The 287,345-nt window shown below is 42.9% G+C and overlaps 6 protein-coding genes, 6 long non-coding RNA genes and 2 pseudogenes across 31 annotated transcripts in view; 10 read left to right on the plus strand and 4 right to left on the minus strand.

Moving 5' to 3' along the window:
• Window positions 1-3,792: 3,792 nt before the first annotated feature.
• On the minus strand, window positions 3,793-14,586 carry LOC147571266 (uncharacterized). 13 transcript variants are annotated; one of them, XR_015247551.1, is made up of 7 exons: window positions 13,093-13,348; window positions 9,961-10,004; window positions 9,493-9,625; window positions 7,947-8,539; window positions 7,645-7,717; window positions 5,593-6,020; window positions 5,007-5,481 (listed from the first exon to the last, which is right to left on the minus strand). It is a non-coding gene; the product is annotated as an uncharacterized LOC147571266 (long non-coding RNA). The 13 variants fall into 13 exon arrangements; XR_015247550.1 differs by having other exon boundaries at window positions 7,641-7,717; XR_015247546.1 differs by lacking the exon at window positions 7,645-7,717 and having other exon boundaries at window positions 7,947-8,300; window positions 8,398-8,539; window positions 13,093-13,346.
• LOC147571267 (uncharacterized) lies at window positions 8,536-11,923 on the plus strand. Its single transcript, XR_015247556.1, has 2 exons — window positions 8,536-8,699; window positions 11,543-11,923. It is a non-coding gene; the product is annotated as an uncharacterized LOC147571267 (long non-coding RNA).
• A 1,211-nt stretch (window positions 14,587-15,797) lies between the features above and the next one.
• LOC147571268 (pleckstrin homology domain-containing family M member 1-like) lies at window positions 15,798-68,811 on the plus strand (annotated as a pseudogene).
• On the plus strand, window positions 53,702-116,102 carry LOC147571269 (leucine-rich repeat-containing protein 37A2-like). 8 transcript variants are annotated; one of them, XM_086696476.1, is made up of 11 exons: window positions 80,928-80,974; window positions 83,071-83,142; window positions 87,001-87,072; window positions 87,880-87,911; window positions 98,003-98,074; window positions 98,637-98,712; window positions 109,682-109,786; window positions 113,964-114,013; window positions 115,541-115,595; window positions 115,675-115,817; window positions 115,919-116,102. In XM_086696476.1, exons 4-10 carry the CDS (start codon window positions 87,892-87,894, stop codon window positions 115,789-115,791), a joined length of 495 nt encoding a protein of 164 aa, XP_086552602.1. In that variant the 5' UTR covers window positions 80,928-80,974; window positions 83,071-83,142; window positions 87,001-87,072; window positions 87,880-87,891; the 3' UTR covers window positions 115,792-115,817; window positions 115,919-116,102. The 8 variants fall into 8 exon arrangements, with proteins under 8 accessions (XP_086552604.1, XP_086552602.1, XP_086552603.1 ...); XM_086696478.1 differs by lacking the exons at window positions 80,928-80,974; window positions 87,001-87,072 and adding an exon at window positions 53,702-53,743; XM_086696477.1 differs by lacking the exon at window positions 87,001-87,072.
• Window positions 73,993-77,068, plus strand: LOC147571270 (uncharacterized). Its single transcript, XM_086696469.1, has 2 exons — window positions 73,993-75,666; window positions 76,230-77,068. The coding sequence occupies exons 1-2, from the start codon at window positions 74,067-74,069 to the stop codon at window positions 77,051-77,053; spliced, it is 2,424 nt and encodes an 807-aa protein (XP_086552595.1). The 5' UTR covers window positions 73,993-74,066; the 3' UTR covers window positions 77,054-77,068.
• LOC147571271 (leucine-rich repeat-containing protein 37A2-like) lies at window positions 77,116-79,681 on the plus strand. The gene is made up of 3 exons (XM_086696468.1): window positions 77,116-78,422; window positions 78,946-79,310; window positions 79,538-79,681. The coding sequence occupies exons 1-2, from the start codon at window positions 77,470-77,472 to the stop codon at window positions 78,956-78,958; spliced, it is 966 nt and encodes a 321-aa protein (XP_086552594.1). The 5' UTR covers window positions 77,116-77,469; the 3' UTR covers window positions 78,959-79,310; window positions 79,538-79,681.
• LOC147571272 (uncharacterized) lies at window positions 90,995-92,864 on the minus strand. Its single transcript, XR_015247554.1, has 2 exons — window positions 92,687-92,864; window positions 90,995-92,399 (listed from the first exon to the last, which is right to left on the minus strand). It is a non-coding gene; the product is annotated as an uncharacterized LOC147571272 (long non-coding RNA).
• On the plus strand, window positions 94,600-95,794 carry LOC147571273 (uncharacterized). Its single transcript, XR_015247536.1, has 2 exons — window positions 94,600-94,903; window positions 95,531-95,794. It is a non-coding gene; the product is annotated as an uncharacterized LOC147571273 (long non-coding RNA).
• A 4,737-nt stretch (window positions 116,103-120,839) lies between the features above and the next one.
• LOC147571274 (lysozyme-like protein 6) lies at window positions 120,840-124,141 on the plus strand. The gene is made up of 4 exons (XM_086696465.1): window positions 120,840-120,864; window positions 121,050-121,208; window positions 122,102-122,180; window positions 123,474-124,141. Exons 1-4 carry the CDS (start codon window positions 120,840-120,842, stop codon window positions 123,541-123,543), a joined length of 333 nt encoding a protein of 110 aa, XP_086552591.1. The 3' UTR covers window positions 123,544-124,141.
• A 1,308-nt stretch (window positions 124,142-125,449) lies between these two features.
• LOC147571275 (integrin beta-3-like) lies at window positions 125,450-140,500 on the plus strand. Its single transcript, XM_086696479.1, has 5 exons — window positions 125,450-126,239; window positions 127,403-127,503; window positions 129,610-129,729; window positions 135,879-136,045; window positions 137,380-140,500. The coding sequence occupies exons 1-5, from the start codon at window positions 125,908-125,910 to the stop codon at window positions 137,443-137,445; spliced, it is 786 nt and encodes a 261-aa protein (XP_086552605.1). The 5' UTR covers window positions 125,450-125,907; the 3' UTR covers window positions 137,446-140,500.
• Window positions 140,501-146,604: 6,104 nt separating this feature from the next.
• Window positions 146,605-287,345, plus strand: part of LOC147571276 (EF-hand calcium-binding domain-containing protein 13-like) — a 155,482-nt gene continuing 14,741 nt past the window's right edge. Inside the window, 29 exon segments of the mRNA XM_086696466.1 lie at window positions 146,605-146,807; window positions 146,994-147,082; window positions 149,160-149,304; window positions 153,687-153,773; window positions 169,661-169,743; window positions 172,308-172,451; window positions 180,941-180,990; window positions 180,992-181,016; window positions 186,264-186,407; window positions 193,069-193,140; window positions 200,123-200,617; window positions 202,650-202,688; window positions 202,927-203,025; window positions 204,262-204,333; window positions 209,973-210,116; window positions 213,795-213,899; window positions 237,777-237,920; window positions 239,714-239,785; window positions 243,264-243,407; window positions 247,304-247,375; window positions 254,059-254,127; window positions 257,574-257,714; window positions 263,870-263,895; window positions 268,895-268,967; window positions 275,343-275,486; window positions 276,389-276,460; window positions 279,078-279,221; window positions 281,953-282,015; window positions 284,088-284,141. Coding sequence (XP_086552592.1) covers window positions 146,605-146,807; window positions 146,994-147,082; window positions 149,160-149,304; window positions 153,687-153,773; window positions 169,661-169,743; window positions 172,308-172,451; window positions 180,941-180,990; window positions 180,992-181,016; window positions 186,264-186,407; window positions 193,069-193,140; window positions 200,123-200,617; window positions 202,650-202,688; window positions 202,927-203,025; window positions 204,262-204,333; window positions 209,973-210,116; window positions 213,795-213,899; window positions 237,777-237,920; window positions 239,714-239,785; window positions 243,264-243,407; window positions 247,304-247,375; window positions 254,059-254,127; window positions 257,574-257,714; window positions 263,870-263,895; window positions 268,895-268,967; window positions 275,343-275,486; window positions 276,389-276,460; window positions 279,078-279,221; window positions 281,953-282,015; window positions 284,088-284,141 — 3,214 coding nt within the window.
• Window positions 216,043-216,169, minus strand: LOC147571277 (U4 spliceosomal RNA; annotated as a pseudogene).
• On the minus strand, window positions 247,316-247,906 carry LOC147571278 (uncharacterized). The gene is made up of 2 exons (XR_015247559.1): window positions 247,728-247,906; window positions 247,316-247,623 (listed from the first exon to the last, which is right to left on the minus strand). It is a non-coding gene; the product is annotated as an uncharacterized LOC147571278 (long non-coding RNA).
• LOC147571279 (uncharacterized) lies at window positions 261,676-263,384 on the plus strand. Its single transcript, XR_015247558.1, has 3 exons — window positions 261,676-261,766; window positions 262,656-262,799; window positions 263,251-263,384. It is a non-coding gene; the product is annotated as an uncharacterized LOC147571279 (long non-coding RNA).

Here is a 287,345-nt window from a genome sequence, read left to right on the forward strand (position 1 = left end):
GTTCATTCACAGCTTATTCTGGTGCTCTCTCCCCTGGCTCACCAAATACCAGTTACTCACAACGCGCTTGACCCCCTGCCCGTAGAGGATCATCTCTTTCTGGCCCCTCCGTGAGGTCTTTGGGGTTGCCAGAGTATTTGGATCGCTGAGCCTACCTCCACTGTCGGGCTGAGGCCTGTCTGTCTTCCCAAGAGCTCAAACTCAGACACAAAATGTGTAGCGGGAAGTAGGGTGTTCCTCAACCTTACAAGCTAGTAGACAATTCCCATTGGGTTTTTGTGTTTGTTTTCTTTAAAAAAAAAAAAAGTCCCCACCCTCAGAGAGCTAGCAGGGAGATGCTGGAGGGTTAGAGTAAAGAATGTGTGAGAGCAGTAATCACCCAGGACTGCCCTGCTCAGGCCTTTATTTCAGAAAACTTATTGGTGGGGGCACTTCCTGTTCACCTGTACCACACTAGCCTCTGCTGACCCCACTGAGGGTCGGATGCGTGCGGCTGGGCTCTCTCCAGTTCAGCCCAGCACCGCACCTACCACTGCTTTCCTACCCAGCTCGGATCAGGGCTGCACGATTCCAAGAGATAATGCAGCACAACGTGCAGAAGACGCAAACATCCCTCCACTTCTGCAGAGGAGGGCGTTAACCAGTCACATTTGGGATGTTGGGAGGAGTCGGGGTGCCTGGGTGGCTCCGTCCGTTGAGCATCCGACTTTGGCTCAGGTCATGACCTCATGGTGTGGGAGTTTGAGCCCTGCATTGGGCTCTCTGCTGTCAGCACAGAGCCCACTTCAGATCCTCCGTCTCCCTTTCTCTCTGTCCCTCCCCCCAGCTCACACACTGTCTCTCAAAAATAGATAAACATTAAAAATAATGAAGTCATCTATACTTTCTGAGTAAATGAATGACAGATTTTAGAAAAAGGACGTCAGAGTCAAAATACAGTAGTGAATAAAAGAAATCCTGAACGAACAAGGTTTGATCATCTCTTTTCTTAATGTCTGTTTATTTTGAAAGAGAGCAAGGGGGGAGGGGCAGAGAGAGAGGGAGAGAAAGAGCCCCAAGCGGGCTCCGTGCTCAGTGTGGAACCCGATGCGAGGGACTCGATCTTACGACCGTGAGATCACAGCCTGAGCTGAAATCAAGAGTCGGATGCTTAACCGACTGAGCCACCCAGGCGCCCCTGACAATCTCTTTACATGCCCCCAAATAAATGCTGGTGGCTTAGCGATAGGTGATGGAATATGGCACCAACCGCTGGCCACCAACAGAGTCCCCCGAGGGGACAGTAGGACTGGGGCACAGCCCAGCAGATTTGGCAGGGTTGGTAGGAACGGTTCCAAGCGGAGTGATTGGCCCATCAGTGCCTCTTTGGCTCTATTAGTTTGCTGCTGCTGGGCAAGGACACCTGTTCTCCGGGTGCCTGCTCCCGTTCCCCCAGCGTTTTAGTGAGAATGGCCCCCAAGTGTCTGTCTCGGTGTGGTGACTTCAGTGAGCCAACAAATAACTGTGTTGAAAGCACAAGACTAGAGAGTAACAGTAATCGGAAGCAGCGGCAGCAGCTAGTTCACTATTTGCTTACTTGGTGTCAAGGCCTGGGTTGGGCGTGTTGCAGTCTTAATTTCGCCCAACAGTCCGTGAAAACATACTTTATTATCCCCATCTGGCAGATAAGGGGACAGGGCTTAAAGGATGTAGGTAACCTGTTCAGGTGCCCAAAGCCGCAAATCCAAAACTGCCAGGTAGGGGTTTAATCCAGGCCTGTTAACTCCAAAGCCTGCTGACGGTTATACTGCCCTGCTGCAGGGTGCAGGGGTACAGAGACGTCTAAGCCATGGTTACCATCAAAGAATCAATAATTAGAACGATGAGGATGGTGGCAGCTACTGTTTGTTGAGCACCTGCTTTGAGCCAGGCGCAGTACCAGGCCCTGTAGTCACTCTTAGGTCACAAGGGCAGAAATTCCTCATGCCAGCCCAAACTCCTTAATGAGCTGGGTGGAGCGGGGGCTGGTGGTGACTTTTTGAATAAGAGAGGTGGACACAGAGACAGAGCTGACGAGAAACCAAGAAGACCCATCTGTGCATAGTTGGGCTTCCCAAAGTGTGGGCCGGGATTCCAGGCAACTCCATTCTCCTATTTTGGAATATTTCCATTAGCGCAAATGTGGTTCATAGAGTGAAGCTTAGAAAATGTTGTTTCTATAACACTACCTCAAATTTGCACAATACTTATTAGTCTCAAATGCCACCCTGCCATATTTCTTTTAATTTTTTTTTTAATTTTTTTTTTCAACGTTTATTTTTGGGACAGAGAGAGACAGAGCATGAACGGGGGAGGGGCAGAGAGAGGGAGACACAGAATCGGAAACAGACTCCAGGCTCTGAGCCATCAGCCCAGAGCCCGACGCAGGGCTCGAACTCACGGACCACGAGATCGTGACCTGGCTGAAGTCGGACGCCCAACCGACTGCGCCACCCAGGCGCCCCTCTTTTAATTTTTTTAATGTTTATTTTTGAGAGAAAGAGAGAGAGAGCGTGCGGGCAGAGAGAGAGGGAGACACAGAATGTGAAGCAGGCTCCAGGCTCTGAGCTGTCAGCACAGAGCCCGATGCGGGGCTCGAACCCATGAACCACGAGATTATGACCCTCTCTGCCACTCCTCCACTCGCACTCTATGTCTCTGTCTCTTGCTCTCTCCAAAATAAACATTTAAAAAAATTTTTTTAAAACAACAATAAGCATTTATTCCTCAAAAAACATCTTTTTTAATGTTTATTTTGAAGAGAGAACAAGAGAGAGAGTACAAGCAGGGGAGGGGCAGAGAGGGAGACATAGGATCTGAAGCAGGCTCCAGGCTCTGAGCTGTCAGCACAGAGCCCAATGCGGGGCCCGAAGCCATGAATGGTGAGACCATGACCTGAGCCAAAGTCAGACAGACGCTCAACCAACTGAGCCACCCAGGCTCCCCATTCCTCAAAAGTTTTGAGTCAAATTTTTGGGAATAGCTTGGGCACTTCTGCCCCTGGGTCTTTGGTGAGATTCTCAAGATACCACAGGGCTGCAGTCACCTGAAGGCTTGACTGAGTCGGAAGGGTCCACTTCCAAGGTGGTTCACTCACTTAACATGGCTGTCAAGGGGGTTGGAGGGAGGCCTCAGATCCTTGCCATATGAGCCTGCCCACATGCTGTTTGACTGAATGTCCTCACAGCATGATGGCTGGGTACCTCCAGAGTGAGTGAGCTGAGAAAGAGAGACAGAAATGACAGAAGGTAGCCTTCCTATGACCTCACCTCAGACGGCACAGAGCAGCATTTAGCAGTGACTTAGTCACTAAATCCAGTTCCCATTCAAGGGGTGGGAATTTAGACCCCACCTTTTAAAGAGAGAAGAGTCGGGGTGCCTGGGTGGCTCAGTTGGTTAAGCGTCTGGCTTCAACTCAGGTCACGATCTCGCGGTCCATGAGTTCGAGCCCTGCGTCAGGCTCTGGGCTGATGGCTCAGAGCCTGGAGCCTGCTTCGGATTCTGTGTCTCCCTCTCTCTCTGCCCCTCCCCCGTTCATGCTCTGTCTCTGTCTCAAAAATAAATAAACGTTAAAAAAAAATTAAAATAAAGAGAAGAGTCAAAGAATTTGTGAACATATTTTATTTTTTATTTTTTTCCAGCACTCATTCAGTAGATCTTTATATTTTTTCAATATATGAAATTTATTGTCAAATTGGTTTCCATACAACACCCAGTGCTCATCCCAAAAGGTGCCCTCCTCGATACCCATCACCCACCCTCCCCTCCCTCCCACCCCCCGTCAACCCTCAGTTTTGTGAACATATTTTAAAACTACCATAGCCAGGAAAACAAACCATTCTAGATATTTCAAACACACACACACGCAAAGGTTATACAAGCAATTGGTGCTCACCACTGGTGGGGCTCGCGGTGGTGAAGGTCAGGGCCAGGGGGGAATCGCACCACTAGCTCTCAGGTTACTTTACCACAGTTGCTTTCCATAGATTCAAAGTTGCTGCTGCCACTCAGTCAGGAAACTTCGGGAAGCCACTGCTGGGGTCACTACAGCCCCATGGCCCCAAGCCTGACTGGTGGGGAGTATGGACTCCAACATTCAGCCTGCATGTCTGCTGCTGCAGAGGAGAAAAGCATGGCTTCCGCCTCCTTCCCGCCTTCTAAATCTCACACAGGTACGCTTTATTGGCAGAATTCTGTTGCCGAGGGAATCTGTGAACTATGGTTCGTGGGTTTCCAGGACCTGCAAAGAAGGGGCTAGAAATGGGTGTCAAGAGCCAACCAACATTATCCAGCAAACCCCTCCTGATGGGTGGGTGTTCAAAGGCTTTGTAAAAGGGGGGTGGTGTCCACATGGAGTAACCTGGTGGTCGTGTTTCTAAGTCAGAAACCCTGAAAGGTGTCATTCTAGCTGGGCAGCAGGTGAGGTGCTGGATGCTGACGACATACACTCATCCCCAGAGGTGACTGGAGAAGCGCCTGGAGTTGATTCTTAGTTTCATCTCTGGAACGTTCTCACTGGAATTAAAGCTGGATGGACTATTGGCAATGCGGTATCTGAGAAAACATAGCCCCCATTCAAAAGGGCTGCCAGAGAAAAGATCTCCACAGGGAAACATGATTTCTCAAAATATAGCCTTTGGACCTCTATACGCAAACATCCCTGGGATGCTTACTTAAAAAGCTGATCCTGAAAATAATTTAATTTCAAAGGCTGTTGGGGCACCTGGCTGGTTCAGTCAGTTGAGCGACCGACTTCGGCTCAGGTCATGATCTCACGGTTCTTGGGTTTGAGCCCCACGTCGGGCTCTGTGCTGACAGCTCGGAGCCTGGAGCCCGCTTTGGAGTCTGTGTCTTCCTCGCTCTCTGGCCCTCCCCCACCCCCCTGCTTGCACCCTGCCTCTCTCTCAAAACAAAATATTAAAAAAAAAAAATTAAAAGGCTGATCCCGCACACCTCCCCTGATGAAGATAAACAAAAGCAGACACTACTTAAAGTAATCCAGACAGAGTTCAGTCAGTAACATAGTATTGCAGTGCCGTAGGGGAAAGGGTTCATCGTGAGCAGGCACCCAACTGGGAGTATTACAGAGGTGATGGGGTATTTCACAGGGAGAATGAGGGACTAGGGAAGGGAATGAGTGGGGGCTCTATAATCAGAAGTGAAAGATGACAAAAAGCAGGAAGGGACGCTGGCCCATAGGAGACCCATCTGGCTTTGCTGACACTTCTCAGAGTTAAGCTCCTGCCCTCTCACAGAAGCTGGGAGACAGGGGCCCGATCTTCAGGCGTCGGCTGGACTAAGCAGCCAATCCTTTAGACAGCCGGGAGTTTTGCAGGCAGGCACTTTAAGGGAGGCTAGAGTCCTACTAGGGATGCGGCCACGAGCTGCCAGCAACCATGCCCGTGGTTGTTCAAGTCTTCACAGGCCAAGCAAGGTTGAATCAAGAAGAGGGCTCGGAGGAGCCTGGCGAGCATTTGGAGAAAGAATCTGTCACCCTCCGAACCCACATGCCCACCCCTCCTGAGCCCATCCCCCAAACAGAGGGACCACTTTGACAGGCCTTTTTATGCTCACCAAACTACTGAAGTAGGACAAGGCGGACGGGGAGGTGGGGGAAGCAGAGGTTCTCCGGCTTCTTCAGGGCTGGAGGTCAGCAGGGATCTGCGAGCGGGAGACGAAGGGCAGAGCAGATTGAGGATGACCAGGAGGCTCCACTGGATTCTTAACCTGGGAGTCCCGACTGGTCATGCTGGCGGGCTCCTGCCCCCACGGAGGTCAGGGCCTCTCAGTCCTGAGGAGCACCAGGCACGACCAGCTCTGGCTCCTGTGGTCCTGGTGGGGGTATGTTGTTGAGACCTGGGGGATGGCGTGGAGCACCAGCTGGGGGGCGGGAGCACACTCATTCAAGAAGAAGAAAAGTCCCGAGGCCCGAAGCAGAGGCAGGAATGGTGCTTAGGCTGCCTGTGTTCCAGGGCAGTGGCAGAGAGCGGTCTGGCGCCACCCTGTGGAGGAAATGAAGATTTCAACAGTACAAAGGCCTCATCTGGATGAGGGCTACACCCCAGGGTGGTAGAGCAGGAAAACAGAAGGAGCCTGGCTCCCTGACATAAGAGCCACCGAACCAGCCCCAGATCCAGTACTTAACCGGATTATCATATGAGAGATCAAGAAGCTGCTTCTTAAAAAAATTTCTTTTCAATGTTGACTCATTTTTGAGAGACAGAGACAGAGCATGAGCGGGGGAGGGGCAGAGAGAGAGGGAGACACAGAATGTGAAGCAGGCTCCAGGCTCCGAGCCGTCCGCACACAGCCCGACCCAGGGCTCGAACCCATGAACGGCAAGATCATGACCTGAGCCGAAGTCAGACACCTGACCGACTGAGCCACCCGGGTGCCCCCAAGAAGCTGTTTTTTTTTTGTTTTTTTTTTTTTCAACGTTTATTTATTTTTGGGACAGAGAGAGACAGAGCATGAACGGGGGAGGGGCAGAGAGAGAGGGAGACACAGAATCGGAAACAGGCTCCAGGCTCCAGGCTCTGAGCCATCAGCCCAGAGCCCGACGCGGGGCTCGAACTCACGGACCGCGAGATCGTGACCTGGCTGAAGTCGGACGCTTAACCGACTGCGCCACCCAGGCGCCCCAAGCTGTTTTTTAATTTAACCCACTGTTGGGGCGCCTGGATGGCTCAGTCGGTTAGGTGTCCGACTTCAGCTCAGGTCAGGATCTCACCGTTTGTGGGTTCAAGCCCCACATCGGGCTCTGTGCTGACAGCTCAGAGCCTGGAGCCCGCTTCGGACTCTGTGTCTCCCTCTCTCTCTGCCCTTCCCCCACTCAATCTCTGTCTCTATCTCAAAAAGAAATAAACACTTAAAACCAAAAAGAATTAAAGGGCGCCTGGGTGGCTCAGTCGGTTAAGCATCCAACTTCAGCTCAGGTCATGATCTCGCGGTTCGTGAGTTTGAGTCCCACGTCGGGTTCTGTGCTGTCAGCCTGTCAGCGCAGAGCCCGCTTTGGATCCTCTGCCCCACTCTCTCTGCCCCTCCCCCGCCTGCACTCCCCCCCCCCCGAAAAAAAGGATTAAAAAAAAAAGAATTAAAAAAAATTCACTTAACCCACTGTTGTGTCGGGTCTCTACTGCAGCAGCTGAACCTGTACGTAACCTGATAACGGAGGGAGTCCATGTATCTGTTATCTTTTGCCACAACAGTGCTAACTAATAAACCATCCTCAAAACTCAGGAGGCTGGGAAACCGATTCTCACAGGTTGGCCGTTACCGCTGTACTTTAATGCCCTGCTGGCTGGATCGGCGCGGCTTCTCACTGCTGGTCCTGTCTCCCTGCGTTGCTGCCGGGACCCAGGCTGAAGAGGCAGCGGCTACCCAAGAGAAGCGGAAGAGAGCAAGCACTCTTGCTCTCTTCGAGCCTAAGCACGGAGCCTCTTCGAGCCTAAGCACGGAACCAGCCCCAAGCCCCAAGCCAGGGATGGGAAAGTACACTGTGGCCACGAGGAGACACAGCAGGAGCGGGGTTGCGGGGAGGGCCCATAATTCTCTCTCCCAGAATGTGACAGAGTCGTGGGTTAGAGGCTACGACACGGTGGCCCTGCTCTTCTAGGCGTCACCTACGAATGGCGCGGAGTGAAAGATAGCGTCCGTCCATGTGAAGACTCAACCGCAGTTCTCTGTTAGGTCAGGAGCCCTGACAAGACAAGAATCACATCTCCTTCCTCTTCCCAACGCCTAGTGCCAGACCCTGCCCTCAGGGCTGACTCGGGGATATTACTGGGTGAATCTGAGACCATTTCTTCACTCTCTGCATAGGATTCCTTATGTAATACAGACTGACCTCCTAAAGGTCAGCACACAGTGCTATGTGTTTGCCCCCAAAGCTGCAAAGGGACCGTGCCATTGGGAACTGAGATGTGTACCTAGGTCTGTCTACACCGCATCCTGGATCCACTGCCTCCCAGAGGGACCTCCAGAAGAAAGGACTTCTACAAGTTTAATATCGCAGACTCCACACTCCAAAGGAGAACCGCTTGAAGAGAGCCATGGTTGACGCTAAGGAATGCCACCATCACCACAGAATTCCAGGCACCGGGCATGTGGGTAGAAAGTATATTTTAGGGCAGTGACTCATGGTAAGTCGTTTCCTCCAGACCCTAAAACGGACTATTCCACGTCAAGCTGTCTCAGGCTCAGGCTGATAACAGGGCAGCCACAGGGGACCTAATGGGAGCTGCGTTGTCACGGTCCAAGTCTGTACACACCGCTTGTATAACCTGCCCAAGTTCGCAAAGACAATGTATCAGTCGCCGCTCTTTATGCTCCAAGTGAAAGAAATCCAACTAAAATATGCTTAAACCAAAAATGTCATACAGTGTATCGGCTCACATAACCGGGAAGCCTAAGATCTTAAAGCTGGCCGCATCTAGCGCTCAAACGTCATTCTCTCCGCAGCTGTCCCTCAGTTGTGCTTTCCTCCATGATGGCTTCAGGCTTCAGGATGCATGCCCCAAGACTGCAAAGATAGTCGTTAGTAACTCCAACTCTCCACTGAGGTTGAGCAAGCCTCATAAAGGAAAGCCAGTCTTCAAAAAGCCTCTGATTGGTCTGCTTGGACCCTGTATCTGGTAGGAGGAGACCCTGATTGGCCAGCCATGGCCACGTGCACCTGCAAGGTGGGCCTTAAACCAGTACTTAAGTCTCTGCTAGGGCACAGGAACTGAATAGAAAGTCAAGAGAGGGGTTGTCTCACGGCAAGTTGAGGGGGTGAGGTGACAAATGGAAGACCAGACATTGAGGCTAGATTGAACTAACCCTAAGCCTAAACTTTGAACAGGCTTTCACACGTTCATAGATGCTATTGCGAGTAAAACACAAATTCACTTAAGAGCAGGAGTGCCTTCATAGTAACTTTTGGTCTTTCTGTATTTTTTGTCCCAATTAATAGATATCGAAAGGATACCTACGATCACGAGCAGGTCCAAAGACCATTCTATTTTTTAATATTAGAAAGGGATTCTTAACTGCAGATTAAGAGAGAGAGTGAAGAAAGCAAGAAGAGAAGGGAGCCAGGAAAAGCCCAGCCCAGGAAGCAGCGAAGGAAGGTTCCAGGACAGCAGCGTAGGACAGGTCAAGGAGGTAGCCGAGGGGAATGGCACTAACTGTCATGCCAGAGCACTGGAGCGGAGTGGAGGAGTGATCGTGGCGGGCAGCACAGAAAGAGAAGGAGAAGAAATTAAACCCCGGGGGGTCGGGGGACAGAAACGAGTGCCATCGGACTACATGAGTAAGCTCTGCGGTGAACAATACTTGCCTAGTCACAATTCTGCAACCACTGTCACTCGTGGGGCAAGAGTGACAAAAGTAAACCCCAAGAATGGAATGGGTGGGGGGTGTTAAAGACCTAACTCCTTGCCTGTGTTGCCAGGACGTCCACAGACAGTGTCTAAAATGCATGAATCAGAGCACCTGGGTGGCTCAGTCGGTTGAGCGTCTGACGTCAGCTCAGGTCACGATTTCACGGTTCTTGGGTTCGAGCCCCGCATCGGGCTTTGTGTTGACGGTGCAGAGCCTGCTTGGGATTCTCTCTCTCCTTCTCTCTCTTTCAAAAAAAAAATTTTTTTTTTAAATCTTTTAAATGGAAGAATTAAGAGCTAGAAACACAAGACAGGTGGAGATAAGCACCCGAAGACCCAGCGAGAGGTAAGGAGGACCGAGGACTGGTGAGCTGGCCCAGGAGGGTGGGGATGGTCGAGGCAAGAGGCTGCTGCGGGTCATTCTGTTTCCTCACCATTTCATTTCGTACTATTTGAACTGTAAACTACGTGTGATAACATTTGGGAGGCTTACAGAGTCCATTCTTTTGTCAACTGCACCTCAAAGCTGTATTTGTGTCCAACTTCATTGAGATAGAATTGACAAATCATTTTTACGAACCCTTTAAATCCATTTCTTCAAGTAGAGTGGGAGGAACCAGCTTCCTGCAACAGAAGCCATGAGAACATTACCTATTCCGGTTTCAAAAGAAATGGTGGCATTAGTCCTACTTAGATGATTTCGGTCAGAGACCAAGTAAGGATACATCTGGGGTTCCAACAAGAGAGGCTCTCACTCCAGTGCTCAAAGACCAGTTAGAAAACGGAGATCTGACTGGACTGGGTAGGTACAAATTAGCCAAAACTGTAATAATAATAATAATAATAATAATAATAATAATAATAATATAGCTAGTTATCCTCAAGTGCTTACTTCAGACCAGAAACCGTCCTGAGGATATTATCTTCTTTAATCCTCACGGCAACTGATATTTTCCCCAATTTACAGATGAGGAACTGAGGCTCAGATAGTTTGGGGAACTTCCCGGAAGTCACACACTCTGGCCCCTCTGCCTGAGGCGAAGGGGCCTCAGAGTGTTGTGATTTACTTCTCTTTTCTAACCACCAATCAAACTTAGAAGTTTCTATCTCTGGTGCCATCTCGAGGGGCCTATGAAAACCACTGACTGTGGCAGTGGTCTCAGGCCCACACTTGCTGGGTTGTGCTGGGCCCCGCGCTGTCTTAGGGAAGGCCTAGAAAACGGTATGGGGTAGAGCCGGTATTCAAACCTAAGCATTCCTGGCTCCAAAGCCCACTTGCTCGGCCACTGAATTATGCTAGTTCTCCAGCTAGAATCAGAGCTGGGTGAGGATCCCACCCGTAGTAATTATGAGTTGTATGGCCTTGGGCCCCCAAGTTCCTTAACCTCTCTTAAGCCTGTTTTATCATCTATGCCATGGGCATAACAATGGTGCTTACCTTCAGGGTGGTTGCTAAGGATAAATCAAAATTCCTATCTGGCAACTAGGAGCCTCTGTTTTCCACACCTGTTAAATCCCTTGCCCTTCAGCTCCTAGGTTAAAGAGAGATCCTCACATTTTCTCACCCTTCAGATCCACGGGTGGGAGGGCAAGAGACAGAAAAGGTCTGGGCCAAGGCTAAATGCTTGGGCCTCATCCCAGAGTGACTCTCCAGGGCAGGGGCGGGGTTCAGGAATCGACACCTTAGACCCCCAAGAAGTTCAGATGCCTGCAGTTCTCCTGCCTGGCTTTGAATGACTATGCCTAGTGCTTGACTCTGACAGACCAGTGCCTTTGTGAGCGTCTGAGCCCTTCCTGCGCTGGCCTCCAGCTCTGTCTGTGCCTCCTCCCTTTCCCCATTGCCCAATCTGTCTTTATCTCCCCCTTCCATTCTGATCCCCCTCCTCTTACTCTGGCCTTACTTCCTAGCTTCCTCTCCACCTCTCCGTGCACCCTCCCCTGAGCTCAGTCTGCATTCCTACCCACCAGCCGTTTCTCTACCAGTCTCTTCGCCGGCATCGGCATCGCCCTTTCCTGTGTCCACCCGGAAGGCTCAGATAAAAGGTGCTTCCGCCAGGATAACCTTCCAGGCCTCTTCTCTGGCACCATGGCACTTTGCATGTACCTTTATTATTGCTCAAATAACAGGGTAATGGGAGATTTTTTTTTTTTTCCGGCCTCAGACTACCTGGTGGACTCGTGGCCCATGAATGGTGGAAACGTGCGCCAGAGTAAGATGGAGAGAGGAAGACAAGCCCGTCGACTTTGCAGAGGGGCCGAGAGGCCTGAGAAGTAAGAGAAGACCAGGAGACGGGGGCTCCTGAAAAGATAGACAAGAGATTACCATGCGGGGTTCCCACAGCTTTTGCAGACAGCGGCTGCGTACAAATTCATTGGAAGAACTGAGGAATGTTGCTGGCTCCATCTGGGGGAGGGCATGCTTGTATCAAGACACTGATGCTCTTGATGTGCTATAATTATAACCAGAAACACTATCCTTTTGCCCAGGAAGCTGGATTTCCTAGTAAATTCCTTACTTTCCAAGTTGTTTAATGCTAAGATAATGCTTTGCTTCTGTGTCCTTATTTATTTATTTTTAATGTTTATTTACTTTTGAGAGGGAGAGCACATGCGAGGGAGGGGCAGAGAGAGAGAGAGAGAGAGAGAGAGAGAGAATCCCAAGCAGGCTCTGCACGGTCAGCGCAGAGCCCAATGCAGGGCTGGAACTCACAACTGTGAGATTGTGACCTGAGCCGAAGTCAGACACTTAACCGACCGAGCCACCCCGGCATCCCTCCGTGTCCTTATTTCTAACTTTCTGTTCAACTGTTAACCATACTAAATGTACTCAGATTCATCTAGTCTAAAATCGAGGAGAGGTGGTTCTCGCTCCTAGAGAGAGAATTATTGAAGGGGCAACCCGCACACACTCAGGTGCCACATCTTCAACAGCTGGTTTTATAAATGGAAACAGGCACTGGGACCCCTTCTTCTCCCCTTCCCAGAAAGGCTGATGGAGAGCCTGGCCCAGATCAGTGGAGCTTTCTTCCAAGAACTGTCCCGTTCCCAGACCAGCCCTGTAGACACCCCCAAAGTCCCCCTGAACCTGCAGATAGCAGTACCTCTCCACCCCACTACTCACCCCACACTCAGGCCCTAAGATCCCATTTGACCTAAGCCTGCAGGTATGAAGTGTCCAAAGCACAAGACATCTCTCCCCACCCCCACCAACACACACTCTTGACCTTCTGTTCCGAGTCCATGTGAAAGAGAAATATCAACTCTACCAAGTAAAGGAAACAAACAACTTGCTGGCTAGATGAGAATAACCAGAACCTTAAGCTTCATGCCTGGGGGCTGACGGGTACCTAAAGGTGCTCCCTTGGTGACAGCGGTGATCAAAACCTGTATGCTTTTCCTGAGAACCACCAGGCGGGAAGCACCTACTGCACTGATGCCCTCAGGGAGGCAAAACTAGGGTAGACGTTATTGGTCCGATTTTACAAGTGGGAACCTTCCGGGCAGGAGGCCAACAGACAGCCTCAATGGTAGATAGTGCTGTGCCCAGGCAAGGTCATGAACCCAGAAGGCGGCCGGGATCTAGTGAGACGCAGACACTTCTGGGGGCGGGCAGTAGGACACGTTCCGCCCGACACTGGTGGGCTACCCCGGTGGCCTCGCCTCTTCGTGCGCATCTCGGGTCGCAGAGTCCCCAGCCTCCCAGATCACTCACCTGCTCCGGGGCTGGTGACTTGGGCTTTCCCGAGCGGTGGCCCCGCCCCGAGGCTCCGCCGGCCCTGCGATTGGCTCCGCGGTCCGGGGGCGGGGCCGGACGCCGAACCAACGTGATGGCGTCCGGCGCCGCGAGCGCCGTTTCCTGTTGTCGCTGGCCGGGAGGCCGCAGCGCCTGGTCGGAGGCTTAGGGGCTGCCGTGGCCAGGAGTGCCCCGCGCCCCGTCCCCGCTCCCTCTGGTGAGTTAGGGGTCAGAGGGCGAGGAGGGTGAGAAGGGACGGCGGGGCCGAGACGAGAACGGGCGATGGGTCACCAGCCCTGTCCGTGATCGCAAACCCTTGGTTGCTTTGAAACTGTCCTGCTTCAGAGCCTTTTCCCTTCCCCGCCTGAGCCCCGCACCCTACCCCACTCGGACCCGAGCCTTCAGCCCAAACAGCCAGTGCTGACCCGTCCCCTTCCTCTTCTTCACCCGTGACCCGAGCCCAGCCCTTACCCTCACCCCTTCACCACTGGTCTTGCGTAAGTGCAGCCACACTCGACCCCACGGCAGCCCACTTCCAACCCCTAGGACAGCCACTTCCCTCCGCCTCCCTCTGACGCATCTCATTCTCACCCCTCAACCCCTTTGGCGATCCCAGTGCTCCACGCAGACCTCCTCGAACCCCCCCTCCCCCCTCCCCGTCTTTCTGGCTTACCCCTTTTCAGGCTCAGCTTTCTTATCCCAGCCCCCCTGCTCAGCCCCCCAAGGTCTGCTCAGCCAAAACACCCACCTCCCCCCACTCATTTAATACCTACCACCACAGTAGATGCCCTATTGCGCTTACCCCCCTCTTCTTGATAACTCTGATCTCAGCCCTATCTCAAGTCTTGTATGTATCTTCTTGTCCTCGCCCACTCAACCCCTAACTTCCAAGCCCACCCCGTACTTTCTTTCCATCCCCAGCCAGCCTGAGGACACTTCATTCCTGAGTCTTTGCTAAACCACCCCCCAACTCTTGCTGCCCTAGTTCCCACCACCCCTACCCAATCTTGTTAGACTGACGTCTTCCTATCCCCGTTTCAACTCTTCATCCCAACTCTGCGCCCATTCTTCCCTTGATGTGGTCCCCATTTGATCTGAGAACCTAGTGCAGTCCCCTGCCGACCCCACCTGCTTTCTCAGAGCCAGGCACTTGCCGAACACCTCAATTGATGCAGGGCCTCAGATGGTAAGTAAGTGTGGAGGAGTAGAGATCCTTCTCCCGTGGGTCAAGTGCTTTTCCTGGATGTCAGGTCCCCTGTAGCTGTCCTTAAGGATTGTGTTCCTGGCATCCATATTACATCACTCGCGTTGGCTGCTGGAATGGTAGGTATCATCCAAATACCTGGAAGGTGAGGGACAGCTACTCATTCAGCTGGGGCAGTGGGAGCTTATCACTTCCTTTTGGGTGATGATCTGGAGAAACTCCAGGGGTTCCACTGTGTGGGGTTGGCTGTGGTCACAGAATCATGTCCATGTGTATTGCCCTGCCGCTTAGAAAGGACCCTCACCCAGTGCCCCTCCTGGCCAGAACTGGTTGTAGATTAGTCCCGCTACCGAATGTGCCAGAGGTGACGTTACATGTTGTGAAGAGTAGAGATGAGTGGATCCTGGGGACGCCGAGGCCTCCGTGGAGGCTGTTGAATTGCTTCCTCTTTTGGCAGGTGCTGGAGCATTGAGTTTTGACCATTTTGATTACCCATGAACACAGAGAGTCAAGTTATCTCAGAGTAGCTAGACATTCTTGAGGCACCCAGGCTCCATTGTTAACATTTATAATCTCCTGGGATTTGGGGGTGCACCTCCCCTCTAAGTTCTGGTGACCAAACTCCGAAGGATTGGCCATTTGACAGCCATTGTAAAGGACCCCAAAGAAGACCCATTGTCTTTGCTTGCATTTGTAGTCTCACGCCTTCGAGAATCGGATGGCCTTTGACCTTCAATGTCCCCTTCCGTGAAGGTGTGATCTCTGAAGGGTTTCAGCCTGTTGGCAGCTTGGTGTAATGGAAGGAGTTCCACAGTGACCCCACCACTGAAAAGTTGTATACCTCAACCTCTTACGGTCTGCAACGGTCTGAGCCTTTTTATTTTACTCATCTGTTCATTCAGCAAGTATTTCTTGAGCACCACCCTGTGCCGTGCACTGTTTGAAGCATTAGAAATACAATGGTGAATGAGTCAGGCAAAGGTCCTGCTTTCATTCACTCAGAGTTTGGTCCTTGCCAGAATCTTAAGGGACCTGGGACAAGAATATGGGAGAGATGGGTGTTGTTGGATGGAAGGAGGGAGGGAGGAAAGAAAGATACCCAGTGTTCCTAGACTTCACATTTCTGGCCTCCCCCACTAGCCTTTGGACTGGGAATCACGAGCTAGAAGTTGCTTGCCCTCCAGCTGATATTCAGTTGCTTTGTTGCCCAACCCCACCCCACCCCCAACACACACACCCATCCCACCCCCCACAGGGCTCTTGTCTAGAAATCCAACTTTCTTCAGGTAGAAGGAGGTGCTGTTTACTCAGCACTCACATGTCTGAAGTATCCGCTGTCTTTCTGAATCAGAAGATAACTTTGTCATTTGTTTCCAACTGAAAACCCTGACTCATCACCTGGTAGAGCAGCTGGAGGGCTTAAACACCGGCCTGTTGTCGTGCATAGCCAGGTGCAGGATCGGAGTCAGGCCGTAGAGACGAGGCTGTCGCAGATGGCGGGGAAGTCTCTCAGAAGAGGAGGTTGCTGTTTACTGATGAACGGAGTGTTTCGAAAGTGGTGAAGCCAGGTTATCCATTTCTTCTTTTAATGTAAGTCTCATCTGAGTCCTTCTCCTCTTTTCGTTCTTCCTTAGTCTCCTGAGGAAGTGAAATTGGATGTTTATAGAAGGCCAGGCAGTATCACGAAGAGAATCAACCACAACAATTCCTTCCTGTGTGTTGGAACGTTTGAGGAGGGACAGCTCGGAAACCTGGCTGCCATGGAAAGGACCTGTGGTCAGCTAGGTGGGGCCACAGATCTGATGGGCAAGATTGTTTCTTGTCAGTGTTAGGCCTTCTTTGATAAGGTGGAGCTTCTGAAGAGTCTGTGAATAATAAGTTTGCCTGAAACTCTTTGAACCAAGGACCTGGGACAGTATGAACTGGCGAAAGGCACAGAGCTTGGAATGAGAAAATTCTGTCCCTCACCTGAGGCGTGTTTCTACTGAGCCTCAGTTTTCTCTTCTGTGAATGAGGGATAATCATCCTTCTCTCACAGGATTGTTTTAAGAATTAAATGAGGATAGAGAATGAGATCCTGTGCCAGAGTGAACCGATACCGAGGGGCAGAGGTAGACGAAGGGTGGCTTAGGAGTTTCCTAAAGGCACACGGCACTCACCTTTTCTGCTCAACTGTATCAGGGATGTTTGAACTCTCTACTTGCTCTCTTTATTCTGGGTCTCCTGAAGACCCACCCCTCTTTTGTTTGCTTCTTGGTGTCAGTGAAGACAGTTCTGAGGATAGAAAGTGAAACCAGTCCCATAGCATGGTAGATGGGGGTCTGGCCCACCCAAGGAGCCTGCTGGAGTGCTGACCTAGCAGTCAGGAGACCCAGAGCCCAGAGATCTCACATCGTAGATGGTCGTGGTCCTGCCTCTGAGCCATTGCCTGCCTTCCTGAGGCGTTCTAGCACCGACAGGCCTATGTAGGGAGCTTTGGTTTCCTGCAAAGAAAGATGTGCCCGGAACTTTGGCCTGACCCCCACGTCTCAGTTCTGTTTTGTGAATTGTCAAGTGGCCATTCTTCTAGGTTTCTCTGCACGGTTGTCCTTTTGTGACGTTCCTGACACTGTTTTAGGTCCCAGTTGTCTCTTGTCTGGCCCTGCTCTGACCTCAGTGTCAGTTTACTTTGTTTTTTCAGCAGATCCTGACTTGGCCAGGACACCCACTTAATGATAAGCCTCCCTCCCTCCAGTGAATATTATATTCAGTTAATTAGTTGATGAGGCCTCAATGGTCCTCCTCTTCAGATTGCTGAGGCCCAAGCCTTGAGGCCGGCTGAGGGAAGGGCAGTTTTAGGGCTTGAGGCTCTGTCTAGAAGGGCAGGCCCCCGGAATTACCAAAGGGGATTGGATGCCAGGGTCTCAAAGCCAGAGAGCCTGAACTTGGCCTGCAGGGCTGCGTAGGGTAGCCTTGAAGAAACCCAGCCTCTAGGATCAGGCACGGTTTCAGGACCGACTCTGTAGTACGTCCCCTTCTCCCGGTGCCCTGGTGGCCAGAGCATGGAGCTGGTCTCCAGCAAAGGGTCCTGAGGATTCCCGGTGGGTAGGAGCTGGGAAAGTGGTGGAGGGAGAGACAGTGTGATGGGCTGTGGCCAGGGGCTAGTGTTCCTCCTGTCAGTCTGTTGTGCGCTGACCAGAGCTGGTTTCGTGGGGCCCGTCCTCCACACACCTGTCTCCCTTTGCATGTCCTTACTTAGGAAGGTCGGCGCTGGGTCCTGTTCACCCTCTGCCGGATCCAGAGGCCAGGGGTGAATCAGAGCGTCTTTCATCATTTAGGGCCACCCTGCCGTTCTCCATGCCTCGCTGTTCGCCTGTAAACCTTTCCTGCCAGACTCAACCCGATGCTCCCTTGCATCCCGCCACCTGGGCCCCCGGCCGAAGAGCCCTCCTCCCAAGACTCCCCTGCCCCCTCCCCAGCCACCCCTTAGCCCTAGCTCACACCTGCCTCTTCCAGAAGGGTGGATGTCATCCTGGCCGAAGGTGGTAGAGCCCGCCACTGATCAGCCCTGGGATCTTGGGAAGTTCCTTGACCTGGGTCAGCTTTGATTTCGTATCTGTTAGATCTGGATAATAAAAGAGCTCGCCTAGGGTGGTTCCAAGGAATGAATGAAGCAATGTGTGTAAACAGTACAAAATCCATTCAGCATGCCTCCATTTGATAACTTCTTTGGGCCATCGGTTTTTGAGAACAGAGACAGCGATGACCTGTTTTTTGGTGTCCCTCCATGCTCGGCAGTGTGGTCACTAGAGATCTGTTTAGATGGGAATGTGCCTACCCAATCCTGGTCCGTCCAAGTGGCTGGGGCGGTCCAGGCGAGCCAACAGCCCCCCCCCCCGAGGCTCAGGTTGAGGCCCCCCCCACCCCCGACCTAAGCCACCCCCGGGGGGTGGGGGGGAGCCAGTGCCCTGAGGGATTTACCTGTGTACTGACTTCAGGTAGTTGAGCGGACTCATTCAGACAGTGGCCTTTGCCTGTAAGGCTTGGCCACATCCAACCGGGGTAATAGACACCATTTATCCTTAGTACCGTCAGGCCCTGTGCTGGGCATTTTCCACATTCATAACCTCCATTTGAGACGTCTGCCGTGGTGCCCCACCTAGCATGCCTAAGTGGTTAGTGGCAAATCGAGATTCGAACCCGTGTTGTTTCCCTTAGGCGTGTCCCTGTGCTGCTCCAGCTGGACCCTCGTGCCTGGAGGGGAAGCAGCTATGTAGCAAGAGGCCCTCCCTTTGGAAACTTCCTTCGGTTGTGCTTGTCCCCGCCGAGCTGGCAGACATGGGGCTGGCACAGGAGTCAGAGGCTCCGAATGTGAATTGTGAGCCCCTGCTTCCTGGTCCATGTGGGCTCTTGGCACCTCCAGCGGCAGCATCCCCCTCGCACCCTTAGTTCTGTATCCAAATCAGCCCTTCATTCCCTGCTTTTTTGTGCCAGCGTGTGGTGTGGCATACAGAGGCCTTTCCATGCCCTGATTAGGGTGGACCCACCCATGGCACATAGGATTCCCCACCTCCTGAGATCCGAGCCCTCAGATTTCTTCTCTTCCCTTGTTTCCTTCCTTAAAATCCACTCTTGGCTTTTACTTTTGAATTCAGAGGCCTTTGCATTGCAGTTTGAGGAAGATGGGCTGACCCGCTGCCTGCTGGGGGAGGGGGAGAATTGGCTGCGGGTGGGGAGCTGGAACCTGCTCATCTGGCCGCCGCCGTCTGTCTCTGCAGGTGTCATGTGATTCTCCGAGGGAGCTGCAGTGTGAGCGGAAATGCTCTCGGTGGTGGAGAATGGACTGGACCCCCGGGCTGCCATCCCGGTAGGCAGTCGGAGAGGCTCAAGGGTGGGGAAGGGGGCACGGGACAGCCATGTCGTTGGTTTTCCTCACTTTGAAATGAATGAGTACTGTCTGGAAAGCGAGGCCTCGGGTTGAGAAAGAGTTATAGCAGAAGCAGGCTCTGAGGAGATCCTGCCCTTTCTAGAACATCTTCTTGGTGATGGAATGGGAATTGATAAAAAACGACGGATTTTAATACGGGCTGCCTAAAGACCAAGGATTTCTCAAAGGAAGTCATACATATGGGGCGCCTGGGTGGCTCACACGGTTAAGCGTCATGATCGTAAGCGGCTCATGGTCTTACAGTTTGTGAGGTCAAGCCCTGCATTGGGCGCTCTGCTGTCAGAGCAGAGCCTGCTTTGGATCCTCGGTCCGCTCTGTCTCTGCCCCCTCCCCCACAGGCACATACACGTATGCACATTCTCTCTCTCTCTCTCTCAAAAATAAGTAAACATTAAAAGAAGGGGCAGCTGGGTGGCTCAGTCGGTTGAGCATCCGACTTCGGCTCAGGTCATGATCTCACGGCTCATGGGTTGGAGCCCCGCATCGGGCTCTGTGCTGCCAGCTCAGTGCCTGGAGGTTGCTTCATATTCTGGGTCTCCCTCTCTCTCTCTCTGCCCTCTCCCTCTCATGCTGTCTCTCTCTGTCTCTCAAAAATAAATAAACATTAAAAAAAAAGAAAAGAAAAGAAGGCATTAGGGTGGCCTGGGTGGCTCAGACGGTTGAGCGTCCATTTGGCTCAGGTCATGATCTCACGATTTGGGAGTTTGCTGTCATCACCTAGCCCACTTTGAATCCTCTGTCCCCCTCTCTCTTTGCCTCTCTCTCTCTCTCTCTCTCTCTCAAGTCAAATAAGCAAACAATGAAAGAAGTATATGACCCATAAGTCATATGAAAAGATGTCTAACATCAAAAGACTGCATACTGTATGACTTCATTTACACAAAATGTCCAGAATTGGCAAATCCATAAAGACAGAAAGTAGATTAGTAGTTGCTAGGGGTCGAGGGAGAGGGGACTAGAGAGGAGTGACTGCTCATGGGCACAGTGTTCCTTTTTGAGAGAATGAAAATGTCCTAAAATTAGGTAGTGGCTGTAGTTTCACTATTCTGTGAATATACCAAAAATCACTGAACTGAATAGTTTAAATGAGTGAATTTTATGCAATGTAAATTGTGTCTCATTAAAGCTGTTATAAAGAAAAAAGGAACAGGGGCGCCTGGGTGGCGCAGTCGGTTGAGCGTCCGACTTCGGCTCAGGTCATGATCTCACGGTCCATGAGTTCGAGCCCCGCGTCGGGCTCTGTGCTGACAGCTCAGAGCCTGGAGCCTGCTTCGGGTTCTGTGTCTCCCTCTCTCTCTGACCCTCCCCCGTTCATGCTCTGTCTCTCTCTGTCTCAAAAATACATAAACATTAAAAAAAATTTTTTTTTTAAAGAAAAAAAGAACATTCAAGTTTTCTAAGAACATTAACATGAACTGTTTGGGCTAAGATAAAAATAAAACAGTAAAATATTTATCCATAATCCTATCAGCTAACAGTTCAAACCAGGTTTTCTGTATTCCCTCCCAATCCTTTTCCAAAACATAGGTATTTTGACATGCTTATATTATGACAGAACTGTCTTTATCTTTCCAAAGGATTTTACATATATGTATTTTATAATTGATTTATGTAACAGACCTTAACGGAATACTTACATGTGTCAGGAACCAGGCCAAGTGTTGAGGATGCAAGAATGAAAAAAAAAAGCAAGTCCTGCCCTCAGAGTAATCCCCCCCCCACCCCCCAACTCCTGTGCTGTAGGTCAGGAAGTATTCGTTCCGTTTAACAGATGAGGAAATTAAGCTCAGTGAGGTTAAGTGAAATGTCTGCAGTGACCCAGCTGTTGACCAACAGAGCTGAGACTAACATCTGCCTCTGACTGCCAGGTCAAGGATCTTTCCTTTTTTCTTTCTTTCTTTTTAAAGTTTATTTATTTATTTTAGGGGCGCCTGGGTGGCTCAGTCAGTTAAGCGTCCTGTTTCGGCTCAGGTCATGATCTCACGGCTCGTGGGTTCGAGCCCTGCATCAGGCTCTGTGCTGACAGCTCAGAGCCTGGAGCCTGCTTCGGATTCTGTGTCTTCCTCTCTCTCTGCCCCTCCCCCCCTCATACTTTGTCTGTCTCTCTCTCTGTCTCTCTCTCTCAAAAATAAACATTAAAAAGATATTTTTAAATAAATAACGTTTATTTTATTTATTATGAAAGGGAGAGTGAGCATGAGCAGAGGAGGGGCAGAGGAGGGGCAGAGAGGGGGAGAGAGAGAGAGAGAGAGAGAGAGAGAGAGAGAGAATCTCAAGCAGGCTCCACACTGTCAGCACAGAGCCAGATACGGAGCTCAAACTCAGAAACCGTGAGATCACGACCTGAGCTGAAATCAAGAGTCAGATGCTTAACTGACTGAGCCACCCAGGTGCCCCTAGGATCTTTCGTAATGTGGACCATGCTCCTGTTTTCTTGGTGTTTTTATGGTTCTAAAGTGGCACTTGTAGCCTCTTCATGGAATCGTAGACCCCTAAACAAGGTGGAAAGCTTCACCCCTGCCCTAGATGGATCACCCAGGCTCCCACACCTGTAACTATGATGGAGCCGGTATTTAAACACAAGATTTCTATGGCTATCAAATCACTGAAGTTCGGTTTAAAAAGCAAAACAAAAGAAAAACATACAACTATCTTTGCAAAAAAATAACTATCTCTGGGGGGTATAAGTACATAATTTTCCTTTTCTCCTCTATGCTTTGTCTCTGTTTTCTTTCTTTCTTTTTTTAAAATTTTTTTCCAACGTTTATCTATTTTTGAGAGAAAGAGAGAGAGCGCGTGTGTGCGTGTGCAAGTGGGGGAGGGGCAGAGAGAGAGGGAGACACAGAATCCAAAGCAGGCTCCAGGCTCTGAGCTGGCAGCACAGAGCCCGACGTGGGGCTCGAACCCATGAACCGTGAGATCAGGACCTGAGCCGAAGTCGGACGCTCAACCGACTAAGCCACCCAGGCACCCATCTTTGTTTTCTATGATTAGCTTGTGCTAGTTTTGCTGTATACACACCCACAGGTAGACGTGAGGCGTGTGTGGGTGTGCGTGTATTTGGTGATAAGCACTTCCCTTCCAGGGGTCACCGCAGGATCTTCTAAAGGCCTGTGTTATGTCTGACACTGACTAGGTCATCAAGAAGAAGCTAGTGGGATCTGTGAAGGCGTTGCAGAAGCAGTACGTGTCCTCGGACACAGTGGTCACTAGCGAAGACGGAGATGCCAGCACCATGTGCAGTGCCCTGGAGGCTGTATTTATCCACGGACTGCATGCCAAGCACATCCGAGCCGAGGCCGGAGGGAAAAGGAAGAAGAGCGCCCACCAGAAGCCTCTGCCTCAGCCTGTCTTCTGGCCCCTCCTGAAAGCTGTCACCCACAAGTGAGATCAGCAGGGGAGGCTTTGCTTTGGGGAGGAGCTTCAGTGTGGGTGACCCTGGGCTCTCCCTCTACAGCTCTATGGGAAGGCAGCAGAGATGCTCTGTGTTCTAGAATGGAGATGGGTGAGATAGGGGTTATTGTTAGACCAAGCCTCAAGAGCCCCTCAGCGCACAGGCAATGGCCTGGGGCTGCTCAGGCCCCTGGCTGGTCGCCTTTAGCAGGAGCCGCTTTTTTGCCACACCGTGGCAAAGTTAGGTAGTTGGAACAGAGAATGTGTGGCCTGCAAAGCCTAAAATCTTTACTAAGTGGCCCTTGACAGAAGAGGTTTGCTGACCCTGCCTTGGAATGTTTGAACATCTCTATGCTAAGTATTATATCCTAAGAGGCTGTGGCATTTTTTAAAGCAGTGGAATCCAGATCATCTGAATATCCACCCTGGGACGTTTGCCTCTGCGGCCCTGGCCCTAACTGCCTGGGCTTTGGAGCAAGCAGCTGCTGGCACGTTGCCTCTAAGGGCTATTAAATGCCACCTGCAGCCTGAAGGTGCCTTGTCGGTCTGTATCTTCCTTTTCCTGCTGACTGCCACCGCCCTATCTCAGGTTCTTACCTCATTCCCAGGTGGCAGTGGCTTTCTAATTGTCCCCCTTATCTCATTCTGTCTGTCCTTAGGTCAGGCAGCTGGTCCACATTTATTGAGCTTAAGCTAACCCGAGCTCATTCCCTGAGCCCTGTGGAGCACGCACTCCTATGGGCGAGACGTGCTCAGGGCACTGTGATGGTCAGAGGAAGGGCATTTACATCAGACCAAGGGTTCGGGAACTGAGTTTGGTACCTGATCTTATCCCGAGCAGCCCACCCAGAAGTCTGCGTGACTGCGGTCGAGTCATTTCCCGGTGTAAAAACTCTCAGGCTCCCCAGTGCTAGCCTGGAGTCCCATTCACTTCGTTGGGGCCCCAGAATCTGTATCCTGACCAGGTTCCCAGGTGATTCTGACGCACAGCCAGGTGTGGGGACCCTTGCCCCACTTTGCCTCACCGGTTGGATGCTCGAGACCCTGCATCACCTGACTTTGCAACGCAATCAGCTGCTCCTCCTCCTCCCCGTGCTGTAACGGGAGTGCTCACCACTCCTGTTACACAGCTGCTGCTTCCCTACCCTTGGTGCCTTTTTGCTGTCAGTCCTTGGTGCCTAAGGTTCCCCTTCCATCTTTGCCGCTTGAAATCCCTCAAGGCCCAGCTCAATGCCTTGCCTATCCCTAATCCCTATGCCTAATCCCTCAATGCCTTGCCTAAGGCATTGTTCTTACTGCAACCTGGAAGTGATTGCCTTCCCCCCACCCCAGCTCTACTGACAACAGGGTTCACCTCCGTGTGCCCTTGAAAGGTAGTAACCTGGACTGAGGGCAGGACCATGTCTGTATCCTGTATCTTCACGGCTCCAAAGACCTGGCACTTAGGGGCTCATCAGATGTATGCCGGATGAGCAGGTGATGTCAAGGGCGCCTGGGGAGTTGTAACAAAAATGGCAATTATCCTGCATGACAGTAACCTCGAAAAAGTGGGGTGTTGTAGCTAAATATTTCTCAATTCCCTGTAGAACACTGCTATCTGAGATTTTTTCCCAAGCCTGTATATACTTGCAGTCATTATTACTGGCTCCTGCTCACCAGTGGATAAAACAATCCTCCGTGATCTGAAATCATTTCTTGAAACAAGCCTGTCCTCTCCACCCGCAGACACATCGTCTCGGAATTGGAGCACCTGATCTTTGTCAGCACGGACGTGGGCCGCTGCCGGGCCTGGCTGAGGCTGGCCCTCAATGACGGCCTGATGGAGTGCTACCTGAAGCTGCTCCTCCAGGAGCCCGCCCGCCTGTGCGAGTACTATCAGCCCGCAGCCCTGCTTCGAGACGCCGAGGAGGGCCAGTTCCTCCTCAGCTTCCTGCAGGGACTGACGTCCTTATCCTTCGAGCTCTCCTACAAGTCCGCCATCTTAAACGAGTGGACGCTTACCCCACTGGCTCTCTCTGGGCTTTGCCCGCTCTCTGAGCTCGACCCCCTCACCACCTCTGGGACACAACTACAGCGGAAAGAGTCTCTGGATTCAATTTCCCATTCCTCAGGCTCGGAGGACATCGAAGTCCAGCACTCAGGCCATAAGATCCGACGGAACCGGAAGCTCACGGCCTCCTCCCTCAGCCTGGACACCGCCAGTTCATCCCAGCTGTCTTGCAGCCTAAACTCTGATAGCTGCCCACTCCAAGTGAATGGCTCCAAGAGTCCAGATCGTTCCGAGGAGCCCATGTCCTACGACTCCGATCTGGGGACAGCAAATGCCGATGACTCAGACCCGTCTCTGCAAGAGTGAGTGTCCTCCCCCCACTCCTTCTCCTCCCCCTGCCTTCCTTCCTTCCTTCTCCTCTTCCTCTTTCTCTCCCTTCCTATGGCATGTGATTGACTGTCACTGAGCATTGAGCTCTCTAAGGGCATAAAGGAAAAGAGGACCGTGGCTCTTCCTCAGGGACTGGAGTTGCCGGGACTTATAACTGGAGGCAACATGGGGCAGCGAGGAGAATGGATTCAGGGAGGGCTCAGAGCTGAATCAGGCTCCGGCTCTGCCCCTGGCTGATCTTCGACAAGTTACCTAATTTGTCTGAGGCTTCGTGTAAAATATTATTGCCTCTAGGGCGGAAACTAACGGTTCGGAGTTAGATGTACGACTTCCAAAAGACGCAGTGAAGCCCAGCGCGTCAGGGTGCTCCGCTGCGACCTCCCAGAAGGCCTCTGAAGGACACAGACCCTGAATGAGGCCTGGAGGAGGTGGTGCACAAAAGGGGCCAAGCAAGTGAGTGGAGGAAGAGCACAGGGAGCAATGAACTTGACTAGAGAAGGGACCCTGGGCAGAGCTATCTCTTTAAAAGAACTTTTTTCTATTTGAGTATTGTTGACGCACGGTGTTATATTAGTCTCAGGTGTACAACGTAGTGAGTCACCATCTCTCTATGTTAACCATGCTCACCACAGCAGAGCCTTCTTCGTTCAGGCCCTTTTGAAACATTCGTTTTTTAATAGATTTATTTTTATGGTAAGAAAAAAAAGTCTACCTACAGTGAAACGTCTTTTCCACCTTTGTAACCATAATTATTAATTCCTTACATCTTTCTTTTTCTTTTTTTTAAAGTTTATTTATTTTTGAGAGAATGAGCAGGTGAGGGGCAGTGAGAAAGGGGGACGGAGGATCTGAAGCAGATTCTGTGCTGACAGCAGAGAGCCCAACGTGGGGCTCGAACTCACGAACTGTGAGATCATGAGCTAGGCTGAAGTCAGACATTTAACTGACCGAGCCACCCAGGCACCCCCTTTACATGTCTTTTTCTGATGTTTCTAAATGCATCTAACAGATATGAAAAGACTCTTTAAATGTCTTTTATATTTCTTATCTCTGCCCCATCCCCACAAAGCTATTATAAATATACTGTTTGATACCTTGTCTCAGAAGAGATCAGAATTTTTGTTTTGGAGCTTCATATCAGTTTCTTCAGTTTTTTTTTTTTTTTCCCCTGTGACATGTGTTTCCATTGTATGAATCTACCTTAGTTTATTTGGCCAGCCCTGTATTTACTGGACACTGGAGTTCACTCTTTCTATAAATAACCGTGTGTATGTGATCTTTTAAGTCTATGCAACTATCTCTGTTCAGTAAAGTCCCAGAAACAGAATTGCTGAGGCAAAGGATAAATGAATCTACAATTTTCATAGATAACCGCCTGTTTACACTCTGTCAGGAATGTACCTGTGCCCTCTCGGCCTTGTAGGCAGAAGGTATTATCAAACTTTTGGATATTTGCTCATCTAATAGGTAGAACATGATAAACTTTTTTTTCAAGTTTATTTATTTGTTTTGAGAGAGAGAGAGAGAGAGAGAGAGAGAGAGAGCAAGCGAGCATGAGTTGGGGAAGGGCAGGGAGAGAGAGGGGGAGAGAGAGAATCCCAAGCAGGCCCCTTGCTGTCAGTGCAGAGCGTGATGCAGAGCTTGATCCCAGGAACTGTGAGATCATGACCCGAGCCAAAATCAAGAGTCGGACGCTTAACTGACTGAGCCACCCAGGCGCCCCGAAAATGGTAAACTTTTATTAAGCGCTTCCTTCAGCCAGACCCATGTTCCCTCAGCCAGTGTCTAGGATCTTCTTTTCTACTCCTGTGTGCCCCTACCTTCTTGGTTCATTCAAGTCTTTACAGGTTTCCCAGCTGCTGTGGGAAGAACACCAGATTGGGTGCCGGTACGGACTGGCTTGTAGCAGGATCCGGCCTCAAGCCCTGTTCTACCAGTCACAAGTCCAGTAACGGCAGGCCAAGCGTTGGCTCTGTGAGGTTGTTTCTTCATCTGTAAAGTGGAGGCTCCCTCATAGGGATTCTCTGGCTGAGAATCAGATCAGATGCCTGGGGGCGAATTACGGCTGAAGCAGCTTCTGAGCAACAGAGCACATTAGCTAGAACTTTCAAACATCAAACAAGAATTTAGGTAGAACATCCTGGAAGGGAGCAATCCCCGCTCTATCGGCTGGGCCCATGGCGTGACTTAAGTTCACTCACCTGTCTGAACCCTTCCTTGTGTCTCCTCCTCCCACAGGCCAGCCCGCCGGCCCTCTGTCTGTCATGTGCCCTGCTTTTATCTTTCGTGAGTCTTGTGATTGGAAAATTCCAGCTTAAGGCCGTTGAATCAGTGACCGTCCACCCTGTGTGGGAAGCGTCATCCTGGGCATTGTGGGAGAAGTCAAGGGAAGAGGGTCAGGATGTACAGACCAGCGCGGGGCAGTGGCGTGCGGAACCAGCAAACACAGAGCACACAGATGCACAAACACACATCCAGCACCGTCACTCTGAGTGCTGGGCTTGAAGTTATCTTCGCACGTCCACACACACCAGCTCTTAGAGGGTGTGTCTGAGGGTGAAGAGTCACATCAGCAGTTAAGAGTTCGCTTATTTTTGTCATATTACTTAAATATTTGTTTACGTGGATTTTTTAAAGTTGATTTATTTTGAGAGAGAGAGAGAACAGGCGTTCTATCAAAATAAATGTTAAAAAAAGTTTTTTAAAATCATCTACAAGTTAAACATAAAGTACAAAAGATGTAACATTCCAAGGAAATGTATTAACTTAATGTTTTCTGGAAACCAAACTGCAGTTTGCTTTGTGAATAGAGGATTGATGGCCTGAATAGCTTCTTTTGTGTTGGTTGGGTCTGAATTACAGTGATCGCTGAGAAGCACAGCTAGGGGCCGGTGGTTAGGAGTGTGGACTCAGGAGCCAGACTGCTGGAGTCTTCCATTAACCAGCTTTGCGACCCCGGGCAAGATACTCAACCTTTCTGACCTTGATGTCCTCATCTGCAAGACGGGGATAAGAATGCTAGGAAGTGAGTTAAGGTATGCAAAGCGCTTAGAGCAGTGCCAATCACAGGGTGAGTGCTCCATAGGCGGTGTCATCATCATTTTACTACTGGGGGTCCCCGTGATGTCAGTTCTCGCGCTACTTGTCTGTGTATACACGGCTGCAGATCTGTGCTTGGTGATATTTGTCAGAGGTCGTTATCATGAGGCCTTCTCTTGGGGGAAATGATTCTTCGCACATGCGGCCCCCTCCTGTACTTTCATGAGCACCCCTGACCGCCAGGTGGTGCCGTGGACCCCAACGCGCTAGTCCACGCGCTCAGGAAAAGCGCAGGCTCAGAATCGCTTGGCGGGGGCACTTTATGGGGTGGTCATGCCGATTCTCCAGCCCATGCTTTTATTCCACACCTACGCCTCTGTGTACGCGCAATATACGTATGTGTATAATACGTATATGTTTCCAGACTGTCTTCTAAATGAAAGCACAAACTTCTAGAATTTTTCAACAGGCAGTTTTTGAAAAACGCTGCCCTGAGCTGGACAGAAGTGGAAGGACCGGAGCGGTGTCACCGTTTCAGCCCTATGTTGGTTGCATTTTCTTCAAAAGTTTTGAAAATTCTCTTTCTTTCACTTTTCCTTCAAAACCTCATCTCTAGCACTTTTTCCCACTTGATGTGCATGTCTCTTATTCTCTCTGGGTCCTGCCGACCAGCTCTGATCCTGGTGAGACTCCTGTGAACTTGATTTCATCCTGACCGTGGTGTTGATTTGGTGGAAACTCTAATTTATCACACAAGCTTCTTGCTGTCGGGTGGTGTTTCTTTATTCCCACACCCAGTCCACTCCATCATTAAAATGTGTCTTACAGACGAGGGGTCATTTATAATTGATAACCATTTCGGTAATGCTGGTGAATCTTTCCGTAATTCTCTTTCCTTACATTTTTATAGCCATGTGTGTAGAGGCTAAGCAGTCTTGCCAGTGGCGATAAGAACAACCAATGACAAATTGAGGTTAATGTTTATTGAGTACTTACTTTGTGCCAGACACTCTATAAGCATTTTACCTATATGATCTCATTCAGCCTTGAACACAGTCATAGGTGGGTGCTGTTACCGTGCCGGTTTTACGGGTAAAGGAATGAAGTCCGTGAACTTTAGGAACCTATTGTGGGGCCACAGCAGTGTGCCAACCAAAGCCAACCAACATCACCCTTTAAGGAAACCCCTTACCCACTAGCTATGGATTTACCTATTCTGGACATTTAATACCAACGGAATCATACACTATGTGGCTTTTTGTGACCTCCTTCCTTCACTTAGTAGGTTTTCAGGGTTCATCCGTGTTGTAGCATGGGTCATGGCTGAATCATATTCCATTGTGTGAATACACCACAATTTGTTTTATCTTTTCAGTTAGTGGACATTTGTTCTATTCCTACTTTTTGGCTACTGTGAATAATATTGCTGTGAACACTCGTGTACAGGTTTTTGTGCAGACATTGTCTTTTCATTCTCTTGGGTATATACCCATGAGTTGAATTGCTGACTCATATGGTAACTCTATGTTTAACTTTTAAGGAACTACCAAACTGTTCTCCACAGAGGCTGCACCACTTCACATTTCCGCCAGCAGCGTGTAGGAGTTCCATTTTCTCTACACCTTTGCCAACACTTGTTATTCTCTGTCTTTTTAATTTTTAAAAAATTTTTAATGTTTCTTATTTTAGAGAGAGACAGAGAGAGAGAGAGAGACAGAGCATGAGTTGGGGAGAGGCAGAAAGAGAGGGAGACACAGAATCTGAAGCAGTCTCCAGGCTCCAAGCTGTCGGCACAGAGCCCGACACAGGGCTCGAACCCACGAACCGTGAGATCATGACCTGAGCCGAAGTCGGATGCTTAACTGATTGAACCACCCAGGTGCCCCTCTCTCTTTTTTATTATAGGCATCTTGGTAGGCATAAAGTAGTATCTTATTACGGTTTTGATTTGTATTTCACTCCCGTCTAATGATATCGAGCATCTTTTCATGTACTTTCCATTTGTATACCTTTAGAGAAGTGTCTCTGTAAACCTTTGCCCATTTTTCAGTCAGATTATTTGTTCTAATATTATTGAATTGTAAGAGCTCTCTATATTCTGGATACTAGACCCTTATCAGATATGTGATAATCCTTGGATATAAGATATGCAGATTTTTTTCCTGTTCTATGGGTTATCTTTTTACTTTCTTGATAGTATCCTTTTGAAGCCCAAAAGCTTTTAGTGTTGATAAAGTCCAGCGTACCTATTTTTTATTGTTTACTTATTTGTTGGCTGTCATATAAGAAACCATTGCCTGATCCAAAGATGTATACCTGTTTCCTTCTAAGAGTTTTATAGTTTTAGCTCTTACTTTTAGGTCTTTGATCCATTTTGAGTTCATTGTTTATATGGTATGAGGTAGGGGTCCAACTTTCTTCTTTTGCATGGGACTGTTCGCTTATCCCAGCACCATTTGTTGAAAAGACTATTCTTTCCCCACTGAAATGTCTTGGGCTGCAGATCAGTTGCCCATAAATGTATGGGTTGTTCACCAATGTTTGACTAGCATGTCTTGAAATGTTGTTTGGGGTTATGATGTAGATAAGAGCACACAGCTCAGCCAGAAGACATTAAGGTAGAAACTTGAGTTCTAAAATCCTTATGGAAATGAGCCCACATTAAGGGGAGTTTGGCACGTCTTCTGACCCAGTGTAAACCATTAGGGCAGATATGGGCAATCTCTTGGGCCCCGGGTAGCTTTGTTGTTGTAGGAATCTGTATTCGCCCGTGACATACTCTATTGGTTCATAAACAAAGGAGGAGACAGCAAATAGTTCTAGTTCAGAAACAGAATGTGGATTCTCAGAAGCCTCAGGAGAAGGGGAGCAGCCACTAGCCAGTGCACATTTTAGAAGGCCCAGAGTAGTTTTCATGTGCGTGCGTGTGTGTGTGTGTGTATGTAAAGACAGTAACACTGGCTCCCTGTAGTCCCTGAAGCACCACTGAAGGGCAGGAAGAGGCAGTACCATTGGAAGAGTGAGCAGGTGCACACCCCATGTATACTTGCGTGCACACTCCTGCACCCCGTGTACACTGATCTCCGGCAGCAGGTCCTGGGAACAGGAGGCATCTGGGACCCCACATACGGCCCAGCTCTGGTGGACCAGCGCTTGCACCGGAGATCCCGGGCCCCGCAGTTCCCTTGGCCGCCCACTCTACCTCAGTCCCAGCTGGGGAGAAACTTTGTGAGGCGTGTCAGAGGAAGGCTTGTGTGTAAGCAGAGGAGCACGGTGGGTGGATGACGAGGATGTTTTGTTTTGGAAATCCCCAGACAGCAGTTTTGCCTTCTTACCGCCGTCCCAATAGCCTTGGGCATTCTAGCTGACAGCTTGTCACACAGGTTTCTCTGTTTAAAAACTTCCAGGGTATTGTCGGAATTCAGCAAAGCCCAGGTAAACTCTGTGCCAACCAATGGACTGAGCGGACTGAGTGGAGAAATGGAGATTCCCACGGGGCGGGCCTCACTCCCCCTCCCCGGCCTGGAGGCCAGCATCCCTTTTGATGTGCCCGCAGAGCCCCTCCCGCCCCAAGCATCCTCTGGGACTCAAGATGGGGACCGCAAGCAGGAGCCGCCTCCCCAGGCACCTGGCACCCTGGGCTTGCTGCAGTTGGGCACTGCCAAAGCTGTCCCCTCGGTGAGCATTTTAGACCAGAGGCCTTCCAGTCCCGTGGGAGAGGCGGCGGCCAGAGCATTCAGCCCGGGGAGCGGCCAGCAGAAGTCTGTGGAGGATGACGGAGCTGCACGGAGCCTTGGGGTGTCCTCACCCACCAGCCCGGTGAGTGATACAAGCTTTTCGGGGAGAGGTCTTGGGGAAATGTCTCAGAGCTGGTGCAGGGTCTCCCCAGCTAGCCACCCCGAGTGGTCTCTGCCTTGTCTCCATTAGCCCCTCATATCTGTCACGGCGGACGTGAGCCAGGCACGGTGCCAGTCCCTTCCCATGGGTCTCTCTTGTCCTCTCACATTGACCCCGTAGAGAAGATAATTCTCATCTGATCATAGACCCTGCGCATAACCACTGCCACTTATCAGCTCAAGGCCTCGGGCGAGGCCCTTTGCCTCACTGAGCCTTGGTTTCCTCCTCAGCTCTTGTTATTATTAAATTCAGATTTGCTAAAATACCAGACTTTGAGAATACTCATCTTGCAATATGAGCCAGGTTAGAACTGCACCATCCCCTATGGTAACCACTAGCCACACGTGGCTGTTGAATGAGCGTGTAAAATGTGGTTAGCTCAAACTGAGATAAGCTCTGTGAAATAAACACTGGATCTTGAAGGCTTCGTCTGAAAAAAAAAGAAGGTGAAATACTCAATCATTTATCGATTATGTGTTACAATGAAAATATGTTTGATGTTGGGTTAAATATAAAAGTTAATTACACGTGTTTCTTTTTACATTTTTTTTTTAATTTTTTTTCAACACTTACTTATTTTTGGGACAGAGAGAGACAGAGCATGAACGGGGGAGGGGCAGAGAGAGAGGGAGACACAGAATCGGAAACAGGCTCCAGGCTCTGAGCCATCAGCCCAGAGCCCGACGCGGGGCTCGAACTCCCGGACCGCGAGATCGTGACCTGGCTGAAGTCGGACACCTAACTGACTGCGCCACCCAGGCGCCCCTCTTTTTACATTTTAAAAACGTGGCTAGTAAAACATTTAAAATGATACATGTGGCTGGAATTCTGTTTCTGTTGGGCAGTGCAGCTCTAGAATGGGCCGGTCTCCTTTGTTGATAACCCCGAGGGAAGCCAGCCCTGGGAATCTCCTGCACAGAGCCATGGGTCAGAGGCTTGAGAACCATCGGCCCAGTGAAGCGGTTGTCAAAGCTGTGGACCTGAGCTCTTTGCCATTTCACATTTGTCCTTTAGGATGAATAGCCAGGGTAGGAAGTTGTATGCACGTGTGCATGCAGACATACAGAACCCCAGGTTTATCCCAGCTGTTGTCTGGGGTCACGTTAGGATATAGTCTTGCTTTTTCAGCTCCATCCGTGCATATCTCTCATCCGGTAGCTTCCAGATCCTGTAACTCAGGATGGGGCCAAGGCCGTGAAATAGATTAGGACACGCGCTCGCGCGCGCGCGCGCACACACACACACACACACACACACACTTTTAAATAGCTTTATTGAGATATAACTCATATACCATACAATTCACCTAATTAAAGTGTATAATTCCATTTTTTTTCGTATATTCACAAGGTTGTGCAGCCATCACTACAATCGAATTTGAAAATATTTTCATCCCCCATAAAAGAAATCCCTTGGGATGCCTGGGTGGCTCAGTCGTTTGAGGGTCTGACTTCAGCTCAGGTCATGATCTGTGGTTCACAAGTTCGAGCCCCATGTCGGGCTCTGTGCTGACAGCTCAGAGCCTGGAGCATGCTTCAGACTCCCTCTCTCTCTGCTCCTCCCCTGCTGATGCTCTGTCTCTATCTCTCTCTCAAAAAATAAACAAAAACATTTAGAAAGAAAAGAAAAGAAATCCCTTACCATTAGCAGTGACGTCCCATCCTCCTCCTCCCGCCTCACTCCCCTCATCCCCTGGCAACTACTTATTTCCTTTGTCTATAGATTTGCTATTCTGGACATTTCACAGAAATGGAATCCTGTAATATGCAGCCTTTGGTGACTGGCTTCTTCCAATTAACATACTGTTTTCAGGATTCATCGTTGTTGGAGCCTGATCTGTGCTTCAGGGAGTAATAATTCATTGTAGATTCCTTTGTATGAACCCGTCACATTTTATTTTGTCCTTCATCAGTGGATAGACTTTTGTTTTTTTCCCCCCATTTTTTTGGCTAATATAAATAACACAGCCATGAACATTCATGTACAAGTTTTTGTGTGGGTATATTTTTGATTGTCTTGGATGTATACCCAGCAGCAAAATCTCTGGGTCACATGGTAACTCTATATTTAACCTTCTGAGGAACTACCAAACTGTTTTCCTAAGCAGCGGCCCCATTTTATATTCCCACCAGCAATGTATTCCATCCTCACCAACAGTTCTTACTGTCTTTTTAAAAATTGTCATTATAGCTAGCAGGCGGCAGGAGCAGTATCTACTTACGGTTTTGATTTGCGTTTCTTTAATGACTAATGATGTCAAGCATCATCTTGTTTGTGTGACTTTTGGCCATTTGTAGATCTACGTTGGAGGAATGTCTATTCAGAACCTTGGCCCATTTTTATTTTATTTTGTTTATTTTTCACTTATTTATTTTGTGGGAGTGCGGGCATGAGTAGGGGAGGGGCAGAGAGAGAAGGAGAGAGAGTCCCAAGCAGGCTCCTTGCCGCTAGCACAGAGCCCGATGCAGGGCTTGAACTCACGAAACGTGAGGTCACAACCTGAGCCAAAACCAAGAGTCAGATGCTGAACCCACTGAGCTACCCAGGTACCCCTTGGCCCATTTTAAAATGGGATTATTTGTCTTTTTATTATTGAATTATAATAGTTCTTTATATATTCTGGGTTGTATACCCTTATTAAATACATAATTAGCAACTGTTTCCTCCCATCCTGTGAGTTGTCGTTTCACTTTCTTGGTGGTAACATTTACAGCATAAACGTTTTCAATGTTGATAGAGTCCAGTCTACCTATTTTTTTCTTTCGCCATTTGTGCTTTTGGTGTCCCGTGTATACCCGTTTCCTAGCCCAAGGTCACAAAGATTGATGCGTTCTTCTAAAAATTTTATAGTTTTAGCTCTTACATTGAGATCTATGATCCATTTTGAGTTGACTTTTGTATATGGTATAAGGACGAGGCCCAGCTCGATTCTTTTGCATATTGATGTACAGTGGTACCAGCACCATTTGTTCAAAAGACTATTATTTCCGGGCGCCTGGGTGGCTCAGTCGGTTAAGCGTCCGACTTCAGCTCAGGTCGTGATCTGTGGTTCGTGAGTTCGAGCCCCGCGTCGGGCTCTGTGCTGACGGCTCAGAGCCTGGAGCCTGCTTCCGATTCTTGTGTCTCCCTTTCTGTCTGCCCCTCCCCTGCGCGCGCTCTCTCTCTCTCTCTCAAAAATAAAGATTTTTAAAAATTTACCAGAAAAAAAGACTATTATTTCCCCCTTTAGAACGTTTTCGAGGAATGCTGTAAAGTGATCTTTAGTACACATCTCAGTGAGTACTTATATACGATGTACCCTCTATGGCCACCCTCCAGATGGAAACATAGAACACTTCCAGCCCACCAGAAGGCTCTCTCATGCCTTGTCCCATTGTTCCCCTCTAAAGGAAGCCTCTATTCTGACTTCTAGCACCGTAGATTAATTTCTCCTATTGTTCGACTTCATTCGTATGGAAGGAACTGTACAATGCATACTCTTTTGCTTCTTTCACTGAGCATTATGTCTGTGTGGTTCACCTGTGCATATAGCATGAGGCTATAGTTTGTTCTTTTCCATTGTTCTGTAGCATTCCATTGTAAGAGTATATCACAGTGCATCTATCCATTCTCCTGCTAACAGACATTTGGGTTGTTTCCAGGTTTGGGCTATTATGATGAAAGCTGATGTGAACGTTCTTACATTTGTATTTCTGTGAACCCCTCTGCACTCTTTTCTGGGGGTTTATATCTAGGAGCGGAATCGCCCAGTCATTGGGAAGGCGTATGTTTACCTTTAGTGCATACTGCCAAGCAGTTTTCTAACAGTGCTTGCATTGACTTGTACTCACATTGGCAATATGTGAGCATTTTCATTGCTCTTTATCCTAGCCAGTGGGTCATCAGTCTTTTTCATTTCGGCCACTCTAATAGGTGTGCAGTGGGACCTCACTGTGGTTTTAATTTGCATTTCCCTGATGACTAACGATCTTGATACCTTTTCGTTTGCTTATTGGCTGTTGGAAGTCTCTAAGTCATTGCTTCATTCTTAAATTGAGTTGTGTGTATTTCCTGATTCATTGGTAGAGGCTCTTTACATATTATGGATATGTCTTTTATTAGAGAAAAAAATATGTCGCATATACATATAGCAAACGTTTCTTCAAGTCTATGGCTTGCCTGTTTTTTTAACGTTTATTTATTTATTTTGAGAGAGAGTGTGTACGCTCATGCGCGTGCAGAAAAAGAGGGAGAGAGGAATGCCTGGGTGGCTCAGTCGGCTAAGCTCAGGTCATGATCTCGCGGTTCACGAGTTCAAGCCGTGCGCCGGGCTCTGTGCTGACAGCTTGGAGCCTGGAGCCTGCTTTGGATTCTGTGTCTCCATCTCTCTCTCTCTGCCCCTTGCCCACTTGCACTCTGTCTCTGTCTCTCTCTCAAAAATAAATAAACATTAAAAAAACAAAAGAAAAAGAGAGGGAAAGAGAGAGAATCCCAAGCAGTCTCCACACTGTCAGTGCAAAGCCTGACTTGGGGCTTGAACTCACAAACTGTGAGATCATGACCTGAGCCGAAATCAAGAGTTGGATGCTTAACTGATTGAGCCACCCAGGTGCCCCTATGGCTTGTGTTTTAAATCTCTTAATGGTATTTTTCGTGGAGCAGAAATTCTTGGTTTTAATGCTCTTCAATTTATTGGCCTCTCTGTTTGTGGTTTACGTATTTTGTGTCTATTTTTAAGATCTCTACCCAAAGCTGTGAAGACCCCTGTATTTTCATCTAGAAGCTTTGTTGTTTTACCTTTTGCAATTAGATTTATGATCCACTTGGGACTGAGTTTTGTGTATGGTGTGAGGTAAGAGTCAAAAGTCACGTTTTGTCCATACAGATATCGGACCGACTAGCACCACTGACTGAATGTGACTGTATAAGCCATGTAGCTGTATAAGTGAGGTCACAGTCTCCATTTTTTACTATCCTGAAGAGTCTTCAGGGCCCAGAATGTCAGAGGACTCTGAAGGTTTTGAGCCGACAACTGTCAACACCCTGAAGGGTAAAGAAGAACGACTCCACAGCCCCTGGCTTGAGCTGGAAGCAGGGGGCTACCCCTAGGGTCTGGGGCTGCGCGCCCTAGTAGGATGCCACAGAGTGGCGTTGACCAAGCTGAGTTCACTCCCGTCCAAGACCTGACTCGTGTTGTGTCTCAGCTCCGACATCCTGTCTTGCCAGGGTCCCAGAGCTGATGGGACAGGGCAGCTTAACTTGTCACCCAAGCTCCTCGGCTCACCGGGCGTTGCTCCTCTGGCCTCCGGCAGCTTCTGCCACCGCAGGCTCCTTTCAGCCCCAGGCGTTTCCATTTGCCATTCCATCTGCCCGGACCCTTTCCCAGCTCGCCCCTTTTCCTCACCCTTGTCTCCGCCTTCCCCCAGCACCCTGTCCCAAAAGCACCGTCCCCAGTGACTCCCTTTCCCATTTGCCTGCTTCACTTGATTTCCTGCCTCTGGACTCGAATATCGGCTCCGTGATACGGAAGAGCATGTCTGTTCCCTTCTGTAAGGTCAGCTCTGCACACCGTACCTGGGTGAGTGCAGGCGTAATTAACGGCTCTCGAACTCTCAGAGACTCTCGAGATGCCAGCTTGGGAGTTTACGCTGAGAAGTAGGCCGCCAAGTGCATGGGCTGGGCTGGTGGGTCTGACCAGGGCGGGCTCCGCCTCCCCGCAGGCCTCAGGGGACTCAGGTGGCTGAGAGCCCACAGGACCCACTCATCCCTCCCCTAAGTAGATAGTCGCTGGGCACTCCCGTGCAGCCCACCTGGTGGACCCCCGGCTCCACCCCGCGTGTCACCCCTGTGAGTCTCATTTTCCTGTGCTTCTGTCACTTAGTCACTGCCATTTATTTGACACTTTGGTGGCGTGGGGTGGGGGTGGGGGGGGTGAGTAGAGGGTTCTGACTGTCAAGTCGTATAACCATGAGAGCCATTCAGTCTTTCTTTAAAAAAGAAACAAAAACCATTATTTTAAATTCATTCACCACAGAGGCCCTGCTCTGGGCCAAGCACCATACTTGGTACGGTGATGGAACAGGACGGACAAGGGCCCTGCTCCTTGGGGACAGACACTGGATCAGGCAAGTCATTACCCACATCATAATTACACTGGTGACAAGTGCCAGGAAGGAAAGGGGCCGGGAGTGGGGGAGCTAAGGGGACTTCTATTTGTGGACTCCGGGGGGCTGTGAACGGATTTCTCAGTTGCACTCCAGAGGACAGTCTGGATTCTAAGACTTCACCCAGTGAAAGTGGCATTCCTCTGTCTCGGGCCCCTCGTGGCAGGTGCTGCCATGGCTTTGACCCGTGGTCTGTGGCGGTTTCCTCCACCGTTAGAGCGGCAGGGAACTGGCCAGATGTGGGGGCTTGAATGAGCAGAAGGTAGGAAGGTAGGTGGTAGGAAGGGGGAGGGGGAACAGTGGGGTGCTCCCCCCACACTCCGCTTGGTGACCGGGGGCCCTGGCTGGGGCACAGCTACAGAGCTCCGTCCAGGCCTGTGTGCAGTAGCTCCAAGGACCCAGTGTTCCCACTGGTTTTGTCTGTTGTCTAAGAGAACAAAAGATGTTTCCTGGAGTATCATTTCCTGGGGGCTGACCTGTGGCCGCTGGACCGAGTCTGAACACTTCCCGATCGTCTCCCTCACCTCCTTGGAGAGAGGAGCCCTCACCAGTGAACTTCTATCACCTCACAATTCACATTTGTCTCCTTCCTTCCAGTCCCCTTGCCCCAGCCTTGTTATTTTATGCCAAAGACGTTTGATACTCAAGAATTATTCCCTCACCTGTGATAACTCTGTGCCAGGCAGAAAGAAGAGTGGCCATTGCATACAGCTTGGTAGGTGCTGGGTGGGGTGGGCAAAGAATGCCGTGGGAGCCCCGAGGAGTCCCTGACCCAGCTAGGCAGCGGGAGGAGTGTAGGCTGGGAAATAGTCAGGAAAGCTTCCCAGAGGAGGTGATGGACGGCCCCTGAGCTGAGTCTTAAGGAATAGTGAGCTGGGAGGCCGCAGGACTTCCCAGGTGTGTGTGCCAGGCTCTGTGGGGCTCCTGCCCATTTTCCTCGGGGAGCTCCCCTGGGTCTCTATGGCCCAGGCAGGCTTTGTTCAGAATCTTGTGTTGCAAATGCTTCCCAAGTAGCCACCCTGATTGACACATTGTCCTGTCACTGACTGAAGGAAGCACCTGCTAATTCCGAGGGTTTTCAGAGGGAGCCCTGGAGCCCAGCCCTGAGGCCCCGATACTCCCGACTCAGAGTTCTCCACTCTTGGCTTAAGGTGCCAGAAAGCATCTGAATGGATTAAACTGTGCAAACCAATCCCTCTAGGGCAGCCCAAGCCTTACTCCCCTTCCGCGTCTACGGGAGCAGAGAGGGCAGTCTCATTTAGGGGGTGGAAATAGCAACTTCAGGGTGAGGCTGGTGACACTTAACAAAATAGCTGGGCTGGACCCACCTCTCGTGTGAGTCACTTCCTCTGTGTAGACAGCCACTTAGGGCAGTCCAGCCAGCTTTCTTCTTGACTCTGCTCATCCATGCTTAGGCACAGAAAGGCAGGGAGTGCTTGAAATGGGGGAGGGGGGAAGCTAAAATCCCTTCCCACAATTCTGTGACCCCAGACCCACCCCACTTCTCCCACTGGTGAGCAGCTTCAGTCTCAGCAACAGAAGGGGTCCTGGGTCCTGCTCACCCATGCCTCCCTCATCTCAAACCCTATAAGCAGGGCTGACAAACTGTAGTCGCTGGGCACTAGTGACTGGTGCTGGGATGATGGGATGTCCACCTGCGACAAAATAAAGGTAGACCCCTTCCTCACACCATACACAAGAATTAACTCAAAATCAGTTGGAGACTTAGGGGAGCCTGGGTGGGGTGGCTCAGTCGGTGAAGCCTCCGACTTCGGTTCAGATCATGGTTCGTGAATTCGAGCCCCACGTCGGGCTCTGTGCTGACGGCTTAGAGCCCGGAGCCTGCTTCCGATTCTGTGTCTCCCTCTCTCTCTCTGCCCCCCCCCCCCCCCCGCTGTCTCTCTCAAAAATAAATAAACATTAAAAAATTTTTTTTAATAGGCAAAGAATTCGAATAGACATTTCTCCAAAGAAGATCTACTGGTGTCCACTGAGCACGTGAAAAGATGCTCGGTGTCATTGTCCTTAGACACTGGGGAAATTGCAAACCCAAACCACAAGACGGTACTTCACACACGTGAGGATGGCTATAATCAAACAGATAATAAAAACGTTGGAAAGGATGTGGAGAAATTGGAATCCCCATATGTGGTGGGAATGTAAAATGGTGTAGTCACTTAGGGAAAGAGTTTGGAAATTCCTCAGAAAGTTAGACATAGTTACCGAATGGCCCATCAGTTGCACTCATAGACATGTACCCAACGGAACGGAAAACATAGGTCCACACAGAAATGGTTACGTGGAGACAGAGACAAACCAAACAGGGCCTTTTGGTGAGGCAGGCCTTCTCCTGAGGACGCCCAGGGACTGGAGAAGAGGGGAGGGCCATGGTCAAGTTGGTCAGCTCCGTGAGGCCGAGGCCCGGAACCGAGACGTGGAGGCGTGCGTGCGGCAGCTGCAGGAGCGGATGGAGCTGCTGCAGGCCGGGGGAGACGCAGCTGTCACGGGGGTCCCCAGTCCCCGGGCCACGGATGCACCTTCCCATATGGCCCCCCGGCCGTGGCTCTGGGCCAAGGCCCGCTGGTGGGGCCAGGCCCCATGCACCGCCGCCACCTGCTGCTCCCTGCCAGCCTGACCTATCGGAGGCGCGTTCCCTGCTCCTGTTCGCCGTTGCTCTGGCTGCTGCCGCCGCCTTGGGCTGCACAGGGTTGGTGGCCTGCGCCCACCATCTCGCCCCGGTCTGGCGCCACCCGGGAGCCGCCTTCGCCCCCTGAACCCTAGGACCCCAAGCTGGAGGGTTGGGTGACCTGAGCACGGCGCAGAAGCCATTCCTACCGCCTCCCCGTTCACACCGCCTCCCAGCGTGGGTCTCCGGCTGAGCTCCAGCCCTGCGATCCGGGCCCGCCCCCTGGCGGCCGGGGAGGGAGGAGCAGGGGGCTCCATGGAGGCTTGCAACCAGGAATGCTGCAGTTGCTGCTGGGGAGAATGGCAGACCAACCACCTACTAACTCCGGCCTGGCTGAGGCCCCGCCGTGGATGGGCAAACTGCGATCTAGAGGAGACAGCAGGGCCAGGGCTCGGCCATCAGTTTTTCACCCTCCACGCGCCCCCCGCCTATCGGCTCGCAGACCACAAATCCCTGTGCATGAGGCCCTACTATCCCGGGAATGTTCTCTTCCCGCGGCGAACGTCTAGTGCGAGCCCCGCCCGCCTTCTCGAGAACCTTTTGCTTTCGCCAGCCCCGCTTTTTCGGGGACTCGCGCGCCCTCCTCACGTATGTAGCTCTGGGGGCCACAGCAGGCTCCGCCCGCCTCGGCAGTTTGGGTATTTATTGACCTGTCCTCCGACCCGCCAAGTTCCAGGACCCCAGCACCCTAATCCACGTTTTGGATGCACTGAGACCCCGACATTCCTCAGTATATATTGTCTCTCCACACCTAGGACCCCACCCCCGATCCTCGCGAATAAAAGGCCCTCCAGTCTGCCCAACAAAAAAAAAAAAAAAAAGAAAGAAAAAAAAAGAAATGGTTACGTGAATGTTCGTGGCAGCATTATTCATAATTGCCCCAAAGCAGAGACAACCCAGATGCCCATCAGCTGATGAACGGACAGACCAAATGTGCTACATCCATACCTTGGAATACTAGTTAGTAATAAAGAAATACCGATGCCTGCCACAACATGGATGGACCTAGAAAACCTGATGTTCAGAGAGAAGGCAGACACAAAGACCACATTTATAAGATTCCTTTTATATTGGGGCACCTTGGTGGCTCAGTTGAGCGTTCAACTCTTGATTTTGGCTCCGGTCGTGATCCCAGGTTCGTGAGACTGAGCCCCACGTCAGGCTCCACACTGAGTGTAGAGCCTGCTTAGGATTCTGTCTCTCTCTTTCTCTGCCTGTCTGTCCCCCTCCCCTGCTCATGCTGTCTCCCCCCCATACACCCCAAAATAAATATACATACAAATGAATAAAAAGACAAACCATAAATGAAGATTCTGTTTATGTAAACAGAATGGACAGATCTCTAGAAACAGAAAGTAGATTAGTGGTGGCCTAGAACTGGAGCGGTTGAGGGGAAATGGGAACTGACCGCTCCCGAGCACGGGGTTTCTTTCTGGAGGAATGAAAATGTTCTGAACTTCGTGGTGCTGGTTGCACAACTCTGTGAATACACTGAAAGTATTCAGTCGTGCACTCTAAATGGTTCCTTTGATGATCGGTGAATTGTGTCTCCATCAAGATGTCTGTAAAACAAAACAAACACACAAAAACCTTCAACCACCACCTGTGTCTTCCCTCCCTTCCCACTAGAAGAGCAGGAGCTGGATTTCAGAGGATGACTTCTACCGGCCTCCCCAGGAGCCGCCCGCAGAGAGCCCTTCAGAACACTCCGTGGCTTCTTCCGGAGGGACTCCGGAGTCCAGGCCTGGGCTCCTCCGGCACTTTTCTCAAGGGCCAAGGAAAAGCCACTCCACGGGGGCCTTAGACCAAGCCTGCGTGCCTTCCCCAGGAGGCCGGCCAAGCAGGGCAGCGGCGGCCCAGGAGCACCAGAACTTCAGGGTGGTGCACCGCAGGCAGATGGGTAGGTGACCGCAGGGTTCCAGTGACCTTGCCGCGGGGACAGTGCCTTTCGGAGAGCAGTGCCAGAGCCCTCTTTTCCATTACTGGTTGGGTAGTGTATTCTCACGAGCAAAACCTCTTCCCAAAATGTAATCAGGAACACCCTTGCTGAGTAATTCAGGGAAGCATTTCAGGAAAAGTGCTATATTTTCTCATGAGAGCTCCACAGTATCATGCCCCCAAACCTGTTTCATATATTGAAATACTGAAACTTCCCCCCCCCCGCCCCCCGAGGTCGTGTGACTATGCACGACTCTGGGTTCTGCCTGTAGCTCAGAGCAAACCCTGCCTCCGGAAGGCGTTTCAGTGCCCCTTCCCGAGACCTCTGTCTTCGATGGTTTGTTTAACAGCTCTGGTGGGGGTGTATCAGCTCTGCCATCTGTTAGCCGTCCTCTGTGCGCTGTTTACAACGAGGCCAGCTCGAGTTCCGCACCCTGTGCAATTCTAAAAAGCGTTCAGTAACCATAAGCGAATTTCTCCACAACCCCCACAAACAGAAAAGTCTGCCCTGGAGCCGGTCTCTTTCTCACTTCATTTTCTGTTTGCCATGACCCAGCAGACGATTCCGGCCAGGTTCCTAGCTCAGGAGAGCCCTGGTCTCCACACTGGCTTCTTTTAGGTTTTTCTTGTAGTCCGTGTAACCATGCCAGAGAAAGTGTGCCTCATGCCTAGGCCGTCAGGTTCCCTGAAGGGTAGGAAGACCCTATACAATTATCTGAAATCTCCAAGGCTAGTTCAGGCTGCGGAAGAGAGAACTGTGCATCCTTTGGACCCCCCAGTTGCTGGCAGAGCCCTAGGAACCAGGGAGCATAGAGGGGTGTGTGGTGTCCAGGCACACGCTCATTCAGCGGGTATTTATTAAGTATCTGTGCTGTGCCAGGCTGTTCTGGGTGCTGGGGACACAGCAGGAAGCAAAGCAACGTCCCTGTCTTCACAGACTTCTTATATCCTAGTGCAAGAGGCAGGGAAGAAGGGAATTAACAAGTAAATGTATAGTATGGACTGGTGATAATAATTGCTGTGGAGAACTTGGGGAGTGCCGGGGGGGAGCGTACTATTTCATATGGGTGGCCAAGGAAGCCCTCACAGAGAAGGTGACATTTGAGGAGATGTGCAGGGAGAGAGGCAGGAAGGCACGGGCCGACCTGTGTGGCTCCAGCAGGGGAACAGATGCAAAGATCCTGCCATGGGCACGTGCCCAGGAAACCAAGGAGATGGGAAGGGGGTAGTTAGAGATGAGGGCGGAGTGACGGAGGGCCTCGCGGGCCACAGAAGGGACGTTAGCTTTCCCTCCGAGGGAGATGGCAGTCATTGCAGGGTTTGGGGCAAAGGGACGTGATCTGACTTCCTTTAAATGGGGAGTCATCCTGGCTCGTATGTTGAAGGACCTCAGGGGAGAGAGACCAGTCAGGAGGCTCTCGCCACAAGCCAGGCCAGGGGTGACAGCCGTCGGAGCCCGTGTGGTAGCGGTCGAGGTGGTGAGAAGCAGAGGGTTCCGGATGTGCCAGCAGAATTCGCTGACGGGCTGCGTGTGTATGTGTGTGACAGAAAGGAAAGGTTTTTAGCCCAAGCAGCTCGAAGGATGCAGTTTGCCATTTATGAGATGAGGGATGTTGGGAGAAAAGCTAGTTTGCAGTGGGAGGGGCAGGAATTGATTTTCGGGCATGTCAATTTTGAGATGCCTATTAGATATCAGCCATACATGGCACAGGTGGAGATCTGAACCTGAAGTTCAAGGGCAAGGTTCAGGCTGGACATAAACGCTGGGGAGCTGTTGGCATAAAGCCCTGAGCGTAGGCACGATCAGGTAGGAGGCGGGTGTCAATGGAGAAGGGGACCCAGGACTGAGCTCTGGGGTGCTCCAATGTTGACATGTCAGGGAGAGGCGGAGGAGTGAGCCCGGGGGACAGAAGAGTGGCCCGTCGTGGCGGAGGAGTACCCAGAGTGGCCCCTCAGCAGCCGTGTGAGGGAAGTGTCTCATGAGGGCAGGAGGGTCTCAGCTGTGTCCTGAGATACTGATGGGTCAGGCCAGATTGGCACCAAGGATTAGCCTTGGGATTTGGTGACAAGGAGGGCATGGGGCTTCCCAAGTGCCGTTTCAGTGGAAGGAGGGGACAAAAACCTGACTGGAGCAGATTCAAGATGGAACGGGAGCAGGGGAACCAGAGACAGTTGTGACACCTCCTCGAGGTTTTCTGTAAAGGGGACAGAGGAACAGGGTGGTAATTAGAAATGTGAGTGCCATCAAGAAAGCTATTTTTAAAGATGGCAGAAATAACAGCGTGTTTGTGTGCTGATGGGAACGAGCCAGGAGGGAAGGGACAAAGCAGTGACACGGTGGGGGGCGGGGGGGGGGCTGCTGGAGAGACGTCCCTGTCCTTGAGTGGGCAGTGGGGAGGGGTCCCCTGTGCAGACGGAGAAGTAGGCCTCAGACTGAGCCGGAAGTTCATCCCCGGTGACAAGGGGGAAGTCTGAGTGTGGGTACAGATGCCATAGTGAGGGCTCTGTGGAGGTAATTTTTTTAGTCCTTTTTTTTTTTTTTTTTTCTCAGTAAAATTCAGGAACAAGGTCAACAGCTGAGGGTGCGGATGGGACGAAGGCACTCCTAAAGCGTTCTCGCGGCAGCCCCTGTCCCCACCCGCTGCAGGGCCTCGGGAGGTAGAGGCTTGGCCCGCCGTCTAAAGTGCCTCTTTCTGCCCCCAGGGCTGTCCAACCCATTCCGGGGTCTCATGAAGCTGGGCACCGTGGAGCGGCGGGGGGCGATGGGCATCTGGAAGGAACTCTTCTGCGAGCTCTCCCCTCTGGAGTTCCGCCTCTACCTGAACACCGAGGAACGCACCTGCGTGGAGAACTGCTCCCTGCTGCGATGCGAGGCCGTGGGGCCAGCCCACGGCGACGGCCGCTTCGAGCTGGTCTTCTCTGGCAGGAAGCTGCTGGCCCTGCGGGCCTCCTCCCAGGACGAAGCCGAGGACTGGCTGGACCGGGTGCGGGAGGCCCTACAGAAGTGCCGGCCCCAGCAGGAGGATGAGTGGGTGAACATCCAGTACCCGGAGCAGCCCGAGGACCCCCCAGACGCCCCCCAGGGTGGCCTCCCCTCCCACCCGGACCCACCCACTGAGCCCGAGACTCTCCAGGGCACACAGTTCTGTTGGTCCTCTGCCCAAGTTCCCGAGCCAGACGCTATTAAAGAATCCCTTCTGTACCTGTACACGGACAGGACCTGGATGCCCTATATTTTTTCCCTATCCTTGGAGTCTCTGAAGTGCTTCCGAGTGAGAAACAACGAGAAAATGTTAAGTGACAGCCACGGAGTTGAGACCATCCGAGACATCCTGCCAGACACGAGCCTCGGGGGCCCATCCTTCTTCAAAATCATCACGGCCAAGGCCGTCCTGAAGCTGCAGGCCGGGAATGCTGAGGAGGCCGCCCTGTGGAGGGAGCTGGTGCGCAAGGTCCTGGCGTCCTACTTGGAGAGGGCCGAGGAGGCGGTGACACTGGGCGGGAGTCTGGACGAAAACTGTCAGGAGGTGCTGAAGTTCGCCACGCGGGAGAACGGCTTCCTGCTGCGGTACCTCGTGGCCATCCCCACGGAGAAAGGCCTCGACTCCCAGGGCTGCTTCTGTGCAGGTGCCCCCTTGCTGTCCCGCCACCCCCAGCCTGCCCGCCTCACTCTGCCTCGGGTGGGGCTCCCGATTTAGGCTCTCTGCCCTGTCCTGGCTCTCCACGAGCGTCCCCATGCCACCCCTGGGATGTTGCAGCAGACGTAGCCTCTGCTCCTCCCCAGCACCCACCGAGGCCAGCAGCCCTGCCGAGGGTTGGGACCTGTGGGTGCACAGCTCATCCTACTGAGTGCTGTGCAATAGAACATTCTCCGATGGTGAAAATATCCTAGATCTGTGCTGTCTAATATGGTAACTACAAGCCATCTGTGGCCCCTGAGGACTTCAAATGTGGCTAGTGTGACTAAGGAACCAAATTTTCAGTTTAACTTAAAGGTATTTAAATTGAAATGGGCGCCTGTGGCTTGTGGCCACCGTACGGGCCAGCACAGCTGTATATATTGTTCTGCAACTTGGTTTTGTTCTACTGAGGAATGTATCATGGATATTATTCTACGTCAGTACATCTGCCGTATCATTACTGTCCTCAAGTCTGATCCTTCTGTGTGGGACCACCGGGCCAGCTGCTTTATTTGGATTATTTAACTTAGTCCTAACAATAACCTGTCCTGTGGTGAAGCCAGATGAGGACCTTGACGGTCCTAGAGGCTCGCTCTGGCCGTGTCCCCGCAGGGCCTCTCCACCCCATTGCTTTTCAAGGCTGTGAGATATTCCATGGCTCACGTTCCATTTTTAGCTCTTCTCCCCGACCCAGACCCCTGTTTCCATCACCTTCGGTTCTCCAGGGGGACTGTGAGGACTTTGCCCTGCCGCAGGGTGCCCTAGCAGGAGACGCAGCTGCAGGTGGTTTGAGGACCATCCTGTTGGCTGGAGCCTGTGGGACCGGAGGGAAAGTCTGCTTCGGGCATCTGGAAGGAAGTGGTCTGCGGTTTTCTTCCTGCAGAAGACATTTTCAAGTCCCTGCTCACTCCCTCCTCACACCCGCCAACCCCTAACACTCACGCTCTGAACTTTCCGCCTGTGGGTGTTGGGCTCGTGGAGGAGGCCAGGCCCCCCAGGGCTGGTGAGGAGGGTCCCCCAGTGGGTGTGAATGCTGGCAGGGGGCGGCTCTCACTGTGCCTCTCACCCGCCAGCCCTCAGGCCGAGACTGAATCTGGGGGCTTGGGCTTCCTTCCTGCTGCAGGCATGGCTTTGTGGCCGGGTGGATGCCCACCGCCGGCATCTGGCTGTATTTCATGGTTCACAGGGCACTTTCAAAGCCTCATCTCATTTAAACTTGGTCATCACCCCCACAGGAGAGCAAGGAGCAGCTGAGTTTTATAGATACTGAAATGGAACCTCGTAAAACCTCGACGAAGGTTAGGATGAGGCAGCTATTAGGCAGAAGAGCCAGCCCTTCTCGTCCCAAGGCCAGAGGGCCTCTTTCCCCTGGCCCTGTGGGAGGCAGGCATGTGCTCAGGATCTGAGCCCCACTCTGACTCCCACCGCCCGCCGCTGTGGAGGGACCTCCAGCAGAGGAGCTGAAGCCGGACCCTGCACCACTGTCCAGAGATGTCCGGCCTGTCTGACTCCAAGCTGGCACCAGGCAGTGTCCAGACGGTCCTGCCTCCGGTTGGCCTCCCCACCTACTCCCTGCCTGTCGGCCGGCCCCATGTCCCCAGCTCCTACCCTGCTTGCTGAGGCGCTGACTCGGTTGCTTCCGTTTCTGGGCCCCAGTGGAGGGGTGGGCCTACGGGAGGTTGGCATTGGTGAGCAAGCAGTGGGAACACTGAACACAGGCAGCTAGGTAGAAGAGGATGTGGGCTCTAACACCAACCCAACCCAAATCCGATTACCGGCTCTGCCACTTAATCGTCCTGTGACTGGGCAGGTCTCCTGACCTCTCTGTGCACCGACTGCTTCGGCTGCAAAATGGCAGCAATAATTGTTAATGGTGTTTTGTCGTAAAGACTAAGTAATGGGGTTGTTTCTCAGCGGTGGGCATGTGAGTGACGGTTGTTTGATCTTTGTGTCCTCCTTGTATGTCTGCCCCTTCCTTAAATAGCAGGTCCTTCTGCCTAGGAGCTTCTGCGTTGTCCCCAGACTCTGGCCCCGCCACTGCTCACTCTCCTGCCGTCCCTCTCCCCAGGCTGCTCCCGGCAGATTGGCTTCTCGTTTGTACGACCCAAGCTTTGTGCCTTCTCTGGCCTCTATTACTGCGACATCTGCCACCAGGACGATGCCTCGGTGATTCCGGCCAGGATCATCCACAACTGGGACCTCACCAAGCGCCCGGTAAGCCTTGGGCCCAACCAGTCGTGGCCACACAGGGCTGAGGAGTGACAAAGGAATGGTCGCTCCCCTTTGTTGCTGCTCTTTGTGTGGAGGAGTTTGGCTCTAGGGAATTTAGGGTCACTGGTTCAGGCCCCATGATGGTGGGAGGGCCAACCAAGAGAAAACTGTGCTGCTGGTCTGTAGCCCCTGGGCAGAACTCTGTCAGTGCCTGCCTCGTTCCTCAGGTGGAGGTCTGAGGGTGGTTCTCTGCAGCTCCCATGGCCATGGAGAAAACTGTTTAAGGCACCAGCAACTAGAGAGAGAGAAAGAGAGGGAGAGGAAGAATAGATAAGGAAAGATAGTTAGGATAGATTATATTTCTAGATGGATGGGGGATGGGTGGGTAGATAGTTGTGAATAGATAGATGGGTGGATGGGTTGGCGGGTGGATGTAGACAGATGGTTGGGTGAATGGATGTGGATGGAGGGATGGGTAGATGGATGTGGACTGATGGACGGGTGGATGGATGGGTGGGCTGGCCAACTGGCTGTACTTCCCCTTGGAGCAGTCAGCCTTTTCTGTATATTTGTTTACATACATTTGTAAAGTTGGGATCGTTCTGGACTCATACTGATTTATAACAGGCTCTGTCCACTTGGTACCATTTAGTGTGATTTAGTCTTGAGTACTTTTTTATGTTCACCAAATGCTTTTGAATAAGATGTATTCTAAGATCTCTCTTTTCTTCTTCTCCACCTGAGCTTACCCACCTACCTAGCTATGTTACCATTAGCAAATTATTTAACTTCAGTTTCCTCATCTATAAAGAAGGATTAATAAGTATCTGCCTCAGAGGACATTACAGGAGATGGCACCCGCCAGTCTCTTAGAGCCTTACATCAGTGCCCTTTCTTTCTCCTGAGGCCTGCCACACCTTCAGCCCCTCATTCACTTAGTCAGAGCCTGCCTGGAGGAGCACAAACTTGGCTTTCTCCCAAAGGCACAGATTTCTGCTTAAGACAGACACAGAAGCACAAAGAAGAAGCTATTTGTTTCTCAAGACCCAGGCCTATTGGCCATGCAGTCTTGACGTGTGGATGTGTCGTCAGAGCACAGGGAACGTGACTCTTAGATTCCGTGCCACCCCAGCCTCCACCTTGCTGGGGACCGGAACCCCAAGGACATTAGCTTCACTTTGGCTTTTTGTTGGTTACCTTGTCCTCACTCCTGCCCTCAGTGGTAAGTATTTAACTAACTGCATATAGAATATTAAACCTCAGAACCGCCACAGATGCAAATAATTCTTTGGCCATAAAACACACTCGCTATTTACAACATCCGGACAACTTTTTTTTTTTTTATTTTTTATTTTTTGCATTTATTTATTTTTGAGAGAAAGAGAGAGAGAGAGAGAGAGCACGAGTGGGGGAGAAGCAGAGAGAGGGGAAGACTCAGAATCCAAAGCAGGCTCTAGGCTCTGATCTGAGCTGTCAGCACAGAGCCCGACATGGGGCTCAAACCCGTGAACCGTAAGATCATGAACTGAGCCGAAGTCGGACGCTTAACCGACTGAGCCACCCAGGCGCCCCTGCATTATTATTATTATTATTATTATTATTATTATTATCATTATTTTAACCTAAACTCAAAATAATTCCGTAAGAGATGCTTTTCTTTTCCCCACTTTATAGACAAGGAAACTGAGTCACAGAGGTTAAATAAGTGTCACAAGGTCCTACTGGTAGGCAGTGGTAGAGCCAGGATTCGAATTCAATTCTGACTTGAAAGCCTGACTCCTAACCACTGCATGGTAGTTGATGGTGGAGACCATCTCAGATCCTCCGGCCTTCTTATTACACCAAGGAGGAGACTGAAGGGGAGAGAAGCTTCTTGGTAGTTAATGAGGCAGCCAAGTGTGCAGAGACAACACCTCAGTTTAGACCCGGGCTCTGCTTTCTGCAGGTAGATTGGATAAGCCACTTTAGCTTCTCTGAGCCTCCATTTACTCATCTGTAAAATGGGGGTGGTGACACCTCCCCCATTGAATTGTCATCAGCCCGAAGAAAGGATATGGTTGAGATCCGCAGCCCACCGTCGGGCAAATAGTAGGCGCTCAGTAACCGGCTTTGGCATTAGGGTCAGGGCCGAGGGTAGAACCTGTAACACCCTGTCAGTGGGAGAGGCTGGGATTGATCGCTCCCCTCCACACGGGGACTTGGGGGAGCCCTGGTTGGTGCTGCTGGCCAGAGCTTGGGGTGGGGGCGCTCGGGAAACCTTGTTAAGCTGTGTCTGATCTGTAGTTTCCTGTGGCTGGAGCCTGACTCAGACAGTCACCTGGTTCCCGGGTCGGCGCTGGGGCAGTGCCTGTTTCTGTTAGGCAGGAAAATGGGGGCTGGGAAGACAGGAAATAGTGGGAAGGATCTGTAGGCCCGGGGGGAGAGGGGCATTGACCCAACGTGGCCGGGGAGGGACCGCAGCTAGTGCCTGGGAGGGAGAGTAGGTTTGGGAGTTAGGGCAACTGGGTTCAGATCTTGACTTTTATGAGCTGTGGACCTAGGCCCGGTCACATCATCTCTGGTCCTCCATTTCCTCATCTGTATAATGAAGATGGCACCGCTTCCCTTGGACGGTGGTGGCAGGGCGGGTGAGTGGGTGGGTAATACTGTGCCTGTCGCAGAGATGCTCACCGAACGGCCATTCTGTCCCGCCCCCCCCCCCCCCAACCGCCACCGTCTGCCGTCTGGTGGTGTCCCAGATCTGCCGGCAGGCTCTGAAGTTCCTGACGCAGATCCGGGCCCACCCCTCATCAACCTGCAGCTGGTGAATGCCTCGCTGTACGAGCATGTGGAGCAGATGCGCCTCGTCCGGAGGAGACGGGAGCAGCTGAAGCTTCTGGGGGATTACCTGGGCCTGTGCCGAAGTGGGGCCCTGAAGGAGCTGAGCAAGAGGTGAGCGTCCCGGACACACACACACACACACACACACACACACACACACACACGCATGCAGCTAGTGCCCGCCCAAGACGCCCCCTTAGGAAAAATGCCAGAGCCGAGCAGAAATCACCTTCCCACTAGGTTGGGGAAATTACCGCAAGCTTTGGGAGTGGTTTTTATTTGTTCATGTATTCATTCATTTACTCGTTCATCTAACAGTTATTTACTGAGAACATACCAAGTGCTCAGCACTGAGCCAGCTTTGTGAGCTCCACACTGAGCAAGGTAGACCCGGTCCTACCCTCTCACAGGGAAGGCAGATGAGTAAGCCTAGAGCTACAACAGCCTGTAGAGCTGCTACAACAGCCTAGAGGGAGCTAGAAGGGAGGCAGGATGCCTGGAAGTACAGAGGTGAGCCCTCTAATCCGGAGTGGAGGAGGGCAGAGCCCGGAAGACTTCCTGGAGGAATGTACATATAAGATGAGCCTTGGAGAATGAGTCAGAGTTAGAAAGGGGAAGACTCAGGAAAGAGTGTTACAGATGGAAGGAACGGTGCGCTCAGGCCCTGAATGAAGGCCCCATACGAGGGAAGAACAGAGAGAGCTCCTGGGCGTGCAAGGAAGGAAGAGGGGCGCTGCCAGGACCCCGCGCTGCTCGGCCACGTGGAGGCCCCCCAGGCAGGCGCACGCGGCGCGCACCCCGAAGTCGGTGCCCGCGCGCGCGCACTCCTCTCCACTGGGCCCGGCAGCCCTTCCCTCCCTCGACACCCAGCAAACAGAGGTTGCGGGGGGGACTGGAACTGAGGGTCCCCAACCACGTTGGAGCAGGAGGGCAGAGTAGGAAAGGATGCGGGGGGAATAAGGGAGACCAAAGGAGGAAGGACTGAGGGTTTTTTGAGGGGGGACCACCTCGCTGTCTCAATTCCTCGGATGAGTGGCCTAGAGCCAGCCAGGCTGGGCCAGCAGGGCGCTGGGAGGCAGTGTCAGCCTGTGGCTTTGCTGGGCTAGAGGTGGGGGCGGGGGCGGGGCGGGGAAGGCCAGGTGGCAGGGGCTGTTTGGAGAAAGGAAGGCTTTCTGGGCCCAAGGGAGGCCAAGTCCGACGCCTGCCCCGGAGCCCGGTGTACTTGATTTGGCTTTTCAAATATGCACTGAGGCGTCGTTCTTGCCTTGAGAGCTGAGTTATTCACACCCACTGGGCCCTGCTGGATAAGAGCACCAGTGAATGCAGGACTGGTAGGGAGAGCCAGCTAGTGCGCTGAGGTTGCACAGAGAGACAGTGACCCCTCGCCGTTTTCTGGGTGTGGAACTTTTAGTCCCCGCGCAGGAGAGGGTGACAGCCTTCTGGTTCCAGGCGGGGACGCAAGGAGCTCCGTTTCTCAGCCTCCCCTTGGGCTGATGGCTCGGAGCCTGGAGCCTGTTTCCGATTCTGTGTCTCCCTCTCTCTCTGCCCCTCCCCCGTTCATGCTCTGTCTCTCTCTGTCCCAAAATAAATAAAAAACGTTGAAAAAACAATTAAAAAAAAAAAGCAGCTGTTTATTTGTACCCTTATCTCACTTCCTTTCCTAGACCGCGACCTCTCTTGAGGGCAAGAGGAACCGGTTTCCCCACAGCACACAAGACACGGTTACCACTCATTCATTGGGAGTTTATTGGAAGGATAAATGGGGGGGGGGGGGGAGTAGTAACCGGACATATTTGACATAGGAGATGCTTGCGCACAAGAGCCCAGCGGAGCGCAAGCTCCAGACCCACAACTGAGCAGCTTACTGGGAAGCAGAGCGAGAACAGCCCCCCCAAGCCTGCCTCCGCTGGGGAATGGCAGGTGTCCACCAGCTCTCCTGCAGCTTTGCTCTGAGGACCTCACGTCCCTACTTCTCCGACTGCCCTTGTCAACGCCTGACTCGATGCCGAAGCCCGCCCCCCTACCCACAACTATGCTTCCTCGTCCCCGATCTGCGGCAGTGCCTCTGACTACTCTTAGCCTTTTTGTCCGGGCCTCTTCTCCGTCGCCCTCCTCTTCTGTCTCCATCACCACCGGCAGGGCGCGCGCCGGGGCAGCCCTGGCCGGCAGGAGGGGGCGGGTCCTGCGACCGGGAGCCGGCAGCCGGAAGCCGGACGGGGGGGGGGGGGGGCCGTGAGGACGTGTTCCAGGGAAGCCAGGGCCGGACCCGGCGGGGCCGGCGACGTGGAGCCGCTGTACCAGCAAACGCACAAGTGAGGGCCGCGTCGGGGCACGGGCGGGGGCGCAGCCAGGCTGGGCGAGGCCGGCTCCCCTGGCTGGGGCCTCGGGCGCCCGCCAGTGTGGAGGCCGAGTCCTTCCGCCGGGGCGCTGCCGGGGGCGGCTCGGAAGTTCTGTCTCTGGCGGGATGCCCAAGTCGGCGGCGGATGGAGGGTCCGGCCTGATGCGTGGGGACGTTGGGCCGGACGGCTCATGGGATCTTCGAGGCCGCGACTACCTGCTAAGTAGACTAGGTGAAGGGAAAGTCACACTTACAGATGATAAATTGTTTGTCCAGCACCTGCCAACTCACTGCTCTGGGTTGGTAGAGATGGTGGGAGTCAGGGCCCCTACACCTAGTTTACTATTCACTTGGAGAGCCCAGGGACGTCCGAAAAAAATCTAAGGTGTGGCAGGATTGGATGGAGTGTAAAGGAACAATACAAACGGAATCTTCTTTAGTTTAGAAAGAGCCATCATTGAGCTAAGGTCGTCAGAATAAGTTTCATTGTAACTCACAGCTCCTAAATGACGTCGGCCCCAACTCTTGATTGACACTAATCTGTTGTTGCTGCTACACTTTTTTCCCTTTTCTTTTGATTTGGTTTATACCAGAGACCATAATGATGAAGTGTTTGGTTTGAGTGCAAATATAAAACCTACTTTGTAACAGTTTTAAAACGGAGCCCTTTAAAATAGGGAGCCCTATTCTCATATAAAAAGTATAAGAAGGGACGGGTCGCCTGTGTGGCTCAGTCGGTTGGACATCTGACTCTTGATCTCAGCTCACGGCTTGATCTCTGGGTGGGGAGTTCAAGCCCTGCGTTAAGCTTCAAGCTGGGCGTGGAGACGACTTTAGAAAAAAAAATTTTATATCTATATATATGATGGAACTTAAATAATCAGACCTGTGAGTCCATTGGAAAAGGAATGAAATAGAATTATTTTTGTGTTACTAAGAAAGGACAGATCTTTTAGTGTGTCTTTCCCCTGAAGTATTGAACCAGTCCTGGGAGTTCTGGTTCTAGACTTCTTTTTCTGATCTATAAAATGTTAGTTTGGAGCTCATAAACTTTGAGGCTCCTTTCAGCTTCATGATACTGGTGATTGAGTGTCTTAAAAGGAAACACACAATCCTGCGAGCGTCAGCAATTAACTTTTGCAGTTGCAGAAATTAATGATTGAGGCTGAATTGACACAACAGTAACTGAGCATCTTAATTTTACTGGAACTTTGAACCCACTTTGTGGTTATCTCTGGCCATGTCCCTGACAGTACGTTGGAATGAAATCAGTACTTGAAAGTTCTGTATCTTGAAAACTCCTTCTTAACTGCCTGAGCAATGAGTGGGGGAGGGAGGGGAGGTGAAAATCAGAATAAACATTTTATGCTTAAGTAATACTGCATTAGGATGAACTTTATAGATGAATAAGTGGCCAGGCTTCTATTTTTGATATTCAAGTGGTTGTAGAGGTGTCTATATTTGTCCCCTGTATAGTCTAGGATCACTCAGTGCCCTGGACCTTATTATCTCTAGAGATTCTTTGCGGTTTTAATTTTTTAAAAAATATTTATTTTTGAGAATTAGAGTGTGAGTGGGGGAGGGGGAGAGAGAGAGAGAGGGAGCTACAGAGTCCGAAGCAGGCTCTAGGCTCCAGGCTGTCAGCACAGAGCCCAAAGCGGGGCTCGAACCCACGAATCGTGGGATCATGACCTGAGCTGAAGCCGGACACTTAGCCGACTAAGCCACCTAGGTCCCTCTATCCCTAGAGCTTCCGATTCAGTAGGTCTGGAGCACAAGAAGCTCTATTTTTAACAAGCTCTCCAAGTGATTTTGGTGAGCAGCTGGGTGTGAAAACTGTTACCTTATCTGAAGACCAGTTTTTCCCTTTTTTTGATTTTGCCTTCTGGTGAGAGGCTAAATGTAGAAGCGGCAAGGTGGGTGAGGTGAAAATGACCAGATGGTTCCCACTACTTTTAAGTAAAGCAAAAACAACCACAAATGTTTGTATGATGCCGTAAAGGTTACACAGCAATTTCATATTGCATTTGGATCTATGAGCCTTTAAATAGTTGTGATTATTGATTCATGTGTGTACCCTGTTTTATCGGAGACTGAGGCACCAAGGAGTTAAATGGCTTGTTCCTGGTTCCTCAGCCAGTCCATAGTGGGACCAGAACTTGCAACCAGTATCTTTTAACTCTAAAACTGTTCCCTGCTCGTAGGGGTCAGAGGCAGCATGGATACAAAATAGGTGTATATGAAAGGATGAGAGTAGTTCCATGGACTTTAAAAAAGCAATTTCATTTCTACAGACTGGATTTGTTTGTTTGTTTGTTTGTTTGTTTGTTTTTAGTCAGCAACAGTGACCTTGTTTTCTTACTATTAGGTCTCTCTGCTTGGTGATGTCATTACCTAAGCCCACCACGGACCCCATGTTGGACAGGGCTAAGACTTCTGGTTTCTAGTGTCCACCTGCCCCCCCCTCCCCCGCCCGCCCCAAGTCCTGCCTGTGCATCACCTGTTCCTTACTGGCTTCAAGTGTGTTGTCTGAATTCCCAGTTCGGTTTAAAACAGACTTGCCACATAGTAGTCCCCCCTATGCCATGCCTGCTTGCTTTGTTGTTTTGCATTTGATTTCCTCCCAGGCATGAAATGTAGAGATTGGAATCATTTTCTTGGCCGTATCTCTTCTAGTTCATTCAGAGCATTCGGAGCTTAGGTGGGAGAAGTCAGTATTGTTTCCCTGCAACTTTAAAGTTTGTCCATTTTGGCTTAGAAAACGGTATAAGCCACCTGAAGGGTGTTTATAGGGTGAGTGTTGCCATCATCTCTCACCCTGTCCTCATAGACTTTAAAAATTGGAGGGGACTGGCAAAATCTTCCATTCCAACTCCCTTTAGTCAGGAAGACCCTTTATAAAACCCGAAGCAGTTCATGTACCCTGTGTTTAAACATGCAGGAGCTCTTTTTCTTCTTCCTTTTTTTCTTTTTTTCTTTTTTTTTAAGTTTAGAGAGAGAATGAACACGAGTTGGGGGGGCGCGCAGAGAGAGGGAGAACCCCAAGCAGGCTCCCAGCTGTCAGCGCAGAGCCCTCCCGACACGGGGCTCGAACCCATGAACCATGAGATCATGACCTGAGCCTACCAAGAGTCGACGCTCAACTGACTGAGCCACCCAGGCGCCCCCCTTCTTCCTTTGCTTGAAGAGAGAGAGTTCATAATTATTCTGGGGTTTTTGTGGGGAGGGGCAGGTTGAGCTGAAAGCTACCCTCTTGAATGGGGCTCTTGGTTCTGGCTCTCCCTTCAGGAGCCGCAGTGGAGAATGAGCCCATTCCTCTGCCTGTATGTCAGCTCTAGGTATTTGAAAAGCACCAGCTGCCCCATTTTAATGGAGGGTTTTTTTTCTCTTTTCTTTTTTCTTTTCTTTTCTTTTCTTCTTCTCTTTCTTTTCTTTTCTTTTCTTTTCTTTTCTTTTCTTTTCTTTTCTTTTCTTTTCTCAGAGGCTTATTATCACTAGCTCTTTTGACCATTCCTCTTCATGACTTGACTTCTAGACTCTTTCCCGGTCATCCTCTTCATCCATCTTCCATCAGGGGAAGTCTTTATTTTTTTATTTTTTTTTTCAACGTTTATTTATTTTTGGGACAGAGAGACAGAGCATGAACGGGGGAGGGGCAGAGAGAGAGGGAGACACAGAATCGGAAGCAGGCTCCAGGCTCTGGGCCATCATCAGCCCAGAGCCCGACGCGGGGCTCGAACTCACGGACCATGAGATCGTGACCTGGGTGAAGTCGGACGCTTAACCGACTGCGCCACCCAGGCGCCCCCAGGGAAAGTCTTTAATAGGGGCCTTTAACAGACAGCTCCCAGGATGGAATGCCACTTGATATTGTACATTGGGGACTTTTTAAAAAAGTCTTAAGTGGGAATGCTTTTCATCCCTGACAAATTTCATCTTACTATTTTAGCCTAAATGAAAATATTACTATTTGTTTTGTGGTACAACATCCTAACCTAGGCTCATTAGCACAGAGTGATGTGCAAATGTCATCAACGTAAGTTGGTTTGTTAAAAAATCTTGAACAAAACGTAGAGCTGAAGGCAGTCCTGTGGTAGAATGCTGGAAATCTTTGCTAGCATCCCTTGGGTACCATTATTTAGCCTGCCATGAAGCCCTCGTCCTTAAAGTTTAAAGTATTTGTCAATCCATGGGAGAAATGTACTATCTCATTATTTTGACTTTGCATTCTTCTGATTACTAGTCAAGTGGAATAATAGATATAGATATAGATGTAGATATGGATATAGATATAGATACAGATATGTTTGGGTTTTCTTTTCTGTCATTTGCTCTTTGCCCATTTTACAAAAGTGCTTTGACTTTTCCTGTTGATTTGCAGCATTTTTTAATATACTCTAGACATTAGTCCTTTCTTATCTGCCGCGGGTATCTTCCAGTCTCTGCCTGTCTTTTTATTTTTTTAGAGCGTCTTTGGTGTAGACAGGTGTTTTGTTTTAATGTAGTCAAATTGACGAGTCTTGTGGTGTGTGTGGTTTGGGGGACAGTATTGTTTTTTGCCTTGTTTAGGAAATTCTTCTTCAACCTGAAGTCATAGTATGCATTCCTGTATTTTCTCCAGAAAATTTTGAAGCCTTGCCTTTTACATTTGGGCTTTAAACCATCTTGCGTTTCTTTTTGTGTCTGGACTCTATTCTTTGCTCCTGGGTCAGGGTTAGGGTTTGTCTGTCTCCGCACTGCAATGATGTTGTTTTGTTTGGTTTTGTGTTGTTATTATGGCTTTGTCATAAGTCCTCATAGCAGGTGGACCAGGTCATCCCTCTCATACTTGATTCAGAGTTGTCTTGGATACTCTTTGCCCCCTGCCCCCCTCCCTTTTTTCTTCTGTTCCCGTTCCTGTCAACACTGCTAATTTTCACATTTGCTCTATGAAGCTGCCATTGACAACTTACCTCATGGCCTACGTGCAGGCCTTCGGTAAAATCCGAATTGTCTTCCCATCGGCGTCGCCGTGCAGTCCTCTTGCTGTCTCTGTGGTTACCCTGACCCAGATGTTGGTTAACTCAAGCTGTGTTCCTCCATCTACCTCCGTACCTCCACGTGCCCTCATTCTACACTATCAGGACCTATCTTACCGGAGGAGCAGTCTGGTCCCTCCATCTCTAGTGGTGATTTCTAGTTTCCTTTCAGGGCCGTGGGTCTTACCCAGGTGCGCTCAGACTCAGTAGAGCGCTGGCCTTGCTTCTGGTGCCGTGGGTCATGTTTAGAGTCCGCAGGAAAGCCCTGGAAAAGACAAGACAGAGTTGAAACCCAGTTTGGGCTTCTGGCTTGCATTGGTAAATTTGGGTTCACAGATTGTGGTGCCCATGGTGGAGGCTGGTTGCTGACCTTTCCCTCAAGGGTTGGAGGTGATATAGTTGCTCAGCAGACTGCTTTCCTGTGGCTCTGATGTGAGAGACCGGAAGCACCAGGAGCCTGTTGTTGGGGTAGCATAGGCAGTATTCCAGAACTGATCGCAGACGACTGCTAGGAAGGGCTCTGGGGGTGACCTTGGTCAAGCCCCGAGGAGCCTCCGGAGAGCACGCTAGGGCCCGCCACCTGAGACCACGCTGGCGAGCCAGGGTACGGTGTCGCATTTCCCAATGAGGTGGCACTCGCCTGGGATTGCCAGGGAAAGGCCTTTACCGGACGGGACATCCCCGTCTTTCAGGACCTTCCTCTGATAGTTTTCTCGCACTGATCGCCTCATCCCTTCTCCCCTCCGACCCCTACTCGCTTCCGGGCAGGCCCACCTGCTTGTAATCCACGTGCCTTTTTGCCGATCCTTTTCTTCATCTCTTCCCTCATCAGGTCAAGCTTCTGTCTTCAGAGTGCTCTTTAGAACTCACTTGACGCCACCGGGTTCCGCCAGCTTTTACTCTTATTTTCTTACGTTTCCTTGGCACCACGCCACTGCGCGGAGCCCCTCGGCTTCCTTTTTGTTTACACTTACATGTAGTGATGTTCCCCTAAATCTTCTTGGGACTTGTCATGTCTCTCTGGCCTGTTGTTCCTAATTACATTGTTTCTCAAGGACAAGGATTATATCTTTCTTGCCCTTTGACTCTCCCTAGTACAGACCAGCGCTCAGCACATCGGGTCAAAGAACAGAGAGTGGGATTGGCTGGGTCCGGATTGAGGTTTATCACTTGCTGTGTGACCTTGAACAAGTTACATAACCTTTCTGGGCTTCGGTTGTCTTATTTATAAAACGAAGATGATAATGGTCCTTTCCGCATAGGGTTATTGACTTTGCAGAATGTCTCCGATGTGGCAGGCACTTAGTAAGCGCCGCCTGTTAGTGTTACAAAGTAAGTTAGTGTTCTTATTAATATTCATGGTAAAATATTAGAAACCGGGCCAAAACATGTGGCCTCAAGTGCCACTTAACAAAGTTTACAGTTCAGTGATGCTGTCGATTTAAATCAGTTACACGTTGGCATCAGAAAGTTTGTCTTTCCTGACCGAAGCACTGTCGATGACTCCTGTCTCACTCATTTCCTCTCTCTTCCTTGGATAGGCAGGTCCACGAGATCCAGTCTCACGTGGGACGCCTGGAGACCGCGGACACGCAGTCTCTGCACTGTGAGTAATTAACTATGGAGAGCAGAGTCCTTTCTCCCGATGACACGATGCTAATGGGCTGGGTTTCCTGACCGCCTTGCTGCCTCAGGGGCTTAATGATTCCATGCCGAAGGAGTTCTGTTGTTAGGGGTGGACAGAAAAACCCTCTGGCAAAGCCTCTGACTTCTCTCATTGCGCCCCGTGGAATCCCACAGGCCTTATCCCCCATTACCCCTCAACTCACCCTGACAGGGCCCTGTGGGAATGGACCTCCTCTCCTCTGTCTTAATCTAATTACCGAGCCCTGGGAGGAATGTACTCCGTACAAACTCAGAGATGTTTAACTGGAATTGGTCATTTCTTCTGAGCTGAGAACGGTGGCTTTTTAGGAGGATTATTCAGAAACGAATAGCAACATTAATTAGTGTAGTTCCCACACTGTGGTTTCATTTGAGAAGAGTGCTGCTTTCTGTTTTACAGTTTTCTGTTGGCCAGAAAAGGTCCTTTCTCTGAGCTGGCCACAACAGATGCCACTGGTTGCCCACACGTTGCTGAAGCCACCCGTTCACCTCCCCACCTGGCTGTCCTCATGCCCTTTTCTGTTTGCTCATGCCTCCTTTTCGGAGCATCGAAAGCATCTCTTTTCTGGGTTCTGTGCCCCACCCTGTTCTAATCTAGAGTGCATATGTTAGCTGCTGCAGGTTGGCCTAGGAGGGTCACATTGCTTCTTTACTGTCGTGTCTTTATTGGGCAAGAAGCAATCTGGGTACCTTTTTTTTTGGTTAATGTTTGTTTGTTTGTTTGTTTGTTTGTTTGTTTATTTATTTATTTATTTGAGAGAGAGAGAGAGCACACAAGCAGGGGAGGGGCAGAGAGAGAGGGGGAGAGAGAGAGAGAGAGAGAATCCCAAACAGGCTCTGAGCTGTCAGAGACCCTGGTGTGGGGCTCGATCCCACGAACCGTGAGACCGCAACCTGTGCTGCAATCAGCAGTCGGGCACAGTCGGATGCTTAACCGACTGAGCCACCCAGACGCCCCCCTGGGTGCCCTTTTTGTACGCGGTTTAGTTCCTATCCATCTGCTTTGTTTGCCTTCCCAGCAGTCTCACTGTCACATGATTAGAAATGGAAAAGAGGCCATGTTGACTGTTTATCAAGAGGGATAAGGAAAATGACTGTATTTATCATATCTTTACCTCTGTGGATTCTTTCCTGGGCCTTTCCTAGTGATATTCAGTCTATTTTGGGGATTCCAGCATCAGCCTGCCCGTCCTTATGGAAAGCCTCAAGGGAGCTCTTCCCTGTGTTTCACACACTAATCTTCCCCTTTGTGCTTTTTTTTCTTTTAACCTCATTACTGTAGGGAATTCAATTGGCAGCCTTCTTACTAGATATTTCTAACTCGTATCTGAGAATAATCTCAAAGGAAAAGAGACCTCATTCTGTTTCAGAAGATACTGCATTTTGCTTAAAATATTTTATTTGGACAACCCAAATATTCATTGTATTTTCTAAAGGCAGGAAATATATTTCTACAGACTTATCTGTAGCTTTTTAAACAATTGGCATTGCTATGACATTAACAGCTACATGTATATATGCGTGTGTGTGTTTAGAGCGACATTTACAGAATCCGTATCACTTGAATTTTTTTCCATTATTCAGTACGATATGCGTTTTTCTCCTTTTCGAATGGGTTTCTTTGAATTTATTGGATATGGAAAAAGACATGTTTATTGTATCATTCTAATTTAAGCTGTCTCTTTTCCAGCAATTACTCTTTTTTTCTCTTTTGTGCAGTAGTAGAAAACGAAATCCAAGCAAGCATTGACCAGATATTCAGCCATCTAGAACGTCTGGAGATTCTGTCCAGCAAGGAGCCCCCGAACAAAAGACAGAATGCCAAACTGTGAGTGTTGTGACGCCTCTTGTCCAGGGGAGGCTGTCAGATATTCTGAAAATCCATTTACACATTGAAAAACTGAGACTCTGTGAAGATGGAGTCCCTCTAAAGGGCACGGTTTCGTTTCAATGATATTTCCTGAAAATAAAAAGCCTGTGAGGTTAGGGGCTCAGAAGCCTGTGTCTCCTTACATTGGGTCATTTTGAAATTTTGCCTCCAATACCGTTTTTCTGGCCAGACCCGTGGCCTTACTTGAAGCCTCCAGCAGCCAGGGAGGTGTGCACTGCCCTCTGGTTCCTGCTGCATTCTTGGATTGAGATGAAATCTTGCCCTTAATCACTTCAGTCAGCCGATTTATAATGAAATAACTGATCTAACATTTGATACTCCGCCATGAAATTCAAATGAAAACCCTCACCACCTCCAGCCCAGCCCCTGCTCCCAAAAGTTCTTATGAAACTTTGTTGTTGCTTTACTCGAAAGGTGCCCTTGGGCTCCTTCTTGAAAAGCGATATAATCCATGGCAGGTCAGGGAGAGGTCGTTGAGCCTGCTTCCTGTCACCTGTTCCCTGTCATGCATCCAGAATCAGAGACCAGCAGATGCTTAAGTAAAGCTGTTGGGATCTCTTGTGCTACAACCGTACTTTAACCACAGGCCGCTTCTTTGTTTTCAACATCAGTGATCAAAATCAGATCATTTTGGTGGGGACAGCATGCAGTGGTGTAGGGAGAAGTAAGGAAGCATCTTTCTTGAATACGAAGGCTGGCCGCTCAGAATGTGCGGCCCTGGGTTTCTGGAATGTAATCTCTGTCTCCATCAATTCCAGTCGTGTTGACCAGTTAAAGTGTGATGTCCAGCACCTGCAGACTTCTCTCAGAAACTTCCAGCATCGGCGATACGCCAGGGAGCAGCAGGAGAGACAGCGAGAGGAACTTCTGTCTCGAACCTTCACCACTAACGTAAGCCAGGCTCCTGGTTGGGGGGCGGGAGGGGGTGGGGGGGCAGTGTCTACAGGCACTCGGCAGCTCGTCGCCACTGAAACTCGGGTCCTGGAGCTTCATCTTTGTAGGGGGTGTCCGCAGCCGATGGACTGGAAGTAACAGTGGGCTTTGTGCCTTGCCACAGACACTAGACCTAGACAGGGAACCTCCTTCTCTAACACGAAAACCCGAAGTGGAAGCAGTTAAAGTGAAGGAGTGGGCAGGGGTGAAAATGACCTGGGTTTGACTGAGAGGTGGAAGTTCCCATGGTGGAAACGGTTTCTGATCAGGTAGAGACAGATGATGAGAACGGAAACCATTTGTCACGAGGGGCAGCATTTCAAAGCTGCCTGCAGGCACTTGCCACCGTGCTGTGTATGTGTGTGGTTCCCGTGTCAGATGCCTTAAAATGTTTTTGCCCCAAATCTGAGCAGCAATTTGGAGGAATTTGTTAACAGGTCTTTTGTTTTGGATGGATTGCTTGACTTGAGCCTGTTCGAAAGTGGCCTGGTTGGTGTGCATGTTTGGTTTTTGGGAGACCCTTGCCCCTGCCCCTCGGTCTTAATAGGATCCATTCCTGCACATGGCTGTTGATGGCTAGAGGACACACTGGCCTTTTTCAGGTCCCTTATAATGTATTTCCACCAAGTGAGGTGGGTTTTGGGTTGTTTTGTTTTAACAGAGAGGTTCATTTTCTAAAGAGGTCTTAGCTCTCTAAGCCTGCCCTCAGAATTCAAATCAGCCCACGTTTCACAGATGCTTAAGTCTCTCTGCTGTGTCCACACTTGCGGCAAATTTCCCCGAGTGTTTCAGAATGTGCCTGTGTAGTTTCTGCTTCTCTAGAGTAAGCAGTCAAGTAACACTGATTAACAATTCAGAAGTGTGATGAGGACGTGTTGGAGGCATAGTGGTAGGCGCAGCTGTCTGTCTTCCTTCCTTCCTTCCTTCCTTCCTTCCTTCCTTCCTTCCTTCCTTCCTTTCGGTAGTTTCAAGTTTTCATAGCTGCCTTTCAAAAGTGTAATGAACTCTACAACATGCCAAAAGGTGTGTGGGCTTTTGATCACTATGGCATTGGGTACTCAGACCTCTTTTAGGTCAGGGATGGTCGCTCAGAATTCTTTTGTTTGCATATCAGCTCGGTGCGGTGCTCTGCACGCAGTGCCCCTTAATCAAAGTTGACTTTGCCAAATGAACTTCTTGCCGGTCACTCTGTGAGCTGGAACTATGGTATGTTTTTCTGAGTGATAATGCCCAATTAGGTCTACCCTTTCAGGCGGAAGGGTAAGAACGATTTGTATACAGAAGGCACTCAATAAACGCTTGTCGAATGAAGAGAAGCCTCTCTTTGATTCGTTCAAACACTGGAGTCTTGTGACCCACTGAGCATTAGCTGTATGCAGAACATTGTTGAAGATGCTTGTGAAAGTAAAGCTTGTGAAAAAGTGAAAAGCTGTGGTCCCCGCCTGCTTCTCGAAACGCTCCCGTGTTAGCAGGGGCACTGAGAGCAGGTGCATGAAAAGTGATTCTGAACGTATGCAGCAAGGAAGAGGTGGTTGAACCTCTTCGTGGTGATTGAAAGAGGGGAGAATGACCGGGCATGGCAGAAGAATGTGCGATTGTCGGGAGGCGGGAAAGAAGGGAACTATGGCCAGTCCTGACTGCCTTCTGTATCCAGTCCGCTTCTGGTGTAAACTTAGAGCCCTGAGGCCAGTCTCAGTGTTTCTTCCCACAGGATGGTTAAGAGGGCCGGCTCTGCACTCAGTAGTGAGATACAGGCCCCGCTGGACTGAACAGCTCTGTGTGATCTTAGACCTCTCTGAGCTTCAGTTTCTTCACCTCTAAAATGGGGATAGTACAGTAACTGTGTTATAACGTTAGGATAAGGATTAAGTGAGCTTAGGGTAATGGGCATCAGGGTGGAAAGTACTTGATCGGTGTCAGTTTTTTTCTTCCTTCATTTCTTTACAGCCCTTTCTGGACCGCTGAGGAGAATTGTCCCATCCCGACTACCCATTAGGCCTTCGTCTCCTTTGTCCTTAGTCAGACTCCGTCTAAGTGCAGCGACAGCTGTAGATAAAACAGCTGCAGAACAAAAGCAAACCTGTAATACTGTGTTAAGGGAAAGCCAAGGAAAGGAACATTTGGAACAAGCTAAGTTAATAGGGGAGTAGTCAGAGAAAGCCTTCAGGAGAAGCCCAGCAAGACCTTGCAGGACTGATGTTCCTTCTTAAGTGGTGGTCATGGTGGAGAGGCAGGAATTCACAGGCCGTGTGCATCTGGCTGTCTCTCTGGCTTGGCCTTGGCCGACAGGCGGAGCAGTCAGACCCGCTGGGACCCCAGGAGCTGACCAGGCGGCAGAGCTAATCCTGTGCCTGCGTCTCTTTCACAGGACTCCGACACGACCATCCCAATGGATAGCTCGCTGCATTTCAACTCCTCCCTCCAGAAAATTCACCATGGCATGGACGACCTCACCGGAGGCGGGCACAGTATGCTGGACGGACTGAGGGCCCAGAGACTGACCTTGAAGGTGGGGGCTTTTCTGGGGGACAGGGAGGAGGCCCTTCGTTCTGGCCTCATCCACCAGTTGGGTACCCGCGTTGACGTCTTGGTTACGTATCCTCGCGTTTTGTTACTTTGGTGGTGAGACAGAGCCCTGAGTCTGGGGTCCTTTCTTTTGGAGCTGAAGTATGAGGAGTCCACAAGTGACCACCTTCCCTTCGCCCGCAGCTGCTACTTGTGCTTGCGACGAACCATAATTTGGCATCACTTGGTATCTGGGTCTTTTTCCGTTTACTGAACTTACCATGAAAGTGGCTGCTACGATAGGCACCACTGAGACCAAGAAATCCCACAACTGCCGAAATTACAGAATGCACGATTCTGAGAAGGCACACGTGGCCACACGTGGCCCCTCGCCCTCACGTGGTTTCCCGGAGAGCCCCTCCTGCCGACCACCTGATAGCCGAGACCTTTTGTGCTCTTTAAAAAAATTTTTTTTTTTCAACGTTTATTTATTTTTGGGACAGAGAGAGACAGAGCATGAACGGGGGAGGGGCAGAGAGAGAGGGAGACACAGAATCGGAAACAGGCTCCAGGCTCCGAGCCATCAGCCCAGAGCCTGACGCGGGGCTCGAACTCACGGACCGCGAGATCGTGACCTGGCTGAAGTCGGACGCTTAACCGACTGCGCCACCCAGGCGCCCCTACACCTCCTGGTTTCTAACGGTCTGGACTTAGGACAGGGCATGGCTGGGATGGGTCACCTCTGCTCCATGATGCTAGAGCCTCAGCCGGAAGATTCCACGGCCGGGGAGGAGAATCATCTGGAGATTCACTCCCATGTCTGGTGCTTGATGTCCGCTGCGCTCCTTAGCTGGGGCTGTCCACTGGAACGTCTACACAAGGCTTCCTCGCAGCCTCATGTTCCAAGAGTGAGTGGCCCGAGAGAGAGAGCCAGGTGGGAGCTGCATCCTTTCTGTGGCCAAGCCTTGGAAGTCACAGGACATCTTTCTGCAGTCTCAAGCCTCCCCCCCACTCCCCCACAGTGTGTCATCCATCAGCCACAGTGTGACGAAAGAGCAGGTGGGGTGGGATAAACCCATGGGTGTGGCCATCTGAGGGAAGCACAGTCGGCCACACTCCCCTTGAACAACGCGCCCATCTAGCTCACAACAGTAAAATACTCAAACTCTGTCGCCATAGGTACCAGGTAGCATCTACTCGCTGGGGGAAGCAATGGCACCGAATCCCTGGATGAGTCAGATTTGACCAGGTGCAGCTTGGGAGGAAGGTCTCCGAGGGAACAGTGTGAGCAAAGGGGTGTGCCCTAGTGGGGGCAGGGCTCGGGCTTGGGCTTGAAGGCCAGGTACGGGGTATCTGAAAGCAGGTTCATTACTCTCTGCCCTGCTCCGTTCCCCACCCCTCTGCACAGGAGAACGTCCCTCTGTGTGCTCAGACGCCCCTGAGCTCGGGGGCAGGATGGCCCTGAGCAGCAGAGGCTGGCAGGATGGGGGCCGCCCCGGCATCTTGCCTGTCTCAGACCCTGTGCGGCAGCCTGGGAAAGTCCTGGGCTTGTCTCTGGGCGCGGGGGTGGGGACGGGGGACGGGTACCCTGTGCCACGGCAGGTCAGTTCAGTGGGCTGACACTTGGGGCTGAGATGAAAACGTCGGGTTCCAAAGCCCAGAACAGAGGGAAAGTGGAGCTGGAAGGGGTCCCTAGGGACCACCACGGCTGACCTCAGGGAAAGTGACTTGCCAGGGATCATTCAGCCAGTCGGTAATGGTCGGTCTGGAATCAGAGTGGAGGTCACCTACTCCCGGGCCAGTGTCCCGCCATTCCTGCTGCCTGTGGGCCACCTCCCCGGGCCATCTTGGCCTGGTGCTAGTTTGTGGCCCTCAGCCCAACTACAATCCCCTGGCCTGGCACTGTCCCATATTCTCGCCAGGCACAGCTAACTGGGGTGGCAGGAGCCATACCAAAGGCTTTTCGGATTTGAGGGCCTCTCCCGAGCCCCTCAGATACTGACGTGAACTGGCACACACATTGCCGGCTTGTGATGTCCCGTAGGGGACGCAGACGGCGGTGGACAGAGCCCATGACCACGGCTGGAATGGTGGGTTCCAGAGCGAAGCCTGGCGGTGGGTGTCATTCTCCCCGTTACCCACTGAACTATATCTCATCCATCCAGAGTCAGTTTCTATGGCAACAGCAGAGTCCTTACCCATCATTTTCATCTGTAAAGATCCACCCCAGCTGCCTGAGGCCGGGCTCCTTGCCCAGCTGCACACCGGGCCCAGCTCCGCATCCCAGGTGTAATGGTGAATCGGCAGCCTGCCAGCCGGGACCTCCTGGGAGGTGCCTGGTAACCGGCATAGCCCTTGAAAATGACCGCATAATCACTTCTTAACCGGGTTAGGAACTTGCTTCCAGTGGCCCCCTCTTGCTTCTGCGTCAGTCACCTCCCTCTTCTCCTCTGGAGCTTACCATCGAAGACCTCCATTCCCTTCTGCCCAGCCTCCAGAGCAAGATAATGCTAATCGAGGCTGCTCCGAAGCCAGCCGCTAACCTGCTAACCCCGGGGAGAGGGGAGCCTCCAGTCTTTGCCCCCCGGGTACGCTCAGGGATGAAACCCCGCCTCCGTGGCCCCAGGGCCAGAGAGCACTCTGTGTGTGGTCCACGCACCCCACCCGCCAGCCCTGTTGTCAGCCTTGGCGGGGGCGCTTCCCCCTCTAACCACCACCACCTTGACAACCCAGTTCCAAGCCCACGCCCGCCAGGAAGTCTTCCTTTCTACACCGCTTTCCTCTGCATCCTCTCTGCATGCCTGTATTTGGTTTCTGCAACATAGCTCGGGGCGCCTGGGTGGTTCAGTCCGTTGAGCGTCCGACTTCGGCTCAGGTCATGATCTCACGGTCTGTGAGTTCGAGCCCCGCGTGGGGCTCTGTGCCGGCCGCTCAGAGCCTGGAGCCTGTTTCGGATTCTGTGTCTCCCTCTCTCTCTGCCCCTCCCCTGCTCATGCTCGCTCGCTCTCTCTCTCTCTCTCTCTCTCTCTCTCTCTCTCTGTCAAAAATAAATAAACATAAAAAAAAAATAAAATCCTAACAGCTTCAGGATCTTTCTGACCTTGAAGAAAGGGCAAATGAAGATACTGTGCCACCACTTCAGAAGCAGAGCCTGAAATTCTTCTGTGCTTTAGAGGTGGTGTTGCCATCCTATGAGTGCCGGAGTCCCGGAGCTGGCATGGCCGAGGAGCCTTTGGATAACCTGGAGGAAGGCCCGTTTACGGTGGGGGTGGGGGTGGAGGGGAGGCAGAATCCCTCTTTCTCTCTAAAAACTCATCTTTTCAGATTCATCATCCAGCCCTCCCCCTTGCTAAGCTCCTAAAGCCCTAGGCAGAGTTTTTCTGGCCTACGGTACAGGCTTTTATCTCAGGCAATACCTGAAAGAACCTTTAACTTTAAAATTCTAAAGCTGACTTTCTGCCAAGAAGTTTAGGAGGAGGGAAGTAATGTTTTTCCCATTTTTGGTTAAGAATTCGCCTTGTGCTAAAATAGTCCTTCAAATACATATCTCTTGCAGCCTGCAGTGATCCCAGCAAAGTGATCATCTAAAGACTTAAATAAACTCTTGTGTGAATGTTGAGTCCTTTGCCTCCTATCAAAGGGCTGGAGTGTAAAGAGTCAAATACAGATGCCTAGAAAAGGTATTCCCATTGGTACTGTGTTTTCTCCCAGTGCCTACAGCACTTAGGCTTAGGGTTTTCCGGGAGGGGCAGGGCTGTTAGCAAGGCTAAGGGAGTAAGGCTCCCTTGGGTGATGCCCAGGAAGAGACCAGGCGGTCATGTGCACTACCACCGAACCTTTCTCCCCATGTGACTCCAGCCCTTGATGCACAGGAGAGTAGGGTCTGCAGTAGGGTCTGAAACTAGAGTTTCCGCCTGTCCATTTGAAATCTACGAGCGATGTGAGATCTGTGCCACTTTCTTGGCTTGAGTCTCCCTTTTGGTACTTCCAAAACTTCTGGAGTAGATCAGGGCAGTCAAAATGTGCCCTGCCAGGATATACCTACAGCAGAGTCATTCAGCCTTGTGTTGTGCCTGCCCTTACTTGCTAAGATAATGAACGACGAATCATGGATGTATTTTCACCTTTACACATATAACCCCCAAATCAGTTATCATTCAGATAGGCATGTTAAATCCATTTGTTTTGGTTGGATGCAGGGCCATTATCATTTCTTATGAAAAGGCGGACAGTCCAGAAGCTTGCTATTCAGAAGGCTGTGTCAGATGCATTCCAGAAACTGTTGATTGTGATTTTAGGTAAGACTTACTTGATTGTCCTTGCAGTATATCAGTTTCAACGAGCAAATAAACTCATTTTGAAAAGTTAATTGGATGAAAACACTTCATATTCTTTTATTCACCAAATGCTTTCAAAGCAGTAGTCTCAAACTTGTTCTTTGTGGCATTTGTGAGAAAAATGACCACAAATATTTTTGTCCCCAGTATATAGATATACAGTGATTTACCTCTGTCCACACAGAAAGTGTTTGACCCAGTCTTCTTTCTTGATTGTTTGCTCATAACACAGAATGCTATTGTGAGTATAAGCTTTGGGGGCACGTGTGTGGCTCAATCAGTTAAGCGTCCAATTGTTGATTTCAGCTCAGGTCGTGATCTCACGATTTGTGAGATTGAGCCCCATGTTGGGCTCTGTGCTGACAGCGTGGAGCTTGCTTGGGATTCTTTCCCTACCTCTCTCTCTGCCTCTCCCTGACTCTCACATGCCATGTGCTCTCTCTCTCAAAACAAAAAAAAACAAAAAAAACAAAACAAAAAAAAAACCTTTGAAGCTATGGACGTCTGGTGTTGAATCTTAGCTCTGTCTCCTAGATTTCTTATGCAATTTTAGGTTTTATAGTCAGATTTGAAGTATTTAATCTCTCTACGCTGCAATTTCTCTATCTGCCAAGTAAAGGTAGTAATTCAACTTACCTCATGGGGGATGAATTGTAAGAGCAAATGAGATGATGGAAAAGTTTAAAACTATCCCTGAAACATGGTAAGCAGAGAAAATATGTTAACTTGTTATCATCGTCTTCCTGTTGGAGAATTTATTAGATTATGTTTTTGGAATCCATTCAGCTTCAGTTTTTGTTTTTGGCACTGACCTATTGGGTGAATATGATTCTTATATTAGGGTCAGCTATATTTTTGTGAACCTTGAAAGTGGTCAGGCTATTGAATAGCATCGATTGTGTTCTCTATTGCGTTCTACAATGGTGTGAATGTTACAGGCTGTGCTCCAAGGGAACTTTATAATTAGTAATGAGTCCCCAGACAATCGCCCCCCCCCCCCACCCCGCCCTCGCCGCTTCACAGTCTTGCAGGCTTAGAGACTAAGAAAGCCTAGCTAAGTTTCAGAGGCCTTATTTGCCCATAAGAGTTGACCCTGGATTGGTCTCAGGCTTCCAGCCTGGACAGCTCTTGCAGTGAAAGTTGACTTCCCTGGTCATCAGGTAGAATCTCCATTAGCTGTCAATTCTGAGTAACAACCTTTAAGAACCAAACTAAACCTTTGGGTTGCTGACCTCTCCCTAACATGCTCTGGTATCCCTTGTACACGATCAAAATGTTGTAGCTGTACTTTGCCTTAAGGGGAATTGTATTGTCTATAAGGGACATGGGCCAGTTTCTGCCAATAAACTGTCCAAGCGCATTCTCTCCCTCCCCCTCCCCCTCCCCCTCCCCCTCTCCCTCTCTCCAAAGCATTGTTCATTGTATCTGGTGGGATTTTGTTTCCGGGGAGTAGACACTGGCCTTGTTTCTAATATGAAGTATCAGCTATAGTCCATGGTCTCTATTCCAGAACTCACACTGACCTCTACCTAATGCCTTACTGTCTAGTCATCTGATTTTGAACATTGTTGTTTCCATAGTTTTAACTTCCTGTGTCATTATTCCTTAGTTCCTATCTCTTAAGATGATAGCGTTTTTGAACCACACAGTCGTTAACTTCATATGTATTTTTTCACACATAGGTATGATTAAAAACTGAAGTGTGAGATGAGAAAACTTCTAGGAAAATGCTTTTATTTTCTGCTTTTATAAATAAAAAGAATGTCTAGTTATTGGGTGCTATCATTGGATACAGCTAGTTTTAGAACAAGGAAAATTCTGAATTGATCTTGTTAACTTTATTGATTTTTTAAATGTTTATTTTTGAGAGAGTAAGCAGGGGAGAGGCAGAGAGAGGGGGACAGAGGATCTGAAGTGTGCTCTGGTGCTTACAGCAGAGACCCCGGTATGGGGCTTGAACTCATGAAGCATGGGATCATGACCTAAGCTGAAGTCAGACGCTTAACTGACTGAGCCATCCAGGCGCCCTCTTTTTTTTTTTTTTTTTTTCCAATCCTTATTCACTTTATTTCAGAAAGTGGTAAAATAGCTGTGGAATACAGACCCTGTGAAGAGATCACAGATGCCAGTACTGAAGACGAGCTACAGGATTTAATTCAAGTATGTGGAGATTAAAGTTCAGGGGTGACATAGCCACTGTAGCCATAATGTAAAGCAACCAGCAGAATTTGGAAGACTTTGGCATTAGCTCTATCATCCTTTGGGAAATGTGAAACTCAGAAACTGCTTTTGACTGCAGGGGATTTCTGGGGCTTTTCCTCAAGTCCTGACCCTTGGCTCTGACCCCTTATTTGAAGTTTGGAGAGCAAATTTCATCAGAGCACTCCCACAGTTGTGGACATAGGAGAGGACACAAGCCTTTTAGAGCTCCCCTCAAACAGAATCTCAAGGATTTGGGAACAGAGTAACTATGGCCTTAAATGTGATTATACTACAGCGTTTGAAACCATTATGCCATTCAAATAGGATGTGTCACCCAGATGTAGGCATCTCATATATATCTTGCATGAATATCTTGCTGAAGAACTTTTCTGTAAATCACTCACATGGATGCCCTGAATTAGGGATTAAGTTGCCAAAATAATTTCTAAAAGAAAATACTAATGTGCCACATACAGAATGTTAAAAAAAAAAAAAAAAAAAAAAAAAAGCAAAAATGTGTTTCATGTCATTGAGAGCTTAATTTGGGGCTAGATTTGTGAATTTTTTTTTTTTTAGATTTTTTTTTTAATGTTTATTTATTTTTGAGAGTGAGAAAGAGCGTGAGCTGGGGAGGGGCAGAGAGAGAGGGAGACGCAGAATCTGAAGCAGGCTCCAGGCTCGGAGCTGTCAGCACAGAGCCCGATGCGGGGCTCCAACCCATGAACCACGAGATTATGACCCTCTCTGCCACTCCTCCACTCGCACTCTATGTCTCTGTCTCTTGCTCTCTCCAAAATAAACATTTAAAAAAAATTTTTTAAAACAACAATAAGCATTTATTCCTCAAAAAACATCTTTTTTAATGTTTATTTTGAAGAGAGAACAAGAGAGAGAGAGTACAAGCAGGGGAGGGGCAGAGAGGGAGACATAGGATCTGAAGCAGGCTCCAGGCTCTGAGCTGTCAGCACAGAGCCCAATGCGGGGCCGAAGCCATGAATGGTGAGACCATGACCTGAGCCAAAGTCAGACGCTCAACCAACTGAGCCACCCAGGCGCCCCATTCCTCCAAAGGGACGGGGGGAGTGGTGGCCTTTGCAGGGTGGAGGGAGGCCTGGGCCCCAAGTGATTCTGGGAAAAGGGCCCGCTCTGGTGGTGCGGAGCCCATCTCCAGGGAGCTAATAAAGGTGGCGTAAATAAAGATATCAATAAATAAAGGGTGGGACGTAGGCGGGGGAGGGGCGCGCACTTGCTAACAGTGCACGCGCGCATCAGGGGGCTGCCATAATGGTTTGGCTCCCGCTCAGTTCCCAGCGCCAGTACCCCACTCGCCTGGGTCGCTGCGCCCCGGAGCCTCCGCAAGTCATGTCCCGGCTGCGCCTGTTGGCCCCACTGCTTGTCCTTATGTGGCAACCGTTGTGGCTGCTGGTCCAGGCAGCTCAGCCTCCAGAGTGGGCCCTGGACCCTGCCCAGCTGACCTCCGACCCCCTGGAGGCGGCTGAGCCCTGGTCGTCGCGCTCCTCTGATCCCCCACCCGAATCGCCCCAGGCACTTACACCCCAGCTGGGCTGGGGGGCTTTAATTACCTGGGGTCCTCTGCTCCAGCCCAGATGTTGGCCCCGCCTAAGGATTTGAAGGAGACTTTGGTTCCATTCGTGAACACACATTCCGTTGGAGGACTACCCCCATTCAGATGAGGATCTGAATGACCAGCTAACCCAGCATCAAAGGCTCCCAGAGGTGGTTCCAATGCCAGGTTGGGATTATTTAATGTTTCCCAGGGTTACAGGTAAGCCTTTAGATGTGGAACTTACCACAACTCCAGGGCCTGAGAAAGGTGTTGCACCTTCTATAGCCCAGCAAGAGGCCCCACCTCAGCCTCTTGAACATACTGAGGAAGCAGAACTTTCTCTAACCCAGCAAGAGACCTCGGGTAAGCCTCCAGAGGAGGTTGAGCCTTCAAGTGAGCGGGAGACCCCAGGTCAGCATTCCGAGCCTCCTGGGGTGATTGATCCTTCTCTAAGGCAGCAGGAGACCCCAGCTCAGCCTTCAGTGCCTCGTGAGGAAGCTAAGCCTTCTCTAAGCAAACAGGAACCCCCAGCTCAGCTTCCAGACCCTTTTGGAGAAGCTGAACTTTCTCCAACCCAGGAGGAGGTCTCAGCTCAGCTTGCAGAGCTCCTTAATGAGGCAGAATCTTCAACCCAGCAGGAGACTCCAGCTCAGTCTCCAGGGGAGATAGAATCTTCTGCAACCCTGCAAGAGCAACCAGCTCAGCCTCCAGAGCGGCCTTCCAGGGAGGTGGAACCTTCTCCAACCCAGCAGGAGCACCCAGCTCAACCTCTATGGCATCATAAGATGACAGTTTCACCTCCAGGTCACTACCGTGATCAACATTTAAACCTGCCCAATGTCAGTTTGAAACCTCCAGATGTGCAGCTTACCATGACTGCAGAACCCACTACAGAGGTGGGACCTTCTCCAGTTCAGCACGAGACTAGAGCTCAGCCCTCAGTGCCTCTTAATGTGGAACCTTTTGAAACCCAGCATGAAGCCCCAACTCTGCCTCCACAGTCCCCTGAGGTTGAATCTTTGCCAGTTCAACAGGAGACTCCAACGCAATCTCCAGAATCTACCACACAGGAGAAACTTCCAACACAGCAGGAGACCCCAGTTCAGTATCCAGAATATCCTGGCGAAGTTGAACCTTCTCCAACCCAGCAGGAGGTCCCACATCAGCATCCAGCGCCCCCTGAAAATGTTGAATCTTCTCCAGTCCAGCACGAAGTCTCAACTCCACCCGAAGATTTTCCTGAGGAAATTGAACTTTCTCCAAGCCAGCAGGAGAGCTCAGCTCTGCCTCAAGTGCCTGTTGCAAGTAGAGAACCTTCTCCAATCCAGCAAGAGGTCCCAGCTCAGCAACCAAAGCCCAATGAGGGGGTCGAGTCTTTTCCAGTTCAGTATGAGCATCCAGCTCAGCCTCCAGGGTCCTCTACAGATGTTGTAGCTCAGTCTCCAGTACAGCATGAGGTGACATTCTCACCTCCAGGTCCAGGTGAAGCTCAGCATCCAGTGTTGCCTAATATCACAGTTAAACCTGTGGATCTGAGGATTTTCATAAGTCCCCAGGCAACTAAGGAGGTTGAACATCTTCCAGTGCAGCAGGATGTCCCTGCTCAATCTCCTATTCCCCCTGAGCAAGTTGAATTTTCTCCAGCTCAGTCCAAGCGTCTTTCCCAGTCTCCAGAGTCCCCTGAAGATGAGTCTTCTCCAGGCCAACAAGAGGTCCTAGCTCAGACTCCAGACCCCCGTAAGGCTGTGGAACCTGCTTCAGGCCAACAGGAGGCCCCAGCTCAGTCTGTAGTCCCCCAGCTGGCCCCAGCTGTATCTCCTGAGCCCCCTAAGGAGGTAGAACCTTCTCCCACACCACAGGAGGCCCCAGCTCAGCTTTCAGAGCCTCCTGATAGGTAGAACCATCTCCAGTTCAGCAGGAAGTCCCAGCTCAGCCTTCAGAGCCCCCTAATGAGGCAGAATCTTCTCCAACCCCGCAGGAGGCCCTGGTTCAGTCTCCTGTCCCCCAGCAGGCCCCAGCTGTATCTCCTGAGCCCCCTAAGGAGGTAGAACCTTCTCCCACACTGCAGGAGGCCCCAGCTCAGCCTTCAGAGCCCCCTAATGAGGCAGAGTCTCCAACCCAGCAGGTGGCCCCAGCTCAGTTTCCAGTCCTCCAGGAGTCCCCAGCTATATCCCCTGAGCCCCCTAAGGAGGTGGAACCTTCTCCCACACCTCAGGAGGCCCCAGTTCAGCCTTCAGAGCCCGGTAATGAGGCAGAAACTTTTCCAACTCAGCAGGAAGCCCCAGTTGTATCCCCTGAGCCCCCTAAGGAGGTAGAACCTTCCACACAGCAGGAGGCCCCACCTCAGCCTTCAGAGCCTCCTGAGAAGGTGGAACCATCTCCAGTCCAGCAGGAAACCCTATCTCTACCTCTCGAGCCACTTAAGGAGATAGAACCTTCTCTAACACAACAGGAGGTACAAGCTCAGCCTTCAGAGGCCCCTGAGAAGGTAGAACCATCTCCAATTCTTCAGCAGTCTCCAACTCAACCTCCGGAGCCCTCTAAGGAGGCAGAAACTCCTCCAGCCCAGCAGGAGGCCCCCGTTCAGCCTCCAGAGCCACCCGAGGAGGTTGTAGCACAACCTCCAGTCCGTAATGAGGTGACAGTTCCACCTCTAGGACAAGAGCAAGCTCAGCATCCAAACTTGCCCAATGTTACTATTCAGCCTGCTGACCTGGAGCTTACTGCAACTCCAGAACCTACTGTGGAGGCTGAGCATTCTACAATCATGCAGCAGACTATAGCTCCTCCAGAGGACACTGCGGTGACACCTCCACATCCAGAGCAGGTCCAGGCTCAGCATCCAAATTTGACTGAAGCCAGAGTTCAGCCTTTAGACCCAGAACTGACCATAACTCCAGAACCCACTACAGAGGTTGAAACTTCAACCACGCAAGAGATCCCAGGTCACCCTTCAGGGCCACCTAAGGAGGTTGTGGTTCAGCCTCCACTGTTTCGGGAGGTGACAGTTCCAACTCCAGGTCTGCAAGCTCGTCATCCATTGTCACCTAATGTAACAGTTCAGCCTTTGGACCTAGAGCTTACCATAACTCCAGAACCCACTATGGAGGTTAAAGCTTCTACAGCCCTGAAGAAAACTACAGCTCCTCCAAAGGACCTTGAGTAACATTTGCACATCTAGAGCAGGTTCAGGTTCAGCCTTCAACCTTGAATAAGGCCAAAACTCAACAGACCCCAGACCAGCCTCCAGAGCCGCCTAAGGAACTTGTAGCTCAACCTCCAGTATATCAAGAGGCAGCAGTTCCAACACCAGATCAGGATCAAGCTCAGCGTCTGTGGTTGCCGAATGTAACAGTTCAGCCTTTGGACTTGGTGCTTACCGTAACTACAGAACCCACTACGGATGTTAAACATCCCTCAGCCCTGCAGCAGACTACCGCTCCTCCAGAGGACCTTGAGGTGACATTTCCACATTCAGAGCACATTCAGCATCCAACCTTAACTAAAGTCACAGTTAAACCTTTGGACCCAGGGCTTCCCATAACTCCAGAATCCACTACGGAGACTGAACCTTCTCTAACCATGCAAGAGACCCCAACCCAGCCTCCAGAGCCACCTAAGGAGGTTGTTCCGTATCCATCCCAACAGGAAGTGACAGTTCCTACTCCAAGTAAGGATCAAGGTCAGCAACCAACATTGCCCAGTGTCACAGCTCATCATGTGGACTTGGGGCTTACCATAACTCCAGAACCTACTACAGAGGCTGAACATTCTACACCCATGAAGGAGACTACAGCTCCTCCTCCAAAGGACCGTGAGGTGACACTAGCACATCCAGAGCAGGTTCAGAGTCAGCATCCAAACCTGACTGAAGTCACAGTTCCACCTATGGACCTGGAACTTACTGTAACTGCAGGATCCAGTGTGGAGACTGAACCTTCTCCAACCATGCGAGACACCCCAACTCAGCCTCCAGAGCCACCTAAGGAGGTTGTAGTTCAATATCCATTCGAGCAGGAAGTGACAGTTCCAACTCCAAGTAAGGATCAAGGTCAGCATCCAGCATCACCCATCATCCCATTTCGTCATGTGGAGCTTACTATAACTCCAGAACCTATTACAGAGGCTGAACATTTGACAACCCTGAAGAAGACTACAGCTCCTCCCCCAAAGGACCTTGAGGTGACACTTGCACATCCAGAACAGGTTCAGAGTCAACATCGAAACCTGACTGAAGTCACGGTTCCACCTATGGACCTAGAAATTCCTGTAAGTCAGCAACCAGAGTCATTTGAGACAGGTTTTCCTCCAACAACTCAACATTCTGTGGTGCATTTTGTAAACTATACCTCAGAAAAGGCATACACAACTTTAACTTGGCAACCAGAACAGAATGCCGCCACAGACCTCAAAATATGTGAGCGCTGTACCTGCAAAGATGAGACACTGTCGTGTGTTGGTCTCAGCCTACAGCAGAGGCTCCGCAGAGTGCCCGAGCCGGAGCCCGACACCTACAACGGCACCTTCACCATCTTGTAAGAATCGCCTTTACTTGTTCGTTCTCTGCCTCCTGCTTGACATGGCCGTCTCTTCCTCAATGTCGTCCTGGGCCTTCCTCATCTCCCCAACCACGTTGACTGACTTTCTGTTTTTACCTTTTCTTTGTCAACTATCCCTTATCTTCATTTTCCTTTTTACTACTGTTCGCCCTTCTCCAATCTTTTACTTGTAATTGTCCTTATTCTTTTTCCTTATCCAATTTTTAGCCCCATTATTTCATTCCTTAACCTCTACTCTCCCATTTTTGCTCCATCCTCTATAATAGGATACAACAGAGTAGTGAAGAGTAGAGATTCTGGAACTAGATTGCCTGCGTTTGGGCCGAGGTCTGTCATCTATTAGCTTTGTGACTCAGTTTCCTTTTCTGTGAAATGGAAATTATGATAGCTACCATCTCATGGGATTATTGTGAGATCTAGATGAGGTAATACATATGAAGCACTTGGATCAGTGCCTGGCAAAATATGAGTGTTAGCTGTTATTATTTTGATTCCCCAGACCTCATCTTTGACCCCCGGCCTTCCACATACAGTACTCGGTTTGGGCCCAACCCAAGAGTAAGTACGATGGGCGCCACACTAGGATGAAATCGTCTTCAGAACATGAAATGACAGGTGGGAAGAAAGGAAATGGTCATAAAAAGGGAGGTGGCATGTAATTAAGTACTAAAAGAGGTACCATGGGTGTTGGAATTCAGCAGACTCTGTACTCAGTGGAGTATGGAGGTCAGGGAGAGCTGCATGGATAAGCTAACACTTTAGCTGAGACTTAAAGAGTGGCTCTGATGTGTTAAATAGAGAAAAAAATGGGTATAAGTCTAGGCAAAGGCATGGCTGCAGGAATGATCAGGAATTAAGAATTAGGTTAGGGGTGCCTGGGTGGCTCAGTCGGTTGAGCGTCCGACTTCAGCCCAGGTCACGATCTCACAGTTCGTGAGTTCGAGCCCCACGTCAGGCTCTGGGCTGACGGCTCAGAGCCTGGAGCCTGCTTCCGATTCTGTGTCTCCCTCTCTCTCTGCCCCTCCCCCATTCATGCTCTGTCTCTCTCTGTCTCAAAAATAAATAAACATTAAAAAAAAAAAAAGAATTAGGTTAAGCAGTTAAAGATCCAATTACGAGAAACCTTGACTATCAGCTAGAGAGGTTTGAACGTTACATTCTGAGTTACAGAGGGCCATTGAAAGTTTTCAAGCATGAGATACAGACCATTGAAACGAGGATTATTTTCAGTTCCCCATATAGGGCGATCTGGAGAGGAGAGCTTGATCCAGCGAGACCAGATAGAATGTTCTAACAAAACCTAGGGGTAAAGTAACAAGGGGCCGAATCAGAGTTGCTGAAAAGAGTAGAAAGAAAAGCCTTGAGAGCACTGCAAAGGAGGAAGTGACAAGATAGACTAACTGATGACAGTCGCGGGTGGGGTGTGCACGGGAAAGAGAAAACTCAGATATTACTCTGAAACTTCTGTCCCAGAAAAGGAGAATGATGGAAGTTGAGGCATCTTTTACCAGGGAACATAGGAGCAACCAGAAGGCTTCAGGTTGACTGGAAATGTCCACCAGGCACAGGGGCAGATGGGTATCTGTTTTGAATTTATTCCTGACTCCCCTGAAAAAAATGTGTATATAAACTGACCAGGTAAGCTGTTGTTGAGGGAAGAGGACAAAACTACAGGTAAAGGTTCAAAGTCATACGCAGGGTTAGCGGTTGAAACTGAACCTCAGGCATTTAATAGCTTCTTTTAAACATGTGTAATTCATGGATACATGAGTTATCATGGATACTTTTTTTTGTTTTTAATGTCACAGGTATAGAGGATAAAACGTGAAAATCCCACCCCACCCTCCCTACCACTCATAAGATAACTCCTGTCACCTTTTTGATGTGTGTCCTTCCTTCCCATCTCTTTCCTTTGCATTTTTTCCTAATTTCCTAATGAGGGGATACTTTTTAATTCCTTGCCCAGTGATTTGTTGCTTTTCCCTATGCAATATGTCTAAGAAATCTTTCCATGTTAGTTATTCTAATTTCTAATTTCCCTTATCCTTCTAACACCTAGAGAGGTTTCAGTAGAGGGCTTCTTTACATTTGTTTGCTGATAATGGTAAATTTTTTACCATTTTTTTCGTTGGATTATTATTTTCTCATTGATTTGTGGAAGGAACCATTTTAGGCACATAAGTGATTTGGGGGAAAATAATACTTACCTCCAGAGTAATGAACAGGCGTTATCTACCCAAGGAATGGAACAAATAGGACGTTCAGGTTCTAAGGAGCTGCCTTGTTTGTGCCAGTGGCCCCACGCTAGCTCTTTATTAATTGCACCACCTGGGATGCTGATAGCTGCGGAAAGTAGAAAGTTGGCATTTACTGCATTTGAATATTCCCCACAAGGTTGCCAGTGATTCTCTTATTTATTCCGTTCATTCCTTTCCTACCTGTTCAAGGATCTGAACTGTGTTTCTTCACAGAAATTTCCAATACATTGATGAAAATGTATGGAAGGGATACCGTTGGGCTGAGAAACTGTGAGTATATTCTCTCCAAATATGAATACAAAAAAAAAAAAAAAAAAAAACAAAAACTAACTGCATTCTAAGGTCCTTCTTGGTCCAGAACTTTGAAGTCAGTAGCTCTGAGGAAAGGTGTTTCCCCTTCCATATCCCAACTCAACCTCTACCGATTGCAATTCTGTGTTAATTTTTTTTTAACGTTTATTTATTTTTGAAACAGAGAGAGACAGAGCATGAACGGGGGAGGGTCAGAGAGAGGGAGACACAGAATCTGAAACAGGCTCCAGGCTCTGAGCTGTCGGCACAGAGCCCGACGCAGGGCTCGAACTCACGGACCGCGAGATCATGACCTGAGCTGAAGTCGGCCGCTTAACCGACTGAGCCACCCAGGCGCCCCTCAAGTTTTCTAATTTATTCAACGACCATTTCTGCTGCTCATAGACTGAGTTTTTTACTAATGATAATACTTTTCATTCATATAATCTTGAGTTGGTTCTTTTTATTAGATGTACTGTTTACCTCTATCTGAGGATATATTAATGATGCTATTCTAAATTTTTTATAGTGTTTATTTTTGAGAGAGAGAGAGAGAGAGTGAGAGACAGAGTGCAAGTTGGGGAGGGGCAGAGAGAGAGGGAGATACAGAATCTGAAGCAGGCTCCAGGCTCTGAGCTTCAGCACAGAGCCCAGTGCAGGGCTTGAACCCATGGACTGCAACCTGAGCCGAAGTCGGATGCTTAACCGACTGAGCCACGCAGGTGCCCCATTAATGTTGGTATTCTCAAATCCTTTTGTGTTTTCTCTGTTATAACTGTGTCATTGACTATAAGCTGTTATATTTGTTTTTTATTTTCTGTCCTGAATGGAATTGGCTTTCTCACTCCACATGGTCATTCCTGAGTGCAATTTATCTTTGTAGTTGAGATTTGACTTGCTTCTGTTTTCTGGTCCTAAGGAAGAGGTGAAATGAACCACGGGGCTTGTTATTGGTGACAGGTCCCCCTGAGAGTTAAAGAAGAGGTGGGAGGTGACTTCTAATGGCTAGTCAGAGTGTAGACCCTTCCTCCAGGGTTCTGGGACCCTGCCCCCTTCTAACACCAATGGCTCCTGCCTGGAAGAAAACACCCTTTGCTGCCAGATCCCAGGAGGAAGGATGTGGGGTTGATGTGCTGTCCTTGGTCCTACTGCAGTATCCCAGCTAATCACCCTGTAGGTGGCTCCAAGGCATTTCTGGTGGGGAGTGTTTGTAGAGCTACTCCCTTGGCTTTGAGCTAAGGTTGTGGATTTTCTAATTGTATCTTTTCTAATCATTCTTAGGGACTTTGGTGGAGTTTGGAGTTTGGTAGAGACCTGGCATGTTTCAATCTGCCAGCTTGAAATAGCACAACCTCTTAGGAAGGCAATTTTGTACCCCTGTTAAATCCTGGAGAAACTTAGGCAAATGTGTACTAGGATATAAACAGAAAAATGTTCAAAGCAGCACTGTTTATAATAACTAAAAATTAGAAAAATCTAGTATCCACCAACAGTAGAAAGAACAAATAGCGTTACACGGGTATTTACTCTATACATATTAAACTGAGCATTTATGTTATGTGCATTTTATGCACATTTTTAGTTCTCACAGATACTTTTTGGTTGGGGAAAAAAATTAGATGGCTTTACTCGTAGCACTGATATGGTTATAAATAGGGCTTCCACAATAAAATTTGGGAAAAGAGAGGAGGAAGTGGCAGTTCTGTCCATGTTTTTGCCACTCAGGGCTGGATTCTAACAGAGATTTTGTGATCCAGAGAGTAGGCATTAAATGTACATTTTGGTGTGAAGAGTGGATAGGGGTGTGTGTGTGTGTGTGTGTGTGTGTGTGTGTGTGTGTGTGAGAGAGAGAGAGAGAGAGAGAGAGAGAGAGAGAGAGAGAGAGAGAGACAAAGGAGTATGTGAGAAGAAAATATTTGAATCAAACAGCAGAGGTCGCCATCCCTACATTAAATAAGAATTAGTGTATTTGGTGGCACCATTACCCAGGTTTCTCTCACATCTAGCGGTCCTGTGTAGCAAATAGTTGTAGTTATTTTGCATTTTGACCCAGAAATGACCTTTTCATTTTGCAGAATTCTCAGTGAAAATTATCTGACCGAATTACGTAAAGACACATTTGAAGGCCTGCTATCCCTCCAGTATTTGTAAGTTAATCAGTTCATCATTTATTATGAGTTTTTAGTTATATTATTTATTAAAAAATACAGGGTTCAAATTAGATAATTGCAACAATTTCTTCTAACAGTAGAATTCTGTAACTCTCTCTATTAAATTGTATAACTCTGTAAGTCTGTGGGGACCCAGCCCATCTCTAGCATTAAATACCTCCTATGCGTTTTCAACTTTTTAATTTTATAGACAAGATCTAGGAAAAAGCCCTTCAGTTGTAGAGGAAAAGGGGTAATGAGGTCTGAGCAATTATGGACACCCATATGAACCTTGTTATGTAAGTGTTCATATACCATCTGCCTTTATTTATATTTATTATTTATGGCCCATGGATCAAATCCTGTGTATGGTCTGTCTTGATACAACCTATGAGTTCAGAATGATTTTCATGTTCTTAAAGGGCTGTAAAAGAGAAAAGAAGAGAGAGAAACAGAGAATATGTGACAGAGACCGTATATGGCCTGCAAAGCCTAAAATATTTACTGTGTGGCCTTTACAGAAAAGGTTTGAAAAAGTTGGCTTAGTAAAATGAGAGGAATTGAAGTTAACCTCAAATTGTCACCTACAAGACAAGAAAATATAGAACACTTACATTAATTTGAATGCCATTAACCCAGAATTTTTAAATAATTTAATCTAAATGAAATATTTAAATATGAAATATTTAAGCAGGTGAATTATGTAAGCAGTATTACCAAGTACATATTAAATTATCAAGAGAACAGATTAGGGATTTCAGTGTGGGAAATTTTATTAGTTTATTTTATTATTATTATTTTTTATGTAATTTATTGTTAAGTTAGCTAACATACAGTGTGCTCTTGGCTTCAGGAGCAGATTCCTGTGATCGGTGTGGAAATGCTTATGCCACCATAAAAATAGATGTTTAAAATGATGGTTAAGGGGTTGGGGCTCCTGGGTGGCTCAGTTGGTTGGGTGTCTGACTTTGACTCAGGTCGTGATCTCACAGTTTGTGGGTTCGAGCCCCGTGTCGGGCTCTGTGCTGACAGCTCAGAGCCCGGAGCCTGTTTCAGATTCTGTCTCCCTCTCTCTCTGCCCCTCCCCCACTCATGCTCTGTCTCTGTCTCTCTCAAAAATAAATAAACATTAAAAAAAAGATGGCTAAAGGGCACGTGGCTGTCTCAGTCATTAGAGTCTGCAACTCTTGATCTCGAGGTTGTAGGTTAGAGCCCCATGTTAGGTATAGAGATTACTTAAAAAAAATGAAATCTTTAAAAATATAATGATGGTTAAGTGGTATAGTTAGAAATGTTTACACTAAACAAACATCAGAAATGCCTCTAACTTCGCTAATTACAGAATAAACATCTCTCCAGCCTCATTGTCAAGGAAGAAATGTTTGCATATATCTCTGTACATTAGACATACAGAGATACTAATGTTCTTTGCTATGGAGGTTCAGTGTTTATTCTTTGCCCATGCCATCCAAAGCTGTGTATTTCATTAATCCTTTTTTTAAAAATTTTTTAATGTTTATTTATTTTTGAGAGAGAGAGAGAGAGAGAGAGACAGAGTATGAGAGAGACAGAGTATGAGCAGGGTAGGCTCAGAGAGAGAGGGAGACACAGAATCCGAAGCGGGCTTCAGTCTCTGAGCTGTTGGCCCAGAACCCGATGCGGGGCTCGAATTCATGAACAGTGAGATCATGACCTGAACCGAACGAAGTCAGATGCTCAATCGACTAAGCCATCCAGGCGCCCCTCATTAATCCTTATTAATGATGTGCTTTAGAAAATAGATTCTTCTTGCAAATGTAGAAGGCTTAAGGGTAGTGAGTAAAAGGAATCTCATATGACACTAAAAATAGTCCTTCAAATTATCAAACCTTCCAAGTCTTAGGGGACAACCACTTTGTATTGGTCTTCTTGGCTACCTCTGCCATCTGGGCTCCAAACGTTACAAACACAGTTTGGAGAAAAACAAAAGAGACAAACTGCGCAATGGATTGGGCCTTTCATTATTTCTACTATGAGGTACTTTGTAAGCCAATTATTTCATGTTAGGTGAAGTGTTCTCATTCATTCATTCAAAAAAAAATGTGAATCAAAACCTAAAAAAGAATGTGACAGGCCCTATGCCCAGTACCATAGGCACGCAGATGGTTAAGACAGGCTTCCCACCCTTGTAGGAACTCATGATTTCACAGGGAAAATAAACAGAAGCTTAAACCATAACGCATAAGCACTAAATGGATGATGAAGCACTGACAGAGTGCAGAAGCGGGAGCCACAAAGTCATAAAACCACATTTCTTTTCAGTCATTTTGCTCCTTCTACTCACTACCCAGCTGTTAATTTATTTTATAAATATTTGAGTTTGTTCTTTGTCCATGCATCAGTTTTAAACACAGTAGACAACGCAGATGAGCAAGACTAGTCCATACTTTCATGGAGTTTATGCCCAGAGGAAATGGAATGCCAGAATAACTATATTAAGAAGAAATTGGGGCACCTGACCGGCTGAGTCAGTAGAGCATGCGACTCTTGATCTCAGGGTCGTGAGTTCAAGCCCCAGGTTGGGCGTGGAGTCTACTTTAAAAAATTCAAAGAAGGAGAAGAAGGAGGAGGAGGAGAGGGGGAGGGGAAGAAATGGATTTGGGCAATGAGAAGTATAAGTTGTTTTTGGAACATAGAAGAGGGGGGAAGACTTCAAGTTGGATCAGGGAAGTTACTAGAGAAATGCTGTTTGAACAGAACCTTGAATGGCTATGACGTGTCATCGGATAGACATCTTGGGAAGAATATGCTTGCAAAATAGAGTGAGTGAAAGGCAAAATGCAGGAGAAATTTCTTTGGTATCTGTAGAGTAGGAAACTAGAGCCAGATTTAGGATTTTGAAGGCCTTGGATAATATGCCAAGCTACCGTGTTATCACAGCAGTGCTCTAGGACAAACTTTAGACTGCACCAGGGTCACTTGGAGGCCTTGTCAGGACACAGGTTCCACCTCCACAGTTCCTGATTCACTCAGTCCGGAGTAGAGCTGAGAATTTGCATCTTGAGTAAGTTCCCAAGTGACTCTGATATTTGAGAACCACTCCTGGAGAATTAATCTGGTGACTGTGTGCAGTATAGATTAGAATGGGAGAGACCAGAGATGACAATGCCAGTCAGAAGATGGTGGTACCCATGTAGGTGGAAAGTGAGGGACTCGGCTGAAATCAATGGAAATAAGAGGGTCAACTATAATCAAGAATGGGTGTTTCCAAATAAAAATCCAGTACCATGTTGTTTTTTTGTTGGCCCCACTTGCAACTGAAGCAGTTGATAAATTCATAGAGCGTTTAGGCAATGTACAACCAAAAATAAATTTCTATTAATATGATAATATAATTCTGAGTTCGTTCAAAGTTAGGTATTGATTAGAGGAGTAACTTCTTTTCAAGTTAAATGAAAAGGTATCTTTTATCTCTTCTGGTATTGACTTGGTGTCGAGAAATACAACTAAACCAGGAAGGTGTGCTAATGTGAGAATATCCCTTTTAATATTAGAAATTATATGTGGAGATCACAACTTTGAGCTCATAATTTAGAAATTGATGAGGCCACAGAAAGTCATTTAATCAATTCTTCTGCTCTCAGGAAAGATTACTTCCAAGATCTATCAAGATCTATAGTTGTATGTTTTATGTATGAAGATCACAAAGGTGAGACTCTTAAGAAAGGTGAGGGCAGGGTTAGGGGCTCTGGAAGGTTCAAATAACAATTCCTAATACTCAGAGTTTAGCCAAAAGCTACTTATTCAATACTATCATCCTACTAATTAGATAGCTTAGAGCTAATTGAGGCAATATTTTCCTTTTCCTTTTCCTAGAGATTTATCCTGCAATAAAATACAATCTATTGAAAGACGTATATTTGAATCCCTACCTTTTTTGCAGTTTATGTAAGTTACAAATATAATTTCATTGTATTTGGAATTTTTATTAAACTTAATTGTAAACCTCTTTGTTATTCATTTTGAATGAATGAAACTTTATTAGTCGAAAGCTACTAAAATTATGTAGCAAATCTTTTTTGTCTGTGGCAAAGTTTGGTGTGAGAGTTATTATAGAGATCAGAGTGAATCGTTCTAGAGCAGCAGTTCTCTGCCAGGGTGCTTTTGCGTCCAGGTGACACTTGGTAGTGTCTAGAGACATTTTTGATTGTCAGACTGTAGATGTGCTGCTGGCATCTAGTGGGTGGAGGCCAGGGCTGCTGTCACACCCTACAGTTCACAGGGCAGCACCCCCCCCCCATAACAAAGATTATCCAACCATAAATCTCAACAGTGCTAAAGTTGTGAAACATTTTTCTAGAGAAATAAACTTACTTCTCTAGAAAAAAATACTTACTTAACACAAGTATTTATTGAGCATTTACTGATTTGTATCTAATGCACCACATGTATAAACATGAAAGTATAAATCTTTCATGCAAATATTTTTTTTAAAAGGCAAGCATCTTTCATAGTGAGATTTCTTTAGTGTATGGAGATTGTATTGTGGTTATGTTTCGTTATCTATAAATTAGAATCACTGCCAAAGGATAAATATTCTGAAAATATCTTGTTTTTCTTCTTCGTTTGTGTCTTGTTTTTTTTTGTTGTTGTTTTGTTTTGTTTTGGTTTTTTTTTTTTTTTTTTTTTTTTTTTGGTGTGTGTAGAAATCTTGGTTGCAATTTACTCACCAAACTGAACTTTGGAACATTTCAGGCCTGGCATGGAATGCAGTTTTTACACAAGCTGTAAGTGAAACAGAAAATGAATACATGTAAAAAAAAAAACCAAAAAAAACTACATGTAAAAATATCATACAGTGATTGGTTAGGTGTGTGTTAATAAACCCAGTATGAATTCTGGAAAGTAGGTCTTAAAATCCATTTTTTTTTTCAAATGAGGAAACTAAGGTACAAAGAGGCCAAGAGACTTGTCTTAACTCCTAAATGGCACTCTCTGCCCTCCCTCGTACCCAGCTTTGTGTGGGCAGTGAAGGCCCCAAGCAAGTAACACCCAAGTCAGTATTATCATGGGAATTCGTGACAGTGATGCTTCCCCAAGGTGTGCGTGGTCCTTGAAATCCACTTCTGAATTTAACTTTGATTCTGGCTCACGTGCAAGTTTCCTGTGCAAAAGAGAACTGCGAAGAACTAAGTTTAGCACAGAGTTCTCCAGGCAGCAAAAGGTGTGGGTGCTTCCTCAGCCATCAGGAAAGCAGCAAGAACTCCTGAACACCTGCCACAGGGCACTGCTCTCCATGTGCTTTCTTTCCTGACCACTCTTCAGTTAAGAAGTGTGTGACTCCCTTTCAGCCGGGACATTCTGTGATTTCTCTGTCAAAAAGCAAATCATACTGGGCATGTTCAGTGGCCTGAGGGGGATGTTGAGACTCAAGGTTGAAGACCCTCCACTAAAGCAGACGCTGGAAAAGACTGGCTCACTGTCTTGTGGTTCAGAAATCCGATTTCACAGCTTATCTTCCGTTAGATGAAAGTGTTTACGGTGTGTCTGGAGCTGGAGTAAGTTCCTGCGGGTGCCCAAGAGCAGGGGCCTCCTCTCTCATTAATTTGCTGATGCCTAACTTGGGGAAAGAATACTGAGGGTCAGTTTTTTGTTTTGCCAGCATGCCAGAGAACGGGCTCATTGAGTTTCTCCACCAAGAGGTTTTAGTGGTGTCAATATAATGTCTTAAAAGTCACCACCTCTACTAAGCATCTTATAACACCAAGAGTCTCTTCTAAGAATCTGAATTTCATAGTTATGTAGGCAATACAGGACAAAATAGGGTGGAATCCGTTGATAACAATGAATGAATTCATTGAAAAACAATCCGTGCCACGCGCACTCTATGTCGACAATGTACTAAGTACCGGGGGTACAAAGAATATACAGGGACTGTCCCCAAGAATCTTTCATACTGGAAAAAGGAGAAAAAGATGGCCTTTTTCTTGTAATTTACTAAGATATTTGTAAACTGATGGAAACCCCTGTCTTGCCCCACTGAGATCTCTATCAGTTAACCATTTGTTTTCTTTCCTTTCCTTTGTCCTCCAGCAGCCAGAATGACACATATCCCACCTGGGGCGGGGGCATGTGCTAATTTGTATTTTGCCCTCAACTTGCCCCATGCTCCCTCATCAATCTTACATGACAGAGAAAGGTAATTAAAGAACCAGAGCTAGCTGGTATTGAGAATAAATTAATACTCATGCCATGTGTGTTATGCCCAGAATTCGTGATCCCCAAATACCGCCAGGGAGCCGAGTCCGGTGTAAAAGCAAAAGAGCCTTTATTGGAGCTAGCTCGAGCTCAATCCCCTACCTGCACTGTCGAAGCTGTGAGATACCCGGGAGAGAGAGCCAGTTTCAAAAGGACAAAGGTTTTACTGGTGCCTAGTGGCAGTTGGTGAGGTAATGGCTGCGGCCTCAGCTGATTGGCTGGGGAAGGGTCCTGGGGAAGAGTCCTGTTAGGCAGTTGGGGGGGGGTTACTCAAGGGGAGGAGGTGTGGTCAAGGTGAAGGACACAGAACAAGATGGAGTCGGCCGGTGTAGGCCCGCCCTTTCAATGTGGTTTGAATAGAGCTGTACTACTAAAACGAATTCACAGTTAACTTCCAAAACATTATCACAGTACAGTAAGTGTGTATTGGAGGTTGGGCTCCTTGTTTGGGGCCAAACTTTTCTTTTCTTTTTTCTTTTTAACGTTTATTTATTCTGAGAGAAAGAGAGCGTGCGCAGGGGAGATGCCATCCCGTGAATTCAGTCACGTTATTACCTATGTGACTTATTACTGGGGTGTTTATAAGTTGAAACAGTATTTTCTCCAGCATTAAATAAGTTTGTAAACCTTTTGGGCCCCAGCTGAGGTGGATTTATCTTGAACTGACTGGAGCTTAAACTTCAGGTCTCCTCACTTACATAGGCCCCTTCCAAAGTCTTGGGAGGGACCCTCGCAATTCCTGTACGCATAATTTTGCATGTTTTGATGAGGCAGGATTTCCCAAAGTAGATGAGGTTCAGACCCTACAAGGCCTTGATTCACCCCTGGGTTTCAGGTAATTATATCTCAGTAAGTTTTTTGAATGAAGCCTCTTAAGTTATTGATAAACACTGAGTGAACACGTTAGCGGTGTGGTAAAGTCTATTTTGAATCTGAAATCCACCTCAAAGCCATGCCAAGAGTTTATTAATAAGGTACCACTTTTTGAATGGTAGTAATAATCCTGTTTCTTTCAGATGAAATCAGGAATGAAATATATTATGGAAAACCAACAGTGGTTGATAATCCTAAATGTTAAGTATAGTTTTTTTTTTTTTTCCTGACTTTAAAGTGCTTCTCCTTCATTCACCTACACAGGTCCAGACTGGTGGCTTATTTTAAAAAATTCACTTCATTGGTTCTAACAGTACGAGCTCCATGATTTTAGAAGCTGAAGGACTCTACGATGTAGAAAGGCTGTACCTTATCGGGATAGAGCACATTCACATGCTGGCTCGTCTGTGGCGCATCCGTATTGTGCCAAGAACATAAGCTCTAAGGGAGAATAAGGAAAATCTAAGCCTTGCCCCTGTTGAATTATTGTTGAGAATATCATTGAGGTAGGTGTGGCCACCCTCTGAAGGCAAACTCGAGCCCCAGTCACAGACACGCCCTAACGCTCCCCCAGTCAACCGGCATCTGCTTCCTTTTAGACAGCTGTGTGCCCACAAAAGTTGACACACTTCAGGATATTGTCATCGCTTTTTGGTATGTACTGGAAATCCTGGCAGCTTCTTCTCAGATTCAGAAAGGCATAAACGTTAAGGATGAAGATAACAACTCAGGGCTGTCCTTTTGGGGTGATTTAGGGTAACTTTTATTATTTTCCGTGTGTGGTAGTTCAAAAGCTTTGCCATAGTCATACCCAACTATTACTTTTCTTCTCCCAGCTGCATCTGAGTCTTCCCACGTATATACCAAGGCATCTTCTTTCTCTGGGAAGCATGGTAGTTGCTCCTCCGCCCCATATCATTTCTTTAATACCGACCTCTATTAGGTATTTACTGCGCTCCGGCACTATGCTAAGACCTTTCGCTTGTGCTGCAAGTAAGACAATGTGTCTTAAACTCTTAGAATAGAGCCTGGCACGTGGGAAGTGCTCCGGACGTGGCCCCTCACACGGCACTTCATTTTCGTCTTTCCAGCAACTCTTGTGACACAGGTAGTATTATCCTCATTTTGGGGATGAGGAACTTGAAACTCAGAGACATCGGGTGACTTGCCTAGGTTCACACTGTCAATAAGTGACAGAACCACTTCAGAAGCTTCGCGAGTAATACAATTCCGCATTCCCTGGCACTAGGTAGGACCTGAATGACAACTGGCCTTTTGGGCGTCGTCCCTTGGAGTCAGCTTCTCACTGGAATAGGACCTTTCGAGCAGGGAGCTCCTTTTCCCTATGCTTCTGGAGTTCCTGGCCATGCCACCTATGGGCATCCCCAGGCTTCCTGCTCACCGCCTGGTGCAACTATCACATCGTCACTGCTAGGCACCCACTCTGTGCCCAGCCTTATGCTAGGTGCTTTGCACATGCTCTTTCCTTTAATCCTCAAGTTGCCTTATGAGGTAAATGCTGCTAAAAGGACTCGGAGATGTTCGTTACTTAAGTCCCTTCACCAGGAAGTGACAGCCAGAATTCAGACCTAGGTCTGCCTGATTCCAGGGCCCTTGCTTCTTGGGCTGGTCCTCACTGCCAGAAACTCCTCTTCAAGGCTATTCTCAGAACTTTAATTAAAACATAGGCTCACCATTTCAGATTCTTTAGGCTTCGCCCCTCCCCCCGCCCAACCCCTGAGAAAGGATTTACGTGATGCCCTTAGATGTCTTGCATTGAGGAGCTTCCCATGGGGAGTCACGTTCTCATGGCTCATGGACCTATGTAGATGAATAAAGGAAAGGGGTTATTCTATCCCCAGGTACTTCAAACAGACTGGAATAGGGTCTAGATCACTCCACTTATCTCTTCAACTGCTTTCCTCCAACGAGCCAGTTTTCCCTCCATGCCTTGGGATTCCAGCGTAGAGAGTTTGGAGTTTGTCCTATTTGAAATTTATTTTCACTGCCTGCTTTGGACATTTTTTCAGCTAAAGCTGTTAGGATTTCAGTACATTCAGGACAGTGGTGACAAGCTTCAGTCCTCAAGTCTTCTCTGTCTCCTCAGTTAATAGAAAGGAAACGTAGCCCATCTGTCTGGACCTCTGTAGAAGAATTTGGAGAAAAAAAAAATAACACGTAAGAAATGTTCCCTTATTTTGTGAGCTACCTTTAGTCTGTCCCGTTGCTCTGCAACAGAAAGCTTTTGCAAAAATACTTGAGTTTTCCTCTTCAAATAAGATACAGTTTTTTAAAAAACAAAAGAATACCTAGAACAGTATTTCTTCAACTTTGATTATGAGACAGTCTTTGAGGATAACTGTTGTTATGTTTGACTCCCATAAAGATAAGCCCACGAATATCCAAAAGCCAATAGACTGAGTCAGCACACCTTTTATCTGTAAGATGAGGGAATTGAACGGAAATGGAGATGATCTCTAGTGCAATGTCCACCGTTCGTTCGTATCGCAGTCTGTGGAAAAACAATTGCTGTCGGTCCAGCAGAGGTAACCTGTCGGGTCAGTTCTCACTCTCCCCTTGGCTCAGGCACAATAGCTCCATGAAGAAAAGGCGGCACTAAAGACAGGAGGAAATAGGATAATTTGGAGTGGCCTGTATTTTGCTTTCACTACAGATAAACACGGGGCATTCATCTCAGCAGGAGGGCTGCCTGGGTAAGAGGAAGCACTGAGCCGATGGGTATAAGGCCATGGGTGAGCTACCAGGAAAGAGGGGGGGACAGTGGGGGTAGAGCACTGAGATAGTTGGGGGGAAGGATAACGAACTACTAAATTGTTTTGGCTGCATAACTCTTCATAGTCTTTCTTAATAGGGAGCCGGGGGTGGGCGCGGGGTGGGGGGGGGAGCAGTGGGCAGGGGAAGACACACACGTGGAAGAGCTTACTTGCACAGAGCCCACCAGTAAGCTTGTAGGTATGAATGCCATTGTTATTGTTTCAAAGCCAAAGGACATTCAGAGCCTCAAGGTTGAGGAACTGTGTTTAACCAGACATGTGACACTCACGTTCTTTCTCTTCATAACATTGTCTGACTGGATATTAACTAGTGTTACACAAACCCGACATGTTAATGGGCCTGAAAAAACGTAGAAGAATGGGCTGGAATAGGAAGAATAGGGGAGTTTCCAAGGCAGGAACAAAAACGCATGGCTCCCAGCCGCACCGCTAACTCCCTCTGACCTCCGTTGTGGAAGAGTTTGAATCTTCGCTCCCCTTTTCTCCACCTACTAACATGTTTATCTTCTGGCAACTGGTTCTCTATTTATCACAACGTGGTTCTTTTTTTTTTTTTTTTTTTCAAATTGAGATATAGTCCGCATAATAGAATATGCAACGTTATAAAGTATATAGTGCAATGGTATACTTTGATAGACAGTAATCACTGCTAATTCCAGAACATTGTCATCACCCCCCTCAAAAGAAATACCATACCCATCAGCCTTTACTCCCCATTCTCCCCTCCCCCCAGGCCCCTGGCAACAACTAATTTACCTTCTGCCCCTATGGATTTGCCTATTCTGGACATTTCATCGAAATGTGTGTCTAGTTTCTTTCACATAGCTTGTTGGCTTCAAGATTTATCCGGTTGTAGCATGTTTCAGTACTTCATTCTTTTTTCAATGTTTATTTATTTTTGAAAGAGAGCGCACACACAAGCGGGGAAGGGGCAGAGGGAGAGGGGGACAGAGGATCCAAAACCACAGAGCCTGATGTAGAGCTCGAACTCATGAACTGTGAGATGACGACCTGAGCCAAAGTCAGATGCTTAACCGACTGAGCCACCCAGGTGCTCCAATCACATTTTGTTCATCCATTCGTGAGTTATTGGACATTTGGATTATTTTGACTTTTTGGCTCTTATGAATAATGCTGCTATGAGTATTCATGTACAAGTTTTTGTGTGGTCATATGTTTTTAATTCTCTTGGGTACGTACCTAAGAGTGGAATTGCTGGGTCATGTAGTAACTCTATATTTAACCCTTTTGAGGAACTGCCAAACTGTTTTCCACAGTGACTACACCATCTTACATTCCCACCAATGTATGAAGATTCTGGTTTCCCCAAATCTTGCTACCACTTATCATTGTCTCTCTGTTCGATCATAGCCATCTTAGTGAGTGTAGAGTAGTATCTCATTGTAGCTTTGATTTCTATTTCCCTAATGACCTAAGACATTGAGCATCTTTTCATGTGCTTATTGGCCATTCATGTATTTTCTTTGGCGAAATGTCTCTTCAAATCCTTTACCCATTTAAACATTTGATTATTTGTCTTTTTCTGAGTTTTAAGAGTTCTTTATATATTCTGGATATTCTGGATACTAGACTTGTATCAGACATATGATAGTTTTGGGTTGTTTTTTTATTTTTAAATAAAGTCCAGCTTACCTATTTTTCCTTTGGTTTGTTGTGCTTTTTGTGTCATGTCTAAGAAACTGTTGCCTAAATCCAAGGTCATAAAGATTTCTCTCCTGAGAGTTTTATAGCTTGAGCTCTTCCATTTAGGTCTTTGACTCATTTTGAGTTAATATTTATATATGGTGTGAAGTGTAGGAATCCAACTCCATTATTTTGTATGGGGATATACGGTTGTCCCAGCATCATTTGAAAACACTAGTCTTCCCACATTGAATGGTGTTGGCACCCTTGTTGAAAATCAGTGGGCCATAAATGTGAGGATTTATTCCTGGACTGTCAGTTCTGTTCCATCAGCTTACATGTCTGTTCTTATGCCAGTACCACACCGTGATTACTGTAGTTTTGAAGTAGGTTTTGAAACCAGGGCGTGTGAGTCTCCCCATTTGGTTGTTCTTTGTCAAAATCGTTTTGGAGCCCCTGGGTAGCTCAGTTGGTTAAGTGGCCGGCTCTTGATTTCAGCTCAGGTCATGACCTCACAGTTTGTGAGATGGAACCCCGTGTTGCCATCTGCACTGACAGCATGGAGCCTGCTTGGGATGCTCCCTCTCCTTCTCCCTCTGCCCCTCCCCTGCTCACACTTTTCCCCACTCACACTCGCTCATGTTTGCTCTTCTGCACGGGTGTGTATGCTCGCTGTCTCTCAAAATGAATAGATAAACTTTTTTTTTTTTTTTTTTTAAAGATCATTTTGGGCTATTCTCGGTCCCTTGAATTGACATACAGATTTTAGAATTAGCTTGCCAATATTTGGAAAGAAGTCAGTTGGGGTTTTGATAGGGATTATACTGAAACCACAGTTCAATCTGGGGTATAGTGCCATTTTAACAATATTTTCTTCTGATCCGTGAACATGGCATATCTTTACGTTTATTTCAATCTTCTTTAATTTCTTTCAACAACGTTTTGTGGTTTTTAGTGTGATTCTTGCACTTCTTTGGTTAAATGTTTTCCTAAGTATTTTATTCTTTTGAGTACTGTTATACATGGAATTGTTTTCTTAATTTCATTTTTGGAATAGTCATTGCTGATGTATAGAAATAAAGCTAATTTTTACATATCGATCTTGTGTCCTGTAACCTTGCTGAACTCATTTATTAGTGCTAAGGTTTTTTTTCTACATTCCCAGGAATATGTCTTGTGGTCTTCTAGTTACCCAGGAAGATGTTGGAGCATTTCAAAGTCCCTATGGACATCTCATTTCTCAGCTTTTCCCTTTTAGGCTTTTTGTTTAGGCTATTTTTTGTCTTGTGATCAATTGCCTCACATAGCTGCCAGATTAAAACATTTATCTATAATTGTTTTCAAAAAAGGCCCCTTGGGAAGAGGCTATTTTAGCACTGTGCAGTTCTCAGTGAGGTCAAGGGCAAGGCTTTCAAGTGAAGTTTTTTAGGGACCCCACTAGACAGGTAAAACAATGACAGTTTGTTCTTTGGGAATGAGGCTTTAAGGAACTTCAGCTCCATTTTGTTCCCCTGGGATGTGGGCAATTTTTAAGGTTCTCATCAGGATGGAGAGCAGAGGTTGAGGACAAGTTAAAACAACAGAGCTCACTGTTCTTATAGAAATTAGTAATTTTTTCTTTAATACATGCTCTCCGGGTTGCTGCAAGCCCATTGGTTAAAATTTCCAAAGTTCTGAGAAAGTTGATTTTGACCATTTTTGCTAGTTGTTGTTGTTGTTGCTTTTACGGAAGGATGAATTTTCAGACGTCCTTCCTCTCTCATTTTCACTGATTCACCTGTAACAGGGCTTTAAAATCTCTAAAGTCTCAGGGCACCTGGGTGGCTCAGTTAACTGCCTGACTCTTGATTTCGGCTCAGGTCATGATCTTGCGGTCATGGGATCAAGCCCCATGTCAGGCTCTGCACGGGGCATGGAGCCTGCTTGGGATTCTCTCTCTCTCTCTTCCTCTGCCTCCCTTCACTCATACTCTTGTACTCTCTCTCTCAAAAAATAGAATAAAAAAATAAGAAATGAAATCTGTAAAGTCTCAATGATCACAGGCTAATTAAATACTTAATCATGGGAGATGATTAGAGGAAAGGAATAAAAATAGAAAATGTAATTCTTAGAGAAGCTCTCCCAGATGGAGAGATGAAGTTCAGCAAAGTGTTTCTATATTTAATGCTCTCAAAGTTAAGTTTAAGGTAACGGCTATTTTAAACCCCCTTTTTTCCATACAATTTAAATACAGGCTTTGGAGTCAGAACTGAGTTCAGATTCCATCTCTGCTTCTTGACTGGCTGGACAAACTGGGACAAATTATACAACCTCTCTGTACTTCAGTTTCCTCACTTGTAAAATGGGGTAATGATGTATCTATCACATAAGGTTATTGTGAGGTTTAAATGTGAAATGCTGATCACAGATGCCCCATAGCTCAATAGTATTGGTTGTGATGATTATCCTTATAATTTTGCAAAAGTACAGTGATGATTCTTGAGCAGAGTCAACCTAAAGGCAGATTTTCTTTTCTTTCTTCCTGTTTCCTTCACTTTATTTTTGCTGTAAAGAACTGAGAAGAAAATCTACTCAGCATTTTGGAATAAAAACTTGTGTCAAGCAGTGACAAAATGTTATTTATTCAACAAGCCTTCACTAAGTAACTAGTAAATAACAAGCACTCTGTCAGGCACAGGGACAAAAATGACAATAGAGTATGGTCCCTGCCCTCAGGGAGCTGGCAGTCCAGGAGATGGATAAGGAAACGGGATCATATGCCACCTAACAAAGGCTGTCATAGGAGAATACACATGGTGGGGGTATAGCTTTCACCATTTCCTCTTAGATTAATCCCTTTGTCTTTGGCCCCCAAACTGAGGAATTGGTCCTATTTTTGTCTTTAACCGGGTGTTTTAAACTGTGGAATTTTTTACATTTCTAGAGATAAAGGAAAAGCACCTAGAATTATAGAGGACACTAGAAACAGTATTTCCTACAGAGCCTGGGCTTCCTACCAGCATAGTCACTTCTAGGGTTTTCAGCCCAAAAAGTTCTTTGGCATATCTTGGCTTTGCTGTCCACGTAAAAAAAAAAAAAAAAAAAAAAAAAAAAATTTTTTTTTCTCTTTCTGTTCTCCACTTTATCGTCCAGAGAGCTGGGTAGTTCCCAAAGGAAGAGTGCTTTACAGAATGTAAGGGTGATTTATAGGCAAAGGCAGAAAATGATTAGTTTTAACCTTCCAGTTCCATACCCCCAAAATGAACATAAACGTTCGTGGTAGTCATTACTGGAAATGCAGATCATTTTAATTCCATTGCATTTTTCAGAATTATCAGTCGTAACCCTCTGTCAGCTGTTGAAGATTCCTATCTTTTTAAGTTGCCAGCATTAAAATATTTGTAAGTATTGCAACAATCTCATGGCTCATGAGATGATTTCTGATCTTTTTTGTTGTCATCAAAAGATTAAGTATTTTGCGTTTTGGGAAAAAGTCCTAATTTAAGTTTTAACTCGGTTATTGAAATAAGCATTATTAGCAAAGAAAAAACGTATATGGGCAAGATAGCCTGCAGAGGAAGGAATAGTATTGAAGAACACATAAGAGACATGGGACTTGCAGATGTAGGTAGAAATACCATTTATCTCAAAGTGGAAAGTGGAGTAAGGTGTATATTAAAAGAAAAAAAGACTAATCAAGAGAGGTGGATGCAATTGAGAATGAAAATGAGGATAAGAGTAAAAAGGATTGTACTGTTGAGCACCAAGGTGATTAATTTGATGATGCACATAAAATGTCTTCATTGGGAGTTTTCTGAAATTATTGTCCATAGCAAGAAAACTCTTGAGCTGACTTGACAAAGAAGCCAGAATTGAAGTAACCACATGTTGTTAAGTATCTTTTTAGGTACAGAATTTTTATCCTTGGGTTCAAATCACGCATGTTTGGGCTTTCTCCTTCAGAGACATGGGATCAACACAGGTGTCACTTACAACAGTTGAGAGCATCCTCATGATGACCCTTGAATTTGGAAACACTGTAAGTTGATTTTTCTTATGTGTATTTTCACTTAGTTGTTGATTTAGATTTGTTTTATTGTCTTCTTAAGTCAGATTTATTGAGGTATAAAATTTACTCTTTTTAAGCGTACAGTTTGATGAGTTTTGACAAACGTGTAGTTATGTAAGCACCACCACATTTGAGACGTAGACCATTTCTGTCACCCCAAAAGGCCCCTATGTGCCTTTGCAGCCAATCCCCTTTTGTCACCACCAGCCCTGGCAACCACCAACCTAATTTTTGTCCCTATAGTTTTGCCTTCTCCACAGTGTCTTATAAATGAAATCATACAAGGGGCACCTGGGTGGCTCGGGCAGTTAAGCGTCCGACTTCAGCTCAGGTCATGATCTCGCGGTTCGTGAGTTCAAGCCCTGCATCGGACTCTGTCCTGACAGCTCAGAGCCTGGAGCCTGCTTCGGATTCTGTGTCTCCCTGTCTCTCTACCCCTTCCCCATTTGCCCTCCATCTCTCTCTCTCTCTCAAAAATAAATGAACATTAAAAAAAATAAATAAATGAAATCATACAGTATGCAGTCTTCTGTGATTGGTTCCTTTCAGCATAATCCTTTTGAGATTCATCCATGTGTTTTTTTAACTTTTTTAACGTTTATTTATTTTTGAGAAACAGAGAGCATAAGCAGGAGAGGGGGAGAGAGAGAGAGAGAGAGAGAGAGAGAGAGAGAGAGACAGACACACACAGAACCCGAAGCAGGCTCCAGGCTCTGTCAGCGCAGAGCCCAATACAGGGCATGAACCTGCGGAACATGAGATCACGGCCTGAGCCAAAGTCGGTCACTTATCTGACTGAGCCACCCAGGCACCCCAGAGACTCATCCATGTGTTTGCACATGTCAGTAGTTCATTTCCTTTTTATTGCCGAGTAGTATTGCAGTTGTGAGGATATACCAGTTTGTTTATGCGTTCATCAGTTAATGGGCATTTGAGTTGTTTCTAGCTTTTTGGCCTTTATGAATAAAGTTGCTTAAAACACTTACATGCAGGTCTTCGTATGAGCGTATGTTTTCATTGGGGGAGGGGGGGAGGGGGTAAAATACCTAATGGCAGGATTGCTACATCATATGCTAAGTGTATATTTAACTGTTTAAGAAACTGCTTACCTGTTTTCTAAAGTGGATGTACCATTTTGCATTCCAGCCTGCAGTATATGAGATCTTCTATCTATCCTTTCTTCTAATGTCTTGATCTATTTTTCATAAGGTGAATGTTGGCCTTAAAATTGAGTTGGGAAGTAGTCCCCTCTCTTCAATTCTCTAGTACAGTTTGTGCAGAATTGGCATTATGTTTTCCTTAAATGTTTGCTAGAATTCACCAGTGAAGCCATGTGGGCTTGAAGCTTTCTTTGTGAGAAAGTGTTAAACTACAGATTTTATTTTTGTAATAGTGCTACTTAAATTACATACTTATTTTTTGGAGTAGTTCATGTCTTTCAGGGAATCTATTTCATCTTGAAGTTATTGACATAAAGTATTTTATAATGTTCCCTTATTATCCTTTTAGTATCTGTAGAATTGTAGTGATGTCATTCCTCTCATTTTTGATATTGATAATTTGTGTCTTCTCTTGTCTTTTCTTGATAAATCTGGCCAGAAGTTTATCAGTTTTACTTATCTTCTCTAAAAAGTGCCTTTTCATTACACTGACTTCTCTATTTTTGTTTTCCTTTTTAAAAATTTCTGCTTTGATCTTCATCATTCCATTTTCTCTCCTTACTCAGTGATGAATTTCCTTTTCTTTTTCTAGTTTCTTCAAAGTGGACACTGGGGGGGGGGGGGGGGGCGCCTGGGTGGCGCAGTCGGTTAAGCGTCCGACTTCAGCCAGGTCACGATCTCGCGGTCCGTGAGTTTGAGCCCCGCGTCGGGCTCTGCGCTGATGGCTCGGAGCCTGGAGCCTGTTTCCGATTCTGTGTCTCCCTCTCTCTCTGCCCCTCCCCCGTTCATGCTCTGTCTCTCTCTGTCCCAAAAATAATAAATAAACGTTAAAAAAAAAAAAAAAACTTAAAAAAAAAAAGTGGACACTGGGGAAGATGAATACTATATGAGCAACATCCCACATGTTGACATGTGTTTTCAGTTTCAGTCGGTACAAAATCGTTTTTAATATCCATTTTGACTTATTTGACCAATAGGGTTCCTTAGGAGTGTGTTGGTTAGTTTCTAAATATTTGGAGATTTTACAGATCTGTTAATTTGTTATTTAATTCCATTGTGGTCACAGAACAATATGTTGGATGACTGAAATCCTTTTAAATTTATTGAGGCTTGTTTTATAGCCAATGAATTCTGGTAATAGATGAGAATATGGTCTATTTTGATAAATATTATGTGCCCACTTGAAAAAAAATATGTAGTCTGCTGATTTGGTGTGGAGTATTCTATAAATGTCAACTAGGTCAAGTAGGTTGGTAGTATTTTTCAAGTCTGATGTATCATTACTCATTTTCTATATATTTTTTCTGTCAATTATTGAGAGAGGGATATTGAAATCTCCAACTATAATTGTGTACTTTTGTGTCTCTCTTTCCTATTCTCCTTAATATATTTGGAAGTTCTATTATCAGATACATAAATTTTTAAGTTATGTCTTTTCTATTAGTTGACATTTCTATCACAATGGAATAACCTCATTTATCCCTGGTAATATCTTCGCTTTGAAATTGACTTTGTCCTATAGTAAATATAGCCACTCAAGGTTTCGTTTGATTAGTGTTAGCAAAGCATAATTTCTTCCATATTTTTAACCTACTTATATCTTTGTATTGAAGATGAATCTTATAGACAGCATATAGTTGGCTTTTGCTTTTTTATCCAGTATGACAACTCTATCTTTTAATTAGGTGATTGCACCATTTATAGTTAATGTAATTATTTATAGGATTACATTTAAAGCTACTGTCTACTCTTTCTATGTATCCCATCTGTTCTTTGTTTCTTTTCTTTTTCTTTTTCTTCCTGCTCTTGGGTTGATTTAGTACGTTTTATTATTTTTTGGTGGGGGGATAAATAGTTACAACTCAGGTTTTGTTATTTTAGTAGCTGTTTAATGGTTTGTAGTGTTCATGTTTAACTTATCACAGTCTATCTTCAAATGATATGATATGATTTCATGAATAGTATAAGAACCTTACAATAAATAGTGTACTTCCATTGTTCCCCTCCTGACCTTTGTGCTATTGTTTTCATACGTTTTACTTTTAGCACACCATATTATTTTTTTTGTTTAAATAGTCAATTATCTTTTTTTATTTTTTATTTTTGAGAGAGACAGAGTGCAAGTGGGGGAGGGGCAGAGAGAGAGGGAGACACAGAATCTGAAGCAGGCTCCAGGCTCTGAGCTGTAGACACAGAGCCTGATGTGGGGCCTGAAATCACAGACTATGAGATCATGACCTGAGCTGAAGTCAGATGCTTAACTGACTGAGCCACCTGGGTGCCCCTCAATTATCTCTTTTATTGAAGTATATATAGATCATGTAATATTAAATTAGTTTCAGGTGTACAACACAGTGATCTTTTATATACATTATGAAATGCTCACCACAATAAGTATATTACAGTATTATTGACGATATTCCCTATGCTGTACTTTTCATCTGGTGACTTATTTATTTTATAACTGCAAGTTTGTACCTCTTAACCCTTTTCACTCATTTTGTCCATATCCCTAGTTTGTTCTCCATATTTACAAGTGTTTTCTCTTTTTTGTTGTTGTTTATTCATTCATTTGGTTTTTTGTTTATTTTTTGTTTATTTTTTACCTTGTTTTATATTTTATTTTTTATTTATTTATTTTTTTAATATATGAAATTTATTGTCAAATTGGTTTCCATACAACACCCAGTGCTCATCCCAAAAGGTGCCCTCCTCAATACCCATCACCCACCCTCCCCTCCCTCCCACCCCCCATCAACCCTCAGTTTGTTCTCAGTTTTTAACAGTCTCTTATGCTTTGGCTCTCTCCCACTCTAACCTCTTTTTTTTTGTTTTTCCTTCCCCTCCCCCATGGGTTTCTGTTAAGTTTCTCAGGATCCACATAAGAGTGAAATCATATGGTATCTGTCTTTCTCTGTATGGCTTATTTCACTTAGCATCACACTCTCCAGTTCCATCCACGTTGCTACAAAAGGCCATATTTCATTTTTTCTCATTGCCACGTAGTATTCCATTGTGTATATAAACCACAATTTCTTTATCCATTCATCAGTTGATGGACATTTAGGCTCTTTCCATCATTTGGCTATTGTTGAGAGTGCTGCTATAAACATTGGGGTACAAGTGCCCCTATGCATCAGTACTCCTGTATCCCTTGGATAAATTCCTAGCAGTGCTATTGCTGGGTCATAGGGTAGGTCTATTTTTAATTTTCTGAGGAACCTCCACACTGCTTTCCAGAGCGGCTGCACCAATTTGCATTCCCACCAACAGTGCAAGAGGGTTCCCGTTTCTCCACATCCTCTCCAGCATCTACAGTCTCCCGATTTGTTCATTTTGACCACTCTGACTGGCGTGAGGTGATATCTGAGTGTGGTTTTGATTTGTATTTCCCTGATAAGGAGCGACGTTGAACATCTTTTCATGTGCCTGTTGGCCATCCGGATGTCTTCTTTAGAGAAGTGTCTATTCATGTTTTCTGCCCATTTCTTCACTGGGTTATTTGCTTTTCGGGTGTGGAGTTTGGTGAGCTCTTTATAGATTTTGGATACTAGCCCTTTGTCCAATATGTCATTTGCAAATATCTTTTCCCATTCCGTTGGTTGCCTTTTAGTTTTGTTGGTTGTTTCCTTTGCTGTGCAGAAGCGTTTTATCTTCATAAGGTCCCAGTAATTCACTTTTGCTTTTAATTCCCTTGCCTTTGGGGATGTGTCGAGTAAGAGATTGCTACGGCTGAGGTCAGAGAGGTCTTTTCCTGCTTTCTCCTCTAAGGTTTTGATGGTTTCCTGTCTCCCATTCAGGTCCTTTATCCATTTTAAGTTTATTTTTGTGAATGGTGTGAGAAAGTGGTCTAGTTTCATTCTTCTGCATGTTGCTGTCCAGTTCTCCCAGCACCATTTGTTAAAGAGACTGTCTTTTTTCCATTGGATGTTCTTTCCTGCTTTGTCAAAGATGAGTTGGCCATACGTTTGTGGGTCTAGTTCTGGGGTTTCTATTCTATTCCATTGGTCTATGTGTCTGTTTTTGTGCCAATACCATGCTGTCTTGATGATGACAGCTTTGTAGTAGAGGCTAAAGTCTGGGATTGTGGTGCCTCCTGCTTTGGTCTTCTTCTTCAAAATTACTTTGGCTATTCGGGGCCTTTTGTGGTTCCATATGAATTTTAGGATTGCTTGTTCTAGTTTCGAGAAGAATGCTGGTGCAATTTTGATTGGGATTGCATTGAATGTGTAGATAGCTTTGGGTAGTATGGACATTTTGACAATATTTATTCTTCCAATCCATGAGCAGGGAATGTCTTTCCATTTCTTTAAATCTTCAATTACCTTCATAAGTTTCCTATAGTTTTCAGCATGCAGATCTTTTACATCTTTGGTTAGATTTATTCCTAGGTATTTTATGCTTCTTGCTGCAATTGTGAATGGGATCAGTTTCTTTATTTGTCTCTCTGTTGCTTCATTGTTAGTGTATAAGAATGCAACTGATTTCTGTACATTGATTTTGTATCCTGCAACTTTGCTGAATTCATGTATCAGTTCTAGCAGACTTTGGTGGAGTCTATCGGATTTTCCATGTATAATATCATGTCATCTGCAAAAAGCGAAAGCTTGACTTCATCTTTGCCAATTTTGATGCCTTTGATTTCCTTTTGTTGTCTGATTGCTGATGCTAGAACTTCCAGCACTATGTTAAACAACAGCGGTGAGAGTGGGCATCCCTGTCGTGTTCCTGATCTCAGGGAAAAAGCTCTAGTTTTTCCCCGTTGAGGATGATGTTAGCTGTGGGCTTTTCATAAATGGCTTTTATGATCTTTAAGTATGTTCCTTCCATCCCGACTGTCTCAAGGGTTTTTATTAAAAAAGGGTGCTGGATTTTGTCAAAGGCCTTTTCTGCATCGATTGACAGGATCATATGGTTCTTCTCTTTTTTTTTTTTTGTTAATGTGATGTATCACGTTGATTGATTTGCGAGTGTTGAACCAGCCCTGCACCCCAGGAATGAATCCCACTTGGTCATGGTGAATAATTCTTTTTATATGCCGTTGAATTCGATTTGCCAGTATCTTATTGAGAATTTTTGCATCCATATTCATCAGGGATATTGGCCTGTAGTTCTCTTTTTTTACTGGGTCTCTGTCTGGTTTAGGAATCAAAGTAATACTGGCTTCATAGAATGAGTCTGGAAGTTTTCCTTCCCCTTCTATTTTTTGGAATAGCTTGAGAAGGATAGGTATTATCTCTGCTTTAAACGTCTGGTAGAACTCCCCTGGGAAGCCATCTGGTCCTGGACTCTTATTTGTTGGGAGATTTTTGATAACCGATTCAATTTCTTTGCTGGTTATGGGTCTGTTCAAGCTTTCTATTTCCTCCTGATTGAGTTTTGGAAGAGTGTGGGTGTTTAGGAATTTGTCCATTTCTTCCAGGTTGCCCAATTTGTTGGCATATAATTTTTCATAGTATTCCCTGATAATTGTTTGTATCTCTGAGGGATTGGTTGTAATAATTCCATTTTCATTCATGATTTTATCTATTTGGGTCATCTCCCTTTTCTTTTTGAGAAGCCTGGCTAGAGGTTTGTCAATTTTGTTTATTTTTTCAAAAAACCAACTCTTGGTTTCGTTGATCTGCTCTACAGTTTTTTTAGACTCTCTATTGTTTATTTCTGCTCTGATCTTTATTATTTCTCTTCTTCTGCTGGGTTTAGGCTGCCTTTGCTGTTCTGCTTCTATTTCCTTTAGGTGTGCTGTTAGATTATGTATTTGGGATTTTTCTTGTTTCTTGAGATAGGCCTGGATTGCAATGTATTTTCCTCTCAGGACTGCCTTCGCTGCGTCCCAAAGCGTTTGGATTGTTGTATTTTCATTTTCGCTTGTTTCCATATATTTTTTACTTTCTTCTCTAATTGCCTGGCTGACCCACACATTCTTTAGTAGGGTGTTCTTTAACCTCCATGCTTTTGGAGGTTTTCCAGACTTTTTCCTGTGGTTGATTTCAAGCTTCATAGCATTGTGGTCTGAAAGTATGCATGGTATAATTTCAATTCTTGTAAACTTATGAAGGGCTGTTTTGTGACCCAGTATATGATCTATCTTGGAGAATGTTGCATGTGCACTCGAGAAGAAAGTATATTCTGTTGCTTTGGGATGCAGAGTTCTAAATATATCTGTCAAGTCCATCTGATCCAATGTCTCATTCAGGGCCCTTGTTTCTTTACTGACCATGTGTCTAGATGATCTATCCATTTCTGTAAGTGGAGTGTTAAAGTTCCCTGCAATTACCACATTCTTATCAATAAGGTTGCTTATGTTTATGAGTAATTGTTTTATATATTTGGGGGCTCCGGTATTCGGCGCATAGACATTTATAATTGTTAGCTCTTCCTGATGGATAGACCCTGTAATTATTATATAATGCCCTTCTTCATCTCTTGTTACAGCCTTTAATTTAAAGTCTAGTTTGTCTGATACAAGTATGGCTACTCCAGCTTTCTTTTGGCTTCCAGTAGCATGATAAATAGTTCTCCATCCCCTCACTCTCAATCTAAAGGTGTCCTCAGGTCTAAAATGAGTCTCTTGTAGACAGCAAATAGATGGGTCTTGTTTTTTTATCCATTCTGATACCCTATGTCTTTTGGTTGGCGCATTTAATCCATTTACATTCAGTGTTATTATAGAAAGATACGGGTTTAGAGTCATTGTGATGTCTGTATGTTTTATGCTTGTAGCGATGTCTCTGGTACTTTGTCTCACAGGGTCCCCCTTAGGATCTCTTGTAGGGCTGGTTTAGTGGTGACAAATTCCTTCAGTTTTTGTTTGTTTGGGAAGACCTTTATCTCTCCTTCTATTCTAAATGACAGACTTGCTGGATAAAGGATTCTCGGCTGCATACTTTTTCTGTTTAGCACACTGAAGATCTCGTGCCAATTCTTTCTGGCCTGCCAAGTTTCAAAAGAGAGATCAGTCACGAGTCTTATAGGTCTCCCTTTATATGTGAGGGCACGTTTATCCCTTGCTGCTTTCAGAATTTTCTCTTTATCCTTGTATTTTGCCAGTTTCACTATGATATGTCGTGCAGAAGATCGATTCAAGTTACGTCTGAAGGGAGTTCTCTGTGCCTCTTGGATTTCAATGCCTTTTTCCTTCCCCAGTTCATGGAAGTTCTCAGTTATAATTTCTTCAAGTACCCCTTCAGCACCTTTCCCTCTCTCTTCCTCCTCTGGGATACCAATTATGCGTATATTATTTCTTTTTAGTGTATCGCTCAGTTCTCTAATTTTCCCCTCATACTCCTGGATTTTTTTATCTCTCTTTCTCTCAGCTTCCTCTTTTTCCATAACTTTATCCTCTAGTTCACCTATTCTCTCCTCTGCCTCTTCAATCCGAGCTGTCGTCGTTTCCATTTTGTTTTGCATTTCGTTTAAAGCGCTTTTCAGCTCCTCGTGACTGTTCCTTAGTCCCTTGATCTCTGTAGCAAGAGATTCTCTGCTGTCCTCCATACTGTTTGCAAGCCCAGCGATTAATTTTATGACTATTATTCTAAATTCACTTTCTGTTATATTATTTAAATCCTTTTTGATCAGTTCATTAGCTGTTGTTATTTCCTGGAGATGCTTCTGAGGGGAATTCTTCCGCTTGGTCATTTTGGGTAGTCCCTGGAGTGGTGAGGACCTGCAGGGCGCTTCCCCTGTGCTGTGGTGTATAACTGGAGTTGGTGGGCGGGGCCGCAGTCCGACCTGATGTCTGCCCCCAGCCCACCGCTGGGGCCACAGTCAGACTGGTGTGTGCCTTCTCTTCTCCTCTCCTAGGGGCGGGATTCACTGTAGGGTGGCGTGGCCCATCTGGGCTACTTGCACACTGCCAGGCTTGTGATGCTGGGGATCTGGCGTATTAGCTGGGGTGGGTAGGCGTATTAGCTGGGGTGGGCAGGAGGGGCAGGCTTAGCTCGCTTCTCCTTAGGTGATCCACTTCAGGAGGGGCCCCTCTTCTGTGGGCCTCTCATCTGCGCTTGGCTCCGGAGACTCCGTTCTGCTAATCCTCTGGCGGCTTTCTGGGTTATTTAGGCAGGTGTAGGTGGAATCTAAGTGATTAGGTCCCAAGTTTAAATGTCAAATCTTTCCAAAGAAATTGGAAACTGCCCAACCGCAGGAGAAGAGCCTAGACGAGGTTGAGAGTGTGGGGAAAAAGTTCCTGAGAGTGAACAAGGTCATCAAGGGCCCAAAGGGCATACGGAAAAGGCACTTAAAAGAACTGAGACGTCAGAACATCCAGAGGAAACAGAACGCCCAGCCGTCTGTGGAGAACATGGCCAAGGAAAGAAGGCTCAGGAGACCATCCCCAGGGGAGCTTCACGTGGCGCACAGGCCCAGCAAATTAATGGGAAGCTCCTTCAATACAGAGCCTTCGTTCGTAGAGGAGCACAAGGCAGCGGTCTCTTCTTTCCTGAAGCAATACTCTTTGGGCAGGCCTTCTGCCACCCCCGCTCCAAAATCCCCACCTGACGTGAAAAAAAAAAATCAAAAGACTTCATGTACAGCGTTTTTGTTTTAGAAGATGCAAATGCTAGAGTTAGAAATATGAAGGCTTTCGGGCCAGCCTCACACCCCAGAAAAACACACCGCTTTCATAAAAGTCGCTCCCATGTGGTCCACAGAACACCCTAGGCCAAACTGAATCGAAAGTCCAGAAAGGAAAGTTCACTCAGTAATAGACAGCTGCTTGCAAAGAGGCCTCCATCCTCTGCAGTCAGGAGCCTCATAAATTCCCCTTCACGAGAGGATTTTTCATCTCCGGGAGAACTGAGTCCTCAGAAAAATCCTTTTCCAGAATTATTTGCTCCTTCAGGAACTTACAGAGAAAACACTACTGCAGAGAACGCTACTGCCCAAAATGTTTCTGACGAAAATATTTCTACAGGAAACACTACTGTGCCAGCACAAACCCTCCCTGAATTCACAAACCGTAAGAATCTTTCCACTGCTAATTCTACTGTTACTGCAGACAACTCTATGCCGACCGTTAAACAAACCAATGATACACAATGGGAATACCACAATGCGGGCACTGGCTTGCCCCCAAAAGCCACAGGCTTCACTGTGTCAAAGGTGATCTGTTTGAAATTCCGTTAAACCAGCAGCTACAGTCCCTCATCCCCAACAATGACGTGAGAAGCCTCATTTCTCATGTTATCCGGACTTTGAAAATGGACTGCTCCGAGACCCACATGCAGCTGGCCTGTGCCAAGCTCATCTCCAGAACAGGCCTCCTGATGAAGCTTCTCAGCGAGCAGCAAGAAGTAAAGGTGTCCAAGGCAGAGTGGGATACGGACCAATGGGAAAATGAGAACTATATCAGTGAGAGCACAGAAGTCCAGAGTGAACAGAGAGGGCAGGAGTCAAGGGAGGTGAGGATAAATCCCAAAATGTGGGGTCTCGACATTTAGGTGGTTTAGGACATGGACCCAAGCACAAGGACCAGGGGCTCCTAGTCCGGGTCTTGTCTTGGCCACATAATTTTGCCTAAGGCAATGATCTGCCACTTTGCTCATTCAGGAAACAGTGCCGCTGTTCCCAGAGTAGACAAAAAGAGGACCTAACATACAAGATACATAAATTCTTGAAGAAAATGCTAATGATTAAGATTACATATCACATTAGATTTGGTATATTCCTTAAGAACCTATAAGCGATTCATCGGAAAGAATGGGGTTTTAGAGTCGTTAAAGAATAGTTAACTTTCATCCTATCTCTGTTTTCTAAAAACATTGTTCTTTCCCTTTTTTTAGCTCACAAAAGAAGTTCCAGGCTATGGCTATAACAACAAACTCATCTTGGCAATATCTGTGACTGTAGTAGTGATGATTTTGATCATAGTTTTCTGTCTCATTGAGGTAAGGACAACAATTAATTCAGATTCCCAGACTATATTCCTTCTTTATAATAGATTCAGAACCCACAAACTGAAAATCAAAGCCACTTTCCCACCTATCACGACCTGATATCCCTCTTCAGTCTGGAGGAAGGAGATAGGCTTTGTCCTTTCATTGCAAAGTATATTCCAGGGATTTTAAAAGGAACCCCACTGCCGGGAGACATCTGTGGATTGTAACCAAGATAACAAGCCATTAGCTTGTTCTGAGACATTAGGTCTAAGAAGGCCACAGTTGACACGATAGTAAAATTTCTTCAACTCAAAAAAATTATGTCGATTCGATGCACTCACCAGTCATCCTCCTCCTACCACTGATTTCTTTCCTCGTTGGCTAAAATGGTGAGAGAGAAATAGTCTTCACCTTCATGGAGCTATCAGTCATCTCGGAAGAAAGGGCATGGCTTAGAGATAAAAGTGTCATCTTGTTGATTAATTAGATGTACCTACAGCTCTCTCCTCCACTTCGCAAGGCATTGTGTAGACAGGTTCAGTTAAAACCCTGCAGCTAAAATCCTGCATCAGGCTACTCAAAGCTTGTCATAATTACAGTTGCCTATTCCTGGAGCTTGCCTGTTTACCTTTTATTCAATTATGTATGAATTGAATATATATTCAATATATTTATTCAAATATACATATGCTTATTATATATATATGTATATGTATATATATATATATATGTATATATATATATATATATACATATATATATATTGCCATCTGTCATGGCAACCCTCCATTTCAGCCAAAGCAGCCCCCCACCATCCCCTAGTCAGACCATGCCCATTCCTACTTTTGTTGGTGACTTTGCCCACTTGAAATTCCTTTATTTCACTCTGCTGGTGGAAGTCCCATGAGCCTTCAAAAGCCAACTCGAGTTCATCTTTCTTCACAAAGCCTTCCCCGAATACTGTAATACTCCTGGACCTAGTCCTTCTGTGAGATTGTCACCATTTCTTAGGGTCTACAGTGACGCATTCCCCTCCCCTGATAACAAAAATATGCTAAACAGTTTGTTAAAAGGCAGCTCCTCAAGAGAGAAATATCAAGGTCATGGATCAGAGCAGAGATATGTAAGGCTTCCTGGTCTCTCAGACTCGAGTAAAGCCTGACTGGATGTATTAACTGCTAAGGAGAAACATGTCTGTCTTCTGGAGGGTTGGTCAGTAGTAAAGGCATAGAAATGGTGAGGAAGAGACCAACATGGGCAGTGCCCACCTAGCCTTGCCTAAGAGTAGAGATGGCACCTCAGGCAGCAGATGAGAGTCAGGCCCACCAGCCGGGCTGTGCCCGCGGGGCAGATGGATGGATCTAGCTACCTCAGTCCTTTCCATTAAACACTGGATTCAGCTAATTACTTTTCTTCCACTTCTCTTCTCACCAAATAGCCTTCTGATTATACTTCAGCGTGCCACAGAGGCCTGTCTCCACAGGAGGTAATGCCCAATCATGTAGACACAGATGCCCTATCTATGGAACGGATGTTTTCCTTATTGTCAAGTCTTGACCTGACATTCTGATTTTGATCAATCCTGTGACATTGGTGAGGTGATATTGCCTCCATGTAGAAAGAAGTGCGTTCTCTCTTGATGAGATCAGGGTCTGATTTCTCAGCCTAAGAGCCTAGGAACTAGCGTGGGGTCAGCTTACCATGACCTCTGGGAAGAGAAATCATTGGCCATTGTCCAGTCAGTACTCTGCATCTTGAGGTGGCCTGCAGCCTTTTGCTTTTGGGGAAGTTCTATAAACTCCTATTGCTGTTTTAAATTCCTATGTGGTTTAACCTTGTGTGTATATTTTTTTATGTGGTTTCATTATTTCCTCTCCCTACTTAGATGATACACTTTTTGAGGTCAGAGACCATGCAGTTTTTTTCCTGTAGTGGACAATAATGATGTTCAAAGGAAGAGATGAGGCATTGTGTCAATTTCACAAGGAGGAATAATGCAACCTAATATTTATGTGAAGTAGCCTACAGAGTCCAGCAATAGACAGATCCGTGGGTGACTAGGACTTTTGAAATGTTACCTTTTAGAGGCGCCTGGGTGGCTCAGTTGGTTAAGCGTCCTACTTTGGCTCAGGTCATAATTTCATGGTTCAGGAGTTCGAGCCCTGTGTTGGGCTCTGTGCTGACAGCTCAGAACCTGGAGCCTGCTCTGGATTCTGTGTGTGTCTCTCTCTCTCTTTGCCCCTCTCTCACTCTTACTCTCTCTCTCTGTCACTCTCAAAAATAAATAAACATTGAAATGTTACCTTTTAGTATTCAAATCAGTGGACGAAAATAAATAAGTGGTAGTAGAACAACTGCTTAATTATTTGGGAGGAAAATAACAACAGATCCCTATTTCTCACCTTAAAAAAACATATTTCAGTCAATGTAAAAAAAGAGAAACAAGAACCCGCCCAAGTATTAGAAGAAAATAGAATCAATACTTTTATGATCTTGTGGTGAGAAAAAGCTTTGTGACCTGATACCACATGCAGAAACATTTGATAGATTTGATCGTCTTGTCTGATTTATGCTTGGAATAAACCAGACATCTGATTTAATCCCCACAGTCCTGTGAGGATGATATCACCATCCTTCTTTCATACATAGAAGGGGATCAGCTTAAGGCCCCTGTGGCAAAACCCAAAGCAGAACCCAGCTGTGCCTGCAGTCAGCCTGTCTCCTATCCCACGGTTCCGTCTCCTTCACGATAAAAACACTGACAAATATTTGAAACATTGAAATTCAGTGAAAGCCCTTGAAAGGATGAATATATCTCATATGAAGAGAGTTTTATAAATCAACAGGAAGAGGACAAACAATCCAGGGGATCAAGGGGGCAAGGACTACGATGAACAGGAGGGTGTGGACAGTCCGTCACCATATCTGCCTCATGGCTTATGGGACATGGGTCTTGTTAACAAGGCCTTTTCGCCTCATGGTATAAAAACAGTCTCTGATATTTTCTTCTGTACTCTTATAATATTTGTTGTGATTTATTTATTTTTAATCTGTATGGAATCTGTGTGGTGTTTTGGTACGGTCGAGGTAGGGGATCTAACTTTTTTCCCTTACGTAAAGATCCAGTTACTTTAAAATCTTTTATTGAATGGTTCATTCTTTCTTCATGGATCTAAAATACTATTTTTATCTGGACTCTATTCTATCAATCTGGTTTTCTTTTCCTGTATCAGTATCACGCTACATACTTAACTGCAGTTGCTCCGTAAGAACGTATTTTAATGTCTGCTCTGTGATCTTCTTTTTCATACAGTTTGTAGCTATGCTTGCACATTTTCTCTACCAAATGTCAGCTGGCCAGTTTTTGTTTAAAAAACTGTCTTGGGATTTGAATGGGATTGCCTTGACTTTGTAGGTTAATTTGAAGGGAACTGACATCTTTACACTATTCTGGGAAAATAGTGTCTCACATCATGTATTCGTTTCTTCTTAATGTCCTTCAGAAGAGCTTTAGTGTTTTCATCTCATAGGTCTTACCCATTCTTTGCTAAGTTTATTCCTAGGTACTTTATGCCTTTTTATTGATCATTGTAAATGGGATAATTCTTCCGTTTTTTGATTAATTATTTATGGAACATAGGAAAGTCATTGAGGTTTACATGTTGATCTCTTGATTTTATATCTAGCCATCTTACTGAATTCTCATATTTCTTCCAATAAAATTTTAGTTGATTCTCTTGGGCCTTTTAGTTTGTCTGTAATTTCGTATGCAAATACGTCTTAGTTCTTCCTTTCCACCACTCCATTTTTTCCCAGTGCATCAGTTAGGACCTCCTCAACACCAATGAATAGAAGCAGTGATAACACACATCCTACTCTTGTCCTTGACTTTAAAACAGTGCTGCTGTTTAGGTTTCTGGTAGACACTTTTCTTTTCCTCCTCCCAAGAATTTTTATTAGGAATTATCTGTCGAATGTTACCTGAGACAGTCAGTAAAACGTATTACCAGCTGCACACAAGTTAGGTGTTATTGAAGAGTCAAAGGACTATTAAACAAATTCCTGTCCTAGGAAAAGTTATCCTCTCACTGGGTAGAGAAGACCTAAAATGCAAAGGAATGAATAAAGATTTGGAGGGAGTGGTTATTGTGATGGGTAACTGTGATCATGTTCTCTTCCAAAACAGATTCATTCTCATAGAGCAGCAGCCAAGGAAGGTAAAGAAGGAAGCTCAAGGTAAATATTAGTCTGGCAATCGTTAAAGTAGAATTTTAGAACTAGATTTTCAAACTCATCTATTTCAATCCCCTTGTTTTACAGCCAGGAAATCACCAAAGGCAGAAAGAATACATATTTGGCCTAATGCTTTGCCTGGATCCAGCAAAGTTAGCTGCCCAGCCAAACCCGAGTTAGAATGGGACTGGCACAGAGCACCTGCTCACTAGAAAGATCGTGGGGGGACGGGGGTGGAAATGTTCAGACCCTTTGCTGCTGGCGGTGGGCATCGGGCCTGGCCACAGACCTTCTCAGAGGCTCTGGAGAAGGGATAGGGAGGGCCAAAAGTCGTGGGGTGAAGGGGCTAGTCTTCAAGCATGATGGAAGGTGGAATACATGAGTCCGTCCAATAGAGTGGGGGGGGGACTTCCTTCTTCCTCCTTCTGGTTTTCGAGGCCCCGCTCTCCATTCCCTTTATCCAGACCCAATAGAATTTGAACTGGGAGAGACCTTAGATAATCATTTATCTCTTCCTTTTATAATAATGAGATGGAGAAGGAGAAAAGGAAGATGTCTTGCCGGACGGTTGTATCACTAGTACCACTAGAACCAGAAAGAAGATGGTTCCTTTCCAGTTGGGCACGTCTCTGACTACACTGTTCTTGGGCTGTGAACTGCATTTTATGTCACAACTCAGTGCACACATACCGTATAGACATAAGTCCCTTCTAAAACAAACTTACCATACACTCTGATTCTTTCTGTTCTGTTTGAGTTTATTATTTATTTGGGGGGGGGGGAGCAGAGAGAGGGAGAGAGAGAGAGAGAGAGGGAGAGAGAATCCCAAGCAGGTTCTACACTATCAGCACAGAGCCAGACACAGGGCTCAATGTCACAATCTGTGAGATCATCACTTGAGGCAAAATCAAGACTTGGGCTGCTCACCTGACTGAGCCACCCAGGTACCCCCTATTCCGTTTGTATGCAAAAAGAGTATTTTGTGTTTTAGCGCTAGCCGTGTGTTTTAAGGTGATTTCACGACCCACTCCCTCATCTGCCTGCAGTGTGACAGTCAGTGAGCTAGATAACTGCTGGTTGGACTCAGGCATTCACTCGGTGCGATTCATCTCGTAAGGTAAAGCAGCTAGGAAAATGGAAAACCTCCCCACCCGCCAGCAAATGATGCCTGGGAGGCTAAGCCTGGCGGGGACGGATGTAAAATGCTTCTGGAGAGAGTTAGGTGCTTCTGCCGTGTGGTCACCCAGTTTGTTGACTGCACAAGGGCACTTGGCCAAGGGCCAGAAGGGGAGCAGGGTGAAAATCCTGCCTATACTTCATGTCAAGTTACATACAAAGGTCTCCCAGGGACACTGTGGGGCCATTATGGACAGACACAGGACAATTCTGAAAGCCCAGCATGTATGGAATTATTTCTGAGATCCCAGGTCTGTGTTGATTTTGCTTGCTAATAAGACTGGAGAAATACATTGTGAGAGGCATGGAAAATGGTACGAATCACTAATTGTCTGTGTGTGTGTTTCCTTCAAGGGGCTTCTTTGGATCTCTGCTGCGTAAGAGATGCTCAAAGGAAAGTGACAGTCAGGTAAATCTGAGGAGGATAAAGTACCGTGGCTGGAGAAGGCAGGGGAAACGGACCTAACATTGTCCTTTCTGTTTTCTAGGAGGGCTTTTTCTGGAGAAGGCGGCCACTTTGGCTTAGGGACATGTACAGACCTCTCAATGCCACACGCAAGAAAAACATGGCACAGAAGCTACACGACAAGGATTCTTCTCATTAAGATGAGATTTTCCACATGGAACTAGGGTACGTGATTGGGGAAGATTTTCTCTAAAATGAGGCAATTATGAAGAGTTGAATTGTTCCTTTCGAGAGTCAAAGCCTTGGCATTCTTCTCCTTTTCCCAGGGAGGCTGGCAAAGTCACAGCAGAGAAGGCCACAGATTCCACTACTGAAGAGCTGGGTGACGAGAGTGAGACACTATGTGAGGTTGTCACAGAGTGAACGCCGTCCTGCCTCAGGCCACCTACAAAGTTTACTTTCCGATACTCGCTTCTCAGCATTGCTTATAAAATACTTTTTCTTCTCATATTGAAATGTATAAATCCATAACCAATTCTAGCCACGTGGTAAGGAAGTAAAACGTAAACAGTTCAGAATTTATCTACAGACAACAGGGGCCACGGGCGAGAGAAGCAGGACTGAAGCCAGAGTCCCTCGTGGTAGCCAGGATTTCCGCAAGACACAAATGGGCAAAGTAGGGTGAATGGGGCGTCTTTCCCTCATTTCCCTGATACAGTCAGTCTCTGGAAACCGGACAACGTATCTTCAAGGGGCTTAGACTATTAAGTTCATTCACAGCTTATTCTGGTGCTCTCTCCCCTGGCTCACCAAATACCAGTTACTCACAACGCGCTTGACCCCCTGCCCGTAGAGGATCATCTCTTTCTGGCCCCTCCGTGAGGTCTTTGGGGTTGCCAGAGTATTTGGATCGCTGAGCCTACCTCCACTGTCGGGCTGAGGCCTGTCTGTCTTCCCAAGAGCTCAAACTCAGACACAAAATGTGTAGCGGGAAGTAGGGTGTTCCTCAACCTTACAAGCTAGTAGACAATTCCCATTGGGTTTTTGTGTTTGTTTTCTTTAAAAAAAAAAAAAGTCCCCACCCTCAGAGAGCTAGCAGGGAGATGCTGGAGGGTTAGAGTAAAGAATGTGTGAGAGCAGTAATCACCCAGGACTGCCCTGCTCAGGCCTTTATTTCAGAAAACTTATTGGTGGGGGCACTTCCTGTTCACCTGTACCACACTAGCCTCTGCTGACCCCACTGAGGGTCGGATGCGTGCGGCTGGGCTCTCTCCAGTTCAGCCCAGCACCGCACCTACCACTGCTTTCCTACCCAGCTCGGATCAGGGCTGCACGATTCCAAGAGATAATGCAGCACAACGTGCAGAAGACGCAAACATCCCTCCACTTCTGCAGAGGAGGGCGTTAACCAGTCACATTTGGGATGTTGGGAGGAGTCGGGGTGCCTGGGTGGCTCCGTCCGTTGAGCATCCGACTTTGGCTCAGGTCATGACCTCATGGTGTGGGAGTTTGAGCCCTGCATTGGGCTCTCTGCTGTCAGCACAGAGCCCACTTCAGATCCTCCGTCTCCCTTTCTCTCTGTCCCTCCCCCCAGCTCACACACTGTCTCTCAAAAATAGATAAACATTAAAAATAATGAAGTCATCTATACTTTCTGAGTAAATGAATGACAGATTTTAGAAAAAGGACGTCAGAGTCAAAATACAGTAGTGAATAAAAGAAATCCTGAACGAACAAGGTTTGATCATCTCTTTTCTTAATGTCTGTTTATTTTGAAAGAGAGCAAGGGGGGAGGGGCAGAGAGAGAGGGAGAGAAAGAGCCCCAAGCGGGCTCCGTGCTCAGTGTGGAACCCGATGCGAGGGACTCGATCTTACGACCGTGAGATCACAGCCTGAGCTGAAATCAAGAGTCGGATGCTTAACCGACTGAGCCACCCAGGCGCCCCTGACAATCTCTTTACATGCCCCCAAATAAATGCTGGTGGCTTAGCGATAGGTGATGGAATATGGCACCAACCGCTGGCCACCAACAGAGTCCCCCGAGGGGACAGTAGGACTGGGGCACAGCCCAGCAGATTTGGCAGGGTTGGTAGGAACGGTTCCAAGCGGAGTGATTGGCCCATCAGTGCCTCTTCGGCTCTATTAGTTTGCTGCTGCTGGGCAAGGACACCTGTTCTCCGGGTGCCTGTTCCCGTTCCCCCAGCGTTTTAGTGAGAATGGCCCCCAAGTGTCTGTCTCGGTGTGGTGACTTCAGTGAGCCAACAAATAACTGTGTTGAAAGCACAAGACTAGAGAGTAACAGTAATCGGAAGCAGCGGCAGCAGCTAGTTCACTATTTGCTTACTTGGTGTCAAGGCCTGGGTTGGGCGTGTTGCAGTCTTAATTTCGCCCAACAGTCCGTGAAAACATACTTTATTATCCCCATCTGGCAGATAAGGGGACAGGGCTTAAAGGATGTAGGTAACCTGTTCAGGTGCCCAAAGCCGCAAATCCAAAACTGCCAGGTAGGGGTTTAATCCAGGCCGGTTAACTCCAAAGCCTGCTGACGGTTATACTGCCCTGCTGCAGGGTGCAGGGGTACAGAGACGTCTAAGCCATGGTTACCATCAAAGAATCAATAATTAGAACGATGAGGATGGTGGCAGCTACTGTTTGTTGAGCACCTGCTTTGAGCCAGGCGCAGTACCAGGCCCTGTAGTCACTCTTAGGTCACAAGGGCAGAAACTCCTCATGCCAGCCCAAACTCCTTAATGAGCTGGGTGGAGCGGGGGCTGGTGGTGACTTTTTGAATAAGAGAGGTGGACACAGAGACAGAGCTGACGAGAAACCAAGAAGACCCATCTGTGCATCGTTGGGCTTCCCAAAGTGTGGGCCGGGATTCCAGGCAACTCCATTCTCCTGTTTTGGAATATTTCCATTAGCGCAAATGTGGTTCATAGAGTGAAGCTTAGACAATGTTGTTTCTATAACACTACCTCAAATTTGCACAATACTTATTAGTCTCAAATGCTACCCTGCCATATTTCTTTTAATTATTTTTTTTTAATTTTTTTTTCAACGTTTATTTATTTTTGGGACAGAGAGAGACAGAGCATGAACGGGGGAGGGGCAGAGAGAGGGAGACACAGAATCGGAAACAGGCTCCAGGCTCTGAGCCATCAGCCCAGAGCCCGACGCGGGGCTCGAACTCACGGACCGCGAGATCGTGACCTGGCTGAAGTCGGACGCCCAACCGACTGCGCCACCCAGGCGCCCCTCTTTTAATTTTTTTAATGTTTATTTTTGAGAGAAAGAGAGAGAGCGCGTGCGGGCAGAGAGAGAGGGAGACACAGAATGTGAAGCAGGCTCCAGGCTCTGAGCTGTCAGCACAGAGCCCGATGCGGGGCTCGAACCCATGAACCACGAGATTATGACCCTCTCTGCCACTCCTCCACTCGCACTCTATGTCTCTGTCTCTTGCTCTCTCCAAAATAAACATTTAAAAAAATTTTTTTAAAACAACAATAAGCATTTATTCCTCAAAAAACATCTTTTTTAATGTTTATTTTGAAGAGAGAACAAGAGAGAGAGTACAAGCAGGGGAGGGGCAGAGAGGGAGACATAGGATCTGAAGCAGGCTCCAGGCTCTGAGCTGTCAGCACAGAGCCCAATGCGGGGCCCGAAGCCATGAATGGTGAGACCATGACCTGAGCCAAAGTCAGACGCTCAACCAACTGAGCCACCCAGGCTCCCCATTCCTCAAAAGTTTTGAGTCAAAATTTCGGGAATAGCTTGGGCACTTCTGCCCCTGGGTCTTTGGTGAGATTCTCAAGATACCACAGGGCTGCAGTCACCTGAAGGCTTGACTGAGTCGGAAGGGTCCACTTCCAAGGTGGTTCACTCACTTAACATGGCTGTCAAGGGGGTTGGAGGGAGGCCTCAGATCCTTGCCATATGAGCCTGCCCACATGCTGTTTGACTGAATGTCCTCACAGCATGATGGCTGGGTACCTCCAGAGTGAGTGAGCTGAGAAAGAGAGACAGAAATGACAGAAGGTAGCCTTCCTATGACCTCACCTCAGACGGCACAGAGCAGCATTTAGCAGTGACTTAGTCACTAAATCCAGTTCCCATTCAAGGGGTGGGAATTTAGACCCCACCTTTTAAAGAGAGAAGAGTCGGGGTGCCTGGGTGGCTCAGTTGGTTAAGCGTCTGGCTTCAACTCAGGTCACGATCTCGCGGTCCATGAGTTCGAGCCCTGCGTCAGGCTCTGGGCTGATGGCTCAGAGCCTGGAGCCTGCTTCGGATTCTGTGTCGCCCTCTCTCTCTGCCCCTCCCCCATTCATGCTCTGTCTCTGTCTCAAAAATAAATAAACGTTAAAAAAAAATAAAAATAAAGAGAGAAGAGTCAAAGAATTTGTGAACATATTTTATTTTTTTCCAGCACTCATTCAGTAGATCTTTTTTTTTTCAATATATGAAATTTATTGTCAAATTGGTTTCCATACAACACCCAGTGCTCATCCCAAAAGGTGCCCTCCTCGATACCCATCACCCACCCTCCCCTCCCTCCCATTCCTCTTCTGCTCCTGGTCACCCCCTATGTGGCCATCTTTCCATCATTCATCTTTCGAAGCCAAGTTCAAACAGCAGCCCTCCCCGAGAAGCCCCTCCCAACATTCTATATTCCTTCCACAATTATTAACTGAGCACTTACTATGTACCGGGAACTGTTTTAGGGGCTGGGGACAGAGACATCAACAAAGCCCCTTCCTTCACAGTGTTCGCATTCTAGGGGGAGAGGCGAGTCCCAAACACACACACAAACATATGAAGCACTTCCTGGTGGTGATAAATGTTATGCAGCAGAATAAAGCCAGGGGAGTGAGAGGTAACCTTGTCCTTGAAGGGGAAGTCAAGGAATACCTCTCTGAGGCGGTGACATTGAGCAGCACTGAATGAGGCAAAGGACCGGGTCACCCAAATGTCCGGGGAAGAGCATTCCAGGCAGAGGGAGCAGGCAGTGCAAAGGCTTCGTCCTCCTCCATGGTGGGGCTAGCTTCCTTCTGCCCAGATTTTGCACACACCTGTCTTGTGCTGTCCTTCTCGTTTTATCTTGTCTTACGGTCCTTTAAGGTGTGCGTCTTCATTCTTGTACTATAGGCCCTCTGAAGGCACCAGCTGCCTTTGACCCAGCTAAATGTCCCTCACTGGGTTTTGCACGGGTCACGGCACACAGCAGGCGATCATCAAGTGCAGGAGACGCGGATGGACAGCGGGATGATGAGCGGTTGTACTGAGGGCCAGGTGGATGGACCGAAGGGCGAGGGGAGAAGCTAATGGGTGCTTCCAGCCAGCTTGCCCCATCTAGCCTCTTAGGCCTTGTTCCTTTCTTCTGCTTCCCCGTCTCCCTTTCTCCTCCGTATCCTTTGTCCCTCAGTTCAGAGCCCTCTAAAAACTTCTTCTCCCTGTTCTAAGGGCTGTGCCTGGCTTTTGTGGAGAGCAACTGCAACCTATCAAAGGTAAATGAAAATGCAGACGGCAGCTTCGACTATGGCATCTTCCAGATCAACAGCCACTACTGGCGCAGTGACTACAAGAGTCACTCGGAAAACATGTGCCACGAGGACTGCAAAGGTCTGGCCGGGGTCTCAGGGTGGGAGAGGTGAGAGGATGAGTGGGGTCTACTCTCAGGACTTCTCTTCCCACTCCAAGCCTGGGAATGCACCCAGAGGGATGGCCCGAGGAGTCCAGGAATGCCTTTGCTGAGCAGAGGATTAGACTAGTGGCTACGATGCCCCTCCGGTTAGGAGATTCTCCGGGGTGCAGGCTCCAGAAAGGCTCTGCACACCCAGTAGCAGAGGACAGCAGCGGCCAACCTTTATCGAGAGTGTGTTCTATACTAAGCACGTCCCATGCCAGCTTCTCATGCGGTGGAAACTATTATGATCCCCGCTTCACAGACGAGCAAACTGAGGCTCATAGAACCAGTGCTGAATGCCAGACTGGTGGCCCTGAAGGCTCAGCTCTAACCATCAAGTGCTGACTTTGTTTGGTTAAAGGCCTGGTTGATTGGAGGCCAAGGACAAACTCCCCACCTCAGAGCCACTCCTGGAGGCTCCACAGGTCCATGACTTTGCCCCTTACTCCCTCTTTGGTACTCTGATCGACATCCCTGCACTCTTCACCTGAAGAGCCTCTCTCATTAGGCAAGGTTTACCTTGGCCTCTGTGCTGCCTGTTTTGACATTTCCTTTCCCTAGAAACCCTCAAACGTGGCGTGAACCAGCATGTACCCTAGCTAGGATGTGTGGTGGTAAACATACATTTACTCCTGCCCCTCCTGCCCCCACCCCTAGCCACTCTTGACCTCTAGCAGCCATTGTAGGGATATCTCAGTGGGCCTCTGGGAGGGAGCCCTTGCCTAATCTGGAAGGACTCAGCCCCTGGGGGGCAGGGAGAGCCAGTGTCTGCCTCAGTCTCTGGGACTGTCCTCTGTGTTCTCACGGGTATTCTCTGTCTCCCCTTCAGAACTGCTGAGCCCCGATCTTCTCTCAACCATCAACTGTGTGAAAAAGATTGTGTCTGGACCAGGGGGAATGAAGAACTGGTGAGGAGGTCACTGTGGGACTAAGTTAGCAGGCAGAGCCCCAAGAAGGATGTAGTGACAGGAGGGGACAGGAGGCAAGGACTCGACCCCTTCTAACCATCTAGAAAAACGTGGGAGAGCGGCGGGGCTCGGAAATGGGACTTATAAGACTTGGGATCTGGGTCTTTCTCTGATGTTGTATTAAAACCGTTTTGGACACAGTAGCAAAGCAACTTGAGTTAGCTGAGTGAGATGGCTTCGGAGGGGACAAGGTGTCTCACCGAGCTTACCCAAGGGGTCTCTTCTCGGGAAGAGAACGGAGGCGGAGCTGGGAACTGTCAGTGTGGCTTTCCTGACAAGTTTCTGCCTCCTCGTGTATTTCCTTCACTACTTTCTTTGTAGAGCAGTATATTCTGCTCCACATTCCAGAGGACAGATCGTGGCTGCCCCCAAGCTAACGGGCTAATGTTCTGAGCAGTCAGGGAGGCTGGCTAGTCTCAGCCCCGGAGTCCAAGGGGCTGGGATAGAGAATCTGATTGGCTCAGCTTGGACCCATCATCCCCGAGTGGTTCAATGAGCTGTAAGTGTGGGAGCAGTTAAGCAGTACCATCATGCTGGCCACGGGTGGGGGATGGGGCTGGCCCTCTCCATAATTCGCAGCAACATTTTCTATAAAAGGTGCGTAGCTCCTCAGCTGAGCAAATACCCCCAAAGCTGTCAGCTTCCCAATGGTAGACAGTGCAATGGTTGCTTCACTTTTCTGAGCTTCAGATTGGAGATAGATGATAGATAGATAGATAGATAGATAGATAGATAAGTTGCCTCTACAGGTGCCTGTGAGGATGGAGGGGGTTAAGTGCCTTGTCTACTCTAGGAACACCATGCGGAAGAGACGCTGACGGCTATTAGGGATGACCCTCTCTGGAGGGAGAGTCGATAGTTGCCCCTGAGATTGACGGATTGGTTATGTATGTACGTATGTATGTATGTATGTATGTATGTATGTATTTATCTTTCTGTGTGTTTAGTGACTCTCAGCCTTGTAAAATGGTGCGCTCCCCCTTCGGGGCCAGAGGAGGATTTGAAAACATGGGAGCATACTGGACGGGGGGAGGAGCCAAACACCACAGAGAAGAGAAATTTAAAGGAAGGCTCAGAGGGGCCACAGGGGGACAGACCAGAGAGCGAACAATGAAGGGGGTTCTGTGCATTGCCGTGCTGTGCTGTGCTGTGCGTTCACTAAGTGCTGGGTCATGGATGTGGAGAAGGAGCTACTAAGTAGGAAGCAAGAACCCAGCCTTCTTCTCTCCACAGGGTGGCATGGAGGTTGCACTGTGCGGGCAGGCCACTCTCCTACTGGATGACGGGGTGTCACAAGGAATGAGACAGGCGTGGAGCCATTCCAGCGTTCCTCTTCTCGCCTGGGGATCCTTCATGCCTTCTTCCTCTTGCCTCCACTTCACGTTATTTTCTTTCCTTCCCATGTTCAAAAAGGACTGACCAGAGCCCCAGGAATAAATGGTTTTCTAGGGCTTTCTCCTTGTACCCATCCAGGCCCAGGCCCCTGGTTCCTGACTGTCATTCGCAAACCAAGAGAGGACCACAGTGAAGAAGTTGTTATATCTGGGGAATTGTTAAAGCATTCCTTGTGCAAAGAATGTGTTGATTTATTCATTTTTAATTCCAGATATCTTCGAGTACCTAGTATGGCAGGAGGGTGGTAGGTACTAGAAGAAGCAAGGTAAATCATAACTATTGTTCTTGAGGTGTTCACCATCTGCCTGGAGAGGCAGAGACATACACGAATACTGGCTACAGCGAATGAGTGGATACATACAATGAATACATGGTGCTGATGTGGAGTTGAACCTGCAAAATGACAACGCAAAGACAGAAAAGGGGCAGTTGGAGGAATGTTCTACCCATGGCTACAATCGGAACTGCCTGAATAAACTGTCCCACCTGGGCCACTGCTGTCCCTACTTCTGAGCCTTAACTACTTCAGCTCTGAAGTGAGAGATTTGACATTTGAGTGGTTCCCAGACTTTTGGATTTCACAGACCTTTCTCAAAGGTTACTTTGTTTGGCCTCACAAAGGAAACACTATGGGACAAGGGTTTCTGAGGAGGCAGAGGCCTCCGGGTGCTGCCAGACCTCTGTGGCGTCTGCCTTTCCCTGTTCGGGAGCCACCACTGAAAGCTGCTTGTAGTAGACACTGTGGGGCCCCTCCAGCTGCTGTTAGGGCTGCTGATAATGGCTCACAGCTGCCCCTTCCTTGGAATTATCTTCAGCTGACAGGAGCCGTCTTGCCCTCAGACCTTGGCCAATGACTGGTGGACAAAGGTTACACAAGACCATTCCCTTTGCCTCCGGGTGGAGCGGGCTCTACTCTCCAGATATTTGGAGCTGGGGCAGCTGACCTTATGTTTACCATCCAGAAAGAAGCAGACATCTCTTTCCAAGGCAGCGAAGGTGTGTCTGAGTCTTGAATACCAGTGTATTCAAGTATAATCCAAGTATAATTCAAGTGTATTACTAGAGGATGGTGCTAGGATCACTGGCAGAGAGACTCATTGACCAAGGGCCGCTAGTCAGACCCACTGGGGTCCCTGGGGAGCAGAAGATGCCAGCTAGTGTCTGTTTGAGCCTATGCACCTCGCTCTCCTCCACCATCTTGGGGCCCATCCGCTCACACAGTGACATGATTTTCAGACCCGTTGAGGTTACTTCCCCTTGGCTCCCTGCCTTTCCTCTGATTAACAGTCAGATTTTTATTATTCATCCACTTCTTCCCGATTTGGAATCCTTGAGAATGAGTCACCTTTTCTTCTGAGTTTGGGAGAGCCAAGTTTTCAAGCCTTGTTAAGTGATTAGGGGGATGTAGCACTGAGAGTTAACACCTGCATTTAACCAATCTACCCCCCACCCCGATCTCTCTCTCCCATTCCTACATTCATGCAGTAAAGTGAGTAGGTCTTTCCTACTAGGGCTGATGGCTCTCTGCAGTACTGTGATAATACAACACAGGGCACATGCTGGTGAATGTGTGTGTGGTTCCCAGGATTTTTTGTTCTTTTTTAATGTTTATTTACTTATTTTGTGTGTGTGAGAGAGAGAGAGGGAGAGAGAGAATCCCAAGCAGGCTCCAGGCTGTCAGCCCAGAGCCTGACGCAGGGCTTGACCTCACTAACCAAACCGTGAGATCATGACCTGAGCTGAAATCAAGAGTCAGATGCTCAACCAACTGAGCCACCAGGCACCCTACCCAGGAACTTAACTAGGACATAAGCTCCATGGTAATAGGGACCTTTCCTGTCTCATTCACTGCCGAATCTCCAGTGCCCAGCGTGAGCTCAATAAATATTTGTTGCATAAATGGATAAAGAAACATTAATTGCATGCCTACTGTATTTCAGACGTTACGCTAATCCCTACCGACGGACAAATTGGTATGTCCTCTCTCACTGTGGAGCTCAAAATCTAGAAAGAGAAACAGATAGGCAAGCAAATGGGCTGGTCATGAGGGTTAAGATAGAGGTATATGTAAGTGCTGAGAGAACACGTAGTAGACAGTTAATTTGCTCTGGGGCGGTCAGAAAAAGTTATGGGGAGGAAGGAACTTTTGAGTTGAGCTTTGAAAGGTAAGTGGGAGTTTGGTAGCGATCACAGGACGAAAGGGCGTCAAGGCAGAGAGCTAGCAGCATGAGGCTAGAAGGATAGAAGGTGGTGACGCTTCCGTGGGGTGTTAATGAGTGGCCGTGGGAGGAGGGTGGATGAGGGTAAAGCTGGAGAGCAGGCTGAGCCGCGGGTTGGGGCCCCTCACCTGCTGCCCGCCCCCTCGGGCTGTGTGCTTTCAGGTCACGGCCAGTGCAGCTGTGGGGACTGTCTGTGTGACTCCGACTGCACCGGCTTCTACTGCAACTGCACCACGCGCACCGACACCTGCATGTCCAGCAACGGGCTGCTGTGCAGCGGCCGGGGCAAGTGTGAGTGCGGCAGCTGCGTGTGCATCCAGCCCGGCTCCTACGGGGACACCTGTGAGAAGTGCCCCACCTGCCCTGACGCCTGCACCTTTAAGAAGTGAGTGGGCAGAGAAGTGAGTTGGAGCCAGTCGGGTGCTAGAAGGAGGGAGGGGGCCCCCCAGGCTAGAATCCCCAACCCTCCAGGTTCTTATTCACCAAAGCTTCAGGAGGAGGCGTCCGCTGCAGCTAAGAGGCTAGCTTTCCTCTTCCCACGGAAAAGTTTGGGCAAAGGTGGAGGTAGAGCCAACCGTGCAGGGGCCAAAGTAGCACCCGCTGGACTCCAGTTGGAGAACCCCCTCTCCTGGGATGGCATCCTGAATCCCTGAGTTGGGAGGAAGGCTAAACCAGGGAACTTCTGGGGAACGTTCCCATGTTCCGATCCTGTGGGAGAGTTGGGCTGGAGTTATGAAGGATTCTGTGAAACAGGAGATGTTCGCTAGTACAAACTCCACTCATCTGGGGTCAGGGGAAGCTCCTGCCATTTCTCTTGCCACTTTAAGCAGGGCTGGGCTCATAGGCATGCGACCTGTGCATTTGTACAGAGCCCTGTGCTTAGAAGGGCCCCATGCTTGGTTTACCGCTCTGCCGGCACTGTCTTGTAATGCTTAGGGATTTTTGAACAAGGGACCTGACATCTTCTTTTGTGCTGGGTCCCCAGATTACATGACCGGTTCTGCCTTTAAGGCTCCTGGAAGTGGCACACGCCTCACCTCCTGTCACACTCTCGGATGGGACATGAAGAAGTTTAATGAGGGGACTGGGGCCTTCTGCCTGCCAGGCCCTGCCTCTGGGTGAGGAGGAACTCCCACCCCTGAACTCCAGACCCGACCCTCTGGGTCCCCCAGAATTGCCTTACAGGGGTTTTTGTTTCGGTGTTTGTTTTCCGAGGTGGGGCAGCTTTCTGGTGTGTGGAGGTCAGAGCTGGACTGACACACACGTAGGTTTGCTCCTCTCTCGTCTTTTTTGTTTATTTATTTTTGAGAGAGAGAGGGAGACAGAGTGCAACTGGGGGAGGGGCAGAGAGAGGGACACATAGAATCTCAAACAGACTCCAGACTCTGAGCTGTCAGCGCAGAGCCTGACGCGGGGCTCGAACTCGCGGGGCTCGAACTCGAAGACGGCGAGATCATGGCCTGAGCCGAAGTCGGATGCTTAACTGACTGAGCCACCCAGGCGTCCCTCTCCTCCCTTGTCTTCGTCTCTGTGTCGTCTCTCTTTTAGGGAGTGTGTGGAGTGTAAGAAATTTGACCGGGGAGACCTACGTAAAGAAAATACCTGCAGCCGTTACTGTCGTGATGAGATTGAGTCTGTGAAGGAGCTCAGTAAGTTCAGCATGTCTTAGAATCGCGCACATATGCGGCTGCTGAAGTTTTCAGTTGATCCCAGAACGTGTCTATGTCTCATCAGTAAAATGGAAGAGTAATCCCTGCCTCAAAGGCATGTTGTACAGACCTGCTGCACACGAGGCACTTAATAAAGGCCAGCTTCCCTGAGTCCTCTTGTGCCCTCTGCTAATTTGTTCCACAGTCCCTCCCCATTCTGCTGCTTCCTGGAACCCACAGACTCAGCAAGACCCTACAGACAACTTTTAAAGTATGTAGAAATCAACCCTAACTTGACCTCCCCAGGGAAAGGAAGACAATGCATCCCATTTTACGGATGAAGAAACCTAGGCTAGGTGACGTCAGTTTAGGAGGCTAGTAACCATTTACTGAGTTTACTTAACTGAGAGTGTTAAGCAATGCCCAGGCATACTGCTCTGCTGGTTTGGAGGGAAACCTTCACCCTTATGGATTTTAGCTAAAATCATAATGCTGTAGCCTTTTTTGGCTCTCTGGAGCCCTTCCTAGAATAAGACAGATAAAAATACAGTGGTGAACAAAACTCTTGCCTGCGGTCATTCTAGTTTGAATTTCACCTTGACCGAAAAGGGGATAATCTTTGTTGCTGTCAGCGCATCTGATGTGGTTATCTGGGTCAGCGAGGCATTGGTTGGTCTAGGGAGATGGCAATCTCTCCTGAGATAGCTGTCTCTCACGAAGGCAGGAAACATGTTTTCAGTGAGAGCCACAGTGAGACACAGCCAGTCAGTCGGCTTCTGGCTGGGGGTGTTACAGAAAAGGGTCAGCTCTCTGGATCCTTTGGCTAATATCAGAAGTGGGGCTGGTTGGGGGGGGGGGGTGAGGGGCATGATTTGGGGATTGAGTTTGAAGAGACGGCTTTTCCTCCTGAGGAGAATCGGTATGCTGTGATTATCTCAGGCAGGTGAGACTGCTGAGAGAGATGTGAGATGTTATTATTACCTGGACCAGAGGGGAATCTCAGGTTAGTTGAACATATTTCTGTTACCCCCTACCCCCGTGCCATGATAATCATAAAGATAAATGCTTGTTTGTATGGAATTGTGTAACTTATAAAAGTTAGGCAAGTATCTTTTCATACACATGATCTTGTCTTTTTCTCAGCCACCTAGTAGAGTAGAACTGTGGTACTGTTGTTATCTTCATTTTGCAGATGAGCAAACTGAATCTCAGGAAAGCTACATAACTTGCCCGAACAAGTTAAGCTTAGAACTGAATCTGGAAATCCTTACTCTTTCCACTGTACTCTTATACCACTGGTTTTCGGGAGGCTTATTGAGTTCAAGTCTGGTGTGCTCTGAGACTCCTGTTTTAGTTCTGTTCCATCACATACTTGTGTTGACCTTGGTGCATTTGCTTAACGTCATCGTGTGTCAGTTTTACCTGTCTGGTTGCATCACTATAGGACGTGGTGCAAATGATAGAGGGGCACCTATAGTTTCCCTGTCAGAATAACAGGCTTCAGAATTAGAAGGGGTGAAGCCTACAAAAAAGTGATGGGAGTCAGAGAAGAGAGGCTGGCTCTGAAGAGGAACACTGGATCAGACGCAGAAACGGAAGAAATGTAAGGGCTTTGCCAACAAACTATTGAGAATAGTTGAGCCAGGAGGGAAAGGAAAGAGAGGGAAGGGAACACCCTTCTGTATTAGGTACTGTTCACTTGACGTCATTTAGTTCTCTACCAGTGTTGTGAGGTGGGTTATCCTTTTCCTTTCATAGATGAAGAAAGAGCCAGTGAGGTCAAGTAACTTCCCCAATATTACGCAGCTGACAGGTGGTAGAGCCAGGCTTTGAATCACACTGTGTCATGTGTTCTGTCATGTCCCTTCCAAGGGAAGGAATACGAACCAAAAAGGGTCTAGGAGGGACAAAAGTCAGCAGCGAGGGTCATCTAGAGGCAATTGCCAGGCACAACAGCCATCTCAAATCTAGGCATCTTGCCTAATGTCAGGCATAGGGTTTCCTGTTGCATACTTTCTCAGAAGTCCCATGACTGGGGTTTGGGGATGGCCCTGTCTTCCAGGAATTGCCTTGTTTTTCACTCTCCCATATTTTCCCCTTCCTCAGAGGATACTGGCAAGGATGCAGTGAACTGCACGTACAAGAATGAAGATGACTGTGTTGTCAGATTCCAGTACTATGGAGACTCCAGTGGAAAGTCCATTCTCTGTGTGGTAGAGGAGCCAGGTGCGTGAACCACCAGGGCCCCTGACGCTGCACCTATAGGGAGAGGGAGAGCCACGTTAGGCAGCGATTTCCACCCATTACGCCTCTTACACAGAACAGCCAAGTTAAGACTACCTTACAAGTGGTAAGTTAGGGCCTGTCATCTGGGTGTGGGAGATATTTAAATACCGATCTTAGTGAGAAAGTGACTTGCTAATTGAGGAGACAGAAAAAGAAGGTGGGTAAGGAAAGGAAGAAGGTAGATATGGATCCCACCAAGGGACAAAATACATCCTGGCATTTTTTTGAGGGGACAGTATTAAGAAGTGAGGAATTTAAAGTCTGGGACTCTTCAGCGTCCGCTCTACTTAAGGTCAGGTGGTTGCCAAGGGCAACCTGTTCGCTGCTTCAGACGAAGGCCTGATGCTTTGAGGTGTTGACCTTACCAGGGTCACCATGAGACACAGTACTGGGTTTGAGGCACCAACCCAAGGTGTTCTGAGCACTGAAAAGATAGTGCTTGCTCTCACAGCCTTCTGGAAGCAGGAGGAGCTCATCCGTCATACACAGACCAACCACAGGTTTGTCGCCATCCAGCGTAGTAGATTAGCTCGCTTCCCCTTACCACCCCCGTCTCCTTCCTTTCTCTTACGCAACAGATGAAGCTATGAATCACTAGACAATATTTTCGAGTACTTATTGTATATCAGGCGGTAGACTAGGTGCTGGGAATATAACAATAGATAAAGCAGATGTGGCACTCACAGGCCAGGGGGAGAGGGACATGTAAATTGATAGTGATACTGCTGAGGGACAAGGGCTGTGCCAAGGCGGGGGGTAGACAGGAGCTTCTGTGAGTGAAGGAACAATGTCTGAAGGCAGAGACTAAGTCAGTTGGTTGTTCGTCAGTTGATTCCCACAGCTGTAGATATTTCTTCAGGTCCTCCTTCAGACCAGGGTCCAGCAAACACTTTCTGTTCAGGGCCAGGGGTTAAATATTTTAGGCTTTGGCGGCACCTGGGTGGCTCAGTTGGTTAGGTGTCTGACTCTTGATTTCAGCTCAGGTCATGATCTCACGGTTCATCGGTTTGAGCCCCACATTGTGCTCCGCACTGACAGTGTGGAGCCTGCTTGGGATTCTCTCTCTCTCTCTCTCTCTCTCTCTCTCTCTCTCTCTCTCTCTCTCTGCCCCTCACCCACTTGTGCTTTCTCTGTCTCAAAATAAATATTTTAGGCTTTGTGGGCCTTGTGGTCTCTGCCATGACTACTCTGCCATTGTAACAGGAAGGCAGCCATAGTCTATATATTTTTTTTTTAATTTTTTTTTCAACGTTTATTTATTTTGGGGACAGAGAGAGACAGAGCATGAACGGGGGAGGAGCAGAGAGAGAGGGAGACACAGAATCGGAAACAGGCTCCAGGCTCTGAGCCATCAGCCCAGAGCCCGACGCGGGGCTCGAACTCACGGACCGCGAGATCGTGACCTGGCTGAAGTCGGACGCTTAACCGACTGCGCCACCCAGGCGCCCCAGCCATAGTCTATATTTAATGCACAAGCCTAAGTATATTTAGAAAGACAGGTGGCAAGCCACATTTCGCTCCCAGACAATAGCTTGCTGGCCCCTGCTTTAGGAAAGTGGGTCTCAAACTTTTCTATGTTCCCCTTGTTAAAAAATCGAGAGTCCTAAGCCCCATGCTGCTTCCATGAGCCTCTATGTTCTTTTTATTAGATTTTTTTATTACATTTTTAAATGTTTATTCATTTTTTGAGAGAAAGATGGAGCACGAGTCGAGAGAAAGATGGGAGGGGCAGAGGGAGAGGGAGACACAGAATCCGAAGCAGGCTCTAGGCTCTGAGCCCAACGCAGGGCTCGAACCCATGAACTGTGAGATCATGAGCTGAGCCAAAGTCGGACACTTAACTGACTGAGCCACCCAGGTGTCCCCAGCCTCTGTGTTCTTGAACAGTGCTCCTGGCAGTTGTGAGACGCCCCAATATTTGAGTGCCTCTGCTTTGGACACATCACTTCCCCTAGTGAGCCTTCTCAGACCTCCTCCATCATCCTTTCTTCTGATTCGGTTGGGTGCTCCTGTTTGAGTCCCAGAGCAGCTGTGTTTCCCTTAGATGGGCCTTCATCCCACCATTAACTTGCTTCTTTAATCACCCATCTCCCTCAGTAGATCACGTGCTCCACGAACACACGAACCATCTGTCTTATCTATGGTTATATCTCCATACTTGGCTCAGTCATCTACAGAGAAGATACTTAGTAAACGGGTTTTTTTTTTTTTTTCAACGTTTATTTATTTTTGGGACAGAGAGAGACAGAGCATGAACGGGGGAGGGGCAGAGAGAGAGGGAGACACAGAATCGGAAACAGGCTCCAGGCTCTGAGCCATCAGCCCAGAGCCTGACGCGGGGCTCGAACTCACGGACCGCGAGATCGTGACCTGGCTGAAGTCGGACTCTTAACCGACTGCGACACCCAGGCACCCCAGTAAACGGGTTTTGAATGAGTTACTAGGACTGATTATTCGAGTTGACGGGCAGGCTTGCATACATGTTGATACCTGCTCGGAGAACCTTGGCTGCTTGGAGAAGGAAGCGGGTGACAGTGGAAAGAAGCTCTACTACATCCGGGTCAGCCAGGGTGTTGCTGGCTGCATGGGTACCGGAGAGCATGGCGCCCCCTACCGTGATATTGTTCACCTGCCTTTCCCAGGGCTCTCACCCTTCAGAAGGGAGAAGGAAGGTAAAGGAAAGGGTATGACCTTAGTTTGATTTAGCGACTCAAGGGAAAGCTGACATGGGAAGGGGAGAGGGCAGAGTCTGGGTATGTATCTGTGGGGGAGCACATGTGGATTATTTGGCCATGACCCCTCACACTTTCCCGCCCACCTGTGTTAACGCGTTTCATGGGTTTTTCCACACCCGCCCTATTTGCACCTTTGTGCTTTCTCATTTCTGAAGGGCAGTACGTTCTTGCTTTGGGGTTTAACGTTACTTCATCTCTGCTATAACAATCCTTGCAGGTGCTTCTGCTGTAACACCAAAATCTTGTGGCTTGATATTCTTAGACTGGAATCCACTACCTGAAATTATGGGGCAGAAAGATGGTGATAACCTGAGCTTGTACAAATAACCCCCCAGGGTAGGGGGTGGAGTAGCTTTTCTGATGTAGATCCCATCCTCCACATGAGGAGATGGGACCCCAGACCCATATTCCCTATCTTGTTGCCCTGGAATTCTGAATTTGACCTCTCTTCTCACCTACCGCCCCCGACTATTTTCAGGGGTTCTGGCTTTGTGCAGAATGTGTCATCTGAGGTCCCAGAGCATAGGAGGGGATTATTCTCATTCTCTTCCCCAACTCACGCCTTTGCGGATGGTCTCCCTGAAGGGGAGGGCCACTGCAAGGCAGTAGAGACAGCACTGCCAAAGGGCTTGGCCTTGACTGGGTGGTGTTCAGCCTACTATGTGGAGTGGGCTCGGCTGAGCTGGGTCCTTATCACTCCCAGATAGAGTTGCCTCGTCGAATACAATATGTCCCATTCAACATTTAGTACCTACTTAGGCTAAAAAATTATTGTTTATCTGAAATTCAAGTTTAACTGGATTTCCCGTGCTTTTGCCAAACCTGCTAGCCCTGCCCAGTCTTTCCTGACCTTGGCTCGCCACCATGGGTCCTCATCACCGTGGCTGAGAGATCTCTCTAGAGACCAGCTGATCTCGTCATCTTCTTCCAGGAATCCTGCCATCTACTCCTTTCAGGACAAATGCTTAATAGACGTTTTTGCCTGAAGACCTCTTGACATTCTACCTGTCCCACCCATACTGACATGCAGAATTGAAGAGATTTCACTCTGAGGTTTGAGGGTCAGCCCTCTCTTCCCAAGAATTCATGATTGTTGTTCCCGGAAGAGCTGGTGCCCTTCACTCCTGGGAACTCAGACACTGGAACCTCACAGCCTCTCTCCAGATGCTCCTTTAATTATAGACAGGTTATAATTTGGTAGCTTGGGAAATAGCTAGCTTGGGTCTGCATCGGTGGTTGTTTTTGGGTCATGTGTGGTGAGCATAGGGTGTATGTTTAGAGAAGAAGGTGGGAGACAGTGTGGAAAGTGGGCATGACCACCTCTCCAGACCCATCAATACCCGTATATCCAAACACCTAATTACATAACACCTGAGAAGTTACTGGAGTGAGGTCACCAATCAGACACCTGTGGTTTATGGGAAGCAGAGCTCTGCAGAGCACAGTCCGCTTGGTCTTCAGAGGGGTGATGCACCTCTGTCTGTGTTGGTTGTTGACTAGGGTTGAACAGGAAGTCGGCTTTCAATAGGGTTAGGATTAAAGATGATGAAATATTTTGGGAAGGAACCCAAAATATTGTCTGGGTTGGCAGGCTTCCTGGTCTCTAAGTGTGCTAACAAGGACATTAGGTTCCCAGCCCTCAGAGATGTACATATCCAAACCAGAGAAACAAATACAAATGCCCAAGGAGCTAGGTAAATAAGTTAGTGAAAACAGTCAGGTGTAACAAGAACACGAGTAATAACAGTAGCTGATAGTTATTGAGCACTGAGTCTGTGCTCGGCAGAGTTCTGAGTTCTTTAAATATATTTAACTTATTTATTTTTACAGGTTTCTTTTTTTTTTAAATATTTATTTTGTGGGAGAGAGAGAGAGAGTGTGCACGAGTTGGGGAGAGGGGCAGAGAGAGAGGGAGAGAGAATCCCAAGCAGGCTTCATGATCAGCATGGAGCCCGATGCCCGGGTGGCTCAGCTGGTTAGGCATCCTACTTCAGCTCAGCTCACAATCTTGCAGTTCATGGGTTCAAGCCCCTATTGGGCTCTGTGCTGACAGCTCAGAGCCTGGATCCTGCTTCAGATTCTGTGTCTCCCTCTCTCTCTGCTCCTCCCCCACTCATGCGCTCTCTCTCTCTCTCTCTCTCTCTCTCTAAAAAATAATAATCATTAAAAAAAGAAATAAGTTGGGGTGCCTGGGTGGCGCAGTGGGTGTTCGACTTCAGCTCAGGTCATGATCTCACAGTTCGTGAGATCGAGCCCCGTGTTGGGCTCTGTGCTGACAGCTCAGAGTCCGGAGTCTGCTTTGGATTCTGTGTCTCCCTGTCTCTCTGCGCCCCCCCCCCCCCCATACATGCTCTGTCTCTGTCTCTCTCAAAAATAAATAAACATTAAAAACAATTTTTAAAAGTATATATTTAACTATTCTTCATAAGTTTTGGAATTCAGTGCTATTACTTTCTCCATTTTAAACATGGAGAGATAGGAAACAGACACCCAGAAAGGTTAAATAGTTTATCAAAGGTCACATAGCAAAGTAAGTTGTCAGCCAGGATTCGAACGCTGGCGGTCTAGCTCCAGAGCCCACAGTAGCACAGCCTCCATGACAAGTTACATGTTGCCTCTGTTTAGTGGAGAAAAGAGGGTGGTGACAAGTCTGGCAAACTAGAAAATGTGTCCCATCTAAAGGGGACAGCAGCTACTCACATCTAACCAGGGCTGCCCTGTGGGTGCAGTGTTTCCAGACCTTTTTATTTATGTTAAAAAAAAAATTTTTTTTTACTTTTATTTATTTTTGAGAAACAGAGTGAGACAAAGCATGAGCAGGGGAGGGGCAGAGAGAGAAGGAGACACAGAATCTGAAGCAGGCTCCAGGCTCTGAGCAAGCAGTCAGCACAGAGCCTGATGCGGAGCTTGAACCCACGAACTGTGAGATCATGACCTGAGCTGAAGTCGGACGCTCAACCGACTGAGCCACCCAGGCGCCTCTATTTATTCATGTTTTTAAAGGGAAGAAGAAGAATCTGAAGTTTTAGGGGGATAATCTCCTGATTATTCAATGCTGCCAACAAAATAAAAATTTAATCAAGCTTTTGTTTTAAATCCAGTAGAGTTAACATAAAATCAACTTTTTAATAAACACTTGAGTAGGTTAGATTCTACCGGGGGTGACCTGCTTATGACCTCTAATTTAAACTACTCAGGACAGATTATTGCTGTCTTAAATATTGGTACTCCCCCCCCCCTTTAAAAATTTTGATTTATTTTGTAAGCCCTGTTTCCCTCAGAGAGATTTCTAGTAATTTCTTACTTGGTCAAGTTGCCTTTACAACGTCCCTGCTCTGTGCTCTCTCCTGACAGAGTGTCCCAAGGGTCCTGACATCCTGGTGGTCCTACTCTCAGTGATGGGGGCCATTTTGCTCATCGGCCTTGCTACTCTGCTCATCTGGAAGCTCCTCGTCACCATCCATGACCGGAAGGAGTTTGCTAAGTTTGAGGAAGAGCGAGCCAGAGCAAAATGGGACACAGTAAGAGTCGGGGCTGGGCATTTTCTTAAGTCATTGGTTTGAGAGCCTCAACTGGAAATAGTAGGTACTTAGGGGAGCCAGGTTCAGCCAGCACCATAATTTCCCAGTTAGTCTCTGTTGTGGAAATTGGGAGATGGTCCTGTTGTCTTTATTCCTGAAAGCCACCTGAGTCTCTCCCTGCCACACAGTGACCATAGGTCCCGTCGGTGAGAACTGACTGAGTACAGGTAGGGCCCAGCTCTGCTCTGGACACTGACACAATCAAAAGGAAACATATTCTCTAATTGAGGAAGACAGGACAAATGATGGGGGGGGGGGGGGGGAACGTTATTATTGCCAGTTTGTAGATAAGAAAACTGAGCACAGAGAGGTTCAACGGCTTGCCCAATTGTGGGAGGGAATCAAGTTATGATAGAAATTACTCTTTGAGCCAGCCTCTTAAAACATATCCTCTCTGCAGTTTATTCTGATTGCATTCAATCAAGCATCTATCGAGAACTTTCTATATACTTAATTTTGCTCTGTTCTCCTTTGGCTCATCTTCCACATTCTGACTTTTTTTTCTGGACCTTCCAAAATGGCTGTTTGACTCCATGAATGTCTAGCGGGAGGCTGGAAGTTTGTTCTCATTTAATGGTCACCTCAGGCCTTGGTACTCAAGGGTCCCAAGACACTTGAGATGTTTCTGTTCGTACAGTGTAGAAATCTGGAATCTCAGCGGCACATGAGAATGTGTTGTATTTCTTGAAATGGGACTCCTAAAGACGGCCAGATCTTATGGGATTTATCACTTTTTGTTAGAAAATAATTTGGGCAACCCAGTGAGGGTCTTATTTTTTCCTGCTAACATGACAGTGGGTAGTGCTTGGAAGGATGAGATGAGAACAAATTAAAATGATTTTGAGTGAAAGCTATCCTCTCTGTTTCAGCTACCACCTGCTACATTTCTTGTCTCTGCCCGCATCCCTCAGCATAGTCACAATAAAAGAAAAAAAAATTGGAGAAGGGCAAAAGAGAGAGTTCAGGAGAGAAGCAGGAAATAGATACTGGCTACAAGTGGTACTGAGGTGTTTGGGGATCACCAAAAAGTAATGGGTTGCATTCAACCCCTTCGAAACAGCAGCACAATGGCATTCCACTTTCTCTCTCCTCTTATTTCCTACCCACTCCCATCTCAGGAGCGAATATGGGGTTACAATGAGCATTAAGCGATTCATGGATGGTGTAGCCCGGAGAAAGGTGTCTTGGGTAAAGTCTTCAGGCGAAATGTAATCGTTGAGGGCAGGGAAGAATTGAGGAATTCACCGTAAGACACATTTCTGTTCTCTCCGCAGGCCAACAACCCACTGTATAAAGAGGCCACATCCACCTTCACCAACATCACCTACCGGGGCACTTAATGACAAGCAGTCATCCTCAGTTCGCTGTCAGGCTGTCCCAGAATTGTGGATACCTCTGCTGTCATGTTTACAGGGAACGAAATCTGTGGGGCAGGATAGGGGGCTGGGAGTGGGGTGGGTTACAAGAATGTCAGTATGTGGAGGTGTGGGTCTCTGTGCGTGTGTACGCGTGAGTGTGCTGCATGTGGGGGAGTGTGTAATTTAAAACTTGAGGTGTGTCCAGACACGTGGAGCTCCTCAGCCTTTGTCCGCAGAATGCCTCCTTCAGGGATCCTTCCTGCTTAACCTTAGGGTGACCCACGTAGCTGAGCAGGCACTGTTCATTACCTCAGTGAGAAGCCAGCTTTCCTTTTCCGGCCATTTCTCCCGAAGAGAAGGGCAGGGCTGAGCCTCTCATTCCAGAGGAAGGGGCCTTGACTCTGCCTTGAGTTTACGGTTCTTGGGTCCGACGCTCAGCAGCTCTGATAGCAAATGCTGGGCTCTGCAGCCTTGTTGTGTCATCTGGACTTTGATCTCCTTTGCCTTCCCTCAGGCTGAAGGAGAAATCAGAAGCAAGCGGAGCCATGGGAGTTGCCTATGTCTTTCGCTATCCCCTCAATCCAGTATGGTTCTCTCACAAGGGGAGCCCTTGCCAGCAATTCTGTTGGGAGTGAGGATGGGAAGGCCACTCAGGGGTCATGCATGGCCTGGATGAACGTGCCAGAGTCCCCCAGTTCATAATCATCACCCTTCAGATTTGTCTCCTTGGCACCCCACCCTAGAAGTTCGATCGGAGGATGCGTGTTACCCTTAGAGCAGCATCACCTCTTTACCTTCTACGTCCACACTCTCACTGCTGTAGACATTTGCTACATACTGGGAATTTCTTTCATGACCGGACGCTTTTCCTCCCAGGGAGAGTGCTGTGATGAGAGCCAGAGATCTGGCCCCGCCCTTCAGGCCCTCTGCCCCTTGTCCAAGGCACCCCCCCCCCCCGCCCCTACACCCAATCTGGTGCTTCTGTGTGCTACATCCATCCATGGGGCTGATTGCACTTATCTACCTCTCGGCTGTCTTGTGAAGGAATCATTCCCATGGGTCTCTGAGTCTGCTGGGCATATGTGCCACATTTAGAAGGATGGGCCAGTGGATCAGCGTGTGTGGCCTATTCTCCTATGGGCTGGGCAACCTCATTTTAACTCAGTCTTTAATCTGAGAGGCCACAAGTGCAGTTTTATTTTATTTTTCTCATTGGGTCACCTGAAACCATGATGAGGCTTGCTTAATCTAAAGGAATACGTACAGAAACACATTTGCATTTATATTTATTTGAGGAGGAGGAGCATATTTAAAAAAAAACAACAACAACCCCACACAGACTTGGGATGGATACAGACCCTCCCACTTGGCATCACTCATAGGGAGTTGCTGTCCATTTGCTGGATCTGTAGGGGCTCTCTCATCCTGGGAGCCTGTGGGGATGGCCCCCCGGGCATGCTGGGCCATTTCTGAGCAGGAGGGGTACAAGTGGTTCTTTTCTCCTAGCAGTTGCTTCCTTGGTGTTCACATTGGTCTAAACATTAACAACCACCCTCACCCCCCATTCATCAAGAAAAAGGAAAGAGCTATAGACCGTGGTCTGACGATCAGAAAATGTAAGTCCTGGCCTCATTGTTGCAGCTGAGGAAGCTTTACCCTTAATTAAGGCAAGCCTCTCTTCCTTCCCTTCGGGGCTCAGTTTTCTAGTTTGAAAAATGATAGTTTGGACCAGCCAGTCTGGAAGGTGTCTTTCAATATCGAGAATCTGAGATGCTGGGACTTACTGTGGCATCAGACATTCAGTCAAGATTCCGTGAGATGTTGATACTACTTTTTTTGTTGTTAAGTTGGGAGATCTGAGAGACCGGCTTTTGCAAGAGCGGATGTCATTCCACGTCACCTTTCTCAATGAAAAAGCCTCATTCTGGCCTCTCTTAGAGCCCCTTCTCCGATGTTTGTTAGCAGTCACATTTCCTAATGTAGCACTCAAGCTCCACTTAGTTTATTATTCCTTAGCTCACTTTGCACACGTTTGCATCCACATATAAGGGAGAGGAATCCATTAAGAAGTAGCTGAAATGTGTATTCTGCATTCGTGTGGTAACACTGAGAATAAGCCTTGGAATTAGGAGTAGGGCAAGTGACTGAGCCTTGTCTCACCCATGGATTACTCTTTACTGAAAGGGATGGTAGTACAGTAGAGGGGTAAATGGGGGAGGGGAGGGTCGATAATGAATCCAAGAAGTTTAGAACCTAACTATACCCTTTGGCTACTGAGACAAGAGTCCATTAAAGCAGTAGTTGGACCTTTTCTTTAGATAAGATGGTTTATATGAAGACACTATATCAAAGGAGGAAGAACATATATTTAAAGGATGAAAAAATCAGTAGGACTCTTCTCTGAGCTTCTGGAAGGAGACTCCTAGGCTTTAAAAAGGCGCCGGGTGGTCCAGTTAGGTGTTTGACTTTGGCTGAGGTCATGAACTCGCATTTCGTGAGTTCCAGCCCCACATCAGCCTCTGTGCTGACAGCTCAGAGCCTGGAGCCTGCTTCGGATTCTGTGTCTCCCTCTCTCTCTGTTCCTCCTCTGTTCACGCTTTCTCAAAAATAAATGAAGATTAAAAAAAAAAAAAAAAAGACCAATACTCTTTGTATGCGGGGAGAACCTGTAGCTGTGTTCGCGAGACAGCAAATGGCAGTCAGTTTGGGCATCACGTAGGGTGAACATCTAAATAGTATTTTGGTATCAGCACAGCCCAAAGAAGTTATTTATTTGTGCTCAGCTCATCTGGAGAGAACTTATGTTCAGTCTCAGGGTGTGTGGATAGTAATGGGAAGCTTGGGATGCTCCTGACAAGTTGTCACATAACGAATCCCATCTTTCTCTCTCAGATATTCCTAGACCATCCATGATTTCAAGATCCTTCTCTTTGTTAGGTATTCCTGGTGGAAATGACTTAAGTGCCTTCCTGACTTCCTAACCACCCCCTCTGTTTGAATTGTGCAACAGTAAATTAAATGTGCTTTCCAAAAAGAATTGACCTAAGGCTGCCCAGTTCTTCCTGTGTTGTTATTTCTGTTTTCTTTGGGTGAAAAGAGTAAATGTCATCGCCTCAAAAATGATTATTTTAGAACAAGCCTGTTTCCAAATGTAACCAAATGATGACCACCACGGGGACTGAAGTTTACTCCAGAACCCAGAGCGTTTCTTTAGACTTTCATAATGTTTTCAAACTGAGTAGGTTATTGCTGTTCTAAGAGTTGGAGTTTTTTGTCTTTTAATTGGGGATTTTTTAGGAACTTGTGCAATCTCAATAGAACAGACTGTCAGTTTAGCCTAGGTTTTGTTTGCAGGAGGCATAAATCAGTACAATAAAGGCTTGATGGCAGATTATTGACAGGATCATTTAAATGCCCAGCTTTAGGGGGAAAAATGCCCAACTTTTATTTAAGGAATTGGGTCTCAAAATGTGGTTTGAGGACCAGCAGCCTCCATATCACCTGGGAAGTTGTTAGGAATAAAAATGCACAGGCCACGCCCCAGGGCTACTAACTCAGAAAATCTGAGATGGGGCCGGGCCCAGTGTTGTGTTTCAGCAAGCCCTCCCTGTGATTCTGCTGCTGACTCAAGTTTGAGAACCATTGACTTAAGAAGTCACTTACCTGTCCTTCTGGCTTACTAAGTTTGCAGTGAAGTCATCTCAGTTCCTAAAAGATTATGAATATAGCTTGGCGGGCATATTAAGAGAACCGAATATCTACCCACACAAAATGAAAATCCACTTTTGATCCATTTTCCAAATTAAGTGATCAGAGGCTTCTGGTTCCCTCACAGCCACAAATTCCCATGAAAAACTAAAAGAAGTACTAGATCAAAATCACAGGGAAAGAAACCCAACTAACAGGATACTTGGCAGGCATCCAAGAAAACTTTATTCACAGGAGATGGGATGAATATCGGAATTATTCGCATTATCACTTTATAGGGTAAGACTCTAGAATTTGCAACTTCACTTTCTGCTATTTAAAATGTATTGAGCATTGACAGTGTGGGGTTGAAGTACTTTACAGCACACTCATCACCTTTGCCTTTGGGTCTTACATTCCTTAAATAACGTGCATGTTTAAAAAACATTGCAGTGCATGACGTCATAAAAGGATTATGTGAACACACACTGAGACCTTTTATGTTGAAATGTTGTAGGTACACTGTGTTTTATTTACTTCATGGTAACTGATGACTACATATCTGGGTAAAATGGAGGACTTTATGTGAAAATGAAATGAAAAGCTATATATCAAATCATATCTGTAATCCCCTAGCTCTTGGCCTGTGTAGTCTGAACTCTATAGTAACAGCCATGTAATGACCACTGGGATCAATTACAAGCAAGTTGTCTTGGAATTACAGTGCATTCATTTTTCACACTGATGTAAGGAAACTAACATATGCTGTGCAAGAAAACCATTTAATGCTTGTTGAAAAATAATTTCTATTTGGTTTTGTAACATATTTCTTGAAATATCTATTTCTGGTATTTTGGAGTTTGACTAAAGCACACAGGCAGTTTTAAATGCTTGTGATTGGGGTTATCTATATTGTTCAATTTTAAGGGGCGCCTGGATGGCCCAGTCGGTTAAGTGTCCGACTCTTGGTTTTGGCTTAGGTCATGATCTCACGGTTTGTGAGTTTGAGCCCCACATTGGGCTCTGTGCTGATGGTGCAGAGCCTGCTTGGGATTCTCTCTCTCTCTCCCTCTCTCTCTGCCCCTCCCCCACTTGCTCTGTCTCTTTCACAAAAATAAACTTAAAAAATTTTTTTAAAAATCCACTTAATGAGACTATCCAAGAAGAGTTAGCATGTGAAAAGAAAATTATAGGTCAGTTAACGTGATTGTGTTCCTTGCGATTGCTGCCATAGTGCTGTCTCTCTAAACTTTTGCACAGAGAAGACATTTTCCGTCAGCTGTGTATTTTCTGACAATACACGGGAGAATGCTCACAGAATAGAAGCATTTAGAAAGCAACATTTAGGAGATGTAACAGCCTTCACGCAAAATCTCCACAGTAAGTTGTTCTTTATCAGTGTCCCTGAAAACAGCTTTGTAAGAAAAAAAAATCTCGCCATTCATTGTGGGTTTTTTTTTTTTTTTCTATTAGTTGGGTTTTCCTGTGACTCATACAATTGGCATGATTTCTTTGGAGAGATCAGAGTGCTGGGTGTGTAAATATCATTCGGTGGCCAATGAAGAGATCGGTTAGGAAAAATGTTAATGGATCTATGCTCCACTTTGCTTCTCCTGACCCTTCTAATCCCCCATTGTGACAGAGGTTGCTGATTGTGCCCCCATATGTGTTTTCCTCTTCTCACATAAAGTCAGAACTCCTCATTTCCAGTTGGACACATGGCTGCCTGGAATAGATACTATGTCTCCAAGCTTCTCGTGCAGCTAGGCTGCCCTGTCCACCTTGTAGACAGATGTGAATGGAAGGGGTGCATACCACTTCCATCGCGAGCCACTTAGGAAGGGAGCGTGCCTCTCCTCTCCCCTTCCTTCTTCAGGTAGGCCGACTCTAGAGATAGTAGCCAGAACTTAAGCAGACCTCACGGATCAGGATGGGACCTGAGGGACTGTGGTAGTTATCTATTGCTGCATAATAAGTTACCCCACGATTTAGCAGCTTAAAACCACAAACGCGATCTTGCAGTTTTTGCGGCATGTCAGCTGGCTTCTCCCTAAGTGCGGAAGCCAAGAGCGAGCCAGGAGGAAGCTGCAGTATCTCTTGTGACGTAGTTTTGTACGTGTCACGTCAGCATTTCCACCATACTCTATTCATCGTTAAGTAGCCCGCTACAACTAGTCCACATTCAAGAAGCGTGGAACAGATGCCACCTTTTTTTAAAACTTGTTTTAAATGTTTACGCTTTGAGAGAGAGAGAGACAGAGACAGAGTATGAGTGGGGAAGGGGCAGAAAGAGAGAGAGGGAGACACAGAATCGGAAGCAGGCTCCAGGCTCTGAGCTGTCAGCACAGAGCCCGACGCGGGGCTCGAACTCGTGAACCTAGATGCCACTTCTTGAAGGTATGAGCACCGTGGTAGATAAAATTGTTGCCCCTGCCCATCCCCCTCTCCCAAAGGCACCCATGTTCTAATCCCCAGAACCAGCGAATATGGTACCTGGCATGGAATAAAGAATTTTGCTGATGTAATTAAGGGCAGAAACAGGGAAATTTCATGGATTATGTGGATAGCCTTAACACAATCATAAGGGGGTCAGAGTGAGAATAGGAAATGTCAGGATGGAAACAGGTCAGTGTGAGGTTGCCACGAGTCAAGGGATGCAGAGGCCTCTAGAAGCGGGAAAAGGTAAGGAATAGATTTTCCTTTAGAGCCTCCAGAAATGCAGCCTTTGTAAGGCCAATTTTGGACTTCTGACCTCCAGAAATGTAATAAATTGTTGTTGAAGTTTGTGGTAAGTTGTTACAGTAACAAGAAACTAATACACCAAAGAACTTGTGGACATAGTTCAAAACTGCCACAGTCCACCCTCTGGTCACTACTTATTCATAGTTCCCTCACTTGCAACAAGTGCTCCCCCTTCCCAAGGACCCCCCGGTCTTATCTCATTATAGCATTCACTCGAAGTCCAGAGTCTTGTCCTCTAAATAGGTCCTGGGGCAGAGGAGTCTTCTTGGATATAGTTCCTTACATTTGGCCACTTGAGTATAGTGCCTCTTAATCTGAAGTCCTGTGAACTAAAGGAAAAAGCTATACGCTCTCTTCCTGCAACAACCAATTAAAATGGCAGGACAGATAGGGAGACATTCCAGTTTCAAGGGGCAGAAAACAGGTTTGCAGAAGCCCCCAGTCCATAGCAGTTCTGAAAGTCACTTGGGTATAGGCTGGCAGTTCCATATGAAAGGCCTGGGAATAATTCTCCATGGATTTTCATTCTATCTTCTAGGCTTTTGGTTTTACCCTTGAAGCCATCTTTATTCCATTAAAGGTAGCATATATTCACGTGGAAATAGTTTTCTCAGCCTGCTTCCTGCTTATAGAGCTTGAGGGTCCAAAGACCTCTTTCCTTTTCATGCTCTGACTCCTTCAGCCCAAGCTGGCAGTGTTTCTGACAATTACAATACTCTTTAAAAAAAATTATGAATCTCCTGCAAATCTTGATTGGGTTTCAGTCCCATAAAATAAAAGCCCTACCCATAAATATCTTTGAGTTAAATCTTTTGCTACCTCGGGCTTCTGCAGAAGGACAAAAGCCTTAAGCTTCTTAGAAGCCATATTATTTGAATGAGAGGATCCAAGAAGCATAACCTTAAAATCTTTTGAGAGTCTTTTGCCTGCGATATCTCCCTTAAGCCACCACTGGAATAAATGCCAGTGGAGCAGTAAAATAGAAGACTGTGTCCTTGCAACTATGGTTAGCAATATTCACCCTTGAGTGACCATCTCTGAACCTCTCGAATGTGAGAAATAAAATTCTATCTTGCTTAGGCCACTGTTATTTAGGGATTTTCTGTTAGGTGAAAGAATCTAATCCTAACTACTATACTCTTGGTGCTATTTGGTGAGCGTCTCTGAAACTGACTAATACAGTAACTAACTCATCAATAGACTCAATACTAACAAACTACAAGTGCTCAAGATTGTGCAGCGTCCACAATCTGGTGATCAGACAGACTGAAACCATTATAATCGTTACACGTTAGAAGTTGATGCCTTATGAATAGATGGCAAATGGGCTCAGCTCATTAACAGAGGTGGACTGTAAACAGTGTGTGTGGGTAGGTGGGGAAGTAGGGAATGGAGGGTGGGGTGTTTACAAAAATAAAGGACATGGTCTCAGCACTCATTACTTACAGACTGTTGAGGGACATAAAACACGTACATGTTAAAAGTACTAAAGAATGCCTACACAACAGGATTTGAGATATAAACGGGCACAAGTATCTCTGAAGTAATTAAATGTTTTAACATTTTTTGAGCACTGCATAAACATTTTTGAATTATCACAATTCTGAACGAATGAGAAAACTGAGGCTTAGAGAGCTTAGTTTGCCCCACTGCATACAGTAAATAATTAGGATAATTGACTCAATAATTGAATTTGCATAGATCCAGCTCTAAAGTCCACGCTGCTCACCACAATGTTAACAACGGAGAGCTCAGGTTGGCTCAATCACTGTGAATTTTACCTTTTTGAAAATTTACCTTTACACCTCAAATCATGAGCTTTAGGGGGAAAGTATTTGCAAAACGCTCTCCGCTTGACAGAACATTTACGACTGTAAATGTAGCAAAAACCTTAAAAATGATCAATTTCACTGTCTTGGATTCGTACAACGTTTTAGCGACATAATATTTGGGGCGAGCCGTGAAAAATCGCTTTGTGTCTTTTACCAGTAACATTTCATCTGCAGCATGCACACACACAAGAAATTGATCTTCGAAGAAACACAAAGCATCTCTTCCCAAAGTAAGCGTTAGTCCTCTGAAGGGCAGCCTGGAACCGATTTCAGCAAAGTGTCGGGACAAAGAGCTCTGCGCTGTTGTCCGGTACAGAGCGGTAGAAACCAAGAAGGATGGAATGCTTTCGAAGGCAGGGCGGGAAGTCTTCAAAGGATGGATACAGGATAAGCCTGAAAAGATGTCAGACTGGGGCGGGGCACTGCACCAGGGAAGGAAGAGAGCTGCAGGAAGGGTAGGGAGTGCGGGAAGGACGGCGAAATCCAGGTGCCGGGAGGACAGCGCGCGGGGAGGAGCTCGCGTCTGGGCCGCCGGGCGGGGCCAGGTGAGGTCACAGGCCCTTGTGAGGTGGGGTGGAGCCGCGGGGCCGCAGCGCTGTCCAGTCGGCGCGGAGGCGGCGGCGAGCTCAGCCGCTCCCCGCTGCCCCGGAGCCCCTGCGCGGTGGCGGAGGCGGTGGCGGTGGCGGTGGCGGTGCCCTGGGTCCCGCACTCTTCCAGCGCGGGCCGCTCAGTGGGCGGAGCGTCGGCCTCGGTCAGGTGACCTGGGGGCGGGGCTTCGTCGCGTGGGATCCCGGGAAGGCGGCGCAGCGAGAGCGCCGGGCCACGCGGGGTGGGGGGGGGGCGGGGGCTGAGCGGCCTGCAGCTAGGACCTTCGGATCCCATGGGGCTAGGGCCTCGGCCCTTGAGGCGGGAGGAGGGGGACACCCTTGGGAGCCCGAGGGGGTTCACGGTGGGAGCCCCCCCCCCCCCCCCCGAGGGGACACAGGTGGAGAGGCAAGACTTGCCGAGGAGCGTGCCACCCGGTGCGAGGGACAAAGTGGAACAATTACGGAGATGGACGAAGGTTCCAGAAGGGACAGCGATGTGACTGGGCGGGCGGGGCACTAAAGGGGCAGACGCGGCTGGATCCGATGGTGCCTCGGAAATGGTGGTGGTTCTAGAAGGGTGGAGGTCATGGTGGCTGGGAAGCTTCCCTGCTTCTTGAGCAAACCCTCAAACCACTAGTAGAGCACTTGTTTTCATCTGGTGAGTAGTTTAACGTGTTCACAGGTCTACTCACTTTCTTCGCCAGAAGGCTAAACGAGCAGGGCCTGTTGGAATGTTCCACAGCACAGGTTCTTCCATGAAGTGGAAGTTCAGTCAGTATTGTTAAAGGTGGTAGTTGGGGGTGGTGCCGGTCGTGTGTGAACGTTAAGGGCAACGGGTGCAGTGAAGAGGTGTCTGCAGTTGCTGTTAATGGACGTTTGCGGTCATCGCTGCAAGGGAAGTGAGGGAGGAAGTGAGGGGGCGGCTTGGAAGGGAACCCAAATGGAAAGAGTAGAAAGTACTTTGCAGAAGGCTGTCGCCCTTGGGTGATGGGAGGGAAGCAGATGAGGAGGTGGTGGTAACTCAGCAAGTGAGAAAGTGCAGTTGTGAAAGCGCAATGCAAACATCAGAGCACTGAAAACAAAACAAAGTTAGATTCTCCATATTTCTGCCTAGCTGTGCCTCTGGGTTTACTAAGCAGCAGTGTAAATTTAGTGAAAGTATCCCTGGAGTTGGGAGTCAGGGACCTGAATTTTGCTACTATTTTGTGTACGTTGTGTGAGCAAATCACAATCTTTCTGTGTATCAGCTTCCTTATATATAATTAAGGTATTAGACCAGAAAGATTTCTTTTTTTAAAATGTTTGTTTATTTTTGAGAGAAAGAGAGTACAAGTGGGGCAGGGGCAGAGAGAGAGGAAGACACAGAATCTGCAGCAGCCCCCAGACTCTGAATTGTCAGCACAGAGCCCGATGTGGGGCTCGAACCCCCCCCCCCCATAAGATCATGAACTGAGCTGAAGTCAGAAGCTTAACCCACTGAGCCACTCAGGCACCCCTGACCAGAAAGATTTCTGAAATCATCCTAGCTCTGTTGTGGATTCTATGATTTCATGTAACAATAAGCACTCCTCCCCAACTTCATTTACGGCCTTTAAAGTTTGTTTATTTAAATTTCAATATAGTTAACATAAAGTGTTAGTTTTAGGTGTACAATATTCAGCAATTGTATACATTACTTAGTGCTCATCATGATAAGTGTACTCTTAATCCCTTCAGCTATTTGACCCATTCTCTACCCACCTCCCCTCTTGTAACCATTAGTTTATTTTCTATAGTTAAGAGTGTTTCTTGGTTTGTCCCTTTTTTTCCCTTTGTTTCTTAACATATGAGTGAAATCTTGTGGTATTTGTCTTTTCTGACACATTTCACTTAGCATTATACTGTCTAGCTCCATCCGTGCTGTTGCAAATGGCAAGATTATTCATTCTTTTTTATGGCTGAGTAATATTCCTCTGTGTGTGTGTGTGTGTGTGTGTGTGTGTGTGTGTGTGTGTGTGTCTGTGTATACCACCTCTTTATCCATCCATCTATCAATGGATAGATGGGCTGCTAACACTTGAGCTGCTTCCAAAATTTGGCTATTGTAGATAATGCTGCAGTAAACATAGGGGTGCATATAGTTTTTAAAAAAAATTTAATGTTTATTTTTGAGAGAGAGAGACCGAGCGCAAGCAGGGGAGGGGCAGAGAGAAAGGGAGACACAGAATCTGAAGCAGGCTCCAGGGTCTGAGCTGTCAGTACAGAGACCAATCAATGTGGAGCTTGAACCCACAAACCATGAGACCGTGACCTGAACCAAATTGGTTGCTTAACTGACTGAGCCGCCCAGGTACCCCCATATATCTTTTTGAATTACTGTTTTTGTATTCTTTGGGTAAATATCCAATCGTCTGATACTGGATCATATGGTAATTCTATTTTTAACTTTTTAAGGAACCTCCATACTGTTTTCCGTAGTGGCTGCACCAACTTGCATTCCCACCAACAGTGCACAAGGATTCCTTTTTCTCTATATCCTCACTAACATTTGTTTCTTGTGTTTTTGAATTTAGCCATTCTGACAGGTGTGATGTGATATCTCATTGTGCTTTTGATCTGTATTTCCCTGATGATGAGTGATGTTGAGCATCTTTTCATGTGTCTGTTGGCCATCTGTATGTCTTCCTCCCCTAATTTTAATGTGTGTATTAAATTGTAAAATTTTGAAAATTCTATATTCTGCCAAGGAATGGAAAACCCTTTAATAATAATATGACAGCTTGATCTACATGGGGACTGAATCAGTCACGATACTTAAAAAAATACTTGTGATGTATCAGACGGTTTTGAATTTCCTTCTTTTTGGGAGTTTTTGATGAATCAGATAGCGACCACCAAGATGTAAGGGAAAATGAGGAAAGACTGCGTATCTGGGAATGTGGTGGGCAGAACATAGGTATGGCTGGTGGTGGTGGTTTTCTCTCTCACTCTCCTAGTACTACCGGGACTAGAGGGTGAGTAGATGACCCCTTCTTGATTCTCATAGGTGCTTCCAGACATTTCTTCGTTCCGTTTTCAAAATGCTCAGTTTTGCACCTCGCATTATCAGATTATACCACCCACTACCACTCCTTGTTGCTTTAGTTAAATTTCAGCTCCTGGCTTTCTGCGGCTCTAACTGTACTCCTGTCATGATTCTTGTGACTTTAGCATTCGTGTAGATGATCCTTCCAGTACTCTGATCTCTCAGTTCCTGTCTTCCTACGATTATTTCACCTTTCCTCAGTCACTTGTCCCTTTTTCGTATTCTCAGTATGAAAAATTAATTCTCAATTAATTTATTAATTATTGCTAATTTCTTACTGTGCCTTATTTGGAAATTAAACTTTATTGTAGGTATTTGTGTTTAGGTAAAAACAATATATACTGGGTTTGGTACTCTGTAGTTTGAGGCTTCCACTGGGGGTCTGTGAACAGGTCTCCACGCATAAGGTGGGGGAATACTGTGTGCCATTCTCCAACCATCACATTCCTGTCTTTCAGGCTCACTCTGACTCTGATAATCCTTGGACCCCACCAGGATCTTCAGTCTACCTTTTTTTTTTTTTTTTTTTAGATGTCACTCACCGTCTCTCATACTTATTTCCCACGCACCTACTCCGTTTGTTACATGGTCAATAATTAAAACCATTCCCTTTCATTTCCCCCCGTTTCCTTATCACATTTTCAGTTCATTTTCCTTTCTTGGCTAAGTCATAATCTTAGATTAAATCTAGATCTCTGCATTGAACACAGCTAGAGAAAAAAACCACAACCATGCTTCCTGGTTTCACTTTAAGTTCACTGTCCTTTCCTCAAGGGACCCTTGAGGCTGCCCAGCAACTTTATCAGGTACCCCTGGGCTATTAATTCTTCCATTCTCCTCGATGACTGTTGTATAACAATACCTCTATCCTCAAACCTCTAGCATCTTCTCTCACATCCTTGTTCTCAGTTGATTATGCTGCTTCCTGTTTCACTAAGAAAACTAAAGCAATCGAGAGCAGCTGGCTGGCTCAGTCAGTAAAGCATATGAGTCTTGATGTCAGGGTTGTGGTTTCAAGCCCCACATTGGGTGTGGAGCCTACTTAAAAGCATATATATATACGAAATAATAAACGCTTATCTATATATCAAATAATAAAAGAGAACTCAGCAATCAGATGGTTTCCATCTTAAAATAAAAGTTTATATATATAATATAGATATTAAATAATAAAAGAAAACTCACAGCAATCAGATGATTTTCACAAGCCTCTACAACCACATCTGCTTACTTGGTCTTCATGTAATTAAGCCCAATTACTCTGTCATGTCTCCTATTCTTATAAGTATATTCTCAGCTAAGGACAGACCCTGCCCTTGTGCCCTAAATCTCATCTCCTTTATCCTACTTGAGAATATTGTTTCAGTAATTCTCCCCTCCAGTGTGATCAACTTTTGCTTCTCCACTAGATTATTCTTATCAGCGTATGAACATGCCTTTATTTTCCCCCATCTTCAACCCTCGTAACCCCTTTGCCCCTCACCTACTACCTCATTTCTTTTCCCCTTTAAAGCATACTCTTTGAAAGAGTCCTCTTCTGTTTGTCTCTGTTTTCTCTCCTCCGTTCTCTCTTGAACTCACTCCAAGGACATTATTTCCTTACCATACTACCCAAATGGCTCCTCTTAGGGTCGTTGGTGTCCTCCATGTTGGAAAACCTAATCAGCCATTCAGTACTCCTCTCACTTCACCTGTTGGCAGCATTTGTCACAGCTGATTACTCATTCTTCTTTTTTTTGAAATTTACTTTGAGAGACAGAGAGAGCGAGCAGGGTAGGGGCAGAGAGAGAGGGAAAGAGAGAATCCCAAGCACTGACAGAATCTCTGCACTGACAGTGCAGAGCCTGATGAGGGGCTGGACCTCATGAACCTTGAGATCATGACCTGAGCTGAAATCAAGAGTCAGACCCTTAACCAACTGAGCCACCCAGGCAATTGCTCATTCTTCTTTTGGAGTACTTTTTTCCACTTGGCTTTTAGGAATCTAGCCCCACCTGGTTATCCTCTTTGTGACGACTAGAGTGATCCTTTCAGAAAGGACTTTACATCATGTCATCTCCCTTCTCAAAACGGTCTCATGGCTTCCCATCTCAGAGCACAAGCCAAAGTTTTTACAATGATTTAAGGGCCCTCTATTTCTGCCCCCCTTCCTTGACCCCTCTGATCCCCACTTCTTTCACTTTGCTTTTTCTGCTTCAGCTTTGTGGGCTTTCCCACTGTTCCTTGAACAATGAAGCTGCTTCTTCCTTCTGAGCCTATGTACTTGCTTTTCTCTGGCTGAAATGCTGTCCCCTAACACATTCATTGGCTTCCTACTTTCATGCCTTCAGATCTGTATGCACAAGTCTCCCTCTAAGTAAGGTCTTTCTTGGCTACCCTATCTGTTCCCTGCTTCTCTTCCCTAACACCGTACTTCACTTTTTCCCCGTACTTTACATTTTTTTCCCTTTTAGTACTTATCACAGATAACATACTCCTTGACTAGGATGTAAGCTCCATGAGGAGCCAGATAAATAAACAGGATTTGTTTTTTCCTATTTTTTCACTGCTGTATCCCTGTTGTCTCTGTTTTCAGCCTGGAGGAGAGCCTAATACATAGTAAGCATGCAGTATATATGTGTTGAATTCATGGATGGAGAGACAAACGGATAGATTGGACAAGAGAAATACAACTTCATCTCTCTTGGTTTGTCCTTGCAAGTTCATATATGTATCATAGGATTGAAAGACTCGAGACATCTTTTGTCAGATTTATGGGGAAGGGACTTCCTGTACTATTTTTGCTCTTAGCTTGGAGAGGGTTATGTAGTATTTGATTCATCCAGCAGATGAAAACCAGTCAACTTTTTGATAGGTCAAAAATTATGAAACAATTCTTCCTTTCATGGTTTATTTAAATAAAACTCACTGTGCTTAATTAGGTACTTTGATAACTTAAGAAGCTGTTGGTGAGTAATCTCCATAAGGAAGACGTGCCTCCTTTCCTTTCCTTTCCTTTCCTTTCCTTTCCTTTCCTTTCCTTTCCTTTCCTTCTTCTCTCCTCCCTCTCTTCCCCCCTCCTTCTTTCTTTCCTTCCTTTTATACATATAGCATTGTGCTTGTTATTGTGAGAAATAGTTCAAAGAATGTTAAGATACCAATCCATTCGTTTCAGTCCATCCATGAAATTTAGGTTATAGTTGATATAGGAGATGTACATGTGGCAAATAAAAATATAAGGCAAATGATTAATGCCAGTTGAGTAATGAAGACAGTTACAATGGTGGAGACCATACTATACCAACTAGTTGCTGAGTAAAGATTGAGCTCATTAGAGAAGACCTCGAAGAGGTAACATCGAGTGGGTTGCTGGGGAAATCTGCATAGCCAGCTAATGTCTTCTGAGATGGCTATTTGTCACATGGTTTCATTGGATTTTTAACATGGTTTGAATTCCAGGAATGTTGGACATACCACATTCAGCAGTAATTAGTATAACATTTCAGAAGTAAGTGATTTTAAAGTACTATCTCTGTTAAGAATATTAATACTTGCAGTTAAACTTCATGGTATGAAAATGACCCTGATCATTGTAACAATGTAATATAACTAGCAATGTAATAAATAGCACATCCACTGTAACTCAGATAGAAGTAAAAAAAACCTGTGAAAATGCGAGGAATTTTGAAAATTGGTTGGTATGTGATGTGGAAGTCTTTGATTTAAAACAGGCTGAGGCATCTTTTGTTTACAATAGTATTTTTTTGAGAGGCGATGCTATAGGGTGCTGAAGACCACGGCTCTTGAGTTAGGCTGTCTGACTTCAGATTCTGACTCTGCTATTTGTTGGTGGTTTAATCTTGGACAACTTGATCTGAGTCTTTATTTTCCTCATCTGTAAAATAAAGATAATGATAATTCCTTAAAAAATATCTGTAAGGAATAAATGAAATAATGTTAAAGTGTTCATCGTAATGTCTAGTATATAGTAAGCATTTAATAACATTGGGAATTGCTGCTATGTTAGTAGTTCTGTTTCTCTGGGTTTATTTGAATAAATAAATATAACTGGATTTCTCTGCCTTTTATGTCATTTGTTTTGGATTTCTCTACTTCTTATACCACAAAAGGTAAAATTAAGGGACGGTGTGATCTGTGAATTAGAATCTGCTAACTGCTTTTTCTAGTTTTTGTACACATATATGGCTTGCGGAATATCTATTTGGTATCATACTGTGTTACATTACAGGGATAACCAGGTAGGTAAGTGTAATTAAGTCTCTTAAGCAGACATATGATTTTTTTCTTATCTTTTTTTTTTTTTTTTGGCAGGAAATCCTTTTGTGCTCATTCATACTTGTTCATCAAGACCTTTGAGTCCTCAAGGGCCGCACTTACCTCTAAACTGAAAAATGGAAAGTAAAGTACCTTTATTCTGCCAGGTATTTTTTTCTAAAACAGTTTCTAAAGGCGGCGGCTGCTTCTTCTTCTTCTTCTTCTTCTTCTTCTTCTTCTTCTTTAAAAATAGTTTACATTAAAAAATTAGTTTATGTTTATCTCACACCCATAATCAGTAAGCAGATTCATAGAGCAATATAGTTATAGGATCTTTTAATACCTAAGGTGAGTTTTGAGTTCTTTTAGTGGGCATATAATGAACTTTCATCCCAGCAATATCAAGAGGTCTGTGGTGTATGTTGAGAGTATTTTGCGGGGTAGGGGACTGGGATAATTTTTTGGGAGAATAAAGGATTTAAACCTACATAAACGGTTGTAGGTAACATAATTAATGATGTGGGAGTCTAACCAGAAGGTAATCGAAAAGATACCAAGTGTCTCTAGCCTTCTTCCCTGTGATTCAGGGGATGTTCTTATCCATTGGCCGGTATTGTGTCAAACAAAAAACAAACCCGGACTTAGTAAGGAGAGACTTTATTTGAAAGGATTATTCCAAGGGAGGAAAGGGACTATTTATTGAAATAGGAGAGGGAAGGCTGTGACCATAAGATCCTCAAGGAGCTCAAGGGCCAGGCAAAAATGGCTTTTCTTTCATGGAGAGGAGTCAACAAGGCTAGGAACTGGATTTGGGGAAGTGGGATGAAAGAGTGGCATGATGAGATAAACAGATCAGAGAATATTGTAGGGGCCTGGAGGAAGGAGGAAAGCTTAACCACAGTTTGGCTAATAATCCTTCTGTTCTAATTAATCAGTGGGGTTAAAACAGTTTAGCTAATCATTCGTAGAACAAAGAAAAGGAATTTTGAAGGTATTTGGCCTCGTCATAGGTAAACAAGGGGGGCATCTGTGAGTTTTATCTAAAGCTTATGGGGGGGGGGGGAAGGGTGATTCCTTGCAGCAAGCCATTTTCCAGAACACAAAGGGGTAAAGGGATTCCTTTAATCTTCACTGTTTTCCAGGAGCACAAGGCTCAGGAAAAATTCAACATTGTCAACTCAGAGTCTTAACCTTTTAAATTTATGCTTTCAATGGATCTGGTGCTACCATATGACATGTACCTACACTGTAATCCGAAAGAAATTAAAAAAAATTTTTTTAACGTTTATTTATTTATTTTGAGAGAGAGCACATGTGCGCTAGAGAGAATATGAGTGGGAGAGGGGCAGAGAAAAGTAGAGAGAGGATCCCAAGCAGGCTCTGTGCTGTCAGCAGACAGTGTGGTGTGAGGCTGGATCTCACAAACTGTGAGATCATGACCTGAGCTGAAATCAAAAGTTAGGGGCACCTGGGCAGCTCAGTCGGTTAAGCATCCATCTTTGGTTCAGATCATGATCTCATGGTTCTTGGGTTCAAGCCCCACAACGGGCTATGTGCTGACAGCTCAGAGTCTGGAGCCTGCTTTGGATTCTGTGTCTTCCTCTCTCTCTGCCATTCTCCCACTCATCTGTGTCTCATTTTCTCTCAAAAATAAATAAACATTAAAAAAATTAAAAACAAAAGTCAGATGTTTAACCAACTGAGCCACTCAGGCGCCCCCCCACCCCCGCAAAAAAAAAACAAAACAAAACAAAACAAAAAAAACAATTTCAAGGCTTCTTGCTAAGTACCAAGATGTGTGATATGTCTACTAACCTGTTCCACTTTTTTATACCTAATACTTAGTTGATTGTATCCTCATGAGCTGATTTGGAAGAGCTGATTCTTAAAAGTTAAAAGAATTAACAGTATTAATATATCATACCAGTTTGTCTTAGGCTGTGTAGTTTATACTTCACAGACGGTTCACCTTTAACCACAGAATTTCAGAGATTATTTTCTTCCTTTTCTGTATCATCAAAGTTTCTGTTCACTCTTTGACTGCTTCTGTTCATCTGGTCTTTGATAACAGGTTTTTGTGCCTCTCTGTCTGTTTAGATCTTCCTCCTTTTATTTTCCTGGTTTCTGTTTTGAGTCATTTTTCTCAACATCTCTAGGAAACTTTTCATCATCCCTAATAAATATTAGGGCAGCAAATCAGATTGCCTTTTTGAAGCAGGTTGTTAAAGGTGTGCCTCTGTTGTAAGATGAATGTATGCAGACCCTAAAAGTCACTGAAATAGTTCCCTTAATTTACATTTTGTGTAGAAATAGAGATTCTCTAAACCCCCTTAGTGATCTGCTTTATACATTGCCTTTTGTAATTTGTTCAGGGGTTAAAAACTAATGTACCTTTGATCAGCTAGATGCAGTCCAGTTGTTTTAAGCAAGCAGCCATGTGTTTTTTTTTTTTTTAAGTTTATTTATTTTTGAGAGAGAGAGAGAGAAAGTGAGGATGAACAGTGGAGGGGCAGAGAGAGAGAAAGAGAGAGAGAATCCCAAGCAGGCTCTGCGCTGTCAGCAAGGAGCCCGATGCAGGGCTCGAATTCGTGAACTGTGAGATCATGTCCTAAGCTGAAACCAAGAGCTGGATGCTTAACCCACTGAGCTACCCAGATGACCTGCAAACAGCCACATTTCAAAAGAGTATATTTCTCACTTCGTTCCTCTTTTTCTAAACATGTTCGTTGCTCCTAGGCTCTAGTTCCTTTTTTGGAGGGGGAGGTGTCTGTTTAGAAGCAATATAGCTGCTTTATTTTTTTTCTCGATAGACTTTTATTTTTTAGAGCAGTTTTAGATTCACAGCAAAGTTGAGTGGGGAGTTCCCATATACTCCCTGCCTCTATACATGTGCAGCCTCCTCCACTATCAACATCCTACACCACCGTGGTACATTTGTTACAATCAATAAACCTACACGGACATATCTTTATCACCCAAAGTCCATACTTTACATTGGGGTTGATTCAGTATTGTGCATTCTGTGAGTTTGGACAAACGTATAGTGACATGTAGCCATTATTATAGTATATAGAATAGTTTCACTGCCCTACATATCTTCTGTGCTCTGCTTATTCGTTTTTCCCCTCCACCACTGACTACCGCTGGTCTCTGTAGTCTTCATAGGTTAACCTATTCAGAATGTCGTATAGTTGGAATCATATAGTATGTAGCCTTTGCAGATGGGCTTATTTTACTTAGCGATACGTATTTAAGTTTCCTCCGTGTCTTTTCATGGCTTGATAGTTCCTTTCTTTTTAGTGCCAGATAGTATTCCATTTTCTAGACGTACCACAGTTCCTGTACTGAATCTACTGCCATTCATCTGCTGAAGGGCACTGTTTTTTCCCCAAGTTTTGGCAATTCAGAAGAAAGCTGTTTTAAGCATCTGTGTGCAGGTTTTTGTGTGGATATATGTTTTCTACTCCTTTGGTAAATACCAATAAGGTGTAATTGCTGCCAAATATGGTATAAGTATGTTTAGTACTGTCTTTCAAAGTGGTTGTACCATTTTGCATTCCCACCAGCAATGAATAAGAGTTCCTCTTGCTCCACATCCTTGCCAGCATTTGGTTTTGTCAGTAGTTTGGATTTGGCCACTTGAACAGATGTGTAGTGGTATCTTGATGTTTTAATTTGCACTTTCCTATTGACATGATGTTGAGCAAATGATCTTTTCCTTTGCTTGTTTGCCATCTGCACGTCTTCTTTGGTAAGATGTCTGTTAAGATCTTTTGCCCACTTTTAAGTTGGGTTGTGCTTTTTCTTATTGTTAAGTGTTCTTTGTACATATATATATATTTTTTTAATTTTTTTTTTCAACGTTTATTTATTTTTGGGACAGAGAGAAACAGAGCATGAACGGGGGAGGGGCAGAGAGAGAGAGGGAGACACAGAATCGGAAACAGGCTCCAGGCTCTGAGCCATCAGCCCAGAGCCCGACGCGGGGCTTGAACTCACGGACCGCGAGATCGTGACCTGGCTGAAGTCGGACGCTTAACCGACTGCGCCACCCAGGCGCCCCAATGTCTTTTTTGACAAAATAATGTATTTAAGTCTATAATGTGAAGATTTGATATATGTTTACATTGTGAAATGATTACCACCTTTTACTCATTTCACATATTTACCTTATTTACTTAACTATGTTGGTGAGAACACTTAGGTTCTACTCTCTTAGCAAATTTCCATTGTGCAATGTAGTGTTATCAACTATAGCCATAATGTTATACACTAGGCCCACAGACCTTATTTACCTTTTAACTGAAAGTTCCTACCCTTTACCAGCCTCTCCCTTTTCTTATTTCCCCCACCTCCATCCCCGGAAACCACCCTTCTACTCTCTGTTTCTATGAATTTGGCTTTTTTAGAGTCCACATATATATAAGATCATCCAGTATTTGCCTTTCTATGTCTGACCTATTTTTACTTCACATGATGCCCTCAAGGTCCATCCATGTTGCATGGCTGGGTAGCATTCCTGTGTGTGTGTGTGTGTGTGTGTGTGTGTGTGTGTGTGTGTGTGTGTGATGACACATCTTTAGCCATTTATCTGTTGATTGACATTTATATTGTTTCCATACCTTGGCTGTTGTGAATAATGCTGTGATGAATCTAGGAGTGCAGATATCTCTTTGAGAGTGTTTTCATTGCCTTCAGATATATAGCCAGAAATGGAATTGCAGTATCATATTGTAGTTATATTTTTAATTTTTTGAGGAAGCTCCACATTATTTTCCATAGCGGCTGCACCAATTTACATGCCCACCAGCAGTGCACAAGTGTTTCCTTTCCTCCACATTCTTGCCAATACTTGTTTCTTGTCTCCTTGAAAACAGCTATTCTAACAGGTGTGAGATGATACGTCATTATGGTTTTGATTTGCATTTCCCTGATGATGAGCGATTGTGAGCCATTTCATGTACCTGTCGGCCATTTGTATGTCTTTTTTTGGAAAAATGTCTATTCAAGTCCTTTTAAAATTGGATTATTTATGTTATTGAGTTGTATGAATTCCTTGTATATTTGAATATTAACTCATCAGATATATGGTTTGCAAATATTTTCTCCCATTGTATAGATTCCCTTTTCATTTTGCTGATGGTTTCCTTTGCTGTCCAGAAACTTTTTAGTTTGATGTAGTCCCGCTTGTTAATTTTGCTTTTGTTGCCTTTGCTTTTTGTGTCAAATCCAAAACATTATTGTCCAGTGTCGAAGAGCTTACTATGTTCTACAAGTGTTACTATTTCCTTTTCAAAATTGCTTTAGCTCTTTGAGGTCTCTTGTGATTCTATACAAATTTTAGGATTATTTATTCTACTTCTGTGCAAAAAATGCCAGTGGAATTTGGACAGGAATTGCATTTAATATATAAATCACTTTGGGTAGTATAAGACATTTAAAAAATATTAATTCTTCCAGTCCACAAACACAAAACATCCTGCCATTTATTTGTGTCTTCTTCAGTGTTTTTCATTAATGTTTTATGGTTTTCGGTGTACTCATCTTTCACCTCCTTGGTTAAATCTGTTTCTAAGTATTTTGTTTTTTGATGCTATTGTAAGTGGGATTGTTTTCTTAATTTATCTTTCTGATAGTTTCTTGTTAGTGTATAGAAATACAACTGATTTTTGTCTATTGATTTTGTAATCTGTTTGACTTGGGTACAGATCAGAGGTTCCCATGATCCCTACTCAGGTTTAATTAATTGCTAGAGCATCTCACAGAACTCAGGGAAACATTTATGTTCAGCAGTTTATTAAAGGACATGACTGAGTATACAGAAGAATAGTCCCATGAAGATATTCATTGGGTGAGGTTTGGGAGGGTCCCAAGCACAGGAGCTTCTGTCCCCATGGGGTTGGGGTGTGTCACCCTCCTAGTCTGTGGATGTGTTCACCAACCTAGAAGTTCTCCAGAGAGGGGAAGGGGACTGGAAATGGAATTAATAATTGATCCTACCTACATGAATAAGCCTCCATAAAAATCTCAATAATATAGGCCTGTTCAGAGACCTTCCAGGTTGGTAAACACCTCCACATACCAGGAGGCTGATGTCCTCCCAAATCCTTGGGGACAGAAGCTCCTGTGCTAAGATCCTGCCAGACATTGCCCTATGTATCCCTTCATCTGGCTATTCACCTGTATCTTTTATCATATTTAAAAAAGTAAACTGGTAAACATATGTAACTATTTTTCTAAGTTCTGTGAGCTCTTGTAGCAAATTAATCAAATCCAAGGAGAGTCTTTTGGGAGCCTCTCATTTATAGGCGATGAGTCCGAAGCACAGGTCACAATCTGGAGTTGTGATTGGCATAAGTGGGGTGGGAGCAGCCTTGTGGGACAGATCCCTTAACCTGTGGAATCTGACAGTATATCCAAGTAGATAGTGTTAGAATTGAGGTAAATTGTAGGACCCAGTTGGTGCCACACCCAGTTGGTGTGGCAGAGAATTGCTTGGTGGTGGGGAAGAATACCTCACACATCTGGTGTCAGAAGTGTTGTGAGTGTGGTAGTCGTGGAGGAGTAAAGGAGAAACACAGAAGAAGAATGGGTTTTTCCCTATCACATTTGGGGTATCACATGTGGGGTGTCACATTTACTGTTTTGCCTATGTTGAACCATCCTTGAATTCCAGAAATAAATCCCACTAGATCATGGTCTATGATCCTCTTAATGTACAATTGAAATATTAGTATATTGTACTAATACTGTACAATATTAGTATTGTACTAATTAGTATTAGTATTGTATTGTACTAATATTGTACTAATATAATGTACTATTGAAATATTGTGTTGAGAATTTTTGCATCTATGTTTATCAGGGATATTGGACGGCAGATTTCTTTCTTGTAGTGTCCTTGTCTGGTTTTGTTACCTGTAATGTTGGCCTCATAAAACAAGTTTGGAAGTGTTCCCTCCTGTTCAGTTTTTGGGAAGAGTTTGAGAAGGATTGGTGTTAATTCTTAAATGTTTAGTAGAAATCACCAGTGAAGCCATCTTGGACTTTGTGGGGAGGTCTTTGATTACTGATTCAATCTCCTTACTAATAATTGGTCTGTTCCCATTTTCTATGTCTTCATGATTCAGGCTTGTATGTTTCTAGAAATTTATAAATTTCTTTTAGGTTATCTAATTTGTTGGCATATAATTGTTCATAGTAATTTCTTATGAGCTTTAGTATTTCTGTTATCAGTTGAATGTCTCCTCTTTATTTCTGATTTTGAGACTTTTCTTTTTTTCTTAGTCTAGTAAGATTTGTCAGTTTTGGTTATTTTTTCAAAAGACAAACTCTTAGCTTCTTTTATCTTTTCTATTGTCTTTTTAGTTTATGTTTCTGAGCTTGGTTATTTCCTTCTATTAACTTTGGGCTTAGTTCCTTTTTTCCTTCCAGTTCCTTGAGGTATAAAATTAAGTTGTTTATTCGAGATCTTTCTTTTTTCTTTTTTTTAAGTTTTATTTTTTAACGTTTATTCATTTTTGAGACACAGAGACAGAGTGTGAGTGGGGGAGGGGCAGAGAGAGAGGGTGACACAGAATCCAAAGCAGGCTCCAGGCTCTGTGCTATCAGCTGTCATGTGAGATCATGACCTGAGCCGATCGGACTCTCAACCAACTGAGCCACCCAGGTGCCCCTCTTTTTTCTTGATGTAGGTGTTTATCTCTATAAACATTTTTCTTAGAACAGCTTTTGCTGCATCCAGTCAGTTTTGGTATATTGTGTTTTCATTTACTTTGTCTCCAGGTATTTTTTATTTCCCTTTTGATTTTCTCTTTGACCAATTGGTTGTTCAGGAACATAGTGTTTAATCGCTACATATGTGATTTTTTTCAGGTTTTTTTCTTGTAATTGATTTCTTGTTTTATACCTTTGTGGTCACAGAAGATGTTTGATATGATTTCAGTCTTCTTAAGATTTTAAAGACGTGTTTTGTGGCCTAACAAATTATCTATCCTGGAGAATGTTGCCTGTGTGCTTGAGAGAATGTATATGCTGCTGCTGTTGGATAGAATGCTCTCTATATGTCTGTTAGGTCCATTTGGTTTCCAGTATAGTTGAAGTTCAGTGTTCTCCTTCATTTTTCTCTAGTTAGTCTATCTACTGTTGAAAGTGGGGTATTTAAGTGTCCCTTACTATTGCTGCATTGCTGTCTATTTCTCCCGTCAGATCTGTTAGTATTTGTTTTATATGTTTAGATGCTCTAATATTGGATACATAAACACTGCAGTTGCTATATCCTCTTGATTAATTCACCCCTTTATCATTATGTAATGATTCTTGTTTGTCTCTTGTTATAATTTTTGGCTTAAGAACATACATTGAGGGGCACATGAGTGGCTCAGTCGGTTGAGCGTCCGACTACAGCTCAGGTCATTATCTCACGGTTCGTGAATTGGAGCTCCTCATGGGGTTCTGTGCTGACAGCTCAGATTCAGATTCTGTGTCTCCCTCTCTCTCTCTGCCCCTCCCTCAATCATGCTCTCTCTCTCTCTCTCAAAAATAAACATTAAAAAAAAAACACGTATTGAGGGGTGCCTGGGTGGCTCAGTTGGTTAAGTGACTGACGTTCGCTCAGGCCGTGATCCCATGGTTCATGGGTTTGAGCCCCGTGTTGCTCTCTGTGCTGACAGCTCAGAGCCTGGAGCCTGCTTTGGATTCAGTGTCTCCCTCTGTCTCTGCCCCTCCCCCGCTCACTCTCTGTGTCTCTCTCTCTCAAAAATAAGCAAACATTAAAAAAATTAAAAAAACAAAAAATATTTATTGAAATTTATTTTGTCTAATATGAATATAGCTAGATTTGCCCTCTTTTGGTTTCCATTTTCATGGAATATCTTTTTCCATCCCTTCACTTTCAGTCTATAAGTGTCCTTAAAGCTGCAGGGAGTCTCTAGGAGGCAGCAGATATTTGGGTCTTTTTTTTTTTTTTTTTTCTTTTAATCTATTCAGCCACTCTGTCTTTTGATTGGAGAATTTAGTCCATTTACATTGAAGGTGATTATTGATAGGTATGGATTTACTATTGCCATTTTGTTGCTTGTTTTCTGGCTTGGTTGCTTGTTTTCTTTGTTCCTTTCTTCCTCTTACTCTCTCCCTTTGTGATTTGATGATTTTCCCTAGTGATATACTTAAAATTATATTTTTTAACTTTTAAGTAATCTTTACAACCAATGTGGGGCTCAAACTTACAACCTCGAGATCAAGAGTCACATGTTCCACTGACTGAGCCAGCCAGGTGCCCTTCTAGTGATATACTTTGATTCCTTTCTTTTTATCTTTTGTATATTTACTGTAGGTTTTTGCTTTGTGGTTACCATAAGGCTTATATAAAACATCTTATAAGCCTATTTTAAACTGGTAACAACTTAACTTCAAATGTATACAAAAGTTCAGCATTTTTACACCTCACTCTCATTTTGTTTTTGATGTCACCACTTACGTCTTTTTATATTTGTGTATCCATTAACAGATTATTGTTGTTATAGTTGTTTTAATACATTTATCTTTTAACCTATATGTGAGTTATATGTGATTTACCTTCCACCATTACAAGATGTCAGTATTCCGAATTTAACTATATGTTTACCTCTACCAGTGAGATTTACACTTTCATTTGTTTTCATGTTACTAATTAGCATCCTTTCATTTTAGCTTGAAGAACTCCCTTTAACATTTCTTTTTTCTTTTTTAATGTTTATTTATTATTTTTGAGAGAGAGAGAGAGAGAGAGAGAGAGAGACAGACAGTGTGAGCAAGGGAAGGGCAGAGAGAGAGGGAGACACAGAATCTAAAACAGGCTCCAGGCTCTGAGCTTTGAGCACAGAACCTGACGTGGGGCTCGAATTCACGAGCTATGCGATCGTGACCTGAGCTGAAGGTGGACGTTCAACCGACTGAGCCATCCCGGCACCCCCACTTTAACATTTCTTATAAGGTCAGTCTATCTAGTGTGATGAACTCCTTTAGCCTTTTTTTTTTTTTTTTTTGTCTGGGAAACTATCTGTCTTTCAGTTCTGTAGGACAGCTTTGGGGGGTAGAGTACTCTTGGTTGGCAGGTTTTTGTTTTTGGTATTTTTTGCCCCCAGGATTTTAAATATACCATACCACTGCCTTCTGGCCTGCAAGGTTGCTGCTGACAAATCTGGTGATAATCTCATGGAGAATCCCACTATTCCTTTATGTTCAGTGACAAAAGGCAAAATAATTATTTCTAGAACATCGCAATAAAACTTGTCACCTAGGAAGGAATGGGAGATGGTGGAAGTGTTCCTTTACATTCTTTCATTAGCACTGTATAAACTAGGTTACCTGGGAGACACAATGCCCTAGAAGAATAGGGTACAGAACAAATGTTTTCACTTATTCATTATTTATAGTAAGTCATCCCAATTCTGTAAAATGTTTGAGGCAGCTTATAACATAAACACACTTATACTTTAGAAAAATAATAAAGGATTTGAAAAATCATGTAGTAATGTGGAAATCATAATTGTTCCAGAAATATGAAGATCTCAATGGAGATATATGGGTAGAGGATGGGTGATATAAAGTAGCAGTAGATTCTAGATTATGACTCACTTGTGTGTTATAAAATCAACTTAGGAGGTCACTAACTGGTATTTTGTTTAAAAAGAAATTCGAATAGTATTGAAGACACTAGAGTGTTTTTCACATAATAAGTATTACTTTGCGAACTTACTTCAGTTCTCTCTCTTTGTATACGTGTACTACATCTCAATAGAAATGTATTTTATACTCTGGGTCATAATCAAAAGAGTTAAAGTCATTCCCTGTGTGAGTGGAGGACTGCAGAGGAGACTAATAATAGGGCAGATTCAGGGGGGCTAAGAGCAAGGTAATGGCGCTCCGAGGGCAGGAATTCATGGGATTGGACTTAAAGGGATAGAGAGTCAAAAGGGCAAGGCACCTGCTAAGGAAGGGCAGTGAGGTAGGTGCATGATAAAAATTACCTCTATATCACAATTTTGCTTGGGGCCAAATTCATCTGAAGATGTTATAGATTCAATCCATTCATTGTCCTTTGTATTACTTAAGTAGCCCTTGTATAGCAGGTTACTCTAAAAAGGAGCCACTTCTGCTAAAGAGCTTTTAGTTTTGCTTTTAGTTCCTTTATAAGGAAGAATAAGGTATTTCTTATAAAATACTGAGTTATAGACCAATTGATGGGAGCTCTGAATAGGAACAAGCCTGTGGTTGTTTGCATAGCGACTATCAAATTTATCTACACGTTAAAATCACCTGGCTATCTTTTTTAAGTTTTAATTTGAATTCCAGTTAACATATAGTATAATATTGGTTTTAGGTGTACAATTTAGTGGTTCAACCCTTAATCTGTTGAAGTTAATCTGATCAAGTCTTTAAAATTCTACAACCATGGTGATATAATTAGCAAAATCCAGACTGTGGAAAATCTATAGGACAAATTGCCTGGCAATAGTGATAATGAGGATGATAAAAGACATGGAAAAAGAGCCTATAGGTAAAAAAGAGATCTAAATAAGACACATCAATCAACAAACTGTAATGGTGACCTTCCTGAATCCTGATGCAGCGTGTTAATAAATTTTGACATTTACGAAACAATTGGAAATTTGAACACTGATCATGTTTGATGATACTAAGAAATTATTGTTAACTTTTAGGGTGTCATAATTGTGTTTTAAGTGTGTTTTTTTTTAAAAGAAAAAACACCTTGGGGCACCTGGGTGGCTTAGTCAGTTAAGCGTCTGACTTCTGCTCAGGTCATGATCTCGCAGTTTGTGAGTTCGAGCCCTGCGTTGGGAGCCTGGGGCCTGCTTCGGATTCTGTCTCTCTTTCTCTCTCTCTCTCTCTCTCTCTCTGCCCCTCCTCTGCTTGTGCTCTGCCTCTCTCAAAAATAAACATTAAAAATTTTTTTTCAAAAATAAAAGAAAAAACACCTTGTAGAAATTAATATTAAAATTTTCACTCATGAAATAATATGATGTTGGAATTTGCTTCAAAATAATAAGAAACGGGAGTAGGGATATAGCTGAAATAGGATTGGCTATTATTGAAGCTGGGTGATGGGTACATGGGAAGCTTGTCACATTATTCTTTTTAACGTCTATTTATTTTTGAGAGCCAGAGACAGAGCATGAGTGGGGGAGGGACAGAGAGAGAGGGAGACACAGAATCTGAAGCAGGCTCCAGACCCTGAGCTGTCAGCACAGAGTCCAATGCGGGGCTCCAGCCCATGAACCATGAGATCATGATCTGAACCAAAGTCAGACACTTAACCGACTGAGCCACCCAGTCGCCCCAATCATCGCATTAGTCTGTCTACTTTTGTATATGCTTGAGATTTTCTATAGATAAAAGATGAAAAAAAGAAAAAGTAAGAAAAAAAGCAACTCAGGAATTATTCCAATTTTCTGTGCAATTTAGGTATGAAACATCAATATTCCTCTGTGGAGAAGAGAAATCCTCCGATTTTTCAGGAGAGAAAAAGTTCAGAAGAAAGAAAAGTTTACAAGTACAGTTGCATACTGAAAGAACTGAGGTACTTATGATCTGAAAATATTTTACTTTTGAGTGTTGTTTTTAGCTTTCAAACATTCCATCACATTTTAGTCCAAGTATTGAAATGTCACATCAATCAAAATCATTTTTTTTTTTTTTTTGAGAGAAGAGAGAGAGTGCGAGCAGGGGAAAGGGGCAGAGGGGCAGAGGAAAAGGGAGAGAGAGAATCCTAAGCAGGCTCCACACCCAGCATAGAGCCTGACATGGACTTGATCTCATGACCATGAGATCATGACCTTAACTGAAATTCGTGCAGACACTTAACCTACTGAGCCACCTAGGTACCCCTGAAATGTCACAATCTTAAATATTTCTTCTTTCTCTTCCTTCCCCTGTTCCTCCTCTTTTTCTTCTTTTTCTTCTTCCTCCTCCTCCTCCTCCTCCTTTTTTTTTTTTTTTTTTTTTACAAAAAATGTAACAAGGAACCCATTCAGAAGAATATGACATTTTCCCCTTCCTTCTCCATTAGATCTTTATTTTTATTACTTTGCTCTCTGTTAACACTTCTGCTGTTGTAACAGTGACCCTGAGCATTCCTTGGCTGTGGCAGCATAACTTTAATCTTGGCCCCCATCTTGCTCTGTATATGGTCTTCTCCCCTGTGTTTATATCTCAAGTCTCCTTCCATTTTTATAAACACTTCATTGTATATCTCATCTTGAGATCCTTAACTTTGTTCCCTCTCCACAGACCTTTTATCCAAATAAAGTCACATATACAGGTTCCAAGGAGTAGGATATGGACATATCTTTTTGGGGCCACCATTCAGCCTGCCTCATTCACTATATGATGTACTTAGATATACTGTCTATCTCATCTGGGTAATTTCTCCCATCTGCTTTCTAGTTTATCTTTCTCCAGCTGAATCTAATCTCTAGTTTAAACTGTCTATTGAGAATTTAATTTCAGTGCCTATATTTTTTACCTCTAGAAACTTTATTTGGTTCTTCTTTTTTTTCAATTAAAAAAAATTTTTTTAACGTTTATTTATTTTTGAGACAGAGCAAGACAGAGCACGAACGGGGGAGGGTCAGAGAGAGAGGGAGGCACAGAATCTGAAACAGGATCCAGGCTCTGAGTTGTCAGCACAGGGCCCGATGCGGGGCTGGAACTCACGGACCGCGAGATCATGACCTGAGCCGAAGTCGGACGCTCAGCCGACCGAGCCACCCAGGCGCCCCTGGTTCTTCTTTCTAAAAAGAATTTTTTTTAACATTTATTTATTTTTGAGAGACAGAGAGAGACAGAGCATGAGCAGGGGAGAGGCAGAGAGAGAGGGAGACACAGAATCTGAAGCAGGCTCCAGGCTCTGAGCTTTGAGCACAGAGCCTGACGCGGGGCTTGAACTCACAAACCGCCAGATCATGACCCGAGCCGAAGTCAGACGCTCAACCGACTGAGCCACCCTGGCACCCCCATTTGGTTCTTCTTATAATCTGCCTTATGTCATGTTTTTTGGTCATGTTCTTTAGTTGTTTCAAGACTGATACCTGATAAAGATAATATAAAGTCCCTGGGGGATCTAAGTCTTCTGTTTATTGCTTTGTCTGCTTCTTACTCATTAACTTATGTCCTTGGGTACTTTGTACTTTTTGTTTATTTTCTCATATATTGTTGATCTAAATCTGTGGGAATCTCACGTGAGTCTGGATCTAGAGTATTCTCCTCCAAGAGAATTTGAATTCTCTTCTGCACTGCACTTCAGAGATGTGATGAACATGGGACAACTTTAAATGACTTTTTTGGTTTCTGTGCTCCTACCCCACATATTTAGTGTAGATTTGAGTTCTGTACTCATGTGTGGGTAGATCTATCACCATAACTAATCCAGAGGAGTACACTTTCTTCTCTCTCTCTCTCTCTCTCTCTCTTTTTTTCCAGCCTGGAGCTGAGACAAAGACAGATTTTACTCTGCATACTTCTGTGCTTCAAAAGGGGCCTAGACTCCATGTAAACAAGGTTCTAGACTCCACGTAAAATTGAAGACACCTATTATTACAGTCCTCGTTTTCTAAAGTGATGCTTTTCTGTCTACCCAGCTACTTGCCACTTTTGAATCATGCTTATGCATACATGTTAAGTGGATAATTTTCTCAATCATGAGGATGATTTAAAGCATGAGTACCTGTGTTATTTGAAGAACTGTGTTGATTCTCCACATTATTTTGCTCATATAGTCAAAGCCCATATATGTAGCCTAGAATCTGGTGGTCTTCTCTTCACTATACCATAGATTTGTCCTGCTTTGTGAAATCCACTATTTTAAATTGACACGACATTAATTAGATGATTTAGTTGCATACTTAGAAAGACATGACTCTGCAAAAAAAATTCCATAGTTTATTTAAAATTTTAGTGTATGTAAACTCTAATTCCATTACAAAAAGCAATTTTACATCAGTGAGGAACCCAGATATGATTAGCTGTCTTTTTAAGAGGTTTATTTTCCAGTAATGCTGGCTTACCAGTGTGATCTCAGGCACCCACATTCCTGCATTTGGCTCTAGATTGCCTCTTCCTCAGTGAAGCTGTTGAAGGAGAAGATGACTAAGAAAGAAAGGTCTTCACTCAAGTTTCCGAATCAGTACAGTGTTCACAAGGCTTTATCACCCCTTTGTACATCTTCCTCAGTTATTCGGTATTTAAATCATTGTTTTTTTCCCTTAAATGTTGCATTAAGATTTGGGTTTTTCTTTCCAGAATCATCTATCATTTCCACATAAAGTATGCAAAATAGTTTGTGCAAACTAAGACTATGCTCTAGGGAGGGTGGCGTAGAGCTAACTAAGATCACTGTATGTGGAATTCACAAACTTAACGTTGAGTCCTTATCGACCTCCCTTGCTAGCTTAGGCTCTTGTACAATTCACTTTCTATCTCTGGGCCTCAGTCTCCACATCTGTACAAGAATCTTGTACTAGACGGACCCTTGAGATTCCTTCTAACACTAACATTCTATGATTTGAGTTATTTACGTGTTAGGGGATTAGATAAGTCATCTTTTCAAAAAATTTTTACTGACAGGTTGTGGCATCTGGGATTCTTTGCTATTTAAAGATACTCTTGTTTTTCCTTACTATAATAACTTTCTATAAAATTTGCTGTGACTTGAATTAAGAGTAGCAAAAATTGGACGACAGCCAAAGGATAGTGAATCATGGGCACTACTTACTGACCAGGGTAAATTCTGCTCCATAGAGAGATGTCTAAAAGAAGCAAGGTGGGAATTCTGGGATGAAGAGTATATAATTCACTGTCACTTGGATGGTCTTTCAATAAAGGTTTTTATGGAGTAAGAGACTGGAGAATCTCAAACTGTTGATAGGCTTGCTAGTATTTTAATGGAAAAATGGCATAAATACTTTGTGTGTGTGGTGTTTTGTTTTGTTTCGTTTTTGTGCTGCTTTCTAATGTGGCTGTTTCTTTGACAGGGAAAGGGAAATGCTTTCTAGCCTCTGCAAGACATCATGTAATGAAGTACCTCAAGGACACTGACACTCACAAGAATTAAGCGGTAATAATGGATTCTAGAACTTCGTGAATAAATTCCCTGATTGTGTACATTTTAGAAATTGTTTCCGTGATTAGTGTCGCTTTCTTTACTCCTAATGGCATATGGTATCAACTAATATTACATGATGTGACAAATGCTGTAGTCTGTGAGTAAGCATGAGCAAACTAGGTAAAATAAGTATTCATAAATATCTTTTTTTAGAAATATCTTCTGTCATATTGATAGGCAAAATGTAACATATGTGCTTATTTTAGTTAAAATATTTCGGGAAAAAAGTCTGACTATTACATCCAACGAATATATTAGTAAGCACTAGAGTCACTGATTTTACTAGGATTTAGTTCTTGGTACATAGTACCCTTCGCTTCTTTTTTTTCCCCCTTCGCTTCTTGACACTGAACTCTCCCGTATCTTGGGCCTCTTCTTTATATTTATGGAGTCATTTAGCACATTTTTCCTTTCTGATCATCATATTAGGCATCTTTTTATTTATTTTTTTTTTTCATAAGTAATCTCTGTGCTCAACGTGGGCCTTAAACTCACAACCCTGAGATCAGAAGTTGCGTGTTCTACTAACTGAGCCAGCCAGGTGCCCCTATGTTAGGCATCTTTTCTTTTTCTTTAAATTTTTAATGTTTATTTATGTTTGAGAGAGAGAGAGAGAGACAGACAGAACGTGAGCAGGGGAGGGGCAGAGAGTGAGGGAGACACAGAATCGTAAGCAGGCCCCAGGCTCTGAGCTGTCAGCACACAGCCCAATGTGGGGCTTGAACTCACGAACCACGAGATTATCACCTGAGCTGCAGTCGGATGCTTAATCAACTGACTCACCCACGTGCCCCAGACATCTTTTATCCTCCAGTTTTATTGGGATATAATTAAGATGTAGCACTGTGTAAGTTTAAGGTGTATAGCATAATGACTTGACTTACATATATTGTCAGATGATTACCACAGTAAGTTTAATTAATATCCATCATCTCATATAGATACAGAAAAAAAGGAAAAAAAGTTTTCCTCACGAGGAGAACTGTTAGGATTGTAAACAACATCCATAGCCTTCCCTATTTTCTCATTGGAGAAGATTCCCTTTCATGTCACTAATCCCTTCACTCTTAATTTTCTTCCATTGAATTTTCTTCTGCTTCCTCAGGGACTGTGTCAGTATTATACTGTATGTTTTTCAAAGAAGCTTCTTTTTTTTTTTTTTAATTTTTTTTTTTTCAACGTTTATTTATTTTTGGGACAGAGAGAGACAGAGCATGAACGGGGGAGGGGCAGAGAGAGAGGGAGACACAGAATCGGAAACAGGCTCCAGGCTCTGAGCCATCAGCCCAGAGCCCGACGCCGGGCTCAAACTCACGGACCGCGAGATCGTGACCTGGCTGAAGTCGGACGCTTAACCGACTGCGCCACCCAGGCGCCCCCAAAGAAGCTTCTTGAAAGAGTTGGTTTCCTTAATTATTTATTTACTTCCCATTTCACTGAAACCTGGTTTCCACCCCTAATACTCTACTAAAACTCCTGTTATTAAAGCCATCGTGGGGCGCCTGGGTGGCTCAGTCGGCTAAGCATCCAACTTCGGCCCAGGTCATGATTTTGCAGTTCATGGGTTCGAGCCTCACATAGGTTGTACTGACAGCTCAGAGCCTGGAGCCTGCTTCAGATTCTCTGTCTCCAGCTCTCTCTCTGCCCCTCCCCAGCTTGCACTCTGTTTTTCTCTCTCTCTCAAGAATAGATAAACATTAAAAACAAAAACAAAAACATTGTTACCAATATGTTAGTCTTTCTCTGGTATTTAGCACTGTCATCTAGCACCTCTTTTTCTGAAAACTAAGGGTAGTACCCACTGAACTAAATTCAGTTTAATTCAACAGACATTTTTTGAGGATCTGTTCTGAAGTAGACACTGGCACTTGAAGAATGAAAAACCTTGCCCCCTAGAGCCTGATAGTTGAGTGAGGGATATTGACATGCAAGCAATCACAATACCAATGGCTTTGTCTGAGATATGTACCGAGTGATAATGGGAGCATGGAAGAAGGATTTAAACATTCCCAGGGAAAATTGTGACTGCCTTTGCTATGTGAGCTTTGCATGACTTTTCTCAGTTTCTGAGAGTTGTTTAGGAAACCTGTAGACTTGGAGGTCATTTACTCTAGACATACCTAAATAAATCATGAGATTGATTTAAAAAATTTTTTTTCTCAACGTTTATTTATTTTTGGGACAGAGAGAGACAGAGCATGAATGGGGGAGGGGCAGAGAGAGAGGGAGACACAGAATCGGAAACAGGCTCCAGGCTCCGAGCCATCAGCCCAGAGCCTGACGCGGGGCTCGAACTCCCGGACCGCGAGATCGTGACCTGGCTGAAGTCGGACGCTTAACCGACTGCGCCACCCAGGCGCCCCTTGAGATTGATTTTAAAGCAAAGAATTAGAACACAAAGACTTGCTCCTCTTTCTTCCTTTACTGATCATTGTTTTTTCATTGGGAGAGAGTGTAGCGGGGATGACGATAATTATTCGTTTGAATTAATTAACCGTTTTGTCGTGTGTATTTAGCACTTCAGAAGGCCTGTAAAAGTTTTAGCAAAATTCAAAGTGGTAAAATTTATGTGAATGATCTGCCAACGATCCATCACACCTTGAAGATTTTTATAAGTGCTTCGGAAATGCAAAAGGCACTAAAGACTGTTGCTATTGATGGTAAGTTTTGTGTTTTCATTATTAGTTTAAGGTTTGCAAACATGGATGTAAGTTATATGTTGGTCAGATTAATTACAAATCATAGGAAAGCTAAGCTTTATAATATGTCCTAAAAACGTTTTTTGCACCTTTACGATAATATTAAAAAATTGGGCCTCCAGTATAATTGGATTGATTGATTACCAGATTTGATTATGACATACTTTCATCAACATCTGATATTTTTAGACTTTTAATTTTTGCTACTTGCATACGATAGGGAAGATTTCTTAAGGCAAAGTGTTTGAGTATAAAAGACCAGATTAATATATTTAACTATGTTAAAATTAAGAACTTTTATTTATCAAAAGACACTTTAAAGTAAAAAGACAAGTTATGAACTTGGAAATATTTGCAATTCACAGAAGTGACAAAGGATTAGTTTTCAGAATGTGTAAAGAACTCATAGAAATTAGTAACAAACAATGGAATGGAAAAGTGAGTAAGACTCACGGATAAGAATATCACATACAAGAAAATATATGTAGCCAATAATCATATAAAAATATTTTCCATCCTCAGTAGTCAAAAAAATGCAAATCAAAATCCTAATAATTTTATTTTAAAACATCTGGAAAAGTAATTGTTCTTTTGTTGTCAGTGTCCAATACTTTAATCAAAGAGGTAAATAATAGAGAACTGATTACATTTACAGATCATTCCAAGCTTATTAAGGAGGAGAGATAAGTTTAGAATAAAAATGGTATAGGTAAGTTGAAGGATTGGTCAGAAATAAAATAAACTTAATACACACAATGGCACAGTAATACTCTGAGGTTAAAAGCATCAAGCTACTCAAATAAAAGATGTGGATTGGTTATTATAAAAAATTTGTAGATGGAGAATACTAGGAGTCAAATGGACCACCAATAGAATGTTACTTAGCAACCTAACAGGAATTGACAAGTTGCAATGGTGTCATTCGTCTATCTATCCGAGTCACCCCAACATTTTTTGAGTGCCTACTGTACACAACTTTCAGAGGGTATAAAAATAAAATAATAAATATAAATCTAACTTTTAGAAAGACTAAAAAGCAACTCTATTTTTTCTGACATGTTTATTTACCCATATGTTAATTCTCTTGACATATAATTTTTTGGGGATTTATTATTAAAATAATTATTCAAAGTGGAAATAACTTTATTCTCTGAAAGCATAGGAGAATAGAAAGGAGAAAATAAAACTTATGTGTAATCCCACTACCCAGAGCTGAACTTTGGTATTTTTACATATATTTTTCTAGGATTTTTCTAAGCATGTGTGTGCGTGTGTGTGTGTAACTGTGGTATATACATACGCATAAACACATAATTGGAAAATGTATATGTTGACTCACATGCATACAATTTTGTTACCTTTTTCTATTAACTTTATATGTTAGGCAACCTTCCATGTAAACAAATATAGATCCACACTGCCTTTTTAAATATTTAATTTTTTTTTTTAACATTTATTCATTTTTGAGAGAGAGAGAGAGAGACAGAGCATGAGTGGGGGAGGGGCAGAGAGAGTGGGAGACACAGAAGCAGAAGCAGGCTCCAGGCTCTGAGCTGTCAGCACAGAGCCCGGCGTGGGGCTCGAACTCACAAACCGGGAGATCATGACCTGAGCCGAGGTTGGACGCTTAACCGACTGAGCCACCCAGGCACCCCAACACTGCCTTTTTAAATGGCTGTGCGCCGGGGTCCAGCCCCAGCAGGTCCAGGGGTTCCCGAAGGATGCACGGCGTCGGCGAAAATAACAAATGGACACGGACAACAACAGTGTGTTAGACTGGCCGCTTTATTGCGGCAAACGTGGCATTATATTTGTTAGCAATTTCCTTGTAGCGTGCGTCATCTATGTTTCTTGGCTTTACCTATTTCTAAAAATGTTCCTTTGTGTAATCACCCATTAAGGGACAACATGGTTATTTTCTTGTAACGTTACAAGAAATTGATTAATTTCTTCATATTATTTTCATTATGTATCTACGTTTATTTATAGTCTATAAAGCGTTTGCTTTGCTATTTTCATGAAAGGTCATCTATCTCTCAACACCTCAAGTGGAACATTTACAGGGACATGACTTCTTAATTGTTTCTTTGAACCATTTGCGTATAAGGAACAAAAGTTATTCGCTTTGGTCTGGGGTGCCGGGAGGGAGCCAAGAGGGCCCTGGGAACCCACGCCTTCTGCGCTCCCAGGGAGACAATGTATACCTAGGAACTAATGAACCCTTCTGTACCGTAACCCACCAGGTCCAGTTATCATCTGGAATGCCTCCTGGGGGCCAAGTGGGCCTAGGGGTTGGAGTAATTTGTATCCATAGATACATTCCTTTGTTGCCAGGGTGGGGATTTCAAATCCATTTGTCCCCCTCCCTGGCTGGGAAATATATGGGGCTATCCTTCCTTTAGGTAGAGGAGTCTTTACAGGGGGTGGCAAGGGCTGGATGTAGGCCCGCATAATTTCCCTGCGGAATCTTCTTTCTTTCCCCCGTGGTCCTTTTCCCAGGGGGCCTGTCATGGGCAATTCCCCAACCGACAAATCCCCAGTATACTTTCATTGGTAGGGGGGCTGCCCTGACCAATGCTAAGGCCAAATTACATAAAAGCAGGGGTACAAGAAGCTTCACTGTCGGTGGGCCACCATGCAGTCCCGATCCATCCATCACCCGGGCCCTGCCATCAGGCTGGTTGGAGAGCTTGGCTTTTGGCAGCTGTGAATTATTCTGTGGAACAGGTCAAAGCACAAAAACAAATTGTTTTGAAAAATAAGCTATATAACAAATAATCTAAATAAATATGTTATTTCTAATATTTTTGCTGTTATAAGCAGGGTTTTTTCTCTTTATCTCATCAGACAAAAGATAGGTCACTAAAATTGAAATTGCTAGGTCAAAGGATGTGAACATTTTAAGGCTTTTAAGTAATACTGTTATTATAAATCTTTAGAACTTTAGATTTCAAGACTTCAGATGTAGTTTCTTCCAGTTACCTGGATTTACAGTTGGGGAAACTGAGGGACAGAAAGATAAAAGTCTACTCCAAAGCCATACAACCTATTTTATTTTATTTTATTTGTTTTTATTTTATTTTAATTCTAGTTAGTTAGCATACAGTGTTGTATTAGTTTCAGGTGTACAATATAGTGATTCAGCAATTCCCTATATTACGCAGTGCTCATCAAGATAAGTATCCTTTTCATCCCCTTCACCTATTTCATCCATCCCCTCATCCACTTTCCCTCTGGTAACCCCCAGTTTGTTCTCTATAGTTAAGAGTATGTTTGTTGGTTTGTCCTGTTCCCCACCCCCGCCCCCCACCACTTTGTTCATTTGTTTTGTTTCATAAATTCTACATGTGAGTAAAATCATATGGTATTTGTGTTTCTCTGACTGGCTTATTTCACTCAGCATTATACTCCCTAGCTCCATCCATGTTTTTGCAAATGGCAAGATCTAATTCTTTTTATGGCTGAATAATATTCCTCTGTGTGTGTGTGTGTGTGTGTGTGTGTGTGTATCACATCTTCATTCATCTGTCGATGGACATTTGGACTGCTCCCATAATTTGGCTATTTTAAATAATGCTGCAATAAACCTAGGGATGCCTATATACCTATGAATTAATGTTTATTCTTTGGGTAAATTCCCAGAGGTACAATTACTGGATCATATGGTAGTTTTAATTTTTTGAGGAATCTCCATACTGTATTCCACAGTGGCTACACCAGTTTGCATTCCCACCAACAATGCACAAGGGTTCCTTTTTTTTTTCTACATCATTGCCAACACTTGTTTTTCCTTGTGTTTTTAAATTTAGCCATTTTGATAGGTGTGAGGTGATATCTCATTGTGGTTTTGATTTGCATTTCCCTGATGATGAGTGATGTTGAACACCTTTTCATGTGTCTGTTGGCCATATGTAGGTCTTCTTTGAAGAAATGTCTGTTCCTGTCTTCTGCCCATTTAAAATGGATTATTTGTTTTTCTGGTGTTGAATTATATAAGTTCTTTATATATTTTGGATACTAACCCTTTATTGGGTATGTCATTTGCAAACATCTTACCCCATTCAGTAGGTTATTGTTTAGTTTTATTGCTTGTTTCCTTTGCTGTACCAAAGCTTTTTATTCTGTGGTAATCCCAGTAGTTTATTTTTACTTTTGTTTCCCTTGCCTCAGGAGATGTATCTAAAAAGATGTTGCTATAGCTGATGTCAGAGAAATTACTGCCTCTGCTCTCTGTTAGGATTTTTATGGTTTTAGGTCTAACATTTAAATTCTTAATCCATTTTGAACTTTTGTGTATAGTGTAAGAAAGTGGTCCAGTTTCATTCTGTTGCATGTTGCTGTCCAGTTTTCCCAACACCGTTTGTTGAAGGGACTCTCTTTTCCAAATGCATATTCTTGTCTCCTTTGTTGAAGATTAATTGGCCATTTAACTGTATGTTTACTTCTGTGTTTTCTATTCTGTTCCATTGACCTATGTGTCTATTTTTGTGCCAGTACCACACTGTTTTGATTACTACTGCTTTGTAATATAACTCGAAATCTGGAATTATGATACCTCCAGCTTTCTTTTTATTTTTGAAGGTTGTTTTGGCTATTTGGAGTCATTTCTGTTTCCATACAGATTTTAGGATTGTTAGTTCTAGTTCTGTGAAATGCTGTTGGTATTTTGATAGGGATTGCATTACATTTGTAGATTGCTTTGGGTAGTATGGATATTTTAACAATATTCTTCTAATTCGTGAGCCCGGAATGTCTTTCCATTTGTTTGTGTTATCTTCACATTCTTTCATCAATGCTTTATAGTTTTCTGAGTACAGATCTTTCACCTCCTTGCTTAAGTTTATTCTTGGTATTTTATTCTTTTTGGTGCCATTGTACATGGGATTGTTTTCTTAATTTCTCTTTCTGCTGCTTCATTATTAGTGTCCATACAAACAATTTTAGATAACATATGTTAGTTTAAATTTGTATTCCTTAATTTTTACATTGAAAAAAGTGTAGACCTATATTGAATATCTTGGTAAAAATTGCAAATACAAGAAAAAGTTTAATAACTGAATATAAAGGTTTTTTTTGTTTTAAGTTAGTATTTTTAGCTTAAAGAAGTTTACAAATTACAAAATGGAAATTATCTCTTCACCTCAATCTTTCACTACAATTCTTCATAGTACACACTGTTAATAATTTGGTAGGTAGTCTTCCTGGATATTTGTTATATACCTTTTAATTGGTCTCATATTGATTAGTGGTGAAGTTACCTCTAAAATTTTTGCTATTACAAATAATGCTATAAAGAGCATCCTTGTTCATCAATTCTTGCACATTTGTGTAAATATTTTTATAGGATAGATTTCTAGAAATGAAGAAGCTGGGTCATAGGATATGCATATACCTATAGGAACATGGTTTATGTCAAGTCATGTTATCTTGTCCAGCTTTAATGAGATATAATTGACAAATACAAATTGCATATATTTAAAGTGTACAACGTAATGATTTGATATACATATACATTGTGAAATGATTACCAGCTATCAAGTAAATAACATCTCCATCACCTCACATAGTTACCTTTTTTGTGTGTGATGAGAACACTACTCTCTTAGGATATACTCTCTCAGCAAATTTCAAAGATACAATATAGTATTATTAACTATAGTCACCATGCTGTACATCAGATTCCCAGAACTTGTTCATCTTATACCTAAAGTTTGTATCCTTTGACAAACATCTGCCCATTCCCTCCACCCTCCAGAATATGTCATATACATAGAGGTTACATTTTCTTTATTCATCTGTTGGTGAGCATTTAGGCTGTTTCCATTTCTTGGCTATTGGGCATAATGCTGCAATGTTTGAAGTGCACATAGCTCTTTGAGATAGTGCTTTTATTTCCTTTGGGTATCTATCCAAAAGTGAGCTTGCTGGATGATATGATAGTTCTGTTTTTAATTTTTAGACAAAACCTCCGTACTGTTTTTGGAATTGGCTATTTCAATGGATTTTAAATTATCTGCGTATTTTATAGTTTTATTGAGGTATATACTTGACATATTTAAAGTCTACAATTTGAAAATTTCTACATATGTATATACTTGTGAAAACTCAATCCCATTATACCCCTTGGTAAGCCCCCATTCTCTTTCCACAACCCCCCCTCACTACTTCCCAAGCAAACACTAACCTGCTTCTGTCACTACAGATTGTTTGTATTTTCTAGAACTTTATATAAATGATATCATGCAGTAAGTACTCATTTTTTTTAGTTTGATTTCTTTCACTCAGCGTAATTATACTGAGATTCATCTATGCTTTGGTACATATCAGGTTTATTTCTTTTTATTGCTAAGCAGCGTTCTCTCTTATGGATGTACCATGATTTGTTCATCCATTCCTTAATTGATGATGTTTGGATTGTTTCTGGTTTTTGGCTATTACAAATAAAGCTGGTGTAAACATTCATTTATGTGTCTTTGTGTAGTCATATACTTTCATTTATCTTGGGTAAATACCTGATGGTAGGATAACTGGGTCATATGGTAGGTATATTTGAATTTTTTAGAAACTGCTAAACTGTGCTTGCAAAGCAGCTGAATTATTTTACATTGTTATGAACAATTTATGACAGTTTCAGATGCTCCTCATCCTTGTCAATCCTGGAATTGGTGAGCCTTTAAAAATTGTCATTCTAATAGATGTATGGTGTTTTCTCATTGTGGTTTTAATTTGCATTTCCTGAATGATCAAATGATTTTGAATATATCTTCATGTGCTTTTTTGCTACCTGTATATCTTATGCCCATTGAAAATGTGTTTGTGTTCCTACTATTGCGTTTTGAATGTATATATTCTGAATACGAGTCCTTTACTGGATATGTGAGAGAGAGCACAGGCAAGGGAGGAACAGAGAGGAAAGAGAGAATCCCAAGCAGGCTCTGCCCTGTCAGCACAGAGCCCTATGCGGGGCTTGAACTCACCAACTGTGAGATCATGACCTGAGCCCAAATCAAGAGTCGGAATTTAACCAGCTGAGCCACCCAGGCACCCCAATTTTTGAAGAATATCTTTCAACTTAAGTTCATACTTCTGAAGAAGTCTAGTCTACAACTATTTCTTGTATGGATTGTGCTCTTGATGTTTTATCTATAAGGTTTTTGTTTAAACCTAAGTCACATAGAAGTCAGAAAACAAATCAAAATAATTGATTGAAATTTGCACAGATGTTTCATTGTTTCTTTGAAGGAAAGGAGAAACCACTCTCAAGTTATGACACTGAAAAAGAAATTTCGAGGTAGACAACTTGACAAATTTTCCAATCCAGAAACTGTTTCTGTGGTTTAGCAATGAGAACAACTAAGCCTTGTCAATTTCTCTGACAGTAGAAGCCTGCAGACCACCAGAAGCACTGAAATGTTCTTTTATAAGTTACTTTGTTCAGATTACATTAATTTAAAATGTAAATTTATAATAAGTTTCTTCCAAACACAGATAAACCCTTTCCAAATTGGCCTCATTTACTATATGAAGAGGAAAATGACGTTAGAGTTATTTAACTTGAAGAATCTTGAAAAATTCAGATGTTCCTTGACGCAGATCTATGCTTGTCTAGAAAATGAGACAGAAGAATCCTGATTCTGTGTTTTGTCACACTTTGTAAATCTGGATTTTCAGCTCTAGTTGCTCATCAGAGATGACCTGTGCATTATCATGCAGAAAAAAAAGCTCCATAATTTCAACTTCTCATTCAAACCAAGCAATAATTTCTTACTGAAATTTTCATTTGTACAATTTAGATTTCTTTCTTTCTTTTAATAAATAGGCATTACTTTTTGCACGATAAATGAGAGGATTTTTTGGGTGAAGACTTTAATATTGTGCAATATTTTGTGCATTTGTTCAATGCATTTTGTGTGTGTGTGTGTGTGTGTGTGTGTGTGTGTGTGTGTGTGTAATGAGAGAGAGAGAGAGAGAGGAAAGGAGGAGAGGAGAGAAGGAGATGGAATGATTTGAGGCAAAGCTTTCATTAGAGTCTCATCTGGATCTGTAATCTCCCCTAAAACCACTGGTATAGAGGGTCTTAGCTAGAACACAATGAAATCAGTCCTATTCTTTTCAGGTAAAACCATTATATATGTAAAATTGACAAGTTGCATGACTTTTTTGCATCTAATGACAAGTATAAAAATTAGAGCTTTGAGTAAAGAATATTGCAGTATCTTAAATTCTAGTCTATATCATTTTGATTATTGCTGGGCACTATTTACTACATAATTAAAATGTGTAATTATGTTTTATGATAGGTTTTCTTTTTACAGTCTATATTTAATGTTAGTGCTCCTCTAGACTATCAGTTAATTCTACTCACATTTTTAGTTTGCATTTTTATCTTATATTCTTAATGAGTTTGCTAATGCAGGTTTTTTCCTTCTGTTTCTGAACCATTATTATAGTTAATGGAATGCTGGATTTTTCAGATTTCCTTAAGACTGTGAATGATGTTTTGTTATTTGGTCTCCCAGGATCCAGGTAAAAAAACGATTCTTCAAAATTGCAGAAAAGAATGATTTTGATTGTCACTGATTTTAGGGTGGGATGGTTATATGGATTTATGTTTTTTTCAGATCTCTCACATAGTGTTTTCCCCTGTAGCCTAGGTTGAGAAAAATTCGACACGAGTTATTTCATAAAAGGCACTAAAAACCTGTCCACAGTATCCTAATTTTCTATCCATAATCTCCACTTTTTCCTGCATGCAACGGCTAGATTTTCTTAACACACGATTTTTGTCATATCATTCTCCTGCCCAAAAATGTAGATGCTTTTTCCTGTGATGAAATGAATGTGGTCCAAACCCTTATGCTTGACCTCCTCACCCCCTTATAATTTTTCTTGCCACTTTCCTCTTGGTAGAATCTTTTCCAGGCAAGAACCCCGTGCTCCAGTTAGAGACACAAATGTCTATACATGCCAATTTCATTCTTGTTTCCAGGCCTTTCTTTGTTCATGTGGTTTTTTTCTTTTTTCCCTTTGAAATCTCATATCTGCTTTCTTCTCCAATGTGAATAGTACTTTCTTTGCTCTCTTTGGAATCTGCTTGTATTTCTCCCTAAAAGTTTCAGACACTGATGGATCTCCTAACAACGTTTAGTTTACACTCCTGTAAATAGCAAAGAAAGTGATTGGAAGAAATATTCCTGTTACTGATAGAAACAGTGCTTCCAATATTCTGAAATCTCTAGGGTTTGTGACCTAATTTTAACAGTTCTTTGTGTTAGAACAAATCAAAACAGAAACCAGTTCCTTGGTTTTGCCATTAGGCAAGATCAAATTCCTATAATCTGTCCTTGGGGTTATATATTTCTGTCAACCAGCCTGTACTTTCTTGGAATCAAGGATATATGAATGTGATAATCTTCATATACCTGGATAAGAAGCAAGAGGCAAGAAAACTCTTTAATGTTTATTCATTAATGTAGTGAATGTTATTTAATACATTACCGTATGCATCAATTAGCAATATAGATGTGATGCTTGGCTTGCTTTCCCTCTTTGAATTTCTTCCTACTTGGCATTTTGATGAACTCCTATAGCACTGGGTTTCCTCTTTGTCTACTTGGTTTTCAGCTTATAGCTTTTTCTTGACTATAGATTTGTAAGTGTGTTTGGGTACCTAAGTACGGCCTGCTTGTCGAGCCCCAGTTGAGCTATCATGTATTCCTTTGTTTTTGAAGTTCTGGTTTTCTATTTTGACCTATTTTTTATTTATGGTCCAGTGTTCTGAGACCAACCAAGAAGTGCCAAATTTCTTTTCTTCCTCTTAAAACAGTATGCCTAATTCTCAAATACACTATTTTTAGTAAAATATCCAAGCAATATAATAGTATATAAATGTAAAATACCCTCTTTAATCCTTCCTATCTTAAAGTTAATGTTGACTTTAGCATCTTTTATTATATGCACTTATGAATGTATATAAATATTTACATATTACATATTTTGTAAGAGAAAATGAGTTATCAGTTACTAGGCAGAAGAGAACTAGAGTACCTGGGTCTTATAGAGGCAAGTGAAAAGATCAAGCATACAGGTAGAAATCAAGAGACCCTAAGAAAATAAAAGGGGAAAATATGATCATCTTATACTTTAAGAGAAAGGGATCATGCTATGTACTTTGTTGTCTAGCATGATTTTTTTTTTTTTTAACTGAGTAATATGTCTTGGAAAATTTTCCCCGTGCCAGTAAGTGTAGGTCAGCCTTTTACTTAAAAAAAAATTGTTTTTAAGTTTATTTTTATTTATTTTGAGAGAGAGAGATACAGAGCAAGTGAGGGAAGGGCAGAAAGTAAGGGAGACAGAATCCCAAGCAGGCTCCATGCTGTCAGTGCAGAGCCTGATGTGGGGCTTGATCTTAGCATCCATGAGGTCATGACCTGAGCCAAAATAAGGGGTCGGGTGCTTAACCAACTGAGCCACCGAAGTGCTCGATCCTTTTATTTTTTAATAGCTGCATGGTGTCTGAAAAATGTAGATATACTATAATTTATTTAATCCTTTATTGATTCTAATTATCTTCCTAGTATAGACACTTTCACAATGAATATCTTTTCTTATATTTCATACATATTTATTTTCACATTATAGTTTATACATGTATGCTTGTGTCCTTAAGTGCCTTTTAAGGCAAAATTAGTTGCCAATTATTAGGTAGAGGAGAACCAGAGGGACCCTATGTGTGCATTGGGGCATGCCTTCAACACTCAAACAGATAGTTTTCAACTCTTCCTTAGCCTTCATTTTCTGCGTGTGTATATCCTCAACGTAAGCCAGACCTGAGAGTTCAGAACCTACTCTGGTTTTCCTGGGTACAGACCTGTTTATGTGTGCAGCCATCTAGATGCTCAGGAATATGTTGGAACTTTTCAAAGACATCTCATTTCCCAGATTTTCCTTTTAAGCTTGTTTGCTAGCCTATTATTTGCCCCAATTGTTTTTTTTTTTTTTAATGGCATGAATCTACATTTATTGACTTGTAAATAGGTCCATGGCATATTTTTAGTGAAAAGGCAGTATACTATATGTACTGTCTTAATTGAGTGAAATGTTCACAATCGTTGATGAACGTAAAGAGACATAGAAAGGTATCCAAGTAGGATATGAATCAAAATCCATCATTTTTTGCATGCCCTGGATGGGAAATTTGTGTTGCTTTTATCTTTCTTCTTTGTACAGTTGTGGGTTTATTTGATTTTTAAAAATCATTGTGTCGGGGCCCCTGGGTGGCTTAGTCAGTGGAGTATCTAACTCTTGATTTTGGCTCAGGTCACAATCCCAGGGTTGTGGGATCAAGCCCCAAGTCAAGCTCCACATTGAGCATGGAGCCTGCTTGGGATTCTCTCTCTCTCTCTCTCTCTCTCTCCCTCCCTCCCTCCCTCCCTCCCTCCCTCCCTCCCTCCGTCCCTCCCTCCCTCTGCCCCTCTCCCCTGTTCTTTCTCTCTCTCCAAAAAAAAAACTTTTTTTTTAATCTTAAAAAATATTAGTATGTCATTGGAAGAGCAGCAATAGCATTTAAGAGCCAGGCTCCTGAATCTGACTGGTTTTGGTTCATTTGTCTCAAGTTTTTACTTAAACTAATTAGTTAGTATATAGTATAATACTGGTTTCAGGAGTGGAATTTAGTGCTTCATCATTTACATGTAACATCCAGTGCTTGCTCCAACTATTACCCACCACTTCAGACAGTTATAATGTTAACTAATTGCCTCTGATTGTGTTTGAGGAGTACTTCCAGGGAAAAGGCTCTTTGCCTTGGGCAAGCTTTGAGTCCCGTCAAATAAGGCAGCTTGGCAAGTAGGGTCTTCCAGGGAGCCACAAGGCAGGTCTAATAATGAGAGTTCTTAGAGAATGGGGCTTTGAAGAAGTTCCAAACTCATTCTTCTCCATTGGCTGTCAGGCTGCTGTTTTTCATCATGAGGGTAGGCTCTTAGTTTTCAAGGCTCCTGGGAAGCTGGGATGGTAAGATGGGAATAATGGCAAGCTAAAATGCCACAAAGCTCACGATTACTGAGGTTCAGCCGTTTTTCTGAAAGAAAACACTCTTTGGATGACTCTAAGCCTTTGATTTATAGCCAGAGTTTTGAAAAAAGTTGATTCTGACAGTTTGCGTCCATGTTCTCACAGCTTTTATGGAGGAGAGGATTCTCAGAGGTCCTTCCTCTGCTACTTTTGCTCGCCTGGTCAATAACAACTGGTTGGTTGGATGAGTGAATAATGCCCAGTTCTTCCTCCATGACTGTGCAAATCTAAGAACTTGTGGATCAGTAGGCTCGTTATATCCTGAATTCCGAGAAAATGTAGTCTGACAAAAAGTGATTTGCTCTCTGAAGTGGATTATGGGAATTGTGTTTCCTTATCAAATTAAGGGGTGCGGTAGTCTGAGGATCACTTAAATTTAGCATTAGGACGCAGGTATCAATCTGTTTAGATTTTAAGGAGGACATCTGTTTAGGGAAAATTCTCTCATTAATATGAATATTTTCATTTAGCTGTGTTCTTTCCAATTCATTTAAAAAAAATCATTTATTTAGGGGCGCCTGGGTGGCGCAGTCGGTTAAGCGTCCGACTTCAGCCAGGTCACGATCTCGTGGTCCGTGAGTTGGAGCCCCGCGTCAGGCTCTGGGCTGATGGCTCAGAGCCTGGAGCCTGTTTCCGATTCTGTGTCTCCCTCTCTCTCTGCCCCTCCCCCGTTCATGCTCTGTCTCCCTCTGTCCCAAAAATAAATAAACGTTGAAAAAAAAAATAAAAAAATAAAAAATAAAAAAAAATTATTTATTTAAAGTCAAATTAGTTAACATACAGTGTAGTATTGGTTTCAGGAGTAGAACCCACTGATTCATCACTTACATAGAATACCCAGTGCTCATCCCAACAAGTGCCCTCCTTAATACCCCTCCCCCATTTAGCCCATCCCCCTACCCACCTCCCCTCCAGCAACCCTCAGTTTGTTCTCTGTATTTAAGAGTCTCTTATTGTTTTTATCTTATTTTTCCTTTCCTTCCCCTATGTTCATCTGTTGTGTTTTTTAAATTCCATATATGAGTGAAAACCTATTTGTCTTCTTCTAACTGACTTATTTCACTTACACAATACACTCTTGTTCTATCCATATTGTTGCAAATCTTTCCAATTCATTTTTGATGTTAAGGACTGTTAGCATAAGAAAATGAAGTTTCTATGGAGAAATAGAAGACCTTTAAATAGTGGTTAAACCATTGCTAAACTCTTTGTAATATAAAAAAATCTGAAGAGAAATTTTGCATCTGTTCTGTTCTTTCTTTTACACTATTTTTTCTAAATTACATTTTAAAACAATTAATGATGCCCTCAAATTTTAGATTAAGCTGCCTTGCTATTATAGATTATACCACTGATAGATATGAAATTATTTTAGTTACAAGGCTTAACTAAGCGGTGAATATAGTATAATGAGATAATCCAGAGCTTTTAGCACAATGTTTGGCATATAAATAGCATTCAATAAATAGCACCTATCTTTGCTAATATTATATCAGTAGTGATAATAGCAAAAATTACATTTTATATTAGGAATGTGGTCAGAATTGGGCAAATGCCTACTTGCAGGTACATTTTTAGAAAACCCTATGCCTATGGAAAGGTATTGTACCCTGGTAGGCTATTGACACAAAATCAGCCCCTCCAAGAAAAGCTGTTGATTCTCATGATAAAATAACTTCTTTGTTTATTATATTTTTGCAGCATTCCAGAATGCCTTGAAGATTTTCTGTAGGATAAAAAGTGGTCGAGTTGCGACTGATGAACTGGCTGCTGTTTTGGATAGCATGGATATTCCTGTAATTCCTGAAACTTTTCAGGAAGTGATAAAACATGCTAGTATAGACAGTGAGTTATTTGAATTACTATGTAAATATATCTTTCTTGGATATCAGTGTTCTGATTCATCCTTCATCTCTCCTTCTTGATTCTTACCTCTTGCCACCTATCAACATTGCTTACTGGTGTCTGTGGTAAGAGATAGTCTAGAAAAATTAAATGAGAAATTTCTAAAATTATTAGATTTTGGTATGTTTGATAAAAATGTAAGAAAAAAATGTATTTATTTTCTTTTCAAACGTTCCTCTCTTTTCCATTTCTTGTTTGTGGAGAGATGGTTTCTTTAATGTCAAGGGCATTGGCTTCACAAATTAGGAGACCTAAATTTCTTGAATTTTTAACTTTATTAGATAGCTTTGATTACACAATCTTCTCATGCTATTCAGTTACTCTTTGCAAAATGTAGATTTTTAAAAAAACATTATGGAGATATTTAGCAGATGTTTTGTATTATATGTTTATATGTCACCAGGGGGTGTCTGATAATAATGGATTGATAAACGATTGATTCATTGATTATCCATGTATTTAATGAGTCAGATAGTCATTTAATATCTACTGTGCTTGGAACTATGCAAGGTGATACAGAGATGAATAGAACACATTTCTTTTTCCAAAGGAGTTCCCATTCTAGTGTGGAAAGAGTCAAATAAAATGAAAATGATAATGTTGTATAGCAAATACTGTTATAGAATGTAGTTAGGCTGCAAATGTATACTGGAAACACCAGGGAAAGATCATCAGAGGATGTGATGTCTGAGCTAAATCTTGAAGGATCAATAGGGGTTAGTTGGTTGAAGGTGGTAATGAAGGTGGTAATGAAAGACATTTTAGACTGAGGGAACAGTTTGTGTAAATATGGCAGGAACATTATCAGACATGGCATCCTTTTCCATGGGCTTCCACAGGTTTTTGTCATTTGTCAGTGGTGGCTTTTAGGGGGTCTTTGGTGGCTGGGATGTACTGTGAAGATAGAACCAGGCTGCATGAATTTTAGTAGGTAGTCATTTATGGTGAGTTCTGGGTTGATAGACATAAGTGGAGGGATGTTCTGGAGCATAAAGATGCCCATAAAATAGGGATTTTAAAGCTTAATCTCAAGTCATATTATTAAATAGCCTTTAGGGCATGCTCTACCAGAAGCAACAGAAATTACATATGAAACCACTGTGGCTTTTTTTTTTTTTTTTTTTTTTTTGGCTTATGGAATTCTGGTCTGGATTTCCAGGCTTTGTACTTGGGGAGCTAAACTGAAAAATTATGCTGATATCATAGATTGTTGTAGGAATTAAATAGAACCTATTGGCACTAGAATAGTCTCAAGAAATAGGAAGCAGAAACCTGGGAATTATCCTTGGCAACTCTGTTTTCTCTGTTCTCCTCATGCAACCGTTGTGAATTACTATTATTTTAAACTTCTAGATATCTCTTAAATCTCTCTATTTTCCACCATTACCTTAGTCCGAGTTACCATAATTTTTCCTTAGGACCATCACTGTTCATCCTAACAAGTCCACCCACATCCAGTCTTTTTTTTTTTTTTAATGTTTATTTATTTTTGAGAGGGACAGAGACAGAATGCGAGTGGGTTAGGGGCAGAGAGAGAGGGAGAATCCGAAGCAGGCTCCAGGCTCTGAGCTGTCAGCACAGAGCCCAACGGGGGGCTCGAACTCACGAGCTGTGAGATCATGACCTGAGCCGAAGTCAGACGCTCAACCGACTGAGCCACCCAGGTGCCCCCACCCACACCCAGTCTTATCCCCCTTAACACTATGGACAGAATGATCTTTTCAAAACACACATCTGTGGGGTGCCTGGGTGGCTCAGTCAGTTAAGTGTCCGACTTTGGCTCAAGTTATGATCTCAGGCTTGTGGTTTCAAGCCCCATGTTGGGCTCTGTGTTGACAGTTCGGAGCCTGGAGCCTGCTTGGGATTCTGTCTCCCTCTCTCTCTCTGCCCCTCCTCCCCTCTCAAAAATAAATAAACATAATAAAAAAAATAAAAAAACCCCACACATCTGATCATGTTACCTCCTTGCATAAACTCTAATAATACTTCTTGGGATGAAGAGCCCTTTAAGGTCACGTACAAGGACTTGCAATGTCTGGCCTTTACCTTAGATCTCCAGCTTCATCTCAGACCACATTCTGCTTTGCTTACTGTGCCTTCTTAGAGTTTCAGTGATATACCAGGCTTCCTCCTGCCATAGCCTTTACATATAGTCTTTTCTTTTCCTGGAGCATTCTTCCCCTCCTAGTGAATTACTACTTATACTTTGGATCTAAACTCAACTCTATTCTTTAAGGATGCTTCCATGACTTTTCTGACTAGGTCAAGTTCTCATACACTCTCACAGCACTAATCACAGTTGCAACTTTTATTTCTTATATTTTTTAAAAAGTTTTTCAATGTTTATTTTTGAGAGAGAGAAATAGAGTGTGAGTGAGGGAGGGGCAGGGAGAGAGAGGAAGACACAGAATCTGAAGCAGGGTCCAGGCTCTGAGCTGTCAGCACAGAGCCCAATGCGGGGCTCGAACTCACAAACCACGAGATCACGACCTGAGCCAAAATCAGATGCCCAACCGACTGAGCCACCCAGGTACCCCTATTTCTTATTGTTTTGTGAAGATCTGTATCTCAGATAAGACGAAATACCAAGAAAGCAGATATCATGTGTACTTTTGCTCAATATTGTATCCTCAGTACTCCATACAGTGCTTATGGCACATATTAACTGCTCAACAAATATATGTTGAATGAATTAATAAGTCTCACCCTTCACTCCATCTCCTCCAACCAGAGAGAATAAGATTTTTTCATTTTGTCATTTTTAATAACCTGGCTGTGACTTAAGGTAAAATTCCTCATTGGGGAGGTCCTTGTCTTTTGACTAGGAAAATCATTTTAACAGGTATGTTTGATTATGAGAGCTAAAGCCTATTGGGAGATACCTAGTTTGAGCAAAAAGGTAAGGTAAAGTACTCTATATAAGAAAACGACAGGAACTTAGAATACAACAGTGGCTAATCGGCAGCTGGAAGAGGAACACTGAGGGAACCTGAGAGTGGATGGGGTTCTAGCAATCAATAGAGAGTGGCTGTAGAACTCTAGGACAATACTATGTAGTGCTTGCTGTGCTATAAAGAAATCCCTGACTCTCATTAATTTCAAGTTATCTAGTAAGAGTTGGTTATATACAATAGCCTTGTGTTAGTCATATGGTGGGTCTATTTTCTTTTTCAAGGAAAAAGGTCTGTAGGTTCTGTGTTAGGTAGGCTTGGGGTGGAGAGAAGATAGCACCTATAGGATGTGATAATGTGAGAGAGATCAGGAGTCCACGGGAATAGAAAACAAAACGAAAATCAACTGCCAGCGTATAAAGCACTCAGGAATCTTCAAATTTTGGAGGGAGTATTGATTGCTGTTCATATAATGTATGGTGTGGGGTCGGGGCTATTTTACTTAAACATTAAAGGAAAGGACACCCTCAGAATGCCAAAAGTTTTGGGTTACCCCGGTAGTGGATATGGATTCTTCTGTGACAGAATTTTGAAGTAAGGAGTGATATAAGTCAGTTATCCCACTAGTGGAAGCCGTAGCACCCTGGTATAGGTACTGTTTTAACATCTTGTTTTTGTATTTGGTTTGGTTTTTTGGAGCAATACTGATACCATGGAGAATATCTTCATGAGTATGCATGATGAAGAGGAATGCCGCTGGAATTTGCAAGGAAGTCCAACAAGCATTTGCTTCATTAAGATCTGGCAAGAGGAATATGGAAAATCACTGTGTGACAGTTCTGGTAGTTTGGTTTCTGAGATAGGATATTGGTGCAGTAGTTTTTTCTCTCGTGGTATTTACCGATCTAGTAATTGAACTGGGTGAAAAGTAGTAACTAGCACGATTTTTGATGAGAAGGTCTTTGATATTGTGGAGCTATTGTGGAGATTATGGAAATGTGTTAATAGTCATTTTACACCTTCAAAGTAATGTTGCCCTGAATATGACTTTGATGATGAGGATAATTTTTTTTCACATTAGATAGTTACATTTTCCAGGTTGAATGGAAAGGAAAGTTCCAATATGAGCTTCCTCCAGAAGGACAAATGTAAGAGTGGGAAGCTGTTTTGAACTTCTCTTATGAAGTAAATGCTACCTGTAACTATACTGATTGTCTCAGTCTCAACCAGGAATTATTCATTGAGGTTTTGATAAGCTAGGTAGGGGTCAAAATAGTAATTTCAGATTCTGTAATGCTTATTTGGCCACCAGAGACTATATAAATGGATAGTATTTGTCTTAGAGGTGTGTGAGAAATGTTTGTCATTGCATAGAAGAAGGAATAAATTTGAGCGAGAGCTAGTAAATCTGTAAATGGTTGGCTACTGCATGCTCACTGCAATGTTGGACCTCTTTCCAGAAAGGGGAGTTCTTTAAGTAGAGACCAGATATAAACAATACAGCCTTCTCCATTGGATTAATTTATGGATGATCCAACAGAATACTTTTCACTGATCAAATTCAGGAGTTTGAGGGCTGAAGCCTTGAATGATTTTAGGACTTATGCTTTGATCTAAGAACTTGGGATATGGACTCTACAGAAGTTCCAGAAGTTCACTGGGGTGTTAGAACCACAACCAAGAACAGAATGAGAATAAGTACCAAGAAAATAAAAAAACAGAATGTAAGAGTGGCGCCTGGGTGGCTCAGTCAGTTAAGCGTCCAACTTCGGCTCAGGTCATGATCTCGTGGCTCATGAGTTCAAGCCCCATGTCAGGTTCTGTGCTGACAGCTCAGAGCCTGGAACCTGCTTCAGATTCTGTGTCTCCCTCTCTCTCTGCCCCAACCCACTTGCATTCTGTCTCTGTCTCTCTCAAAAATAAAGAAACATTAAAAATTAAAACAAAACAAAACAAAACAAAACAAAACAAAACAAAACAAAAACCCAGAATGTAAGAAGCAGTTCTAATCAGAAGACAACTTAACATCAATTGGGCTAGCACTTCTTTGGTTGGTCAAATACTTACTTGCTTTGCAGTGATTTAAAGTCCTGGACCTGACATAGCTTACCAATTTTTAAAGAAGCAGAATGAAGCAATCTTACCCAACACCGAAACCATAGTGTATATAATAATTCTTGGACTCAAAAGGCACTTTAAAAACTGGCATCTTCTTTTCAGGGTCTTTGCTTATGCTTATAACTGAATAGTTGATTTTTTAGGCATAGGCTGAAGAACGAACCTAGTATTTTTTTTTTAAATTTTTTTTTTCAACGTTTTATTTATTTTTGGGACAGAGAGAGACAGAGCATGAACGGGCGAGGGGCAGAGAGAGAGGGAGACACAGAATCGGAAACAGGCTCCAGGCTCTGAGCCATCAGCCCAGAGCCCGACGCGGGGCTCGAACTCACGGACCGCGAGATCGCGACCTGGTTGAAGTCGGACGCTTAACCGACTGCGCCACCCAGGCGCCCCCCTAGTATTTTTATAAGTAGGTAAGTCAACACCTGGTCTTTCTCACTCACCTTGGATGTCAAGCGAAGCCAGACATTTGGAGGCAAGAACTATTGGGTGTCCAATTGGAACAACATTATTTGAGGTCACTGTCTCTGACCCCATTCTCTGTCATACACTGTCCAAGAAGGAAAATGGTTTGAGACAGAGGCAAGGGCAGGAATGGTAGGAAGTTATAATTATGGGAGTGCTGTACATGTGTAAGACGCCAAGTAAATGGTTTACTGCTATCCACAATGTAGACATTGCATGATTCTTTACAGCCTTTAGTATATTTATTCATTCAAAAATATTTTTTTAATTTAATTTTTTATTTTTTTAAATTTACGTCCAAATTAGTTAGTATGTAGCGCAAGGATGACTTCCGGAGTAGATTCCTTAGTGCCCCTTACCCATTTAGCCCACCGTCTCTCCCACAACCCCTCCAGTAACCCTCAATTTGTTCTCCATGTTTACAAGTCTCTTATGTTTTGTCCCCCTCCCTGTTTTATCAAAAATAATTTTTAAAAAATAATTTTTTTAAAGTCTGTTTATTTATTTTGAGAGAGAGACAGTGCAAGTGGGAGAGGGGCAGAGAGAGAAGGAAAGAGAGAATCCCAAGCAGGCTCTGCACTGTCAGCGCAGAGCCCAACGTGGGGCTCGAACCCATGAACTCTGAGATCATGACCTGAGCCCCAATCAAGAGTCAAACACTCAACTGACTGAGCCACTCAGGTGCCCCTCAAAAAAATTAGTTTTTAAGTGCTAGGAAGTATATAATTTGCTAGGCATTGGGGAAACAAATGACATCCTGTACTCTTGAAGAGCTCACAATCCAGTGAGAAAGACAAAAGAGCTAAAACTTGAAATTCTACCTATAGTAAATTCTCAAAACACTATTTATTAAATGAATGAAATATTAACCTGATTACCTAGCTGTGGAGCTTAAAATGTGACTAATTTCTTTTGATGGGAAACTCTTTTATTAAGGGAAAAAGACAATAATGGTCTTTTATGTTTCAGTGTGTACTGAGCTATTAACAATTCTAGATATTATTCACAACCTCTGTTCCTACTTTCACACATCTCTGTGTTGTTTTTGTATTAGAATGGGATGGAAACTAGATTTGTGTTCAAAAAAGAAATAACAGTACTTGAACTTACTCTTTCTATTACAGGTAACCACATGGTGGATATTAGAGATATTCTATTTATTTTGGATGAACTACAGCACCAGTATGAAGATTTTTGTAAGTGAGCTCTCGTTGCTACAGCAAGTATTATTTATAAATAAGTTGCCTTTAAATTAAATCCTAATTTGTAGGTTTTATCATATGGACTCTGAAAGCCTTCTCTGACCCCATGACTCTAACTCTTTAAAATTTTTTTTTTAATGTTTTATTTATTTTTTGAGAGCAAGAGAGACAGAGCGTGAGCGGGGGAGGGGCAGAAAGAGAGGGGGAGACACAGAATCCAAAACAGGCTCCAGGCTCTGAGCTGCCAGCACAGAGCCCGACGCGGGGCTCGAACTCACACACTGCGAGATCACGACCTGAGCTGAAGTTGGACGCTTAACCGACTGACCCACCCGTGTGCACCCCCCCCCCATAGATAACTCTAAACTCTAACTCTTTAGATAAAAGTTTAAATCCTAAACATACCTAATCAGTATTGATTATGTAACTACCATAATTTTCTTTTATCTTTCCCTTAATATTTTGCAACATGAAGTCAACTTTAAAACAAAATAATAACACTAAGAAAAAAAAACGTAATTTGCAACTTGTGGGTCATTCTGACATCCTGACATTGACAGTTAAAAATTTTTAATATAGGGGTGCCTGAGTGGCTCAGTCAGTTAAATGTCCAAATTCGGCTCAGGTCATGATCTCATGGTCCGTGAGCTCAAGCCCCTCATCAGGCTCTGTGCTGACTGCTCAGAGCCTGGAGGCTGAGGCAGATTCTGTGTCTCCCTTTCTCTCTCTGACCCTCCCCTGCTTGTGCTTTGTCTGTCTCAAAAATAAATAAACATTAAAACATTTTTTAAAAATTGTTTTTAGTATATTATTCAGTATCATTCATGATTAGTTTTGTTTTTCTTCATTAAGTACGTTTTTAAAAATCTCTTCCTGTTGCACATGGTGTCACTCCCTTTTCTTTCTCTGTCCGGACATCCTTTGGTCAAGATTATCTATGTGTATAATTTTAAGCTCAATTTGGCTCAGTTGGTTGAGCGTCTGACTTCAGCTCAGGTCGTGATCTCACGGTTCGTGAGATCCTCAGCTGCTTCGGATTCTGTGTCTCCCTCTCTCTCTCTTCCTCCCCTGCTCACAGTCTGTCTCTGCCTCTCTCAAAAATAAATAAAGATTTCAAAAGATTAAAAAAAAAGAATTATATAGTTCTAATAAACTTGCTACAAATAGAGCAGCCTCTTGCCTGATCCTTTCCTCAGTTTCTCCAGAGGCAAACATTTTAGCTGATTACCTGATATTTGTTTTCATGACTGTAAATAACATGTTTGTATTGCTTCTTGTTGATTTTTTTAAATTTTGGGTAGACCTAGTAAACTCCCTAATATGAAAAATAAGGATTTAGCTCTGTTTCATTTTCCCTGTCCCCACCACATCCACTTCCCATACCTATCCATCCTCCTAATATAGTCATAGGGTAATTGAGTAAGTTTTAATTCTGTATTTATGTGAATATATTTATGTACACACTATTCACTGCTGAGCCACATGTAAGTATCTTGTGGCTACTTTCTCTTTCTGTACAATTTTTCCCTCTTTGAGTTGTCTTACTTACTTATTTGCTTGGTTTAAAAAAAAAGTATATATATTACTGATTGAAGCTTAAACTCTGCCAACTGTCTAAATATCCTCTTCGTAAGTTTGTCTGCACAAGGTATTCTAGTAGTTTTGTCTTCTTGAAGAAATCTTCTTTAGAGTATTTTGATGTTCTTCAGTATGAATTTGTTGCCCTCTACATTTTGTGTGCAACTGTCATCTTGAGATCTTTCTTCATTAACATGCTGGAGACTTTTCACTTCTCTCCTCCTATGACAGATTCTGTCTTCGTATTTTATGGATGGTTTGGGTACAGAATTCTAGATTGTAAATAATTTTCTATGTTTTCTAGTTTTCAGTATTGCCATTGAAGTGCAAAATTTTCTGACTCTTGACTTTGACACTGATTTTTTTTTTTTTTCAAGCATATAGGATATTTTCTAGTCTTCTGAAAGTCTCCTGGAAAGAAGTTTCTTTGTAACGATTGTGCTGAATACAGCGTCCTTTGATTCTGGAAAATTAAAATAATTTGTTGATGATTTCCTTTCCTCTATTTTTTCTGTCTCTGTGGAAATCTTGATATTTGGATATGTGACATAATGGGATGATTCCTTTTTTTTTTTTTTTAACCTTTTTCTCTTATCTCTTTGTTATGCTTTATTTATTTATTATTTATTTATTTATATTTATTACACGAGTGGGAGTGGAAGAGGGGCAAAGGGAGAGGGAGAGGGAGTCTTAAGCAGGCTCCACACCCAGCGCAGAACCCAACATAGGGCTCAGTCTCACGACTGTGAGATCATGACCTGGGCTGAAATCAAGAGTCGGATGCTTAACTGACTGAGCCACCCAGGTGGCTTCTGAGAGAGTTCCTTAAATTTATCTTCCAATGCTTCTATTTCGTTTTTCATTTGTACTTTTAAATTTCCAATAATTTCTTTCCCCTCTGTTATTGTATTATAATAGCCTCCTCTTATTTCATGGGCATTTCTATTGTTCCACAAACAATATCTTCTGTTGCAACTACGAACTTCTGTTGCAGTGCTTTCGAGATTTCCTTTTTCATTCATATTCTGTCTCCTCCAAGGTATTTTTTTCTGTTTGTTTTTCATTGTAGAACTGTTCCTCAAATGTCTGGTGATCTTTGGTTGTCTACTCATATTTGAGAATGGTGAACTCAAAAGCTATTTGGAAGCTCTGAGACTGAGGGCAAAACTAGCTGATTATGAGCTGTAGGATAGTGATTCTTAACCAGAGATGATTTGGAGATTTCCCCCACCCCCCACCCTGAACTTCCCCTTCCCCCAGGAACATTTGGAAACATTTGGAGACATTTTTGGTCATCACAATCTGTGTTACTGGCATCAAGTGATGAGAGGCCAGGGATGCTTCTGAGTATCCTACAATACACAGGACAGCTCTCTCAATAAAGAAGTATCTGTCTCTGGGGCGCCTGGGTGGCGCAGTCGGTTAAGCGTCCGACTTCAGCCAGGTCACGATCTTGCAGTCCGTGAGTTCGAGCCCCGCGTCGGGCTCTGGGCTGATGGCTCAGAGCCTGGAGCCTGTTTCCGATTCTGTGTCTCCCTCTCTCTCTGCCCCTCGCCCGTTCATGCTCTGTCTCTCTCTGTCCCAAAAATAAATAAACGTTGAAAAAAAATTTAAAAAAAAAAAGAAAAAAAAAGAAGTATCTGTCTCAAAATGCCAGTACTGCTGAGATTGAGAAACCCTGCTATCATCGGCTGGTCTGGCTGGGCTATTTGCCTGGAAAACCCTTAATATGACTGTCTTTAGGGTATATTTCCTTTTGAGATGGTCAGAGTGTTCAAAGAAACTTTGAATATCCTTCCCGGAGGTATAGCCTTGCTTCATAGAATTCCAGGTGTTAAATAAGACGAAAGACTGAAGTTCCCATTATTCAGTGTAAGCCTCCCTCCGAGTTTTGCAGGTAACACTCCTACCCTCTATTGTGTTTAGTATTCCATAATCCAGAGACCTTGTGTTTAACCCTTTCTGATGAATTGTCACTTTCCTGCTGGAGTAGGAGAAGATCAATAACTGGCTGTGCCCAGTGGATAAAAGTGAATATCTGGCCGTGTGAAGAGACCCTAGGTATCAAATTACTACTTAAAGGGATTTTAACCAGTTCTTTCTTTTTAGCTTCACTCTTACCCTCACTTTTAGACGTACCTAAATGCTACTAATTTATGAGCTTTTGGAGTTTTTGTGTTATGAATTGGGTTGCTTCTTGGCTTTCCCCATTCTGCCTTATGGTTCAGCCTTTTCAGGTCTACTAAGTTCATCCGCTTTCCAGATTCCAAAATTTAATTGTAGTAGTTTCTTTTCCTCTTCTTTTTGTTATTATGGATTTGTGATGGTTTAAAAATTCCTTTAGTTTATTTTTGAGAGAGAGAGAGAGAGAGAGAGAGCGAGCCGGGGAGGGCAGAGAGAGGGGAAGACACAGAATCCAAAGCAGGCTCCAGGCTTCAAGCTGTTAGTACAGAGCCTGATGTGGGGCTCCAACTCACAAACCGCGAGATCATGGCCTGAGCTGAAGTTGGACACCTAACTGACTGGACCACCGAGGCATCCCCCAAATTCCTTAGTTTAAATGGAGTGTTTTGGGGCGCCTGGGTGGCGCAGTCGGTTAAGCGTCCGACTTCAGCCAGGTCACGATCTCGCGGTCTGTGAGTTCGAGCCCCGCGTCAGGCTCTGGGCTGATGGCTCAGAGCCTGGAGCCTGTTTCCGATTCTGTGTCTCCCTCTCTCTCTGCCCCTCCCCCATTCATGCTCTGTCTCTCTCTGTCCCAAAAATAAATAAACGTTGAAAAAAAAAAAATTTAAATGGAGTGTTTGAAGGCTGTTCAATTTGCTATTTTTACCTGAACGTTTCAAAGTTTATTTTGAGGGGCACCTGGGTGGCTCAGTCGGCTAAGCGTCCGACTTCGGCTCAGGTCATCATCTCACGGTCTGTGAGTTCGAGCCCCGCATCGGGCTCTGTGCTGACCTCTCGGAGCCTGGAGCCTGTTTCGGATTCTGTGTCTCCCTCTCTCTCTGACCCTCCCCTGTTCATGCTCTGTCTCTCTCTGTCTCAAAAATAAATAAACGTTAAAAAAAATTAAAAAAAAAAAAAAAACAAAGTTTATTTTGAATTCTAATTTTGTCTTTGATGTAGAAGTTTTTTCATTAATTATTCTTTTCTGACATAGATATTCCTAATAATCACATACCCACTCCCATGCATAATAATTCATGTTATTCATTCTTCTGTATCTTTGCTGATTTTAAAAAAAAATTTTTTTTTTTAACGTTTATTTATTTTTTTGGGACAGAGAGAGACAGAGCATGAACGGGGGAGGGGCAGAGAGTGAGGGAGACACAGAATCAGAAACAGGCTCCAGGCGCCGAGCCATCAGCCCAGAGCCCGACGCGGGGCTCGAACTCACGGACCGCGAGATCGTGACCTGGCTGAAGTCGGACGCTTAACCGACTGCGCCACCCAGGCGCCCCTCTTTGCTGATTTTTTTTACTAGTTCTGTTATAGAGAAAGGAACATTGTCTCCAAATATAATTGTAGATTTGTCTATTTCTCCGTTCAGTTTTGTCAGGTTTTGGTTCATGCATTTTGAAGCTCTGTTGCTAGGTGAATTCACATTTAGAATAGTTCTATCTTCTTGGTGAGCTGATTCTTTTATCATTATGCAATATGTATGTGATCACTGGTAATTTTCTTTTCTCTCAAGTTTACTTTTTCTGATTCTAATATAACTCCAGTTTTCTTTTGATTAGTGCTTAGATGGTAAGTATTTTCCATCCTTTTACTTTTAACCTTCTTATATCACCAGTCTTGAAGTGTTTTGTAAACCACACAGAGTTGGGTGATGTTTTTTGTATTTATTTGTATAATTCCTATATTTTAATTGGAGTGTTTAAATCATATGTAATGTAATTACTTATACATTCAGACCAGGTATACCATATTATTATTTGTTTTCTATTTTTTCCTCTGTTTTTCAACCATTTTATCCCTTCTTTTTTGGGGAGCATTTTTTTAGTATGTGAATTTATTCCATATGTATTTTCACTATATCTCTGTATTTTTCCAGTGGTTGTTTTAAGGATTATAGTATACATACTTAACCTTTTCTAGTATACTAAAATAAATATTTTACCACTTCAAGTGGAATATAGAAGTTTTACCATTATATAGACCTTTTTACCCTCCCTCCGTTAAGCTGTAATTTTATTATGTATTACCACTATACACACTGAAAGCTTCGGACAATGTTTTATAAGTTTTGCCTTCAATGATCAAACATATTTTAAACTTCTAAGAGGAGAATAATAGTCTATCATAAAATCAAGTATTATAACATTTGAAATACTTTAAAATGTGTTATTCAAATGTAAGGTACTATTCTGAGCCGTCAGATGAATTTTATAAAGGAAGCCCCAGTGGGACATTGTATTAATATCTTTCTGAAGAGGTTATTTTATATATAAACTATTTTTTCCCACAAGTACTGAGAATCTTTAGGAGAGTAAATATTTGTATTCTGATGTTAAATTAAAAACAATTTTTTTAATGTTTATTTTTGAGAGAGAGGGAGACAGAACGTGAGTGGGGGAGGGGCAGAGAGTGAGGGAGACAGATTCTGAAGCAGGCTCCAGGCTCTGAGATGTCAGCACAGAGCCCAATGTGGGGCTCAAACCCATGAGCAGTGAGATCATGACCCGAGCCGAAGTGGGATGCCCAACGAACTGAGCCACCCAGGTGCCCCTGTATTCTGATTTTATAAGTAAAAATTTCCCCACTCCAACTTCCTTATACTTCAGTATGCTCATAACTAAGGGATTTGTAGCTGTATTGGCATATTTAGCCTATAATCTTTCAAAATTGGCAGAGTGGGGAATGAGAACTACAAACTTCAGTAGGCTATCACTTTTGATTTGGTGTAACTTCAAATAGCTTTGGATAAAAGAATTTAAATATATTAAACCAGAAGATTATATTTAAAAATTTTTTTTCAACGTTTATTTATTTTGGGGGGGACAGAGAGAGACAGAGCATGAATGGGGGAGGGGCAGAGAGAGAGGGAGACACAGAATCGGAAACAGGCTCCAGGCTCCGAGCCATCAGCCCAGAGCCTGACGCGGAGCTCGAACTCCCGGACCGCGAGATCGTGACCTGGCTGAAGTCGGACGCTTAACCGACTGCGCCACCCAGGCGCCCCCAGAAGATTATATTTAACCTAGTTAATATTTCAGTCTTAGTTATCAGCTCTGTTAGTTTTTCAACATATTAACCTTATTTAACTTTTTAAACTGTGTTTATTTAAGCAATTGATAATTTCTTGAATAGTTTTCATGAGGACTTAGTTGTTACTTTTTAAAAACTATTACAAATGGTACAGGTAAATAGAATAATTAAATATGTTTCTCTTGCTTAGCAGTTATGGAATCATCAGCCTTGGATGAGTCTACTTCAAACAGAAAGTTATCAAATATATCAGAATGTTATCCACAGTATAGGATGAAAAGCAGTTTCTCTTCCAGACTACGTGAACCATCATTATTCCCAAAGTTAAATAGAAAACACCTCCAATATCATAAAGTTATGGAGGATAATGATTACCTTGAATTTAAAAGATCAAAAAATCCTTTGCAAAGAAAAAAAATCCTAAATGGGGTTGATAGCAGTGATATAGGATTCTGGGAACCATATTCAAAGGATGGCATAAACTTTAAGAAAAGTTCAGAGAAGATTGAAATTCATGACTCAAAGTCTACGTCACATAGCTTGAAGAGCATCACAAGCCTCAAAAAGTCTCTGGATAAAAGTGATCATTTTAGTACCCCCAAACTTCAGAAGCCAGCTGTGAGAAGGCATTCCAGCCTCCTAAAACAGGTTTCGTCGAAAGAAAAGATTGCAGTGAATGCTCTGGGTCAGTATCATATATGTAAGTCAAAATATAGGTCCTGGAGTTCTTGAGTCATCACAGAAACAAGCTGAATTAACCATTGATTAGACCGTTGTTTGCATTTCATTTGTCAATACTAATGAGTAATCACCACTTCTGGTATATAGACCAGTGTATGTAACACTGTGGTTTTAAGTTGTGCCTTTTCAGATGGTTGTGTTCCCTTTTTCAGATGCCTAACTTTGACCAAGAAGTTTATTCAGAGATTAATCCAACTCACTCAAGTTCCCTAGAAATAGAGGGCCTGTTTTCTTTTGGAAATGCTTGTTTTATAATTTTTAAGCTAAATATGTAAGGAGTCTATGTGAAATTTTTGTTCAGGTTCCATCATTTAAATATATGATATCCATATCCAATATGATATGATAATGCTTCAGATATCATCTCTTTTGGACATGGGAATATGAGGAAAGATAAAATAACTACTATTTTACAGTTTGGTTCCCCAGGGCGTTATGGTCTTTCTCCAAGATGAGCAAGGTTTTCCAACCAATGTATAGTTTCCTCCTTCCGTGGTACCTCTATCACAGAAGTCCTGTGTGTGGAACTTAATTAAATACTCCTTCCTATAGTCCTTGGCTGAAGTTACTTAAGTTGTTTATTTTCTTGAAAGAGACTTATCTTTTTATTGCATTTAATATTGAAGGCAATTGTTAAAATGAGTGCTTAGTGAAATACTAGTGGTTCTTACACAGTAATACATATTTTAAACAACTCAGTTGAACAGAAAATGTGCTCTTTTAAGGAGGCACAACAATGTTCTTTCTGATTCCTTTACCGATACGCTACTATTACTCTGTGCCTCATTCCTAATTCTGAGTTCTTTATATTCCAGTAAGATGAAAACCCTTGTTAAAGGAACAGTGGAGTAGTAGGCATTTAGCCCTTGGGTAGAAGAAGCCTGTGGAAGAAAGCGCTTATCTATCTTGCTGGTGTCGCCAACCTTTGCCATACTTAATATTCTTTGTAAAGAGAAGTGTGAAATCGTTTATCTGGTATAACTTCTCAAGATAAATTGATGGTAATTGAACATTTCTGAAATGTGACTGTCATTGGATATACATTTTAAAAACATTTTTAACTTTTCATTGTTATGATAATTTTTAAATCATAAGAATTACACAAAGGGAAAGACGTTTCTATATACTCTTCATCTCGTTTTCCCAGGTGTTAAGATCTTGTATAATCACAGTACAGTGAACTAAATCAGGAAATTGACACTGATACAATATTATTTATATTCTGAAGATCTTATTCAAGTTTTTTCAATTGGTCCATAAATGTATTTTTCCTGGTTCAAGGTCTCATCTAGGATCACACATTACATTCAGTTGTCACGTGTCCCTTAGTCTCCTCTGACCTAGGATAATTTCATGACCATGACACTTTCGAAGAGTATTGACTAGTTAATTTGTAAAATGTCCCTCATTTTGGGTTTTCCTTATATTTCTTCGTAAGTTCAGGCTATGCATTTTTGGTGGGAATTACAGAGAAGTGATACTATGCCTATCTCAGTGCATGATATGAGGGGACTCACGATGGCCATGTGTATCTCCTGCGAAGATTGTATGATTTTGAAGATTGTGAACTGAAAACATGGTAGCCTAAAATGATGGGAAGGGGAAGAACTCTCATTGTTTGCTTGGAATCCTGGAATTTAAACTAAACACTTTGTTGTTGTGATCTCTTGAACTCGTTCATTATATTTTAATCAGAACCAAGCAGCATTGGCTGGGTCACTGGAACAGGCTGTTCCTCCAAACAAGTAGTTTATAAACATTTATAGAACTTCAAGATTGTTTTCTGTTTGAGCTATATGGGAAATATTTAGGTATAATGTAAGACACAACAGAAATACGAAGAAAAAAGCAGTCATATGAGGTAATAATAATTAGATAAAACTTGTTTTCTAATTGCTAAAGACTTTGGGTGCTAATTATTGCTTAAGACACATAAATTCTGTGGCTGAATAGTTTTCTACATTTTGTATATTTAGAAAACATCTGTGAAGCTATCAATAAACTCCAAGAAAATTGCATTGCTACAGAAGAACTTCAGTCAGGGGCGCCTGGGTGGCGCAGTCGGTTGAGCGTCCGACTTCAGCCAGGTCACGATCTCGCGGTCCGTGAGTTCGAGCCCCGCGTCGGGCTCTGGGCTGATGGCTCAGAGCCTGGAGCCTGTTTCCGATTCTGTGTCTCCCTCTCTCTCTGCCCCTCCCCCGTTCATGCTCTGTCTCTCTCTGTCCCAAAAATAAATAAACGTTGAAAAAAAAAATTTAAAAAAAGAAGAACTTCAGTCCATTTTGCCTTCAATGGGAGTTACTTTATCAGACAAAGAGTTCAAGGAGATTGTGGCAAAGACTGCTCAAAATGGTGAGACTGATAATACCAAACTTTTTGAAAAAATTAGATACTTTTATGGGATAGTATTAAATGATGGAGTAAGTTCTCAACTAGGAATGGAACAGAATGGGCCATGCTAAAGAAGATTCTAAAAGAACAGATATAAAAATGGAAAGTGGAAAAAAAATTCCTGGAAAATCTGCCCTAATGGATTGGTTTGGAGGGACTAGTCCTTTTATAGCTCAGAATTGTTATGTAACACTCTATCACTATCCCTAGCTATGCCTTCCCGTATGGGACAGGTACTGGAAAGGCTGACCCAGTTGTGGGGAGGTTCAGGCAATAAGAGCACAAAATCCAAGGGGTACAAAAATCTCTGAGCAAATAGCCTAAGCATCCAAGAAGAAATAACTGGAGATTCCAAAATGGTAAGGAAGTGCTACAACTAGGAATTTAGGGCTAATGATACTTAACCAATCAAGGCAGATGATTAGCATCTAGATGTTAAATAGCATATCCCAGTCACCAGCCTAAGTTCAAGGCAGATTTTAAGTTTCCAGGAAGAGCTTTTGTATTGGAGAAGTTGTTTTATCATTAAGTAAGAACCATCCACAACAGAAGTTCAGCTGAGGAGAGGGCAGAGGCAACATTTTGGGGAAAGACTGACTTGGGAATATATTAGAAATGAATTCTTAGAACCTGAGCAAAATTTCTTAGCTAAGGCAAATGGGAAAGAAGATTAAAAAAAAAAAAAAAATCTAAGGTGTAGGTAGGTGCTACTAAAATTATTGAGCCCTTTCATGTTGCTTATCAGGATTGGTAGGATCACTGTGGAGGGTGTATATCTAAAAATAGGTAGTTAATTGGATCAGCTGATAGTAATGGGGACACTTGGGTCTGTCAGGATTGGTCAGTATTGTCAAGGTGTCTTAATGGATAGCATTTTGACTGGGTTTTCATGATGGTATGAAATAGACTCCTTAAGTTTCTCATGGTCCATCTATATGGTCACCTTTCCTTTTTCCTATATCTATCAAAAATTGAGGACCTAGCTCAGTCCATTGCACTTTATAATAGGTGTTTAAAAATTATTGAGTAATTATCAAAATGAAACGAACTGACCTAATTCAGAGACAGGATATGAAAGGAGAAATAGAATTACGATGAAGTGAAGAAGTAGTTTTTTTTCATAGTTGTATGAAACTATGAATTTACCTTTTATGCAAAAATATAAAGAATGCATGATCTAAAGTCTTTATTTTACAGGAAATGGAATGGTGAAGTTAGATGACTTTATGAGCGCTCTCTCCAAGGAGCAAAGTCTCCCTGAATGTGATGGTAGGTAGGAAATTTATTTTAAAATGATTTGGAGGAAAGAAGTGGTTAGGTTGAAAAGAGGTTCAACTGAACCGAGTTTGCTTTTTGGGTAGGTACTTAATAGTTCTGAAATTCTCAGGCAAGCCATGAAAACTTGATGTATTAGGGTAGTGATAGCTAACTTGCTTCCCTCACAGAATTGTTAGATGGATTTTAAAAACTGTAAAGTACTACACAAATGTAGAGTAAGGTAATGAGGAATTCCAATAGGGGATTAGCCCCATTTTTAGCAATGGATGGGTGATTTGATTTTTAATTTTTTTATAAGGAACTTGTTTGAATGAAATACTGGTTGTGTTTCCCTTGTTTTAGAACATTTCTAAAAAAAATTGTATTAAGCTATAATTTACATACATAAAACTCACTCACGCACTAATTTTCATGAAATGTATAGAGTCATACAATCAACACCACAATCAGTTTGTTAAAAATTTTTGCTTGCAATGATTTTGGGTTTTTATGCAAATAATTAAATATTTTTCAGCAAGATTAACATGAGAAATGAAAGATACTAAGCCTTGGTGTTTTTATTTCCTTTTGTTTATTCATATGCTGAAAAGGAAAGATAAGCTTTTTGTGTCTTCCCAAAGGATTTCTCAGATAGAGAAAAATTAATCCAAAGGAAGAGATTTTTTCTCTCATACTTACATGAAGTCTCATGTTAAAAACTACATTATTGTGGCGCCTAGGTGGCTCAGTCAGTTAAGTGTCCGACTCTTGGTTTCGGCTCCGGTCATGATCTCACAGTTTGTGAGTTCAAGCCCTGTGTTGGACTTCTTGTGGACAACACAGGGCCTGCTTGGGATTCTCTCTTTCTCTCTCCGCCCCTACCCTGTGTGCTCTCTCTCTCTCAAAATAAATAAACTTAAAAAAAAAGCTACATTATAATTTGTCATGAATTGCTTAAGTGGTGTTCTTAAAGACACTATTAGCAAATTTCTTGAGTGCTTTACCTTGTAATCATTCATTCACGAACTCAGTCACCGTTTCATTGCTGTTTTGTGAAGTAGTGTCTTGGTTGTAGCCGACTCCTCCCTCCCATTTCCCCCATTATACTGTTTTTAAAATTTATTTTATTTTAACGTTTTATTTATTTAAATAATCTCTACACCCCACATGGGGCTCAGACTCACAACCCCAAGATCAATTGTCTCATGCTCTTTGGACTGAGCCAGCCAGGTGCCCCTAAAATTTATTTTTAATGGTGGTATCTGACACGTAACATAAAATTTGCCATCTTAACCATTTGTAACTGTACAGTTCAAGAACATTAGGGTTAAGTATATTCACACGGCTGTACAACGAATCTCTAGAACTTTTTCACCTTGCAACACTGAAACTCTATACCCAGTGAACAACAACTACCCATCTGTGCCTCTCCAGCTTCTGACGACCATCATTCTACTTCCTGTTTCTGTGAATTTGCCTACTCCAGATACTTGACTGGAATCATATAGTATTTGTCTTTATGAATGAATGGCTTATTTCACTTATCATAATGCCCTCAGGATTCATCCATGTTGTAGCACGTGTCAGATTTTTCTTTCCTTTTCGTGCTAATATCACATTGCATGTATATGCCACATTCTGTTTGTCCATTCACCCGTTAATAGACACCCTCTTGGCAATTGTGAGTAGTGCTGCTGTGAATGTGGGTATGCAAATACCTCTTTGAGCCCCTGCTTTCAATTCTTTGGGATATATAATCAGAAGTGGACACAATCCAGGTCTGTAACATTTCCTTCACTCCTAAAATTCTCTTGTGCCCATTTACCGTTAATCTCTACCTCCATTCCCAGGCGACCACTGATTTGCTTTCTGTTTCCATAAAGTTGCCTTTTTTTTTTTTTTTTTAACATTCAATATAAATGAAATCATAAAACATGTGGTCTTTTGTGCCTGACTTCACTTTTTTGAGGCTAATTCATGTTGTCGTATGTATCAGTGGTTTGTTCCTTTGTATGGTTAAATAAGTCCATATTACATTTTATAGGTATGTTCCCTTTTGTTGATGGTTCACCAGCTTATGACATTTGCTTATTTGCAGTTTGGGACTGGTATGCATAATGTTGAAATTAACATTTGCATTGCAGTCTTTCTGTGGACATGTTTCCATGTCTTTTGGGTAGATTCCTAGGAGAATAATTGCTAGTGTGTATGGTAAATTTATGTTTTACTTTTAAAGAAATTACCAAACTGTTTTCCAAAGTGGCTCTACCATTTTCATTCTCACCAGCAATGTGTAAGGATTCTGGTTTCTTCCTATCCGCCACATGTAGGTATTATCTTTTTGTTTATAATCATTATAATAATTGTGTAGCGGAATTTCATTATGGTTCTAATTTTGCATTTCCCTAATGACTGATAATGTCAAATTTATTTGCACATGCTTCCCAGCTGTTCATATATCTTTGGTGAAATAGATATTCAAATCTTTGGCCCGCATTTAGAATTCCATTTTGATTCATCTATAGTGTTTCGGAGTATATCTCTCTGTATACCTTTTAAAGTTGTTGCTTCAGGTATATATACATAACTTATCACACTCTATTGGTGTCATCATTTTGCCAGTTCAAGTGAAATACAGAAGCCTTATCTCCATATACATCCCTCCCTCCTTCCTTTATGATATAATTATCTTAAATATTTCCTTACATATATTTAAAACCACATCAGGTGGTATTACTTTTACTTCAACCATCAGACTTGATTAAAAAATTCAAGAGAAGGAAAGCCTACTATATTTACCCATATTTTGACTTACCATTTTCTTTTTTCCTTCTTGATATTCCAGAGTTTTTTTTGTTTTATCCTTTGTTTTCTGTTTAAGAACTTCCTTTATCCATTCTTAGGTCTACTGACAACCAATTCTTTTAGTTTCCTCTCATCTGAGAACATCTTGATTTCCTCTTCCTTCCTCAAGAATAGTTTTTCTGAATATGGGATTTTACGTTGATAGTTCTTTACGTTCAGCACTTGAAAAATATTGTGTCACTTATTTCTGGCTTCCATGGTTTCTGCTGGAAATCCTGTCATTCAAATTGGTTTTCTTTCCCTAAAGTGTTTTTCTTAGGCTGCTTTCAAAATGTTCCCTTGTCTTTAGTTTTCAGAAGTTTAATTATGATGGATCTTGACATGGATTTCTTTGGATTTATCCTGTTTGAGGTCCACTTTTGTCTTGGATCTGTAGGTTAATGTCTCTTGATAAAAATTTGGGAAGTGTGCAGGCATTATTTCTTTGAGTGCCTTTTTAAGTCTCTTTCTCTTCTTCTGGGACTCTGATGGACACAAATGTTAGATCATTTTTATATTCCTACAGGTCTCTGGAACTGTTCGTTTTTTCTTCAGTTTATTTTCTCAGTGTTGTTCATCGGATGATTTCAGTTGCTGTCAATTCATTGATTCTTACCTTTCTCTCCTCCTTTCAGCTGTTGAGTCCATCCACTGAACTTTTAATTTCAGTCATCATATTTTTTAGTCATTAAATTTCCATTTGGACTTTCTGTGTTGGTGTTTGTGCAAGAGAAAAAGCAGGCAGCTGTCCCAGTCCTCACATACTGTCCCTATACAGGAGAAGACCCCCACCCATCGGCCCAGCCTGATAGGCCCTAGGCCTCTACCACCTTTTTCCTTCCCCAGGCTCTAGGACTGACGAGATAAGCTGATGGTTCTTTGGGACGCCCTGAAAAAGTTGACGTGCTGGATAAACTCTTTACCTCTCCAGGAGGAAACTAAGAGCTGGGAATTTTAATCTCATCCTGTGCTGAACAGAGGGGAGGATCACTGCCTTCTACCAGCCCAAGCCATCGCTTTATTCTACCCCAAATACTAGACTGTGCTAGACCCATCAGAGCTCCAAGGCTGGCAAAACAGAAGCCAATCTTCTGGGGAGGCATTTTGGAAAAGCTGAATTTCTGGATATGTGGACCAAACTCTTCTTCCCCTTGGGTGAAGCTGGGAGCTAGAGTCTTTTTTTTTTTTGGATCATATGGTGCTGCATTGGAGGCAGCACTTGTGGGAGGGTGTCCCAAATGTCTGTACCAGCTTCAGTACGTCTTGTTTTGCATTCTCCTGGGATACAAGAGCCTGTCAGTTAGTTTCTAATTTATCACAAAAGGAATTTATTTTTTAATTTCTGCTGAATCAGTGTGTTTGTGGGGAGAAGAAGGGTCCAGGGCGTCCTACTTAACCATCTTACTGACATCACTCACAAGCTGTTTACTTTAAAAAAAAAAAAATTTAATGTTTATTTCTATTTGAGAGAGAGAGACAGAGAACGAGAGTGGGAGAGGGGCAGAGAGAGACGGAGACAGAATCTGAAGGTTTCAGGCTCTGCGCTGTCAGCACAGTGCTCAACACAGAGCTTAAACCCATGAGTCATGAGATCGTGACCTGAGCTGATGTCAGGTGCCCAACCAACTGAGCCACCCAGGTGCCCCATCAGCTATTTACTTTTAAGTGAGAATTTTTTTCTTCTAAAAAGTCCTTTCACAAGATAGTATCATATATCTTGTTCTACATATTTATACATAAAAATTACCTTTTTAAGAATCATTTTAAGAATCATCTAATTCAGACATCATTTTGATCATTTCTTTGTTTAGTAATCCATAATGACGTCCAGTGACTGCCTAAAGTCGATTAACTCCTGATAATGGCTTTAATGCCCTCCACTGCCCAGCTTCCTCGCTTTACCTATCCTGATCTTCTATTAGAGAAAATCTATTTGAGTTTAGTTTGTTCCAAAATTGACACAAAAACACACCCGCATGCATACCTGTCGACCCCCTTAATAATTCTATGTGTTTGTAAGTTATTTTAAGAAAATTTTATTGCGTAGGCACCTGGGTGGCTCAGTTGATTGAGGGTCCACTTTGGCTCAGGTCATGATCTCGCCGTTCCTGAGTTTGAGCCCCATGTCTGGCTCTGTGTTGACAGCCTGGAGCCTGCTTCAGATTCTGTGTCTCCCTCTCTCTCTGCCCCTCCCCGACTCATGCTGTGCCTTTCTCTCTCTCTCAAAAATAAACATTAAAGCTTTCATTGCAGTAAAAATTTGTTTAAATTTAATGGAGGGAATACTGCCCAAATTTGTGAAGCATATATTCCAAAGTATCATAAAAAGACATGTGGGATAGTTATTTCCAAGTGATAATATTTATGTATACAGAAGATAAAAGATTAACCAGGGACTGAGCCATGTATTGCTACAAAACCTTACCCCAATTCATTATTCAGGACTGAAAGTTTTCTACTTATTTCTGTATCTGCTACCGAGAAACAGACTACTAAGAAAGTTTAAATTGTTAGAAAATTAAATGGGGAAATTGTATAATATTTTTGTTCCTATGCACTTAAATTGCAATTAAATTGGCACTTCCTTCGATACAGAGATGATAGCAAAGTAGAATATATTTTTGGCTCTCATTTTGTACTTTGTTGGTTTTCAGTATTAAAGATCTGGTAATTCTTTTCACATATAACATTTCTGAAGTTATTTTCTATGCTTGTTTATTTAGTGTTAGAACTAAAATTCATCTTACTATTGGTGTTTTCTTTTTGACTTATATTTAATACTCATTAGCATACTGCTTTATTTTCAGTGTTGACTGATGTCATTAAAGCCATTGATAAAATTAAAGATGAAAATATTGATTATGAGGATATGAATACTTGTCTTCAGCATTTTGGAGGTTACCTTTCTAAGCCAGAATTTGAGAAGATCGCAGAGTTGACTGAAGCTGACAGTAAGTGAAAACTGGGTTGACACATGTGAAAAGATGGTCACTTTGCGATTTTTTTTCCCTCAGAATAATGACTTTATTTTTTTGATTAGAAAAAAGTCCATTAAAATGAAGTCAATACAGAAAAATGCTCAAAAGTACAACAAAACATACAAAATCCCATGATCCAGAAATATCCAGTATTAACAGTCTTTCCAGACACTTTTTTCCTACAGGCAAAAGTACAAACAAAAAGAAAGTAGAGTTTATGGTTTTGCTTTCTGACAAGGAAGAGGTCAGGACAAAAGTCGTTAAATGGGACAAACGACTCTTTATTATGCCAAAGCCTATAATTCATAAGGAAGGTACTAGTTTTGAGTATCTATACCCTTATAACTTAGCAGCATCTTTTCTAAAGAGAAAGGGTGGTTGTGAGATAGACAAGTGTGTGGGGCTATAGATGAAATAAGAATGGCCATGAAGAGTATGTGAAGAGTACAGGAAGAGTATGTGAACTTTTATTACAATATATTTCTTCTTTTGCGTGTATTAACATTTTTCCATAATGAAAAGCAAAAAAGGAATAGAACAAATGTAAGTTATGTGCCTTACGTGAGAAAATGATAAGACTTTGTTAAAAGACATTATAGAATACCTAAATAAATTGGAATATATCCCATATTAATGGACTCAGAGACCCCCAAGTCTGCCAATTCTCATAATTAGTTTACTTATCTAAAGCAATTCTAATAAAACCCTGACTTTTTGATGAATTAATTCTAATATTGGTATGCATAAACAAAGATCAAGAGTAGCTAAAACACTCTTGAGGAAGAAAAACGTGGATAGGGTGTGTGAGTGGTGTTGGAGGGATCTTGCTACCCTGGATATTAAGACTCATTATAAAGTTACAGTAAGTAAAACAGTGTGAAAATGGCACAGGGATAGAGAAATTGATAGGACAGGATAAGTAACTTCCAAATATATCTACACACATATAAGGAAACATATATAATGAGGTGGCAGATTACTGGGGGGGAGGGGAAGCACCAGTTAATAAATGGTGCTGGAATAATTAATTATTCAAATGTAAAAAATAGAATTGGATCCCTACCTATGTATCATATTCAGTAATGCTTTCCAGATACGAACACTAAAATTCTCGTTAGAGAAAGAAGAAAAATTTTCTGACTTGGAGTTACAAGGAATTATTTTTAAGATACAAAATCACTAACCAGAAAAGATTTATACATTTGACTACATTAAAAATAAGAACTTCTCTTTATTAAAAGGTAATACAAACAGAATGAAAATACAAGCCACAAATGGAGCAAAGATTATTATTAAAAAAAATTTTTTTAATGTTTATTTATTTTTGAGAGAGAGAGAGGTGCAGAGTATGAGTGGGGGAGGAGCAGAGAGAGAGGGAGACAGAATCTGAAGCAGGCTCCAGGCTCCCAGCTGTCAGCACAGAGTCCTAAGCGGGGCTTGAACTCATGAATTGCGAGATCATGACCTGAGCCAAAGTTGGATGCTTAGCCGACTGGGCCACCCAGGCATTCCAGAGTAAAGATTATCTGTAACACTCATAACAGCGAAAGATCATTGTGGAGAATAAATAGGAAACCCCTATAAATTAACAACCCAAGAGAAAAATGGCCAAATTACAAGAACAGCCATTGCCAGATGAAGCAACGTAAGTTGCTAATAATCATATGAAGTCTTTTTATACATCATAGTAATCAGGGAAATGCAGAATTTAGGTCACAATGAAATACCTTTTGATGCTGACCAAATTGGCAAAAATTAAGGTCTGTTAATTTAATTGTTGGTAAATAAGGCAAAAGTGGTAAAAGAACTTTGAAAAACATTATGTAGTATTCTGTAAGGTTTTCATACTTCATGGCTTAGAAAATCCATTTTTTAGTGATACATCCCAGAAAATCTCTGCACTGATGTGCAAGGAGACATGTTAAAAATGCTCATAGCAGCTCTGATCTTAATAGAAGAAGGAAGGAAGGAAGGAAGGAAGGAAGGATGGAAGGAAGGAAGGAAGGAAGGAAGGAAGGAAGGAAAAGGAAGGAAGGAAGGAAGGAAGGAAAAGGAAGGAAGGAAGGAAAGAATGAACAAAAAGAAACAACATGATCGGTGATAGAATGTATAAATAAATTGTGGTATTTACCACTGATGCATGATGAAATACTGATAATGTGTACATTAGTGAAAATGAACTATAGCAATATACTATATGGATGGTTCTTGGAAATATAATATTGAATGAAAAAAGCAAGTCTAGATTGCTATAGTGTGATAATTTTTATAGAGCTGTAAAACAAAATTAAGGAATATTTTGTTTATCCTGTGTAAAATTATATGTAAAAAAGCAAGACCTTGGTTAATTTTAAAAAATTCAGCAATGTTCTCTCTGTAAAGAAGCAGTAGAATAGAATGGGGGAAGCACAGAAGCAGATGCAGTGGTGTTAATAATGTTCTTCAACTGTGAGGGAGAGGAAGGGGGAAAAACGTTACGGAGAGGGAGTGAGGCAAACCATAAGGGACTCTTAAATACTGAGAACAAACTGAGGGTTGATGGGGGTGGGGGAGAGGGGAAAGTGGCTGATGGGCATTGAGGAGGGCACTTGTTGGGATGAGTACTGGGTGTTGTATGGAAACCAATTTGACAATAAACTATATTAAAAAAATAATAAAAATAAAAAGTAATTTTGTCGTTAAAACAATAATGTTCTTCAAATGGGAGGCGGGTTCAGTGGTTCAGCTAAAACATTTGTGTATCAAATAGACATTATCAAAAATAGGGAATCTATTGCTTTAGAAAGTTATATGTTCCTGTTAGTGGATGTAAATCTTCATTAACTCTAACATTCCCCTAGGATTTTTCAAAGTCTCATTTTTTTCAAGTCTTTAAATATTTGGTTAAGAATACAAAGTAATTTGGTGCTCCTTAAAGTAAACTTCTCAAAGATTCTTTATCTTGGAAATAGGCAATAGGCTGTGCCTTATCTTTTATAGATTAGAATTGGAATTTGATGTTTTTAGTGGGATAAACAAAGGAGTAGTGTTATCAAAAGCTCATCCTATTTATATAAAACCTGTATATGCGGCCTTAGAAAATTCTTAGACATCTTTATCCATTCTAATATTGGGATATTATATATAATCAAGGAAAGACATTTTCTAAGTATAGAATGACTATTAAAACGTTTAATAGTTTCAAAAGTATACTGGAATAAAGATAACAATGTGAATGGTAGCCTGAGGTGGGAGAAACCAGAGGTCAAGAAAACTCACTTCTAATCTCTGATCTCGTATTTCCTTTTGTGACCTGGGGAAAAAAAATCATGATATCATGTCTAAGTATTTTTTAAAATGTATAAAACAATACACTAATCCTTTACCGACATATCTTTGAGTTGTTGTCAGGCCAAGACAAGATAATGTAAGTTAAAATTACAAATGTTGTGCGCTTGTAACTAGAAGGATTTTGATTAACTTTCCTGGCATTTTTCAGTTTTACTTTCTCCTTGTGTGTTGAATTGCTTTTTCCTCTTAGAACCGTATATTTTGAGTGGTATTAGCTGATGGCTATAATCATGTTATCTCCCTATAATTTATTTTACATAATTCAATAGTTGTCATAATTAACATTTGAAGATATTGAAGAAAATATTCTTTTCTCCTTAGAAACGAAAAAAGTGAATTTTAAAGGTTTCATTGATACAATGATGACCAATACGGAACGCTTCTCTGAAAAATTATGTAAGAACATCACATTTTGTGCTTTCATTTACTTTTTCAAGTTTATTTATTTATTTTGAGAGACAGAGAAAGAGCAGGGGCAGGGCAGAGAGAGAGAAAGGGAGAGAGAGAGAATCCCAAGAAGACTCCACACTGTCAGTACAGAGCCCAGTGCACAGCTCGATCTCACAAACCATGAGATCGTGACCTGAGCGGAACTCAAGAGTTGGACACACTTACCCGACTGAGCCACCCACCCCAACATATGTTGTGCTTTTAGTGGACCAACTGGTGTGACAAACTTTAGAAGAGTGTAGTAGACTAAAAGAGGCAGTCATCCTGTAGGTCGTCAGCCAAACAGATGCCTGGCTTACTGCTGATGTTTGGTTTCAATCTTCTCTGTTCATGATTTCTAAATCTCGAGCACTTCCACGTGCAAATGAATTGAAAGTTTTTACGAGCTTACTGTTTATCCTCACACTTACTGTAAAGAGCTAGAACCGTGTATATAAAATTCCTTTTTGGAAGATGTAAAATGTCTTCCCAATTTGGGGAAGTGATGCCATCTAGTGACTAGCGCTGGGTACTCACATGCAAAATTTCCTCTTTCATTTGTTTATATATTTTTTTCCATCTTCCAATTTATTCAGTAATATTTACTGAGCCATTGTTATATATGCTTTCTGTTAAGCTGATGAGCTGTTAAGATGAGAAAGACAGTCTTGGCCACTCAGAAGCTCACTGTAAAGAAATATAAGGTCCTATATGTATATTTTAAATGGAGTGAAGTTAGTTTAGAAATTGAAGCTAAAAGTAGCATTTTGTTATTTTGTGCTTAGCTATTGGGTAATAGTGCATTTTAAGTAACAGTTATTTTACCTTACACTAGAAATCAATTTAATTTGCTTTCTATACAAGGTGGAACATAATAGATTAATTGGATGAAGAGATTATTTGCATGGTTAGTCACTTCATTTATCCTAGGAATTTTAGTTTCATGGAAATAAAAAGTTTTTGTTTTTGTTTTTAAACATTTTTATTATTTTTGAGAGACAGAGAGAGAGAGAGCACGAGCCGGGGAGGGGCAGAAAGAGACAGAAACACAGAATCTAAGCAGACTCTAGGCTCCGAGCTGTCAGCACAGAGCCCGACGTGGGGCTCGAACTCACAAACAGCGAGGTCATGACCCAAGCCGAAGTAGGATGCTTAACCAACTGATCCACCCAGGCACTCTGAGTTAAAAAGTTTTATTAGCACAGAGTTGTATAGTATATTATCTTACTCGTATCTAGAGTTAAATTTCCTTTCTTGTTGTTAAATATTGCACATTTATATTCACTGCTTTCCTTTTTTCTTCATCTGGCTGCTCATTTCTTCACCAGACAGCTTATTGGTTCTGTATACCTCATTGGGACCTTCCATCCATTTATCCCTCAACTTCGTCCTTACCCACCAGTCTCCCTGTTTTCACTTTTCTTCCTTATCCACTTGAAAATCTCTGGTCTGTGTACCTCGAATACCCTAAAGTCTTCAGTACCCTAAAGTGCCCTTTGGTTGCACCTGTCTGACAAAACTCCCAACCCTGGCTTCTCCTCGTGGCTGACATCATTTCTAGAGAAAATCATATAGCTCAGCAGATTGAACACTTTGAAATCTTGACCATCAGTGTCTGGTGGCCCTCAGCACTACCTAGGAATTATGTGATTCCCACCCTCTCCCAGTTAGTTTATTCTTTTACTCTCTGAAATAACTAATTAACAATCTCCATTCTCTCAAACTTCCATTCCTACTCCAACCTTAGCCCTTCTCACATTTAGCAGATAACTTAGCCTTTATAAGGAAAATAGAAGCCTGTCACTATTTTGAGGACGTTAAGGTATTTCCCAATATTTTCTCCTAAAAGTTCTTAAGTTTTTCTTTTTCATAGTTAAGTCTTTAATTCACCTGAAATTGATTTTTATGTTTAGAGTGAAATTGGGATCCAATTTAGTTTTTTTCCATAAAGATATTAGCTGGTGACCGTTTTATATTAATTCTTTGAGATTTACGTATTGTATAAATTGATTTGGAACCTGACACTCACACATGATGGCCTTGGGATTTAGGTTATCATTGGAGATTTTATTCCTTCTATCCATACCTCTGGCAGAGAACAGCCTTTCTTCTTGAATTCCTAAAAAGGTGACTAAAGTGTTTTTATTAATAATTTTCAGATGGAAAGATTTTCCGGGGCCCTGTCTTTTTTGGGAAAAGTTTTCAATTAGCAATAATCGCGCCTCGGATAAACCTCATTGGCTATGATACTGCCACTGTGCAAAGCTGGGCCCTGTCTTTTGTTTGTTTGTTTGTTTGTTTTGTATTAAGATTTTTTTTAATGTTTGTTTATTTTTGAGAGAGCAAGGGACAAAGTGCGAGCAGCGGATAGGCAGAGAGAGAGGGAGACACACAATCCGAAAGAGGCTCCAGGTTCTGAGCTGTCAGCACAGAGCCCAATGGGGGACTCGAACTCACAAACTGAGAGATCGTGACCTGAGTTGAAGTCGACGCTTAACTGACTGAGCCACCCAGGCCCTGGTTTTAAGTAGGCATCTCAATTATAATTCTAGACTTGTCTGTACCAAGTAATAACAATAATACTTATTATCTTACTCACATTTATTGAGGGTTTACTGTGTGCCAGTACTGTTTTAAATGTTTTATTTATTAACTCATTTAATTCTCACATCAACTCTATTATTTTTATTTTATGGATGGGAAAACCACGGCACAGAGGTTAAAGAAGTCACATAGCTAGTATGTGGTAGAATTAAGATTAGAACTCGGGTAGAGTGGTGCCTGGTTGGTTCAGTCAGTTGAGTGTCCGACTCTTGATTTTAGCTCAGGTCGTGACCGCAGCGTTGTGAGATGGAGCCCCACATCAGGCTCTGTGCTGGGCATGGATCCTGCTTAAGATTCTATCTTGAGAGGCCCTGTGTCAGCTTGGCAGAGTGGTGCCACCCCAGAACCGGGTGTGTGGAGTGGGATCCTTTAAGATGTTGGGGTTTGAATCCCAGCTGAGCGCCTGGGAGGTGCAGGAGACTGTGGAGCGGGACAAACTGACCAGCTCGTGCCTGTGCTGTGCTGTGAGGGCTGCCTGAACAGGGTGGTTTGGTCTAGGGAGGAGAAACTGCCATGATGCCATTTTCCTCCAATCACCAACATGGTGGGGCTTCAGGGAACAGGACAGCAGGCCCCCAGGGGAGGTTGGACTGCTTACACCAAACCCTGCCTCACCATGCCTGGCAGCTGCATATCTGCTGGAGGGAGAATTGCCACTTACCCAACCAGAGGGTCCCTCCTCCAGACCAGCACAACCGCTGGCTCCAGGGCACCTTCGGACAACGGTCCGGCAGTTTCTCATTTTCTGATTTGATTTTTGGTGATACCTATTTTCTTTTCTTGTCTTTTCTCCTCCTTCTTCTTCCTTCCCTTCTCTATTCTGGTTGTTAAGTTGTGTAAGCAGGCATTTTTAATCTATGCATTTTACACCTCTTCTGTATCTCTTCCTCTAGATTAAGCCGTATAGTTTCTCTGATTCTCTGTCCGCTCAATTTTTTTCCTCTTTCCCTGCCCCTGTCATTTCCCTCTTTCTATGGGATAAGGCTTCTTCCACCCCCTCCCCTTTTTAGTTTTTTCCAGGGTTACTTCAATGAACAAATCGAAGCACGCCTGGTGGAAGGTCCACACCACCAGTGCGAGTAGGGGTATAAAGCAACCAGAGTCACAACAACAGAGAGCATGCGACACACTCCAAAAACACCTCCTGAAGGGTCAGGCCCTGGATAGTATATGACCCCTTTTTAACACAGTAGTACTCACAGGGGCAGGACACATAACAAACTATTAAAACACGTAAAAGACAGAAAACTAGACAAAATGACTAGACAGAAGAATTCTCAAAAATTCTAGGAAGAAATGACAGCCAGAAAAATTGCTCAAAACAGATATAAACAATATATCTAAACAAGAATTTGGAATAATCGTCATAAGACTAGGAGCTGGGCTTGAAAAAAACTATAGAAGACAGCAGAGAATCTATTGCTGCAGAGATCAAGGACACAAGAGATAGTCATGATGAATTAAAAAATGCAGTAAATGAGATGCAAAATAAACTAGATGCAGAGACAGCAAGGATGAAGGAGCAGAGGGAAGAATAAGTGAAATAGAAGATAACATTATGGAAAATGATGAAGCTTAAAAAAGAGAGAGAGAGGAAAATATTAGACCATGAGGGGAGAATTAGAGACCTAAGTGATTCAATGAGATATAATAATATCTGTATCATAGGAGTTCCAGAAGGAGAAGAAAGAGAAAGGGGCAGAAGGTTTATTTCACCAAATTATAGTTGAGAGCTTCCCTAATCTGGGGAAGGAAGCAGACATCCAAGTCCAGGAGGCACAGAGAAATCCCTTCAGAATTAACAGAAACAGGTCAGCCCCAAGGCATATCATAGTGAAATTGGCAAAATACAAAGATAAAGAGAGAATTCTGAAAGCAGCTAGGGACAAATGGGCCTTAACCTACAAGGGCAGACACATAAGGGTAGTAGCAGACCTGTCCACTGAAACTTGGCAGGCCACAAGGGAGTAGCTGGAAATATTCAATGTGCTGAATAGGAAAAATATGCAGCCAGGAATCCTTTATCCATCAAGGCTGTCATTCAGAACGAAAGGAGAGATCAAGGCTTTTCCAGACAAACAAAAACTGAAGGAATTCATGACCACTAAACCAACCCTGCAGGCACTCTGTGAGTGGAATGCTGCAAAGACTACAAAGGCCCAGAGACATTGCCACAATCATGAAACCTACAGATAACACAATGACACTAAATCCATATCTTTCAGTCATAACTCTGAATGTAAATGGGCTAAATGCCTCACTCAAAAGGCATAGGGTATCAAAACGGATAAAAAACCAAGTTCCATCTATATGCTGTCTACAAGAGACTCATTTTAGACCTGAGGACACCTGAAAATTGGAAGTGAGGGGATGGAGAACCATATATCATGCTACTGGAAGTCAAAAGAGAGCTGGAATAGCCATACTTCTATCAGACAAACTAGATTTTAAAGTAAAGACGGTAGCAAATGATAAAGAAGGGCATTATTGTCATAATTAAGGGGTCTATCCATCAAGAAGAGATAACAATCGTAAATGTTTATGCCCCCAACTTGGTAGAACCCAAATTTATAAATTAATCACAAACATAAGCAATCTCACTGATAATAATACGGTAATTGTAGATGACTATTTTTTTTCAATATATGAAATTTATTGTCAACTTGGTTTCCATACAACACCCAGTGCTCATCCCAAAAGGTGCCCTCCTCAGTACCCATCACCCACCCTCCCCTCCCTCCCACCCCCCACCAACCCTCAGTTTGGTCTCAGTTTTTAAGAGTCTCTTAGGCTTTGGCTCTCTCCCACTCTAACCTCTTTTTTTTTTTTTTTTTTTTTTTTTTTCTCCTTCCCCTCCCCCATGGGTTTCTGTTAAGTTTCTTAGGATCCACGTAAGAGTGAAACCATATGGTATCTGTCTTTCTCTGTATGGCTTATTTCACTCAGCATCACACTCTCCAGTTCCATCCACGTTGCTACAAAAGGCCATATTTCATTTTTTCTCATTGTCACGTAGTATTCCATTGTGTATATAAACCACAATTTCTTTATCCATTCATCAGTTGATGGACATTTAGGCTCTTTCCATCATTTGGCTATTGTTGAGAGTGCTGCTATAAACATTGGGGTACAAGTGCCCCTATGCATCAGTACTCCTGTATCCCTTGGGTAAATTCCTAGCAGGTGCTATTGCTGGGTCATAGGGTAGGTCTATTTTTAATTTTTTGAGGAACATCCACACTGTTTTCCAGAGTGGCTGCACCAGTTTGCATTCCCACCAGCAGTGCAAGAGGGTTCCCGTTTCCCCACATCCTCTCCAGCATCTATAGTTTCCTGATTTGTTCATTTTGGCCACTCTGACTGGCGTGAGGTGATATCTGAGTGTGGTTTTGATTTGTATTTCCCTGATGAGGAGTGACGTTGAGCATCTTTGCATGTGCCTGTTGGCCACCCGGATGTCTTCTTTAGAGAAGTGTCTATTCATGTTTTCTGCCCATTTCTTCACTGGGTTATTTGTTTTTCGGGTGTGGAGTTTGGTGACCTCTTTATAGATTTTGGATACTAGCCCTTTGTCCAAATGATATGTCATTTGCAAATATATTTTCCCATTCCGTTGGTTGCCTTTTAGTTTTGTTGGTTGTTTCCTATGCTGTGCAGAAGCTTTTTGTCTTCATAAGGTCCCAGTAGTTCATTTTTGCTTTTAATTCCCTTGCCTTTGGGGATGTGTCGAGTAAGAGATTGCTACGACTGAGGTCAGAGAGGTCTTTTCCTGCTTTCTCCTCTAGGGTTTTGATGGTTTCCTGTCTCCCATTCAGGTCCTTTATCCATTTTGAGTTTATTTTTGTGAATGGTGTGAGAAAGTGGTCTAGTTTCATTCTTCTGCATGTTGCTGTCCAGTTCTCCCAGCACCATTTGTTAAAGAGACTGTCTTTTTTCCATTGGATGTTCTTTCCTGCTTTGTCAAAGATGAGTTGGCCATACGTTTGTGGGTCTAGTTCTGGGGTTTCTATTCTATTCCATTGGTCTATGTGTCTGTTTTTGTGCCAATACCATGCTGTCTTGATGATTATAGCTTTGTAGTAGAGGTTAAAGTCTGGGATTGTGATGCCTCCTGCTTTGGTCTTCTTCTTCAAAATTACTTTGGCTATTCGGGGCCTTTTGTGGTTCCATATGAATTTTAGGATTGCTTGTTCTAGTTTTGAGAAGAATGCTGGTGCAATTTTGATTGGGATTGCATTGAATGTGTAGATAGCTTTGGGTAGTATTGACATTTTGACAATATTTATTCTTCCAATCCATGAGCACGGGATGTTTTTCCATTTCTTTATATCTTCTTCAATTTCCTTCATAAGCTTTCTATAATTTTCAGCTTACAGATCTTTTACATCTTTAGTTAGATTTATCCCTAGGTATTTTATGCTTCTTGGTGCCATTGTGAATGGGATCAGTTTCTTTATTTGTCTTTCTGTTGCTTCATTATTAGTATATAAGAATGCAACTGATTTCTGTACATTGATTTTGTATCCTGCAACTTTGCTGAATTCATGTATCAGTTCTAGCAGACTTTTGGTGGAGTCTATCGGATTTTCCATGTATAATAACATGTCTTCTGCAAAAAGTAAAAGCTTAACTTCATCTTTGCCAATTTTGATGCCTTTGATTTCCTTTTGTTGTCTGATTGCTGATGCTAGAACTTCCAACACTGTGTTAAACAACAGCGGTGAGAGTGGGCATCCCTGTCGTGTTCCTGATCTCAGGGAAAAGGCTCTCAGTTTTTCCCCATTGAGGATGATGTTAGCTGTGGGCTTGTCATAAATAGCTTTGATGATGTTTAAGTATGTTCCTTCTATCCCAACTTTCTCGAGGGTTTTTATTAGGAAAGGATGCTGAATTTTGTCAAATGCCTTTTCTGCATCAATTGACAGGATCATATGGTTGTTATCTTTTCTTTTATTAATGTGATGTATCACATTGATTGATTTGCAAATGTTGAACCAGCCCTGCAGCCAGGAATGAATCCCACTTGATCATGGAGAATAATTCTTTGTAGAAGCTGTTGAATTCAATTTGCTAGTATCTTATTGAGAATTTTTGCATCCATATTCATCAGGGATATTGGCCTATAGTTCTCTTTTATTACTGGGTCTCTGTCTGGTTTAGGAATCAAAGTAATACTGGCTTCATAGAATGAGTCTGGAAGTTTTCCTTCCCTTTCTATTTTTTGGAATAGCTTGAGAAGGATAGGTATTATCTCTGCTTTAAACGTCTGGTAGAACTCCCCTGGGAAGCCATCTGGTCCTGGACTCTTATTTGTTGGGAGATTTTTGATAACTGATTCAATGTCGTCGCTGGTTATGGGTCTGTTCAAGCTTTCTATTTCCTCCTGATTGAGTTTTGGAAGTGTGTGGGTGTTTAGGAATTTGTCCATTTCTTCCAGGTTGTCCAGTTTGTTGGCATATAATTTTTCATAGTATTCCCTGATAATTGCTTGTATCTCTGAGGGATTGGTTGTAATAATTCCATTTTCATTCATGATTTTATCAGTTTGGGTCCTCTCCCTTTTCTTTTTGAGAAGCCTGGCTAGAAGTTTCTCAATTTTGTTTATTTTTTCAAAAAACCAACTCTTGGTTCATTGATCTGCTCTACAGTTTTTTAGATTCTGTATTGTTTATTTCTGCTCTGATCTTTATTATTTCTCTTCTTCTTCTGGGTTTAGGCTGTCATTGCTGTTCTGCTTCTATTTCCTTTAGGTGTGCTGTTAGATTTTGTATTTGGGATTTTTCTTAATTCTTGAGATAGGCCTGGATTCCAATGTATTTTCCTCTCAGGACTGCCTTCGCTGCGTCCCAAAGCGTTTGGATTGTTGTATTTTCATTTTCGCTTGTTTCCATATATTTTTTAATTTCTTCTCTAATTGCCTGGTTGACCCACACATTCTTTAGTAGGGTGTTCTTTAACCTCCATGCTTTTGGAGGTTTTCCAGACTTTTTCCTGTGGTTGATTTCAAGCTTCATAGCATTGTGGTCTGAAAGTATGCATGGTATGATCTCAATTCTTGTATACTTATGAAGGGCTGTTTTGTGACCCAGTATGTGATCTATCTTGGAGAATGTTCCATGTGCACTCGAGAAGAAAGTATATTCTGTTGCTTTGGGATGCAGAGCTCTAAATATATTGGTCAAGTCCATCTGATCCAATGTATCATTCAGGGCCCTTGTTTCTTTATTGACCGTGTGTCTAGATGATCTGTCCATTTCTGTAAGTGGGGTGTTAAAGTCCCCTGCAACTACCACATTCTTATCAATAAGGTTGCTTATGTTTGTGAGTAATTGTTGTATATATTTGGGGGTTCCCATATTTGGCGCATAGACATTTATAATTATTAGCTCTTCCTGATGGATAGACCCTGTAATTATTATATCATGCCCTTCTTCATCTCTTGTTACAGCCTTTATTTTTTTATTTATTTATTTTTTTTAATTTTTTTTTTTCAACGTTTATTTATTTTTGGGACAGAGAGAGACAGAGCATGAACGGGGGAGGAGCAGAGAGAGAGGGAGACACAGAATCGGAAACAGGCTCCAGGCTCTGAGCCGTCAGCCCAGAGCCCGACGCGGGGCTCGAACTCCCGGACCGCGAGATCGTGACCTGGCTGAAGTCGGACGCTTAACCGACTGCGCCACCCAGGCGCCCCTCTTGTTACAGCCTTTAATTTATTTTTTTTCTTTTTTTTTTTTGTTTTTTTTTTTTTTTAATTTTTTTTTTCAACGTTTTTTTTATTTATTTTTGGGACAGAGAGAGACAGAGCATGAACGGGGGAGGGGCAGAGAGAGAGGGAGACACAGAATCGGAAACAGGCTCCAGGCTCTGAGCCATCAGCCCAGAGCCCGACGCGGGGCTCGAACCCACGGACCGCGAGATCGTGACCTGGCTGAAGTCGGACGCTTAACCGACTGTGCCACCCAGGCGCCCCCAGCCTTTAATTTAAAGTCTAGTTTGTCTGATATAAGTATGGCTATTCCAGCTTTCTTTTGACTTCCAGTGGCATGATAAATACTTCTCCATCCCCTCACTCTCAATCTGAAGGTGTCCTCAGGTCTCAAATGAGTCTCTTGTAGAAAGCAAATAGATGGGTCTTGCTTTTTTATCCATTCTGATACCCTATGTCTTTTGGCGCATTTAGTCCATTTACATTCAGTCTTATTATAGAAAGATATGGGTTTAGAGTCATTGTGATGTCTGTAGGTTTCATGCTTGTAGCGATGTCTCTGGTACTTTGTCTCACAGGATCCCCCTTAGGATCTCTTGTAGGGGTGGTTTAGTGGTGACGAATTCCTTCAGTTTTTGTTTGTTTGGGAAGACCTTTATCTCTCCTTCTATTCTAAATGACAGACTTGCTGGATAAAGGATTCTCGGCTGCATATTTTTTCTGTTCATCACATTGAAGATCTCCTGCCATTCCTTTCTGGCCTGCCAAGTTTCAGAAGAGAGATCGGTCACGAGTCTTATAGGTCTCCCTCTATATGTTAGAGCACGTTTATCCCTCGCTGCTTTCAGAATTTTCTCTTTATCCTTGTATTTTGCCAGTTTCACGATGATATGTCATGTAGAAGATCGATTCAAGTTACGTCTGAAGGGACTTCTCTGTGCCTCTTGGATTTCAATGCCCTTTTCCTTCCCCAGATCAGGGAAGTTCTCAGCTATGATTTCTTCAAGTACACCTTCAGCACCTTTCCCTCTCTCTTCCTCCTCTGGAATACCAATTATGCGTAGATTATTTCTCTTTAGTGCATCACTTAGTTCTCTAGTTTTCTCCTCATACTCCTGGATTTTTTTTATCTTTTTCTCAGCTCTCTCTTTTTCCATAATTTTATCTTCTAGTGCACCTATTCTCTCCTCTGCCTCTTCAATCCGAGCCGTGGTTGTTTCCCTTTTATTTTGCAGCTTATTTATAGCATTTTTTAGCTCCTCCTGGCTGTTCCTTAGTCCCTTGATCTCTGTAGCAATAGATTCTCTGCTGTCCTCTATACTGTTTTCAAGCCCAGCAATTAATTTTATGACTATTATTGTATATTCACTTTCTGTTATATTGTTTAAATCCTTTTTGATCAGTTCATTAGCTGTTGTTATTTCCTGGAGATTCTTTTGAGGGGAATTCTTCCGTTTGGTCATTTTGGACAGTCCCTGGAGTGGTGCGGGACTGCAGGGCACTTCCCCTGTGCTGTCTCGAATAACTTGCGTTGGTGGGTGGGGCCGCAGTCAGACCTGATGTCTGCCCCCAGCCCACTGCTGGGGCCACAGTCAGACTGGTGTGTACCTTCTCTTCCCCTCTCCTAGGGGCAGGATTCACTGTGGGGTGGCGTGGCCCGTCTGGGCTACTTGCACACTGCCAGGCTTATGGTGCTGGGGATCTGGCGTATTAGCTGCGGTGGATCGGCAAGGTGCACAGGGGCAGGAGGGGCAGGCTTCGCTCGCTTATCCTTCTGTGATCAGCTTTGGGAGGGGCCCTGCGGCACCGGGAGGGAGTCAGATCCGCCTCCGGTGGGATGGATCTGCAGTAGCACAACGTTGGATGTTTGCGCAGTGCAAGCAAGTTCCCTGGCAGGAACTGGTTCCCTTTGGGATTTTGGCTGGGGGATGGGCAAGGGAGATGGCACTGGCGAGCGCCTTTGTTCCCCACCAAGCTGAGCTTTGTTGTCCGGGGCTCAACAACTCTCGCTCCCATTGTCCTCCAGCCTTCCCGCTCTCTGAGCAGAGCTGTTAACTTAACTTATAACCTTCCAGATGTTAAGTCCTGCTTGCCGTCCGAACACACTCCGTCCGGCCCCTCTGCTTTTGCAAGCCAGACTCGGGGCCTCTGCTTGGCCGACAGGCTGCCCCTCTGCCCCGACTCCCTCCCGCCAGTCTGTAGCATGCACCGCCTCTCCACCCTTCCTACCCTCTTCTGTGGTTCTCTCGTCTACGCTTGGCTCTGGAGAATCCGTTCTGCTAGTCTTCTGGCAGTTTTCTGGGTTATTTAGGCAGGTGTAGGTGGAATCTAAGTGATCAGCAGGATGCGGTGAGCCCAGCGTCCTCCTACGCCACCATCTTCCCTGTAGAGGACTTTCATACTCCACTTACAGTAATGGAGAGATGACCTAGGCAGAAAATTAATAAAGAAACAACGGTCTTGAATGATACACTGGACCAGATGGACTTGACAAATATATTCAGAACTTTTTATCCAAAGCAGCAGAATACACATTCTTCTCGAGTGCACATGGAACATTCTCCAAAATAGATCACATACTGGGTCACAAAGCAACCCTAAATAAATATAAAAGGATTGAGATCATACCATGCATATTTTCAGATCACAATGCTATGAAACTTGAAATCAACCACAAGACAAAATTTGGAAAGCCTCCTAATGCATGGAGGTTAAAGAACATCCTACTAAAGAATCAGTGGGTCAATTAGGCAGTTAAAGAAGAAATTTAAAAATATACGGAAGCAAATGAAAATGAAAATATAACATTCCCAACCCTTTGGGATGCAGCAAAGGCAGTCCTAAGAGGAAAATACACTGCAATCCAGGCCTATCTCAAGAAACAAGAAAAATCCCAAATACAGAATCTACCCTCACACCTAAAGGAACTAGAAGCAGAGCAGCAAAGAAACCCCAAAGCCAGCAGAAGAAGAGAAATAACAAAGATTAGAGCAGAACTAAACAATAGGGAATCCAAAAAAAAAACCCCAAAAAACAAAAAACACAGTAGAACAGATCAATTAATCTAAGAGGTGGCTTTTGGAAACAATACACAAAATTGATAAAACCCTAGCCAGACTTCTCAAAAAGAAAAGAGAGAGAACCCAAATAGATAAAATCACCGATGAAAGAGGAGAGATCACAACCAACACCACAGAAATACAATTATTAGAGAATACTGTGAAAAATTATATGCCAACAAACTGGACAATCTGTAAGAAATTGGACAAATTCCTAGACACCCACACACTACCAAAACTCAAACTGGAAGAAATAGAAAATTTGAACAGACCCACAACCAGTGAAGAAATTGAATCAGTTATCAAAAATATCCCAACAAATGAGTCCCAACAAATGGGCCAGATGGCTACCCAAGGGACTTCTACCAGACATTTAAAGCAGAGTTAGTACCTATTCTTCTCAAGCTGTTCCAAACAATAGAAATGGAAGGAAGGCTTCTGGACTAATTCTATGTAGCCAGCATTACCTTGATTCCCAAACCAGACAGAGACCCCACTAAAAAGGAGAATTACAGGCCAATATCCCCGATGAACATGGATGCAAAAATTCTCAACAAGATACTAGCAAATTGAATTCAACAGTATATTAAAAGAATTATTAACCATGATCAAGTGGGATTCATTCCTGGGCTGCAGGACTGGTTCAGTATTCGCAAATCAATCAATGTGGTATATCACATCGATAGAAGAAAGGATGAGAACAATATGATCCTGTCAGTAGGTGCAGAAAAAGCATCTGACAAAATACAGCATCATTGTGTAAAAACCCTCCAGAAAGTTGGGATAGAAGGAACATATCCTAACATCATCAAATCTACATATGAAAAGCCCAAGCTAATATCATCCTCAATGGGGAAAAACTGAGAGTTTACCCCCTGAGATCAGGAATACAACAGGGATGTCTACTCTCACCACTGTTGTTTAATATAGTGTGGGAAGTCCTAGCCTCAGCAATCAGACAAAAAAAGGAAATAAAAGGCATCCAAATTGGCAAAGAAGTCAAACTTTCATTTTTTGCAGATGACATGATACTCTACATGGAAAACTCAAAAGACTCCACCAAAAAACTTCTAGAACTGATACATGAATTCAGCAAAGTTGCAGGATATAAAACCTATGTACAGAAATTGGTTGCATTTCTATACAGCAAGAATGAAGCAATAGTAAGAGAAATCAAAGAATCGATCCCATTTACATTTGTATCAAGAACCATAAAATACCTAGGAATAAGTTTAACCAAAGAGGTAAAAGATCTGTATGCTAAAAACTGTAGAAAACTTATGAAAGAAATTGAAGAAGACACAAAGAATGGAAAGGCATTCCAGGCTCATGGATTGGAAGAAAAAATATTGTTAAAATGTGGATAGTACCCAAAGCAATCTACACATTCAGTGTAATCCCACTCAAAATTGCACCAGCATTCTTCTCAGAGCTAGAACAAACAATCTTTCAATTTGTAGGGAACCACACAAGACCCCGAATAGCCAAAGTAATGTTGAACAGGAAAACCAAAGTAGGAAGCATCACAATCCCAGACTTCAGCCTCTACTACAAAGCTGTAATCATCAAGACAGTATGGTATTGGCACAAAAATAGGCACATAGACCAGTGGAATAGAATACAGAACCCAGAACTGGACCCACAAATGTATGGCCAACTAATCTTTGATGAAGCAGGGAAGAGTATCCAAGGAAAAAAAGAAAGTCTCTTTAGCAAATGGTGCTGGAAGAACTGTACAGTAACATGCAGAAGAAGGAAACTGGACCACTCTCTCACACCATACACAAAAATAAACTCAAAGTGGACGAAGGGCCTAAATGTGAGACAGGAAACCATCAAAACCCTAGAGGGGAAAACAGTCAACAACCTCTTTGACCTCAGCCACAGCAACTTCTTACTTGATACGTCTCTGAAGGCAAGGGAGATAAAAGCAAAAATGAACTATTGGGACCTCATCAAGATAAAAAGTTTCTGCACAGCAAAGGAAACAATCAACAAAACTAAAAGGCAACTGATCGAATGGAAGAAGATATTTACAAATGACATGTCAGATAAAGGGCTAGTATCCAAAGTCTATAAAGAACTTACCAAGCTCAACACCCGACAAACAAACCAGTGAAGAAACGGACAGATGACGTGAGCAGACGCTTTTCCAAAGAAGACATCCAGATGGCCAGCAGACACATGAAAAGATGCTCAACATCGCTCATCATTAGGGAAATACAAATCAAAACCACACTGAGATACCACCTCACACAGGTCAGAGTGGCTAAAATTAACAACTCAGGAAACAACAGATGTTGGTGAGGATGTGGAGAAATGGGAGCCCTCTTGCACTTTTGGTGGGAGTGCAAACTGGTGCAGCCTCTCTGGAAAACAGTGTAGAGGTTCCTCAAGAAATTAAAAATAGGATTACCCTACAACCCAGCAATAGCACTACTAGGAATTTATCCAAAGGATACAGGAGTGCTGATTCATAGGGGCACATGTACCCCAATGTTTATAATAGCACTATCAACAATAGCCACATTATGGAAAGAGCCAATGTCCATCCACTGATGAATGGATAAAAAAGATGTGATACACACACACACACACACACACACACACACACACACACACACACACACAGACACATACCAGAATACTACCGGCAATGAGAAAGAATGAAATCTTGTCATTTGCAACAACATGGATGGAACTGGAGGGTATTATGTTAAGTGAAATAAGTCAGAGCAAGAGAGATATCATGTTTTCACTCATATGTAGAATTTGAGAAACTTAACCGAAGACCATGAGGGAAGGGAAGAGGAAAAAATAGTTTCAAACAAAGAGGGAGGAAGGCAAACCATAAGAGACTTCTGAATACAGAGAACAGACTGAGGATTGATGGGGAGACTGTGGGGGAGGGGAAAATGGGTGATGGGCATTGAGGAGGGTACTTGTTGGGATGAGTACTGGGTGTTGTATGTAAGCGATGAATCATGGGAATCTACTCTTAAAGCCAAGAGCACACTGTATGTTAGCTAACTTGACAATAAGTTATATTTTTAAAAAAAAGCATTCTGTCTCTCTCTCTCTCTCTCTGCCCCTCTCCCATATGCACACACTCTGTCTCTCAAAAAAAAAAAGGCAACTCATGGGGCGCCTCGGTGGCTCAGTCAGTTAAGCATCTGACTGTTGATCTCGGCTCAGGTCATGATTTCACAGTTTGTGAGCTCAAGCCCTGCATCAGGCTCCATGCAACGGTGAGAAGCCTGCTTGGGATTCCCTCTCTCTGCCCCTTCCACATGCTCTCTCTCTCTCTCTCTCACTCAAAATAAATGAATTAATTACAAAAAAAAAAAAAGCAACTCAGAGCTTATGTTCTCTACTTATGCGTTATACCATCTGACTGCCATGGCGTCAGCTCAGGCACACACACGATAATTCTTCCTCACTTCTGGCATCTGGTGATTTCCGTTTCTATTGAGCTTAGCATTCAGTTGTTTAGGCTGAAAAGTTAGGAGTCATTCTTGGTCTTTTTTTTTCCTTATGGCCCTAGCTCCACCACTTCCACTTCTCTGATTCAGTTCATCACCAAATATTATTTTTATTGATATTTTAACTCAGTATAGAGTGTGTTTTGCATTGGAAATTGAAGGGGAATCTGGCTATCGTCATTCTATATTGCCAGTTCTCTCCTTATAGGGGGCACCTGGGTGGCTCAGTCGGCTAAGCGTTCGACTTTGCCTCAGGTCATGATCATGCTGTTCATGAGCCCTGTGTCAGGCTCTGTGCTGTTTGAGCCGTTTGAGCCCTGTGTCAGGCTCTGTGCTGACAGCTCAGAGCCTGGAACCTGCTTCAGAGTCTGTGTCTCCCTCTTTCTCTCTGTCCCTCACCAGCTCATGCTCTGTCTCTCTCTCTCTCTCTCTCAAAAATAAACATTCAAAAATAAAAAATAAAAACACTCATTCATGGGGTGCTTTGGTGGCTCCGTTGGTTGAGCATCCAACTCTCGATTTTGGCTCGGGTCATGGTCTCACAGTTTTGTGGGTTCAAGCCCTATGTTGGCCTCTGTGCTGACTGACAGCATGGAGCCTGCTTGGGATTCTCTCTCTCTCACTGTCTCTCTGTCCCTTCCCTGCTCTCATTCTCTCTGTCTCTCTCAAAATAGAAATAAAATAAACTTAAAAAACCCCACTCATTCAGGTTTTTGACCTTGACATTCCACCTTAGCTTTTTACAAAAGTTAAATCTCACTTTGTTAACTCCATTTGCCAATTTTCTGTTTTCATCTTGTTTACCTCTAGTAGTTTTTTTTAACTCAAGTATAATTAACATACAGTATTACATTAGTTTCAGGTGTGCAGCATAATGATTCAACCATTATTATTTTTTTTTTATTAAAAAAATTTTTTTTCAACGTTTATTTATTTTTGGGACAGAGAGAGACAGAGCATGAACGGGGGAGGGGCAGAGAGAGAGGGAGACACAGAATCGGAAACAGGCTCCAGGCTCTGAGCCATCAGCCCAGAGCCCGACGCGGGGCTCGAACTCACGGACCGCGAGATCGTGACCTGGCTGAAGTCGGACGCTCAACCGACTGCGCCACCCAGGCGCCCCTACATGTTTATTTAAAAACCACATTAGGGGTGCCTGGGTGGCTCAGTCGGTTGAGCGTCCAACTTTGGCTCAGGTCATGATCTCGCGGTCTGTGAGTTCGAGCCCTGCGTCCGGCTCTGTGCTGACAGCTCAGAGCCTGGAGCCTGCTTCAGATTCTGGGTCTCCCTCTCTCTCTGCCCCTCCCCCACTCATGCTCTGTCTCTCTCTGTCTCAGAAATAAACATTAAAAAAAAATTTTTTTAAAAACCACATTAGTGGGTTTCAGGGACAGGCTAATCGTAATGTACACTGATCCTACTGTTTGTCTTGGAAATCCTTATGACTTTTTGAAGCAGCCCATTCCGTAATTTTTGGACAGCTGTAGAACGAGTCAATTGTTTCACATATTTGATGGAAATCCTGCCTTATAATTCCATTCCCAAACTTAACATTTGGACTCTTCCCCCTGTCAGTAGCCCTCCAGGGATGGGAGGAGAGCTCTTATATTTTCTTTCTTTTACGTTGAATCGTCTTTTCTCTGGACTCAGATTTCCCTTCAACCATTCCTCACATGGCCTATTTTTGAAACTTCTTACCAATGACTAATGACTAACTCATGGAACAACATAATATATTAAATTATACTTTCACATAAATTAGCTAATTTTAAAGGAATTTATTATATATTTCTCTTAATGAATTCTGAAAGATTATTTTTTTAGACATGTACTTTAGAAATGTGAAGAGGTTTTTGTTTGTTTGTTTGTTTTAAGGGGGGGGGGTGGTCAGTCATGGATTTCCTAGTTCAGATGTTTGATATTATCATGCTAAACATAATAGGCTTTGCTGATTCTCTAAATTGGGTAAAGTGAGCTGACAGGAGCAAGGGGTGTAGGGAAAGAAAGTAGAAAGGGAAGGATTGGAGTTTGGGAGCAGTTGTGACGAATGGAGGGTATTTTTTATGAAATGGTGAGCTCGTTAATAGAATGACTAGAGAAACTTTGGCATACTTTTTTGTTCATAAAGGAATAGCCCACGCAGAACCCGGAGTTTTAACAAAATAATCTTAAGAATAAAGATAAGGGACTATAGAAAACTATAGTGGAGAATGGATTGCTCTACCTTTTTAAATGGCCACATGTGGGTAGTGGCTGCCATTTTGGACAGTGCAAAACTGGAAGAATCCATCAGTTTTACTGTTATGTTCCAAAAATTTAGATCCGTGGACTGAATTACATGTTGCATGTATATTCTCTGTGTTTGTAGCATTGAATGACATCATCGGTACATTGGAATGTATGGAGGAAAGTGATCAGTCTGGCAAGGACAACTATGCAGATGTACTTGGAAACACCAATAGAATTTATTTCACTGATAATAGTTTTCAAGAAATGCTGGATGATTCCTTGCTCGACGGTGAGTTGATTGAGCAGATAACCAGTAACTTGTAATAAAAATTTCTTCTAAAATTTTATCCAAGGTTTTAAAATATTTTACCAAATACTTAATTAATTAAATCTTAATACTTAGTTCCTAAATCCTACTGTAAATGTATTGAAATGCAATTTACTACAGATCAGATTTAGAGATCTATCTTATATTCTATATTCACGGAGGTTTAGTTATTACAATATCAAATTCCTGGATGATCTCTTGGACTGCATTGTAAACTTGGTCTGAAAGTATTTATATATATTGTCATATGGCTTTAAAATGTTTCTTTCGGGGCGCCTGGGTGGCGCAGTCGTTTAAGCGTCCGACTTCAGCCAGGTCACGATCTCGCGGTCCGGGAGTTCGAGCCCCGCGTCGGGCTCTGGGCTGATGGCTCAGAGCCTGGAGCCTGTTTCCGATTCTGTGTCTCCCTCTCTCTCTGCCCCTCCCCCGTTCATGCTCTGTCTCTCTCTGTCCCAAAAATAAATAAACGTTGAAAAAAAAAATTAAAAAAAAAATAAAATGTTTCTTTCTAGAGTAATTTTATTTCAAAGTTAATCCCTTTCCTTTTATGAATTTTAGAGAGGTCCTAATAGTTGTCTAGCTTTCTTTTTCTTTTAGGTGAAAGGCTCTTTGAAAAATACAAGTTATTGTTGAACAATTAAACCGTTGGTCTATATAACATTCTGTGTAAGTGTTGATCTGGCTATTTGCTCTATTTACAAAGAATTTACCTGATCCATCCATATTCTTATCTGGGATATACCCAGATGGATTTTATCAATACTTGGAAAGCCATCTCCTGCCTTTAAATTTAACTTCAGCTAAAAAATGAGATCAGATCTGTGTCTCAGGGAAAAACTGGCAATATGCAAAGACAGTTTAGATTGTCAAAACTGATGGGGGAGGAGTGCTGGGATCTGGTGAGTAGAGGTGAGGGATGCTGCTAACCACCCTATAATGTAGAGGACAGCACTCCCCCACATAATTAGCTGGCCCCAAATGTAATTTTGCTCAGGTTGAGAAATTCTGTTTTAGAGTTATCTTGTAAAATTGCCAAACCTACTATTTTGAAAGTACTTTTTAATAGGTTAGTTATATTTTTTTTAATCCTGCTTAGATCACATTTTAAAAACTAATGTAAATATAATGTATCTTGATTCTAACCCCCTTTTGCTTCAAGGTAATACCTGTACTAGTTGTGAGTTATTCTAAACTGCTCTCTAACTGCAATGTGGTCCATCTATGCAAATGGACATATTTTGTTTCTGTCACTTGTCCCTCAAATAGATCTCTGTATCAATTTGCATTTTTGTAGAAAATGTATAGGATGAAGGGTATCACTGCACCTTGTCCTTAGGAAAAGCTCCAGAATTACATAGATAGATAGATAGATAGATAGATAGATAGATAGATAGACAGATAGATAGATAGATAGACAGACAGACAGACAGACAGACAGACAGGCAGGACTAAAGAAGGACAATTCAGACTAATAATTAAACATGTTATTGAATATATGAGCCTGGGGATTAAGCTGTTCTCTTAGGGATAAAGGAAGCATTTGTAACATTAGAATCTCAGCCACATTTAAGAAGCTTGGTGGAGCTTGACGAATCCATGGAGTCTAAGAAGTAAGAGGAAGATGAGTAGAGAACGTTATTCTGGAAGCTAGTGGAGGATTTTGAGAAGAAGGGAATGGTCAATGCTAAATGTTATTGAGAAATGAAGTATGTAATTTATCCATTGGTTTTCTTCCAAACTGGGTAAAATCATTATGCTGTTCCTTATGGCCTAATCTCTCTATTTAAATTTGCAGACTTTAGGAAAGAGGCTTTGTCTTCAAATCTGAAACTACCAACAGCAGATGGTAAGGACTTTATATATGTATACAAGAAAGCATTCCCTATGAAAGAGTTATTTTTTAGGATCATTGCCAGGTGCCAATGGATTCCTAGTCCATTCGTCCCACTCCAGCCAGAGTAATTGTTTTTTTTCAAAAAAGTAATCTGATTGTGTGATGTCCCCCTATTTTCAACTCTTTAAACATTTTCCATTGTTGTTAAAGATCAAAATCCTGCATGTCCTAGCTCTCTGGTATAATTTTGTACCATTACCCTTGCTTTCTGCATTTTCTTTCATTTCCTTCGAAATCCAACTACAAAGCTTTTGCGTATTTTGTTCCCTGGAATAGGTTTCCCTGACACTCTTTGCCTAGTTAATGTTTACTCATCTTTCAAATGAGTGATGGGGTGCCTGGGTGACTCAGTTGGTTAAGTGTCTCACTTTGGCTCAGGTCATGATGTCGTAGTCTGTGAGTTTGAGCTCTGTGCTGAGCTTCGTGCTGACAGCTCAGAGCATGGAGCCTGCTTCAGATTCTGTGTCTCCTTCTCTGTCTCAAAAATAGACATTAAAAAAAAAAATTGAATGAATGTCAATTTCCTCTAGGGAGCCTGTCATTATCTGGTAGTCGAGGTCAGCTTCTTTTATTATAAGCTTTCATTAAACTATGTCTTTTTCATAGCATTTACTTCATACTATAAATACCCATTAATATTTTTTTAAATGACACTAGAAATGCTCAATATATTTTAGCTTATAAAGTGACAAAAGTAGGAGCATCTGACTGGTTCAGTTGGTAGAACATGCAACTCTTGACCTCAGGGTCATGAGTTCAAGCCCCATGTTGGGTGTAGAGCTTACTTAGGAAAAAAAGTAGCAAAAATATTAGAGAACTTTGAATTATCTTAATTCATTAAGACCAAAATAATATAATTTCTCATTAAATTTTTTTATTTGAGTACGGTGGACACACAATGTTATATTCGTTTCAGGTGTAGTGATTATACATTTTGCTATGCTCACCACAAACATAGCCATTTGTCACCATACAACAATATTACAGTATCACTGACTATATTCCCTTTCCTGTGCCTTTTATTCCCATGACATAGTCATTACATTCCTGGAAACCCGTATCTCCTACTCCCCTTTACCCATTTTACCCATTATCCCCCCTTCTCTCTGGCCACCATCAGTTTGTTCCTGTATTTTTAGGTCTGATTTTGCTTTTCTTTTTTTTTTATTTGTTTTTTAGATTCCACCTATGAGTGCAATCATATGGTGTTTGTCTTTCTCAGTCTGACATATTTCACTTAGTATAATACCCTCTAGGTCCATCCATGTTGTTGCAAATGGCAAAAAAACAATCTCATTCTTTTCCATGGTTGTGTCAAATTCCATAATATACCACCTCTTTATTCATTCACCTATTGATAGATAGTTGAGATACTTCCATATCATGGCTATTGTAAATAATGCTGCAATAAACATATAGGGGTGCATATACCTTTTTGAATTAGTGTTTTTGTTCTCTTTGGGTAAATACCCAGTAGTGGAATTGTTGGGTCAAATAGTATTTCTGTTTTTACTTTTTGAGGAACCTCCATACTGTTTCCACATCAGCCGTACCAATTTACATTCCACCAACATTGCACAAGGGCTGCTTTTTCTCCACGTCCTCGCCAGCACTTGTTACTTCTTATGTTTTTGATTTTAGTCATTCTGACATGTGTAAGGTGATATCTCATTGTTGTTGTGATTTGCATTTCCCTGAGATTGGTGATGAATATCTTTTCGTGTGTCTGTTGGCCATCTGTATGTCTTCTTCAGAAAAAGGTCTATTTAGGTCTTCTGCCCATGTTAAAATCTGGTTGTTTTCTAGTCATATTTTTGATTATTTGGTTAATGATTCTTTTTCTTACGTGCCTGGAAGCATCATTGGGCCAAGAACCATGTTTCCATTTTGCCAGAAGTCCTAGCATTGTTTCTCCAGATCCTAGCACAATTTTGGCTTTCAGAAGCCCCTTATTAATAGCTAATTTAATAGCTAATATTATATGATATTTACTGTGCTAGGCATTGTTTCAAATCTTTTATATTATTGACTTATATAATTGTGAATATTTATGGAATTAAAGAATGACAATAAATCTGTCTTCTTATCTCATTAGCCTCATCTCTCATCACTTCTGCATTTGTATTTATTCTGTAGCCATATTACTTATTATAATTTAAATTGGTTCCATATCTTCCATGTGCTTTTGGTTCCATATATTTGCATGTGCTGTTTCCTTTCTGTATATTTTCTGTCAAACAAATTCACATTTTCCCCCCAAACTCAGCTCAAACATCACTCCTCAACCCATAAGACTTTTCAGAGTTATAGGTTAGGTGAACTGTCTCAGTGCTTTATATCTGAGTGCTCAGTGCTCATATCTGGCACACATTTTTCTCATAGTACCAACTATATAATGTATTATAATTTTATTTATAGACAAGACAAATTCTAAAGTCCCTGTCTTCAAGGAATTTAAAGGAAACTCTTTAAGAGGGCTGAAATTTTCATTGTTGGTTTTAGTAGCTATAAAATAAATGTTAGTAAAAATGAATATAGGTCTAAAATGGTATTATGGTATTCTTTCCAACTGAAGGTTTAGATCTGTTAGTATAATGCAACGATTTTCGGACTATGGAAACATACACGACAACTTCATTTTGGGGTTGAGAGAGAAATGGGGTGAGAAATGGTATTGACAAAAAATTGAAACTCCCAGTAATGATCATGTTTTATATTTTAAATTGGTGTGGTATCAACAGGACTACATTTGGTTGCATGGGTTGTGCTTGCACAGAGATGCCTGGTTGAAAGGGTACAAGTAGAGACTGAAATGCATTCTACATTCCACTGTGCTCTCCAGGCTGGGACCACCAATGCTAGATTGCAGCTACCTAGAGGAAGGTATGCCTCTTTGTAATTGATACATAGAGAGGGGTGCCTTTTTTCAATTCACACAAAAGCACAATATAGACTGGTAGTGGCCCTGGAGATCAAGAGCTTTAATCTCAAATTTTAGCTTTTTTTTTTTTTTTTTTTTTGGTTTATTTCATCAGTTGATAGAAGTCTTTAGATCTACATGTACAGGACGTTACTATTATTTAAGAAAGGGTCACAGCTTATTCAGTATTTAATGGATGAATGGATTCAGATAACCCATCAAATTCTGCATATAATTTTTTGGTTTAATTTTTCTTTTCTTAAATGTTTAGTTTTAAGAGAGAGAGAGAGAGAGAACAAGTGGAAGAGGGGCAGAGAGAGAGACACAGAATCTGAAGCAGGCTCTAGGCTCTGAGTTTTTAGCCCAGAGCCCAATGCGGGGCTTAAACCCAGGAACCATGCGATCATGACCTGAGCTGAAGTTGGATGGCTAACCGACTGAGCCACCTAGGCGCCCTTAATTTTTTTAAATGCTGCTTGAAATAAATAGGTTGTCAGTTACAAGTAGAAAATACTTTGCTTTTTTTCTGCAGAGATTTTAGTTAAATATATATACTTAAATTGAGAGTTCACCTATAGTGGACTCTGGACAAACTATTTTGCATTTTTTAAAATAATAGTATCTTATATATATTTATTTATCTTTGTAGCATTTAAAGAAGCTGCTTGTATCTTGACAAGTGTTGATAATGGCAAGATTGGCATACGTAACTTGGAGCATGCCCTGAAAAGTTTGAATGTTAATTTAGCTGCGGAGGACGGCAGTGAAGCCCTTAAATATTGTGACATCAGTGGTGAGCATTTTTTTGGCTTGAGATTCTGCTCATTTTTCCCTGTTTATAGGAACCAGTTTTAGAGTGTTTTATATGGAGGTAAAATGCTAAAGGCAGTCGCGATGAGGCTTAGGTTGATATAAATTAGAGCCAAAATAGTCTGCTAATTTATTTACTGACCATATCTATCTGTTCATACTCTACATATGCTAATTTAGATAATTAGCATTCATTTCTTGTAAGCATGGGTGGGAAAATACCATTATGTAATAAAACAAAGACATGACATCAGCAGCTTCATTTTGATCTGCAGTCTTTCTTCAGAGGAGACCCACTTTCACCTTTTATTTTGCTTGTCCCATTCTGCTTTTTTAACCAAAGGAAATACCCAAAGTTTCATTACATCTCAGAAGAATAATTATTTAGTCTTGATCATTGTTTCCAAGTGGTCACATATTTATCTTTGTTTTCCATCTTTGACTTCATGTATTGTGTACTTGATCTCCTTTCCTATTTACATCCACTCTTAAGTGTCAAATCGTGTGGGAATACTTCTAGAAGCTGGTGAGTTTTACCAGTTTTAGGTGGCTTTTTATTTGGGGTTTATCTTAACCAGCTTGTTTTTTCTATGGGAATCCCATGAGCATGTCTTAGGTTTAAGAGTACCTCCCCAGCATTGTTTGGTTATTGCTTTTGCCATAGATTATTATTGACCTCAATCAATTTTTATGTTTTGACCTGGGGTTTTTCATATCATGGGAGTGGTATAAATTTAGGCCCTAAGCCCACATGAGATGCAGGAGATTTTTCACAGGTGATCTTTTTTACCCACTGCCTCTCAAAATTGGGAAGATTTAGGTCACCTTGGTGTTTACATGGGCCAGTGAATATAATATTTTAATCTCCCTTTCACTGGATTGAAATTCTTTAAGCATCCCAGTTTCATTTGGTATCTAAATTCAAACTCTCTGTGTAGCAGGACCCAAGTTTTCTTTTATGAATATGCATGAACATTTAAATCAAGCACCTTGCTGCTTTTGGATCTAATATGTATCCCCAAATAGCTGTAGGCTTAGTATTCACTTGGTTTTCCCCTCTGGATCTCTGTGCCCACTTAACGTTTTATTATTTCCTTTTCATACAACTTGATAATGCATTTATAGAATAAAATATTTCATACAGCATCTTTAGGAATTTGTAATCGTTCCTGTGCTACCCAGCTTGCCATTTTGTTATAAGTTAAAGTCTTTTCAATGTAGTTATAGCCCTATATTTTCTGCTGTGGTTACATTACTGCATTTTATTTCCTGTGTGTGTGTGTGTGTGTGTGTGTGTGTGTGTGTGTGTGTCCCAATAGTTAACATTGTCACCTCTGGCCTTAGACTGCCTTAGTTCAAATACAGCCTCGAGCACTTTCTGGCTCTTGTGACCTAGACAAGTTATTTAATTTCTCTTTGCTTTCATCTTTTAAGGATAGGCATATCAAGCATGTTATAGAATTCTTGTGCATATTTTAGTTAATAAATGTGAAGCATCATAAAAGGATACTTAGTATATATACATAAGGAACTCAAAGTTATTTTAAGTTCTTACTTTTGAGTAAGAAGTCAAAAAAAGTGAACTATTAATATCATTAACTGATCAATGGGTGTGGTTCCTGAAAGTATGAAAAATTACATTGAAATAGTTTCAGCCATTTGAGAGAGAAATGAGGTAGAATGAGATTTTAGGTATTGTTAGTCAGAGCCTTTATTTTGTGTACCGATTGAGTATCAGGGTTTTAATGACAATATGCTTGATTTTGATATTTCCAGATGATAATGAGGTGAATTTAAAAGATTTCTTTGAAAGAATTAAAGGAAGTCCACCTTTCAAAGAGTCCATAGGTAAGTGAATACTTCCAGTTTAAAGAAGTGACTGTAAAATAAAGATAATGAAATCACATTTAAAAAAAATCACTAAATGGATTTCAAGTGTTTAATTTGTAGTGTCTATAGTTTCAAAAAGGATTTCAAGCAGCTTATGTGATATAAAAAAAAAACAAGTGAAAATGGGGCAAAGTTAGTTATAAAGGAGGGAAAAGAAATAAAACAGCGTTGAAGAAGATACACAGTAAATACCTTTGCTGTTAATATAAAGTCCTTCCTCAAGAGGAGATAAATTTTTCTTCACTCAAGGGGTTCTGGATCTATGAATTAAATCAGGTGTGGAAATTGGGTGAGGGACCACTACTACCCTCTGTGCTGTCTCAAGTCAGGCCTTTGGAGTTTTCAGGTTTACCCAAATGGACTGGCCATTGATTTCACTTATAGAAATCTTAGCTTCATCTAGCTAGTTTCTTTAAATGCTTGGGCCATTAATCCCTGTATCATTCTTACTACCATGTCATTTCTGTGGCCTAACCACATCGTTTTGCCCCTGCTGCATAAAGACAAGTGCTTGGTCTTTGTCCCCAAAGTTCCTCTCGTGCTCCTTGGAATTAGGGAAACCATTTCAACACCAGCATCTTTCCCTAAACCCCCATGTCTACAGAGAACACCTACCGAAGAACCCTCCACAAATGCAGACACCCCTGCCAACAATGGATTTCTAAATGCCTTGGGGAAACAAATGTCTTTTTTTCTTCACGTTTGAATATCTCTAAAATTAGAACACCTTTATAATCAATGGCATTATTTATCAAATGTACATTTTTACTGAGATATAAATCACATACCATAAAATCTCATCCTTTTAAGGTGTTCAATTCAGTGGTTTTTGGTATATCCACAAAGTTGTGCAACCTTCACACTCTAATTCTGGGACATTTTCATCACGTCAAAAAAAACCCCTGTACCCTGTAGTGCTTATTTCCCCGCTCTCCCCAGCCACTGACAACCACTAGTCTGCTTTCTATCTGTGTTGATGTTTGAACATCATATAACTAGAATCGTTATTCTAGTTATTCATATAACTAGAATACGTGGCTTTTTGTGTCTGGCTTCTTTCATTTGGCATACTGGTTTTTTTTTTTTGTTTTTTTTTTTAATTTTTAATGTTTATTTTTGAGAGAGAGAGAGAGCGGGGGAGGGACAGAGAGAGAGGGAGACACAGAATCCGAAGCAGGCTCCACGCTCTGAGCTGTCAGCACAATGTGGGGCTCGAACCCACGAAACCATGAGATCATGACCTGAGCTGAAGTCGGCCGCTCAACCGACTGAGCCACCCAGGCGCCCCAGCATACTGTTTTTAAGGTTCACCTGTATCATAACATAAATGAGTACTTTATTCCTTTTCGTGGTAGAATAATATTCTGTGGTTATACCACATTTTCTTTGGCCAGTTATCAGTTCATAGACATTCGGGTTGTTTCCCTTTTTTGGCCACTAAGAATAATGCTGCTATGAACATGTGTACATTTTTTTGAGTACAGGTTTTTGTGTGGACGTACATTTACATGTCTCTCAGGTACCTACCTGGGAATGGAACTGCTGGGTCACGTGGTAACTTTACATTCAACTTGAGGAGCTGCTGGAACGTTTTCCAAAGCAGCTGCCCCATTTTACATTCCCAACAGCATTGTACATTTCTTTAAATCCTTGTCAGTACTTGTTACATTGTCCGTCTTTTTTATTCTAGCCTAGTCTCACAAGTATCTCACCGTGGTTTTGTTTTGCATTTCCCTGATGGCTAATAACTTTGAACATCTTTACATGTGTTTACTGGCCATTTAGAGATATGTATCCCTTGCTTATCTTAAAATCGGGTTATTTGTCAAGTTGCTAGGGTTCTTATATCCTGGATACTGTAGCTTTATCAGATAGATGATTTGCAAATCTTTTCTCCAATTTTATGGGTCTTTTCTCTTTCTTGGTGGTGTCCTTTGAAGCACAAACGTTTTTAAATTGGGTGAAATCCAGTTTATATTTTCTTTTGTCACTTCTTTTGATATCATGTCTAAACATAATCCAAGATCATTAAGATTTATACTAATGTTTTCTTCTAAGAATTTTATAGTTTTAGCCTTTTAATTTCAATCTTTGATTCATTTTGAGTTAATGTCTGTATGTGGTGTGAGATGGGAGTCCACTCTAATTCTTTTGCATGCAGATAGCCAGTTACCCCAGCATCGTTTGTTGACAAGATCATTCTTTTCCCCCTTAAATAAATGGTTTTGCCATCCTTGTAAAAAATCAATTGATCAGAAATGTATGGATTTATTTCTAGACTTCCAGTTCCATTCCACTGATTTTTATTTATTCTTATGCCACATGGTCTTAATCACTATAGCTTTGTAGTAAAGTAATAACCTAAACAGTAATTTTCAACCAGAGCAGGGCATCAAATTTACCGATAAAGCTTGAGTTACCTGGTTCTACTTCTGACTATGATGGAGTAGCTTATGTGAAACCAACCCTCCTGCTGAGAACAACTAGTAAAATGTGGACTAAATTAAACAGCATCAACAACCACAACTGTTTGAAGGCATTGGAAAGTGACCAAGGCTGTCAACATTTGTGGGGCTATAAGATAAATATAAAGAGCACGACTTACAGAAACAGCACCTTCTTCTTCTTATTTTGTCTCTGTAACATAACTTTAAGTGAAATAAGGCAATAAAGTTTTGATGTAAACTTCTTTGTAATGCTTCACAATTATTTCAGGGTCCACATATGAAGTATTATGTAGCTGTAGGCATAATGGTTGACCAGTTACATATGTCTACCTGAAAGGCACAGTAGTTAAGAGCATGGGCTTTGGAAATATCGTGCCTGGATTTGAATCCTGGCCCTGTCACTTAATACCAGTATATTCTTCAGTAAATCACTTAATCTCACAAACCTCGGGGCGCCTGGGTGTCTCAGTCGGTTAAGCGCCCAACTTCAGCTCAGGTCATGATTTCGCGGTTAGTGAGTTTGAGCCCCACGTTGGAGTCTCTGCTGACAGCTCAGAACCCGGAGCCTGCTTCAGATTCTGCATCTTTGTCTCTCTCTGACCCTTCCCTGCTCATGGTCTGTCTGTCTGTCTCTCTGTCTGTCTGTCTGTCTCTCTCTCTCTCTCAAAAATAAATAAACATTAAAAAAAATTTTTTAACTCTCACTAACCTCAATTCCTTCATCTGAAAAATGGGGATAATAATGCCTATCTTGGAATTATTACAGGTAATAATAGACTTAAATAGGTAAAGTAGAAGTACTCAGAAGAGTCTCCAGCACTTAGTGTTCAGTAACTGCTAGCTATTATAATACACAATGGTTTTTAAAACTACTAGTAATTTCATGTAAACTTCTTTTATGCAACTCAAGCCCATTAAGTGAAAGTGAACAGTGTACTCTTATTTCTGCTGTTGAAGCATGTTTTTGCTCTTTTTTTTTTTTTTCTCAGTTACACGGCTACTCTTCGTTACTGTTCAAATTCTCCAGAATGATCTGATTGATGTCTCTGACCTCAAGGCATTATTGATGAACAATGACTTTCATGCAGCTAATGTTTTACTTGATGAAGTATTAAGACATGGACCTGAACACGGTTAGTAGTCTGAATGCATCTAGTTGTAAAGGCCATCATCTACCAGTGGGGATGGGAGATGTATGGATGGGGTATACAGCAATGGAGGGCACCCTGGGGCGGGGGGGCTGCAGTGAGATGACTGGTGAGCACCGGTGCCACCATAGTGTGCCAAGCCTGAGCTCTGTGAGACTGAACAGATGGGGGAGTCTGGGCCTACTTTATCCCTGTGGGTGGTGGTACTTGGGAGATGAGGTCACTTTGCGAACTGACTGGCGCGGGCAGTATTCAGTCAGAATGCCATGCACAGAGTACAACAGAGTCCGTGAGGCCCTTTGCCACGTGTTAACCCTTTGGAAGGGAAACTATGGAAACTATGCTGATATCCAGGAATACCTCAGGGGGTGTTGCCTGTGGCATTGGCTCAGGGAAGCAGATGTTTATAAATGTAGAAAATAACTGCGTTATTTTAATGACTGGTATTGTTGAATATCATTTTTGCTACGTTTTCAAAAGAGTTGGGGAATATTCTTTACTTTCCTATTCTCTGTAAGAGATTTTTTTCTTCCTCAAATGTTAAGCAGAACTCACAGGTGAAGCCTTATGGGCCTAGAGTTTTATTTATGGAAAAATTCTGGATTATTGATTTAATTTCTTAAATTGTATGGTATTACCAAGAAAATATTCTATTTTCCTGTCAGTTTTGGCAGGCTGTGTCTTTATAGGAATTTGTCCATTTCATCTGACTTTTCAAATGTATTGGATAAAGTTGTCCTTGACATCTGCTTCTTATCTTTTTTGATTTCTGCTTCATCTGTAATGATACCTTCATTTTCATCCTCGATATTAGTGACTTAGAGCTTTTTTTTTCCCCCACTCCACCTCCACAGAGTTTTTCTTTTCCTTTTTGTAAAATTGAGATATAATGGGCATATGATAACATTATGTAAGTTTAGGGTGTCCAATGTGCTGATTTGATACATTTATATATTGCAATATAATTATCACTGTAATGTTATCTAACACCTCTATCACATCACGTAATTATCACGATTTCTTTTTTTGTGGTGAGAACATTTAAGATCTAGTTTCTTAGCAACTTTCAATTATGTAATACAGTATTAGATCAGCACAGCATTAGATTTCCAGAATTTATTCATTTTAACTGCAAATTTGTACTTTTTAACAGTATCTCCCCAATCACCCCACCCCCTAAGTCCCTGGTAACCACCATTCTACTCTCTTTCTATGAGATCGGCTTTTTTGGATTCCACATATTAGTGACATATACAACATTTGTCTTTGGCTTATCTCCTCTAAGCATAAGGACTTCAAGATCCTACCATGTTGTTGCAAATGGCAGGATTTCTCTCTTTCTCATGGCTGAAAAATATTCTGTTGTATATTTTCACACTACCTCTGTTTATTCATCTGTTGATGAGCACTTAGATTGTTTCCATATTTTAGCTATTGTGAATAATGCTGCAGTAGACACAGGAGTATGTCTTCGAGATCCTGTTTTCGTTTCCTTTGAATATACACTTATAAGGGGAATTGATGGTTCATATTGTAGTTCTATTTTTAATTTTGAGGGGAATCTCTATACTGTTGTCCATAGTGGCTGCACCAATTTACATTGCCACCAACAGTGTATGAGGGTTCCCTTTCTCCACATCATCACAAATCCGTATCTCCTGTCTTCTTGGTGATAGCCATTCTAACAGGTTTGAGCAATATCTCATTGTGGTTATGATTTGCATTTCCCTGATGGTTAGTGATGTTGAACACCTTTTCATGCACCTGTTGGTCGTTTGGATGTCTTCTTTGGGAAAATGCCTATTCTATTACTCTGCCCATTTTTAAAATAGTTCATTTGTTTGTTTGTTATTGAGCTGTGTGAATTCTTTGTTATATATTTTGGATAATAATCCTTTATCAGATATATGGTTTGCAAATATTTTCTCTCATTCTGTAGGTTGCCTTTTCATTTTGCCGATTGTTTCTTTTGCTGTACAAAAGTTTTTAAGTTGAAGGTAGTTCTGGGGTGCCTGGGTGGCTCCGTTGGTTAAGCGTCCGACTACAGCCAGTTAAGCATTCGACTTCAGGTCTCGATCTCATGATTCTTGAGTTCAAGCACCACGTCGGGCTCTGTGCTGACAGCTTGGAGCTTGCTTCAGTTTCTGTGTCTCCCTCTCTCTCTGCCCCTCCCCTGCTCATGCTCTGTGTCTTTCTCTCTCACAAACAAATAAACATTAAGAAAAAGAAAAATCTTCAATTGGATCTAGTTCTACTTGTTGATTTCTGCTTTTTGTTGTTTGTGCTTTTGGTGTCATGTCCAAAAAATCATTGCCAAGACCAATGTCTGAAAGCTGTTTCCTTATGTTTTCTTTACAGTATCAGATCTTACAATTAAATCTTTAATTTATTTTGAGGTGATTTTGGGGAGTATCCCAAGTGGTTATTCAGTTTCCCAACACCATTTGTTGAAGAGACCATCCTTTCTCCATTGAATGTTCTTGGCTGCCTTGTCAAATATTAGTTGAGCGTATGTGGGGTTTATTTCTGGGCTCTGTCACTTCTGCTGTAAACTTTTCTACTTTTTTTTTTTTTTTTTTTGCATGGTTTGTTTTTTTTCTTCCTTTTCTCTCTCCCCCTCCTTTTTTTTTTTTTTTTTTCCTTTTGGTTCTTTTCATGTCTATCCTTTATGTCCCTTACTATAGTTTGTCATATCCATTCCACCTTGTGTACCTTTACTTTACTTGAGTCTTTATTTTGGAGCTGACTTGGTCTTTCTACACAATCTATTTTCTGAGTTGTTGGCTCCCATCTCAAATCTTCCTTTGTCCATTTCTATCCTGATTTGTTGAAAGAGTTGAGGGTGTTGGGTGGCACATTCAGTTTGGAGCTCTGTCTTCAGTTTCTACTGAAGTAAATGAAGTCCGTTTACTTTAATGGCACCTTTGGGGCAGAGGGTGGGAAGTGGGGGTAGTGAGCCTTCTGACATTTTGATACTGTTTGGTAGGGACTTCATCTTTAACTGCTTCTTTCTTTTCCTTCACCACCAAATCCTATGCACTGAGTTCCACATCAAGATGCCATCTTTGGTCCTATGGATTTCTAAGCCTTTTTCTTAGATTTCTCCAGAGTAAATTTAGGTGGTTACCATTATCCTAAAAGTAGTGTTTCTTAACCTTTAAAAAAAAAAAAATCACTCCCCTAAGGAGACTTTTTAGACGTTTTTGTCGTTTTCACCATCCCACACGCTATGAATGTTTAATGCCAAAAATAAATACTTGCTTATGTACTGTGGCCACAAACCATTGTAATGGCTAAGATTTTTTCCCCTCCAAGAACCTGTTTTCCTTCCTGAAAGCCTATCACCCTCAGTGACAATGCATGTCCTAAAGGTATCTAGAACTTTAGTTTCTGCTTATACTGCTAAACCCTATTTTCTAGAATTTCACTTAGATGTTAACACATTTGTAAGGAATATTGGCCTATAGCCTCTTTGCCTACCCACCATGTGTTTGTTTTGTTTTGCTTTTGTAGTTTTTGGACAAGTAGGAGCTACTGAAGGGTTTTATTCAGAGGAGTAACCAGATTTTTTTTTTTTAAAGAGAAAGACCTCTCTTGCTGCATTGTTTAAAATAAATGGAGAGCAATGAGACTGATGCGATAGATTTTTAGCAATGCTATTGTAATAGCATAGGCATTAACTAATATAGTGATATACTCAAGAAGTATTTGGAAATAATTGAATAGAAATTGATAATCATATGTATGCAGAAGTTAAGGAAGAAGGAACAGTACAGGCTGACCCCCGGGCTTTTCACCTTTGTTATAACTTGACTATTAACTGCTGACAGATTAATTCAGAAGCAGTAATTCCTTCATCTACATTTTACTTTGCATTACAGAAAATGGCAAGATTACCTTTCAAGAATTTTTTATTAAGTTCTGTGATACATTGAACATGCCTAAAGCCTCAGGTGAGTTCCACTTAATATGTATCTACTGGCTCCGTGTGGAAGGACAGGCAGTGGTTTTCATGTTAAAACAACACAGGATTGGGGCGTCTGCGTCACTCAGTCGGTTGAGCAACTGACTCTTGACTTCGGCTCAGGTCATGATTCCAGGGTCATGGGCTCAACCTGCATCCATTCGCGCTGAGTATGAAGCCTGCTTAAGATTTCCTCTCTCCCTTCATCCTTCTCCCCAGCTTGTGCTCTCTCTCTCCCTAAAATAGTAAACAAACAAACAAAATCTTTTAAAAACCACACAGGATTAGATAAAGCACAGGTAAGTAAGAAACAATATAAAGATAAAACAATATAGGGGCACCTTGGTGGCTCAGTTGTTTAAGCGTCAGACTTCGGCTCAGGTCATGATCTTGTGGTCTGTGAGTTGGAGCCCCCCCATCAGGGTCTGTGCTGACAGCTCAGAGCCTGGAGCCTGCTTCGGATTCTGTGTCTCCCTCCCTCACTGCTCCTCCCCCACTCGTACTCGGTTTCCCTGTCTCTCTCTCTGTCAAAAATAAACAAACATTAATTTTTTTTAAAGATGAAACAATACAGTATTAGTTTATATAACTTGTGTTTGAATTATATGGCAAAGACTGCTAAGTTTACCCCAAACTCAAAGTTATGGGTAGTTTTACTTTGATAGTGCTAGAAAAATATTAGATTATATACTGTTCTCTGAGATTATTCACTAGGTATATCTGACCTGAATTTATCAGAATATTATAAACGATGAGAAAATAATTTTTAGAATGCAAATTGGTGCAGCCACTGTGGAAGACAATATGGAGTTTCCTCAAAAAGTTAAAAATAGAACTACCCTATGACCCAGCAATTTCACTACTAGGTATTTACACAAAAGGTACACAAATACTAATTTGAAGGGCCACGTGCACCCTGATGTTTATAGCAGCATTGTCAACAATTGCCAAATTATGGAAAAAACCCAAATGTCCATGGACTGATGAATGAATAAAGAAGTTACGGTGTATGTATATGTATATGTATATGTATATGTATATGTATATGTATATGTAATGGAATATTACTCAGCCATCAAAAGAATGAAATCTTGCCATTTGCAACAATGTGGATGGAACCAGGCTGGATTATGCTAAGCGAGATAAGTCAGGCAGAGAAAGACAAATACCATATGATTTCACACATGTGGAATTTAAGAAACAAAACGGATGAACGTAGGGGAAGGTGGGGGAAAGAGAGAGAAGCAAACCATATAAAGAGTCTTAACTATAGTGAACAAACTGAGGGTTGATGGAGGGAGGTGGCGGGGGATGGGCTAAAAGGATGATGGGTATTAAGGAGGGCATTTGTTACGTTGAACACTGGGTGTCACATGTAAGTGATGAATCACTAAATTCTACTGAAACCAAGAGTACACTATATGTTAACTAACTAGAATTTAAATAAAAATTTGAAAAATAAAAAGAAGACAACTTTAAAACTTTTGACCAACCTAGCAAAGTGGATTTTATACCTATCTTTTCTGTTTTTATGTATTCTCAACTACTCTCTTGACTATATTTTTGAGGAGCAAATTTATATTTATTGCAGTATAACTTGCATGTAGTAAAATTCACCTTTTTTTAGGTATATCGTTTTTTGAATCCTTAAAAATAATGTCATGTAACCATTACTAAACAGCACATAGACTGTATCACCACAGAAGTTTCTTTGTGTCCTTTTGTAGTCCATCCATTTCGCTAACCCTCATTCCTGGTGACCCCCGATCTATTCTTTGACTCTAAAGTTTTGCCTTTTCTAGGATGTCATGTAAATGGAATCAGAACATATGAAGCTCATTTGAGTCTGGCTTCTTTCACATAGCATATTATACTTTACATTCATCAACTTTTTGCATGCAGTGTGTTTATTTTTATTGATGAGTATTATTGCATTACATGAATGTAATGTTTGTGTATTTGCCAATTGATAAACTATTGAAATTTCCTGGGTTTTGGTGATTATGAGTGAAGCTTCTATAAATATTTATGTACAGGTATTTGTGTGGACATATATTTTCATTTCTCCTAGTTGAATACCTAGAAATGGGATTGCTGGGATATATATAATTAAATTGATAGAAACTGCCAAACATCAATTTATGATAGATAACATCCATTTATGATTAAAAACAAACCTCTCAACAAAGTGTGTACAGAAGGAACATACCTCAGCTTAATGAAGACCGTATACGAAAGGCCACATATATGCTCAATGGGGAAAAACTGAAAGCTTTTCTTCTAAGATCAGGAACAAGACAAGGATGCCTATTCTTGCCAGTTTTTTTGTTTTGTTTTGTTTACTAAAATATAGTTTACATAAAATGTTATATTAGTTTCAGGCATACAACATAGTGATTCAATAATTCTATGTATTGCTCACTTCTCACCATGATAAGTGTAGTTATCATCTGTCACAATAAAAGTGTCACAATACAGTGTTATTGACTATGTTCCCTATGCCGTAATTTTTCTCACTATTTTTACTCAACTTGTATTCACAGTATTGGAAGTCCTACTGAGAACAATTAGGCAAGAAAAGGGAACAAAAGTCATCCAAATTGGAAAGAAAGAAGTAAAACTGTTACTATTTGCAGATAACACAATCTTATATGTAGAAAACCCTAAAGGCCCTATTAAAAAAAACTGTTAGAACTAATAAACAAATTCAGTAAAGTTGCACCATATGAAATCCAATAGAAAAACCAGTTGCATTTCTATTTGCTAATAAACTATCAGAAAGAAATTAAGAAAACTATCCCATTACAATTGCATTGAAAAGAACAAAATCCCTAAGAATAAATTTAACCAAGGAGGTGAAAGACCTGTACACTGAAAACTATAAGACATTGAAGAAAGAAATTGAAGATGATGCAAATGAATGGAAAGATATTCCATGCTTGTGGAGTCAAAGAATTAATAACGTTAAAATGTCCATACTACCCAAAGCGATATACGGGCTCACTGCAATCCCTATCAACATTCCAATGGCATTTTTCACACCTAGAACAAACAATCCTAAAATTTGTGTGGAGCCATAGAAAACCCTGATAGCCAAAGCAATCTTGAGAAAGAGCAAAGCTGGAGCCATCATACTTTCTGATTCCAAACTTTATTACAAAAGTATAGTAATCAAAACTCTATGGTATTGGCATAAAAACAGACATCAGTGGAACAGAACGGAGAGCTCAGAAATAAACCCTTGCGTATACGGTCAATTCATTTATGACAAACGAGGCAAGAATATATGGTGCGGAAAGGACAGACTCTTCAATAAGCGGTGTTGGGAAAACTAGACAACCACATGCAAAAGAATGAAACTGGATTCCTATCTTAGACTATGATTAAATACTTGCACTTGTAAGACCTGAAACCATAAAACTCCTGGAAGAGGGGCGCCTGGATGACTCAGGTAATTGTCTGGCTTGGCTCAGGTCATGATCTCGCGGTCTGTGGGCGTCGGGCTCTGTGCTGACAGCTCGGAGCCTGGAGCCTGCTTCGGATTCTGTGTCTCCCTCTCTCTCCTCCCCTCCCCGGCTCATGCTCGCTCGCTCTCTCTCTCTCTCTCTATCTCTCTCTCTGTGTCACAAAAACAAATGAGAAATGTTGAAAAAAAATTTTTTTAACGTTTAAAAAAAATCTAGGAAAAAACATAGGCAGTAAGCTCTCTGACATCCATCTTGGAAAAAATTAAAAAAAAAACAATTTTGTCTATTAATACGATATCATAGGTAAAGTCAAAGAACAAATAACAATATGGTAGAAACTACAATGTATATCACAGAAGAAAAATAGAAAAATGGGCAAAAATCATGGATATATAAATCATAAAAAAGATCTTAAATGGCTTATGAACATATTAAGAGATGTTTGATTTTACTCATAATACGAAATATGCAAATTAAAATGGAGATACAATTTCTCACCCATTAGATTGGCAAAAATTGAAAACCTTCACAGCATACTCTGTTAGGTTGTAGAGAAAAAGACGTTTACCTATAGCTGGTGGGCATTTAACATGCTACCATTCTAATGGAGGGAATTTGGCAATGTCTAACAGAACCACATATGCCTTTACCTTTGGACCCAGCAATCCTGCTTCTAGGAATTTTCCCTGAAGATACCCTCCAACAATGTGAAAATATAGATACATAAGATTATTCATTACAGAATTATTTGAGATGGCAAAATATAATGAAAATACTTAATGTGTAAACATTGGAGGTTAGTTGAATAAACTTTAGTTTCTATGTACAGTAGAGTATTATACAACTATAAAAAAGAATTTTTTAAAAAGGAGTTTCAGGGGTGCCTGCATGACTTAGTCGGTTAGGCGTCCGACTTTGGCTCCGGTCATGATCTCACGGCTCGTGAGTTCAAGCCCCGTGCCAGCCTGGAGTCTGCCTTGGATTCTGTGTCTCCATCTCTCTCTGCCCCTCCCCTACTCATGCTCATGCTTTCTCTCTCTCTCTTTCCAAAATAAACATTAAGAAAAAAGAATTTCATACCTCTGCTTTTTGTACTACTGATTTTATACCTTTCCAGCATTTAAAACTACAAATTTCCCTCTGAGCACTTTCACAGCATCTCACAAAATTTTATATGTTGTGATTTGATAATCACTTATTTCAAATATTTTCTAATTTACCTTGTGATATCTCATTTGAAACATGAGTTATTTAGAAATGTACTATTTAGGGGCACCTGGGTGGCTCAGTTGGTTAAGTGTCCGACTTCGGCTCAGGTCATGATCTCATGGTTCCTGGGTTGGAGCCTCGTGTCGGGCTCTGTGCTGACGGCTCAGAGCCTGGAGCCTGCTTCGGATTCTGTGTCTCCCTCTCTGTCTGCCCCTCTCCCACCCACGCTCTGCCTCTCTCTGTCTCTCAAAAATAAATAAACATTACAAAAATTAAAGAACTATATTATTTAATTTCCAAATATTTGGACATGTGCTAGGGATCTTGTTACTGATTTCTAATTTAATACACCTTGGTCAGAGAATTTATTTCGTACAATTTAAATTCTTTTAAATACATTAAGATTTGGTTTAAAGACTAGCATGTGGTCTACCTAGGTGAATATTCCATGTGCACTTGAAAGAATGTATATTCTGTAGTTGTTGGGTAGTGTTCTATAAATATCATTAGGTTAGATTGTTTGCTAGTTTTGTTGGATATTCTAATTTCTGATTTTTTTTAAACATTAAAATTTTTTTTTGTTTTAATATTTATTTTTGAGAGAGAGAGGGGGAGAGAGAGAGAGAGAGAGAGAGAGAGAGAGAGAGAAAGAGAAAGAGAGTACGAGCAGGGGAAGGGCAGAGAGAGAGGGAAACACAGACTCCAAAGCAGGCTCCAGGCTCTGAGCTGTCAGCACAGAGCCCAACACAGGGCTCTAACTCATGAACTGTGAGATCGTGACCTAAGCCAAAGTCAGACACTTAACTGACTGAGCCACCCAGGCGCCCTTAATTCTTACTGATGTTTATTCTAGTTGTTCAATTAATTACTAAGTGCAAGATTTTCAAATCTGCAGTTCTGATTATGGGTTCATGCATTCCTCCCTTTAATTCTGCAAGCTTTTGCTATATTTGGAAGGCTCTTGTTAGATGCATACACATTTGATATTGTTGCAAAATTTAATGTATATGACCTTATGAAATGTACTTTGTCTGTTGCTCTCTTTTGTCTTATTTTTGCTGCTCTTCTGTTTCTTTCCCCCAGTTTCCTTACTTATATTTATACATTTATGTGTACCTATTGTCACCTATTTTAAATTATTTTAGGTACATAAATAAATACAAATACTGCCTTTTCTCTTAAGTATAATTTTATATCTTGGGAGATTTTTTCCCCCACTCTTTTTTAAATATAAAGGAGACGGGTGCCTGGGTGGCTCAGTCGGTTGAGCGTCTGACTTCAACTCAGGTCATGATCTCGCGGTCTGTGAGTTCGAGCCCCGTGTCAGGCTCTGTGCTGACAGCTCAGAGCCTGGAGCCTGCTTCAGATTCTGTGTCTCCCTCTGTCTCTGCCCCTCCCCAGATCATGCTCTGTCTTTCTCTCTCTCTCTGTCAAAAATAAATAAACATTAAAAAAAATTAAAGTATAAAGGAGAAACATGAAAATTCCTTTCTAAGTGAAGGTGATTATCTCTTCCCAGGAAATAAAAATCAATTTTACAACATCAACATTTACAAAAATGAACTTAAAGACATTCCTGTACTTCAGCAAAATTTAAATGCCATTGGAATCTATCTAACAGATGATAAAATAAAGGAGACTTTGGATAACACTCATCCTAACGGTGAGTAATTATTTCAATTTAAAATAACAAATTTTGCGTATTTCAGAAGTTTCACTCTAAATGCCAAAGGAAATATACTGCCATATATCTTTTAAAAGAGAAATTAAAAATTGTTTCTTGTCTATCAATTTATGGGTTTTTATCAGAGGAATTGATGTTCAAAGTGCATCTCTGACAGCTTTATTTTAGGTCGATTCTGCATATCACACGTGTCACAATAGGATTACCAGTCCTCTCCATTATTTTTGTGTTTATAGCTCTGGTGTTATAACATCAAGTGGTCCTTTTTACAATAATATCTAAATTCTTTCTTTTTTTCTTTTTTAAAAAAAGATGAAGTGGTGAGTTTTAAGGATTTCATCAGAGAATTGGACAACAGTGATGAATTTATCGAGTGCCACAGTAAGTATGAAATTCAAAATGCATATGAACAGGAACTTCATTTTTGGGGGTCGGTGTATGTATAGGTATGTGCGTATATAGACTTTATATATACTCTACCAAACCCCCCTTTTATGCATTTTCTCATTTAAACTCAGTTGATGTTGTAAACTCTAGGTTTTCACACATAGATACATATTTTTCATACTGTAATATTCTTGAATTATTTAAAAAAATTTCTGTTGTCTCTCTTTCTTCCTTGTCATGTGTTTTATTGCTATATTCTTTCTTTTGTCCTTCCTAATGCTGATGGGGTTATCCATCTTATAATCAAAGTAATCAAGTTTGGTTTTTTAAATCACATCTAATGACTTTTCCCCTCTGTATTCTTATCTTTCTTGTTTATTTCTTCATATATATATATTTTTACATTTGCTCTCTATCTCCTTGTGAAAAACATTGGCTAAATGCTTAACTTTTTTCGGTTTGTTTTGACATTTCAGCACAGTTCTATCATGAGGACACTAAAACAGCCTTGGACCACAGACATTGAGATTGAGAATTGTAGTCCTAAAACGGGGGTTTTAAAAGAAGTATTGAAATAAGTGGATTCTCTCTAAAGAATCTGTACTTGGGATGCAGTTCCACTCACTATCTCAGGATAAGTTTGGTGGGAACCTTGACAAATTAATTCTATATTCATTATAGAAGATTATAGATCTATGAATAGCTAAGACCCTTTTGGGAAAAAAAAAGATAAAGATCTTGCTTTGTCACATGTTAGTACATAGCATAATGCTGTTGTAATATAGACCTGTGAAAATAGACCAGTGCATCACAATACAGAACCCGGTAGAGACTTCTATTAATGGGAACTCGGAATGTGATAGAAATGACATCATCAGTTAGTGGGGAAAAGATGTATTATTTAGCTTCTGATTTGAGAAAATTGTCTTACAATGCAGAGAAAATGAAGTAGAATCCCTATGTCATACCATATACAAAAATAACCTTCAAAGAATCAAATGAATGTTAAAATGGATCTCAAAGATTAAACTATAAAGCTGATGGAAGAAAATGTAAGAAAAACTATTGTGCCTTGTGGTTATGGATACCTTCGTAAAGATGTTACTCCCCAAAAGCACAACCATGGGGTAAAAAAGGATTTGATTACATCAAAATTAAGGATTTCTGGTAAATCAAGGACTCTAAAACATGTAACAGACTGGAGAAGAAGATAATTACAAGATAACCAACAAAAAATTAATATCTCAAATATAAGGAAATTCTGCAAATCAACAGTAGAAAGAAAGAAATCAACTGGAAAAATAAGTAAGGATATAAGACTTAGTATACAGGAGGAGAAACCCACATAGCTAAATATGTGTATGAAGAGAGTTGGCAATACTCACAAATTGCTAGTGAGTAGGTAAAGTGGTACAGCATTCCAGATTGCAATCTAGCAGTACTTGTCAAATTCAGTATGCATATTTCTTATGATCCAATAATTCTATTCTCAGATAAATAGCCCAGAGAAGTTTCTTGTAGAGACATGTACAGGGATGCTCCCTGCAACATTATGGGAGGAAAGAAATGAAAACAATCTATGAGTCCACGATTGGGGAAATGGTTGAATAAAATACGGTCCATACATACACGTCATAACAGTAAACTAGATTTACATTTGCACCAGAGAGAGACCTCAGTAACAATACGGTTCCATGAAGAAAGGAAAAAATGGAATAAGTGTATAACAAAGAATGCTTTATATAGGTTGGGTTTCTACTAATGCCCATAAAACACAACCATATTTATATCTATTTCCAGGTAAACACTGAATTCTAAATAGAAAGATGAGATTGAAATAGACGGATTGAAAGAAATTGAGAAAGAGATTGAGATTGAAGTGACAGTATTAACAAAGTTGACTTCAGAAACAGATTAGAGTACTCTGTATCCTAAACACATACACATTCTTTTCAAATACTTATGGAATAGCCACAAAAATAGATGATGTATTTAAGCCACAAATAAAAATTTCAGTGAATTCTAAAAATCAGAAGTCATTCACACCACATAGTCTGACCATGATGTTGTGACATTAAAATTATTTGTGAAAGAAAGGAAAAGTGTTGCTTTTAAGATGAAAAACAAATTGCCTTGTAAGTAATTCCTTGGTTGAAGAATAAAAGAAACCTGAAAGATTTTAGAAATGATGACAGTGAAAGCACTATGTATCAAATCGTGTAGAGTGTGACCAAAACAATCTTACAGGATATTTTATAGCATTAAATGCTTTTATTAGAAAACAAGAAATATCAAAAATAATTTATCTTTTTTTGAGTTTATTTATTTTCGGAGAGAGAGTGCGTATGGGGGGGCGGGGGGGGGGGAGAGCAGAGACAGAGAAGGAGAGACAGAATCCCAAGCAGGCTCCTTGCTGTCAGCGCAGCTGACATGATCGTGACCTGGGCCAAAATGAAGAGTGGGACGCTTAACCGACTGAGGCACCCAGGCGCCTCCAGAACAATGTATCTTAAACGTTCAGCTTACAGAGCTAACCAGCAGGATAAACAACAAAAGAGCAGTACAATCCCCCTGAAAAGTGCTAGTCAGGAGCTAACAAAGTGGAAAGTTGAAGTTAGTGAAATAGAACACACACACACGCACGCACGCACGCACGCACACACACACACACACGCACGCACACGCACTTATCCATATAACCAAAAGTTGGTTCTTTCAAAAGACTAATAAAGAACTCTTTAGGAAGTATGATGAAGGGGAAAAAATAGGGAGGACATAATAAAGAAGACAGTTGTAACTTGGATACAAGGGAGATTAAAAGATATAAATGAATAACACTTAAGTTAGTAAAGCAACAAATTATTGGCATGTCATCAACAACACTGTCATTCTTTCCAAATGTTTAGATAAAGACAGAAAGGGCTGCCTTTTTTTTAATGTTTGTTTATTTATTTTTGAGAGAGAGAGAGTGAGCGAGCATGAGTAGGGAAGGGGCAGAGAGAGAGAGTGCCAGATCTGAAGCTGGCTCTGCGCTGACAGCACAGCGCCTGATGTGGGGCTCGAGCTCACAAACCGTGAGATCAAGACCTGAGCCAAAGTCAGACACTTAACTGACTGAGCCACCCAAGTGCCCCCTTTTGTTTCCCCATCATGGCACTATTTTCTTAGAGATAATTTTGGTATTTTGTTGTTTTGTTTAGCTTCCTGCATTGAACTAGTAAGGTAAACTATTTCAGTGTGTCTTGTTTTCTGATATAAGCATTGTAAACCTATAAATGTTGTAGAGCTTTCAGTTTGGAGAATATTTCAGAGAGACAAAAATCTCTCAAGACTGGGTATTCTAGAAAATGAATACATTTCACCCAAATCAAGTTGTTATGTGCGTCTCTGGATAGACTGACCTACTAGATACCTTTGTATTTTGTCATGTCTCTGTTTAGGAATAGAAGATGCATGTAACATTGTTAATAGTGTCTTTGATAGGAAAGTTGAAGTTAAAGACCTTTTATCTGCATTGGAGGGCCTGGAGAAACCTTTAAATGAAGAAAAACCTGAGGGGTTACTGAACTCTGAAACAGATGGTGAGTTCTTGAGTTACCTCTCAGTTTTCCTGTTTAGACTATATGTGTTCATGCTGGCTCATTTTTTTTTTTTTTTTTTTTTAAGAATACTAATACCATAGGTTTAGGAAGATTGTTATGGGACTGCTATGTTTATAAATTGGTTACTGAGAATTGTTGTAACCCTTTTGGAAAGTGTGTGGATACTCTTCTTTATTTGGAGAAGACTAGTAGAAACAAGTACTGTTTTTATCCAGGTTTTAAAATCGGATACGTCTTGGGGCGCCTGGGTGGCTCAGTCAGTTAAGCGTCCAACTCTTCATTTTGGCTCAGGTCATGATCTCACGGTTTGAGATCACGATCTCACAGTGCTCTGCACTGACAGATGGAGCCTGCCTGGGATTCTCTCTCTCTCTTTGCTCTCTGCCCTTCCCCTGTTCTCTCCCTCTCTCTCTCCCTCTCAAACATAAATAAATAACCATTTAAAAAATGTTTAAAAAGATGTTTTCAAACATTTTAAAAAATAAATAAAATCAGATACTTCTTTTTTAAAGATTTTTAAAAATGTTTTTATTTATTTTTGAGGGAGAGAGAGTGGAGGAGGGTCAGAGAGAGGGAACACAGAGTCTGAAGCAGGCTCCAGGCTCTAAGGTGTCAGCACAGAGCCTGACGCGGGGCTCAAACTCATGGACCATGAGATTATGACCTGAGCCGAAGTCAGACGCTTGACGACTGAGCCACCCAGGCGCCCCATCTTTTTTCTTTTTAGGTCATTTATGCTAGTGGTTTGTCAATTTTAATAACTCTTAACTAATTCCTGGCTTTCTGATCCTCTCTATCGTGTGTGTTTATTGTTTCCTCGATTTATGTTTTCATCTGTATCATTTTCTTCTCTACCATTGATTTTGTGACATTTTGTATATATATTTCACATATAGAATGAAATGATCACAACGATAGATCTAGTTAACACGTCACCATGCATAGTTAAAAGAAGGGGTTTTTTTCTTATGTTGAGAAATTTTAAGATTTACTCTCTGAGCAACCTGCAAATATGCAATACAGTATATTTTTGGATATATATGTATTTTCTATTCTTTTAATTTCACTCTTTCTGTACTCTTCTAAAAAAAGATAAATTTGAAAACATGTAAGGGAAACTAAAATTTGAAAAGAAAGAAACAGGACATAAAGAAATTAAAAATATAATAAAATTAATTAGCAGACAACAATATTAGCAGATTAAACATGGGTGAAGAGAGAAATATGAAGTGCAAAGGAGTTTGAAGAAATTATACAGAATGCAGCATAGAAAGACAGAGTTGGAATATAGGAAAGAGGTTAGGGGCGCTGGGGTGGCTCAGTTGATTGAGCATCAGATTTCTGCTCAGGTCATGATCTTGTGGTTTGTGAGTTAGAGCCCTGCATTGGGCTCACTGCTGGAAGCATGGAGCCCTCTTCAGATCCTCTGTCTCCCTCTCTGCACATCTCCTACTCTCTCTCTCCCCCACATAAATAAACATTAAAAAAAAGAAGAAGAAGAAGAAGCTAAAAGGAAGGCAGAATGAAGAGGTCTACTTATTATGGCAATCAGTTTGAAATATATATGTGTATCTCTGATTACGTTATATATTAGTTACAACTAATATAATGTTCCATCTCAGTAAAGCTAGAAAAAGAAAGAATGAAAAGATGTGATATATATCCACACAGGAGAGAAGAGACAGAGTGGTTGCAGAGAAAATATTTGGAGAACTATAGCTGAGAATTTTCCAGAATGAGAAAGACCTAAACCTACCAATACAAGAATTCCAGTGAATCCCACATAGGATGAAAGGAAATCCATACGTAGGGTTATCATGATGAAACTGTGACATACCAAAGAGAAAGAAAAATCTTAAAGGTAGCTAGAGAGAAAAGTCAGATTATCTATAAAGGAGGAACTGTTTCTTATTCTTGATATTTTTTTCTGGGTCTTGAAATCTAGAGAAACATTTTTGTAAATTGAGGATAACCACCCCACGTTCCCCTCCACTTTGGGAGGAACTTAGGCTTTGTCTGAGCCTTTGAAAGTACAAACTAAAATTCATCCAATTTTGTTTTGTTTTAGTTTTGTGTTTGGCAAACACTCTTTGGGTAAAAACAGTCGCCGTGTTTCTGGATTACAGCCTTTCATCAGTTGTTTGGTCTGGGAATTTCTTACTTTCTTGGCAGCACATTGATGAATTCAAGATTTAAAAAAAATTTTTTTTTTTTAACATTTATTTTTGAGACAGAGAGAGACAGAGCATGAGTCGGGGAGGGTCAGAAAGAGAGAGGGAGACACAGAATCTGAAACAGGCTCCAGACTCCAAGCTATCGGCACAGAGCCCGACGCGGGGCTCGAACTCACGGACTGTGAGATCGTGACCTGTGCCGGAGTCGGACGCTTAACCGACTGAGCCACCCAGGCGCCCCAAGATTTTTTTTTATAGCAATAATTTTATTTAGAATTTTTAGTTGTTTTTAGTAGGAGGGCTGATCCAGATATCTAGCTACTAAATACCAGAAATTGAAATCATTTTTTTCTTTCAATTAAATTAAATCAGACCCTGGGGGCAGGGTGGTTGATTACTGGCACCCTCTCCCATTCCAAAGTCACACCATAATGTGGGAGACAGAGGTAAAACTTCCTTGCATTGTGTTTCTACTGACGCTTTGTTGTTGGAGCCTGTGGTAATCCTGCATCTGTGTGAAGGGAAGCTCCCACAGGGTAATTCTCACTCTTTCCCATCAAACCTCTAGTCTCTCAACCCCTCCCTGTCCCTCTCTTTCCTTCTGTCTCTGTCTCCAGACAAACTCTGCCTCTCTATTTAGGCATTTGGCATATTTTCTTCAATGACTCTAGGTTTTTGCAAACACAGTCCCTACAAAAACTCTCAGTCTACAAAAATCTCAGGAGTGAGGAAATATTTAAGGCCAAGCTAACTGCTTCGAATAGGAAAGATGGGTCAAATTATCCTGCCACTTCAAGAGGTATAGTGCCATAGCTCCAATATTTGCTATTTAGATAAATTACAATAGACTTCAATAGAGAAGGGTAACTTTTGAATCAGGCTCTGCAGAGTCCGCTAACTCAAATGCCTGCAGTAGCCAGGCACGTAATGCAAAATTAATAAAATGAGTTGGTTATAAGACAAAAGGAAGGGGTGTGGACTGTAAGGTAACTTGAGAGCATGTGTCCTAGATGAAGATAGTTAAATTCAAATGGAAAGAAAACCCCACCACTCCCTAGGACAATGAACATGACTGAATCTCAGCTATATTCAGTCTGTGGGCTACCAGCCTATGATCCCTGAAGCAGGCTTCTGTAGGAGTGGGAACACAATCTTTTCCTTCTACCCTTCTAGGTTCCCAGCTGGAGCCCTGTAACAAAAGACAGATCAACAAGAGAAAAGCATTCAAATTTAATATAAATTTTACATGAAAGGGGAATATTCATAAGGAGTTGTTAAACCTTGGTGTTTAATGTTTTGGTGTTAGCTTTGATGAAGCGTGGAAAGTGGTAGAAAACTGTGATGGGACAAAATGATATGAGCTGAGGGTGGTCAACCAGGGGAAACTTAGTAAGGTCTGTTCGTTCAGATTCCTCTTGGTGTCCCTCCAACCCTCAGTCTTCAGAGATAAGGATGCACCCTCCCTCTGGGTATAGCAAGGGCATCTCTCACATGAGTGTCTTATGACCTGCCTCGGGGCAGGGGATGGGGAGGTCTGAATCCTAACTGTACCTTGCAATTCCCAGATTGTGTTTCCTTGCATTCCCTGTTTGTGTGTGTGTGTGTGTGTGTGTGTGTGTGTGTGTGTGTGTGTGTACACGCACATGCTCATAATCTAAGTGTATTTCTTACCATGCATTATGGTCACAGAAGTTTGAAAGCTGAATGAAATTGAAACAATACCAGATCCCTGCTTTCATGAGCTTAAAATCTATTTAAATTCCATTTTGTTTCTTAACTTTGCAGAAAGTAAAAAGATCTTAAAAGATGTAACTGATGTTTTCACTAATTCACCTAAACCATCAACACCATTCAATAGTAAGTATAGTAAAAGAATGAAAATTAAAAGTAAATTTCTAAGATAATTCAATGGTATTCTTTTTCTAAAATATGGTTTGTTTTCCCCTGTATTTTTAATTCCTTAAGTTTTCTTTTTAATGTATCAAGATGTTATAATCTGCTTTCTTATTCCTTATCATATTTAATCTGTGCTTTGACTGTAATGAATTATTTAGAATTACATTCCTAGAATATGCTTTCTTAAAGCGAAATAGTTTGTCTCAGTATATGCTCCAGTATAAGGTACACATTTTCTCCCCTGGTGAATCTAATACAATTTTCTCTCACCTCCAATAATTTCCATATGCTTCTTTTTCTCACCTATAGTGAAATGTTAAAAAAAAGTACAAAAAAAAAAAAAAAAAGGATTTACTGCATGTAATACTAGTAGGTAGGCTAGCAAGAAAGAGAGGCTTTCTGATGCCTAGGATAGGGTGTGGCTGTTTTTCAGTGCATAACAGATTTATATTTTTCAGTTTTCCTTTTGCCAACTAGCTGGGTTCTATTTTTGATATTTGACTTCATTCCAAGAGCTATTTATTATCAAGCTGTTCTTGAAATGCTTTACAGTCTCTGAAAGACTGGAGCATGTAGTAGAAAAACCTTTGAGGAGAAATAGTTAATAAATAAAAGCAAACTTGTACAAAAATGTTGCAGAAACTCAACTTTTAGCTGGCTAGGGGTATGTTAAATTTTGCTTATTGTTTAAGTGACTTCTGAAAACAAAGCCCACTGACATGTTTTGAAAGCCCTCTAACTCAGAATTCCTTTTGTAATGCATCTACTCTGTGCAGGTTAGGGTGTTAAGTCTAAAAAAGGGCTTTGCCTCAACTTCCTCATCAGTTCTCTATTCTTGACATGTCTACAGATTTATTTAAAGAGATTACAACTCTTGATAAGATCAGAAATGATAAGATGCCTATAAATGAGCTGAGGTCCCAACTCCGGAAGGCTAGAATTCCATTAAGCAACAAGACGTTCCAGGAAATTCTGGGTCAAGCATCTATTGATGGTGAGTCCTTTTTAAAAGAACAATCTCTGTTGAAGTCCTAGTTTTACTGTGTGCTTGGGATATGTTTTATATATGTATGTTTTAGATAAACTAGGTCTTAGAAACATAATGAGAATGTAGGCATACTGAGAACAAATTAAAATTAATATTTTTTTACTCTTGGAAGTATTTTTAAGAGTCACCCTCTGTCTGACATCACATTTGTAAAATGTATACATCAATATTTAATTAAGACAAATAATACGGTTAGAATTTTTTCTTGTTTTAAGGGAATAGATTCGTGGTAAAATTATTTTAAATTGATTAGTTTTTATCTGGCTAATTTTCAGACATTAACAAAATTTGCCCCCCCCCCCCCCCACACACACCATTCCCTGTCATGGTTATTTTAATGATGATTATTCACATTGACACCTTTGCCATTTTGTAATCCTTATACTTTACTTTTTAGAAAATAGTGAAGTAAGTCTCAAACAAATGTTGGAGGCTTTGAACACAAATAAGCCAGCTCCTGAATTTGAAGGTGGGTCATATTTCCCATTGCCTTTTGTTATTATTAAACAGTATTGTGAGCTATAAATGATATTCAAAAGCTGTGTATTTTTATAATTAAAAGTACACAGTTTGACATATGCACACACCTATAAACCTGTCATCACAATCAAGGTAATGAACACATCCCTGACCTGCAAAACTGCCTCATGCTCCTTTGTAATCTCTCCTGCCTTTTTCCCATCCTGTTCCTCATCCGTAGGCAACCACTGATCTGCTTTTTGCCAGTATAGATCCATTGGCATTTACCAGACTTTTATAAAATGGGTATATTCTTTTTTGCAAGATGCTTTCATTCAGCATAATTATTTTGAGATTCATCCACGTAGCATGTATCAGCAGTTCATTCTTATTTATTACTGGCATAGCACTCCATTTTACTGATACACTGGTTTATCTACTTACCTGGTGAGGCTCGTTAGGCTATTTCCAGTTTGGGGCTCTTATAAATAAAGCTGTTATGAACAGTTGTGTACAATTTATTGTATGAATGTATGCTTTTCCTTTCTCTTGAGTAGTTACCAAAGATTGGCTGGTTCACATGGTAGGTGTATGTTTAACTTTTTAAGAAACTGCCAACTGGTTTCCAGAGTGGCCACACCATTTTACATTTCCACCAGCAGTGTATGAAGAGGTCCAATTCCTCCATATCCTCGGGAGTGCTTGGTGTAGTCAGTCTTTTTAATTTTAATCATTCTAATAAGTGTGTAGTAGTATCTCATTGTGGTTTTAATTTGTGTTTCCTCACTGATTAATGATGTTGAGCATCTTCTCCTGTGCTTATTTGTCATCTGTGTATCTTCTTTATAAAGTGTCTATGCAGAGCTTTTGCCCGCTTTTAAAGTTGGATGGGTTTTGGGGCACCTGGGTGGCTCAGTCGGTTAAGCCGCCGACTTCGGCTCAGGTCATGATCTCGCGGTTCGTGAGTTCAAGCCCCGAGTCGGGCTCTGTGCTGACAGCTCAGAACCTGGAGCGTGTTTCGGATTCTGTGTCTCCCCTTCTCTCTCTGACCCTCCCCCGTTCATGCTCTGTCTCTCTCTGTCTCAAAAATAAATAAACGTTAAAAAAAATAATACAAAAAAATAAAGTTGGATGGGTTTTTTTTGTATTTCTGTTTGTATTCTGGATACATGTCCTTTATGAGATATATACTTAGCAAATATTTTCTCCGAGTCTTCTACTGAGCACATTTTTCTCTGAGTGTCTTCATTTTCTTAAGTGTCTTTAGAAGAGCATTAGTTTTAATTTTGATGAAGTCCAGTTAGTTTTTTTTTTCTTTTACATATTGTGCTTTTGGTGTCACATGTATGAAAACTTTGCCTCACCCAAGGTTACAAATGTTTTATTATATGTTTTCTTCTAAAAGTTTTATGGGTTTTGGTTTTGCATTAAAAAATATTTTTTTAATATTTTTATTTATTTTTGAGAGAGAGAGAGAGAGAGAGAGAGAGAGAGAGAAAAAGCACAAGTGGGGGAGGGGCAGAGAGAGAGGGCGACAGAATCCAAAGCAAGACTCCAGGCTCTGAGCTATCAGCACAGAGCCTGAGGCGGGGCTCAAACTCACCGGGAGATCATGACCTGAGCTGAAGTTGGCTGCTTAACTGACTGAGCCACCCTGGCACCTCTGGTTTTGTATTTTAGCTCTGTGATCTATTTTGAGTTAATCTTTGTATGTGGAATAAAGTATGGATCAGAGTTCCTTTTTGTTTTGTTTTGTTTTTGCATATGGACCTTCATTTGTTCCAGCACCACTGTTGAAAAGATTGTATTTTCTCTATACTTTCTATACTGAAATTCCTTTGTAGTTTTGTAACAAATCATATAAATATACATATATATTTATTTCCTGGATTCTCTCTTCTGTTTTCAATATAAAGTAATACACCAGTAAAGAAAGTGGTGAAAATGAATAAGAGAATATGATAAAAATAATTTGTAATAACATTAGTCAATACTTTTATATATCTAGCACATCCAATTATCCTAGTTCTTTTTTCTCTGCATCCATTGTGCAAATTGACACTAGACACTTCAAACTAGATTCATACTTAGAGTCTGTGAAAACTTCGTACAGTGTTCATTAAAGAAGGATGTAAATACGACTGTCAAAACCACAGAAAGTTCAGAGCCATGTCGAGAAAGAAGTTGCTGCAGCTGAGGTTAAACAGGTTGTTTGTTGCCTGTTTTCTCCTCTATGGTTTTGATGGTTTCCTGGCTCACATTTAGGTCTTTCACCCGCTTTGAGTTTATTTTTGTGTATGGTGTGAGAGAGTGGTCCAGTTTCCTTCTTCTGCATGTTACTGTCCAGTTCTCCCAGCACCATTTGCTAAAGAGACTGTCTTTTTTCCATTGGATACTCTTTCCTGCTTCGTCAAAGATTAGTTGGCCATACATTTGGGGGCCCGATTCTAGGTTCTGTATTCTATTCCATTGGTCTATGTGTCTGTTTTTGTGCCAATACCATACTGTCTTGATGATTACAGCTTTGTAGTAGAGCCTGAAGTCTGGGATTGTGATGCCTCCTGCTTTGGTTTTCCTGTTCAACATTACTTTGGCTATTTGGGGTCTTGTGTGGTTCCCTACAAATCGAAACATTGTTTCCTCTAGCTCTGAGAAGAATGCTGGTGCAATTTTGATTGGGATTGCCTTGAATGTGTAGATTGCTTTGGGTAATATCGACATTTTAACAGTATTTGTTTTTCCAATCCATGAGCGTGGAATGTTTTTCCACTTCTTTGTGTCTTCTTCAAGTTCTTTCACAAGTTTTCTATAGTTTTCAGCATATAGATCTTTTACATCTTTGGTTAGGTTTATTACTAGGTATTTTATGGTTCTTGGTGCAATTGTAAATGGGATTGATTTCTTGTTTTCTCTTTCTGTTGTTTCATTGTTGGTGTATAGAAATGCAACCAATTTCTGTACATTGATTTTATATCCTGTGACTTTACTGAATTCATGTATCCGTTCTAGCAGCTTTTTGGTGGAGTTTTTTGTGTTTTCCATGTAGTGTATCATGTCATCTGCAAAAAGCCAAAGATTGACTTCTTCTTAGCCAATGTGGGTGCCTTTTATTTCATTTGCTGTCTGATTGCTTAAGCTAGGACTTCCAACACTCTGTTAAATAACAGTGATGAGAGTTCCAAAAGCAAGGGAAATAAAAGCAAAAATGAACTATTGGGACCTCATCAAAATAAAAAGCTTCTGTACAGCAAAGGAAACAATCAACAAAACTGAAAGGCAACTGATGGAATGGGAGGAAGATATTTGCAAATGACATATCAGATAAGGAGCTAGTATCCAAAATCTATAAAGAAGTTACCAAACTCAACACATGAAAAACAAATAATCCTGTGAAGAAACAGGCAGAAGACACAAACAGACACTTTTCCAAAGAAGACATCCAGATGGCCAACAGACACATGAAAAGATGCTTAACATCACTCATCATCAGGGAAATATAAATCAAAACCACACTGAGATACCACCTCACACAGGTCAGAGTGGCTAAAATTAACAACTCAGGAAACAACAGATGTGGGTGAGGATGTGGAGAAATGGGAACTCTCTTGCACTTGTTGGTGGGAATGAAAAGTGGTGCAGCCTCTCTGGAAAACAGTGTGGAGGTTCCTCAAAAAATTAAAAGCAGAATACCCTATGACCCAGCAATAGCACTACTAGGAATTTATCCAAAGGATACAGGAGTGCTGATTCATAGGGGCAAATGTACCCCAATGTTTATAGCAGCACTATCAACAATAACTAAATTATGCTGATTCATAGGGGTAAATGTACCCCAATGTTTATAGCAGCACTATCAACAATAACTAAATTATGGAAATAGCCCAAATGTCCATCAACGGATGAATGGATAAAGAAGATGTGGTTTATATATACAGTGGACTACTACTCGGTAACGAAAACGAATGAAATCTGGCCATTTGCAACAACGTGGATGGAACTGGAGGGTATTATGCTAAGTGGAATAAGTCAGTCAAGGAAAGAGAGATATATGTGTACACTCATGTGTGGAATTTGAGAAACTTAACAAGAGATCATAGGGGAAGGGAAAGGGAAAAAATAGTTTCAAACAGAGAGGGAGGCAAGCCATAAGAGACTCTTAAATACACAGAACAAACTAAGGATTTATGGGGGGGTGGGGATCAGGGGAAAGTGGGTGATGGGCATTGAGGAGGGTACTTATTGGGATGAGCACTGTATGTTGTTGTATGTAAGCGATGAATCATGGATTCTACTCCTGAAGCCAAGAGTACACTGTATACATTGAATGTTAGCTAACTTGACAATAAATTATATTAAAAGAAAAACACACACAGAGAAAGTTGTCCTCTCTCTTTTCTTACAGCTTCTTAAGTTATGAAGGTAAAACAAAATGCAATTAGAATAATCCACTAGGATCTTTATTTGCCACCTACCATTCTCTGAATGCCTGCTGATCAAAGTTTTTAACTGCAGATTTTCCTTGATAGACTGGAATGAGGAAAGTTTCTGTCTGCTGTCAATGCTCCAGCTGCCACAGGGGGATAAATGTAGAACCGGTCAAATTAAAATTTGGCAATATGGAAGTAAAAAAATGTATCTGATCTGTCCCAAAGAGTTGTTATTTGCATGGAAATAAAATCATCAGTTCATTTGAATTCACTGAATTCATTGAATCACATTCAATATATCGCACATTGAATTCATTGAACCACATTCAATATATCACACAAAAAGGAAATACTGTGTTTGAGGGCATGGAGTGGACACGGAGTTGAAGATGTGCAGTAGACAATGGTCTAGCCTAGAAATAGAAACTTGAGAGTCAGCAACATACAGTTTGTAGTGACAAGAGAATTCAGGAATGGTTTATAGAGTGCAACAAGAAGAGGGCCAAGGACACTGAAATGCTAACATTTAAGTAATGGTGGAGAAAGAATAGTTTATAAAGGACGTAACAGGAAGTAACTAGAACGAACGGTAGGAGAGAAACCAAAAGAAAGCTATAGCAACAAAACAAAGAGAAAAAAGAGTTTGAAGGAGGAAAGTATTAGATAAGACCAACAAATTAAGAAGTATTCATTAATTTGGGAATGAAAGAGGAAAGTATTAAATAAGACCCCAAAAAAGTATTCATTGATTTGGCAATAAATAGTTAATGGGTGAACTTGGTAAAAGCAGTTTTGAGAGGGTGGAAGCTAGATAAGACCAGTTTGATGTGTGAATGACAATATGATTGTGATGAATAAGAACACTTCTTTCCAGAAAATAGTTTGGGAAGGAAAGGAAAAGGAAAGAGTAGTGGTTAGAGGGCATCATCTAGGTTCAACAGAAGGCTTTTTAGAAATCTAGACTTAGGAGCTGGTTTTGACATGAATAGGATTTAAATAGGCAGACTGTAGATTGCATTCAGGACAAAAGTTTACGTAGCTAGAAAACCATAAGATGCCTTAAGGGCCAGCAAGAGAACCGATTTAGCTCGCTGTGGAAGTACTTTATGTTTCTTGAATCTACTAATTTTTCTTTGTTCTGTTTTTGTCTTCACAGAAAAGGGAGATACTTCTCTAAAGACTGCCCTTTTAGCACTGAAGAGCATTAAGCGTTTTCGAGATTTTAGAGGTGAGAATAATTAGGAAGTTTTGAACACAGAATATAGGAAATTTTTAGCTAGTTGTTGAAAAGTGATGGGCTACTTACATCAACATATAACTAATATGCTACAAGATTAAATGAATGGTATACATTCAGTATTTTGGGTATTCAGATGAAGGTGAGCTTCCTGTGTTCATGTAAGTCTAGTTTGAAACATTATAAGTTTGTAATTGAAGCAAATAATATGTCTTCTAACAAGGTTGCCAAAAATACGTGACCCTAAAAATGTTTTAATAAATTTAAGGTTTTTGATTAGGTAATACATTCACACAGATCATAAATAAAAAAGTATTGGAGCACTGGGTGGCTCAGTTGGTTAAGCGTTCGACTTCGGCTCAGGTCATGATCTCACAGTTCATGGGTTCAAGCCCAGCATCAGGCTCTGTGCTGCCAGCTCAGAGCCTGGAGCCTGCTTTGGATTCTCTGTCTCCCCCTCTCTCTGCCCCTCCCCTGCTCATGCTCTGTCTGTCTCTGTCTCAAAAATAAAAATAAAACATTAAAAAAATTTTTTTTAAGTAAAAATAAATAAAAAAGTATTTAAAGATACACAATGAAAATCTCCTTCTTGCCTGGTCTGTTCAGTTCCTATTCCTTTTCCCCAGTAACTAACTAATAAGTAACTAGTTTCTTTTTTTTTTTTTAATTTTTTGTTAATGTTTTATTTATTTTTGAGACAGGAAGTACTTAGATCGTTCGAGAAAATATGAATATATGTATGTATATATATGTATGAATGTATATATATATATATATATATATACACATACCTATCCCTCCCTCACTTTTTACGTGAGAGCATGACATGTACATTGTTCTGTATCCTTGATTTTTTAATACAGTAATATATTTTGGATATTTGTTCATATCAGAATATAAAGGCCTTTCTCATTCCTTTTTATAGTTGCATAGAGAACATGTGAATTCTCATTCTGATGGAAATTTATTTTTATTTAAAAAAATTTTTTTTGTTTATTTATTTTGGAAAGAGAGAGAGAGGCAGAGTGTGAGCAGGGGAGGGGCAGAGAGAGAGAGGGAGACACAGAATCCGAAGCAGGCTCCAGGCTCTGAGCTGGCAGCACAGAGCCCGAGATCGTGACCTGAACCAAAGTCAGACGCTCAACTGACTGTGCCACCCAGGCACCCCTGATGGAAATTCATATATTTAACTTATTGGGATCAGTGATCCTTCCAACTTGAATCTTTGTCTTTTCGATTGTGGTACCAAGAAACATTTTGCAGCGTCCCATGATGGATGCTCTAACTTTTGAGTATAATTTTGAAAATATCTAACTCACTTTAAAAATGAGTTAATTGCCTAATGTTTTAGGAACTTACCAAAACTCTTCTTTAACTCTTATTTTCAGTATTAAAAGTATCTTAGGGTCAAAAGTACATAGTTTTATCTCATAGTCTCTAAAGGTATACTTTATTTTCTTTGGTTTCAAATAATATCATTAATGGTTGGCAAATAATATTTTTGCATAGTGTTTGATGTTTTACCAAGCACTTTCACATAATTTATTTTTTTATAATTATTCTTTTTTTAAAAATATTTATTTATTTTGAGAGGGACAGAGACTATGAGCAGAGGAGGGACAGAGAGAGGGACACAGAATCCAAAGCAGTCTCCAGGCTCTGAGCTATCAGCACAGAGCCTGATGCAGAGCTCGAAATCACAAATTCACAAATCGTCATGAGATCATAACCTGAGCCGAAGTTGGACGCTTAACCGACTGAGCCACCCAGACGCCCCTCACATAATTTATTTTTTAACTATTCTTTATGACTATCCTGTTAAGTAGAAATCTTACAATAAAGAAAGAGAAAAGTGAAGTTCGAGGAAATTGTACCTTACCTAAGACCCCACAGCAAGTGTTGGACTCCATGTGCAGATATTTCTTTTACTGTATTGTAGTTTAATGGTTCAGTTTCAAAATTCATTCAATGCTGTAACTTACCGATTAATATTATCGTGATCAGCACACATGTATTGAACACAAAAATATGCATAAAGTAGGCCGTGAGAAATCTTAAAATCTAGATGAAAAGATAGGTCATTGACATGAAAATATAACTAGTATTCTGTAAGGGCAAATTAGTGATGCATATTATTTTAAGAGTTTGGGTGAAGATTAGATTCCTACGAAAAAAATGGAGGAACTGTGAAGGAAGGGTAGCATCTTGCTTGATAGGTAGAGGGAAAGCCAGAAAACATTGACACCTAGAGATTTAAAAGGGAAGAAAAGATCAGAGGTGTAAGTAGGATTTGAAAGATAAGGAATGAGAGATAGTTGGTAGGTCTACATTGGAGGAGCTGTTAAATGTTTTGCTCAAAACAGGTCTCAATACACTCTTTGGGCAAGAGAGTGTCAGGTACTAAGCTGTCTCTAAAGATTGATTTAACAGTGGATTGGACTAAGGAGCCACTAGAAGCAGGAAGATCGTTTATTTAATCCATTCAGTCAGCAAATGAGTGACACTATGCTGGTAACCAAGACAGGTAAATACTGGTCTCTGACCCCAGAGAATTCACTGAAGAAAGACAGATGAGCAAATAAATAACTACAAATTGTGCTAAATGTTAAGGAGGAAATGTACAAGGAGGCGGTAGAGCGTTAAGGTGCAGTGACTTAATTTAAATAGGATGGCCAGGGAAGCGTGTGTTCTGACATGTGACATTTAGGCTGAAACCTACAGGATTAGAAGGAATCAGCTGCTGGAAGAGTTGGCAGAAGCGTCTTTCAGACAAGAGGAAGAAGCTGTGAATGGTTCTAGGGTAGGAAATAACACATATGTTTAAGAAACTGAAAGGCCTTTCTGGCTGAAGTCTAGTGAAAAAAGGAGAGACTGGCAAAAGATGATGTTCGAGTGATGGTCATGGACCAGATCATTCAGATTCTTTAATGAAAATAAAGGTAAGGAATTTGAATCGAGTTCAAAATATAATGGAAACCAATGAAGTGTTTTTATTTATTTATTTATTTTTTTAATGTTTATTTTTGAGAGAGAGAGAGAGTGAGCAGGGGAGGGGCAGAGAGAGAGGAAGGCACAATCTGAACAGGCTCCAGGCTCTGAGCTGTCAGTACAGAGACCAATGTGGGGCTCGAACTTGCGGACTACGAGATTATAACCTGAACCGAAGTCAGAGGCTTAACTGACTGAGCCACCCAGATGCCCCCAATGAAATGATTTTAAACAACAGAGTGATATGATCAATCTAGTCACTCCCGTTGCAGTGTGGAGATTGGATTGAGAGAGGGAAAGAGTGGTATTTAATAGTATTTAGAAACATTTGGAAATAATACAGGCCTGGGGAGGTGAGGACCTGAAAAGGGTCCTCAGTATGGACTAGTAGGGAAAAATGAATGAAAGAGATATGCTAAAAGGGGAAAAAACTGTGGTGTCTGGGTTTAGAGAGAAACAAATGAAAACAGAACCATGGGTTCCAACTTAGGTTAATGAAGGAATGAATCTAGCTGAAAGTATATTTATTTCAAGTTAGTAGCAATGATGGTACCTCAGAGACTATCCAGAGAAATAGGCACATGAGAAAAGCTGGAGCTGTAATTTGGCCATGTAATTGCCTCATGGAGGTAACAGCTGGATAACAATCAGGAGAAATAAATCTCAGAGATAATATAGAGAAGAAAAAGCAATGACCAAGACCTTCTAGGCTAGATTCTTAATCTGTTTAGTCAATTTCTTTACTTTGATTGTTTTATCAATCTTTGAGTTAATGCTAATCCCCTTAAGGTAAAATGAGAAAGATTTTACCATCTTATGGATAGATGTCGCATATCATGCATAAGTCACTTCTCTTTAATTGATAAATGTAATATAATTCCTGAAGAGATGTTTTTGTGGGAAGGTGTTGGAGGAAATGATTGACAGCATGATCTTACAGTTCTTCCAGAAGAATAAGAAGAGAATAAGGAGAAAATAGGAGTTGGAAAGGATGTGGTGAAATGAATGGCTTTTTTTTTTTTTTTCACTTCCTACGTATTCGTGTAAATTGGGCCAATTCTTCTGAAAGAAAATTCTAAGAGGGTTCATTATTAGGATTCCACTGAATTTTGGTTTAGAAAGATAGGATGCAGTGGAATACTATGTGGTCATTTAAAAATAATACTCCTAGAATAATATGCTGACAAGGGAAAATGTTGAAAATACATTGCTAAATGAAATGAAACTTGATATTAAAGAGTATTAAGACCAAACACCGTTAAAATGTAAATCATTAAGCACGTGGCATGGCGTGTACTCATTCTGTAATTGGAAGGAAGGAGGCTAATTAAGACGTGAGGGCAGGTAGTCAGCTACCCAAATTGTACAGAGGACGGTGAAGGCTAAGATTATTAGATCTGACAAAGAAGGGGGTTGAGAGGTTATTTGCTGTTCTTTGTAATAGCAGAAGCATTGTGCTCTGCATCAGAATGTTTGACCTGTAGTCTCATGTTTTCTTCCTCATGATCTTGGACAAATCACTTCATCTAAATATAAAATACAGGTATATGTGCTGAACTATAGATAATAGTACATGTCCTATATATTTCGTAAGATTTTTTTGTGGCTGTCAAAAGAAGTAATATAGAAGTACCCCATAAGTTATAAAAAGTGGTCAAATGTAAAGTAGTATCATTCCAAGAGGGCTATGGGGGCTTAAAATAGAGATTGGGTGATGAAATAGGGGCAAGAAATACTAAATTACTCATTTGAGAAGCTCAGTAATACAGAATGGAGGGAAGTAGAATAGTAGGTAGGCATGACAATAGGCTAGAGGAATGGAAACATTAAGGGAGCAGAGGAGAAAATACATTAGTCAATAATCAAGTAACAATTAGTGAGTCTATTTGGTATGCATGGTAGAGATCGTAGAAGTATTATAGCACACGGGTCTTGTGCTCATAAGGGAGGTTATGGTGAGATGAAAGAAAAAAGACATTTAGAAGATTGTATACTAGATCATGTGGCACCAGCCACAAGAGCTACAAGAATTTAAGTATAATGAGAAGAATACATCTTATATATACTGATATTATGCCATTATTATATATCATGGTATATCAGAATGAACTATGATAATCTGGGGAAGCCTAAAGGAGCAGATGGACCTTGAACCGGTTGCTGGACTGGGGAGAGAATTTAGATGTATATTCTAGATGAGGAGACTAGCCTGCCCAAAGAAAACATGTGAGAATGACTTAGATGTCTGTGAGGAATAAAGTAGAAAGATGTGGGATAGATTTGGGAATGCACAAAATCTGAATGATAAAATACCTACTTTATAACAGTGCAAATTATAATATGGCTGAATTTGTCTTTCCCCAAATACATAATGGAATTACTAACTACCTTATAGCTATCATATTTTTAGGTGTCTATTTCTAGGCAGAAAAGTTTTACCTGAATACAAAGGCAGTGTCAGCACATTTTGTACCTAGGAAGTACAGTCATCACAGTCAGAAGTTATAAATCCATATTCCAAAGTGCTAAATTCAGATTGATTATATACTATTAGAGAATAAATACGGGTTTTTCCTAGACAGAATACGTAAGTACTTAAAGTGCTAGGAAGGATAGTTAACCTCTAAAAAAAAAGCTCTCTAGGATCTTTCACAGCATCAGAAATTACGATCATTAAGACATTCTTTTGTATTACCTATCTTAGGCCACTATTAAAGTATTGTTATTAAATAAGAAGGAAACTGACACGGAGGGGGAAGCAAAGCTCTCTCTTCTGTTAACATTGGTTTCCAATTATTAAAAAAATAACAATTCTAGGTTGATGGGGGGTGGGAGGGAGGGGAGGGGAGGGTGGGTGATGGGTATTGAAGAGATGGCATCTTTTGGGATGAGCACTGGGTGTTGTATGGAAACCAATTTGACAATAAATTTCATATATTAAAAACAATAACAATTCTATCAGCAGATTAATTAGCGGTTACTTGTGTATACCAAGGTTCTCAGCTCTAAGTACAAGAGAATCAGTATAAGACAAATTAAGTTTAATAAAGGGACGGGAAAGAGGCAGATTTGAGGTGGCAGTGACTAGGGGCAGCAGAGAGATCCCTGGACACATACTGAAAGGATGTAAGAAACTTGAGAGGCAAAGATAGATGGACAGAAGGAGACAGATATCAAGGCTTAATTTCTACTATGAGTTTGCCCTATAAGTGATCTATTTTGTAGGTATACAATGAGAGTTAGATGTGTATGTACCTCAAGAGAGTGTTTAAGGTGAATGCTTAAAAAATGCTAGGTATCTATATTAGTTTTTTGAATCATAGTTTAAGCTAATTGTTTAGAATTTGCATCTAAACTGAAAGTATTTTCTCCGGATAGAGGTTAATGAACTTGCAAAGGCGTTAAACAAAGTCACCAATGAAAAAGTTGTTGTTGATGATATAAAACCTATACTGAAAGGCTTGGGGATTTATTTGCCAGAGGAAGAATTGCAGGAGATGCTTACATCCATTTCTCTGGATAGTAAGTATTTCTTTTCTGAGTCATTTATTCCATATCACACTCGTGTTTACTTTCACTCATAAACCCACAGAGCTGATTGATTAGGAATCAGATGCAGTGAGTTCAACAACATTAGATTTTCCCTATTAGGCTTGGCTGAGAATTTGCTTTGGATTAGTCTCATATTGAATTATCCTAGGGATGTATAATCTTCCTGTCTTCATCCCATCGCTTTGCCTCCTGAGGTTTGAATCATACGTTTTTATTGGACAGGAGCTGTGCAGCTCTCTCAAGCCCCTGAAATGCAGGGCCAAGCCTTAGTGTGGTGACACACACTTACCAGTTTGGTTTCCCCACGGTCCTCAGAGGGCTACAGTGGTGTTTTTGGAATCCTGCCAGTGGGAGGTTTAACTTACATGCAGAGCAAAGGGGTACTTTTCTTCTTCTTCAGTTCCAAATACATGGCTAATAAAAAACAAAAGATGCACACTTCCTTTACTAATATATCTTTGCTTATAAGTATATATATAGTCTCCATTAGGTATTTCGGTTGGGGTTTGGTTTATGGTACTTGTAGGGAATATCTTCTTCCCTCGTAACATAGATAGTGGTAGTAGGACTTGTAATGCTGAAAAATTCAGAGAATGTCATACCAGAGAGGAAACTTACCAAAAAACAATGGTCCCAAGTGGTTAAAATGTGTGTAAAATTCATGAAACACTCATTGGCTCTACAAGAAAAAAGACTGCAAGAGTTATCATAATCATGTTCCTTTTTATAGTCTGAGGTGTGTTTAGCAGAATCAGAGTTAGAAAACAGGACTAACTTGGTTCTGAAGATTTGGTAAGCATGCATATCTTTTGACCTCATCCCTTTGTATCTTTGGGTGAAAGACCATTCATTTCTTGATGTTTCATTTTCAGACGAGGGGAAAGTGAACTTAAAAGATTTCCTGACTCAGTTAATGAAAATGCCATATCTTACAAAAGTTCAAAGTAAGTGAGAATTTTTTAACAATAAAAATTTTGAGTGGAATCCTTTAGCTTTGATTATATGCATTTGTGCAGTTTTCTAATGCTGAAGCACATCATGTATGTAACAAATGTACTTTGGATGATGAATCAGGAAGGGATCCTAGTCCTGACCTTTTCTTGACTTAAATTTTATGAACTTATAGTATTTTTCCATCACTCAAAAGGGATTAACTAAGTGTTAATAGCTGAATGAATAAGGAAACCATAAAAAGGATGAGATCATGCCATTTCAGACAACATAGATGGACCTAGAGGGTATTACGCTAAGTGGAATAAATCAGACAGAGAAAGATGAATGCCATATGATTCAAATTATAAGTGGAATCTAAAAAAAGCCAAACAGGGTCACCTAGCTGGCTTAGTTGGTAGAGCATGTGACTCTTGATCTCAAGCTTTTAAGTTCAAGACCGAAATTGGGGGGGGGGGGGGCGCCTGGGTGGCTCAGTGGGTTAAGCGTCCGACTTCGGCTCAGGTCACGATCTCACAGTCCGTGGGTTCGAGCCCCGCGTTGGGCTCTGTACTGACCGCTCAGAGCCTGGAGCCTGTTTCAGATTCTGTGTCTCCCTCTTTCTCTGACCCTCCCCTGTTCATGCTCTCTCTCTGTCTCAAAAATAAATAAATGTTAAAAAAAAAAAAAAAAAAAAGACCCAAATTGGGTGTAGAGTTCACTTAAAAATACAAAGAAGAATTATAAATAAATAAATAAATAAATAAATAAAGCCAAACAAACAACAAATAAATAAATAAGCAAATAGCAGAATCAGACCTATAAATACAGAGAACAACTTCATGGTTGCCAGAAGGGAGGGTCTTGAGGGTTGGACAAAAAGGGTGAAGGTGAGAGGGAGATACAGGCCTCCAGTTATGAAATGAATAAGTCACAGGAATAAAAGGCACAGCATAAAGAATACAGTCAGTGATATTGTAATAGTGATGTAATGGGACAGATGGTTCACACTTGTGGTGAACAGAGCATAACGTATAAACTTGTCAAATTACTAAGTTGTATACCTGGAACTAATGTAACATTGTGTGTCAGCTATACTAAAAAAAAAAAAAAAAAAATCAATGTTACCTTTTCTTTTTTTATCCTATTATATGTTCATAAAAATGGGATTTTATCATGAGAAGATTAACTATTGAAACATGTAGGAATATGTTGAAACATACAAGCTTCCTCCATATTTTGTAAGAGGTATTCATCTCATTATTCCACTGCCTTAGCCATGAGGCATTGAATGTAATCTGGTTTTAATGTGTTCATTTAATTGACATCTCCAACTGTGAGATATCTGTGATATCTGTGGAACTTCTGGGTCTCCTTGGAGCCTTTGTTCTTGAGATTAATTGAAATGGCTTAATTTCCTCTAAATTTTAATTCCCAAGATTGAAACTGAACAAAATTCAGAAGGCCTAATTTAGGTAGCTACAAAAATGAAATTATTCCCTAGAGTGTAGGTGTTTAGGATGTGACCCAAATGGTATGTTTTTTCAACTGACAAAATATTTTGTCCTTAATCTCTGGTTTTCTGAATGGGATCTATAAAACTCTCCTAGGTATGTGGTTTATAAGCAAATCTCTTACAGGATTAATGTTTATGATGTGATAGTGTTTATCATAATACGTTTAAAATGTGTTTTCTTACTTGAACAATTGAACCATGATACTTTCAGAAATGAATGTTACCTTTTTTTGGTATTGATAGCAGTGCTAACTAATCCTTCCATTATTTGGGGGACTTTTTGTATGTATGTGTTGGATATATCCAAGTATCCACTGAATGAAAAAAATTAAGAATAGTCACATCAAACTATGGCTGGTTATCTAATTTTTGGCAAGAGAATTGCTAGAATTACTTTTATGCTTAGTTATCCTAGCTTTAATGGAATTCCCAGCCTCTGATATGCCAGAGATGAGTATAAGCGGATGTCCTGAGATTCCTTTATATGTAATCATTCCTCAATCTCAAATTAAATATTTACAATGCCCTGTTTAGCCTAGCGCCTAAACATTCTATGAAATCAGATAGCCTGCACTTCACACTTGGCTTTACATTTAATAACTGTGTATGCTTAGACAGACTAGCCTCTCTAAGGCTAGGTTTCCTTATCTGTTAAATAAGGGAAATATTGGTAACAACCTCACAGAATCTTTGTATTAAAATGGGATGGTGGAGGGGTGCCTGGGTGGCTCAGTCAGTTAAGCATCCGACTTCAGCTCAGGTCATGATCTCGCGGTCTGTGGGTTCAAGCCCCGCCTAGGGCTCTGTGCTGACAGCTCAGGGCCTGGAGCCTGCTTTAGATTCTGCGTCTCCTTCTCTCTCAGCCCCTCCCCCACTCCCACCCTGTCTCTGTCTCTCTCAAAAGTAAATAAACATTCTAAAAATTTTTTTAAACGATAAAATGGGATGGTGTGTATAAAGCACTCAGCATAGTGCTTAGCAAGCACTAAGCTGAATACTTAATAAGTGGTAGAAGTAGCAGTAGTAGTACTACTAGTAGTAATTATTGTCACTCAGGACCCACTGAATATTGCATATTTTTTAACTTCATGTATTGCATATTTTTTTGAATATAGAAAAAGAAGGCCCCTTGAAAACTTTGGCCGCCATTAGGAAAAATGAGGTCACTCCTGATGATCTAGACTCCATGATGAAAAATATAGGAGTTCCATTACCCCAAGATGCGATTCAAAGATCCCGGAAGAATGTGGCTATCACGGGTGAGTATTTAACATTTCTAGGTATCCTTTATCTTAGCTGACATGCATGTGTTTGAACTTTTCAAGAATCCTTAAAGCGTTTATCCACTTCATGGATTATCCGAGCTCTTTTCTACCAACTACCCACTTGGGTTCTACTTATTTTAAGTAGCATCATACAGAGGAGGATCTATACGGTAGGAGGGTATGTGTCTGAATGATACGCATGAGTCTGTCTTTTTGATGGAATCTACAAAATATCAAACGTTTTTCAGTATAGCAATTACAGTTGCCAATCTCTGTTCATATTCCTTGTTCTCTGACATGCATGTTTTCTTTCAGAAGATGGGAAAGTGAATTTAGAAGGGTTCATTGGCAATTTAGTCAGTTCAGGATTTTCATTTCTACCTGAAAGTAAGAATTTTCAGTTGAATGGAGATAGCTAATGATATGTAGGTTATAGATCTCTTGGGAAAACCCTAGCTAGATTTTGAGATGGTCTTAAACTGATTTACCACTGGCATAATTTTCTAGTATCTTTACTCCACACATGTCAAATGTGTATGTAGCACATGAGAACATGCCCTTTAGAGAGTTCTAGTTACCTCTTCTGCCTAGTCTGAGACCAGAGTCTTGACTGCAGTTATCTTTCCACTAAGGACCTTGTGAAGAAAAAAAATCACATTAATTAAAATGACTAAACCAGCACTTAGAATTACACTGTTTGCAAGTTACTCTACTTTAACTCAAGTGTAATTGTGTGAGACATATGAGTATGATATATAGTGGGTTCCTGATATTGATTTACAATAATTCTTCTTTAAGAAATGAGTGAAAATCTTTGTTACTGTTAGGAGAATTTTTCTTCAGGTTTGTTTTTTTTTCTTTTGTTATTTCAACGTTGTTTTCTTCGGTTATTTCTTTGTATGAGCTCCATGTTTTTGCCCCTAGTTTCTCTTTATACACTAATTCAAAGTTTAATTTTAGCACAATGTTTGTCAATTACAATGTTAAGGACCCTTTTCTTCTTTTGGTTTGCATAGTATTTCTGTAACCTTAAGCCTCTGAATTCTCTGATAAGCTGCCCTTTCTTGCCAGATGGTGCTGAAAAGGAAGGAATGATTTACATTTTGCACATTTAAGTGAGAAGAATATCTCTGACACCAAGCCAAAATTATACACACATTCAAACCACTTCATATTGTCCATTTTTAAGTGCCCTCTATGGTTGCAGAAATTCAAGGTTTACTTCTTTGACCATTTCCACCTACTTTTGGATAAGCACATATATGTAGCTTTGATAAGCAAAAAAATATTTATGGAGAGATGTTTTGTAGAAATGCCTGGGATCCATACCTGAGCTGAGATCAAGAGTCGGATGCTTAATTGATTGAGCCACCCAGGCGTCCCTAGAAATGCCTTTTTTGAGACAACTTCCTGATAGTATATATCAACTGCTTTTGGGAACTGGTGTTAAAAATAGCCATATCAAGAGTGTCACTATATCGTCAGAAGATGTTGCCCATTAGATTATTTAGTGATGAAAAGTGTCTTGAACTTTAGATGATTGATTGATTGATTGATTGATTGATTGATTTTTTAGAGAGAGACAGGGCACGTGTGCTCACCAGCAGGGGAGGGGCTGAGGGAGAGGGAGAAAGAATCTTAAGTAGGCTCCATCGTGAAGCCTGATGTGGCTCTCCATCCCACAATTGACCATGAGATCCTGATCTGAGCTGAAATCAAGAGCTGGATGCTTAACTGACTGAGACACCCAGGCACTCCTTGAAATTTAATATCAGAAAAAAAAATTCTCTCTTCCAAAGACCAGTGTGCTTCTTTGTGTAGGTAATAACCTGAGTTCCCTTTTATGCCTTAGCTTCCAAAAAGTTTCAGATCTAAACTTAATATTTAAGCACTATTAACCATGTTGGCCTTGTTTGTTATTTACTACCTTTTTCTCATGTGTTTTTGATGCTCACATTTCTCATTATGATTGTTGTATTTTCTATTTCTCCATGAAATGTTGTCAGTTCTGTTATATACTTTCTAGACTCTCTAATTTGGCTCATCTGCATTTATGATTGTTATATCTTCCTGATGAATTGGCTGGCAGAGAATACCGAATGTATCATATTGGAAGAGAAATCACTTTTTCCTCTGAGTACAAGCTGAAAATTGATTCCTCATTCTATGGCTACATGACTCTTTATTTACCACATTTTTTTAATGTTTATTTATTTTTTTGAGACAGAGAGAGACAGAGCATGAACGGGGGAGGGTCAGAGAGACAGGGAGACACAGAATCCGAAGCGGGCTCCAGGCTCTGAGCTGTGAGCACAGAGCCCGACACAGGGCTCGAACTAACAGACCGTGAGATCATGGCCTGAGCCGAAGTCGGACGCTCAACCGACTGAGCCACCCAGGTGCCCCTACCACATTTTACATACTGGCTCCTAACTGTTCCCTCAACATCAGCCAGTAACACTTCTTGTCTAATATCATATGGGCTGTACTGGGTTAAATGTTCCTGTGCTTATAGCCATATTCTCTTTAAAATGATCAAAAGAACATGTTTCTATTTCTGATAGAATAACTGAAAGTGTGCATCTGAATACATGTCAAAAGACTCTTCTTTTCACACTGAAATGGAATATAGCGATGTGAAGATAATAGGAAGTATTTTTCTGAAATTGAAAATTATTAGCATTTCCCATTCTCATAGCTTTTACCGCTTCTATTTTTCTCCTAGGAAGTAAGGTTGATGACAGCAACTTAGACACTTTTCTAGGAAACATGAAGATGGAGATGTCAGGTAAAGAGTTTTGTAAGATTCTGAAGCACCTGTCAGTGGAAGGGGACATAGACATAGACATGGTTCACATGGTTCTATGTTGTGAGAAGTCTTTTTATTAATGTAAACTTCTTAGATATAAAATTCTTATAGAAAGAACCATAGAAAATGATAAAAATAAAAAAAAAGTTACCTTAAGTGTTATGCTTTAGGCTCTCCTCCTTGAGAATAAATGTTATGGTTTCCAAAAGTTCCATTTGGGAGGTGTGGAAGAAAGATGGAAATGTATTTGCTATGTTATGTTAGTACTTTAGATCCAAACTTACGTTTCTAGGAATACTTTGGCAACCTTTCCTCTGTATCACTGATTCAAAAAGCATCATTAAGATCCCACAATATTCTTTTTATTATTTAAAAAAAATTTTTAATGTTTTCTATTTTTGAGAGAGAGAGAGAGAGAGAGAGACAGAGCATGAGCGGGGAAGGAACAGAAAGAGAGGGAGACACAGAATCCAAAGCAGGCTCCAGGCTCTGAGCCGTCAGCACCGAGCCCGACGAAGGGCTCGGACTTTAGGAGCGGGGTAGCATCCTAAACTGCCACCGTTACCATGTATACCCAGTCCAATCCACCAAGAAAGGCCTGGCACACAACATTCTGCTCTTTAAACTTTTTTTTTTCAATTTTTCCTCCTTTCTCCTTTTAAAATGCTATTCTGCACTTTGAAAACAGAATCAAGACATGATAAAGAATCAGCTTCCGAAGAAAAGGATTTCTATAGAATAAATACAGCTGTATTACACTGCTATTAAATAGCTCAATGCAGGAAAAAATTTACAAGATACAAGTTTGTTTGTTTTTTACAATATTAAAAGGCAGGAGTTTCAACTTTATAAATCTAAGAACATTTTATGCATAGGGTAACGTGCATTACTGTCATTTAAAGAAACACTGACAAATCCTTTAACTTGCAAATCTGATGAAAAAATATCAAAATGTTGAAAGTTGTGGAACAACCTAACCATTAAGCAATTTATCTACTATTTTTATATGATTACAAAATGTGAGGAGCACCTGCGTGGCTCAGCCGGTTTAGTGTCCGACTTCAGCTCAGTTCCTGACCTGGCGGTCGGTGAGTTTGAGCCCCGCTTCGGGCTCTGTGCTGACAGCTCAGAGCCTGGAGCCTACTTTGGATTCTGTGTCTCCCTCTCTCTCTGCCCCTCCCCCTCTCACGCGCTGTCTCTCTGTCTCTCAAAAATGAATAAATGTTAAAAAAAATCAAAATGTGATAAAAAGCCCTTATCTTGCCTCCCCCCTTTTGGTGATATGATCATACCTGAGACGGTCACAAGGTTGACCAAGGAGGGCGATGAGCGAGCAATGGGAACCACAGCTAGGACCAGACAGGGTTCCACAGGCAAGGGGAGCATGAAAGTGGAAGGGCCTAACTGACATCGACAGGGAACTGGATGTGAAGGAAACAGGACTAAATGAATCAGTCTGTAAAAATGGAATTATTTTTACATGAGATGACTGCTCATGTCCCAGACCCCCTAGTTTGCAGAGAAGTGGGAATAGAGGTGAGGTAGTCCTAACGTGGACTTTATAGACCAGGGCAGGTAATAAAAGCATTTTGAATGGCAATACTGGTGTGTAGGGTTATGTACCTGGTGGGGTGGAGCACAGAAAAGAATATGAAGGCACGGGCGGAGCGGGGGGAGAGAAGTACAGTTGTAGTAAAAATCATGGGAAATTGTTGATTTCTTATGCTCTGTTTCACAGTTAAGAATTTCATGTGTTTGAGGGGCGCTTGGGTGGCGCAGTCGGTTAAGCGTCCGACTTCAGCCAGGTCACGATCTCGCGGTCCGGGAGTTCGAGCCCCGCGTCGGGCTCTGGGCTGATGGCTCAGAGCCTGGAGCCTGTTTCCGATTCTGTGTCTCCCTCTCTCTCTGCCCCTCCCCCGTTCATGCTCTGTCTCTCTCTGTCCCCAAAATAAATAAACGTTGGAAAAAAAAAAAAAATTAAAAAAAAAAAAAAAGAATTTCATGTGTTTGAATCTCATTATGATCTCTGTAATTTGTACCTCATTTTACAGCTGATGGAACAGTTGAACCTAATAAACTAATGAATAAAGCTGAAACCGTTACAGGTAAGAAGTTGATATAAAACTGAGAGAGCAATGCTTTAAACTTCTTTAAATGTTTTATTGATTTGCGAGGGGGGGAGGGGCAGAGAGATGGGGAGACACAGAATCAGAAGCAGGCTCCAAGCTCTGAGCTGTTAGCACAGAGCCTGATGCAGGGCTTGAACCCATGAACCATGAGATCATGACCTTAGCTGAAGTCAGACACTTAACCAACTGAGCCACCCAGGCACACCTGAGATAGTAATGCTTTTAAAACATATTTTTGCAACAGTATTCTTAGCAATATTTTTTAAATTATTGAAGTGTAGTTGACATACAACTTTATACTAGTTTCAGGTGTGCAATGTAGCGGTTCAATAATTATCTATTTAACTGCTCACCATGGTAAATGTCGTTACCATCTGTCATCATACAACGTTATTATATTACTGACTATATTCCCTATGCTGTACTTTTCATCTTTGTGACTCTGTTTACCTATTTCATGCATCCCCCCCCCCCAACTCCCCTTTCCTCTGGCAACCAACAGTTTGTTCTCTGTATTTATGAATCTATGGTTTAAGAAAGTGCAACTGGGGGGAGAAATAGAGATAAAGATCTCTCTCTCTCTCTCTCTCTCAAAAAAAGGTTTAAGTGTTCTTGCTGCCTGCTGCACATCCCCGTCATCTCTACCCTCAACCCCTCTTTCTAATCAAACCTTGATAGGAGGTAAGATAGAAGAAAAACTCTAGATGTGTTGATGGGATGGGAGTGAGGGTATAGAAAAAACCAAGGAGACCTTTTGTCGTGCTTCCTATTTGGAACTCTGGGATGTCACCACCTCATTGGGTGTCCAGACAAGATGCCATTTTCACCAGAATAGATATTGTGGTATGGTGTTCTTAGGCAGAGGGAGGGCTGGAAACAGGCCGCCGCTTTGCCCCCTTTGGCTTTGTGTGGTATGAAGGATATCCAGTTTTCCCACGTACTCCCAGTAAGCAATGTAGAAGGTTTCTCAGAGATGGAGGTCAGTGGGTCTGCCATGGGACACCAAGTCAAAGGGAGAGGTGATCCCTCCAGAGGCTATGGAGTAGGCAGTATGGTCTCGGGACTAATAGAATACTTGACTGAGACACAGAGGACCTCATCACCAGTGAATGCTAGGGCTTAGCCAACCAAGTTAGTGAAGGAAGGACCAAAGAACCTTGACTTTGCTAAAAAACAAAACAACAACGACACAGACCACAACGACACAGACCACAAGTTTCTCAGGCCATCAACTTCAGCAGGAGATGTCAGGACTCATGAAATGGGCTGTCAGGGCTCATGAAATGTGGATTTTGTTGAAGAAGCTATCGAGAATCCAGAGGGCAACCCAAGGTCTGGCCGCCCTCCTTTACGGGCAGCAGGACCCCCAAGCTTTCCCTGATACTACGAGGAGGCCTCTCAGAGCGGACGTGCGGAAAGATTTGAAAAACTGAGAATTTCCCAAAATAAACTAGGTCAACCAAAAAGGAACTTTTTATATTAAACCGGAAGAAGCTAGGTTAACTCTATTTTTTAAGTTTTTGTTTAAATTCCAGTTAGTTAACATACAGTGTGATACCACTTTCAGATGTGAAACTGTTTCTCCGCCATCACCTGTTTCTCCTCCCCTCACCCACTCCCTTCAGGTAGTTAACAGACTTTTCCCCTCCTCTTCTTACCAAATAGGATACGGGAAGAAGGGGGAAAGGGAGCTTCCTTGTGTCATTTTTTTTTTCCCTTTCAACCCTCTGGTTCACAGTAAAACGAAATGTTAGATTTTCAGGTTTGCTTTATAAAAAGTAGCTTTTGAAAATTAAAAAAAAACCCTCTTTCCTCTGAGTTATATAAATTCTATGGCTGAATAGGAAAAATTTTATGGAAGAAAAGGAATATGAAGAAGAAAAATACATGAGTACAATTTACAATGTCATACCTGTTCCACATGTTTCAACATGGCAGGATGTCACTCACAGCTGCTTCAAGGGGAAAAGATTTTGACCTAGCTTTTATATTATTATGGAGATAGGTATTCCAGATGTATAAGCCAAATGAGAAAAGTGCTTCTTTATGAAACTTAAGCAGTTCTATGAATTCCACTTCTCTTTCTCTGTGATTTGAATTTTGCCTTGTCTTTAGCTAACAGGAAGCTGTATCATTGTGAAATCTTACCTTTCCAAGGTGAGATTGATGATGAATCAACAAACCACTCGCAATGGATCACTTATTGTCTTACTTCCTAATCGTGTGATAAAGAATCCTGATACTCTCCAACATATGGATTCAATATAATTGAAATTATTTTATCTTGGCAGGTTGTTTTCTTTGGGGCTTTTATATTGATCTTATTGATATGAATTTTAACAAATTTTCCAAGACAAGAGACAGAATTTATTACTGCAGGTTAATTGTGAAATGCAGAATAAGAATGTAATTATTCTGTGATTTTGGTTAGCACAGGCAATGAATCTAGTTAGAGCTAAAAAAAAAAAAAAAAAAAAAAGGAAGCCAATGCTACTTTGGCTTAGATGTAGTTATTAAAATGTATCACGCGGGGCGCCTGGGTGGCTCAGTTGGTTAGGTGACCGACTTCAGCTCAGGTCATGATCTCCCTGTTCGTGGGTTCGAGCCCCACGTTGGGCTCTGTGCTGAATGCTTGCCTGCTTCAGATTCTGTGTCTCCTTCGCTCTCTGCCCCTCCCCCGCTTTGCTCTGTCTCGCTCTGTCTCGCTCTGTCTCTAAAAAATAAATAAATGTAAAAAAAAATTTAAAACAAAACGTATCAAACGTCTGCTACATACCTGACAGAATCCTAGATCTTTTCATAAGTGTTATTTTATCTTCACAGAAGCTCTGCAAGATAGTCTCATCTTTGTTTCATACAACAGAAAACTAGGACTCAAAGTTAGGTTATTTACCTAAGTTCCAGTAGATAATAAATAGTAGAGAACAATATTCAACCCTTGTGTTCTTACTCCAACCATGGTGATGTTCTCGTTTCACTGGAACTGCCCATTTATTTTTCTTAAAAATGTTTAACATTTATTTTCTTTTGAGAGACAGAGACAGAGCATGAGTGGGGGAGAGGCAGAGAGAGAGAGAGAGAGAGAGAGAGAGAGAGAGAGAGACAGACAGACAGACAGACAGACAGAATCTGAAGCAGGCTCCAGGCTCTGAGCCGTCAGCACAGAACTAGATGTGGGTC

Source organism: Puma concolor, unplaced genomic scaffold (assembly GCF_028749965.1).
Source record: "Puma concolor isolate L17-30 unplaced genomic scaffold, mPumCon1.1.hap2 unalloc_scaffold_34, whole genome shotgun sequence".
In the NCBI taxonomy this organism is placed as follows: domain Eukaryota; kingdom Metazoa; phylum Chordata; class Mammalia; order Carnivora; family Felidae; genus Puma; species Puma concolor.

Coding starts and splice junctions, on each gene's coding strand:
- LOC147571269 (XM_086696471.1), top strand. CDS start 108,938: ATGGGAATACCACAATGCGGGCACTGGCTTGCCCCCAAAAGCCACAGG. Junction 109,787..113,963: donor TAGTTTTCTGTCTCATTGAG/GTAAGGACAACA, acceptor CTTCCAAAACAG/ATTCATTCTCATAGAGCAGC. Junction 115,596..115,674: donor CAAAGGAAAGTGACAGTCAG/GTAAATCTGAGG, acceptor TCTGTTTTCTAG/GAGGGCTTTTTCTGGAGAAG.
- LOC147571270 (XM_086696469.1), top strand. CDS start 74,067: ATGCCAGGTTGGGATTATTTAATGTTTCCCAGGGTTACAGGTAAGCCT. Junction 75,667..76,229: donor AGGCCAACAGGAGGCCCCAG/CTCAGTCTGTAG, acceptor AGGAGGCCCCAC/CTCAGCCTTCAGAGCCTCCT.
- LOC147571274 (XM_086696465.1), top strand. CDS start 120,840: ATGGACAGCGGGATGATGAGCGGTT. Junction 120,865..121,049: donor CAGCGGGATGATGAGCGGTT/GTACTGAGGGCC, acceptor CCCTGTTCTAAG/GGCTGTGCCTGGCTTTTGTG. Junction 122,181..123,473: donor CCAGGGGGAATGAAGAACTG/GTGAGGAGGTCA, acceptor TTCTCTCCACAG/GGTGGCATGGAGGTTGCACT.
- LOC147571275 (XM_086696479.1), top strand. CDS start 125,908: ATGAGTGGCCGTGGGAGGAGGGTGGATGAGGGTAAAGCTGGAGAGCAG. Junction 126,240..127,402: donor GACGCCTGCACCTTTAAGAA/GTGAGTGGGCAG, acceptor TCTCTCTTTTAG/GGAGTGTGTGGAGTGTAAGA. Junction 127,504..129,609: donor TGAGTCTGTGAAGGAGCTCA/GTAAGTTCAGCA, acceptor CCCCTTCCTCAG/AGGATACTGGCAAGGATGCA.
- LOC147571271 (XM_086696468.1), top strand. CDS start 77,470: ATGCAAGAGACCCCAACCCAGCCTCCAGAGCCACCTAAGGAGGTTGTT.